The sequence below is a fragment of the Lepisosteus platostomus genome, chromosome 10 (assembly GCF_059453375.1).
Source record: "Lepisosteus platostomus isolate fLepPlt1 chromosome 10, fLepPlt1.hap1, whole genome shotgun sequence".
In the NCBI taxonomy this organism is placed as follows: domain Eukaryota; kingdom Metazoa; phylum Chordata; class Actinopteri; order Semionotiformes; family Lepisosteidae; genus Lepisosteus; species Lepisosteus platostomus.
This window is the reverse complement of record NC_142620.1, coordinates 40,143,978-40,432,335: the sequence shown is the minus strand read 5'-3', so window position 1 is coordinate 40,432,335 and position 288,358 is coordinate 40,143,978. Positions and strand designations below refer to the sequence as shown.

The window sequence follows — 288,358 nt, the reverse complement described above, 5'->3', positions numbered from 1 at the left end:
ACTGTTATTCCAAACATATGTTTGGTTCATGGTAGCAAATGCATATTTACTTGTATGTGAGAACAGGAAAGTGATGTAATTATATGAGACTGATAAAACGTATGAGGTAGACCACACACTTTCTAGTCTATATACAATATGTTAACTCTGTGAAGGATCATCCTTTCAGATCACAACAAATCATCTTATAAATATATTCTACAGGGTTTATTGCTATACATGTTTTGGTGTAATATCAATAAATTGTATATTGAATATTTTATAATATGTGTGTGAGACTGTAACTTATTTTGATTGGTTCGTAACAGTTGTCAAGATCTCTCAGAATTTACTGTAATAATTACTAATTGTTACATTAAATGAAAACCTATGAAACATTAAAAAAATGTTTTATATTTAATTTGATAAACATTTAAAAAGAAAATACATAAATCATACTAAAATGTTTTACTGGTAGGGATTTCTCAAAGGATACCTTAATTTGTTGAAATGTATAATGAAACAGAAACACTTTATTAGAGATCCAATACAAGGCTTTGTTTTCATTGCCCTACCTGTTATTTATTACTAGGCCCTGCTAAAAGGTATTTTCTGAAGGTTGCTCTATTCCATGCAGTTGCTAAAATGAAAGCATCAATTGACTGTCATATGATTTAACTTGCAAGTCACCAAGACATTTAAAAAAGGACGCCAAGATGATGAATGGGTAGATATAAACTTGACTGATATTGGAGGCTACATCTTCCTGGAGTTTATTTTTAATTTGTTCCACACTGTCCTTGCACTCCACTTCATAAATGCCTCATGTGTTCATAACACTGGTATATTGAAAGATATACCTGATTATCCTTACTAATGCCTTCCAATTTTTTACAAACTGTATTGCTTTCAGGTGCAGTACAGTCAGTTATTCTGTTATATATATAGTAAGTTATTCTTACAGTACATATTCTCAGGATTTAAATTATTTGTATCAGCCAGATTGATTAGTCAAATGCAGCCGCATTGACTAGCTTGACATTTTGAAGTTAATTATCATGGCTCCTTTCTTCAGGAGTCATTCAAGTCATGCTATTTATTATTCAATTTGGCAGATTGGTTATGGAGCCAGGGTGAAGTTGTGCTAGAGACCATCAGACGGTGTTTTAAAACAGCCTGGCAGCAGCATAGTTTTTGGAATCGAATTGAGAAGTATGCATTCTCACAGGGATCCCTGCAGATGGCCAGAATTAAGAGGGAGAAAATGCACAGCCAGGGATTATTATTTGAGAGACTTTAAAAAGAACAATGTAGGGGAAGGTACTCAGTCTGCTGGTCTCACTACAGAAAAAACATTATGTTTGGAAATATTCGACAACAGTGTTTAGGTACCTTTAACCTCTAGGAGAAGAGTTAGTTCCTATGTACAGTTCAGGAACAGTGAAGAATCTACCCTTGAGCTCACCAGGTAGTCCATTTACTTATTTGCAATAGTTAGGAACCAACAGAGCCAACAGTTACAAGGCATGAAAATCTCTGAGGTCAGTGTCATTCTGGAGCGAGCACTGGTGATCAGTCCCACATACACACACAGGACAGCACACCTCTAGCACTGTGAGTTGGGTTTATGTTTGTGCCTTTGTTTTCTTTTTGGCTTATCTTTTTTTTGTTGTTGTTGTGTTGTTTCCTACCTCAACACTGCCTGAGATCTGCTTGTGAGGTCTAGGTTGAACGTGGGTATTTTTCACCTCTCGGTGCGTCATCAAAGTTAACAGATAGGTTACGGATTCTTGAAGGAGAGACCTGAAAGTTTTCTTAATATAAACAAGATAAAATGTCACTTTTAGTCCATATCTATTTTATACTGAGAGAAAGCAGCTCACTGCAGGGGTGGCATACTGCCATGCATAATGCAAACTGACATTTTGCTGTTTCTGGAGTTTTTACTCACTGCCCTCAGCAATCTCAACGCTCAAGATTTCTCTGCTTTGTCACAGGTGGTAAAACAAGAAAAAAAGCTAAATGTGAACAATTAGAACAACAAAAGGAAATGCTGTAAGCCCAATGAGAATTTTTCAAAACCCAACTGGTATATCGCCAGATGGTTACTCTTGAGACTCTGCAGAAGTTTGCAAAAGAATTGACGAGATCTACAGATGGACCTTTTTTCTACAAGGGGAGGAGATAAGGGAATGGAGTGGGATCATTCTTTGCAGAAAGTGATAACAGAAGATGTGGTATAATCTGAGTCATATCTTGTTGTGTTAAAGCATACTGCAGTGAGGCATAAAAGGCCTACTGTCCGGGTGGTGATGTGGTAATTCCAAAGGACCCCGCCTCATCCTTACATTCTAAATTTTCAGCCTCATAGTTACCACTTATAGCTGCAGAAACTGGATATTATGTTATCTATTTGATTCTTTTTTTCAATGGTGTCTGGTTTACACTTTATGCCACTTGTTCCATGGAATATTACACAATATCCTAGACACTTTCTCCAGTTCTGTGGTGTCTTTTGTGAGATTTGGGACACATTCGCAGAACTGTACAGGCTGTTTGGGGCTGTGCATTTGAAAAATAAAACTGGTCAGTGGTAATTCTCACAAGTGTAGAATTAAAAACTGTATGAAAAGGTATATTTTTCCCCCAAAAAATGCCAGAAAACATTTTTGCAAAAAGCTAACAGTCTAACAACATGCTAGCCTAAAAATTCCTTTATCTGTCGTGGCACACCTGCTGAATCCAAGTTCTCAATTTTTGACAGGATTTTAAAATGTTTTGACAATGGATTAATGTCACATGTTTTTTCACACAGTTGGTGCATCTGTTATATCCTCCATTATTTTTTTCTCTAGCAGCCACTGTTGGAAGCCATCTGTGGTTCTTCTAAACTGTATTATGAACCAAAGACATGCAAATTATTCCCCATGACATCTTTCAATGCTTTCATTCAAATATCTATGTTTAGTATCAGAATTTTGCCTCCTACAGTTGTCTTCATTCCCAGTCTTTGTTATCTTTCAAACACATTCAGCTATGAGTATATTTCCTGCTTCATGTATGGTTTTCAGGACAAACAGTGTAACTTTTTTATGAGGTAAAAAATAAAGTTATGTTCAGTCTTGAACTATCCCAGTGAGCATTGATTCGTCAAATATACATATATTCACGGCAAAAATACGGCTATACGTATATATACGTCGCCGCGACGTATAATCAACGTCGAATTGCAACCGTGAAGTCGACGACATTAATAAACGCATATATAACGTCGAAAACACATCTAACACAGTGCCTGAGGCTTTTTACTGTATATATCGTTTGTGCCGCAACTAGGAGTTTACGGCAGTAATTAATTAATTTATTATATTTATTACTATATTTATTATACACGTGTAAATAAATTAATTACTGCGAAAATAATTTACTTCGTACACTGTGTAGAGTGCCGTATACTCCTAGTTGCTATATATACGTATATATACGTGTAGCCGTATTTTCGTCGTGAATATACGTATATTCGACGAATCAATGCCCACAGCTTGGCATACAAGGGTTTTGCGGAGGGGGTCTTGCCACCTGCCTGAAAAAAACAGTAAAATGTTTGAGTGCCTATAGAGTTTCTATTTTTATTTTCTTGAGAAAAGTTGATACCATTTCCTGGACACCCCGTCCCCCATCAGTGCGCGGTGCCCGGGGAAAAATCTGTAGGGTGGCGTCTGAAATTCTGAGGCGGGGGGTGATATTTCGGTTGAAACGGAGCTGTACGGTGCAGCTACCCAAATAAAATCTCGCAGCTATGCCATTGATTAGTGCTTCATGATAGAAAATAACGACTAGCAATCTGGTATTTGCGATGAAGTTCAGTTTCACTTTTTTCGTCACTCTCGTGGTTTGTATTGCCTGGAGCGAAAAGTACCATAAGCGTTCATTTTTGCAGCTACATGGAGGTTCTGAATCGTTAAGAAAAAAATGTTGTAAAACCAACAGAAAGCACAGACTGCTATAACTAGTCCTAGTTATATAACGATTTTAAGTATAATGATAAACTACTGCAAGGAATAAGTCCACCTGAGCAAACAGGATCGTAATATTGACACTCATTAATGACACTGATATTTGCAGTTCCTGGACGGATAGCCCTCCTGCACATCAAACAGTCCGAGTGACTGTTAGTGTCATTTAGTGTTGTCTGACCATTGACAAAGTACAACTATTTTTTAGGGCACAAATTAAGTTAGGTAAATCTTTTTGCCCAAAACTGAAGAGGTGACACTCCTCCCTCCCCCCGTGATGCCAGGCCTGTCCCCATCCTATTCCATAATGTCATTATATATAATACCATAGAACAGTGACCGATCCTTACTAACTGCATGCGTTAAAATTGCACATCAGCACATAGCAGGGGGCACATAGCCGCGATGTATTATCAATGTTAAATTTCAACCATAATATCGACAACATTAATAAACGCATACGTTGAGAAAATATCTAACCCAGCATATTTTCTGGTTATATACCACAATGCATTGCTAGTATTCGTTGGTCACCATTTTGGACACGTTTTTCAAACGTAGAAGATTGAAGTATTTATCCGCAAATATCTCAGCAATCCTCTTTTGACAAGTAAGTATGAATAATAATAATACTATCTGAATACATACAGATCTTTCTTAATATTATTTTGATTAAAATAGTACATGAACAAGCAAAAAATGGCACATAAAAATAGTGTGAATGGGAAAATCGTTTTGCCGTTTTTCTAATTATTCTTATTCTATGTTGTACTTTCAAACTTGGGGTACTCTTTGATTAGGACAGACTTTATTGCTCAACTGCTATGATGCAAGCCAAATTTATACATTTATTTCAGCTTTGAGCTTAGTAAACCGTTCATTTTTTAGATTATACTAAAGAGATATTAATCATCATTTATTTGGGAAGTAATATTATATAATTTTCTCCTAGCTGCGGTGCTGAAGTCCCACCCTACATCAACAGAAAAAGAAATAAAGGAGCACGCAATGTGTTACTTGAAGAATGCATATGCAAGGCAGGGGGCCAGGAGATCTGGACAGAGAAAATAATAGGTTTCTGGTTCTAACTGTTAGGACAATTAGACAGGGTTTGCAAATAGTGGACAAAAATCGTCTTAACTTCCATTGTAATATTTTTTTTCTTGGAAATATAGAAGTTGTACATTTTAAAATGTATATTTGAATCGAAATGTGGTTTTGAGTTAGTGTGTTAATGTAATTAGTTTGTGTTTGTCATTACTATACTGTATATTGCCATGTTACCAGAATTTGTAGCTGAAGTTTACGACTAGTTGTGTTTTTTATGATTATTGCCCATATGTTGATTGTTGATTGATTGTATACAATGTATAATTTGAAATACATATTTTGCAGGTGTGAATGTGTATTTTCAGAATAAATTTCTAAACCAAATCATTGGTTTGATTTACTAGTTTCTACACCTGTAAAACCTATCTTTGATGTATAATAGACCTCTAACCATATACGTATAATAGACCTCTAAAGTTATCCGTATAATAGACCTCTAAAGTTACCCGTATAATAGACCTCTAACCATATACGTATAATAGACCTCTAAAGTTATCCGGAACTCCAACCATATATGTATAATAGTCCTCTAAATTTATCCATATAATAGAACTCCAACCATTTACGTATAATGAACATCTAATCATAGACGTATAATTGACGTATAACAATAGACGTATATTAGAATTTCATTCTAGACGAATTGTGGACCACATTTAGACGTCTTAGGTATGCATTTAATAGACGTATATTATACGTCTTTTGCCCACTGGGATGTCAACAAATGAGCTACACAAAGATGCAGTTATTCTGGGCAAGAACTCCCATAGTGTTTAGCTGGTAAACAATTTAAGATCTCCACATTAGATTACAATTTTAGAATAATTTTATGGTCTCCAAGAAAGGAAGTCTTTTGGTTGAAATCTTGACTGGTATGGAACATACCGACTAGAAGTAGTAGCAGGACCTTCTCAACATCCTAGAATACAGCTTAAAATTAATGCCCAGATTTTAGATTTTATATCATAATCATGATTATCTTTTCCCACAAATATCTGTAGACGTCCCTCTCTGATTTACTCTTAAGACATGGTGTAGCGGAGCTAGTTTCAGCACAGTGACATCATTGCCCTCTCTGCGCATAGCAGGGACCTCAGCCATCTCGGTTAAGGGAGGTCTCCTTTAGTTCACTCGGCTGGTTCCCTGTTGCATTACGCCGGAGACCCAGGTTCATGCCTAGGTGTTGTAGGATGAACTGGTGGGGTGGAGTGGCGAGGGCATGAGCCCACGCAGAACCGTGATGGTCACAATGGGACAGGTATTTTAATATACTAATTGTTGTTTTAATGAGATGCCAGAATCAGTTATTTTGTTGTCTTTATTAAATGGTTGTTTATTGTCCTATTATGAGTTTCCTTTGCAAGGAAGGACAGTTGGTGTGATGTTTTGTACAGGGCATTGTAAACTAGCTTTTGCTTTTGCCATTTGTTCATTTCCTCTAACATCATCACAGGTTCTTTCCCATGTACATTTGCAAAGAAGTTCCACTCTGCTCCCACATAGTCTTTAAAGTAGTGGCAAAGATTTGAAGACATATTTTGCTGCATATCCATCAGAGAAGTAGAACACTTTAAACAAGTGTGCATTCAAGGAACTTCAAGTACTGCTTTTGAAAAAGATGAACTGTGGCTGTGGCTTGTATCGGGCATTTGGAAGTTGCATGTGAGAAATATGTGAGAGTTTTTCTCAATATGCCTCTAGTAACAGATAAAAGGATAAATGGTGGATTGCAAATCGTTCTAATGGTGAGACTGTGTTTCATCTTGGAAGACAAAAGAGGAATTTTCAGCAACAAAAAGCACTTCATTTTCTTTGAGGAGCTCAGCTGTTTATAAAAAGTTTTCTGCATTGTGTTGATGAAGTCATGCTGACAGAGAGGAAGAAGATGGATTGTGCAGGAATCTATGAACTGATCAATGGGCTTACATATAAATTTAAAGTCTGAAGGGTAAATCTGTTTCTTGTTGTCAATTTCTTATACTTGACTGTATCCATCAAATAGCTCCTATATGAAAGTTAAATTTCTTAAATGGCAAAGTTACTTTAAGAAGTGGTCACTTGAGACAAACAATAGTGATAATGATTTAGAAACCCATTTATATGAGCACCCAGTTGTGTAAGTTTAGGTGATCCATACTGTACATCAGCTTTGCATTTGGGTTTAATGTGCATTTACTAATACAACATGTGTTATAACTGCCTGTAAAAACACACTGCATAAATTTGAAATAAAACAATCCGGAGATCAGAATACTGTTCCTAGAAAAACTGAAAATCCTCTGAAACATCACAGAGAATGAATCACTTTTGTTGGTGTTCCCTCCTTTCCAGCCTTGAATTGCAGAGAGAGGCAAAGTCTTTCTTTCTAGCCACTATCCTGCTAACATTTTCACGGCAATATAATGATTTTATCATTTCAGCAGTCTCCTTTTGAAGAACTCTCCTGTTTTCAGTATTTAGTTTTGCCAAAAGTCCTTTCTGTTGTTGAGGGGTCCTTGCTGTGGTAGGTTGCATTGAATTATGTGACAGTTCTTCATATAGACAAGGCCCATGATACAATTGTTAAAATTGGAACTTGCTGACAACTTTCTCTTTAAATAAGTCTGTCCTTCCTTTATATTCCTCATTGTTATAATTGATTATTTCTTTTACTCCATCACTGCCTCTTGAAAACCTTTTCTCAGCTATTATGTTCAGTGCCTTCATAATTGTCTTTACTGGAAGCATGTATTTTCTGTAATACATTTTACTGTCATTTGTGCAATACTGTTGTAATACTCTGAAGTGGAAAAATCAGATTTGTCTTCAATTGAGGCTTGAGGGATGGATTCTTCAAAAAGTGGTTCAACCTCATTCAAAGATGATGTTCTACATCTTTGGATGGGAAACAGCTTATGCCTATACACAAAATCGAGGGGTCAGTAATGACAAGAAACAACAACAAAAAAAACAGAAGACACAAGATCCGCTGGTTCAACTGCTACCAGCAGCCAAAGAAGCCTAGTTGTTATTAAAAATAACAGTAGAATATTCAAGCAATTTTAGAATGATGGCATGATTTATGTTGAAGAAAGTCATCCATCCTGGGCGAAACATTTTTCAGTACTGCAATATTTTTCTTTGTGCAAGACTTGATTCTCAGAATATCTTTCTTGAACAAATGAACTCATTACCATCCTTGGGGGTACAACAGCAGTAAGGTGTGAAGCCCTAACTTCCCAGTCCAGAGGCCTAACCACTGTTCTGCACTACCACTTTCTACTATATGGTTCTGAAAATGTAAAACAAAAAGAAAATTGATGAAAAAATCTGATTTCATGCATCATCTGCAAACAAAACAAATGAGCATTGAGCCTTCAATCTTATTTCTCGAACTTGTGTCTTGAAATACTAGATAGTGTTAATTTACAAAACATACTACATACCATACTGGGCCTCATCATCTTATTCACAGAGGTGGTTATATTCCTGCAGCAGCAAAGAGACACTGTTACACTGAAACAAAGCATGTGTTGGCGGCCTTAAACAGAAAGGAATGCCAATTATCCCAAAAAAATCCTTAGCACATGCTGTTGCATGACAAGGTCAACTTTCTTTTTACCAAGCATTTTCCTGCTTCAGCTCTTTTTCTTGATGACTGCTGAAGTTGAACTTGATGTATGAATTGAAATAACATATAGTTTTGTCCTGCTGCTCAGAGCTCTATTTTAAAGTTGTAGTCCTTATTATATAATTTCCATTACATATAACATGATGATATTGAATTTCCATTATACCAATAAGTTTCACAATACTATATCATTCATTAAAGGACCTGCAGTTTGATCGTATCTTTCCATATGCAAAGCCAAGACTATGAAAAAGGTTTCAAATGAGAGGACACTTCATTTATTCTGCTTACTTGGTGGCTGTTGGTTTACTAATGCGAGGATTTCTTCTAGCAGTTAAATTAAGGATCCCGTATTGCTGGATAGCTTGCTCCAGACACCCACATACACTTCTTGAATAAAAAAGTGCTTTCTATTTCAGGTCTTCCTTTCTGCTGATGACATACTGCAGAGACTTCATCTGCCCAATATAAATTTAGATGTAGGCTGCATCCTTTCAGTCTTCTGATGATCTTGTGTCGTTTGGGGACAACACATTATTCTCATTCTCATGGCAGCGTTCTCTAAGTATCACTTAGCCAAGGGGAATGTGGAAGCAATACATTTGGGAGTGCTGACCTTCCTCCTCCAGCCAGTTTGCTTTCAGGGAAGCATGTTCATTAAACTTTCAAATGAAGATTGGGTTGATATTTGTAAGTGGGCACTCATTTTACTTGAATTTCCCTGAATCCAACATACAGATGTAATTGAATTCATTACGTAATGAATACTGCAGCAGTTTTATGGAATCATATTGCACAAGTTATGGCTACACACATTTACTAGCATTAAATACTAAATTTAATTCTACATTTCACAAAGATCTCTGTAACTGAGAATGTCACAATAATACATTAGATTCTTGGAAGTGATTAAACATGTAAAACACTATGTTTAAAACTAGGGAATGTACCTAGCAAGTAACAGATTTTCTTACATTGTAAAATACAAAAGTACATATTCAAAACTATAGAAAGTGAGTTCTTCCTTTAAAATGAGTCATACCTTCATATTAAAATACCTGCAGCACATTGGCAACAAAAGCAATTGGTTTTGAAAAACACCTGTAGGCTAAATAGACAGAAAGAAGAAAGAATACAAAACAAACACATGAGAACTTGTATTTTTGGCAGTCAATTTGTTCGATTTCCATGGTAATGCTGCCCAAGATACTAGGACAAAATCCAACACATTTTTTTACTCCAATATAAGTTGGTATTCTATTTAACTCTTTAAAACCAAAAAATACATCTTACTATAATAGTTTGGACCTTAATTCTTTCTATGGTTGAGGGCAAATACTTTTGAAGTACAGGCTTCTCAACAAACTCAAAACTCTTATTGTTGCTTTACAATTTAGCAATCTGTGATCAAGAGATTTATATGAATGCTAAGTTCATTTTAATTTTGGGTAGTGCCATTCATACACTTGATCGGATTAGAATAAAAGCATATTTTGTGCTCAACTCAGTGATTTCAAGTGATCTTAAGTACTAAGAGTACAAAAACACTTGAAATTGTCAAATCCTTTTAGGATGCTTAACTGCAGCCACTTTGAGTTTTCGGATAATCTTGGGGGCGTTCCGACTTTATTTTTTAACTTTTAGAACATTTTTTAACATGTAGAACATGTAGAAAGGGTCTTTGTGAAGTTGATACACACATTTTCTACTGAAGCTGCAGTATTTTATAAGGTGGACATTTAGAACTAGAACTAGGTCATTGTCAGTCAGCATAGTTAAGCACTGGCCAATGAGTATGGGAGAACGTACTTCCACAAAGCAGAAAAAAAGGTTTCTGTAAACTTCAGCATTCATTCTGCTGCAGCCAGCCTTAGTTACACCATCAATAATGATGAGTGTTCCTGTGGCACGTACTGTATACTATCTTTAAAGAAAAGCCAAACAAACAGTTTCAACTGTGCTGTCCCTGAACTTTTGAAGGACACTGTACTGTATAGCTCTGGGTAGTATACGATGTATATTATTTAATTACTTAAATTTTGTTTATGAAGTATGTAGAGATTTTGGAGTCTATCACTATCAATGGACTCTCTTTGAAGACTGTCAGTTGCACCCCCTGGATGAAGTCCTGATTTTTACTTTGTCTTACAGAAGGTCTAAAATTCCAGTGGAGCTAGTGCACTGACTTTCAATTTTGTGTTTTGCAATTCCCTAAAATTCCCTGTATGTGTCTCTGTAGTGAAAATCTTGATTATTAAACATTAAAAATGCAATTGGTTTTAATTTCCCTCAATTTCTATTCTCCTGCTTATTGAAAAGAAAGTGCGTAGAACACTTTTAAGTCCTTCATATTGAAATATTGTAAAAGTATTGGTTCTTGCATCAACACAATTAAATGCTTTATTAAAAATGCCATGCAGATGCCATGACAAACTTATCTAATTATTCAGCAAACAGGGGGAAAATATAGTACAAAACAGTTAAATAGATTGTTCATGAAAGAAACACTCATCTCTTACTTTTACAGAAACATTTTGTCCGCAGCAGTTTTGTGAAAAGCAGAAAATATGCCATGTAATAGTTATATAGTATCTTATTCTTGATGTGAAACTGTACACACTTTGATATGTGTTGTTACATAAAGTATAACCTTGAAATCACACCAGCTTTTGCACATGAGAAAAATGCACCTGGAAATGGAGAACTAATTTTGTCAAGATTAGATGAGCTTACTACATGTTTAGAGAGTACACTGTTGCATCTTTTATATCTAGTGAAATTACCCAGTATCTCTGTAAAAAAGAAAAATGAGTTGAAAACAATTCAGACTATTCAGTTAAATGGTTTGGGAACTTTTCACTGTGTCATTAATCTCTTTTTGTCACGATCGTAAACCCCTCCTCTTAAGGACGCTCCAGCCCTTCCTTGTTCAGTACTCATTTCCTGCACCTGCCTCTAGTTCCTGCCCCTCGTCCTATAAAAGCCGGGCACTCCCTCTGTTCCAGGCTCTGCATTGGTTCCCGTACCAGGAGAGTCCAGGACCTGGAAGCGCCTGGCCCTGTCAAGGTTTTAAAGTTCCTGTTCCTGCCTGTTCCGAGCCGGTTCCAGTTTTGATTTTGTTGGACTGACCGCCCGGTTCTGGATTTTGCCTTCTCTGGGATTTCCTGTTGGACTCAGTTTTGTACAGTTTGCCTCAGCCACACCTTCCCCGAACACCAGCGCACTATGGACACGCCCCTGATTTTCATTCCTGATCCCTGCATGCCTTTTCCCCCGTGTTTTCCTTACTCTACCCCGGATTTTGTCATCTGCAAAGGGTCCAGAAAGAACGCTTTCGTGACACTTTTCTTTTGATGAGGTCTTTAACAATGGTTATATTTATATTCAAGGAGTATTAGGAACAAAATAGAAGATCTGAAACTAACTGCAAATAATGATATAATTAGAATAACAGCAACATGGTTATCAGAATGTGATTGTGATGAACAGAGCACCAAAAGGTTCAAATGTAACAGGAGTCACTGAGAATTTTGTAGAAGGTGCTATAGCCCCCTTGGAATCTAGATACACAAAATTTTCAAAGATAGACCTGATCTTTTGGCGTGATTTCTTCTCCCTCTGAAGAGAGGTGCTTGGTAGTTCTGAAGCCAGAGTTACCCATATGTGGCTATGTTCACCTTCAGGTGAAAGAGTAAGCTGCACTCATCACAGTAATTCCATGACTCAGAATACAGAAACTGATACCTACCTACCAACTGATAACTAAGTGTGAATTGTTATTGGGTAGAAGGGGTTTAGTAATAATAGTTGTAATAATAATTGCTTACTCTCATATTGAGCTTTTCTACTCAAAGCGCTTTACAGATAGAAGGGACCCACCTGGATGATGCAATGGCAGCTGTAGTGCACAAGTATGCTCACCACACATCAGCTATTAGTGGGGAGAAGAACAGAGTGATGAAGCCAATTCATAGATTGGGATTATTAGGAAGCCATGATTAGTAAAGGCCAATGGGAAATATGGCCAGGACACCAGGGTAACAGGGTAACACCCAAATGCTTCTGTGTGGATCTGGAGGCAGGGTTCCCATGAGTGGTTGTGAACAAATTCAATTGTGGGCACAGCTGCATTCGTCACACACCAGAATTCCAGAAAAACAGAGCAAATGGAAGATGTTTAAGATGGAAGACTTAGAGGTGTAGAACTATAAATCAAAAAGAGTGTTTAATCACAAGAGCTTAGATGAGTCTGGGTCTCAGAATATATATGGTTCAGTCTTACAAAAATAAATAATAATCAAAAGGCATTGGTTTAGGGGCAAACCACATTTTTTTAAAATTATAATACAGGTATATACAATATTTCAACATCAGGAATGTGTAAAGGATGAATTAATGTTCACGAGGGATTTTAATCTTATTCATGTTGACTGGATATCAGTAGCTGACAATAATATGCCAGTAGCTACTGTATATTACCCTGTATCTCGCATCACACATCACAAACTGGCAACCCACTGAAACTAAGCAGGTTTGAGCCTGGTCTGTACGTGGGTGCGAGAACTCCTGGGAAAGCTAAGGTTACAGCTTGAAGAGGTGTTAGTGGGACCAGTAGAATGTGCTCACCCTGCAGTCTGTGTGGGTTCTCATGCAATCTGCATGCAGAGTTAAAAAGTAGTATTTGTAGGCAAAACTGTCTCGAAATCAAGAGCAATATTTCTATTGGATTAAAATAGATTTATTCACAAGCCTGCTTGTTTACAATGTAATAAGGTTGCATTATGTCACTGGAATGTTTATTTCCTCGTTCTAAACCTTAGAATATGGTGCTCCGCATACCTGGAAATTACATCTATTTTGTAATGTAAATTGGAAACTTAACAAGTTACTGTTTACTTTCCTTGTGATTTGAAACACGATTGTTTCTGAGCCTGAAATATAATAATAGCATTTCAGTTCCCCTTTAAGTCTATATTTAGTGGCCTGGATAGCTTCAATGTGTGTGTGTGTCTGTCATTCTCTAGCATTGGAAGGGTTCTAATACTTCTGAACAACACTGTACATTGTACTGTACTACATACAAACTATGCAGCTTTATAATTCACAAATAATTGGCAATATACCAAAAAATCTCAGTAGGTTGAAATACCAATTCTAGAAGGATACAATTACTTCAAGAAGGAATATTTTTGTAAGGGGAATGGTCATCAATTGGAATGATTTATCAGGCTGTAGATCCTGAATTATCAGAGGCCCTCGAGAACAGCCTAAATAGCATTCAAGTTTCTAACAGCTGAGGCTTGTCTGTTATTAATTACTTCACCTTGTAGACAGCTTTTAAATTCTAATTGCCTGTCCACAATCATCATTATTTATGATGTTGGTGTGTGTGAATCTTGGAAGAAATGCATTAAAGGCTATAATTTTGCTGAAATGAATAACAATGTCAGTATTCAAAAGATTAGTATTCAATATGGCAGTATTTTTTTACTGATAACTTAAAACTTGCCACTAATACAGAATTGAATCATTTTTATTTTAGTGAAAAAGGGATACAAAATCTATAGAATCACAATCAAAATTGCAAATATAAGAATTCAGGTTATGTAATCCTCTTCCTAATCTCCTCCTATGCAAAAGAGTATTGTTTTAATGTGTTGAAGACATACATAAACATCAAATTAACAGAAAAAGTCCTTAATAGCAAAATAGGGTGATATTTAACTTCACACATATACAGCAGTTCTACTTCTGTTATATCTGAAATTCCAATGAAAATGGGTTTATAAGGCTGTGCAAGACAAAACATTAAGATTGTTGTACAGTGCAGGGGTCATTCTGGCAATGTACATAATAAAGATAGATTACATTAAATAGGATGACAAATACAACAGGAGACACACAATGAAAATACCTTCGGTTTATTTTTGTAATGTGAATATAAACAAAATTAATTTCACTTCCAATACAATATACACTATATCAGAACTGCAGAACTCCTTTTAAACATTCAAAATGTTTTGAATGCATTAGGCAATTTCTTGAAAATGCTTGATAGTGTTCAACATTAATCCCCTTTCATCTATTTCAGATAAACTCACTGAGAAGCCCTTACTGTATCAAATGTCCTTCTACAAATATAACAGAAAGGTATGGAGCATGATTTGAATAATAAACCTAACTGTTAACATCACAAGTGTAACCATTGTCATTATACAAACTGCAAGCAGAATTTTCAAGAACTTCTGTTAGAGTATTTATGAGGACATTTTACCATGGCAAATCATAATTTACATCTCCGTCCCACACTTTCCTGAGTTGCAGTGATGGGCTTCATTATACAGTTATACATCATATTTTGTTTGTGACAGTTGGTGAGGAATGACACCTGCAGTAAAGAGCCATTTCCACATTGTTTCAACATTTAAAGTTAGACTTATCATTATCCACAGTGCAAATATACTATTTAGCTATTGATTTTGAGAAACTCAACTGTCAATGTGTGGCTCTCAATCATATTTTCTCTAGTGTTAAACACTAGCTGTCTCTTCTTTGGGTGGCAGGCTGGCTAGCATGTTTCTCTGAAAAACTTTATTTTTCCCTTTTGATTTGCTTACTTTTAGTACAATATGCTTACTGAAATTAAGATAATTTCCACATTTACTTAAGAATTACTTAAGAATAAATACTCACTCTCCCTCATGGACAGAATGAACAGTTTTAGTTGTCATTCCTTCTTTAATGGATTTTTATTCTAGCCATACACTTACTCTGTCACTCTGGCTCCTTCATCTCTCTTTATGTCTATTGGCAGTCAACTTTCACAGCTCTTCTCGGCTGTTTTTTTTTTTTAATTTCATTTAATAAACTCTGGAATTTTCAAATGCAGTGTGTTGTTTCTCTAAAAGCCTTGTGAAAACATTAATATTGTAATATTGTCTTAGTTATTTAAAATGTTGACCTCACCTTTCAATCATCTTCCATATTAATTTACTGTTTTGTCAAAATAGTTAGCTCTGCAAATGTTTTCACTTGATTTGCGACATAATTAATATATTTGTATTTATTCACAGAGCATCAGCACTGGACAGATAACAGCAGCAGGAGAAACTTATTGCCTCTAAAAAATATTCAAGCATTCACCAAAAAATGATGGATGGTGCTGTTGAAATCACAGCAAACAGATCTTGGTACCATTTCCTCTCATCTCAACATCTAAGAACAACAGCAGGAACCTTACCAGCAGAATTATTTTGTGAGAGACAGATTTGTCTTGGTCATGCAGGGTTTTATCACTAGAAAAAACGTCATGCTTCACTAACTGATTTCATTTCATTCTGTCTGCAATATTTTGTCAGGTCTTTGCATATTTCCCACTAATCCTAGTTTTTAGCCTTTTGCTTTGTTTCATCTACAGTATTTTTTATCCATGGTTGTATGCAAATGCACAAGCTGTAAATAAAGTTGAACTCTAAGCTTAAACGATTGATTAATAGCTGCACGTAGCTTTCAGAACTGTACTGAAAAATATATTCGCTTAATATTATTTCACTGCAGAAATGAAACTGGAAGAGAAGTGTAACAAATAATATATGGTTTCACATCTTGCTTGAGTTTCATTATAGCACTATCAGATGTTCTGAATATTTTAAATCTTAAAAATTTGCTGTTTTGATTTGTTACACCCTCCGAATTTTAAGAATCAACAATTGTGTGTTTCACAGCTCAGCTCAAGACTATAAACCCCACATCCACACACAAGAGAGAATGAAGTGTATATAGACTCCTCCAATTCTCCCACTTCCAAACCACTTATCTTTTAACATGTTGCAGGCAACACAGCCTTGTACCAGAATTTGAACTCTAGTTTAAAAGAGAGGTGTGCTCCTCATTGAACCACAGGGTTTGCAAAGAGAGGAAGCTCTGGCTGGCCATTTGTACCCTACCATCAGTGGTTCTAAGCCAATTCTGCACTGGTGCTTGAAGAATCCTAGTAACAGTTGACTACTGCCATGAATTAGGCTATAGCCCTGCAGTTGGCAACCTTTCAAAAGGGATATGCCAAGAGTTAGCTCATACACTTGTTTTTGCTGTTATTGATACTGTACTCTTTTAATATGAATTATAGCCCTACTTACATTTTAATTAATAAAAAATAATATCCAAATTTAATTATATCTGAAATTAAGAAATGAATATGCACACATTAGTATTAAGTGTGATCCTTGTCCTTGTTTTCCTTGCTGAAGTCTTCAATCTCAGGCTCATAGCAGTATCAGAAACTGCCTGTGCGTCAAGGCAGGCCAAAGCTACAAGATCATACATTATTTTTATCAATGTAGTCATCACATTATTAAGTTTATAAATTGAAAATATTGGCACAAAGATTTTCCTGATGAATAATACAATGCAAATTTACAGTGCGGAGGCTGATGTGATTCACATTGATCTGTATGAACCCCTTTTCTTTGCCGACCATAGCATAGGCACTGTCAGTCATCATAGAAAATATTTTAAATGCTTTTTCCTCAAAATGATTAATAAACATCTTATATTCCCTGTAATTGTGCCATGCATGGGTTTGGGGCAATACATCTCTTCTCGAATTCCAAGGAGTCACAGTATCTCACAAAAATTGCTAATCATGGTACATTGTTTATATCCATACACTCAGAACACAAAAAACAGTCTGTTGAAAAAACATGTTGAACTAATCCATATTCATCACTTCAAAAGGGCCAAAATGAGTGATCATCTACAGCAGTGGTTTTCAACACACGAAAGTGCAGCCGGCAACATCTGACCCCTTTTTAATAAGTTACATTTGTTTGCAGTCGATTCCTTCGATAAAAAAAAAAATAAAAATAGGTAGAACTCCCAGCCCCACTAAGAGAGTGTTCTAGTCACTAAAAAAACGTCTCTGAATAGATTCACTGTTGACCAGATTAATTTTTATTAATCTTTAATTTCTTTAAAGTTCTGCACATAGGCTATAACACGCGTCACTAGAACACACGTGTATATTGCCTTCACCATCGTGCCCGTCACATGTCTGAGCGCAAAGAATAGCCCGCTTACAGCAGGGCTGCCTAGCCTAGTAGCCTGCTAGTTCGTATAAAGAAAGGAAAATGGATATGCTTGTTGAAAGGGGTGACCAGAGGACGAAAATGTCAATGAAACAAATACAGACAATGAAATGCACAAACAGAAAAAAAAAGTCGGATCATCAGCGATGAGGTTAGGAAAGTACTGGAAGGATGGAGGAGCAGATTTGCCATGATTGATCGAGATTTGCAGCCTTTTCATTTGCTAATTAGTAAAATTATTGGCGCTTGCAAAACGTACAATGTAAATTTTGATATTACTCACAAGAATTTTGACAAGCAATAAGCAAGTGACAGGTCTCTCAAAATAAGTAACCTAAAAAAAAATGCTATTGCAGTTTTGCTATTGCAGAAATCACATGAGCTACTTTAAAAGCATCCCAGGCATTGACGCTAGCCTCATTCAAAATTTCTAGCTACTTGCTTAACATGGCAAACCATTCAGTGATGGTCATATATATATATGTTTATATAGAGAGAGAGGCTGGAAAAATTATGGTGTAGTACGCAAAGATGCTTGAGAAACAGGACGTTTTGGATGGAAGTCCTTCATCAGCTGTGCAACTTCAAAAGCGCTTTGCTTATACATATATATTTACACATGGTTAATAGCTATAATAATATTATATATTACTAGTAATATTAAAAATTACTTTTATAGTATTATATATATATATTATACATTATATATTATATTATATATGCAAAGGAACAAGTAATAGGTTTACTCCATGCTGAAAAGAGAAGAAAGAAAAGACAGCATTTCGGACATGGAGCCTTCTTCAGGTGTGAGGTTGAACTACTTTTATGATATATTATAATATAATATTATAATAGCTATTATGCATGCAGATAAGTTAGGCCTAGTAGTGAGTAATATATGTGGCCCACGAGACTTGCTTTTATCCACGGTTGCGGCCCAGTTGATAAAAAGGTTGAGAACCACTGATCTACAGCAACCAACATGTTCTACACATAAGTGTGAAAAATGTTCAGTGGCACAGATTGTGAGCTGTCCTATGAAAACAATAGGCTAGCCCTGCTAATAATAATTCAATAATTCAATATAAACCAAGTCAATTATACAGTATTTTCTATGGATTTTCAGACCTTTATTGTACATAATGCTTTCATTGCACATGCTTCATTACTCTGTTCTCCTCCCCACTAATAGCTGATGTGTCGTCAGCGTTCTGGGGCACTATAGCTGCCGTCACATCATCCAGGTGGATGCTGCACATTGGTGGTGGTGGAGGGGAGTCCCCATTACCTGTAAAGCGCTTTGAGTGGAGTGTACAGAAAAGCGCTGTATAAGTTTAAGCGTAGTTAAACTTTGACATACTGTATAGTGTCAAAGTTTAGCTACACTTGTATTTCCCAGATACAATGTCTAGAGCCGTGGTTCTCAAACTGCGGAGCACCCCCAAGTGGTACGCCAGATGACCATGGAAATTTGTTGTGTGCACTGAAATAAAATTAGTTTATGTGTCAAATATGCAGCCTTCGTACTTAGCTATAATGATACAGCGTGCGCTAATACTTGAGTGGACACAAGAGTTACTATGTAATTCCATGCCATTATATAGGAATGCATGCTATAAACGTAAGTGTCCAATTGTTTCTAAAAACGTTATCTTCAGCAAATAGGGAGGTAGGAGAATTTGCATGATTTTTGAACACAGCCAATCTTTTAGACACAGGAAAGCGTGATAGATAACAGAAAAATATTTAAGGTCTAGGTTAGTTTGAGAAAAATACACCAGGCATTTCTGTATTGCTCCCATGTGCATGAAATAAAAACTTCTTTTAACTTCTGAGACAGACTCCTGACTGCCTTTTAAGGGGAAACGGGGAAAAATTTCTTCAACAGTGCCACCAAAACAATTGATCGAAAATGCATACCTCGCAAAAATCAAGTATTATGTCATGGCTGAAAGGAATAGACGCCAGGAATAATGATGCCAGCTCCAATAAATCATGCACACCTGTTGAGAATGAGGAGGATTATACATCGGTCACTGACACTAGCTCTGCTGCTGAACCTGCTAGGGTTAGCAAGCGTCGGAAAACAGCTACCAGGTGGTATGATCCAAATTATCTAAGTTTGGAATTTATTTACACCACAAAAAAAGGAAGAGCCAAGACCACATTGTGTCATGTGCTCTGAGATTCTCAGCAATGAAAGCATGAAGCCAACACATCTGAGGTGGCACTTTACCACAAAATGTGCGCTCTTGAAAGATAAATCTGTTGATTTTTTTCAAAGGAAACTTAAAGCTGAAGCAGCGCAAGTCCACCATAAGGAACAGTGTCAGTCCAGTTTCCAAAGCCCAAGAAGCATCTTACCATGCAAGCTTGCGGATTGCTAAAGCAGGTAAGCCCCACACTATTGGTGAAGAACTGTTTACCATTGGTGTTGTGTATCTTAATAAAGATCCGTTCTTAGATTAACTATTTTATTAACTACACAAATCATGCCCTTACACCATATATATTCCCACCTTCTACTCTTTCGTTCTATTGTCTCGCGATGTCTGCTCACTATACTACAACCCTTCCTTTGTTATTTTTAAAGTCCATAACTTTACCATACAATTGTAATGTTTTTTCTTTTTTTTTACAACTATTTCTAGGCTTACCGACTCAAATTTTAGTTCAATTTCTACTTAAGTCACCTCTAAATATTACCTCATTTCTAGCAGTCTAAGCAACATCTACATAGATAACACAAACAAAATAGGGCAATTTAACATTTGGAGAGCTATGCAAGTCCTATATTTTTAAATGTCTCTGTAACGAGCCAGTTTCTTGATAACCTTGCCACTTCTGGTTGTTACTTCACTTCTGGGTAAAGTTACTGGCTCTCCTATGGATGTACTCTCCACTGTCTGGGGACTCGGCACTTCCTGCAAGTCAGAAAGTCCTGTATTCTCAGCATTTTCTGTTTCTGCAGATTCAAAATCAAGATCCAATGGAGGAGCGTGTCGAAGATGTTTTACATTTCTCATTATTTTTGAGCCATCTTCCACATTCACTAACTCAAAAGAGTTACAAGAGGTGTTTCTCAATAACACATAGCGAGTGTCTTTGAACTTGGCATCCAATTTACCTTTGTCTAGGCCAGCCACAAACACTACATCACTGACCTTGAAGTTGTGATCCCTTGCTCGATGTGTCTGGTCTGCATATAATTTCATTTTGTTTGTGTATGGATATCTTTTGTTTCTTGAGTGTCCCCCAGCTCTTCTTCTTTCTTTTCCACGTTTGGTAGTTTAGTCCGGATATCACCTCCAAAGATAAGATTAGCTGGGGTTTCTCCAGATGCCCTGTGAAGTGTTGATCTATAAGGGAGCAGAATCTTAGGGAGTTCCTCTCTCCATTTTTTTCCTTCTTTTTTCCTTCTGTCGCAGCTGCTCTCAAGGCCTTTTTTAGGTATCTTTCAAAATTGAAATCTTTCAATTTTGCCATTACTTCTCGGATAGTAAGGTGATGCACGGATGTGTTTAAGTCCACAGTTAGTCAGAAATGATTCAAACAACTGTCCTATGAATTGCCTGCCATTATCTGTTACTACCTCTAGTGGATATCCAAATCGTGCAAAGATATTCATCAGCTCTAATGTTGTGTATCTTAACAAAGAGCCGTTCTTATATTATTTTAACTATTTTATTAACTACACCATATACTCCTGCCTTCTACTCTCTCCTTCTGTTGTCTTGCGATGTCTACTCACTATACTATAATTGGCAAAAGAGCTAACACATATTATGTATGAAGAAAAGGCTGCTAAAAAGTTCGACCTGCTGCCCCTTTCGAATTATACAGTCACTCGTAGAATTATTGATATGGCAGATGATGTCAAAAGTACACTGACTGAGCGCATTAAGATGAGCAGATGCTTTTCACTGCAATTAGATGAGTCTGTAGAAGTAGTTGGTTTGGCTAATTTGCTTGTTTACGTTAGAAATGAGTTTGAGGGCATGTCCCATGAGGACTTTCTGTTCTGCAAGCTGCTACCAACAAGAACTACAGGAGAGCTGTGGCTAAGGATCTGTGCCTGTGTCTAGAAGGTTGCCAGTTCAAATCCCACAGCTGGCAGAGGAATCCTACTCCATTGGGTCCCTGAGCAAGGCCCTTAACCCCAACTGCTCCAGGGGCGCTGTACAATAGCTGACCCTGTGTTCTGACCCCAGGCTTCTCTCCCTGTATGTGTGTTAATGTGTCTCATGGAGCGCAAGCTGTGGTATGCAAAAAGGTGAATTCCTAATGCAAGAAATCGTATAGGGCTAATAAAGAGATGTTATGTTATGAATTAATTAATTGAAAAGAATGACATTGACTGGAAAAAATGCATCAGAGTTTGTACAGACGGTGCTAGAGTGCTGACAGGCAGACACAGAGGTATAGTTGTACAAATTAGAGAGGTTGCTCCAGATATGACGCACTGCAACATCCACCGTGAGGCCTTGGCAGCCAAGAAAATGCCTGAAGATTTGAAATCTGTGTTAGACTCTGCTGTCAAAGTTGTGAATTGTATCAAAGCTCAGCCAATTAATTCATGTCTGTTCAGTGTGCTTTGTAATGAAATGGGCAGCGAACATGTGCAGCTTTTGCTACATACTGAAGTGAAATGGTTATCAAGGGGCAAAGTGCTCACAAGGCTCTTTGAATTGCACTCTGAGGTACAGATGTTTTTGCATGACCAGCAATCTACCTTGGCAAATCTATTTGATGATCCAGTGCGGCTGGTAAAATTAGCCTACCTGTCTGATATATTCACACATTTGAATGAGCTGAATATGGGACTGCAGGGTCTCTCTTTAACGATTTTGGACATGTCTGACAAGATCACTGCTATGAAGAAAAATCTGCAGCTTATTGTTAATAAAATCAATGAAAGTGATGTCTCTACTTTCCCAACTTTGGAGAACTTTCTGCACAAATGGTGTGGCAGTTGATGCTGCTGTCCGTTATGTGATTGCAGTGCAACTCTTGTCATTGGAAGAACAGTTCTCAGACCATTTTCCAGTTAAAGCCACACCAGAGTGGATTAGGATCCCCTTTACTGTTGATAATAATGATAGTAATAATAATAATAAACTTTATTTTATATAGCGCCTTTAAAGGTGGCTTCTCAAAGCGCTTTACAGGATGACAATAACAATAAATAAGAAGAATACAACAATAAATAAGGAGAATACACAAGATAAAACACAATTACAATATATAGAGGAGACTGTGGATGGTGGTGCTAAGAAGAGCAGAGGGGTGAAGAATGGAACCATTTAAGTAAAGGCTTTTCTGAAGAAGAGGGTTTTGAGTCTGGATTTGAAGGAGTTTAGAGAAGGTGACTCTCTGATATCCTTGGGCAAAGAGTTCCAGAGCTTGGGGGCATAACAGGAGAAGGCCCTGTCACCCATACAATGTAGACGGGCTTGGGGGACAGTAAGGAGGGCAGAATTTGAAGAGCGGAGGTTGCAAGGTGGGGAGTAGGGTGATAATAGTTCAAAAAGGTACTGAGGTGCCAAGCCATGCAGAGCCTTATAGGTGAGGATGAGGATTTTAAAGTCAACACGGAATTTGTCCAGAAGCCAGTGCAAGGACTCCAGGACAGGAGTAATGTGAACATTTGCACTAGACCTGGTCAGGATTCTGGCTGCTGAATTTTGGACATACTGCAGTTTGTTCAGAGTAGATTTAGATACCCCAGGGAGTAGAGCATTACAGTAGTCAATTCGAGAGAATACAAATGTGTTGATCAGCTTTTCAGCCAAAGTTAATGATAGCATAGAGCGTAGTCTTGCGATATTTCTAAGGTGAAAAAAAGATGTTTTGACAGTATACTGCACATGTGGGTCTAATGTTAAGCCAGAATTGAATATAACCCCAAGGTTTTTCAATTTTGATTGAAGCTCAAGTACAGAGCCATCTACAGAAAGGGTTACAGGACTGGGTTTACGAAGTTGGTGGGGGGTACCGATAAGTATGACTTCAGTCTTCTCGCAGTTAAGAGGAAGTTTTGAGTCATTCAAATTTTTATGTCAGAGATGCAATTAGATAGAATAGAGACAGCCACATAAGTGTCAGGTTTGGTATGGATGTATATTTGAGTATCGTCAGCGTAAAAATGAAAGCTGAGGCCATGTGATCTTAAAAGCTGACCTAGAGGGAACTGCTGAAGAGCGAGGGGCCCAGTACTGAGCCCTGAGGGACCCCAGACTTAACAAGACCGATTTCAGATCTGTACCCATTAAGAGAGACAAAGTGACAGCGATCAGTGAGGTAAGATTTGAACCATTTGAGGGCAGTGTCAGAAACTCCAAACAGTCTCAAGACGAGAAAGAAGGATGTTATGGTCAACAGTGTCAAAAGCAGCACTGAGATCAAGAAGGATGAGTATAGGAAGAGAACCAGAATCAGAAGCTATTAGAAGATCGTTGGTGACTTTGACCAGGGCAGTTTCTGTGCTGTGAAGTTGACGGAAGCCAGATTGGAGGGGTTCAAAAAGGTTGTTTGTCATGAGGTGGTTATGTAACTAAAGTGTGACAGCACGTTCTAGAATTTTAGAAAGAAAGGGTAAGTTGGAGATGGGGCGAAAAAATTTAAAGATTGTCGAGAGCCATATTAGGCTTTTTTGGCACGGGGATAATGGCAGCAGTTTTAAGGACCGTTGGTACAACGCCAGTGCTCATGAATTCATGTAAAATATTGAGGACAATGGGACAGAGAGAAAAGAAACAGGACTGGAATAAAGTGGGAATGGGATCTAAAATAGATGTGGTGGGTTTCATGCGTGTAACTAGTTTGTAGAGGGATGCTGAGTCAAGAAGAGAGAAGCTGGAGAGAAGGGAACCAGAGAAGTTGGATGAGGAGATAGGAGGTATGGAAATGATATGCGTAGTGGAGAGAATGTGATGCCGGATGTTGTCAATCTTAGAACTAAAGAAATCTAAGAATGTGTTGCAAAGTTGTGATGAGGCAGGTAATGTGGTAGGGCAGTTTGGCTTGAGCAGTCTGTTGATGGTGGAGAAAAGATGTCTGGGGTTGTTTTGGTAATTTTCAATGATGTGAGAGAAGTAGGTGGATCTAGCAGACTCTATAGTAATCTTATAATCAGATAAGTAATCTCTCCAAGCCTGATAATGTACATTTAGGCCGGAAAGACGCCACCTATGCTCAAGTTTGCGAGAGGCTGCCTTCATGGATCGCAGATGGTCATTGTTCCAGGGGGCAGGGCGAGAGAAAGAGAAGGTTTGAGTTTTTAAAGGAGCAAAGGTGTCAAGGGTAGATAAAAGAGCACAGTCAAGTAACTATATTTTGTCCTCTAGAAGGTCAGAGGAAGAGAAACAGGATAAGGAGGACAGAACAGAATTTGCAAACCTTGGGTGATCAATTGATCACCAGTTGCGGAAATTTACAGAGCGTGGGAGGGAGGTGTTAGAAACAGGTAATTCCAGATTGAAGAGAATGGCTAAGTGGTCAAAGAGGTCTAGATCAAGGGGAGAGCAGTGGGAGACAAAGGAGTCATTTGCAATAATTAGATCTAAGGTGTGTCCTTTGTTATGTGTAGGGGTACAAACAAACTGAGTAAGGTCAAAGCATCCCAGAAGAGAAAGGAAGTCTTTAGCCAGACTGGAAGAGGTTGAATCGATGTGTATATTAAGGTCCCCTAGAATAAGGATCCTTTTAAACTTAAGGCATAAGAATGAGACAAAATCAGCAAACTCACCTAAAAAGGCTCCACTGTGTTAAACTGTGGCAATAATAGTAGATTGGGGGGTACAAACATTTAAAACAAGACACTCAAAAGAAGAGGGAGGAGGTATAGTAATAGGACTTAGACTGTAAAAAAGGTTGTAAATAACAATAATGCCCCTGCCACTGCCTGAAAGACGCTGAAGGTCAAACAAACCAAATCCAGGAGGAACTAGTTGGTTGATCAGGAGTCCATCGTTTTGTTTGTGCCAGGTATCAGTTAAGCACAGAAGGTCCAGTTTTTTTTCTTTGATGATGTCACATAAGAGAAGAGCCTTGTTGTTTATGGAGCGGTTGTTGAGTAGTGCTCATCTGGCCAGTCTCTGGGATTCAGGGGGAAGCGGAGTGCGCTCCAGGTGATGTCATAGGAATACCCAAGGATCTGACCTGTGCTGAACAAGAGAAGTTGCTTGAGTTATCATCTGATGCAACTTTGACGTCAGAATTGAATTGAGTCACTGTTGGATTTCTGGATCCAAAGACAGAGTGAATACCCAGCACTCTCATTAAAGGCTGTGTGATTTTTTTATGCCTTTTGCTACTACCTGCCTTTGTGAGAAAGGCTTCTCTGCTCTCACTGCAATCAAGACAAAGTACCACAACAAAATGGATGCTGAGTAAGATCTGCGTTTGAAGCTCACTGCCCTCGTCCCTGACGTTGCAAGGCTTTAATCGACTAAACAGTCTCACCCCTCTCACTGAAGTGATAAGCACTCAGGGCTATTTATATTATAAGTGTGTGCGTGTGTGCGCGCCCTTATGTTGGTCATTGAGATTTTCTGTGGTTACTATGAGAAGATGACTTTTAGGAGGTACTTGGATGGTTTGGTTTGATCAGGGGTGGTATTTGGTCCAAAAAGTTTGAGAACCACTGGTCTAGAGCAGTAGATACTATTTTGATGTATTTGCTTAACTGTCTGTGGACTAAGAGGTAAGTAAACATAGGGTAAGACTAATAATCAAACAGCATCAGACAATTTACTCTGGCTAATTAACATCACGGTAAGTTATTAGGACTGCCATAATCAATAATACATTTTTAACAATGACTTCCCTTTCCTATGAAGGTCTTTAGCCAGATTGACCCATGCAAGAAATCCTTGTTCTGAATTTGGACACCAGATTCTGAATATTATTAAAGAGAGGGTGCCATCCTATTAATTTGAGGAAAATCTAAATTCTTATATTATATAAACATCAGGCTAAAAACATTCTAGTTTTATACCGCATTTTCAGAATATGGACATTGGTTTCCATTCACTTTTGGGCATCCACATTGTAGGTGTTAAGACCTCTTTGGATGCGTTTCCCAGGCTCCTGTTGCTACGAGAGTGACCTCAAGCTCCTAAGAGCTAGCAGGTACTCTGTGTTCACTCTGTGTTCACTGTCTGACCGCATCAAACTAGCTTCCAAAGTGCTACTCTAGCAGAGGTTCGATTTCTTAATTTTTTCTCTGCCTACTTTCCACCAACTCGATCTGGTACCTCACTATCCTCACTGCAAACAGTCCTCACACAGACTTTTGGCAGTCTTCCTCTCTCTCTTATTGTAGGCCTCATCCCAGCTGCTTCAGTCTCACTGCCCCCTTGACTTTCCAGAATCTTCTGGAGACATGCAAAGTCCTTGACCTGGGTTTCAGCTTGTCAGCTTGCTACAGCGCTGCTCAGCAGCACCTGCAGAGTAACAGTGGAAAGGGAATTTTGAGTAATTTTTTATCTAAGTAATTTCATTACTCGTAATGTAATTGATTCTTTGGTTGTTTCTCTGTTCGGCCTGTTTAAGGTGTTGTAACTGCATTTAGATAGATAGATAATACTTTATTAATCCCGTAGGGAAATTGATGTGTTACAGCAGTCCAGCCCAAGACAAGCAAAACAGACATCAGAATAGTTATAAAACAAAAGACAAACAAAATAAATAAAAATAAATAAATACATAGGGATGTGTGAAAAATGTGCTGATCATAGTCACTTTAAAAACAATACAATATGTGCAAAATGTGCATTGGTTTATACAGACTGATTGTCCAAAAAGTACAATGAAGTAAACATGCTGTCCATAGAGGAGCAAATGAAAGGCTAACAGTCCTAGCCTAGGGCAGCGTTATACACCCTGACAGCCGCCGGGAGGAAAGACCTGCGGAAACGTTCCCTTGAACACCGTTTTTAGATTACAGGGACATAATTCTGGGTTTCTAAGCAAAGAGGAAGTAGGACTCTAGAATGCACAGATTGTGCATTTGTGTCACAGCATAACTCTTGTATAGTTTGGAAATTCTTCTTAGTATAAATGTGTCTTGTCAAGTTTGAGCATGATTTATGACTCTATCACCAGAGCTGTGCCAGAGAATAAAAAGAACCTGCTTAGGTAACTTCCTGGCCTCACTTTTGTTACACCTTTAATGAGCTATTTTAAGAATTTAGAATATGTGGAAACACTTTAAAGGCTGCACATAACACTTCATAAATACATAATAATGTTATGAACATTGAAATGTTTTAAAAATTATCTAAAGGATACCAATTTGACGTTTTGTTAATGAAATTAATCATTTGAAAGGCACAGTTCCTATCATTTTAGAAATCTTTTTATATTTTAAAACAAATACATAAAACCCTTTTATTATATTTGTTAACAAAATATTAAATTAAGTAAACAACCCTTTTTTAAAATAGGTTTAAAAGAAGACAAGCATATAATATTCAGCACTGCTGCCAAGCTTTTAAACTAAAGTTAGCACATGAAGCCAAGACATACCTAGTCCATCTGGAGACATCTCTCTTAAAATACTCTTAGATTAAAGAAGAAAACTTGTCAAGTTTAGTCAGTACTTCGTTCTGTGGAGGACATTTCTATTTCTAAGCTTGATTAAATTTTTAATGCAGCCCAGCAGTCTGGAATTCATTAATCAGCAAAACAATTAGCTTGTCTGACCTCAACGTGTATGCTTCTGAAGGAAAAATGCAAACCAGTAAATCAGTTTTCTTCAATAGTAGTTATTGGACGACACAAGCTCCTCAGATTTTAATTGTATCTGATCTTTAAATTGAACTATTTATGCTCCTGATTTGTACTAATTCAACTTTATTCCAGAGGAAAGGTAAGTATTTAAGGACACCTTCACACAATACTGTTTCAAAGCTGAGTAATGCTGCAATAAAACACCAATAGTCTTCAAACCCTGGTTCTAAAGAGCACATTTCAATGGGCTTTCTTTAGATCTCCCTGAGGAGAGGATCGTTAAGACTCGGCACACATGCATGTTGTTGATTCTGTTAAGCAAGTTCCATTTTCCTTAAGATGATATGTATTCAAGTAAACTTATTTTAAAAAGCCACCACAACTGCTCCAAATTAATTTATGTATTTTTAAAATTTATTAATTTAGAAATTGCCTATGAAAATTTTAGTTGTCTCCAGTAACACTATACTCTGCATGACGGTGTTACAGTATGTTGATTATTTGAGCTGCCTTAAATCTGATCACTTACCAAATTTACTAAAGATACTGTATCTTCTATTATTAATAATATATTTTAGTTGTATAGCATATTTCATACTCAGAGAAACTTATAAGTTCTTTAGGTAGGGAAAAATATTTCAGAACAAAGAAAAAATCAGAAATTGACCTATTTTCTGTAATCATAAAGTATTGTTACAAATGGGGGCTTACGAAACTGGTGAAAATCAGGAATTGATTGAGCGGTTTACTAAATCAATGAAATAATTATTCATAACCCCCAAATACAATTCTTTATTCTCTGGCACAGATTTGTTGAAAGGATTAATAATCCAGGCACACTTGGTTAAAACAAATATTTATTACAATACGCTACACAAGACATACAACACAAAAAGTTATATTATATACAATATTTACAGACAAGTTGTTCCAGAGGCCTCACATTCTGGTCACCCAGAAAACCCCAGACTGCTACTAAGCGCTAAACTCTTAATATGCCTACAGAGGCAACATAAGAGATAAGATGCCTTCTAACTAAATACAATGTAACCTGCAGTTAAATCTCTCTCTCTGCCCCCCAGATGCCAAAAAATAAATGGGAGCCTATATCCCTATTAATAAAAATGCACCCTAATCAGGAAAGACATTTCTAACTGAGGAAACCCAAGTTCCCTAAAAGCACAGAAAAGCACTCTAACAAAGTTAAAATAATTAGCTCCAGTCAGGTTTGATTTGGATGATCAAGAAGTAGGGGCTCTCAACTGGCACAAGCTTCCAGCTCCTCTGGACTTCTCTCTCTTCTCCCAGATCTCCTTGTTTCTTCCTTCTTCCTCTCTTCCTTCTATTTCTTCCTCCTTCTCCTCTTCCCTTTGATTCACCTCTGCCCTGCTCCTTTGAAATCATAAATCCAGAATTTGCCTAGGCATACTAAAATAAACGTAACTATTGTTTCTGCTCAAGTAACCCCCCAGACCTCAGCAAACATCCTCTTTCCTTTGAAGTTAGAAGCATTTACTCTTTAGTGTCACAAACTTTATATGAAATCTAACAGACACTTCTTAGTCACCTAAAGCTTTAACAGCATAAACATGAAGTAACCACATTAAAATAATCAAACATTATTTGGAATGAAAAAGAGATATTGACTACATTTAGTTATCATGTGACCCAAAAATATTTATTTTAGCTGTATCTGTTCCTAGGAACCTTGTAACAACAATTCTGAGTTAAAGATATTTGATTAATCCTGAAGTAGTTGTAATGTTTCCAGGTTTCATATTGATATACTGTTATGTATGATCTGTATAACAGTTAAAGTCTCTCTGACCTTGTGGCAAAATATTTAAAAAACAAATCAAAAGTGGAGCCCTGAGAGATAGTACCATAAGTATTTGTTACTAATCCTTATGCATGCTTACCCAAATAAATAAAGTTCTGTCTTTTAAATATGATGCAAACCAGGTCAGCACTGTTCCAGAGATACATACCCATCCTTTAAGCTTTTACCTAGAATAGTATGCTGCACAGTGTCAAAGGCTGCACTTAACGTCTAAGAGAACCAAAATAGATAGCACTTGAATCTGCACTCAGAAGCACAGTGCTCAACAGATTTATTCATATTCCTGATGAACCTGAAACAAAAAATGGATCCTATTGCAGAATGAGGACCTGATAATGTGTCCACTTAAAAATGTATTAATTATATTATACTGTAATCATAATAGTATTGCAAAGTCATCCATCCATTTTCTACCCACTTTATCCAATAGAGATATCCCGGGGAGGTAGAGTCTATCTTGGCAAGAAATAGACTTAAGGCAGAATACACCCTTGATGGGATGCCAGTTTATCGCAGGGTGCACACAGGCACAGAAACACCAGAGCCAATTTTCCCAGATGCCAATTAACCTACCAATATGCCTTTGTAGTGAAGGATGAAACTGCAGCACCTGGAGAAAACCCATGCAAACACAGGGAGAACATACAAACCACACATATAGCATACCAGGAAGACTAAGACTGAGACCTGAGACTACAGCAAAGATACCCCCTCTTTGTGATCTTAGCCACAGAATGACCTAGTGGCCTTTGCATGTGTAAGTTTGTCTTTTGGATAATGGTCTTTACCAGGACAGTGATGACCTAAAGTGCAATGGTGGATGTCCACTACTGGTGCCTGGATGTCTAGCAGAAAGCCATAGGCATATCTGGACCCAATCTTTAAGTGACAGAGCATGGTCATGATCACTAATAAGTGATTAGCATGGTGGGTACCAGAACCCACCAGGTCCCACAGCATGGTGGAGCCCTGACAGCACAGAGAAGGTGCCAAAGATAAACAAATCCAGACCAGCTCCATTTTATCAGTGCAAAGTTTAAAATTTCATTATTCACATCATATTTCTCTTAACTATTACTGCAAATGCATGTTTGATGTTTAGTTAGTTTGATAGTATTTACTTGTGTCTGAGAACATAAATGTGATTTAGCTATGTGAAACTGTTAACTGTACGAGCTAGACTGTTCTAGTCGATCCGTATTTTATCCCTGAAGTTATTAACTCTGATCTTTATAATCCTTAAGTGAATAATTAGCTTACTTATCACAACAGATCTCCTGCTTTTTAAATTAGTACCTAACTAATTTAATTGGTTAGCTCATTGGCTCACCTCTTCTCTCTCCAAGTAACCTGGTAAGCTGACTTTTCCAACAGTGAGCATTCCGATTCAGGACTTTTTCCAAGACGCCTAGCCAAGAATAGTCTCTATAGAATACAGTTCTGCAAACGGAAGAAATCTTGTGTTTCATGAGTCAGTTATTATTTTTGCCTGATCAATAAAATTAACACAGTTTAAATTTCTGTCAGCATTCTGAATATCCGTGTATTTGGTATAAAGCTAAAGCTGGAATTAGTTTTTCTCCCACCCGTCTTATTTGACCCATCATCCTCCCTCCCATCCTTTGTTCTCCCGCTACATTACCTTTGCCTACTGCCCTGTCAATCTCACACCTGAAGAAGGCTCCACGGCCGAAAACGTTGTGTTCTCTTTCTTCTTTTTTTTCAGCATGGAATAAACCTATTACTTGTTCCTATACATACAGTATACTGTTTTAATGTCTAAAGTTTAGCTAAATGCTAACTTCCTTGAAAAGCTGTCCTCAGCAATACTAGGCTAAGCTCACCCTCTCTCCTCTCTGCACCAGAACACTCCCAACACAGCAAGCAGCTAAAGAATACACAATGACAAATTTTTGTTTGAGTAAATTAAGAGAAGACAAATTGCCTGTCTGACTAAAACTCATGCTGAAATGCATTTCGTCACATGAGTTCACTGTTTACGCATTAACTTCCAGGCTGGCTGTAACATGCGGCTGTGTACAGAGTGTGTGGTACCTCAGGGCTACTAAGGTGTGAGAATTACAACTTTTGGGGTGTGCCGTTCTCTCTCCTCTTCTCTTTTGTTTAACTGTCCTTCATTTTCAGCCAGTCTTCTCCACACCCCATATCATGAATCCTTATTATGTGTTAATTGATTGGTACCCAGATAAACAATTAAATGTATACACGGTGCTAATTATATTAAGATTCAGACTAGAGAATCTTATTTAGGAAAATAAAAGCCACAGAGATGCAAGAAATGCTTGTGGTTCTGTCACAGATGTCAGGAAGGACAGGAAGGAGAGCAGAAAAAGACCCATATGCGTAGCGGCAGAAAGGGGGATTAGCCCGGGCTCAGCAGTTAAGGAGTCGAATAGAAACCAATGTCCTCAGGCAGTGGACGGGGGGCCACCTGGTGCTAGGCAGGTCTCAGGACATCCAAACGTCAATACTGAGCGAAGGTGAATGAGAGACCCGGAAATATATAACCCCAGAGAGAGAGAAACACCGGAAGGACAGCAAAGCACAGGAAACTAGGGACAGGACAGAGTAGGAGCGCCCTCTGGCCGCAGAGGGCGTGACAGGTTCTCTATGCTTTCAACTTGAATAGAAAGATCTGGAGTTTGGTAGTACTTAATCTATGACAAGCAAACTAGGAAAAGTTATTGTAAAACAATGCATTGTAGTTAGTCAACAAATTAAAAAGAAAATTAAGCATGACAAGTCAGTAAAAAGGTGCCACCAATTATGTGTGTCCAAATTAGTACAGTCTTCATTGTAAATTAAACAGAACTAAACTTAATGTACACTTAATATTCCAAGTTTTTCCAAGTTGAAAGAGAAATAAATTCAAAATGAATAAAACTAAAAAGTGTATACATTTTATTATAAAATAAATTAAACTAAATGACTAAAATGTGACTAAAACTAATTCTCTTTAAGTAGACTAAAAGTAAGACTAATTATAGTCCACATTTAGTCAAGTAGATCATAGATTAAGTTGTTCAACAAGGTAGCTGCATCAGCATGCATAGGCTGCAAAGGGACAAGTAAAAGGTTTATTCCATGCTGGAAAGAGAAGAAAGGAAACACCCGAAGAAAGCTCCACAGCCAAAACATTGTGTTTCCTTTCTTCTCTTTCCAGCATGGAATAAACCTGTCATGATCATAAGCCCATCCTCTTAAGGACGCTCCAGTTCTTTCTTGTTTGTCTTTGATTTCCTGCACCTGCCTCCAGTTCCAGCCTCCTTCCTACAAAAGCCAGACGCTCCTACCAATCTGGGCTCAGCTTTGGAAGATGGACGCCCAGAAGCCCACCTTCCAGCAAGTCTGACGGCATAGGCTTCACAACAGCATCCTAACCATCTGGGTCCGGGGCTTGGAGCACCTGGCCCCATTACCCTTTTTATTCCCCCGACCCTTCGCCAGATCCCGCTCCGGCTTTTAACTTTTGTCATGTCTGTCTTGGATTGGATTACCCGGCTCTGGACTTGCCTGCACTGGATATCCCTTCGGACTCCACTTGGACGGTTTGCCTGGACCCCCCCCGAGCACCAGCGCACTGTCGACATGCCCCCCTGTTCTTCTTCCAGCCCCGATCCTAGTGTTCTCTCCCCGTGTTTGTCTCACTGCCCTCCGGATTCTGCCGTCTGCATAGGGTCGTGAAAAACGCTTCATGACCAAACCTTTAGCTTGTTCCTAGATAATAGATGATTTAGTTGATTTGACTAAGACTATAACTAAATCAAAAACTGGAGACTATCACTGTTCTCAAGACTTAAACTATTACAAAGACATTTTTGATAAAGTAGTTCATGATATTAAATACATATTTACTTAATTTGTCTAAACAGAATTTGTCTTTCAGAATATGAATGAAATTTAACTATATAAGAGTGATAAAACCTACAAGGTAGACAATAATATGTTATGTTATAGTGGACATATTTTTGATACTGTCATTATTACCTCTCTGGAATTTCTGAGTAAATGATAAACTATTCATATCACAATAAATTGATTCACAGTTATTTTCTATTACTCTTGTTGGTTTGTCATGCATGTTCAAAATAAGTTAATGTATTTATTCCTGACATCCAAGAACTGTGATGTCATTTGTTATGTCATTTTCTATGTTAATGTTATGTCATTTTTTATGAGAGTAAAATATGCAATAAGGATTTTATTGTAACCAGGCACATATGACAATACACTTGAACTTAATGTTTTGATCTTGTATCAATAAATTGTATACTTTATATTTAGAATCCTTGTGTGAGACTTTAAGTTACCCTGTTTGATTGATTCCTACAGTACCAGTTGTCATAACACTTTGGGAATTTACAGTTTAAGTATTGAAATGTTTCTGTAAATTAAATTAAAAACTCTCACACCACTGCATTGGCTGAAAATTTCCATTTCCATTATGACAATTAACCAAAGCATATATCCCAATCAACAAAGGAATGGTTAACAACACACAAAATAAAGAGTTCTGGAATGGCCATCTCAATTTACAGACCTTAAGCCAATTGAACATTTATTATTCTAAAGCAAGATATAATTTGCTAATAGAACCTGAAGAACTTAGAGCAATTCTACATGGGTGTTCATGCTGTAAATATCCTCTCTGAGATGTAGGAACCTCTAAAAATCATAACAACAGTGGTGTAAATAAATATTTGTTTTGTACTTCAGCTTTTTAGGACAAATATTTAATGTAAAAATCATTATGCAATATATATTTGTCTACTATTTGATGTTTATTGTTGCTATTTCATCAGGAGTTTCAATACATTTAGAGGGCACTGCAAATGATATTACTCTAACCGGAGCAATTTCTCATAGGATTGGCAAGTCTCTGCCCCAAGCCATAGTCCCTACCTGCTTCAAGACAACCACCATCATCCCAATACCGAAGAAAACCATAGTGACATGTCTTAATGACTACCGACCGGTGGCACTAACACCTGTCATCATGAAGTGCTTCGAGAGGCTGGTCATGAAGCACATTAAGGACACCATTCCAAATACACTGGACCCGTACCAATTTGCCTACCGGCCCAACAGATCCACAGATGACGCAATCTCCATTGCCATACACACTGCCCTATCTCATCTAGATAAAAAGAACACATATGCAAGACTACTATTCATCGACTTCAGCTCAGCTTTTAACACTATCCTTCCACAGAAACTAGTCAAGAAACTCAGTGCACTGAGTCTCAACACCACCCTCTGCAACTGGATTCGGGACTTTCTGAGAGGCAGACCTCAGGCTGTTAGGCTTGGAAATCACACCTCTGGCACACTAACTCTGAACACTGGGGTCCCCCAGGGGTGTGTACTTAGTCCATTACTCTACTCCCTCTACACCCATGACTGTAAGGCCAAACACAACACCAACCCCATCATCAAGTTTGCCGATGACACCACAGTTGTAGGTCTGATCACAAACAATGATGAGAGGACCTACAGGGAGGAGGTCAATCTCCTTACAACGTCGTGTGAAGACAACAACCTCACCCTCAACGTCAGCAAAACCAAGGAGCTGATCGTTGATTCCAGGAAACTGCAAAATGGACATGCCCCTATCCACATCAACGGGACTGAAGTGGCAAGGGTCAGTAACTTTAAATTCCTTGGTGTCCATATCACCGAGGACCTCACATGGTCTCTCAATGCCACCTGTCTGATCAAGAAAGCGCAACAGCGTCTGTACTTCCTAAAATGGTTGAAGAAGGCTAAGATATGTCCCCAGATCCTCACTAACTTTTACAGATGCACTACAGAAAGCACACTGACAGGTTGCATCACAGTGTGGTATGGCAACTGCAGTATTGCTGACCTCAAAGCCCTACAGCGGGTGGTGAAAACTGCCCAGTCCATCACTGGGGTTGCCCTCCCATCTATACAGGACATTTATGACAGACGGTGCTTGAGGAAAGCTCTAAGCATCATCAAAGACCCCACACATCCCAGCTAAAGACTGTATGACCCTCTACCATCTGGAAAATGGTACCAGAGCATTCGGGCCCAGACCACCAGACTCAGAGACAGTTTTTACCCCCGCACTATCAAACTATTAAACTCTCTCACTCTCACCTCACCTTCACCTATGATCTGAACCTCACAGTGCCTTCTTTCTTACCAAAAACTCACACATTGAAATCTACCTCTACCTTGCATGTCAAAAAGCTCACTCCCCATAATTTCTTATCCTTTTATTTCATTCTGTTGATGCATGTTTTTGCACATCTGATGTTGTTTATGCACATAACCTGTTACCTTTTCGTTGTTTTGCACATTGCCTGTTGTTGTTTTGCACACTGCCTGTTGTATCTGTCTTTCTTTTATTATAAAATTGTATTGTTGTTTTGTTTTGTACTACCTATCGTCTGAGAGCTAACTAAATAGCATTTCGTTATACCATATACCTGTATATGAGTATAATGACAATAAACTTGAACTTGAACTTGAAGTAAAACACTTTTAGCTTACACTTACTATTGAGGAAACGTCATTTGGTTAAGCAATACCCTTTAAAGACTTGGTCTTTAAAGAAATTGGTCTCTATTAGTATTTTGTTTGATAATAGAAAGGCTGTTTCATGTTTAATATTTGAAAATGATGAGTTTACTCTTATTAAGCACATAGAATTAAGTCTTCCACCAAACAATATATTCTATTGGATGAAAATAATTTAAAATAGCATTGTAGGCTGCAATATAATCTAAAAAAAGTTTATATTGAAGCACCCAGAAGCCTTCTTAGACTGTCGGATACAATTCAGAATTCAAAATCAGGAATTACATGTTTTATACATTTGTTTTACAATTATATGCAAATTGAAAAGGAAATTTAGTAAAACGATTACTTCTCAATGCGTTATTTGGCTTGTGAGTGTGCAGAGAGCTGACTGCAGTTTGGTGGAGTAATATACTAATTGAATCTGGAAATCCGGAATGTACCTGAATGGAAAAATGAAATTGGTCAAATAATCATTATCAGCATGAAATATTAACATGGGCATCTAAATAAGGTGAATCGAACATGTTTTTTTTTATTTCATGGTTAGGAAATTATGCAAAACCATAAATTATTCTAAAATAGGTTTTTGGAACCATCCATCTGTGTTCTAACTACTTCTTCCAATTCAGGGTCACGGGGGAGCCAGAGCCTATCCCAGCAAGAAATGGGCACAAGAAGAGCTACCCTCTGGATGGGAGACCATCACAGAGCAGGCACACAGACACAGACACACACCATGGGCCTAGAGGCCATTAGCTTACCAGCATGTTTTTGGACTGTGGGAAGAAAGTGAAGCACCCGGAGGAAACCCATTTGAACATGGTGAGAACATACAAAATCCACACAGGTAGCAGCCCAGGTCCAAGATTGAAGCCAGGGTTCCAGGGCAGTAATGCTAACCACTGTACCACCATGCCATCTATATATTTTATTCATGTGATTTATATTTTCCAAATTTCACAGAAAAGAGGGTGTACAAGTGGAATTCAAACAATGATATCTAAAAACACAGACTATGTGCTCATAGCAGAATAATTCTACCTTTAGTATGACACCTTTTTCTTTTGTGTTGTTGTCACTCAAACAGACTCCAAGTGCTGCCAAGTTCTACCATTTAAATGACAAAAAGAAAATACCAACTAAAATTATATTCACCTGCAGTGTTCTCATTCGTTAAAATATCACCATCTCTCATCAGTTTGTAACCCTCAAAAATGTTCTCAAGCCATCTGTTTCCTGCACAAGAGAAGACATCAGTAATGTCAGCATAGCATTCTAGGAAATTTAAGATTAAGAATTTATGAATTTGAGATTACATGATGCAGAGATACCGGAATTCAGAATGTTTTACACTTGCCTTGAAAATTCTTCCTATTCAGAGCAGAGGTATCAGTCTCAGTTTTTGGAGTCTTGCATATTCACAGTTTTGTTCCAACTGCTCGCTATGTTCCATATTGGATAAAATGATCTGATTAATTGTAATACTTCTAACAAGACTTTGAGTTTATTTAAGTAAGTGTTTTTAATTAAGTGAATGTTTGAGTAATCCACTATTCATTTTAGAGTACAGGCTGTCCTCTTAATTGTCTCTTTAGAAACAAGAATTTGTTCCATTAACTGTTGTTTCTCTGTTAGTGAGGCTTGTAGTAATGGACTGTAATATCTGTATGAAAAACTGTATATAACATTGCGTGCATTTATGTGTTAAGTATTGGAATTTAAGTTTGTGTCCCCTCATTGCTCCAACATCTTCTTGTGCCAAGGAAACTAAGAAAACATGTGATCCTTTTTTTAGTTTTCATTTCTTACTATAGGGGCATTCAATCTTATATTTTAATCTGGTTTATCGTTTTTATTCATAATACAACACTGTTTTATGGCACAGTAGTGTATGGTATGGACAATGTACTCAGCTGCTTTCTCAATATCCCTGAATAATTGGGTTAACTGTAATTTTGGTTACATGATTTTCACAATATAATTTGATTTGCAAATGCATTATCTAAATGAATTAAATTATATTTTCTTTTGTTCATTTCATATAACTTTTGTGAAGTATGTAGTATTTAAAATAAACATACATGTACATACTGTACATGTGTACATACATAGGGATAAAAAGAAAATTAATATGTTATGATACCTCTATTAAAAGACCACTTATCTTAAGAGGACACTGTTTGACTTTCCCTTGACTGATCTTTTAATACACTGTAGTGTTTCATAGCCGTTCAGGGACGCCAAATATGTAATCATAGTGGCTCTCTGAAGGCACCAGTTCTGTAGGGTTTGGGCATTTACTGAGACAATTATTAATTGTAGCAGTAAATCACAAAGTTGATTCTTTTGATGGCTTTAGAGTCCAACCATGCGACATAACTCAAACAACGCACACACACAGGTACTAATACACGAGGATACATTTATTAATACATAGAATATGCATATAAACTTACAGATCTTATCGAGAGGGTTATCAGAATACAAAAGATATATTAAATCAGTTACAAAGTGTTACACATCAAGAGGACATACGTTCAGTATATCATTCATTAAGACCGTTTCGTAAATGAACTTGGTTATAACTTCTACATTAGATACTCAAAACAAGTACATAACTCTTAGGAATTAAATTGATATCAACTGGTTGGGATAACAATTGAATTCTCGAGCAGTAATGCATTGAAGTTGAATACTCATCCAATCTCTGGGGATTCAGATCTCCTGCGGGCACAAAGAAACAGTTGCAGGCTGTTGCTGTCCAATCCGCGCTCTCTGGCTCCGTGCCAGGCTGTGCTGTGCGGCTTGCGACGGTGCGCTGCTGATGCTCACTGTTGGCTTTAACTAGCAAAGTTTGTGCACAGGAGAAAAGATGACTGTGGGTCCCAGCAAGTCAGGAAGAGGACCGGTTCGTTCCTGATGAAGAGCTAGTTCTGAATAGTGATTCAGCTGTCCACAGTTCCGACCTGTTCACGAGGCCTGCTGCTGGTTACTCTCTGGCAACCTCCACTCTAGACTCTTAGAACAAAGGAAAGTTCTGGCACTCGGACACACTGGCCGTTCCGTGGTTGTCCGGGCTGAGTCTCAGGATGGTCAGGAGGCGCGCTGCGAGAATGTCCTGCCCTTGGGAGCCTTCTGCTCCTAGGCCGTCCTGCCCTGGAATTCTCCTTTGAATTCCCTTTAGAACAGTCCACAGAATTCTCCGAATCTTGAATCTCACTGAATCTCTGAATCTGAATCTCCCAGGCTCTCTGTGTTGCCTGTTTTTACCTGGAGGAACTTCAGCTCATTGATTGGCTGAAAGTTCCATGGGCATCAGAGTCCCACGTGGGTTACTCGGCCCTACCAGTCCCTGATTGGTTGATCAAGGTGAGATATGAGTCACTTACTCCTGACACTTAGGAATGCAGTCCAGATGTCCATCTGGCACTCCCTAGACAGATAGGCGCCAATGGATGACCATTGATCATGATAGCCAGGCTTAGCTAAGTGCATCCCCCTTTGGGAGCTGTCCTTATCAAACCTTAAATCAGCTTGCATGAATAGTTTCTCTGTGGCTGCACCACAGAGATGAACAGAGAAATGGGGCCTCATTTGGGAAGGCTCAGAACACTTAATTCTTTCTTATTATTAAGCCTCGCCGCTACAACACTTTTGACTTTACAAGACTGAAGATAAGATCTGAATGTGATTTATGACTGTCATATGGCATTTGATCTTAAATTATGTATTTAGGAAAAACAAATACAATAACAAAATATGACCTGTTTCCCATCATCTCTGGCAGTATGTACACTAAATACTAAATAGATTTGATATTACCTAGCAGCAATTTTGGTTAAAAGCTAAACATTTTGCATTTTAAATTTAACAGACTTGCATTGGCAGTAGAAATTTAACAGATTTGCATTGGCAGTAGTTTCTTGTCGTTTTGCATGTATGGGAAAACTGCACTTTGGCGACATTCAAATGGATATTATGAAATCGAGGTGTAAAAGCTTAACTTGATACTTTTGAAGCAGTTTTAAAGCAGTTATATCAATCTGAGCAATTACCTCAGCACCACTTTCACATATCATACCTTTTAGGGGGAATTCTGATTAAGAGGCATTCAGTCATATTCCCACAGTTAATATCTTTGCCTCATTGGCAAAGCACATGCTTTGGTCGAGATGGCGCCGACAGGGAAGGCTGCCATCCTGCAAACTCCCATTTGTCCTTGTCTATTTCTTTATTTTTTGTTGTTTTTAGTACAGGTAACTGCACATACTGCTTGCTTGGTGATTAGTTATGACCGACAAACACTTATGAACATAAGATCGAATATTGGCACAGCTAAATCTACACCATTAATTACTGCCAACTATATGGACTATGGTGTCTCACCTGTACCTGTACTGGGAAGAAGATGGCGTATTAGGAAGATGGGTAAACGGGCAGGCGTTCTGGTAAGATTGAGACAACGCAGCAATCGCGCCCCGCTCCCGAGTATACTTCTTGCTAATGTTCAGTCACTGGACAATAAACTGGATGAACTGAGAGCAAGGCTTGCTTTCCAACGGGACATCAAGAACTGCAACGTGCTGGCATTCACTGAAACCTGGCTTGACACATCTGTTCCGGACTCTGCTATTCTCCCGGGAGGATTTTCTATTCTCTGTCAGGACAGAACAACGGCAAAGGCGGCGGGGTATGCTTCATGGTAAACAAATCCTGGTGTACAGACGTGGAGATTATTTCAACATCTTGCTCTACACATCTTGAACATTTGACAATAAAATGTCGCCCTTTCTATCTCCCGAGGGAGTTCACATCGGTAGTTCTCACAGTGGTGTATATTCTGCCGCAGGCAAATTACACAAAGGCACTGGATGAACTACACTGTCATCTTAACAGACACGAGAATACACATCCCGAGGGGGCATTCATCATAGTGGGTGATTTCAACGATGCGAACTTGAAAAAAACAATGCCTAATCTACATCAACACATCGACTGCCCAACGGGCGGAACAAACACGTTGGACAATGTTTACACTCCATTCCGGGATGGTTACAAAGCCCTCCCCCGACCTCCTTTCAGCAAATCCGATCACGCCTCCATTCTGCTACTTTCCGTTTACAAGCAGAAGCTTAAACAGGAGAGGCCAGCGTTAAGAACCATTCAACGTTGGTCGGATGAATCAGATTTTATACTAAATCACTGTTTTGCTACTACTGACTGGCAGATCTTCCGCAAAGCTGCCAAAAATAATATCAATCTGTATATGGATTATGTTGCTGGCTACAACAGTAAATGTATTGAAGACGTGGTTCCCAGGATTACTGTTCGCACATATCCAAATCAGAAACCGTGGGTAAATGGTGAGATACGCGCCAAACTGAAAGCTAGGACAGCTGCTTTCATTTCTGGCGATATGGGTAAATACCAAAAATCCAGATACGACCTCAGGAAAGCCATCAAAAGAGCTAAATACAACTACAGAGTAAAACTAGAGTCATATTATCACGGCTGCAACACACGGACCATGTGGAGTGGTATACGCACCATTACAGACTACAAAACGCAACCCAGCTATATCGCACAACAGTCTGCCTCTCTTCCTGATGAGCTAAATTCATTCTATGCTCGGTTTGAGGTCAGCAACGCAGATCCAGTCAGGAAGATTCCAGAAATCCAAGAAGGAAACCCACTGATCATATCCAGAGCAGATGTGTGTAAAGTTTTTAAAAAGACCAATCCACGCAAGGCTCCTGGCCCTGATGCCATCCCTGGCCGCGTTCTGAAGGCATGTGCAGACCAGCTGGCAGATGTCTTCTCGGACATATTCAATCTCTCCCTAGCTCAGTCTATAGTTCCTTCCTGCTTTAAGAAAACCACCTTTGTCCCTGTTCCTAAAAAATCCAGAGTCAGCTGCCTAAATGACTACCGCCCTGTTGCACTCACATCAGTTATCATGAAGTGCTTCGAGCGGTTGGTCTAAGCATACATCACCTCCTCACTGCCTGACACCCTAGAGCCACTGCAATTTGCATACCGCCAGAACAGGTCAACAGAAGATGCTATTGCCACTGCCCTCCATACTGCCCTCTCACACCTGGATAAGAAAGGAACATATATGAGAATGTTGTTTGTTGATTACAGCTCAGCATTCAATACCATAGTGCCCTCAAAGCTCGTCATCAAGCTCCAGGACCTGGGACTGAACACCTCCCTCTGTAATTTGATCCTGGACTACTTGACCTAACGTCCGCAGGTGGTGAAGGTGGGCACCAACATATCCTCTACCTTGACTCTAAACACTGGAGCCCCCCAAGGCTGTGTGCTTAGTCCTGTCCTCTACTCCTTATTTACCTATGACTGTGTCACCAGGCATAACTCAAACTCCATCATCAAGTTTGCGGACGATACAACAGTCATTGGCCTGATCACAGAAGGTGAGGAGTCTGCATACAGGGAGGAGGTTGAAACCCTGGCAGTATGGTGCCAGGAGAACAACCTCTCTCTGAACATCAGTAAGACTAAGGAGATGATTATGGACTATAGGAATCATCACGGTGGAGACAACACACCTATTCACATCAATGGGACTGCAGTGGAGAGGGTCAGCAGCTTTAAGTTCCTAGGAGTTAACATCTCAGAGGATTTAACCTGGACCCACCACACCAACACCGTGGTCAAGACAGCACGGCAGTGCCTGTTCTTTCTCCGCAGGCTAAAGAAGTTCGGCATGCCATCACATATCCAGGCCAACTTCTACAGGTGCACTATTGAGAGCATCCTGACTGGTTGCATCACTGCCTGGTATGGGAGCTGCTCCGCACGGGACCGCAAAGTATTGCAGAGGGTGGTGAAGTCAGCGCAGCTTATCACCAGCTGTGAGCTACCAAGCATCCAGGAGATCTACTCAGCTAGATGTCTGAAGAAGGCCAGGTCCATTCTCAAGGACCCCAGTCATCCCAGTCACAAACTGTTTTCCCTCCTACCATCTGGTAAATGGTACCAAAGCATTCGGTCCAGGTCCAACAGACTACGGAACAGCTTCTACCTCCAGACAATTAGACTGCTAAATAGCCAACCTGTAGCTCCTTAGAAAATCACCTATAATGGCTACATGGACACACAATTCTCACTATATTCAGCATAACTGCACTACATGTATATATTGCATACACCATGGACACATAACAGCTCTACTCACATTGAGTTTTATTCAATTTCAAAAATGTAACCTCAATTTTGTGATTTTTGTGTTTTTGTGAATTTTTGTGATTTTTGTGATTCTTGCAATTTCTGTGAGCTCGCAGAAAAAGACATTTCATTGCCTGCAACTACTGCTGCACGCCATATTGTTGTGCATTTGATAAATAAACTTTGATTTGATTTTGATTTGATTTGACATGCACCAAATGTCGGAACCTGGGGTTACTCTCGTACTGGCCAGGATTACTAATGAGGATTGCTAGGAAGTACCACATCTACAGTACTTGCAGGAGCACTGATACACTGTAGGTCAATTAATTTCCTCAAAGATCTAGTCTGAATGAAAGGATCTACCCTAAATATTAAAGATAATCTCAGCACATGATATTCAGTGCTGATATTGGCTCTCAATATTTGTAAAGGGTAGGAATATCTTTTGTGGCCCTTGCAAAAGAAAATCTAATTTGATAGACCTGAATTAAGGAAACTGAGGTTTGGCTGTCTACAGAAGAGATGGACAACTCCAGTCCTTGAACTCCATACTCTAGTTTTCCTTCCACCAGATTTTAATTCAAAATTATTGGGATAAACACCTGCTGTTTATGTCCTCCTAGGTGATATACAGAATATGAGTATATTGCTTTACTTTTTGTGCTGTTATTAAGTCAAAGAACATTAATCTGTGTTTTAAAATATGTAATGGTGGACAGATTACAGAAGTCAGTTCATGAAATAGAAAACTATTTGGAATCACAAATAAATGAGAGTTGCAGCAATTTAAATGAACCATTATAAAACTCTTCAATGGTAAAACTAGAACTACAAAAAATTAGTGAAGCACAGTATGAAGTGTGGAAAGCCAAAAGAGAGCAAAATAATCCACAATGTTTTCATGGAATCATGGGAATCTTGGAAAAATTGCAAATCTACCGCTATAAACGTCTCATGAAAGATGTTACAGAACCTTTCCAGAGAAACTTCTTTCAATGTTTGGCCAGAATTGTAATGTCTATTGGTAGTTTTTCTGCTTTTTGTGTGAAAAACAGAAAAAAAATGAAGTAAAGAAAATGAATTAGCAGCACTACATGAAATCGCCTGAGATTTTATGTCAAGCTTAGACATAAACACTGTTAAGTGCAAATGTAGTGTTAAATAATGTGAAAATATTAATAACAGAATGAAATTTACCATGCTCTTGTGTCAAAGTAACAGCTTACAAAGGAATTTAATAATAGTCTAAGTACTAAGGGAAAGCAGTCTGTAGGCAAGAGGGATTAACAACTGCCAGCAATTAGGAATACAGTGAACTAAAGTGTAGTATAGACGATACACTTGCCTGAGGCAGTTATCTGAGCTCCACAAATTTTCTTCGCAACAATAATTTTGAGAAACAAGTAGCTTAAAATCAAATAGAGGTATGAAAGCTTGATTTCCTCCCTTTTATCACTGTTAACAAAGTGGGATCCATTGATTTATTCATCTGAAGTTGTTTTATTATGTCTTGAGGAAAATGTAATAACTACATTTAGGAAGCATAATTTATACAGAAATAAAAAGATGACATTATTTGCAAAGGAAGAAACATCAAAGCTTTTGACAATGTGATTTTTGTTTTGTTCTTTTTAAAACTTGTTTCTCTAGTGGTCTTCTACAGGCTTTATGCAACTAAAGAAGAAGGAAAAGCAATTGTCCACAATTTTCAGATATCAATGGAGTAGCTGTCAGCTACATTACATTGTTAGCCAAACCTTCCTTATTCCCACCATAATTAATGTTTCTTCATGATAAACTTAGGGAGCAGCTGCCTTCTAAAAACAGCCTATTGTCCCAAATGCATTAATAAAAGGTAAATATTTCCTAAAACACCAATTCTGTTATGGTACCATAAAATCAGTTTTGGCTAAAGAAAACAAATGTTTTACTTACTGATTATTTAAAATAAAAACATTTTTGATAGAATGATAAGATGACATTGTAATCTAAACAAAAACCGTTGTGTACAGTGGATATTGAAAGTGAAGGAAAATTAATATTACTCTGCAGTCATTTTAATTAAGTCATATTTAAATATTGAAAAGATTAAGAAAAACCCACTCTTATTGAGTGCTTTCCAACTTCAAAATAATATGAGAAAAATGCAAAAGCAGAAATCTTGTTAAAGATTTTTGTGGGAAGTTCCAGATGTATTTTGAGAAAAATATTAACATTCATTTGCACTGCAAGGCATTTACAGGATGTATTACTTATAGCATTACAAGGATATATTAAAATCCGGTCAAGCTGTGTGCCATCTTAAAATTTGAAATAATTAGAAGGCAGAATTATTAGATTTTAATAGGCCTTGTGGAGTTTGTATAGACTTTGGAGATAATGAGAAATTAAGCAGATGGCATCATAATTTATATTCTAGAAAACCCACAAACAAAAAATCCCAGTAGTGAAGTACTGTAATTCACAGACAGTGTGGTTATGTTTTTAATATAGCAGTACTTTGGATGCTTCTGGACACATAATTAAATAGCCTTTTCAAGTTAAAACAGGTCAGGGAATCATATTATTAATTTCTGACCTATTTAAAATTCCATTCTCACCATAGCCTAAAGGAAAAGCTGCCATAATTCTGACTGTATTTATTTGATTCCTTCTTGCTTCTGATTCCATCCCAGAAGTATTAGGCCCCTTGACAGGTCATCTTCATCAGCGTTGCAAATTGGAGTTGCAACAGCATGCAGGGTTCAGGGTTGCAAATATAAAGTAATATAATGGTGGTCTTTGAACTATGTTAAACCAATGACACTGATACAACATGAGTTCCATTTTACCATCATGAGAGCCAAAGTGTTACCCAAAACTGCAACCTTAAAATAGGTAAAGTTGCATCACACAAAACCTTGCTGTCCACTTTAAACTAATGATGGGAGGTAGCAGACATTAACCCACTACCAACAAACAAAAACTGACTGCCACTATTGAAAATACAAATGCTGTGTATTTGTGGGGTGGTAGTGAGAAAACTGTTGTTGCTGACAGATTAAATCAATATCCACATCATAGTATCATATTCACCCAATAATCTGTGAAGAGACACTAAAGAAACCTTTAGATTGCCATTTTCCAGGTGGTGCTTTCAAATTCATCAGGGAATATGGACATTCCTAAAGCAGTGAAATGCACACTCAGAAGTTGTTTTCGCAGTTTCTTTTCCCAAAATGAACAAGAAATGGACTTCTCCTATGATTTATTTTCTGAATGCCCCTGCACCTAATGTCTACAGTACGTGTGTTGAAGGATCCTTATAATGCTCCTAAACCTGAAAACATCTCCAGGTTTGATTTGGTCATTTCTCTTCAGGACTTTAAATGCCTGCATCATGACCCAGTGAAAGCTTCTGTTGTATTTTAAAAATATTATTTCCATTACTTTTTCTGAGAAGATATCCCCTTAAACAGGGAATTAGTAAGCTTACTTTCATTTCTACTGCCTTTAGAACAGCAGAGTATTTTCTCTAACATGGTGATCAAAACTGAAAACTATTCCAATGTCTAACCAGTGCATTTGTACAGTATATTTTCAATATGGCCTCCATTCATTTAAATCCTATGTTCGTATAGAGAATTGAATATTTTGTTGGGCTTTTTATTAAATTGCTATTAAAGAGGTTTTATTTTATTAAAGAGGTAAAATGACTTCTTTGTCTAGAAGTCTCAGAAAACTATGATGTTTCTAATGCATTGCTTCTTCTAGCTCTGTGCCACTCATTTCATATTAAAATGGTCTGCTATTGCTTCCTTTATTTGATTTATTGTACATACTGTATGCTATGTCTTTATTGTACTGCATAAGTTTATGAATGGTTTTGTCATGTATTTGTGAACTAACAAACTCCAAGAATGTGCAAGCCTGTGACACTCTGTATTATCACTTGTTAAATGTGCTTAACCCCATTAATCTTAAATTGCCATTTGCAGTAACCTTTAAATATTGAATATCCAAGTTCACTGAGGTTTCAAGAAGAATCTAAGCCCTTCTGCAGGATAAAACGTGGGTCATCACATTAAAAACAAGAATTATAGTTTTATTTAAAATCTACCTGTCTCTGTAGGACAATTTAAATTGCATAAATAACTGTGCTACGCTAAAGATAAAATCCCTACTTACCTTCCAAATTTCCATTTAAAGCAGTGTTTATGTGCTCTCAGAATGTGAAAGAGAAAAAATATTTGAACATGCAAAGTGCACAAGATAATTAAAGACTAGGTTAAAAAAGCAAACATTGAACATGAAATCAACAATTGTCAGCAGTAACATAAAATACTCACTACCAATCTTTGCTCTTTAGAATCTTTGATCATTTAGACGTTAGTTCCTAGCATCCATTATATAATTGTCCCAAATTTTACCAACAATATAAAAATACAGTCCTAATGAAGATTTTTTCACTTAATCCAAACTTTAATTACAGTTTATTGTTATACAGTATCTGAATGCAATTAACAAATACAGAACACTGAGAAAATATAAAGGTTTCCTGCTCACTTGTCTCATTTTCTAAATACGTTTCATATCGTAATTTACTTTTCGGCATAATATTGCTAGAACCTGAAATCTGACAGCTGAATTGTTATCTTCAAGACCTTTGGCTAATTTCTTGGGTTAGTCAGCAATTTTGGTGCTGCAATTTGCTCCAGCTGTGACCCTCAATCATGTGTAGTATTTTTCATCTGGTAGTAATACAATATCTATCCATCCATTACCAAAAGAACACTTATTCCTAAGCAGGATTGTGGATACACAGCTTCTATCCTGGAACAATAGGGAGCAAGGTGAGGCAAAACACCCAAAGATTAAGCAAAGAAAATCTTTTCAATAGATATGAGAACAGCCTTGCGTGTGTCCTTCAATATAGGAAAGAATGATCTCACAAATCCTATTTCCTCCCTCTGCAGAAGAAGTAGATTTAAGTAAATTTAATCAAATTAGGAGGAGTGCTTTGTCCCAGCAGCTCCCCTTATTAATAGTATTTCTACTGATGGGAAACTGCATTGCTGTCATGCACACCTAATGAAAAATATGTCTGGGTAAATATTGAGCAGTAGGGGTTTTCAGACTTGAGCCTTATGGATACAATTTTAGCTAGTTTATGTTTCTGAGCTGTCAGGTTTTTAATTTCTTAACTGAACCCTTAATTGAATTACTAATGTACTTAATTAGACTTTATTAATTATTGTTGGCTCTTCAAAGGTTAAAGATTTAAACGGGAGAAAAACTGAGACGTCAATTGCTTTCACCATTTAACATGATTGATATTTAACTCTATTTTTAAATTGCAGGTGGATCAGTACACAGCAGCCAATATTGTTAAATTTTGGAGACTTTCCCAGCCATAATTGTCTGATCGTGTCAGTAAATATTTGTCAAAACCTTTATTTTAACCATCTGATCTGTTGTGTATCTTCCACCATCTCATTAGAACAAGCTCAGACCATATTTACCCATTCTAGGCCACCATTTATCCACCCTTCATAACTACGACCTGATGAATTATCTGATCAAGGAAGAGTCAGTTACATGTCAACTCACTAGTCCAAATACAAGCTGGTAAAAATGGATCTTGATGCTTACATGACTTGAGGATATTTTTCTAATTTCATCGTTTTTGTATTTTTTTATATTGAGGATAGTTTTACATTAAATTACAATACTGTGCTCAATTACACTGTTTAGTGCTTTAATTGTTATAAACAATAGTTTTTAAATTTCTCTTTTAATTTCTCCTGTTCTGCTTTTCTGCTTGACTCTTAGTATTATACAGAGCTTAACATTGCTATGGTTTACTGTTACGTCCCAGTGTATGGTCCATGTTTTTTTTTTTGTTGCTATGTTCAACATTTCCAGATTTTGATTGTTCTCCCTCCCCCATTGGTCCATCATTACACCATTGTTTCCAGTAACTCTCGACCAATCAGAACTCAGCTTATTCAGTATATAACTTGGAGGTTATCAGAATGAAGGGCCTTTCTTTTGGTCCTGCTTGGCGTAGCTTCGGTTTAGTTTTGCCTTCGGTTTTGCTTCGCCTTCGTTTCACTTTGTGTGTGTGTTTTTGTATAGCTTCGACTTTGTTGTTGTGTTGGTTTGTGTTAGTCTCATCATACTTTCGTTTGTTTTTGTATTTATCCTTATTTAGCCATTACCATGTCCAGACATATTGTATGAACCTCTGTGTTCTCTGGTACCTTGTTACTTGTGTCTACTCTCATTTTCCCTTATTGGTATTCATAGTTCACTTGTGTATTTGTGTGAACTTTTGTGTATAGGGTTAGTTTAGGTTGTTGGGTACATTTTGCACACGTAGTTAATTTTTGTATTAGTAACACTAGTTTAGTATGAGTGAGTGCCTTTTGTCTTGTATGGTTTTGGGTAGTCAGTGAAGGTTAGCTAGGGCATTTGAAGATGCTAAAGACCGAGTGTTTTGGGTTTTCTTTTGTAGTTAGGTCAGCTTTCCCTCACTTTCTTAGCCAGCTCCATTTTGTTAGTTGTTTTCTTTTCTTTGGCACTGCTCTTGTTTCCGTTCTCATTGTGTTATTGTGTCCTATTACATACCAGTCACTTATTCACCTTACAATAATCACTTTTGCACTGAAACTTGTTGTCACGCTTTCTAAGTCCCTCACCAGAAACCCACCTACATCCAAAACCATCCTAATTTTTACACCCCTTTACCCCTAGACACTTGGGGTCATAACATTTACACTATGGGGATCGACGTTATAGATTCATTTTCTTTTTTTTTTAAGAACAAACAATATTTAATTAGGTTGATCGCAATGGTTATATCAAATTACGTTCAATGAGCTTGAATCTGTAACTACAGAAGAGGTGGTGATGGCTTTAACTGGAAACTCGATAAATAATAGAAAACACTTCTTACACACATATCTGTACATAGTTGTATCTGTACAGAGCTGATATAGTCTGCTCTCATTAACAGATTTAAAGTGCATTGTTTAGAAAGCTTGATATCAAAACATTTTGTAAATATGTATGATCCTGGTATGCTTAAAACAGTTATCTATATTTTCCGACATCCACCTGCAATCTGTTTCCACTTGGTTATATGAATGAATTATCCATAGCAATCTCAAATCACATATTTGTAATTGTTTCCTGAATACTTCCTAGATTTTCTGTGAACACTATACAGTATGTGCATTTTAAAGATTCTAATTGAAAATATTGGGTGTAATAACTAATCTAAATATACTGTATATTAAGTATAAAATCTAAAAAAAACTGCAGCATTAGAACAAAAATTAGCCAAAGAGTACATTAGCCAAACACTAAAAACAAATATACTGACCATAAAATAACATAGCACTTACAAGCATAATAAATTCAAGAAGTTAGAAGGAAAATGGCCATTGGAAGCAAAACAAGCTGAGCATCTCCAAGTATTAGGTTGTAGATGCAGTCTTATGGGATTTTGCCATATTCTTCTTGTAAGGCTGAAAAACCATGTGCATGTTACTGTCACTGGTCCCTCAGGCCTACATGCCAAATTTTATTCCAGCCCATCCCAACAATTGGTCCAATAGAACTCAAATCTGTCAAGCATCCACAGTATACAGTAGCTGTCACATTTGCATCATACAAGAAAGTCATTGTTACAAAATGAAGCATGAAGACATATATTGTCCTGCTGGAAACTGGTTGTATCAAGATGAGACCACAGGAGGGACAGCAGGTTAAATCTCTACAGTGTAGCACCATGTCCAGTCAGACTGCCAGAAATAACTACTATAGAGTTCTTTAACAGTTTGTACACATAAGTTTGACACTAAATGATGTGGACTGGACTCCACTGTTGGCAAGTAAAGTGGCAAGTAAAGTGTTGCTCCAGCGTAACAGAAGAAACAAGGTTCTTGATCCCGAGATGAAGTGAAACAGATGAGTTTATTGCATGCAAGGAACAATAAAGCCGAAGTCTTGTTTCCCGCAAGAAACAACAAAACCGAAGTATTGTTCCCCGTATTGTTACAAACTTTTGGGTTATATACAGTTTTCTTCTCCGTTTCTGACGTCACTCGGTCTGATGGTAAAGAGGGGGGTTCATGGTATTTGGCCAGTTTATGATGTTCTGGGCAAATGGTCAGTTTAACATTACACCCAGGGGGGTTCCTAGCTGGCATCTGCACTCCTTATCAGTTAACCCCCTTTCCTGCCATAAACCCCTGCTTGTGACTTGGAAGTCTAAACCCCCTACAGAAAAGATTAAATACAAACCCCCGTCTTCACATCTTTCTTCATTCCCCCCTTATAAAATATGGCATACGTCAGTGTAGCCTATTTTTATACATACAATGTCAGGGCAGATCTTTCCTTTCTTGGCGAACAGGTATGTATTGCCATGACATTGTTCGTTCCACGGTTATGGCAAGATGTGATACATGTTTTTGTGCACGTGATGATTACAATTACACATATAAACAATACTATTCCTACAAATAAACACTGTAAAAAAGTTCCGCCCCAGGCCCCAAACACAGACTTTACCCAAGATCCAATTCCCCAATTTTCAGTATAATAGTCCTGATATTTCTGTCCCTCATTGTAAATGTGTTGGGCCAGATCTGAGATGTGCTCAGAATTATCAGGGATATATGTGCAGCATTCAGTGCCAATTACTGCACAAGTTCCTCCTTGGGCCGCCAGTACATAATCTAAAGCTAGTCGGTTCTGCATGGCCACTGTTCTGAGGGCTACCATCTCATCATTAACAGCCTTCAGACTAGATGAGGTAGAATTTGCTAATTCTTCTAAAGTCGAAGCCATTTGAATTAACTCTCGACTCAGAAAGTTCATGCCGGCTTGTGGAAATATTATACCTAAATAATATTCCCAATCAGCCAATTTTCTTTGTGGTCTGTGGTTAGGTCCGAAGGGGGTGTGGGTTTGAACACGGATATGAGGAACCACATATCCTAAATAACATGAGCCAGACCACTGGGCTGGCAACCATGGGTAGGCTCGTTTTCCACAAATGAAATATGTTCCGTTTGGCGCTCCCCATGCCTCTGAAAATAAGAAACTTATACCGAATTGTGGGGTGTGCCGATCCCATCCTGGAATTTGGAAGGTAGAGGTGGATATATTTGCAGCGATGGTAAGGTTGCAACGACTCCATCCAACCAAGTGCAGACCATTAGTGTGCTGAAAGCATATGTTTCCCTCACGTTCCTTATTTAGAGTCAGGTATGGTGGTGTATGGCTTCTGTTATATTTAGGAGCGTAAGAGCCTGTGAAACTCGTGGGCTCTAAGCCTCGCTCCTGTAGATACTGTAATGTTGTGCAGGTTAAAGTCGTGTTATGGCAACCCCCATAGTTTGTCATATTAAAATCTCCTAAATTATCCCTCCAAATGATCATGCCTATGACTTCCTCGAGACGCCAAGGAATGGCCCCCATAGGAAGTCCTCCCTGTACATATTTGGGTAATGCGGCACACACCCAGCAGGCACTTTGGTTGGTTTTCTTAGCTGTCAGATAGGAGAGGCCTAAAAAGGAATTAATTCCATGTTCTCCTTTGTGGGAGAGATGATCATTAATCCCTGCGGAACATAGTTCTACAGCAACAATTATCATTATTGACAGAAATGTTTTCATTCTGGGTCCGGGGATGAGGCTCGTCGGCAGTGTGACGCGTGGATCCAGCGATCTTTTCCTTCCACTCGAACCGCAGACTCGGTTGTCAACAGGATCTGGTAGGGTCCGTCCCACCTGGGCTGGAGAACCTGTGAAGGAAATTTCCTGATCCACACCCACTCTCCTGGGATGAGGTCGTGCCCTCCTTCAGGTGGTGGTCCCCACGCCTCCAGGACCTGCTCACGGGCTCCTTGGGTGGCCTCTGTCAGCAACTTGCAATACTGTAACAGAGAATCAGTTAGTATACTCAAGCCTACTCTGTCATGTCCTGGAGAGTCACTCAGTCTCATGGGACGCCCCGTGATCACCTCAAACGGGCTCAGCCCCACTATTCGATTTGTCCCAGCCCGGATGCTGCACAGTACGGCGGGCAATGCATCCACCCAGGGGATCCCTCCCAAGTGGTACTTTGTCAATTTAGCTTTCAAAGTCCGGTTCACCCGTTCCACCATGCCGGAGGACTGCGGGTGATGAGGGCAATGCAAGTCCCATTTGATCCCTAGTAGGTCTGCCACCACCTGACACACTTTTCCAGTAAAATGTGTGCCCTGGTCTGAGTCTATGCGACACGGGAGTCCCCATCGGGGAATTACTTCTGTCACGAGATATTTGGCAGTTGTCTGCGCAGTCTCTCGTTTGACAGGGACAGCCTCCACCCATCTAGAAAACTGGTCCACCATCACTAGGAGGCCTGTTTTCCCTTTACAGGGTGGCAGTGAACAATAGTCTATTTGCCAGTGTCTAAAGGGCCCCTCGGGTGCAGGACGTCGAAGATTAGGAGCCCGAACCGGCGGTGCTCCAGAGGCTTTTTGGCACTCTCCACAGCGTTGTACCACATCAGCTGCGAAGGGTGTGAAGCCTGTGCCCACCCAGCTCTGAGCAAAGCGTCGAGTCATTTGGCTAACGCCTGGGTGCCCTGTGGAGTGTATTTGTTGTGCCAGGTAGGGCATTAGTTGCTTGGGACAGGCGGGTCTGCCCGTACGCTGGCACCTCCAGGTCCCATCCTTCTGCAGCCCCACATTGCGTTCCATCCAGGTCCATTTCTCAATCCTTGGAGCCTGGGCCTGGAGCTCGCTGAGCTGTTCCGTCCGGAGTGCCTGTATGTTCACTGTGCAAACTGAAATAATCTGAAGAGGTTTTTCTATAGCCCACTCCTCCCATTGCCCCAGGGCAGCTTGACGTGCTGTCCAGTCTGCTAGCTTATTGCCCCTGGCCTCGGGAGTGTCCTCTCTGCTGTGGCCCTTACATTTGACTACAGCTACCTGCTTTGGGAGTTGGAGAGCCGCAAGCAGCTCAGACACCAGATCTGCATTCTTTACCGGAGTGCCAGCAGAGGTTAAAAAATCCCTATTACTCCATAACCTTCCAAAATCATGGCATACTCCAAATGCGTATCGTGAGTCTGTGTATATTGTGGTGGTCTTGCCTTTTGCTAATTTACAGGCTTCCACCAAAGCTTTCAGTTCAGCTCGCTGTGCTGACGTGGGTACCTCAAATCTTCCCCCACATTGGATATCATGTTCTGTAGTCACAGCCCAACCCGCTTTCCTCTCCCCACTAGAATTTATGAATGAAGTTCCATCAGTGAAAAGGATGAGGTCTTCATTCCTTAGTGGTTGCTCGGCTATTTTGATGCCCTCATCTTCTCCCATTGCCCAAACATCACAGCTGTGTTCTAACATGTAGGCTTCTGATGGGTCAGGTAACAATGTGGCTGGATTAAGAGCTCCTTCACGTTCAATGGTAATATTTGGAGCCTCTAACAAGACCTGCCACTTGCTCCATCGTATCGCATTAACCTGACTGACCCGATTCAGGGACATGAGGGTGTGTACCGCATGTGGGCATCGAACAATCAGTTGTTGATCTAGCACTATGTTATTGACTGCCTGTACTGCTAGACAGACGGCCTGAACGGCTCGTAGACATGGTCCCCAGCCCCTGGCTACCTCGTCCAAGGATCCAGAGTAATACCCTACCGGGCGGTACCTACCCCCATGTTCCTGTGTTAGTACAGCTGTCCAAAATCCATTCTTTTCACTTACGTAGAGGTAGAATGGTTGGTCTGTCTGAGGAAACCCCAATGCAGGAGCCTGTAACAGAGCTTGTTTTAAATCATTAAAAGCATGTTCAGCTTCAGGACTCCAAGCAATAGGATCAAGGGACCTCCCTCCCCCCTTTAATAGGTCTGTAAGTGGTTTGGCCCTTTCAGAAAAAGCATCAACCCAATTTCTATTGAAATTGCACAGACCCAGAAATGATCGGAGCTCTCTCACCGTATTGGGACTAGGGTGTGTTCGGATTGCCTGGGCCCGATCTTCTGTCAATTCCCTTTTTCCCTGACTAATCTTTTGTCCCAAGTAAATTACGGTGTCTAGGCATTACTGTGCTTTGCTATAACTAGCCTTGTGTCCTTTTTTAACCAAATGGTCGAGAATAATTTGGAGGTCCTTCTTGTGGGTTTCCTCGTCAGGAGACGCGATTAAAATATCATCCACATATTGGATAACGACGGAGGACACTTGAGGCAGCTCCCGGAGATGCCTCCGAAGTGCCATGTGATACACGGTGGGGCTGTTATGAAACCCCTGTGGTAACCTGGTCCAAGTATATTGTTCTCCATCTACAACAAAGGCGAACCAATCTTGTACCTCTGGGTGTAGAGGAACAGACCAGAACCCATTAGCCATGTCAATTACTGAAAACACCTGGTGCTCAGGGGTCAGTAGTTGAAAAATAGCAGAGGGGTCTGCTACTAAGGGGGTGAGACGGTTGATGTGTTGATTAGCTTTTGAGTAATCAACTGTGAATCGCCATGCTCCGCTGGCTTTCTTTACGGGCCATATTGGACTGTTGCTTGTACTATGTGTTTTTCGTACAATGCCTTGAGTCAATAGTTTTTGTATTACTGGTCGAACCCCTTCCTCCGCCTCTTTGTTGATTTTATATGGCTTTGTGTATGGCGGGGATTTCCCAGTAAATGTGGCGGGTTCCATATCCAGAAGCCCGCATTCGTCCTTATCCATAGTCCAAATTGGATGCCCTTTTAGTTCGTCTTTTTGGAGGGACCAGATGTTTACCTCCACCCTCTCTTCATGTACGGTTAATGTAACCCCTTGTAGGTATTTCAGAGCATCCCATCCCAACAGATCTGGGGTAGATCCTACCCACATGACAGCATTAAATGTTACCTCCCCATCTCCTAGTCTAATCTTGAGTTCTTGAGTTTCTCTGAGTGTTATTCTATTACCCCCTACACCAGTGGCCTCCAGCTCCTTCCCTGTGAACATGACACCACACCGTTTGGCTGACTGTTCAGATAAACACGATAATTGAGCCCCAGTGTCCCATAAAAGTGACATTTGAATCCCATTAATCGTGCATTGTAATTTGAGCTCTTTTTCACTCAGTTCCTGAGATAGGCGTAGGGAGGCCACTAGGGGGAGTCCTAGTTTAAAAGCTCCCTGATAGCGCGTTTGTCTGCTTCGCTCAGATCCTGTAATTGTGACAACAGGTTTTTTTGCCCCTCTCGATTCGAGGGATTGAAAGGGGGATCTCAGTATCTTCCAAACCTGCCCTCACTGGCTAATCGCTTTTTGCAATTCTTTTGCCAATGTCCGAAATTTTTACAATAATGGCACCGAGTTGTAATTTCGCTTTTTGGATTTAGTCGGGTGTCAGGGCCAGCTCCACCCTTCAGTATGGGGGGTGTCCACCCTGTTTGTATTGCCCGCACCTTAGCATACATATTTCTCTCGATTTGCCGTGCCATTTTAACTATTTCCTCAAATTGTTTAGTCGTATCTTGCCCTATTTCGGGCTCTTTTAACTGAAGGGCTTTGGCTATATCAGGCTTAAGACCGCCCAAATAAATTTGTTTAATTACAGCAGAGGCGTCGCTATTCACATCATCTTCGTCACTCAGTCCTGAGCATTCCAGCCAGAGTGTGACGAAGCGGTCAGTGAAGTCAGCCACATCCTCGCTTTCTTTTTGCTGACACGCAGATATCTTTTTCCAATCTGTCTTTGGTGGATAATTTTGTTTAAGCCATCGCCAAACCCATTCCCATCGCCCTCCCCTGCCGTTATCCTCACACAATTGTTTAAGTTCTCCGACACGCTTTTCCCCTGTCCTTCTGAGGATCATAGCGGCAGTCAGGGGGGAGATACCATAAGTATCTTTTAATTCCTGAAGCGCACTCCAGGTTCGCTGCATCCCTAATTTTGGGTGCGGTACTTCTCTAGCCCACCGGTCAATATCCTCCGGTTTTGGATTTGATCGTATTGGGGGTTCAGGGAAGGTAGGTGCGAGAACTGACCCCCTCGGCGGGGTGCGAGACGGAGTTAGAGTGGCGCTGTCATCAACGGCACCAGCCCCTGCTACATCAAGTCCTTTCCCACTTCGAGTGAGAGTACAGACCTGCGGGCGCCCTCCCTCTAACAGGGGAGACCCTGATCCGTCTTTATCACACTCATACCAAGTGTTATCCCAATCAGACCCCCCTTCTCCATATGGCCACTGAGGGAATTGATCCCAATTATTTTCGTTTCCTGCCTGTTTGTTCCCCTGTGGGAGAGCAGGATATAACTTAGTCGCCGGCTGTAGCACATTAACCAGTGCAGCGTGACCAGGAGTTAATTCCTTTTTTAATTTCTCATTCTCCTGTACTGCCCCTTTTAGTTTTTTTTCTAGTACCTCTTTTGCCGCGAATAAATTATCTTTCCTCTCATTTAACGCTTTTATTTTTTCTGTGAACTCCTTCTCTTTTCTATCCCATTCTGATTTCTCCTTCATGCTAATCTGCCACCTCAGGTGTCGGCCGATCACCAGGGCTGCAGCTAAATCTTTGTTTTTGTTCCAATGTTCGTACGCTTTTTTACAGGCATCTTCGCCCCAAACTCCTTCTGACAGACTCAGCTTCTTCCTATATTTCTCTTCCCTTTCAGTCAATTTACACTTTTCTGATATGTAATCAGATACTTCCACCACTTTCTCAAACACCCAATTAGCACACATGTTTGGTTTCTTTAAGATTTACTTTTGTCGTGTGTGAGGTAACAGCTCATTCAGTAGGGGGATGTTTTCACTTGGAAAAACCTGTGCATTACTGCACTCATTCAGCTAAGGGCGTCTGTTACCTCCAGATCTAAATGCCTCTCCGAGACTTTGGAGAGGACTTACACCGCACTGTTCACAGGTAAGAAACGAGACCTCGAAAACCCCCTTTCTTGATCAGTAATTCACCATCCCCAGAACGCCAGCATCGCTGCTTTTGCCCCGGGGTGGACTTACGCACTGAGCTCAATCAGGGCGATTCTCGGGTCTCAACGTCCTTTAAATCCTGCTACTTAATGCTTTGCTCTTTTATTATGAGGTGTGTTTATGTTAGTGTCGTGCGTGTGTATATGTATTTCACAAACAAGGAAAACACCAAAAACATACATACATATATCTCTTCTACTCCTGTTTCCTTTAAAACAAAAAAAAACCACGCCACGCCAATCTGTGCACGATCAAGGCGTAGCTAATCTCAGGACCCCGGGCGTAATTAAAGCCCACACCAATCCTGGATTATACGTGCATTTAATGCACCACTCAGCTCCAGAACCCCGGGCGCAATTAAGGCCCACACCGATCCCGAGCCACAGAACTCCGGGTGCAATTAAGACCCACACCAGTCCTGACCTTCAGAACTCCGGGTGCAACTAAGACCCACACCAGTCCTGAACTACGTGCATTTAATGCACCACTTGCTCTAGAACCCCGGGCGCAATCAAGGCCCACACCGATTCAGAGCATCAGAACTCCGGGTGCAACTAAGACCCAAACCAGTTCTGACCCTCAGAACTCCGGGTGCAATTAAGACCCACACCAGTCCTGACTTCACGGTAAGGGTCCAAAACCCGTTCAAAACTCCACGCGCAATTAAGGCATACACCAGCTTCGAACGCCTGTACACAATACCGCGGAACCCCTGCCAGACCAAATTCTGGGCTTACAGCAAACAACCCATTACATACACCGGTGCCTTCCCCGGGCCAGAGGAATTCAGAAACTCACGTTTACTCCGTCATCTCGGGCGATTCTCGCAGGGAGCAGAGATTTCCCAATCGGTTAGAGAGAGTCGGGACTTTTAAATAAAAGAGGAGTCCTTACCTCTTAGTTATGTGCGCGCTGACCGTCTCTCCTGCCGATGGGAAGTTCTGCGCCTTCTGGAGCATCCGCCGACTACGCCAAATTTGTTGTAACAGAAGAAACAAGGTTCTTGATCCCGAGATGAAGTGAAACAGATGAGTTTATTGCATGCAAGGAACAATAAAGCCGAAGTCTTGTTTCCCGCAAGAAACAACAAAACCGAAGTATTGTTCCCCGTATTGTTACAAACTTTTGGGTTATATACAGTTTTCTTCTCCGTTTCTGACGTCACTCGGTCTGATGGTAAAGAGGGGGGTTCATGGTATTTGGCCAGTTTATGATGTTCTGGGCAAATGGTCAGTTTAACATTACACCCAGGGGGGTTCCTAGCTGGCATCTGCACTCCTTATCAGTTAACCCCCTTTCCTGCCATAAACCCCTGCTTGTGACTTGGAAGTCTAAACCCCCTACAGAAAAGATTAAATACAAACCCCCGTCTTCACATCTTTCTTCAATATCAACAGCACAAATGCATTGTTCTCTTGATAAGTGAAGCATAGTTGTTCCTTTCTGTATTTTTTTCTTTATTCATAGCAGCTGTGACAATTTAAACATTAAATTACCTCATCGCCAGTGCCCAATCAACTCTTACTCCAATGAGTTGATTTAGTGCTTTTGAAACAGTCAGTGGAGTGCATCACTGTCACTCATGAATGACCAGATAATCGCAATGATGCCAAACACATTTAATCAATATCCACAATTTGTATTCTAAAATCATACACATTTAAATGATAATCACACAGTTTCAGTTTCAGGCATTGTCCACTGTGCAGGATTAAATTGTTTTGAAGTCATTCATCTCCCCATGTTTTAACTAACTGCCTGATGCTTCCACACTTCCATACAAAAAAACAGAATGCTGACTTGCAGTTCTATCATCCATACTTTAAAATTAAAGATAAGTGGATTTCATTAGGTAGATAAATTAGATATTAGATAAGATAAAAAATACCCATCACTGATGTAATCAATGCACACAATATACTGTACCTGGCTGAACCTGTAGAGTGCTACATGTTGGACAATAGCAAACTGAGCACTTGTGTGTTAATCAATAAATATTGATTAGCTGTTCTAGATGCTTTTATATTTAATCAGTTCCAACTCTGAAGGGATTGTTTGGCTAAATTCATTCAATCTTTTTTTCCCCTTTTTTTAACCAAGCTTTTGTATTGTGAATACTCATTGCTGCATATGCATCATGACCTGAGAAAGAAGTCAGTTTCTGACAGAACATAGATCATTTAGCTGAATTTCAAATGCCCTTGATATTTCATGAATATTTCATTAGAATATTCACATAGTGAGCAATAATTTAGACATGCTGCACAAGTTCTTAAAAATAAAAACAAAAATTCATCACAAGAAACTCCCTTACCGCATTGTCTGGATTTTTGATTATGTATGGCATAATCATATAACACTACAACCCATAATCATGTAACCTTAACTACAAATGGCAAGTATAACAAATGTAAATTTGTATTATTACAAACTCAGTCAGTTTACACGTTTCATCAGCTTGAGGACAATAAGGCAAACTCAAAAAGTTTCTTCAAAAGAAAAAAGAAGATTTTATAGAGATAAAAGCGGTGGAAGACTGGTTTAAACACGTATTTTCTCTTTACACAGAACTTTCTTATCGGAGTGGTCTAAGTTTGATTTAAAGGTGAAATCTTCTGTGAAACAAGAAATAAAACACAAAACTGTACTAAGCTCAGAAAATGTCATTAGCAATTTATAATTTGCACTTATATAATGAAGCAACATTAATGCTTTGTTGAATATCTTGAAAGTGTGTTACAAACTACAGTACATTATCTAAAACAGTTAACCAGTTTTAACTTCTCATGTTCTTATATACAGTATATATGAATTTGATGTCCATAGACAGATAGAAAATACTTACATTTTGTACATTTTGTGAATGTTAAAATCCTAAATTTGAAAATGTCCATTTCAAGATTTAATGTATATTTATATATAAATCCGTAATAAATTAAAGCCTGCAAATATATAGCCGATAGCAACAGTGAATATTAATAGCAGGTATGGTTGGCTATTGGACTCTTTCAAGACAGGGGTATGTTTTGAAATATCAGTAGATTTAGGAATTTAAAGGTTTGACTTGGAATGTCAATATGTTAACTTCCAATTAATCTTTTAGAAAATAAATGGATTATTTTTCTAGCATGTGTGGCAGGTCAGTGTTATAAGAGACCTGCCATTGGAGTTTTTCCTTGTCCTCTATTATTTGTAAATAGACACAGTGGGTGAAAATTTTGCAATTTTACTATAATAGGTTATAGGTGATGGTTAATGCTGCATTCTCACATGAAAATAATTAGTAGTGTATTTTTGGCTAGAAAGGACCACACAGTGATAAGAGAGTTTGGTAGCAGTTGGTAGGTGATTTGGAGTCTTTAAACTGGAACCTGTTGCAAATTCTGTATCATATTGTACTGTACTTCCAATGTGTTTTTTTATATGTTCAGATACCTGGAGCCACCTTATTTAAGAATGGGTATGTTGTTCATGACAATGTAACATGGTTCACTCCCTCCTGCACTTCTAGTCATTCATTTTTGCTACAGATTCACCGGAGTGGAAAATCTTTTGGATGGAAATATGTACTCATGGGTCAAAGTCCAAGTAATGAAAAACTTGTCTTGTAAATGGGAAATTTACAAGTTTAATATTTAATCATACATTTGAGATACATAAGCAAATCTGGTGTGAGAGTTGTAGAAGAAAATAGAAAGAGTAAAAAAAATATTTTTTTGTTACTTTTTCGAACCAGAAGCAGTTCTAGTACATCTTTAATTATTCATTTTGACAAGAGTTTTTGCTCCTTGCTTGTTCCACTGACTTTATCAACACTTTTGCTAACATTTAAAACCATGTGCTTTCTCAGCCACTATGTCTCTGTTTCTAGCTCACTTTTTAACTCATATTAGGATAAGGAAGTGGAAACATTAATCCATGTTTTCCTAATTACTGTAATTACATTAATTACAGTAATTACTTTAATAAAATAACTTTGTTATACTAATTACTGTAAAGCTCGTTTAGTGGGATTGAAATTGGTGACTATCTCAAGATAGTCCAAAGTTCTGCTGTGAGAATTTCTGGTTGTATTGGAAGTTTTGACAACAGATCAGTTCTATTTAGTCCTGACTTCTCTGACTCCTTTTATTTAAGAAAATACTTTTGTAGACCTTTAAAGCCTTACATAATTCATTCTGCTTTCACAGTACTATATCCCAAAACAAGCTTCATGCTCAACAGATGCTGCTTTCCTTTTCTACTGGGACATATGAAGTGCATCACTACCTTCAGCAACACCTCTAGACTTTTTTTTTGTTCAGTTAGGATTTTAAAACATTTAATAATTAATTTATGTTTCTATTATAGAGTGCCTTGAGATGCTTTATAGATTCACATTTTAATTCCAAATGAAACTTGCTGATAGTTATTTATATCTACTACTAGACTCAAGACCATTGTTTCATAGATATGAGATATGATGTTTTAAAACAACAAAGCCAAATTATGAATTTAACTTTAGTCTCAGAGACCAGGCGTCACAAGAGTTGAAAACTGAACAGCATACTTTAACTATAATACTATCATTACAGTTATGACAACAGAAGAAGGCTCCACAGCCGAAACGTTGTGTTTCTTTTCTTCTCTTTTCAGCAAGGAATAAACCTTTCTGTTGACGCAGCTGCCTACTCTAACTATAATACCTACTGTAACCCTGCCCACTCAAGATTTTAGTCTTTCATATAGAGCCCTATCCCTTCAGATAATAAATACTAAACATAACAATATCTAAAAAATTTTGGAACTTTAAATTATATGTCTGAACTGCACATTTATTCTGGTGTTTAATCCTACGTGTTCTTTAAGAATGATATATTGTCAAAGAGTGACAAAATATGCATCAGGGACTATGTTTAAGTTTGCATTGAATGGTCAGTGTCTCCCTAAGGGTTGAGGTGTCTTGTTGTAAAAACCCATTAATTATCACACAGTTCAGAGGTGACGTGGGATTGCGAGACATGTCTAACTGGGCATCAAACTGAGAGAGGGGTCACGGAACAGGGTATGAATGCTCAAATCATTGTTATACTTGAATGCTTTACATGCCATCTCTGCTACATTCCAGAAAGTTCTAAGACAGAGAGAGTCCTTTTTATCCCTGGGAGGGCAAGTTGTTTTACAGCAGGGTGATTGTCCGAGCAAGTGGATACTGGGGATGGAAATGCAAAAATAAAAGAGTCCCTCCAAGCCCTTCTGCTGTTGTCCATTCCTTTTCCCTGTCTTGGCTCTGTGGTTACCAAGTCCTCCACAGGAGCTCAAAGGGCCCACAGTCCCTTCCAGCACTCCTTCACTGTCAGGAAACCCGATTTGGCAATATCGCTCTTTCCCCTCATTCAGAGATTCACAAGGATCCTCTCCTCCAGCTCCCTCACTCCCCACTCTGTGTTGTGCCGGATGAGAGTGTTCCTCGTGTTCCACAGTCCTTGTTTTATCAGGGACAAAACAGGAGCCTATGTTGTCTCTTTGTCTATTCCGGTCAGTGACAGCCCCAGGAGGATGCACTGGTAATTTAGCATTGTTCCCACTCACAGGAGTTGCATAATGTTGCCCATTCTGCCCCACACCATTAGTGTGGCAAATGGTGGCACACAGTGTCACCAACAAGAGCTGCTGTACTTTTCATCTGGGACATTGGTTTTGGTAACTGCGGCCCACAGAGTGGATAAGTTGTGTCCCATTAATTATTACGGTCCTTAAAATTAAAATAAAAGTAACGTATTTGGCTACAAAAGCAAAACAAATCTGCACTTAGGGATTGCTATCTGTGACAGGGTTCAAGGATGTCTATTTCTATACTTTTCTGCTTTCACCTCTTATCCAAAATTCTGAAAGAATTTACATATCTAACTTAATTCTTAATTAATATTCCCAAAATTGTTAATGGATGAAAATGCCTATATATTGTATATTGATTAAAAGAAAATGGTTGTTGCACACATAAAATGTTGCAATCATAAATTATTTTTTTCTGATTTAGTTATTTTATCTGATTGAGTCTATTATACTAATAGACTCATAGTGGGGAATACGTGTATTGGTCTCATGTAGTTAATAGGGAAAAGGAGAATACTGTATATGTCAGCCCTAAATACCATTTTTCTGATTTAGTTATTGAAGTAATAACAGAATCATTAGGGAAATTTTGTACCCTATTTGGCTCTGGATTATTCAGAAATATTCTTATAGTTATGAGTGTCTATATGAACAAAAGATCTATCTTCAAATCCTAGTTTTTGAGCAATCACAGAAAGCTGATAAAAGGTCACTTCTTAGAGCACGCCAGAAGCTTCTATTGTGTACTGGAAACAAATTTACTTATTCAAATACATTAGACAATTAGATAATACAACTTTAAAAACAGAATTAAAAAAAACAGTGGAAGTTAGACAATTACAGTAAGTCTAAAAACAGGTTGTGTTTGGGCGTTGCATGTAATGATTTGAGACAAGTCTGGATCAATCTTACCACACATTGCTACCACTGATGAACAGCACACAGCCTATGTAAATCATGCTGACATTTAACTTAACACTTAGAACAGTAATGGTTGTTAATGTCTGTCTTATGATATAGGCAGTGAATTTGGTTAATATTATCATATGTGAATCATTTATTTTACATTTAAAAATAAAATATTTTATATTCCATTATTATAGCTCTGCAGGAAGATTAATTCACATTCATAATTAAAAGGTGGCCTAAAGGAACCAGAACTGACTAAATGTTTCTTATCTCCATTTAGTCATACAAAAACACATAAATTTGAAATTCTCTTTATTAAACTGAAATCCATCTTGAACATGTTTATAATACAGTTTAATGCAAGAAAGAAAATATAAGTATTCACTTTGGAAAACCCACTTAACATACTTTTGTTGCCATTTTGTCACCTTTCTTATTGGAGTGTGTGCACACAACAACTGAGCTGAGAAAAAGAATCCAGGCTTTCTTTTCAGCTTCCCACCCCTTTCCACCCACGATGAACTGCAGAAAAATCTATCAACCACAGAAAGCTGTTTATCTGCGCCTACAATTTAAAAGTACAATATGCTACATTTTTCTGTTACTGTTATCTCAACAGCAACAGCTAGGTGTGAAAATTAATGTATTTATTCTATAATAGACAAGGTTTTAAAGTGAACCTATCTAAATCATTTCAGATCAACTTTGTTCTTCCACTATCTTCGCTCTGCACTGCAGAAAGAGTTATGATCAAACGAAAAATCAGAACAGAAAGAAGAAATAACGACAAAACGAAAAACCTGTGGAAATTAGTTAAAAACTTCTTGTTAGTCTATCTCTATGGAACCTTGTAATTTTATTTAATCATACTGTCAGCATATAAGATTCATATCTAATACAGTGAGCCTCACAGTGGGAGCACCAAAAGTATCTACTGTATATACCCATACCTAGGTGGTAGACTGCAGTTCTTATGTTTGGGGTCCAGGATCAGTGACCAGCCTTGTGCAGCTACTTTGAATGCTTCAGCATGGATGTGTATACAGTGCCTTCAGAAAGTATTCAGACCCCTCCACTTTTTCCACACTTTGTTGTGTTGTAGACGTATTTCAAAATGGATTGAATTTATTCTTTTTTGCCATCAATCGACACCCAATACCCCATAATGACAAAGTGAAATCTATTATTTAGAAAAAAGTATTCAAGCCATTTATTATGACACTCCAAATTGAGCTCAGATGCATCCTTTCTTCTGATCATCTTTGAGATGTCTCTAGAACGTGATTGTAATCCACCTGTGGCAAATTCACTTGATTGGTCATGATTTAGAAAGGCACACCTGTCTTTATATGGTCCCACAGTTCACAGTGCATGGCAGAGTAAAAACCAAACCATGAAGTCCAAGGAACTCTCCGTAGACCTCCGAGATAGGATAATGTCAATCTGTCAATCTGGAAAAGGGTATAATAAAATTGGCAATGCATTGAAGGTTCCCATTCCTATGCATTGAAAGAGCACAGTGACCTCCATCATAGTCAAATGGAAGAGGTTTGGAACCACCAAGACTCTTCCTAGAGCTGGCCATCCGGTCAAATTGGGTATTTTGGCAAGAAGGGCCTTGGTCAGGGAGGTGACCAAGAACCCAATGGCCACACTAACAGAGCATCAGAGTTCCAGTGTAAAGATGGGAGAACCTGCCGGAAGGACAACCATCTCTGCAGCACTCAGGTCTCTATGGTAGAGTAGCTAGACGGAAGCCATTCCTGAGTAAAAGACATATGACAACCCACATGGAGTTGTCCTAAAGGACTCTGAGAGCATGAGGAAATAGATTTTCTGGTCTGATGCGACGAAAATTGAACTCCATGTCTGGCAAAAACCAGGTACCGCTTATCACCTGGCTAATACCATCCCTACTTTGAAGCGTGGTAGTGGCAGCATCATGATGTGGGGATACTTCTTAGTGTCAGGGACTGGGAAACTGGTCAGGATTGAGGGAAAAATGAACGGAGCAAAATACAGAGAGGTCCTTGAAGAAAACCTGCTCCAGAGCGCACACAACCTTGGACTAGGGTGACGATTCACCATTCAGCATGACAACGATATGAAGCACACAGCCAAGAAAATGCTGGAGTGGCTTCAGAACAAGTTTCTGAATGTGGATAAGTGACCCAGCCAAAGCCCGGACTTGAGTCTTAATCAAAATCTGTAGAGAAAACCTGTAGATTGCAGTTCACCAATGCTCCCCATCCAATCTGACAGAGTTTGAGAGAGTCTGCAGGGAAGAATGGGAGAAACACCAAATCCAGGTGTGCAAAGCTGGCAGCTGGAAAACTCACAACTGTAATCACTGCTAATGGTGGTCCTACAAAGTACTGAATAAAGGGTCTGAATACTTGTGTAAATGGAATATTTCAGTTTCTTATTTTTAATACATTTGCAAAAATTCCTAAAAATGTATTTTTACATTGTCATTATGGGGTATTGTGTGTCGATTGATGGTAAAAAAAGAATTAATTCTTCCATTTTCAAAAAAAGTCTACAACACAACAAAGATTGGAAAAAGTGGAGGGGTCTGGGTACTTTCTAAAGACACTGTATTTTATATTACTGAGAAAAAGAGTGAACTATTACAGAAAATGAAAAGTACTCAAGACTCTCAAATTTCTGAGCTGTTATATTTTAAACCCTTTACATTGTGTGCCAAATAATTTTGAAAACAGTAAGTTAATTTACTTTTATCTAAGACAATTGTGGCCTTGTCCATACCTTGTGCCAAATATTATGATATGCATGTTAACAGACTTTATGTAAACTGTTTTTAAATTCATAAGGAAGAGCCAAGAATGTGTTTCTTCACACCATGTAGTTTATATAATTTTTCACCAAACTGCAACAATGGTTCTGTGGGTTCTTCATATAGAAGCACAGATCTCTTACAGTCAATATACCATAGGCTGTAAGAAGTATGTGTAACAAATTAGCCTGTAAGTGTAACAGGTTAATTCATTTCTCAAACATGCCTGTAAGACCTTTAATGGCAATTTCAATGCTGTTACAGGTACTGTAATCATGTTGGAATTGTCATTGTTATATCTCTATCAATTGCAGTGAAAACACTTTGAAGCTGACAGCAGTCTGTCTCAGATTTAAATACACCATAAATGTTTCAAAATGATAAAATGCAATAATGCAATTTTATATTTATATACAGTTAAATACAGTCTTGGCAGGGCAAATACATAGACAGTATAGACAGTACATTTTCATACTTTTTGGACGTTTAGAGTCATTAAGTACAGTAATTACATTATTGATGACAGTTGGGAGACACAGTCCCACTTTTGCACGATAGGAAAAAATTACCCTTTTCTGTTCAGTTCTACTTGAGGTCTTTGTTTTCCCTGCGGGGCCTTCTGCACAAATGTCATGCTCTTGCCTGCACAGCTCTTCCCTTTTATTAGTATTTCCCAGAAATTATTATTTTCCAGTACTCCCTGGGCATCCCTAGACTCTCCATTCAAATGAATATAAAATCTATTGGTAGCAGAATTGCAGAATCATCTATTAGCTTTTTATTAGGAAAGCATTTGCCTTTTCAGTGCTCTTGGTCTTGGTCAGATTTTGAATATTAACTTTTAATATATGTTAATATTAATGTAGCAGTGTTATTTGTGTAACTGCTTTTTGATTTATGACACCATTTTATTTTAAAATTTCAGATATAAAGCTATCAATAGGTAATGAAAAATAACACTTGAAAGCATCCAATTTTTTTAAAAAATATTTCTCTGTTCTTTGTGATTTTAATGGAATGAAGGTTTATTTTTTTATTTCATTAGACTGCAAAGGAAACCTATTTCTTTTTTCATAGGCTTTTTTCATAGGATTAGATTTAAAAATATATATTTTTACTCATTTTAACACCACCCACATAAAACTATTATTTGAAGAATAAAGAATACTCAGGACTTCTATTCCTTAGGTAACAAGGGAACAAAGCAGCTCAATAATCAATTTGCTGAGAAAACACAGGACATATCTTTGTTGATGTTCAGTACGGAGACTTAGTTTTGTTACTTTTAAACCTGCCCGCAAGGAATATGTTTCTGGGACAAAGGAAGGGCATTTAGTAAAAGAAAATTTAAGACAAACTGGAGATAGAGCTTATTACCATGAGATGTTTTACTTGTGACTCCAAAATCAATAACAACTAGATTACTTCAAATATGTTAATTATTTCAGTTGCTTGAAATCTCTTTAGAATCTTGGAAGTTAACCCAGCTGGTCCACTCCTATTCTCATTCTTAACCTGTCCTTGTGTTGATTCTTTTCATGCTCTGGTGATATTAAGAGTGTTTTCCGATGACCCACTTCATCTGCTAATTGGCCATTTCCAAGATGAAAAATTACTACAACTTAGTGGGTTTGAGACTTTTTTATGTGATACTCAATATACTGTATAATGACAATCTGTAAAGTGAAAGTGAGCAGTTACCAACGATTACAATATGTACTGTATGTTAACTACACATACTGGTAGGTTAATTGGCTTCTGGGAAAATTGGCCCTGGTGTGAGCCAGGTGTTTGTGTCTGTGTGTGCCCTGCAAAGGACTGTCATCCTGTCCTGGGTGTTGTAGCGGTGAGGCTTATTAATAAGGCAGAATTAAGTGTTTCTGAGCTTTCCCAAATTAGGCCTCATTTCTCTGTTCATCTCTGTGGTGCAGCCACAGAGAAATAATTCATGCAAGCTGATTTAAGATGTTTTCTTGTGATAAGAAACCAGCTCCCAAAGGGGGATGCACTTAGCTAAGCCTGGCTATCATGATCAATGGTCACCCATTGGCGCCTATCTGTCTAGGGAGTGCCAGTTGGACATCTGGACTGCATTACTAAGTGTCAGGACTAAGTGACTCATATCTCACCTTGATCAACCAATCAGGGACTGGTAGGGCCGAGTAACCCACATGGGACTCTGATGCCCATGGAACTTTCAGCCAATCAATGAGCTGAAGTTCCTCCAGGTAAAAACAGGCAACACAGAGATTCAGATTCAGATTCAGATTCAGAAGGGATTCTGGAGGGGATTCTGTGGACTGTTCTAAAGGGAATTCAAAGGAGAATTCCAGGGCAGGACGGCCCAGGAGCAGAAGGCTCCCAAGGGCAGGCCATTCTCGCAGCGCGCCTCCTGACCATCCTGAGACTCAGCCCGGACAACCACGGAACGGCCAGTGTGTCCGAGTGCCAGAACTTTCCTTTGTTCTAAGAGTCTAGAGTGGAGGTTGCCAGAGAGTAACCAGCAGCAGGCCTCGTGAACAGGTCGGAATTGTGGACAGCTGAATCACTATTCAGAACTAGCTCTTCATTAGGAACGAACTGGTCCTCTTCCTGACTTGCTGGGACCCACAGTCATCTTTTCTCCTGTGCACAAACTTTGCTAGGTAAAGCCAACACTAACTAGCCGGTCAGTGAGCATCAGCAGCGCACCGTCGCAAGCCGCACAGCACAGCCTGGCACGGAGCCAGAGAGCGCGGATTGGACAGCAACAGCCTGCAACTGTTTCTTTGTGCCCGCAGGAGATCTGAATCCCCAAAGATTGGATGAGTATTCAACTTCAATGCATTACAGCTCAAGAATTCAATTGTTATCCCAACCAGTTGATATCAATTTAATTCCTAAGAGTTATGTACTTGTTTCGAGTATCTAATGTAGAAGTTATAACCAAGTTCATTTATGAAACGGTCTTAATGAATGATATACTGAACGTATGTCCTCTTGATATATGTAACACTTCGTAACTGATTGAATATATATCTTTTGTATTCTGATAACCCTCTCGATAAGATCTGTTAGTTTAAGGCATATTCTATGTATTAATAAATGTATCCTCGTGTATTAGTACCTGTGTGAGTGCGTTGTTTGAGTTATGTCGCATGGTTGGACTCTAAAGCCATCAAAAGAATCAACTTTGTGATTTACTGCTACAATTAATAATTGTCTCAGTAAATGCCCAAACCCTACAGAACTGGTGCCTTCAGAGAGCCACTAACATTACATATTTGGCGTCCCAGAAACGGCTATGAATCACTACATTATTTGGCGTCCCTGGGTGGGCGTGGCAAGACTGAAATGAGTCAACCAAGCGAATAATTCATATAAAACGCCGCGGGTTTCATACACGACAATACAGTGTGCTGAAAGCCGAAAGGAAAAAAAGTTCCCCTTGCTCTTTAAGCAGTGCTTGATTGTTTTGTGATCTTTTGCGATCTACCGGGTTGATTGCATACTTGATCTTGTGGTTTTCTGTGGTAAAACTGTAATTTCGTACTTAAAAGTAATACTCTTTAAGTTTAACGATGGTTGCTAAAAGGTCTGAATTCGAGTCGCTATTAAGCACTCTCTCTAGCAGCGACAGGTCTGACCACGATCTCTTCCATATCTCCGTCAGCGGAGAAGCTAGAATAAATCTCCATTCTCTGAGAGAGCTAGCGAAGGACATAGAGAGATTTGACCCCGCAGTGTCAGAGAATAATATCGAGAGTTATATTCAAGACCTCAGGTATACCCTGCAGTACCTGCCAAACGCCACAGAACAGGAGAAAGTGTTTCTGGTCAGGAAAACTACCAGCAGAGCTGTACATGAGTGGATGGCTAGGCAGATGAAAGAAGTCTGTAATGACTTTGAGCAGCTATGTCCAGCACTTATCGAAGAATACAGTGCGTTTATTGACCCGACTGCCGCGATAGCCGCCGCACTTAACATTAAGCACGAGAGAGCAGAGTCCCCTCGCGAATATTACAAGAGACTTAGACGAACTTATTTTGCAGGGCGAAATGATGAGGGTTGCGAAGAGAACACACATTTCAAGGGTTTATTCATTGCGAATCTCCACCCATCAGTCAGAAATATGATCTTAATGCATACAGATGCACACACCATGAAAATGACTGATATTAAGAGATTCGTGCAGAAAGCCTGGGAGTATGATGTCCAAAGTCGCTCTGAGAAAAAAGGTGTTAAAGCGACTGTGTTCGCCGTCAGAGCCAGCAGGGTTAACTCCATCCTGCTCGAAGGAGCACAGGTTCCTGAGCTGGCTAAGCCCTGTTCCAAAGCACTCACACAGGACCGCACCCAGCGTCCTAAGTGCCATGAGAACACCGGGGGAGGGAAAGGGCTAGATAAAGCTGAACAAAAGGATTCAGTAGCCGCCCGCCTGGCCAGGCTTGAACAAGCTTTATTAAGACAGGGACAACCGCTCCCCAAGGCTGCCGGAAACGTGAATGAGCTGATACTCTCCACTGGAGGCGGAGACCCGCCCCCTCTCCCTCCCTCAGTCTATCTGATTGAGCGGAAGAGTTCCTGCCTGGATAAGGTCAGCCACTCCCAAGCGAGTGCTGACTCCACCCCTGAAGTCACAGAGCAGGCAGTAAAACAGAGAGGAAAAGCAGGAAGCTTTTACCTCAAGGCTGCCATGGGAGATGTCTTACCCAGTGAGACACTGATTGACACTGAGGTTGAAAGGTGTTTGATGTCACACGGCAAGCTCAAACGGGTAGAAAAAGAAAAGGGCATGCGACTCAGAGAGGAACCTTTGGTGGATCACCAGAAAGGCAAAGTGTGGAAACAGGTCAAGGCTCCTAAGTCTTCTGTACAGAAGGAAAGGGGGGCCAAGAGGCAGACTGTGCTCACACAGTGCCCACCGAACGCAGAAGCCAATGCGGAGATTCCTTCTGTTCCCTCTGGACAAGAAATAAAAATATTTTCTTGTTCCCCGAATATACAGGGAAGTCGTGTCCCGGCCGAGGTCTCAACAGCCTCCCTGCCACAGGAGCGGTGCTCCAAGCAGCCGCCTGATCCACCAGGTAAAGCACACACCTTTTACATCCCTAAAGAGGAGCAGATCTCCCCACCTGGCGATGAAAAGGAGCTTTCCTTGTGCACCCTGGCACCCAAGAGGGGTCAGGACCACCACCCCGCAGTGGTGGAAAGGATACAGATGGCAGGAGAGCAGGTTGGTGATGTAGCCCCCACCCTTAGCCCTGAGAGGTCCTCTATTAGTGAGGATCTGCTTGAGCAGCTGTCACAGGGCCACCGCCAGGTGCCCCTGGTGCAACATTCACAGGTTAGACAGGAGGTCCAGCTGGACGCTGAGACTACTGCGCTGTGGACACACCTGATCCCAGATGCTGATTCCCTCTGCTTTGACCCAGGGAACCTGCAGTCAGGTAACATTATTTCTCACGACTACCAGGTAGTGAGTGAGACTGACCTGATTGTTCCTGCCTCAACGGCAGGGTTTCCAACACACCCAGTCCCCCAGAAGGGACAGGGAATGAAAGCCGAGCCGGTTTTCTTACAGCCACCAGCTCAGTCTGTCAGTCTGAGTCTGACCAACAGTGGTTCAGCCAGACTGGAGCTGGATGGTCAAGTCACCCGCCTGCCAGTGCAGGACATCGCAAAGAGAGGTGTCAGAATCCCCGCCTGCACTGACATGGGCCTGGTGAGTGATAGTAAGTTCAAAGACAGTGAACTAGCTATCCCAGTGCTGGGGCAGCTCCCTGAACCCCTAGCGAGGGAAGGGGGGAGCGAGCAGGTGTCCTACACCTACCCCCAGCAAACGATTGGAAACATGCCGATAGAGGGATTCCTCAATCAGGAAGTGTGCAGGGTGGACCTGAACAGTGAGAATAGGATAACAATCCCAGATCACTCAGGTGCTCCAGATGACCACTCAGCCGAGGGTCAGGCATGCTCCACCACTGCACCACCCCCTGCAGGGTTCCTAGAGCACAGGCATGAACAAATCGAAAAAGCAAATGCCCTGGAAAAGGAGGAGCAGCATCAGCAGCTGCGTCAGATCTCCCCAGATTTCCAGGATGTTGGTGCCCAAGATGCCACATGGCATACTGAGAAAGACACCATGTACACGCTGCACCAGCTTAGAAAGGCAACAGTCACTCAGAAGGAGATGACTGGGATCAGCCACCCGAAAAGACTTTTGGGAGGACTGATTGCTGCCGCCACTGTTGCACGTTTGCTTTTTCTGGTAGGTTTGTGTGCTACTGGCACTCTCACCCTGACTGCCCCAAGAAGGCAGGTGTCAGAGAGGCCAGAGGGTAGTGACAGACTGTATCAACAGCAGCAAAAGTTGGAAAGCTTAGGGAAAACCCTACAGGCAACTTCCTATGCAACAGGGTTAAACCTTATTCCCCAAACAGTGGACATGATTGTTGGTGTTATACAGTGGGTTTATGCTTGTGTGCAACAGGCCAGAATGTTGACACAAGACCTGTTAAGGGAGTTTAGTGCCACTGTGGCCAGTCTAGCCATGGCACAATTCCCAACCCACTTGATTCCACTCTTCTCAGTAGAGGAGTATGTGACATTAACCCCATCGCTCATAGCTCACCCAGAAGGCAATCCAAGATTGAATTCGGTTCCAAGTCTTGAGATGGGTATGGCTACCAAAGCTATCCATTGGCTATGTCTAAACGATTCACCAATGAAAGGTGTAAAGCTACTAACGAGCAGAGGGAGTTTAATGGACCCCATGAAGAGCAGGTGGGAAGTAAATGGCTGGTCAGCACACCACATTTAACTGACACTATGACTTGTGACGGGCATGATACAGCTACCGCAATGCAGCTACCTAATCAAACAGTTTTCCTGTAAGTTCCCGAGGAGGCCATAGTACAGCATGGTAACTTAACACTGTACGGTCTGGAACCAGACGATATAAGACCAAACTTGAGGTCTTGGATGCCTTCAGGTGCCACACTATTGAATTGGATAGAAATCCAAGAAACAGTAAGCCCTGAAGAGGTACAGGTAGTTAGTTTGCTTTAATGGAACAAACCTCCAAACCACCCTAGCAGATACCCAACACAGGTGTTGTGGTTTATCGGAGGGCTGGGAACAGGAACCGTTGTTATTGTAACACTACTGCCGGGTAGTTGGATCATGACTGACAGTGTACTCTGAATGCTGTACTCTCGCATCAAGATGTACTCTGGGTAGCATGAATGAGTCAAAGGTAGCATGTCAAAAGAAAGGAAGTGACTTCTCCCCAAATATCTACTACAGAGGTATCAGATATTGACAGTGAACTTCCTGATGTGTAATTCCTAGACTTAGATAATGTCTCCTACCCTGTTTATACATACTCCAGATGTTATTCATCCTGTTTGTATCCAATGCTGGTTCCGGTATGAATTCTCGAGGAGTAATGTAGACATTTAAGATTAATGTTCTAATGGCAAGGGACATCACTTAACTCTGTTTTGTTTTGAAGGCAACAATACCTCGGGACCTCGTGGCCTTCAAAAAGGGGGGATATGTAGCGGTGAGGCTTATTAATAAGGCAGAATTAAGTGTTTCTGAGCTTTCCCAAATTAGGCCTCATTTCTCTGTTCATCTCTGTGGTGCAGCCACAGAGAAATAATTCATGCAAGCTGATTTAAGATGTTTTCTTGTGATAAGAAACCAGCTCCCAAAGGGGGATGCACTTAGCTAAGCCTGGCTATCATGATCAATGGTCACCCATTGGCGCCTATCTGTCTAGGGAGTGCCAGTTGGACATCTGGACTGCATTACTAAGTGTCAGGACTAAGTGACTCATATCTCACCTTGATCAACCAATCAGGGACTGGTAGGGCCGAGTAACCCACGTGGGACTCTGATGCCCATGGAATTTTCAGCCAATCAATGAGCTGAAGTTCCTCCAGGTAAAAACAGGCAACACAGAGATTCAGATTCAGATTCAGATTCAGAAGGGATTCTGGAGAGGATTCTGTGGACTGTTCTAAAGGGAATTCAAAGGAGAATTCCAGGGCAGGACGGCCCAGGAGCAGAAGGCTCCCAAGGGCAGGACACCCTCACAGCGCGCCTCCTGACCATCCTGAGACTCAGCCCGGACAACCACGGAACGGCCAGTGTGTCCGAGTGCCAGAACTTTCCTTTGTTCTAAGAGTCTAGAGTGGAGGTTGCCAGAGAGTAACCAGCAGCAGGCCTCGTGAACAGGTCGGAACTGTGGACAGCTGAATCACTATTCAGAACTAGCTCTTCATTAGGAACGAACCGGTCCTCTTCCTGACTTGCTGGGACCCACAGTCATCTTTTCTCCTGTGCACAAACTTTGCTAGTTAAAGCCAACACTAACTAGCCGGTCAGTGAGCATCAGCAGCGCACCGTCGCAAGCCGCACAGCACAGCCTGGCACCGAGCCAGAGAGCGCGGATTGGACAGCAACAGCCTGCAACTGTTTCTTTGTGCCCGCAGGAGATCTGAATCCCCAAAGATTGGATGAGTATTCAACTTCAATGCATTACAGCTCAAGAATTCAATTGTTATCCCAACCAGTTGATATCAATTTAATTCCTAAGAGTTATGTACTTGTTTCGAGTATCTAATGTAGAAGTTATAACCAAGTTCATTTATGAAACGGTCTTAATGAATGATATACTGAACGTATGTCCTCTTGATATATGTAACACTTCGTAACTGATTGAATATATATCTTTTGTATTCTGATAACCCTCTCGATAAGATCTGTTAGTTTAAAGCATATTCTATGTATTAATAAATGTATCCTCGTGTATTAGTACCTGTGTGAGTGCGTTGTTTGAGTTATGTCGCATGGTTGGACTCTAAAGCCATCAAAAGAATCAACTTTGTGATTTACTGCTACAATTAATAATTGTCTCAGTAAATGCCCAAACCCTACAGAACTGGTGCCTTCAGAGAGCCACTAACATTACATATTTGGCGTCCCTGAAATGGCTATGAATCACTACAGTGTATCCTGCCATGCACCCTTTGCTTGCTGAGATAGTCTCCAGCTCTTCCACAAACGTATTGGATAAAGCGGTTAGAAATGAGATAGGTGGATATTTCTAATTTTAAGCCATTGAAGACTCTCAAACTCTTACACTGGGAGTGTGTCATAATATCGATTACAGGCATGTTTAAGAAACGAATTAACCTGTTACACTTATATTATATATAAGTGAGTCATTACTGACTCTTCTAACAGGTCTTGTTTAGAAAACGGTAACTGCTTCTGTTTTTCAGACATGAATGTTCCAGTTATTTGAAAGTCTTGATTGCAAGTTTATTCTGAAGCTGACCAATAGTGCAAGAATTGATCAACTTCTCACGGTATCTCCTCCACAATTTACTTTATGGTATTAGTACCAGAAAATGACTTTCTTAAGAGATCATAATAGTCAAGAATGTACTAATATGAATATTAATCTCTTCGTTGCATGGGTCTTTATTGATCTTATTCATATTGTTAAGAGATATTCAGTTAATAAAACTATAAATCATTGAAAACCTTGGAAATTTTTCATCATTGTAGTGTGGTGTAAAAGTAAACTTTTATTTAGAGAACTATAAAAACTGATGTATGCATTAAGACTACTGTGTAAGAAATGCAAAAAGACTTATTTTTTTAAAATGCGGCTGCTTCAAAACATCCATTCTACTGAAAAATACCAAGTCACTTGACCCTATTTTCTCTCTTTATGTAAACATCTGAGTACTTTTAGTGTTTTCTCCCTATTAAATTAATCACTGTCAGGAACACATTACTTCAGTAAGCCACAATCATTGTAGCCATTAACATATACAGTTCCATAGTGTATACAATTATCAGAGCTGTCAGAAAACTAGATGAAGACTATCTGTAGTCAATATGTATTTAACACCTCAGAGAACATTAAATCTGATGAAACCTGAGTGCATTAGAGGCACTACAAAACCTAGCAGATGTGGGAAAATTGTACTTCCATTTACAATAGCACTCCATATTATCTGAAATGGAGGAGTTATTAATGTTATTTTGCATACCATCTGTTTTAATCATCAGTAGAGATGACTCTTAAGAGAGTGTAGAAGTAGAACAAAAGAAAGGATGTTTAAAAACACAAGCAAGATATTCATATTTAATATTTCGTAATATTTTAGAATACAAAACACTAAAGTTTTTATTGTTATAATGTTTTGATTTGTGAATGAACATGAGATTATGCATATTTAAGTTTGATTGTACATGTTCAGAATTTAGGTTATGTGCTGTACAAGACACCTATCAGCAACCTATCAAGCAACTACATGAAGTGTTGCAATTCACATTTCCAATCCTAATGCATGCCAAAACGAGATGTCCAATCCGTTAGAAAGGACTAACAATTGAGTGTTCCTTTTTCATTATGTTTTCTGATGTTATGAGGGAGCATTTGAAAGTGAGGAGATAAATGTAATATCAGCAATACAATGCTGTCAGAAAAAAAAAACACAAAACTCAGGCTGTAGGGCCAAGTAGAGACTGATGCTGTGCTCCCTTCACAAATACTAGGAAGGGTATTACTAATGGGAAAATCCTGCCCCAAAGACATTTTTGGTGACAACATCCACCTTTTGTTCGATCAGCCCCACACAACCTCTGTCAAACCTTTCTTTTTTATCTTTTCTGGTCTTCTTTTCTTTCATGGTGTTAGTAAGCTAGTTGACAGGAAATGTGTAAGTCTTTAACTGAAATATGACCCCAGGTCACAGAGCACTGATTATTGTAGGATTTATTGTATGTTTTTATAGAATTGCTTTGGTTTTACAATGGAACAGAATTAGAAAGCCACAACTACATTCCTCTTTCCATTTGGGATTAACTGTAATCTTCTGATCGCTTCTGTTTTCCTGGCTGTATTACCAAAGGTTAACTAGATTTCTTAGTTATCGGTTGTAGTATCAATGTATTTTTCTTTCTTTTTGTTTAAAACCAAATCGAACTATCATTACTTTGCGCTAAGGTGAAATTGTATTTGCACAATTTATAAATATAAATCATTCACATTTTTATGTAATAAAGATCTTTATTATCTGAGCGTGACATTAGCACATATTTCACTACCATGAGTTGTTTTCACTGTATCATTCTAATGTACATGTTTATTAGAATTTAAATGATACCCTCAAGTGAAGGTCATTCTGTGCGTTTATTACACATTTATTATTACACTCTAGAACAACTATGAACATAATGAAATCTGTTTACTGTTTAACATATAACACTAATAATGTAGCACACCAATGTCAAAAACAAAATAGCATAAATTCAAAACAAAAACAATTCACCAATAGCACCTGTATTCTTTCCAAGCTGATGCACTCTGCAGACATTACAATGCAGTGACGCCTGTTTTGAGATTGTGAGTTGTAATTTTGTTCTTAACATGCTCTCCAACAAGATAGGACTTGTCATCCATAAACAAAAGAACCATGAAATTATTCTAGGGTGATTGAAAATGCCTATTACATGTCCTTATGTGTTGCAAGTATATTTTGTCCTATTAACTATAAGCTTGAAAAAATGTTCCAAATGGTAATTAGTTATTGTGAAGATTAATTATAAATTGAATACATTATCCATGTATTTTACATCTGTTTTCTGCTAAATATTATTTTAATATTATTAATATTATTGTATCATTTTATGTAGTTTCACCACCTGGCTCCCAGCCACAAAAGACAATGTCGATGTATAAGGAATAGAGCACAATTAATAGATTCTGAAGGTTTAACCCAGAAATAAATGCAGCTTGTTTTGTTAGGACAATCATTAGTCTAAAATTCCAGCAGAAACTTTCCATTTTATCTTACTGCTAGTCTTGTCTTTTTATGGACAGAGATTGAATTTAGTAAGATTTTTATATTGATAAAAAGGACTGCAAAACCATTAAATTGTCATTTGTTTTATTTTGTTTGGTACCACTCAAGGATGTAGTCTGGATGATAAGGAACAAGTAAAGGTTGTAGAGTTTAAGAAGTGAAGACTTTTAATTCTTTCTTCTTGCTTTTCCGTGAGGAATTAACCTTGATTTGTTCCTTTACAGACTGGGAGCTGACAGCTTCTTTAACATTTTCTAGACGATAACATAGGCAAAGGTATTCAACTGTACCAAACTCTCATTTCAGCATTGTTGGTCATTTTCAACAGTGTTGTAACAACCCATCATCACCAGGCTGGATCTCACACACACACATCCTCACTTCCTGGTTGAGACTCCTCAGACCATCAATCCGAATCTCATATGGCACTTCACTCTATGCAGAGACCCAACACACTGTCCCTAGTTCAAATCCTACATAAAACTTGTGACACACTCACAAATTGAATTAGCAGGCTCAGCTCAAAATAGGCAAAGTAAACTAAGGAAAATGTGGCAATACCGCTCTCTGTTTATTCAAAGCTTTATACTATTAAATACATTTCATCTCACCTGTTCCAGCACAAACATTACCGTACGAGGAACATAAAGAGTTCATTCACGTTGAACAGGATTGATTGAACTAAACAAGGTAAACTTGCCAATACCTCAAAGCTTTGTATTATTAAATATTTTGTCATGATATGTAAAAAAATACACCCTGGGTAAACAAATAAGTTGAAATGGGGTGACAAAATAAAAGCTTTGTGTCCACACTTTGTATCTAGAATACATATGAATCTAAAGTAGCCTAATGAAATTTGTTTTATATAAAATACTATGTTCTAAAAAAAAGTTCAATTCTACTAACTCCTGAATATTTTATTCTCCATGGAAAAATGTCTCCACTTTGATAGGTTAGAACATGAAATGTCACCATTCTGTGAGAAAATGGGGGTAATTCCCTTCAGTGGAGTCTACTCCAATGCAGAGTTCAGAGAAGGGCACATAAAGGGTGCATTAGAAGTATTCATGAGCAACCTTGTGAAACACAAATTGGAAATGGGACACCTTAAGCCCTTGGAGACTGTTAGGATCTATGCCTCCCGGCTACGGAAGAGGCAGAAGAACGTTTAGTCTTAGTTCATTAGTCTACCTATCAGTGTACGTATTCACCACCACACCTCCGTCTCTTCCTGTATTTAAGCACTAGTCTTTCCCTACCTCCTCGCTCGGTATTTGTTTTCCGTTTGAGCTTCTTTGTTGCGCCACACCTTCTACCTCTTCGTACTGTGTTGGTTTCGGACTTTGTTTTTTTCCCTTTGACTACGGTTTTTTGGATTACGGCTTGGCTTCGGTTGCTCTCTCCCTGTTTTGGATTTACGGCTTCCCCTGGACTCTCTGCTAGCTCCTTCGTCTACGGTTTTGGATTACGGTCTGGCTTCGGTTACTCTCTCCCTGTTTGGATCACTGGCTTCCTCTGGACTCTTGGCTCACTCCTTCATCTACGGTATTTGGATCACGACTTGGCTTAATCAGCTCCTGAAAGTGGGTTCATTACTTGGTTTCGGTTTCACTGGCTGAATCCGTAACACAGACCTGAGGGGAAGGCGCATATGAAGGGCACAAGACAGCAAGTGTGTATTTTGGGACAAGGCCTAAGGCTCTTCTCTGAAGGCTCTCCTCCACAATCCCTTTCAGGACTATTGCTCACACACCTCTCCCCTCATTGGGGGTTTTCTCTCACTGTTCTTTCCCCAGTCTCCTCCATGTTTGGTGCCCATGTTCTTCCCCATGTCAGGTTAGCTGCGGTGCTCAAACCAGCAGGGCCTCACAGTCGCTGTTGTGTTGCTTACGTCTCCTGGAGCCAACACAAGACCGAGGTCTTGCTTGATCTCCTCGAGGGAAGTAGGTGCTCTGTTCTTAAAGTGCATCCACAGCTGAGTCTAATTAACTCTCACTGTTCATGCAGTGTGGTTACGTGGCAATGTATCCCTTCTCAATGAGGGCTGTTGTAAATTTGAAACTGTCTGTTAAACCATGTAGGGAATCAAGTTAACTTCCTAATACAAAAAACAGTTTAATTAAATATTTTCATAATATATGTTTGTTTAAAAGGGACATTTAATACAAAATGAAACTATTGTACTATACATATAATCACTGTATTGTCCAAATGCCTCCATAATGCCATGCTTCCAATCTCCAGAACAAATCTACTTACTGCTGACTTCTGAGCTACAGTATATGAAGATTTCTCCCGTTTGTACAGTACCAGCACTGCTACTGACAACACTTACACATGCAGTGCCCATGGACACATACAGAAAGGTCTGCATGGAAACACCATCAGATTTTTGGTTCATACCACATGTCTCCTTTAATGAACTAAAATATGAGATAGAGATAATTGTATCTGACATTGAAATCATACCCCGCAAAAGAGCATTGTGCTTTTAAATGTACACAGCCTTCACAAATGTAGCTAGGAGATGAGATACTTCAACAATGATTATGTTTAAGTTACCATTTGTTTAAAGATATTGTAAGACTAACACAGCCAGACCCTTGATGCTGATTTCAGCTGATCATATCCCAATGTTGTGGTGAAATAAATGGCACATGACAATTGTAGAGCAGTCATTCCTTGAACAATTACAAGCAACAGATCAGTATAAAACAACAAAGACAAGATAAAGCAAGCTGTGGATGGTCTATCATACATTTTATGGCTTATACTGTATATGCACTGCATCAAATCAGATTATATCCATATGAAGCCTTATAATAACAAAAAACAGTCTGGTACAAAATCAAAGGATTTATAACAATTTTCAACTTCTTCTTTTAGAAATGTCTGCCACGTAATGCAGGTTAAAAATACATTTAGCAAAAAAAAAGAATTATTGATCATTAAAAGATTTTTTTTTCCCAAAAATGACCATACTTTGAAACATAAACATACTAAAGAACCAGTTGGTTTACTTAATAATTAATAAGAGAATAGCTATATATTAATATAGTATTATAGTAATACAGTAATGTAAAACACAGAATTAAAGTGAAACTTTCAGGCAAGAGAAACAAGAAGAGAATTAAAGAGAAACATGGCAGTTATCTTGTTATGCTAGCCTTTAAGCTGAAGGTTCAATCCGGACTGGAGTGAGAAACTGATAGCTGACCTGAAGTTCCAGTTAATGTTAAATGTTAAATTAATACAAATGTTATTAAATACATGAAAGAGTAAAGAAAAACTTTCTAAGTAGCCCAAAAACAAAGAGTGAAATAAAATTTAAGTAGTCAATTTAGGTTCCATTCGTTACCACCACAGAAAAGAGACCAGAGTGTCTGTGCTTGGCCTCCATTAGGCATGTTGCTGATGCCATAGTTACAGCAATTGCAAATTGCCCTTCTAATAGTCTGCTCCTCTTGCAAATTATAATATTGAGCCACTTTCCAAGAGCCCAATACTTCCCTGATGTTAAGCACATTTCACTTGAGTTCTTGCTCATAGTGACTTCCACAAGGAACTGCAAAATATTGAATGCAACAATCACATAAAATGGCTTCTCGGATGTACCTGACCTTAAAACTATATTAGCTATTAACTTGCATACCACATTACATACTGTACCAGAACATTCCAGTAACAGAAAAAGAACAGTTACAGTATATCACAGATCTAAAAGAATAGTTATAACACAGATCTATTTACAAATGCTAAATCAATATTTTAAAAAGAAAGATTATGTTGTGAATCTATTGAAGTCCATAGCACATTTTATGTCTGAAACCCAGGAAAAAACTAAACTAAAATGTAGTTCAATGTTGTTGTTTTTTTGCACCTATTATGCATGAAGTGTTTCGTTAAACACTTATTTGATTTATTTTATTTAACCCAAAGCAGTCCCATCTGAATGTGCCTTAGGCCAACCCAGAGGCACCAAACCAGCAACAAATGTGCACCTGTGAACAGTACAGAAAATAAAACAGATAAAGTTCAACTAACCTTGGAAATGTTTTATGAAATAGCTAGGACCGGTCAAAATAGCAAAAATACAGAAGTCGTCAAAAGAAAAAAATGTTTTTGTTTAGCATCCAGTATGTGTCTTTCTTGAATCTCTCCTTAGGGCATCTAACCCGTGGTTGCCTTGACCTGAGTGTTTCGTGCTACAGTTGAGTGTTTCCATTCCAGCTAAGCTTCCAGTTATTCATTTGAATTTTTAATACAACCATTAGTGGGTTAAGAAGAAACCTTCAGAACTCTGACCTTCAAGGACCACATTTGGGACCCCGGGCTTAGATCAGTGATGGCACCATAATTCAGACAGCCTCACGATTTTAGAGATTTTGCTCTACTTAAGCCCTTGATTATTTAACTTATACAACAGCTTTCTAAACGGAGTTCATTCTTCATGTTAAGAATTTATTTAAAGTTGTTATGAAATTTCTCAGTAGAACACTGACATTTGTCAGCAGCCATATCACTCTGCAACTCACAACTGGCAACCCATTGAAGCTAAGCAGGTGTGAGCCTGGTCAGTACCTGGATGGGACACCTCCTGGGAAAAACTAAGGTTGCTGCTGGAAGAGGTGTTAGTGGGGCCAGCAGGAGGCACTCACCCTGCAGTCCATGTGGGTCCTAATGCCCCAATATAGTGATGGGGACACTATACTGTAAAAACAGACACCGTACTTCGGATGAGACGTAAAACCGAGGTCCTGACTCTCTATGGTCATTAAAAATCCCAAATTTCCAATTGGCCCTTACCAATCATGGCCTCCTAATATTCCCAGCAGGTCATGCTCTTTAGTATGTAACGGTCCTAGCTATTTCATAAAACATTTCCAAGGTTAGTTGAACTTTATCTGTTTTATTTAGGCAGGAAGAAGACCGTTTCGTTCCTGATGAAGCGCTAGTCCTGAATCCTTAGTTTCAGATTGGGTTCACGAGGCTTGCTACTGGCTAACCTCGGGTGGATCCTTAAGTTACTCCCTGGCGATCTCCGTTCTCGACTCTTAGAACAAAGGAAAGTCCTGGCACTCGGACACACTGGCCGTTACGTGTTTGTCTGGGCTGAGTCTGAGGATGTTCAGGAGGCCTGCTGAGGAAGCTCTGTGCTGCCTGTTTTACCTGGAGGACCTATGGTCGTTCATTGGTTGAAAGTTTCATGGGCATCAGAGACCCACGTGGGGTTAACCTGCCCTACCAGTTCCTGATTGGCTGATGATGAGTAACAATGCACTCTGACCTTAGAGTTGTAAAAAACTTTGGATGAGACTCTCCCAGAATCTCCCAGACTTTGAGGCGCCAGAGATGACCATTTATTAGGGTTGCTGATGAATCTTAATTTTGGGAGTTGTTCCTTTTTAGGACACTCTATCAACTAGAAAAACACCTTAATTGTGAACCAAATGGAATGGCATCTCTGTATCAAGCACCACTGAGGTGAAGGGGAGAGGGACTGGCAAGGGCTTAATTCCTGTACTTTAATAAGCCTTGCCGCTATGAGTGTAAGCAATTATTATTATTATTATTATTATTATTATTATTATTATTATTATTATTATTATTATTATTATTAACACTGGCCTTCCATGCCAGCATTGACCAACACTGGCTTTGACTGTTACTTTATGTGAAAGAGTTTCTCAAAAGACTTGAAGTTGATTGTGCAAGAGAAGTACAGAAGTCTGTAAGTTTTACACACCAATTTGCAGCATATAAGAGAGAAGTATACAGTAGCTTTAGCTGGTGTAATCATATTATGGCTCCCTACCCCCTTTCTTCTCTTTCACATTTTAAGTATTTTCAATGAAATGGTGCACATATTTGTTTTGTTTTCTTTGTAGCTTTATTTTTGTTTATGTATAATTTAGATATTTGTTTTTATTATTTCTTTTTACAGAGTATGTATTATGAAAGCACTGCTCCATGCAGCGATTAAATTTGTCATGCATACAAATAGGACCATAAGGATTGATTCTATGGACAACAACAGTATACACCACAAAGAGCTATGTTGTCTAGTTTGCTGGCAATTTCATTCTCTAGGAATGAACTACGCACCTTCTGGTGGACAAATGGTGATGTTAGTGTCATTTGTATATGTGCCAAATTTCATTACTTCACAGTATAAATTTAATGAAGCATTTGTTTGAATAGACAAAGTAAATTTCTAGCACAATATTCATTTTCTTACTCTGAGTTTGTTTCTTTACTCACTAAAGGGCTTTTGAACATACACAGCCCTTGTTGTCTCCTGTAGGAAAACTACCCACTTCGTCTTAGATGAATTAGATGGGCAGTGAGCCCTACACTACCATCCTTGCCAGAAAACTAAATTAAAAAGACTAATGATATGCTAAGTAGAAACTGTGAAACAGAATCATGCAGTGCCTGTATAAGAACGAACAACAACTTTAAAAACTTCAATATCTGGAAAATTGTATTTGTAATTGTAAGAAATGTATTATCTTCTTTTTTAGCTAAAACAGAGTTAACTTCATGTTAGGGACATCTTAATAAATCTACTTACAGCGTGCCAAGAATATACAGTGTGATGAATCGGAACAGGGATTCTGTTCTATTCTCTCCTTGTGACGCAAGTGTCTTATGTTTTTTGTTCTTATTGAGCTATCCATGAATATCTGAATCTTTAATTCAACCAGAAGTTTCTCAGCAAGACCTTCTTTAACTGTTTTTTTTTGGGTGAATGTGATGGACTCTTTGAGGTACTTGTCAAAAGTCATATGTAACTTGATATACATAAAATATTTGCTCAGTAAAGGGATCAGATAAAATATGTAAACACAGTTAGATGGAAAACCACAAGTCATGGGAATCATGAGAACTAGCACTGGGTGACCATGAATTAGAAAAGAATCCTTTGAATATACTGTTATAAAATCCATTGTCTTCTAGAGGTTTAAAGAAGCACCAAAATTATTAAGAAAAAATCACTGAAAAAATGAAATACAAATTTCCTTTCACCGTATAAACAGTCTTCACTGCAGCAATACTCATAGCGGAATACACTGTAGATCTTCAAAATGTGTTTGCTTATTTCGGTAGATTCTCTCCCAGTCTTCCTGTCACATTTCATATCAAATGCTTCAACTCACATGTCAAGTTATAATTTACACATTCCAATGAAATCAGAGAGGTTTTGTGTCGGACATTTTAGTCACATCATGGAAGTATAACAAGGTTTGACATATTTGGGACATCCGTGGTTTACCTTTAGTCTCTGGAGAGACAGGTGAAGTTCTGTATGGTGGCCACTTTACATTTTCGAATGTGTTTAATGCATTGTGGCAAAATAAAGTGTCTGGAGAATTTTCTGTACTTATTTTTTATTGTTTTTTATTAACGTAACCAGAAAAAAAGTCTTGCCAGTCCTCTCAAAACCTCAAGTATTATATACACTGTAAATGAATATAAAGTCTGTTATGTTTCATTATTTTGCATTTTTACGGAGGGTATAATGTGTAAAGTCATTCTCATTAGGTTCTAGAAATAATCCATCTCTCCCAGTATCTCTTAAAAACTTCCTTCTGGAGTCTTAACTGAAAGGTTATTTTTTTCATTTCATAAATCTCTGAAACAATAACAATCCAATTTTCTTTGGTTGGGGGTCTCTTTGTAACCATTTATGTGTTATAGCTTTCTAACTTGCTGACAAAAATACTTTTACCAAGTATTTATCTCTATCTGGAGAATTTTAAGAGATGCTCAAATGATGAATTTGTGTATGCATGGATTTTTGAAAGGGGCATTTTGAGAATCTCTCTGCTCCAGTTTGCAGAAAAAAACACAAGGTTTATTAAGAGGTGCCTCTTTATTAATTCTAAACAGCATTTATCACACGAATTACAAGTGGGGATACCCATCAGCAGAGTCTGAGCTTACTGCCAAAGTAATGATAGTTTGGGATATTAAGTAAATTTCATTATTATAATTTATTTGGCTGGTGCTTTAAGCCAAAGCAGCTGATAGAAGTTGCAATTACATATTTTATTGCATAGGAGTCCCAGTTCTCATTATACAGCTTGGTATATTGGAGAAAACTGGGGCAAAATACCTTGTTCAATAGCACAACAATACACACAGCCTCTCCCATTAGGAGTCCAGAGCCACTAACTTCTATCCCAAACTGCTATCCTACTAATTTGCCTTAAAGGGGGGGTTTGTTTTGGACAAACACAATTATTTATAATTCTTCACTATTCAAGTTTATCTACTGCAAATTGAACATTTGCCTGTGGGAAAATAAGAATATCATTTTTATGATATGGCTATCTTTTTATTTTATGAGATACAAAGAGAAAATGTGACTTTATGAGATATAAGGTAGTTTGATTCTCTGGGTGACCCAGGGATATCAGCCCATAGGTATTCTGAGAGCTTTACTAGATTTCACCATTTGTATTTCTATTCACAATCAAAATCTTAACCACACATGAGAGGACTATACTGCACTGGTTGCATCTGTTAGAAGAGAAGCGTCACGTTAGCAACAGTAGGATCTTTTTGTATTTCTTTTTTATCACTGTTGTCAATACCTAACACTTTATCTCATGCTTTCATTGACAGGATCAGAATCCTAAGTGCAGACAAATGTTTGCTGACTAAAAGCTTTGATTTGTGGGTAAGAAGCTTCACTCCAGAGAATCGTTCGATAAATATTTACAAACATACTGTTTGTGTAAGGAGAAAAGAAGAGCATTTGTAGGATAACTGAATAAAAGAATACCCTTGCGAGAAGGTCAAATTGCAATATGTTTGTCTTCTTTTTTGTTATTCTTGAGCTCTATAGAATCATTTGAAAATAATATAGTTTCATATTGTTGTTGATGATTTTTGTTTAATAATGAATGGAAATATAATGGAAATATATTCTCATACCAGAACTGGTGTGAATCTGAGTATCTGGGAAAAAATTTTATTATATTAAAATATTTAATTTATTTTAACTACCCCAGCAATTACATGTAAGCCGTTTTGAGTATAATTTCTTTTCTTAAATCTTGTTACATGTTTTTACTTTACTGAGTTGTAGTCTGTGGATGAACACTGTAACATTTCTCCATTTTTTTATAGATTATCCATGTTCCGGGTGTTATTAATTATTTCCATGGGCATTCACATACCACACAACTGCTAGAAACTCCACCTTTCCCATCACCCTTCAGTACTTAAGGAATTTCAATGCCAATTACTTATCTGGCTCAAAATCAAACTGTTTCATTTGTACAGGTACCACCTGTTTTAAATGGAAGTCAATGCTTAATATGATAAACTCCTCTTTACTAAACCAGGACTTTAAACCCAACCCATTTATATCTTCTAGTTTCATTTTGTGTTCTGGAATTGAGTTTGAAACTAGCAGTATTATAGCATGGTCTACAATATGAGTGCTGTGCATAAGCATAACTACAAACTGCTTGTATTTGTTGTGAATAACTAAAATCCTACCCTTATGTACTGTAAGTCATTAGTTCGATAATGCAGCATGGGAATTCAATTTTTCCCAGACCTTCTTAGGCTTGCCCAAACACTCAGAGAACCTGGACACCATACAGGTAAGGAACTCTACATGGCCACACTATAATGCCTATACTTCTTGCTTTGTTAGACAAGGAATGTGCATAGCTTAATGTTGATTACAGTTTTATAGGCTGTTAGACTTCAAAACACTTCAGAGAAAGAGTGCTATAGGCACATACAATTTCTTAATTTATTAAGTGAGATAATATTCTTTAGGAAATTATTTATCTTGTATTTCTAGTTGGGGAGTTTAAGACAACATGTTATCACGTCTAAAATCAGCTGTTTATTATTCTTTAAAGAAATTAAGATGTAATATGTTTTTTGTTTTTCCATAAACCTTTTCCTCCAGAATTCTGAAATTGAACTTTCAAGTAAATATTTGAAATTACTATAATCACTGAGTAACACAATTGATATTTCTATGTTCATAATTCATTATTGATCTACATGATCACTGTTTTTGTGTCCTCCATTCAGTGGTGTAGCAGATGTTCTTTACAGAAGCACTGGCTACATCCCTCTAAACATATTGATTAATACAACCTAAATTAGCTCAATAATACTATTAAGATGTTCTTAGTATCAACTACCACTTAAAGAGTGAAATTTCAAAAGATATCTAGCATGTAAAAGGCTCTAAGAAACCTATAGGGTTATCACAGAGAGAAAGAGGAGTGAAACTCTATGCACGTTATGAGATCAGTCCTAATTTTCACTTATGTACACAGATGGAAAAAAGAAACTCAAGACCTCCTCCTCCACACTCTGGCCCTCCGGTATGCATGGAACAGGCTGAAGAGTGACTCATCCATGAAGAGGACCTGATGCCACTGCTGACGAGTCCATCGCAGCCTCTGTCTGGCCCAAGCCAGTCGGGTGTGACATCTAGGAGGTGTGAGCAGAGGGTCTCTGACAGGTCGCCTTGCTCTAAGCCCAGCAGCATGGAGCCTCACTGTCCCGTCACTGATGCGGGCATTGTGTCTGCCGGCAGTCTCAGCAGCAGTAGGGGTGGCAGATGTGAAACAATCTCTCAGATGGACCAGTCTGATGTGTCAGTCCTGCTCTGGTGTGGTCTGTTTTGCCGGTCTGCTGAAACCTTCTCTGCAGTCGGGACACAGTGGAGAGGGTTACTCCAGAGTGTCTAGCAAAGCTGGCACATGACATGCCTCCCTGCAGCGTGCCAATGGCTCTCTCCCTTCCTTCTGGTGACATTCAAGGCATTATGGAATGCACAGAAAACTGACTGACAAGTGTGGTCTGTTTCTTGCACTGACCTAAGCTTTGAATTAAGGCCTTTTTAAGGTGACCTGATCAGGCATTGTTCCATGTGGACCTTGTTGGGTAAAAGTGCACCTAACATGCTTTAGTATGTTTGGCAAGTTGCAATGCCTCACTGCACAAGCTGTACTGGTGGTCAGAGGGCTTAAAACAAATTGACAACTTTTTGTGAAAGTACATTAGCTATAGAATTCTCATTCCAGAAAATGTTGCATTTCTTTTTTCCATCAGTATATATAGCCAAAACATGAATTAATGAAAGAATAGGGTAAAATTATAATGTTCTTTATTTTTGTACCCTAAAATTTGAACCTTTGAACTGTTGAGGGAAATCTTATATACATAGATAATGTAATGGTCCGTCCTTTTTTTCACTGGTACTGTATATATTCTTTAGTGATACAATAGCTGTAACTCCTTTTTTTCTAGAGCACAAACACATATAAATCAGGTCAAAGTACCACAAACAGAAAATGAAATAACAAGTCACAAGTGTAAGACAGGATTTCGTCTTCCAGCCTAGAGGGAGTAGTCCTCAAACAGAGGTCAGAGCTTAACAGGGTGAGGTAACAGACTGTTATTGATAGTTTGGGAGAAAGATCTGGATGAAAATAAGGGGTATAAGGAAGAAGGAAAAGTATGTGTGAGCAAGGAGATATGAGATATGAGAACATGGAACAAGAAATATTAAAAGTCAGAGATTCAACAACAATCACTTGGAGGGTACAATATTCTATAATGTTCTAGGTGTTAACATTTTCCCTTACAGTGGGAAATCAAGATGCTTTTAGAAATAACTCTTTGGTATACATTTCCACAACCTGTTAAACATAACAACAATGAAGTAAAATGAAAAAAATACCTAGAAAACTAAATATGATCTGCTTATTTGCATTAATGAAAGACACCACACATTTTACAAATAATTGAAGTAAAGGAACATGACATTAATTGAAATGAAATGAGAGAAAATTTAAATGAATTTACTTGTAATGGAAAAATTCTATATGATAGCATTATTTTCCATCCAGACGTCTCAAATGTCTACTATGTTAACATTAGTTTAGTAGTTTGGTTAGATCCTTATATACTGTGTGAGAAAGAGAGATAATGATAATGAAAATATGTATAAAGTATTATGTATAAAGTGGTGTGACTCACACAAACAGGAAAAAAAGTCCTGGGTGCAAGACATATTTATGTAGGTGTAAGATGTAAGTGTACAAGATTAGGATCTAACGTTCCTCCCAAACTGTTATAAACTCCATTTTGTGCTCCCCAATGATCCAAAGTTGAGCTCCTGAGAGACTAGTATTATTTTAATTCCAGGCAAGAAACAGCCCCAATTTCTGCATGAAAGGTAAGATTCACAACTACTCAACAGATGGCTTTTGGAGAGCAGGTTCTTTTCAAATCTTAGGGCAATGATGGAAGCTAAAAAAAATGCAATCCATGTTGAATTCAAGAACCATTTGGAGATTGCCTTTTCAGGAAACAAATTTGGCAAATGATTTGTATTTTCTGCATATGCTGGGTTAATGTGATTAGGTTTTGTGTTTAGGTCCCTGCTGAAGACACTGCTATTCTACCCATGTTATTTTACCAGTTTGCTCCAGTCTACCAGTGTATCAATGGGTGCCAGCATTGCTGTTATTAATCCTGTGACGTACTGTTGTCCCATCCAGCAAATAGTCATAATTAGTCTGCTTAACATTTTTGAAAGCTAACTAAGCTCCAGCCTGGTGAGATTATAGGCTTAAATATGGACTTTACCTTTTACATCTTGGAAGTACAGCAGATGGTAGCTTTATTTATACCTCAGTGGCTTGTAAAAAAAATGTCATCATGTTATCAGAAAGATAGACTTTTTAAGCTTTGTAAACATTAAGATTTTAAAACATTAAAATCCTTGAATAGTTGAGCCTCTGTAGATAGTTAATTCATGTATGTTTGACTTAAATTAATGTAAAATATTTGTTTTAATGTTGTTAGGGTACACACAGGTGTCATGAGATATAGAATTATCACTGAATGATGCTAAATTATTACTTTTGCTGTATACAGCTTAATTTCTTAGATTTCTTCATTTGACATAGTTAGGCCCTTCTTCTTTCACATTGTAATAACCTTTATTTTATATAGTGCCTTTAAAAATAGCTTTTCAAAGTGTTTGCAGGAAAAAAAAACATGAAAACAAAATAAAACAGTTAAGAAAGATAGGTGTTAACAACATTAGCACAAACAAACAGACATAGACACCAATAAAATAAAAGTCTTTCTGAAGAAGAAGGTTTTGAGTCTGTATTTGAATGCAGTCATGGTAGGTGACTTTCTGATAACCTTGGATAGAATTCCTGAGCTTTGGGTCATAGCAAGAGAAGGCCTTGTCATCTTTAGAATGGATCAATGGATACAATATGATGTACATTAATGGAATCAATATGAATGGAATTAATTGCTTTTACATGTATCCCACTGTTCCTTATTTATATACAGGACATATCCTACTGTCCTCTGCTGTATTTATTTATACAGTCTTACAGATTGGTATAGTGCTAGTTCATAAAAGAGCTGCAGGAATACTTTTGTCTCTTATACACAGATATTAAGAGATGACTGCATACAGGTTACCAAAGTCTTAAAAGGGCATTGACAATGATTTACTTTATACTGAGCAGCACAAAAGGACCACATGGTGCAAATGGAAGTTGAAAAAAAAGTGGATTTAGTTTTGAAAACAAGAGACACGAGTTTATACAAAATGGTTGTCCAGAATATGGTGTATGAAGCTAAATGAACTGGGTCCTGAATAAATAAAGTGAATAAATAAACGAAAACAATAGTAACCTAATGAACTTTTGTTTGTAAGATTTTTCAGCTTTTGAAGCTCCGTGAAGTTGGCCCCCCTACAAACAGCACAAACGATGAAACCCACCTCATTCGTTAGTGTTATGTTTGTGCCAGTTTGTGCCGTTGAAAGTAGCTTTTGTGCTGCTTTCGAAATCAACTGCTGCCCACCACCTGAGCATACAGAGAAACAAAACTGCAGAATTGTTACTCTCACACCGGTAACAGAGGGCTTGAACTCGGCAGACAGGGTCACTGGAGGTCAAAGTCACCGTGCATGGTCACGTGATCATCCAAAAAACAAGGCACTATATCTCGAGAACGAAAGCAGCTGGCAAGTTACTTTCAACAGCACAACCGGCACAAACGCAGCACTAACGAATGAGACCAGTCCAGTTCCCCTACGACGCTGTAGGGGGGGCTGAGTGACTTCATGACCCCGAGAAAACAAGACGCTACATCTCGGAAACAAAAGCAGCACAAATGCTACATTCTAAGGCACAAACTGGCACAAACGTAGGACTAAGGAATGAGATGGGTTTAATCGTCTGTCCTGTTTGTAGGGGGGCCAACTTCACGGAGCTTACGTTTGACCTGTATTAAAACTGTGCATCTCATAAAGCCATTTACATTGTACAATAATGCCAATGTGGTTTATGCTGCATTTTAATTGAGATGATGTAATGAAGCTAAATGCTCTTTGAAAGTTTGGGATTAGGTGAATTCCCGTTTCTTATTGTTTTTTGCTAGACCTAAAGGCATTATTATTTCACAAGTATTTGGTTTTTTTTTAAGCTCCTTCATAAAGTGTAATATTATCAGAGATACAGTAGCATGATCAGGTTTATCCTTTGTTCAAGTATTTCACTTGTCTATTGGGATGTGCTATTCTATTTTATTTCACAGTCAAGAAGTGTTGATTTTAAAATTGGCAGTAACCTGAACATATGCCAGATGACAGACAAGGAGAAATGGATTGTTCCATTTTCTGTGTGAGATCCTGTACCGTATGGTGACCCTAGAAACATTGACAACTCTGCTTTATAGAAATTTGATCACAAATTGTTGCATGATAAATAATGTGAAGAGATTATATTAAAAAACATAATTTGAATTACGTCTTCTTACTGCATCTATTTTGCATGGGTTTTTTTTCATGATGAATTTGTCAGTTTATAAAAGTCACAGAGAATTAGGTTTTCTCTTTTGATATCTCAAAACAAAAATCAGTCCTTATTGGGACAGAATAGGTTTAGTCACCAGGTTTTTTTTTTCCATTTTTGCTATGTAATTTTGGCTTGCACCAGCATGGAAACTTCAGGTGAAGGTTTTAATTATGTACTAGCTAGTAGGTTAAAAAAAACTCAGCTCAATATCTGGCCCTGCTTTTAAATAGATGCCAATGTGATCTGGAGCTAATAGTTCAATAAAAGCTACAAGGAATGACATTTAATGTGATGCCTAAAGATTGTTTGCCATCTTAAAGATCTCTATAATGGTGATACAGCACTGCTCCCCTAGTTTTAGTTATTGCTGTTGTGAAGATTACTTTGTCGCTATTTTTTCTGCACTCCTTAAAATATATCACACCCATGGATAGATAGCAAATCATATTTTTTAGCCAGTTCTGTGAATAGAAATAGAGTGGGTGAAAACAGACCTGAAACTGTACAGTACTGTATATCAGTCTCCAAAACAGCACAGATAGGGGCAAAGCTGTGCTCATCAATTTCAGCAACCAGGCAGAAGTCTCATTTATAGTGTAAAAATAAAACTAAAAAAGGTGCTTCTAGGAGAAATCTGAAGAATCAAAAGGTAGTAAAACCTGGGTAAATATATATACAAAAAGGATGAGAAAATGAAACAAAGATATTAAATTGACTAAATGAATGCGTGTGTGCAGAAACAATATCACTGAAAGAGCCATTACATAATTCTAAAGACTGAAACTATTTTCGTTCCATGTACTGTGGTATTGTTTCTGCACACACATTCAGGCTGCTAATGGGGAGTTTTGGCGTGTTCTTCTGCCCATACAAAGCAATACTGAGGCTTCGTGGTAAGCCCAGCCACCTGTAGAGGTACTGGCTGATCTTCCTCTCCAAGCTCTCCACCATTATCGTTGAGACATCTTGTATTAAGAGAGACCAGAGGATCCTAGGTAAGATGCCATGTTGGGAAATCAAAGGCTTGAATTTGCCAGGCAACCCTGACCTGTCTACTGCTGCCAACCAAGCCTCTAACTACTTTCTGGTTGCCTGAATGGCTGCTGTGTCCCTCAGGCTGCTGTCAAGTAACTTGCCTAGCTTCCCTGTAATGGAAGGGATTGATATATCACCTTTGGAGAAGCAGAACATGTCAACCCTCTTCAACACTAGACCTTGATTTTGAAGGCTTGAAACTCATCCAACCCGACTAATCAACCTCTTCAGACCTTGTAGGTTCCACCAATAATGACGTTGTTACAGTCAGGTCATCCATAAAAGCTCTAACTGGGGGCTGTCCCACTGCAGACTTGGATAAAGGGCCTCTGCACCGAACCTCAGCCGACTTGACCAGCATGTTCATGGCTAAGGCAAAAATCCCTAAAGTGGCACAGCCAGCAATGATTCTTTTCCCAAACTGGTGCCAATTTGATGCCATTGTCCAAGAGGTAACTCTTATGCTGAAACTGTTATAATAGTCTGACTATGTTTTGGCTGTGAAGCCTTCTTCAGGTGTAAGCACACCTGAAGAAGGCTTCACAGCCGAAACGTTGTGTTTTCTCTCTTTTCATTTTAGCATGGAATAAACCTATTACTTGTTCCATCATACTGTAGGTATCTCCCTGCAGACGGTGCAAAATTACAATATTATCAGATTATGTTCCTTTGTAAACCAATGTACTGCCTTACTAAAACTTGCAGCTTGAATTGCTGTATTCTGAAAAATCAGACTTATTTTCTTTAAACACTATGCAACTGATCAGCTTTAAAACTTGGAAGTCCCCTGGGTATTTGCTGACTGACACTACCAATAATATAAAAATGTATGTGCTACAGCTAGGGCCTTTGTTGCTGCTTTGCAGTTGTCATAATAATGAAGACAAATAAATACCATGCAATACCACATTGATTTAGTTAATTAAATATTAAAATGAAATTTAACATATTTAATAAATAATTCAAATGAAACTTGTTTTGCCTTTAAATATTTGAAGAGTTCTAGTTACAGTATTATCCCTTTACAAGGTTAAGCTTGCTACATACAGGAGAGAATATAAAAAATCCACAGAATCTTAAGCCAAATATGATGGTTGCTATGACACTAATATTTTTTAAGTTCCAAATACAAGTGGCCATTTAATGTATTATGAATGACTAAAAATAAAGATGTTAAGAATTAAATTGATCTATTCATCATTTGAAGACCTCACACTGCAGTCTTCTGCTTAATGGATTTAAAACCTGTTACATTCACATCCTCAGTTACATTAACTTGCACATTTAGTGAATCCCATCAATCACTAGATATACAAATAAATCAGTTGACAATCTATTGCAGATTAGTTTATTTTAATAAAAGTATAAACAACATATAAATACATATTCTGCAATCTGAACCTACTGTAATTCATTCAGCATATTTTATTTCTCAAAGCCTTATTTTTGCTTTAAAATCTAAGAACCAGCATACAACCATCCTATCTGCAAACTACAAACACTATGACCCGTTCTAAATTAATACAGTGTTATTTTTTATAGAATTATAAACTAGTAATACAAAATACTAAGCTAAAGACAATTTTTCTCTTTTGGGGTGTTTTGGTCATGAGCTTCCTTCAGGATAATTCTCCTGGATACCACACAGTATAGTCCTACAATAAAATAAATGTGATGGCAACATGTGACAATTTATAGTAAACAATAACTGTTATTGTTGTCCTAAAGGCCTGCAGTGTCTGTCTTCTTAAAAAATCTTTCCTCAGCTGGACAGCAGCACTGATTATTTCCAAACCATCGCTTCAGACACATCTGCTTTTCATTGAAGATGCTGACATTTACTAAGCCCTACAAGACTGAGGCCAAGAAAATTACCTTTATTTACAAGAGTGCTTAAAATGCCATTAAAAACAAAGCAACCACTGCTCCAATCCTGGCATCTTGAATACCAATTTTATGCTTTCTTTGGATTGGCAGTTGAGCATTGCCTCGACTCAATCCCACAAAAAAAATGGTGTGGCTTTACATGTTGTAAAACTAAAAATTCCATGACTATTTTTATTGTTCCCAATTTTCAGAAGAAAAAGAAGTAGAAACACTGATCTAATTTGCAATATTTATAGTGGCCATCATTCACACCTTCCTTCTTTATGCACTAAGGTGTAACACTTATATTGCAGGCCACTGTCACCGTTTTAAATTTGGAAAAGACAGAAAACTACCTTGTTCCTTCTCTTCCCCTGTGTTTTACAAAAGCTCTGAAAGTTTGTCAGGGCTTGGTAATACAGTATATGTCAGTACTGGGTTTTATTAAACCTGGAATTTCCTGAACAAATGTAAATAAATGTATCCTCCTGTGGTGACATACAGATGCTTATGTAAACAGCAACAGCACCATGGGTGAACATTCCTAACAATGACACATTCTATTGTATATTGTGGCAGGCAAATCTGCTCCCAGTGGAAATTTTTCTTGTGTTTGACAGTCTAGATGACTAAGAATGAGAAAAATGCCATTCCGTACTGGATAATCAATCACACAAATACCCACAACAACAAACCACAAGTTCAAAAGAAATAGAAAGAAAGCTTCATTATAGTTCAGAATTGGTACTCTCAAGTGTAATTAAACTATGAAAACGTATTAGTAAGGGATTTATCAATAACGTATACAAATTTAGTTTCACCAAAGGTACATCCAGCACTGGGGCCTCTGTTTTAGCTTTTTGTATTTTAAGGGTCTATAAAAAGAAATATGCAGAGGAGTACACTGAAGATCCTGATATGGAGGAGGGGGTGGAAATGGGGAATGGTTTTATTCATTTTGGGATTGTATACTATTGTGTTTGGCAAATCAAAAATAAAAAAAACAGTTCACAAAAAGATGTACCTCACAAACAAGGATTTAACTAGTAAGAGTGAATTGTATACAGAGCTTTTATTCAACCTTATTCACTGATTTCTAATCAGGCTGAATTGATTCACTTTTACAGAGTAAAGAGAGGATCTTATACTCCAGATCAGTTAACTTTCACACATTACAATTAATAAGATACAAATGATCTGACTGCAGAGTTAGTATTTAATCTGAAAGAAACCTGTATTTAATATATCTAAACGTATAATGTGAACATGCATCTCATTAATTCCATCCTTTTACTTTTTATGCTGGCTTTTATCATATGAACACATTTTTTAGAACCATAAACCACATTCATGTATCTGTAAGAACCAGGAATTAAAGCCATCTAACACTTTCACTGTGTAGTGTGCTCTCTGAAGGCACCAGTTCTGTAGGGTTTGGGCATTTACTGGGACAATTATTAATTGTAGCAGTAAATCACAAAGTTGATTCTTTTGATGGCTTTAGAATCCAACCATGCGATATAACTCAAACAACGCACACACACAGGTACTAATACACGAGGATACATTTATTAATACAAAGAATATGCATGTAAACCTAACAGATCTTATCGAGAGGGTTATCAGAATACAAAAGGTATATATTCAGTCAGTTACAAAGAGTTACATATATCAAGAGGACATACGTTCAGTATATCATTCATTTAGACCTTATAACTCATTTAGAAGTTATAACTTCTACATTAGATACTCAAAACAAGTACATAACTCTTAGGAATTAAATTGATATCAACTGGTTGGGATAACAATTGAATTCTCGAGCTGTATTGCATTGAAGTTGAATACTCATCCAATCTCTGGGGATTCAGATCTCCTGCGGGCTCAAAGAAGCAGTTGCAGGCTTGTTGCTGTCCAATCCGCGCTGTCTGGCTAGGTGCCAGGCTGTGCTGTGCGGTTTGCGACGGTGCGCTGCAGATGCTCACTGACCGGCTAGTTAGTGTTGGCTTTAACTAGCAAAGTTTGCGCACAGGAGAAAAGATGACTGTGGGTCCCAGCAAGTCAGGAAGAGGACCGGTTCGTTCCTGATGTAGCGCTAATTCTGAATAGTGATTCAGCTGTCCACAGTTCTGACCTGTTCACGAGGCCTGCTGCTGGTGCTAACCTCGGGTGGATCCTCTGGTTACTCTCTGGCAACCTCCGCTCTAGAATCTTAGAACAAAGGAAAGTTCTGGCACTCGGACACATTGGCCGCTCCGTGGTTGTCCGGGCTGAGTCTCAGGATGGTCAGGAGGCGCCTTCTGCTCCTGGGCCGTCCTGCCCTGGAATTCTCCTTTGAATTCCCTTTAGAATTGTCCACAAAATAGTCCACAGAATTCCACTGAATCTCCCAGGCTCTCTGTGTTGCCTGTTTTTACCTGGAGGAACTTCAGCTCGTTGATTGGCTGAAAGTTCCATGGGCATCAGAGTCCCACGTGGGTTACTCGGCCCTACCAGTCCCTGATTGGTTGATCAAGGTGACACTTACTCCTGACACTTAGGAATGCAGTCCAGATGTCCATCTGGCACTCCCTAGACAGATAGGCGCCAATGGATGACCATTGATCATGATAGCCAGGCTTAGCTAAGTGCAACCCCCTTTGGGAGCTGTCCCTTATCAAAGGAAACCTTAAATCAGCCTGCATGAATAGTTTCTCTGTGGCTGCACCACAGAGATGAACAGAGATGGGGCCTCATTTGGGAAAGCTCAGAACACTTAATTATTTCTTATTAATAAGCCTCGCCGCTACAACTGTAACATTTTAAAAGCAAACCAAATTAATTCAGATTTGTGTAGGTATAGTTTAAGAAGCACCAAGGATGTGCAGACTCTTGTCATTATGGGAAAATGGAAGAACTGAAATGCTTTTACTGTAAGTGTCATATTAACCTTTTATGGTACTGTGCAGTGTTTTGCTGAAATGTAAACCCTGCAGCAACTAATAAACTGATTTTTTTCTTCCCCTAAGAAGCAACAAGAAATTTGACTGATTACACATCCTTATATATTTTAAAGCAATTTCAGAATATCTATACTTTTTGCTGTCCTATTCTCACAAATAAAGGAAACAAAACTTAATTATTTTTATTGCTTGTGATAACTCCAGTTTTTGGTTTACAACACTCCTGCTTCATATGTTTTACCATTAATGTATAGAAATATTCATTCAATATTTAGTTTTTGAAACTACATTTTGAGAACATCGGGAGAAAAAAAAATCTTTTAGAAAATATTTTTAGAATGTTTTCTTGCCAGTGTTGGTATGTGTTCTTGATACTTCTCAGTGATGATAAGCATTGTTTAATCTTCAATGGGGACAATGTAGAGAGATAGATTTGCCACGTGCTTGTCAAGAAGAAAAATTACAATGGTAACAACAGTTTAGTTTTAGCTTAACAAATAAACATGGAATGTCCCTACAATAATTAATGCTGCACAAAAATCTGTATTTAATCTGTATTTTAGCTCTTCTGTCATTCCTGTCATCTATAACACAGCACATAAATAAACTATTGGATTTAAATAAACCTAATATTTGTCAAAAGATAATCATCAAGCTAAAAAGATTTTTTTGATAACCCATATATGGATATCTGCTTTCTCAATACTATGTGCATTAGCAAGAAGTATTGCATTTATTAAGGGATATTAAACCCAAATGATCACAAATCTCTTCAAATATAGGAGTTGACCCACTTTATCTACCACTGACATACCTACCTGGGTGATGAATGACAAAAAAGGGGAAGACGTGAGAAATTGCTTCACCTGTTGAATTAAAGGGAACTGTAGGTAGGCCTAACTGTGCAAATCAATAGAGAAGTTTAGTCAAGATGTCCATTTTATCACACACATTAACAAGAACACATCTTATGAATAGGTTATAGCCTTCTACAGGACAGTTTCCCTTGTCACTGTACCAAGGCATTTGTTTTGGAAAGGTGTCACCTGCTAGTCCATTAGCACCACGCAGAACAGCAAGATGTTTCGGAACGATGACTTTCCTGAGGATAAAATGGCCATAGATAATTAATGGAATTAGCAGTAGTAGCCTTAATAGTAACAGTGTAGTTTACACACTATTATATAGTGAAAGTAATAGTGAAATTCCCAATTCAGGCAGTGAATGGATGGTTTGACCATAAAGAATGAGTGTAATAGTTGTCACGGATGTCAGAAGGGCATACCGTGGAATGGCGGGAGAGTGAAAAAAGACCCTATGCGTAGCTGCAGAACGGAGGTTAGCCTGGGCTCAGGAGGTCAGATGATGTTGGGTTGAAACCTATGCCCTCAGGCCGCAAAGGAGACGACCTGGTGCTAGGTGGGTCTCAAGACATCCGAACCCTCAATGCTAACTGAGGAAGAAAGCGTGAACCGGAAATATATAGCCCCGGACAAAGACACACCGGAAGGACAAGCAAAGCACAGGAAATTAGGGACAGAACAGAGTAGGAGCGCCCTATAGCTGTAGAGGCCGTGACAATAGTCAGAGGGGAAGGAGAAAATACAAGGCACAATAAGGTACAAACATTTTATTAGGTCTAACACATACATAATGCTTCTCTACAATAGAGATCTCTTAATACAGACCAAAATCACTTAACCCAAACAAAACACAAATCTTTGAAAACACACATCATTCAAAGCAAATGAGGTTTGTAGCACTAAGCTCATAAATTATTTGATTCCGAAAAGATTGCACTTCTGGGATAGCTTAAGTAGTGAATTTAAATGAGTATTCAAGGTGGGCCATTGTGTTTCATCATTCATTCTCCTTAACCACCACCTCAAAGGCACAACATCAATCTCTTTTAGAGACCTCTTCTGTTTCCCTTCAGCAGTTTAGAAGGTGAGCTTGTAATTTGGTATGTGTAATGGGCTTCTTTAGAGATCATGTGCTTTCAGTGGAGGGCGCAGTGGGGCATTGTAAATAGATGTAGAATCCCAGTGTTACAAATATCGAGTAACATATTTTACTCTTTTGCTGTAATCCTTACATTGTATTTAATTTCCTAAAGCAAAAATAGAATCTACATGCTTTCGTTTTCATACAGTACTTCAAAACAGTATTAAAGGAATAACTGATTCTGATACTGATACTGATTCTGGCTGTCAAGAGAAAATGCCAACTTGGAAACCTTTGTAGTGTACAAAAATATTGTGAATTGACTGGTAATTAAAGTAAATCAAAGAATCCTTTTTAGAATACATGCTTTCATTTAATCACAAATCAAGGATACAGTGTATATATGATTAATGTAGTGGTGTCTTGTGTCTTGTGTCTTGAAGCCCCAATTTGCCAGGTTGCAAGGCTCTGTTGTAAATGACAGCTCATGATGAGGTGTGAAGACAAAATAATTTGTGAGGAATAAATACATTATAAAGGAGGGGACAGAATGTAACAGAAGACATTAAATAGGGACAGCAATTAAAGTCCTTGATAGTTCATGTTTCACAGATGAAATGAAGAGCTTTAATTTGCTTCACTTCTTTTCTTAACATGTTGATGTTATTAACCCTTGCATAACCTAAGATTATTTCAATGTTCTTCCATTCATGTAAAAAAAAAATGTAATTAAACCAAAGTCATATCCACACTCCATAATTGCAAATTTAATCTTCCTGCCAACTAGGGAGAATTTAATCCTTTGGTCTATATGCATTGGCTTTAATACAGATCCTGAAACAGAAGCAATAGGAGCCGAGCAGCAGACATTAGTACATTTCAGATTTTGGTTAGTGTATATTGCTATTTTTTAAAAAGGGTAAATATATCCAGCCAGGAATTTGATTGTTTTTAATATTTTATTGCCCTCCTGTACCAAATCTGTATCTGTATGAAAATAGGATCATGTTCCGGAAACTGAGTATTATATGTCAGGACTACATTTGTAATGGATTTTTTACAATCCAATATAAAAATAAAAAGGTAAGATCATTAAACATAAAATTAAGGGAACCAACAAAAATAATACAGAGAACTAAATTCCATGGCCATGTTAAACATTATAACATTTATTTGCTTTGGTAACTATCCACTGTGACTTACTTTGGGTTTTAAGTAAATTGCTTCATACATTCAAATCAGATGTTCACATCCTTGGCATGGATAACTATGAGAATTTAATATGGGTCATTCTAATTCCAGCACTAGTAGATACTTGTGAAGTACTTTTAAACACTTATACAACATCATTTTAATTATAAATTATTACTAGAAATAAGAGAATTGCATGTTATGAAAAAAAAGTTTGTCATAAATTAAGTGGTTTACTTAAAGCAAGAAAATTATATTCACTACTGACCAAAGACAATAATCATTGGCACAGCAGCAACATGTTTAAAACTTTCATTTCTGCTACAGACCTTTCAATATAAGCAAGTTCTATATTTGAATAATAAGGCACACACTAGCGAAAGAAATGTTTCAAGAAAGGTTTCAAGAAAATCTGTTTGAATTGATTTTTTTATAAACGGTGTATTCTTTATGAACAGCAGATAAGTATAATTCCAGATAATTTATTCCAGATAATTGTTAAGTCTTTCATGAGAGCCTGTAGGACATCTGCTGGGTGTTTAGTAGGCTGTTTTAGAATGTAGGGTTTCCGGAGCATAGTTTTATTATATATGATTCTGTGTAAGATTCTGCTTACAGAATTTAAATACACTACAGGATCCTGAAAATTCTGTTGAAGAAGTCCCTTCTTTATGATCTTAGCATCCTTCAGGTTTCTTACAGCCCTAGTGTCCTATAAGATCTAGAGATTCCAGAGCAGGGTTTTGTACAATATTCAGTTCAGATTCCTGTGGGATGAGTTCAGGCTGGAGTGGAATCTAGATGCTGAGGATACTATAGGCAATTGTAAAAAGATTTCAGAAATATTTCACTTATAAGGGGCCTACAGAATGTAGTTGCATAGCTTTTTAGGATATTATGTTTTCTTACACATTATTCCACAGGTGTTGCAAAATCCTGCAAAGCATATGAGAGGATTTGTATGGTTTTAAAGGCAGGGCTAAATAGAGATTAGTAGTGTGAAGTAATAAGTAGGTAACTGGACAAATGATCAATTGATCAAAGAGCTCACAACAAAGCAAGCTATTTGCCAAAACCTGACAAAAAACAAAGTGATAGTAAATTACTTTGGATAAAATTAATAATAAAATACCTACACAATCGAATTCTAAAAGTTCTTTTGTTGGATGCTGTGCAAAATCCTATTGTATGATCCTTCAGGATCCTGAATAGGAAGATTTGTTTTTCATTTAGTTTATGGCTCAGACTATTGCATGCCTACAGAAAAGGCACTCGTTTTCATCTCTAGGAACCGCTGGAGGTGGAAGTCGAAACCAGATAAAGCCAGGAAATAATTACAGTACATCTGACATTGCTGTTTATACATGGATGACATTCATTGTGAACAAGGCAGGCAGCTTCTGTGGGATCTGCTGGCACAGAAATTGTCTGGGAGTAACTAGAAGTGCCATTTTCACCCACAGTAATAACTTGACTCTTCTCTTATGCAGGTTGAAAAGTTCAACAAGGTGCTGAGTGAAATGGCTACTGCTGTAGTAAACCGACAGGTAGGCCATAACCATGTGTGACCTCAGGTCCAGTCTGTGCCTGAAAAAAATAGAGCCTTGACTTACAGTAGCTGTAAAAATATAAGGTTGGGAGAAAGGTAGCTGACCCTGTCACAGTGTCAAGAGCTTGGAGCATGTGCATGCTTATACAAAAGAGAGACTCCTCGCTTTAATTGAGAATGAAGCGAACATATTTAAAAATAAAACATGTCAATTAATAATACAAAATATAATAATAAAAAAATCACAATGTATACAGTAAATAGGTTACATTTATTAATAAGTTTAAATAAGTATAAATAAGTTTACATTATTAAACTTTTTAATTGTTTTCAAAGACTTTTTGAAGTCTTCTTTGAAGAATATTTCTTTATATATTTTCTCAAAATTATTGTTACTTTTTGGGAGTCCATAGATAGAATCAGAGAAGCAGTAACCATACAGTAACAGTAACAGCAATTGTTTTTCTTTCTTTCTAAGAGTTTGGGCAACCTTTGGGCCTAGGTTTCAACATTTTTGAGCAAATAGCATAATTTCCAAATAACTTGGTCCAATTCAAATACAAAAATGATTTTCTTTTTTTAATGATGTGACCAATGATTTGCTGATTTTATTAAAGCCAAAGGTTGCTTGTCATCCAAACACCAAGATATAAAGACATACTCTGCATACATTTTCAGATGGTTGCTGTAAATTGAAAGGTTAATATATTCATGCAGGTCTTTATGCTAATAAGTTACTGTGAAACAGTAAATATGCACTGTCAGTTTTACTGCATCTCTGTTTCAGGCAAACCTAAACTGTATTGCCTAGTTTAATGCAATTTAAATGCAGTATTTTATATTGGAGGGATAATACTTCAAATCACTGTTAGGTTAATGTAAAACAGCAGGGTACTTAAGCTTTTATTTACTCGTTATCTGTTAACCCCTTTGAAGAAATAAATGAGAAAACTAAAAACGTAAGATTTTGTTCAATGCATGTACTGTATGTGTCTGTGCAGTTCTTTAAATGAGCAATATATTCCTAACCATTGTTAATGTTAATTTCATGACCATTTAATTTTACTACTATTTCAATGTACAGTACTTAAATATGTCATTCTCCTTATTCTTCGTTTTTTTTTTTGCTCATTTTCTTTAAAAAACAGCTTATTAGTGTTAGAGTGAATAATAAAAAATCCTTTTAGAATGAATAATAAAAAATGCTATATATGTATCAGAAGTATATTATTGTAATAATATATGCATTAGACTGTAGCAGACCGTAGCTTCTACATCTGTTAGGTAATGCTGCTGTGGTACTGGCTTGCTTGGGGTGCCTAATTGATTGATTGATTGGCATGAGAGGCACATGGCTTGTTCTCATTGGTTAGATAATCAGTCAATTAGCTACTCATGTGGCAACCTCCAGCCCTTACAAATGTTGCCAATGTTTAGTTTTTGCTAATTTGTGAGCCTTCTTCTTATTTTTTAATTGTGTTTTTATGCTGTCTTTATCATAATAATAAAAGTAGTTATCAAAAACTGTCCATCAGCATCAAGTACTACTGTACATCGATCTAAGTGGATTTTTAATAATTGTTCCCAAACTGGGATAAACAATATTTTATCATTAAAAATGTCTTTACATTTAAGACCTGCTAGAATTTCTTGAAGGTCTATTACATGCCCTTTTTGACCCAGTCTTAACCAGCTTTGTTCGTAACTATACAGACAATTCATAAATGTTGTCCATACCAACAGCTACTGAAATGTGCTTTTAAAAACCATAAAGTAATAGCTTTAAATTAGTCAAGTCTGGCACAATTGGTTAAAGAAACATGGGTATAATCACAATCATCAGTGATATTCAGCTAATGCAACCTTGCTGACAAATATGACAGAATTCTATAGTTTCAACCTGAAATTTGATAATTTGCAGCTAACACATGCCTAACATTGTTAGGCTCTTTCACATCCTGTTTACCATTGAAATCCTATTTCAGTAATGTAAACTTAATGCCTACATTTAACATCTGATTCATTTTATTTGTGACCTAACCTGAGAAATGTAAGCAATAGCGAACTGTGTAGAGCATTTCAAATTGAGCTTTTATCACAAAACAAACTTGACAGCAATTTTCCTGAGAGGAGAGGGGTTATTAAGTTTTTTTTAAGTGCAGGCAATCACTTATATGATATATAAACAATTCAGTATATCTGCCTTAAACAGTATGTTAGGAAAGTTGTACTTAGCAATTAACATTCAATGTAGATAGCTATTAGGAAAAAAATATTCTGACAATCTTTTTAACATTATCTTTTGTTAAATGGCAGATCTGAATGAGTAACATATCATTTTGCATACCTTATAATTAAAGTGTCTTTCCGGTGTTTTAATTAAATAGTTTTTTTAGACTTTAGAAAAGAAAAGTCATACAGTACCAAAGTTATCATTTTCTCTGGCTCAGCTAGAGAACAGTCAAAAATATAATCTTGTTTTGCAATCTCATGGGCTTCCTTATCTTTTTAAACTTAGGTAATTCTGTGATTTACCTCTTTAAAAATATGATAAAAAATTGTGCAAATGTCCCTTTTCATTAACTACATTTTTACTGTGTTAGATTTTCACTTATATTTATTATAGGGATTGAATGGAAATCTTATTCACACATTTGAAAAAAATTCACACAACTTTTTTAAAATAATAAATAGCACATTCATTGGATAAAAATTACATCTTACCAAATTTCTACACTGTAACACATTACAACATCACTATATAAGTAAACAGCAAGCAAACTGTAAATTGTTTTGCATCTTGACAAAAGTTTAAAAACAGATGGTGAAATTCCTTCCAGCATATCAGTTGCAATGCTCTAAGTGGAAATATTACTTTTTTATATTTTCTAATGAGAATGTCTCATTACACTACACATTCCCAGGACTGTTGTTTGTTTTTGGTAGACATTAGCCAATTGAGATGCAGATATTTGCCAAGACATTCTCTAAGATTAAATTATTCAATTTCCTGTTTCATTAAAACTCTAAGGCCTAGTGCATGTAAGTCAGTCTACTATGCAACAGAAGAAACATCTTTAATAGCTATGAGGGAGTATAAGCTGTTGTCACAGAGCTTCAGTTCAATAATAGTTGCATTATGGGGATACCCATTAACTGGAAAAATCCTAATGTATCACCTGTACTCAAAAATGGTGACAAAACTAGTTATAGTCCAATAATTAGAACTAAACAGGAGGATCATCTTTATGGTAATAGTTCTGGGGAACAGCCATCATGGAGTTCTTTGAATGAGCTACCAGAATAATGGATAAAAAATAAAGCATATATACTGTATATATTTGTATTTAACGTAGAGACCAGATTAGGACTTTCACGACAAGGACTTGAAGAAACTAAATATGGAAACAATTTGTGTTTTTGTTGATGATGTTGTTATGCATCATTTACATGTTATAGATAGTGGGAAACCCACAAAAGAATGTCAAGCAGAATGCTAGAACATGTAGTTACAAATGTAGAATTTACATCAAGGGATATTGATGTAAGTATTGTATAATGTACTAATAAGATTACAGTGTAGAATTTGGTCACATTACAAAAAAGATGATGCTACTTTGGCATCAGTCCTGAGATGAACAACCAAGTACTGAATATTTTTCATCTTAAAAAGAAAAGGCATAGACAAGGTCAACTGCACATGCTTCTTCAAGTCACATGTCACATGTGTGCTCAAAATTGATAATAAGAGTAACTTTTATTTCCACAAATCGTTGTGTCATGATCATGCTAGTCATACCGCGGAAGCTTCTTTCCTGAAATGGCTGGGTGAGATCCCCATGTAATTTAGCTACAGGCATTCGTTCTTTTGTTTTAATTGTAATTGTATTCTAATTCGCAGATGAAATGGAATGAAGGGGGGTCACTGGAGAACCTCAGTGTATCCTATTATCAGTATCAATATTATCACTAACCCCAAATGCCTTGCAAACACAATTAAAAATATAACATGTTAAATTTAATTAAAATAAATTAATTCTAAAAGAGAAGCAACCTACATAATGTGAGTTATTGTAGACATTCATGCCTATTAATTTGTGAAATTAGATGTTTTTTATCAGTGCCACACTAGTTCATCCTCCCTTCCATTATTCTTTAATGAAAAATGTAGTGTCAAACTGAAGCTAAGGCTCAGGCTGCCACACATAATGCAGAAATTGTTATTCATGAAAGAACCATGACAAAACATGGATGAAGATGAATAGGTAAGGTTACCTTTTCATGCATGAAGTCCCATGGGGGAATGGGAGTCAAGAGCCACCATTTTTCTTGACCATCCAACACTGGAGGTGGAAGTGATGTGGTCAGGACCACACTAGCTGGCCTATTATCCCCAGAAGGATTAACCCCCCATACTCATTTGGAAACCAGACTGAGTGGACCTGGCAGTCATCAGGAAGGAATTAGAGAAAGCTCTGACACTTGCCCTTACCTAGGATTGAACCCAGGACCTTCCAGTCAGGAGCTAGACACCCTAGCCATCTGAGCTACCACAGCTCCAAGGATGAAGATAACTTAATTAAAATTAACAGCTGTAAGTTACACACATAAGTCCATTCCGTAAGTCTTAATGTCACCCAGATTTTACACAAGGCTCACCAGGGCTTATTGTTCTTTAATACTTAAGGCGTTGGAGTAGACAACAGGATAATGTAGCAACAGCTAGGAATCCATGAGGTGGAAAGAAAGGAAAATTCCCTCATTTACATAAAGCAAGAAATATACAAAAAAAGAAAGTGACACTGAAGCATTAAATGGAGCCCTGGTGGATGCTGGTGGAGACCACATTGCATTTACTACACACTATTCATCCACAGAGGAAACGTACAATGCTACTTTCTCTTTACGTATCTAACATAAACTTTGCATACATCTAAATATGTACTATGGGACCCATGGGAGGAGATAAAATTGAATGCAGTTGTAATGCAACTGCAATGCAACAGTATACAGTATATCTTTGAGTGAATAAGTCTTTGAACCCTTAGATTCAGTAACTGGTAACCTCCTTGTGCAAAAACTGATTTTCTCCTGCATCAGTTTTTTATCAATCTTGGCCTGTTCTTCTTTACATAACCTCTTGAAGTCAGTGACATTTCAGGGTTTTCTTGCATGAACAATTCATTTCACATCCTGATATAATATTCCAGTGGGATTTAGGTCCAGACTTTGATATGGCCAATCAAGAAAGTGAATCATCTTCAACTATATTCAGTTGTATATCTGCTTTTATTTTTAGGACCATTGTGTCGCTGCATGACCCATGTTCAGCTGAGCTTCAGCTGAAAATCTGATGGCCTGATATTTCTCCTCCAGAATTTGCCGCTACAATCCTAAATTCATGATTCTGTTAATGATAGTGTCACGCCCTCTGCAGCCAGAGGGCGCTCCTTCTCTGTCCTGTCTCTCATTTCCGGCAATCTGCAGCAGGAACAACTGTGCTAGGAAGATCCAAGGACAATAGGGGAGGTGGGTAATCATAGACACATTGAAACAGAGGGATTTTCATGGACGATTTAACCAATATTTTGCCCAAGCTGAGCCCAATTATCCTGAATCTCAAAATCAGAGTAACAGAGAAAAGTTCCCTAATCTCAGTTAGTCCACTCAGTCTGGCCATTGCTTTCAGGATGGTGGCCTGACTACAAATTGACCCTGATTCTTAGCTTTTTTACAGAAGGCTTCCAAAACCTGGAAACAAATTGAGAGACCTGATCAGAGATGAAGTCAGATGGGGATCCATGCAGTCTGAAAATCACTTTGAAAAAATGGTAGCCATCTGAGAAGCAGAGGGTAGCTTTGGCAAATAGATGAAGTGAGCTGCCTTCAAAGATCGGTCGACAATCACCAAAATGACAGAGCAGCCTTGAGAACAGAGCAACCCAGTAATATTTCTTTGGCTCATGGTATGAATTGTTTTGACTTAACTGTATAGTTAAGACCAAACTCACAATGTTTCTGACCATTATATAAGGCAAGGCAGCCCAAACCCAGCAGCCTTGCTTGTTACTCAATTATTTATTGAGTTTTACTGATTATTCTAATTTTCCCTTAACTGTGCTAAGTAAACTAGAGGTTCACTTATTATTTCACATTCAATGAGTCTTGATTTTTTTTTCTATTTCATACACCATTGCATCTCAAAAAAGCATTGAATTGATAAGTAAAAATTTTTATGGTTCATTAAGAAAACACAAGTTTCTATTACATAATGGTGTTAATGTAAGAGATGGGAAATTCTACATTTATAATGGATGTGCACAAATCGTACTTTTTCAGTTCTGTACTCTGTTACACACATAACTAATTTGTAGTTTTGGGTTTCCTATGTAATGGTTTATACAAGTCTACTCATATGGCAGTATATCAGTGACTAGAGGCTCATCACGTACTGTAAAATGCTTGTGTAGGAGTACTAAAGAATCTGCCTAGTATCAGTGTGCTTTTAATAATCCTCATGAGGGGCATTGACTTTCCTTTTGTATCCATAGAGGTATATTAAAATAATCATAATTGCTAAAGTCGCATTGTAAATAGCATTGTATTATTCTCCATTTGACAGTTACAACCTGATGTGACTCATTGCTTGATTCATGAATTTGATCTCTAATTATTTGGCCAGACCTGCTTCGATACATAACAAGCAGGGAGTTTTACGAACTTAAACAATGGTCTGCTCTTAATTAAGAAGGGAAAATATTAATGAAAGGATTAAACACAACTTGATTACACAAACTGATGAACCACAGGTATGTACAGAAATTCACTTTGGATTTTGAAAAATGCTGAATCTGATTCCAAGTTCCAAAAGGCAGAAGAATTGCAGTCACTGTACACCTCAGATAAATTGATTTTGCCCTGGCTAAGTGAAATCAACCCAAAGGACCGTTTAGCTTTAAACAGATGATTCTAAAAATTCAGAGGTCGAATGTGAAAGATAAATTCCCAATGTGACTTCACTTTTCTTCACACCTTTTATTATTGCTACTTCTGTTTAGACAGAAAACTAACTTTTGTGCTATTTCCTCATTTTTGCTAAAAATAACAATACTTTAGTTATGGATAGTAACTGGAAATGGAGGCATTTTTAAACCAACACACATTATTTGAGCAAAGCAAAAGTACATTTAAGCCAACATTTTTGTATTTAATTTCTATTCAGATACAGTATGTCTGTTAAACACTTGGATATATTTTGCATTCATTTTTAAACAACTGCGTCACAAGAAATACAGTCAAACAAAGGGGTGAATACCTATGCAATGAACATATTCTAGTTTTCCCTTGCTGTTTTTGCTGACATTGAATGGAATACTCCAATGAAAGTGTTTGGTTTGACCATTCAGCTTTTGGATAAAAAAATACTCTTTAATGTATGTGTGTACATCACATTTGTAATTCAAGAAAAAGGTATTTCCTTGAAAAGGAAGAATTATTTGCAATGCTCTCTATCTAGAGTGAAACTAAATATGTCAATGATACATTAAACATTATGATTAAAATGGGAGCAGTTATTCCTTTGCAGTAAATTGAAATAATAATGTAAACCTTCAAAGGTATCCACTGAAATGAAACCAAACACAACACTAATTAAGATACTTTCCTTAGGATGTTATTAAAATTTCAGGATAGCTCTCCAAATTTTCTCCCCAAATAACATCCAACTGATTAGCTGGTTTTGCTTGGAGGGTTTGTAGCAGATATCATCTCAGTTGCTTCTAATCCCCTGTCCACACCACTCATACTAATTTTATTTCACTAAGCCAAATCTGACATTGTAATTTGAGAGTAACCAGTTTGCTAATACATTTAAAAATTAAGAATACCAATTACAAACACTATAATGGGGTGTCAACAAAAATATTGTTCCAAAAATGCTGTTATGTGACTTTGCAAATTCTGTCTCCTTTCTTTAGGACAACCAAAAACTGGCAAATCTAATTCTAATTATGATTATCCATATGATACTGCTTAATGCTATAGTAATGTTACTGGATTGAGCATTTGGAACAGAATAGAAATAGATTTATAATTAATGGTATGTCCTAATACGTAATTGAAGGACTAAAGAGGTGTTGCTTGGTAAGTGTTTGCATGTCTCATTTACGAAATTCTATTTCATTAAGGTCCAAATTAAATCAAGATTTTCATCTACACACACATTAAATTTTATTTACATTTTCAAAATTTGATGGCAAATGTTCCATTGGGTGTATGCAAGAAGCCTTTAGTAAACAGAAAGCTTAATATTCAGCTAAAGTAATTTGGAATTCACATAATAGATAGGATAGGGAGACATTTAATGAAACTTTTAATTAATTTGTAAAGTACTACTGAGAGTGTTTTGGTGATCTGTCTTTTTAAAGTATAGTATTATAATATCAAGAAAGGCATACATAAGGTGTATTTAAGTTAAAAACTGGAAAATAATTATCTAATTTTCTTAATTCCTCCACATTTATTCTCTGCTCTTTTAAGGATTTTGGGAGGAATTAATGTGGGGCACTTTGTAACTCCCATTTTCCATGTAACTTTTAAACTAAATTATTTTTCTGCAGTTCATATTAATGTCATTTGTATTGCACAAACTTGGTCTAATGCCATGATAATATGAACATACAAAATATAAAACACAATGCATTCACAGAAAAACAAATATGCTACTATAGACTACAGAATCCAATAATAATTTCTAATTGCAATAGTTATATACAATACTGGACATAATTATGAAAACAGTGGGTATATAATGTAAAAATGTGGATTATAAATTAATATTTTTTGAGTAAAAATCATGCTACCTAATACAGCATAATATTGACATGCAACAATGTCAAAAGTTATCAGACAACCTTTTAAAAGTGCCAAACCTTATGACCTATTTAAATACAGGCAGTAAGGCACTGATTTTAAATATGTGGTGAATACTGTGGCTCCTGGAAAAGAAATACAACTTGACAAGACCTTTTTAGTCAATGTTTTAGCTAATTAATTACTTATGTCAACAGCCCAGTGCTGCATATTTCTGAGTGCCGTATGTAACATTTTGTGGGGAGGTCGTGAAACTGGTATGGTAATGTTGACAATAGAGGAGGCTGAGGAACCATCATTTGAGTAAGCACAGGAATATACAGTACATTTCCACACAGAACATAGCTGAAACCAAGATGGCCTAGGCTGTAGATTGTTACTCTCCCTGTTTAATGAGGTACAGCCTGACAATATCTTGTCCCTTCTGCTACATATTACATTCTTATATTCTCTTATCTTCTTGACCTTTCTTTGTCTTCTCTGATAGTCTGCTTGTCTCAATTACACCGTCATCAGCTTTCCCCCTGTTAATTGCAAGAGGAGTGCATTAATGCATTTTCTTCTCATTAGATTAACACAGGTTGTCTTTGAGCTCCAGAATGAAATGAATGTATTCCCCCATGTCAGTTTCCGCTGTGACAATGCTGACCTTCATTTCCCATGTTCTCAATGTACCAGTAACAAGAATATTAATAGCATTCACCCTCATTCCAGTTTCAATAACGTATTGCTGACTTAATAAAATACCAGTTATTCTTTGTCTCTGCACATTTGTTTAATTATTTTTCTGATCCTTAGCATTTTCTGGATATAAACAACAAAATACAATCAAAATGGTGATAGACTGGTGTCCCATCCAGGGTGCATCACGCCTTTTGTCTGCTGCTTGCCAGGATAAGCTCTGGCTCCACCATGACCCTATAATGGATAAATTGTTAAAAGACGGATGGAAAGATAAAGTATATTTTGAATATGTGGGATTTTGAATATAGATCAAATGTTGTTATAATATCTCAGCTTGAGATAGTCAGGGGACTTTGTTATATTGTATAACCACTAAATCACTTCCTTAGTGAAACAGTTGACTGTGCATGAGGAAGAGGTGTTATGACTGCTTGAAATGTCACACATGGTGGAAATCAAGAAAGGAAACAAAAAATGTATCAACATTTCTAAAAGAATGCATCACCATTTCTCCACATACAGTATGAAACTCTATTGTGCCATCGGCATGTTGGAACAACACCTCTGATAGATCTGCCAATTTAGATCTTTAGACATGGATGTTATTTTTTAACTGAACCCAGCATCAAAATAAAAGGTAATATCCACAACTATTTAAATATACATTTTTAAGTGCAATGTCAGTTGTATAAAAATGGTAGCAGTAATAGAAAGCAGCCAGCAGCCATGTCACCCTGCAACTCACAACTGGCAACCCACTGAAGCTAAGCAGGTGTGAGCCTGGTCAGTACCTGGATGGGAGACCTCCTGGGAAAAACTAAGGTTGCTGCTGGAAGAGGTGTTAGTGGGGCCAGCAGGGGGCGCTCACCCTGTGGTCCACGTGGGTCCTAATGCCCCAGTATAGTGATGGGGACACTATACTGTAAACAGGTGCCGTCCTTCGGATGAGATGTAAAACCGAGGTCCTGACTCTCTGTGGTCATTAAAAATCCCAGGGCGTTTCTCGAAAAGTGTAGGGGTGTAACCCCGGTGTCCTGGCCAAATTTCCCATTGGCCTTAACCAATCATGGCCTCCTAATAATCCCCATCTATGAATTGGCTTCATTACTCTCTGCTCTCCTCCCCACTAATAGCTGATGTGTGGTGAGCGTTCTGGCGCACTATGGCTGCCGTCGCATCATCCAGGTGGATGCTGCACATTGGTGGTGGTGGAGAGGAGACCCCATTACCTGTAAAGCGCTTTGAGTGGAGTGTCCAGAAAAGTGCTATATAAGTGTAAGCAATTATTATTATTATTATTATTATTTCATGAAGTAACAAAACACATTACTGTTATGTATGTTCACATTACCCTAAAGGCATGTGTATATTTTCATTGTTTTGAAACTGTTTTAAACTTATTGTTAGAGAGATTGAAAAATTCAACAAATTGTACAGGTAAAGCATCCAAAATCCTTCAATTTTCTAACAGCTATCCCTGCATGCAACAGGCAGGATACACTCTGGACAGGATGCCAGTCAATCACAGGGCACGCACATTCACACCAATGAAGCCCATTTTTTTCCCAGAAGCCCATTACTACCAGTATGTTTTGGGGCTGTTGGAGGAAACTAGAGCACCGACAGGAAGGGGAGACAAGGGGAGAACATACAAACTCCACACATATAACACACCAGGTACAGAAATGAATTATTGGCCTCAGCGCTGCAAGACAGCAATGCTAACCTCCTCACCACCCTATCCCCATCATTCAAATTCTGCATTATTAATAAACATAAATATGTTTAGTTAATCTATCTGTCTTTCTGTTTGTGGCTTATCAGCATCTGATATGAGGGACAGTGGAGGAAAACTGAGATTTCACTTTCACTACTTTAACATCTGCCATTCTTCTCTGTTTCTTTACACAGCTTGGGACCCAGCATGACATCAGGCATATCTGCTGTTTCAGCTAGAGCAGGGGTTCCCAAATCCTGGTCCTGGAGGCCCAAACACCTGCTGGTTTTCATCACAGCTTAACTTTAATTACTTTATTGAAGCAGTGGAAGATTTGAAAGTCCTTCTTCTACTCAGCTGTTTGGGATTTGATGTTACTTATCAAATGCAATAGTACAAAGGGCAAACTCCAACATGAGTTGAAAACCCTATAACAGTTTGAAGTAATCCTCTCACTAAGCCAATTAAGGGTTAAATTGTATAACTGATAACAGGGATGGAAGAAAAACCATGTGGACCTTACAGGACTAGGACTGGGAGTCCCACAGCTGGAAGAACAACACTCTTTAATAATGATAGATTGTCACTCACCATCTTTTAACAAGCTTTACCTCATCTGTATTTTCTGGGCAATAATACCCTGCCAATTGCCTCTAGAACTGTCTTTTGCTCCTATTTTTTCACAGCTTATAACATTCATATTTTTTCATAGCTTTAAATCCTATGTGATTTTTTTTATTCTGGCAGATATGAACCATTGAGATTATTTCACAATCTATGTACACCGCCGAGCTACTGCATTTAACATTTTAGTTTCATAATTAAAACAAGTTGCTGTCAGAAGGCTGAAAGCAAAAAAAGAAGAAGACTGAAGTAACAGCAGGAACACCATCCCTTTACTCTGTCACTGTACCTGCACCCTGCTGGCCCCTTGTAAGGCACCCCGGGACTCAGATAAATTATGTAAAACCCATTAGGAAGCAAATGTATTCTACATTTTATCACTCTGTAATATGCAAAGTGCTGCCGTTTATGGGAACATACTTAACAAAGCTTCAAATGTTTACACAATAGAAAAAGAAAATCTCGTACTGAGTTCTATTTTCAGGGTTTCTTTATTCCAAGCAGCGTGAGGAACACAATAGGACACCTACTGTGAAATAGCTGGTATTGGTAGGGTTTCATAGTCCATACAAATCAATAATACTAGGAACTACAATGATGGCTATTATTTGAAAAGTCTGGGCCTGCATTGGGGTGTTTTGTTTTCTAATAACACACATCTTATTAAAGAGTGAATTTGCTTCAAAATGAACCTAAGAACATAGCAAACTGCAGTTGCAGATGGATTAGGTCAGGGTCTAATAATCATATACATCAAGGCATCTCTGTAATTCCACACTGCCAGTCTTACAAATCGGTGACCTGGAAATGCATTCAGACATGACTTGTCATGAATTACATATGCAAAACTGCTTTTGAACTATGCTATATTTAAGACAATATACAAAGCAACTATCAATTTGTAACAAAAATGTCTTATATACAGTGATGACACAGTTCAGGTATGCTCAACAAGGAACGTCCCAAAAAACTGTAGTGAGTTTTTTTTAGCCACCACAGAACCACCATTAGGACATGTGGCAGGCCAGTCTTCAGAAGGAATGCAGTAACAGCGGAATCGCAACTAGAGGGTGCCAAGGGGCCCAAACTCTTTAAGTTTTATTGTATTAATTACTGGATTATCAGTTAAAAGGGTTAATTCCCCATTCCCACATGGATGTAATTTGTCATTTGTTTGGTTATATAATGGGTTTTCTCACTCAGGAATGGTTTTTGAAGTGGTAGTTTTATTACTTGCTACAGATTTATCAAGAAACCCTCAAAAGTATTGTTGTCATGACTTTCCATGTGCTCCACTTTATTAAAGGCTGTTAATAGTTAATAGTTTGCAGTAAGTTTTTCAGACATTAAAATACTGGTAGTAATGTCAATGACAGGGCACACACAAGACATCCACATAATTTAGATATTCACATATTGTGGACTGAGCCAGGTTTGGTGGTGGTTATGTAATCCTGATGGAGCAGCATATCATCTACTAAAAGAAGAGATAATGAACCCTGATAACAGTAAATCCAAATTCTCAAACTCCTCTATGTTCTCTTCATGCAGGTTAATGGTCAAGGTCTGCTACAGGATAATACCTAATTCCAGATTGGGATGCTGTGGTAAACAAGATCTATATTCTGAACACTTGAAGAAATACTGCATTTGTCGTTAATCTAGGATTTATTTTTATTTTATATCTTATATTTATTTTAATCAAATATTTAATTTGATCGCCAGAGCCCCATTTCCTAAATGTGGAGGATACAGAGATTGTAACAGATATTCATGATAATTGAAGCAACTCCAGGACTGAAGGAGTCCTTTCATAATGTACTTCACTCTGTCAACACTGTGGAACCCAACAAGGAAATTCAACATCTCGCAATATCCATAGTTTCTTCACTGCTGCAAGGACTGTTAACAAAACACTTAATGAGGTGATGAAAACCACCATGCAAATGAAGAACAACAAATCAGGAGGAGATAGGTCATGGAATTTCAATTCAATTTATTTTTATATAGCGCCTTTCACAACAAGGTTGCCCCAAGGCGCTTAACAATACAAGTGACCATACATGTAGTGAATACAGAACAGAAGACCAGAAGACAACAGAGGAGAGGAACCAAAAACTCCTTAGTAAGGGAAAAAAAACCTCTAGGGGTCCAAGGTCAACTTGCTGCCCAACCCGTTTGGGTATGCTAACATTATACAATTAAAAAAAATCAAATACATGAATGAGGGGAAATAAATGAACTCCCAATGAAAGTCTTAAGCAAAGCGGAGAAGCACATACTGCTCTGAAATAATGAGGCAATCCTAAACAATTTCAAGGAAGTCATGATTCTTCTGTCATTAAGGCAATTAATGCTGTCTATAATGGACAAGATATTTACAAGCATTCTCTCATTCCTCTTGCTGAAGAAATTCTCCCAGAACCCTAGTGGGGACTTAGATCCTCAAAAGGCACAGCCTAAATCTTTTTTATACTCTATCAATTGCAGGAAAAATTGTTGAGAACAACATCAACCCACCTACTTGGACCTGACAAAGGCTTTTGACTGAATCGCAAAGCACTCTACCGAAAGCTCCTCCTGAAGTATTATGAATGTCCTCCAAAACTCATCTGCATTTTTCACCTGCTTCATCATGATATGCATGCAGTACTCCACAATAATGGATCAAACACAGCACACTTTGATGTTTGGAAAGGCTTCAAAACAAAGGTATGGCATTGAGCCGCTTCAGTATTTCTGAACAGCAATCATCTGGTCACACTCTTTCACTTCTCTGAAATTTTAATTAAAAATACATTACAGTGTGAGATACAGTAAGTGTTACTTTTATGTGTAACAAGTTTAACAATTAGCACTATTAGAGGGACCAGTTGTTAGACTTCCCAAGTGCTCAATGTTTCTTTTTAGCATTTTTTAGCATTTAACTTCAGTTCTCATGTGTGTTGTTGCCTAACTAGATCACATGGTGTAGCTGCTTATCGGAGCTCTATTAAGAATGTTTAGTACACAAAAAATATAAAATCTTCTTTGTTATCAGATTCTTAGCATCAATAAGATGAATTGTAAATGAAGAACTTGTTTAATGTTTGTCATTCCTTTACAACACCTTGGATTACAAAATAAACCTTTCTGGTCAGGATTTTCTTTTGGGGTGAGTGTGTGAGTGTGTGAGTGTCTGTGTGTGCCCTGCAAGGGACTGGTGTGCTGTCCAGCGTGTACCCCGCCTTGTGTCCATTGCTTCCCGAGAACGTAGCCTCTGGCTCCCCCACAACACAAAATTGGATGAAGTGGTTAGAAAATAGATGAATGGATGAATGTTGTCATGATATTGCTGTCATTTAACTGTTTGGGTTGCAAGGGAAACTTTGGACTTGAAAAATATGAAACAGAGTGATAAAGTTTTCTCTTGATCTTGCAACCACTACAGACTGGAAAACCACTGAAGCACAAACAAGCAATTTATTATATAGTCAAGGATAAAGGAGAGTCAAACTTTGTTTAGCAATGTAAACTCTGTGAATGGTTTATAATTTATTCTATTTTTCTATTTACCATTTGCATTCAAACCTTTGTTATAAATCCATTTTGGGATTATCCTTCTTCCCTTCAGTATCCTTCTTTTTATGCAGTAGCACAGATTCTGCCAAAAGCTGCAGTTCTGATTGTTGCAGATAACCTCATTTGTTTTTGATTAGGCTGCTACTTCCATGGAAAATACAAAAGAGTACACCAACCAAATTTGTCATGTGCACTGTGTGTTACCCCTCTATATCTAAAGGGGAAAGAAAGATGCCTTTAAAGGGATTTCCAGAATTAGTGGTGATATTCCAAGGTTGGAGTTAGGAGTGCTGAACTGATTTTGAAGAAAGGGTACACAGGTAAATAGGAATTAAAAATGGAGTGCATATGTTTATGCCCAAAATGTCTAGTTTCAGCACAAAATGCCAACTACAGTATTGTGAAACACTCAGCAGCAACAGCTCAATAAGTAAACTTTCCACCTCTGCTTGACTAATGGAAGCAAAAAAACCTTTCCATTTGTTATCTGTGACTGAAGGTGCAGTGGTATTTATGAGGTTTTGCATTTCATTGATTTAGACAGAGATGCAATTTTCATGACTCCCATCATATACCGCTGGTACTTTTGAAGAGAAACATGAACCAACATTCTCTGTGAACTGCATGAGCTACATAAACACTGTGAAAATTACTTTATATGCTTCGAGGCTTCGTGGATTGTTTGCTATGTAAATGTCTCTCCATTATGAAGACACATCTACTTCAGAATACTGTACATTTAATATTACATAACAATGAAGTCCTTATAAACAATGTTTTCTTAATTATACATCAACTCATTATTTAAACATATTGTCTCTCAAATACCATTGTGTCATCCTTGCCTTACAGAAAAATCAGCTAAGGTCAACTGTTACTGAAGGTCAGTTGTAGTATCATGGGGAACACCACTTTGAAACAACACCATGGTAATTATTACTATCTCTTTTATAAGTATAAATGCAGTTTTTTTAATGGCTCCTGTATGAGTTAAATCCTAGTATTGCACTCTTCTGGCTGATATATTGTATTGCTTTCAGGCATTTAAACCTCTACCATTGACGCAGTAAGGCTGTTCTTGAAGTGCACTGTAAGGCACAAATTAATCTTTAATTGTTAACTAATGTAAGCTAAATAGCTCCTGAAGAATTCAGAGACAGAAAAAAGTCACCAGGTCCCGGTTAAAGTACTTATCATGACATTAGAAAAATAGGTTTTCTATGTAATTATAAAATATGTGATTTTTAGACCTTAATCAGTTAGTATACTATGATTAATGTCTCTAACCTCTTCCTTTATTAGAACATAGAAATACAAGTACATTTTTTCTTGTAAATACTCTAAATATTTCTTATAATACTAAATTAATGATAGAAATGATTGGAATAGAAAAATAAGTTTGTTTGCAATACTGTAAATTCCATCCATCCATTTTCTAACCAATCCTGGCAAGTAACAGGCTCGAGGCAGGGTACTCCCTGGATATAATACCACTACATCATAGGGCAGACACACAAAGACTTAAACATGACCACATCTAGGGCCAGTTTTCCCAGAAGCCAGTTAACTTACCAGTATGTTTTTCAACTATGGGAGAAAACCAGAACACCCAGAGGAAACCCACCCAAACACAGGGAGAAACTCCGTGCAAACTCCGTGCAAATACCACCCCAGATTCAGAATTGAACCTAGGGCCAAAGTGCTGTATGTGCTGTCCATACTGTAAATTATCAAAATGTACAGTAATGTTGTATCTCTACCAAGTTCTTTTGAAAACACAAGTTGGGATCTTCTGTACAAAGGGAACTAACAACTAAACTATGTCCCTGAGTGATGATGGCATGTACAATCATCTTAACGCCAAATTATACATCCATCCCTCACTTTACAAATGGATTGTGTTCCTGTTCGCTACGTGCAAATTTGTAAACTGAAAAAAACTCCAGTGTTTCCTGTGTTAAGCTCTCTGCTTCATTCCTTAGATTTACAAACATCATCCAGTATTTCTTGTTTTTACTCTGAATTGTCAAAGTAAGAGCATTGTTGTGTGTTTACGATAATTACCCTTTTATCCTAATATAGTAGTTAACAAGATAGACAAGATATCCACACTGAGGACGTGTGTTGTTAGAGGTCATGCTATGTCGTCTGTTCAGCTATGAAGGACACAGCTTCATTGTAGCATGAATCTCTTTAGAACTGCAAAAAACAGGAATCAAAACGTAAGCTCTGTTATAATAAAAATTAGTAAATGGGTTGTTCTAAATCAAAAGAAAATGGTGTGTTACTTATTTTTACCTTAACAGTGCACTGAATCATAAAAGTATAACTATTGCTTTTTTATAATAATTACAATATTTACCTCAGTACCTCTTGTAACACAGACAAATTGATTAACTGTGTTGTGGGAGGTTAGGATGAACGTTTCCATTTGGCTACAAAAGACACACCTTCACTGTAGTTAAAATCTCACTGTAAATTCATAGAACAGTTAGGAAAATGTACACTTCATTACAAAGAAAATTTAGAAACAGGGTGTTCATACATCGAGGGATTTATGGATATCATATTGGTTCTCCATCCACCTATTTTCTAACCAGTTTATCCAATACGGGGTTGCATTCTGTTAGCTCTTGTATTTGCTGTTTTAAATTATGTTTTTATTGGTACATTTATGTTCTAATTCATTTTTAACATTTAACAAAATTGGTGTGTTTGCATTTTTATTCAGCTGCTGTGGTGATGCATTCAGTAACCTGCTTCTTGCAAAAGACTGAAAAGTAGCTATTTAATTCAGTGGTTTTGAACTTATGTACGCAGTGTTATGATGCGGATAACTGAAAATGACAGCCACGTCTTGCTGACAAGCTAAAAATCCAAACGCAAGAGCTCGGTGATCTCTTCGGGCAGACGGAGAAAACAGTGGTGGAGCTCAGGAGCCACTGGAGATGGCCGAGGAGGCTGGAGATGGTGAAGGGATAATCCTGATGCAAACAGGACTGGGAGGAAGGCGAATGCAGTCTTTGGGGCTGAAACTGACTGGGAGCCACTGGTCTGGTGCTGAACACGAGGCTGATGTAATCATGCAGATCGGATCTGGGACAGGTCTGAAAGTCTCCAGATAGGGCATAACTTTCAGTGACGCAGGTCCATACTTAAAGTAATCTGCTTTACATTTCTGATAGCTTCTCAATGACAGAGTACCATACCAGGGCATAACAGGGTTTAATTAAATAAGGAGAATGATTAGTGAAGTATGAGCAAGTCCTAATTGTTCCAGGTTTCATGCGGCCCGTTGTGGGAATGTGCCCAGTTTCCAAGGAAACTGGGGGCTGAATCTTTCTGTGAAAGATTCCACTCACCTGAGCATGACTCGTGGACATCTTTGTAGTTAGCAGAGGTGTACTATGGAAATAGAGTACCCCATATGGAACTGAGATATAAAATGCTTATATAGCAAATCAGAATTTTGACCCAATAAAATAGGATATTTCATTCCTTATTGGTAAAAGACTGCATGAAATATTGGATGTGATGCTGCATTACATACTTCATTCCTTTACACAGAGGGTAAACTCAAAATATTAAATTAAAATACAATTTCAGGCATCATAATTACTTCAGGAAGAAGTGGACTTTGTTTGTTTGATATCAAAAGAATGAGAATGACATGGACATTTCAGAAATCTAAATATCTATCCTGTGTGTATTATTTAGAAAACATTGTCATACTCAGAAGACGTTATGAGTTTTCCCTGGACAAATACTGGACATTTTATCCTATCTCTCCTGGATAGGTTGCTCCACCTTCTCCAGCCAGCAGCCCATTTACTTGTACTGCGCAGCAATGCTGGGTCAGCTCCTGAGCTGGATCAGACAGCTCCTCACACTGACAAATTCTAATGGATCAGGTGATGCCTACTTCCCTGCTATCCAGAACATAAAATATAGGAACATACCAAGTTTGCGCACATCCTAAAGGAATAGTTTGCATTTACATCATGCCAAGGCTCAATGTGCTTAGTTTCAATACTTGATAGGGATAGCATAAAATGTTTGTCTTAATAAAAATTTAAAGGAATTTTATGCCTTTTGCCTTGAATTATAATTTGAGTTTACTAACACTTAGTTGTTCTCTTTTTTAGCAACTTTCACTTTTCCATTTCTCAATTTTCCTCAAGTCTTTCCACAAGCCTTTTTGTTTTTCTTTTTTTCCTAGCAAATTCATATTTTAATAAAATGAAGCAGTCTGTATTTGAATTTACGCAGATCAACCTTTCCGCTCTTGAAATTGGGTCCTTAGGCACCTTAATTTTCACATTAACCTAATTGTGTTTTTAGAGGACACCGTCATTTAAGAGTAGGTTTGATAATTACCACTAGATCACAAGACCTGTTTTATACCTTTCCTTGGTGTTTCAGTAACCTACAGTAGGACATGTGGTGTGGGTCTTGTGTTCAAAAGTGCTTACAACAGGGTCTAAGGTTTAGTCACATGTTCTATTCTCCTAGAATATGGACATGATTGACTGGAGGTTCTGGCAACCCTCCCACACCATCTGATCCACCTAACAGCCTATTTATCAGATCTCAGAAGCCAAGCTAGGCTTGACCTGGTCAGTCCTGATATTGGAAACACCTGAAAAACCAGGTTATTGCTGTGAGGGGTTGACCTGTCAGTTGACCGGTAGATGGCACTCTTTCCCCTTTGACCAAAAGTTTCAAATCAATGACACAATAAGTATGAGACTTGATACTATGCTATAGGTGGTGCTGTTCTTTGAATGAAAAGTTAAACTGAGGTCCCAACCAAGAGGTCATTAAAAATCCTATGGCACTTTCATAAGAGGAGCAGTGGCACTGTGGCTGGAAGGTTGCTGGTTCAAATCCCACGGCTGGCAGAGGAATTCTACTCCGTTGGATTAACCCTTACCCCAACCGCTCCAGGGGCACCGTATAAAGGCTGAGCCTGCGCTCTGACTCCAACCTTCTCTCTCCCTGTCTGTGTGTGTCTCAAGCTGGGGTATGTGAAAAGACAAATTCCTAATGCAAGAAATTGTATATGGCTAATAAATTGATCTTATCTTATCTTAAGTATGAGATATGGTGCTATGGCCAGCAGCCATATCACCCTGCAACTCACAACTGGCAACCCACTGAAGCTAAGCAGGTGTGAGCCTGGTCAGTACCTGGATGGGAGACCTCCTGGGAAAAACTAAGGTTGCTGCCTAATGCCCCAGTGTAGTGACAGGGACACTCTACTGTAAACAGGCGCTGTCCTTCGGATGAGATGTAAAACCGAGGTCCTGACTCTCTGTGGTCATTAAAAATCCCAGGGTGTTTCTTGAAAAGAGTAGGGGTGTACCCCGGCGTCCTGGCCAAATTTCCCATCGGCCTTTATCAATCATGGCCTCCTAACAATCCCCCTCTATAAATGGGCTTAATTACTCTGCTCCCCACTGATCGCTGATGTGTGGTGAGCGTTCTGGCGCACTATGGCTACTGTCGCATCATCCAGGTGGATGCTGCACAGTGGTGGTGGAGGGGAGCCCCCATTACAGCCCCCCTGTAAAGCGCTTTGAGTGGAGTGTCCAGAAAAGCGCTATATAAGTGTAAGCAATTATTATTATTATTATTATTAAGAGTAGCTATACTAACAATGTCGCAAAATTGTAGGCATTAAAGGAGGAACAACAGGCTGTAGTTAATTGGGTTGTGTTGATGGCCAGGATTGTGTCAATGTTTGCCTCCCCCCCTCAAAGTTTGCAACTCAGGGTTTTCTAATGCAGACAGCGGGGCAGGGAACAATTAGTAACAATTTAGAAACACCCAGATTATCCAGACAGGAAGCAATTACCACACTTAGGGTATTGACCCGTAGAGGTGTGAGGGGTTGCTGAGCTAGTTGAATCAGACCTTGGGCAGAGGCGGGGGGGAGCAGAACAGCAAACAAAGAAGTGATAAGTGCCCATGACACTTAAGGACACCCAGTTCTCAAACAACCCAAGCTTCCTCCTGGTAATCTCCTGGGCACAGCCGCCACTGACAGAGTCAATGGGAAAACTCCTGAGGGGGGAATGGTTTATGGAACGGATGGAAAGATCTGAGCCTCAACAGAGGTAGCTCTCTCCTTCTGACGAGCCACTTGACACAAGACAGGAGGTGCAGGAAAAGCCACAGCCTGCCAGACAACAGAGGAGATTGGCCCAGGAACTGCAGACCAAGGGAGACATGGACAGAGAAATGCAGGGACTGCACAGAGACGCTCAATACTTGGAGACAAGGAGCAAAGAAATATATGGCCTGGTGAGTCGATACTGAAACAAGGAGAACCTATACCAGCCTATAGGAGGACTCCCAGTCTAGCCCAGACAGAGACTGGGAAAATTGGACCATGTGGCTTACTGTTCCTCTTCTATGCATTGCTGTTCTTCTCTGTACCATCAAGACCTTCTAATGCCCTCTCCTTGTCACCTAAAAGAACAGCTGACCCTCAGGAAATTATTATGACTTTTGGAGGTACCTTCTGTTGCTGCAAATGCTGTTTTCTTTGTGTCTTGGGGTAATAGTAAATGTTAATATACCAAGAAAATAAAAAGGCACTTGATACATATGATACTATATGCTTACCGCTGGTCTGTGTGTGCATAGGTGATTCTGGGAGATGAACAGAACCTGTGATAAAGTAGAGGGGGCCTAGCACCCCATTTGTATTGCTAGGTGGCATAGTCGTATACGAGGCAGGAAATATTTATTGTTTGAGGGGTCACCTCACTGTGACATTAACCCCAGTGCCCTGTCTACATTTTGCTTTAGGCTTTCACAATCTGGTCTAAGAAAATCTTTTCCTTAACTTAACTAGTGAAACAACTTTTCACATCTCCATCTGTTCCTCTATTCTAACCAAAAAAGCATATAATGAGCTAGACTTCAAGTAATCTTTAAGGCAGTATATGACATGCCAAGAAATTTAAAACTGAAAAATCTGAATGCTTTAGATAAGGATAACTCTTAATTTAGATCCATTAGCAGGTTTTAGTGGGAGTGAACTGTTACCATGCAAAATCCTGGCATTAGATACGCAGATTTCAGTTAAGCGCTCAAGCACAGCTCCTGAAAGATGTCAAGATGGCTTGTCAGACAGACAGTGCTGGAATATTCTCAGCTGAGAAATAGGTGCAATAAGTTAATGAGTGGACATTAAAGGGGAGACTGGCCTAAGCCAGGTAAATGACTTGATGGACTCTCATGTTCATCTGTTACTATGGCAATTTTAATTGCTCCATTATAGACCTATCTCGGTAGTAACTAAAAGTCTTCTCCATCTCGAGAAAGCATTCAATGGATATGCACTGTGGTTTGCATCAACTTTTAGGACTCACTAACAGTAATGTACCACTTCACTGCCACATTTCTCTTGCTGTTCAGACTGTTCCTCATCTCCCCTCTTCTAGGAAAAAAAATACTCTACTTTGGGCTAAACATAGAAAAAAGTAGCCAAACTGCTGTTTACAGATGGAAAACCTGACAAATTGAATTTCTTAGAAATTCAAGGAAAGGGGGGAATTTTGTTTGGAATGAATGAGTAACATTCTTGTTTTATCATAGAACATTTTTCTAGGAGAAGTGCCCAATTGACAGTAGTTCAACCAAATGATATATTGTGTTTTCGTAAATGCATCATAGGCATAACAGATTTTGCAGAAAATATTTTTAGGTATTTTTTCCAATAACATGAAAGCAGAGCTATGATACTTGGTTTATAACCTAAAAAAATTGTGACAGATGCATGCATTCTGCGTGGTTCTCAGAAGGATGTAAAAAATACTAAATATTTTAAAGCTGTCTGAAACACCAGCTTGTGATTTTCACTGGAGCATGTGTCTCGTCTAAATTAATAAAGTGTCTTCTTCTTTTTCCTATGCTATAGCAGGGAAAAACATTCTGCCATAAAAAAGAATTTAGTTTCAGAATTGATTTGTGCTGTTTGATTTCAAGTAAACTGTGGTCAAATTTTGATTCTGTATTCTAAATGTTGCATGAACAAATCACAGAGAACCTATCCATGTCTGCAAAAGCAATTAAATAAAGCTTCATGAAGAAAATGTGATTACATGACAATGAAACTCATGAAAATAAAATGCATCTGAGGACTCTCCCACGTTCTTTTCAATACAACAAGCTTCCTGCGTTTACTTGTCAATTGAAAGGAAAGTGACAAAGTCCTCAGCTGCGGTTCGGTACCTTGAGAGAGAGAGCTGTTGCTATCTTGATGATGGCGTAAATTGATCTCCTGTAACCTGTGATTTTTACAGAAAACTGTATAAACCATTTGGTGCTTTGGGTATTGTTGATCTGATAGACAGAAAAATAAAACAGCTTCACTGAACTTTTTTGATTTGCAGTGAGCCTAGCCAGATACAAGAGTGAGGCAGGACCTGGTGTTGTAACTATTGGCAATTAATAAGTCAAAGCGCAATCCAGTGATGTTTTCAAGAATGTTTATTCATAAGAAAGAACCTTTCCAGAGAACAATGAAAAACAGGCATACAAATCTTTTCCTGCTTTGCTCTGAACACCAGTATTTCCAAGCAAGTGCCTCCCTGCCCAGGATTTGAACACAGGACCGGCAACCAGTCAGTTGTAAATCTAGAGCTTATCTATGCTTTGAGTGTTTAATTACTCCTTCACTATGCAGCCATACTACTGTAAGGTGATACACTATGTCCAAGTATGTAATACGCATATCTCTTTAAACACTTTTCACATACATCAAAATATGTTGCTTTAACATATCGTGAAAGCCAGTGTACCTTACTATGGGCCTGTGAAGCTTAATGTTATTACATAGTGTTCAATTCATTACCAATACAGGAAAACTATGAGAAACATTATGAGTTAAAAAATATTTTGAACAGTGACTATAAAAAATGAAAATATAAGGATTTTAAGTAAACACATTAAGACATTGCTGGATGTGTCTTTGAACTACATGTAATATGTAATTAAATACAGATATGTATAATGTACAAGTAATACAGAGTTTACATAGTATTAAACCTTAAAAGGTATTTCTGTAGTTTACATTGTATTTTGGTATTAAGACTTAAAAGTGTCCTTACAGTATATTCTAATTGCAACTTAAAAGTTGGAAAAGTGGTGTAAATTACTACAACTGTCCTATGTTTCTTAAAGAAAGCAGCTTATCAATACTTACCTGTAATGCTGAGAACTGGTAAGATAAAACGGGAAAAGCAGTTTCAAATGTCCATTTAATTAGTCTTCCCAGGGTATTGATTCCTCAGGTGACTTGATCACTTCCTATATAAATTGCAATCTAAGGACACTTGCACTTCCCCATCAATGAAAAATGAGATGGCACTGCTGCATGCCAATTATGAGTAAGCGGAACTTCACTGTTAATTCAGTGTTTGTGTTTTGCCAATTCATTTAATTGTTAATATTAGCGGTTGGATTAGGCAAAACTAGGCAAAAACGGATAAGGCAAAACTATACTAAACAGGCATAAAAAGTGAATGCACAGTGGTGATTATGGTTGTTTTTTGTGTAATATCTATAGAGATATAGATACAGATGACAAACTGAACAAATGTTGATTGCCACTATTCTTAGTATTGGTATCACTGACAAGTATTTTTACAAGATCGTATCTGTTACGCTTCATAAATATGGGGATAGCTTTGTTTGTGTACCATGTGCTAATACATTTTACTTCAGTTGTCAAGTTTTGTAAATAATGTACACATAAAACAATGTAAACCTTTGTTGATCCTTCTTAATTCATGGCACATAATTCATGTAATTATAAACAACTATTAAAACTTGAATTCCTGCAGCTACGTTACAACAAATACACTCTGCAGCCCCCCTTATCTCCTATTCCCCATTTCTCCTTATGTTGTCTCTTGTTCTTGCCTCTTATTTCGTGGAGGTCACTTAATTCTTTTGCCTCATTTTGCTCATTTTCTTTCCGGATCTTGGAACCAGATCTTTGCTAAATTCATATTAATAAACCTGTGTATTACTTTCTGGAAACAAAGCTACAAAGCATGGCAGACAAATAAGAAGGAGTTATATTGCTGGTAACGAGCTGCTACCAACAATCTAGCATCCAGCTGATGGTCAATTGTATCTGGACAGTGTGTGATACTATAGTGGTAGTTATTTACAGCATTTAAAGACAATCACTCTGTTGCATCTTATAGAAGATTGCTTAAACCATGGTGAAATGTAGAATTCAATACACTGGGGTGAAAAGGTCTGCCAATACACAAAGTAGTGCAGTGCAAAATGAAGAAATCAAGAACACTCTGACCACATTTCAATCAGAAAAATATACTTTTGGCTTTTCATTTTTTGATGTGATTGCCATGTTCCATCTTCTCTGTTTGGGATTTTATGCAGCTCTAAAATGCACAGTCTGGTGTAAACTTTTTCTTTTTTTATAGAGAATAATTTCCTCATCTGCTGCCTGGGTGCAGCTCGAAACAAAGATGCAAAATATTCCATTCACAGACAAGATAAAAAGAGATGCACTGAAAACAAGCAACCCTAAATAAGCAGGTGGCTCATTGTTTTTGCAGAAAATCCATTTTGAAATCAGAGTGGAATTGCATCAGCTTTCTGCAGTTGCAGTTGTTTTAGGAATCTGAGATAAACCTAGCTTCGTTCCAATTCATATAAAAGTTTCCATATATAAAATCGCTACCACTTACTGACAGTGATTTACAGATATACACTATAGACAGCAAACAAATATGCTGAGGCTCAGCATGAATTCTGGTCATAGACCTTGCCACAGCAAATAGATGTGATTTTTCTTATGTGTAATTCATATGTAATTTTAAGTTTTCCAAGGTTATTTGTTTTCTTGAAGGGGTTGGGAAAGTGTAAGGTTCCACAGTATAGAAGCATGTAATAAATTCACTGATTCTACCATTAATCCTCTCCCTCTGCAAACGGCAGCACCAGAATGTCCAACATATTCACAAGAAAAACAAGAATATTAAATTCTTCCAAACTCAAAAAAAGCTGACTTTAAATCATGGGAAGATAAAACTATACAGTTCTCAAAGATTCCATTTGAAATATTCAGTTTTACTCAACTTCCAAACTAAAAAAATATCACTGCTCTAGATGCAAAACAAAGGATAACTACACTTAGTCTGAAGATAAAGTCATTAACAACAATAAAGAGAACTGACTGTTCTATCCCAGAACACAAAGAGTTACGTGACTTGATTCAGGTATTTAAAATCCTACGAGGCACTCATCTAGTGAATAAAAAAAGAGACTTCTTCAAGATCAATAACGACTCAAGGATCAGGCATACAAGTGGAAATTATATTTAGGAGCATTCAGGATAAAAGAAGGCAGTCACTGTAGGTCTGGGACAAACTTACTTTCCATGCTGGCAAAGCAGATCTGTGGGATACTCTAAGAAACAGCTTGATTCTTGGATATTTTACTTCCTCTTGTTTATTTCCTAATTTGTGTTTTCATAATTAATCGTTTTTAAACAGTGTTTCATACCTAAAGCTGTGACCAGCCCTATAGACTGGGGCCGGCAATGTATCTTTCCACATTATAGTTTCAGACATGACCTTAAACATGCTCTTTTAAAAATCTATGTGGACTCATTAGCATTTACAGTGCATTTGGCAAAGTCTATGACATTCGTTATTGTATAAAAAGAAATAAAGCTGAAATAATCCAATCCAACTGGGGGCAATAAGATAATTATGAGCACAATGTGCACTTGTTTGGCTACTGAAAATGAAAAACATTGAAAAGGTGAACTTTGTCTGTTTTCAGTGCTGGAAACCTGAAAAAGTGAACCAGAATAATGACCTAATGCAATCTTCTTGGGAAAGAGGAGAAGGCAGAGCCTGTCAAATGTGGGATTATAAAAATACTACAGGATGTAATATACTGTCAATATGATAAAATATTATAAAATACTAAGCAAAGTCAAAAATACAATAAGAAGTCCAGACTAAACCACCTACCAAGCCTGATGCTCACTTGCGTTTTCTTTTTTCAAGAAAGGCAAATCATAAATACTATGAACAAAAAATTTGCTTACCTAAAATACTATCATACTGTATGTAAAAGAAGAAAAAACAATCAAATATGCAAAACTGGCAACCAGCCTCTGGCTATATTATTTTTTGCTTCTTTAGACATCAGGTATTTGTGTATTGACAGATTGCTTCATTTATCAAACTCACAATTTGCAGTGACACAGCATCTTACACTAATCTTAAAGTAAACATGTGGACTCTGGCTTTACAATTGTTTACCTAATTTAGGTTAGTCTCAGAAAAAAAGTCATTCATCAATAACTAAGGAACAGTTGAGTATTCATGACACACAAACCTGATTTATGAATGTATGAGTCACACGTTTTCATCAGGAACATTTCTGATATAAATATGTACTCCAGATAGAGGACTGAAGAAAAGCCACAACAGACAGTAAACAAAATTATTTTGCAGGTCAGATGTATCTTTTCAAAGCATAGAAGATGACTTAACAATAGTGAACACATCACCATTGTTTAGCTAATGAGAGAAACGCATGCGCTATCAATTCTGTTGACTCTTAGAGGCAGAGAAATTTCTCATGAAATGAACAGTAACAGTGCAAAAGTGTTCTGCAGTACATGCTGAACTGAGCGCTCTTAACTGCTCCATTTCTTTTTTAATATTATGCTCACTAAATTATATGGGCTGTTTTCTTCCTAATTTGGAACAGTAGAATCATACTTTTTTATAAAAAGTCTAAAAATTAAAGTACTGCAGACAAAACACATCTAATTCAACTTAGAAATATGAATGTATACTACTGTTCTACAAAAATGAAGTCACATAGGGAGTTCTCAGTGACAACAGTGCTGGGCCTTTCATCATGGAGATTGGTGAATTGAGTATGGGCTATGTCATTAGCTACCTATCTCTGTAACTCTTGGAGGCTGCCCACAGTTGGTGGAGTGCCTGTCGTATGGGAGAGTATGTAGTCTACCCAGCCTTTCCTGGCTTACTGCTTAAAATAAAGCAGGCATGCTAATAGTGATAACTGCATCCATCTGCAACCTTAAAAGTGCAGCTGGACCTGCAGGTTTGTCCCCTTCTGCTTGTTTAAAAAACGTTGCTAACAAGAGGAGACCATTCAAGATCATCACAACTTGTATTGTTTCTAGCAGGCTGTTAATTGAAAACCTTAACAACACAATTCTTAAATGATATCAGGGTATCAGTTCAACAACATGGATGGGTAGCTTTTACTAGACTTCCACATTCCTATATATAAAGTGCTTTTTGTCTGAAATGCACTTCTCTTTAATTTTGATTTGTCTTTCAAAGCCAATATTTTCAAAATCTCCTTAGTTCGTTCTCGACTTAAAAGATACATTTCTTATAACAGTGGAAGGCAATACTTATGGATTCTTCTAATATATCTTTGCACTGGTTCATCAGTACACATTTGCAATGTGTTGACAAGAATTATGTCAAAATTATACAACGTGTTGCTAAGGTATATGCTTTTAAGTATGCAAGCAACCACTTTTTTCCCTTTTTACTACATTGTCATTGACTGGAGGAAAACAATATGGGAAATCAGTATGCTTTCTTAATCTCTTTGGAGGGCTGAACCAACACGCTTATTTGATTAGAAACAGCTAATTCAAAATGAGTTGCTCATATAAGAATAAAAGTCACTCTAACGTTTTAAATCTAACTACTACAGATTATAGTGGCTGGTTCAAAATATCCCCTTATTTTTTTTACATTCCTATTTTTAAATATGTAAAGAACTCCGTCTTATTTGCAATATACCTCGTGTATGTGGAAAAGGCCAACGATAAAGAAATAAAAGCAGAAAAAATGTTTTGACACGACAGCGACATCTTGTGGTGTTTGGAGGAACTATCAGGAAGTAAACGGTTGAGGCCAAGGACCTTCAGTAGCATACATCTGGAAAAGCTACTATAAGGGACCAAGAATCTTTAGGCAAGAAATTTTCAGGTGACTCCAGCACATGACAAAAAAGGCCTTCTCTCCATCTAAAATGTCTGTATGTACCTAATACAATACAAAATGTGCCTAAAGTAGCTTTATGTATTTTTCTTGAAATTATACAGTTTATACAGGAGGGCAAAGTAGATTTTCCATATACTATAACTATACATATAAAAGGCTAATTCAGCTTTACTGCACCTTAATTTTTCCACCGTCTGCCTCACTACCCTGTCCTTCAAATCCACACTTTTCCAATAACATCTGTGTACACACCACAGTAACTGTTACAAGAGCTCTAATCTGATCTCTTATGATTTATTTGAAAGTCTTGTTTCGGTTTTCGCATGACTTTGACTCTAAATTCAGTTTTATGGACTTTTAGCCCATAATGCTAATCCATTCTTCAAGCACTATTCGCCAAATGTATAATTACCTACAACTTCCCAGTGAGCAAATAATCCATCACATTAAAACACTATGGGGTGGGTAGTTTGTCCAGTATTGAAATAAAGATCAATGACTCAAAACACATGATCAGAAAGTTAATTGCATACATTGCACAAAACACAGGATATTTAAACATGGCATACCTCTGTTGATGCTGCCTGACCAATACCACTATCGCTTTTCTATTTTGTTCATACAATATTGCCACCATTTATATCCAGACAATCTAAATCCCCACCCCTATTCTTTTAAGCAACCAAAACTGCACAAAAATGTAATATATTTCTTCACCAACAGGATGAGAAAGTACAACATTAAACAACATTAAATCCTGGAGGTCTAACTGCACATTTGTCCAAAGCCTGTTCTTAACAGAGAATACTTCACGCTCTCTAACACCTGAGAAAAAGCCTTTGTAATTGATTCTTGTATTGTCACGCTGTGACAGAGTGTCAATTGCTGGCCCATTTGACACGACTGTTTTGGAAGAATGGTCTGCTGAATAAAATACGTTCCCTTTCTTTACTTTGACTGGAGATCTTGGCAACATTTCCAAAGGCGGCATAAATCAGAAGGTTGCAACAGCAGTTCCCATGAGTCTTTCAAACATTATATGTACAGAATGACAACCTTTAAAGAGACAACCAAAATATTTTCACTCCATAAATAACTACTTCACAACGCCCTTCAATGGAAAATAATTTAAAAATTAACATCTGTGAAGACATCTACTGCCATCCCTACGCCATTCATTCAGTTGGCATTTAACAATTTCAGTCAACTAAATCAAATGCAAAATTAAATGAACAATAAAACATTTTTAATTAGCATGTCAGCTGTGAAGTGGATGAAAACCCACAAGGGTGGAAACACCAGGTGCTCCTTTTTGAATTGATTGAATACAAGCTTCCATGCCAAAAATAGTATTAGCCCACAAAATAGTATAGCATTACAGTTTATTCTAAACAGAAAAATGCAAAATTTTGCTTCAGATACAAACCCTTAAAGGTACGAACATAGTCAATACAAAAATAATTTCACAAACCACTACTAAAAGGTAAGTTGCTTTCGTAAGAAAGCTACTTTGGGGGATCTTAAGTAAATATTACTGCTCTTGTTTGCTAACAAAAGTTAATGAAACTGAGATGCAGTGTGGCTCAACAAGAGCTGTAAAACAGCTTACGATATGAATCGGTTTCCACTGTCACTTGATCAGTATGAGCTCACAGAATACAATCACTGCCCAATCATAACCTCCAATTCATTTTCTTGTAAAAAGAAAAAAATCATGAGTTACGATAAAAAATATTGTCCTGGGTTATTCCTATATTCTGTTATAGCTTCTTTACCAACAAACTGACTTAATAAAATATACCTCTGTGTCCCAATAAGACAATCTATACCAGTTAATGGAAATGTGTTAGCTAGTCAAGTCATATTGGAAATGAGGATTAAGGTATTTGTAAAAGAAACACGCAATCTTCTGAATTCAAAGCCTGTTTTGAATCTGCAGTGATGTCGTAGTTAAAAAAAACATTGCGATTTACTATAAAGTACTTTATAATGCTATTGTACTACTTTTTAATACCTTATACAAACCCTTATTATTTCCTGCCTGGATTCTTTGCCAAGCATGATTTTGCTTAGCAGACATGATGAACAAAATCTCCAAAGCAGGAAAATAAACGCATCAATTATTTTACAGTATTGTAGCTAATAATTAAAAAGCCCTCATTTACACTACTAGACAATAATAATAGAAACTAGACAACAATTGACAATATTTGTTAAAGTTTCTATAATGAAAATGAACACAAGCAAGCACATTTACAAAGGCTCACTGTCCAGCCACTGACAGAATGTTTTTCATGGGTCACAAAGCATCATAGTCATCATCCTCTTCATGTTTTCTTTTCAGTGGGTTGGAGTCACTGGCGGAATTTTGTGACGAAACCATGTTTGTTGTGATGAGAATGTTTTTCGATCCAATCAGTGAGGGGTTAATCAGCACGTTTTGAACTGTAGGTGTAGAAGGTGTAGCTGTAAAAAAAATAAAATAAAAAGCGTGAGACATCAGGGTGTTTTCTTAAAAATCAAGGTAAGGCTTATTTCCCCAAGAGTCAGAAAGTGGCAATTTCTTTATTCAAAATACATTTTTTCATTTTTGACCCAAAAAGTTATCAGCTTCAGTTTATCAATAACCTTTATACCTGTGCAGCGGCAAGGTTTATTAAAATATAGGTATTAAGTTTGCTGCTCCCTTGCCAGTCCCTGTCTCCTTCAACTCAGTGGTGCTTGATACAGAGAGGCCATTCCATTTGGTTCACAATGAAGGTGTTTTTCTAGTTGATAGAGTGTCGTAATAAGGAACAACTCCAAAGGCTGAGACACATCAACCCTAACAAATGGCGCCTTAAAGACTGGGAGATTCCAAGGAAAGTCTGATCCCAAGTGGTTTACAACCCCAAGGTCAGAGTGCATTGTTACACATCATCAGCCAATCAGGAACTGGTAGGGCAGGTTAACCCCACGTGGGTCTCAAATGCCCACAGAACTTTCAACAAATGAACGACCGTGGTTCCTCCGGGTAAAACAGGCAGCGCAGGGCTTCCTCAGAGCGCCTCCTTGACATTCTTGACTCGGCTCCTCCTGGACTTTCTTAGACTCAGCTCAGACCACCACGTAACGGCCAGTGTGTCCGAGTGCAGGACTTTACTTTGTTCTAAGAGTCGAGAACAGAGGTTGCCAGCGCGTAACAAGAGGATGCACCTGAGGTTAGCCAGCAGCAAGCCTCGTGAACCCAAGCTGAATCTAAGTATTCAGAACTAGCGCTACATCAGGAACAAACCGGTCTTCTTCCTGCCTAAAGAGTGTGACCTGCTTGGACCCGCAGTCACTTTTCTCCTGTGCACAACCTCTGCTAGTTTCAGCCAACACTAACTAGCCAGTCTTCAGAGAGCAACAGCAGTGCATCACAGCAGGAATCTCTCCCACCACGTCGCAAGCCGCAACAGCACTGCCTGGTGCTGAAATGACACAGCAACAAGCCTGCCACTGCTTCTTTGCCCGCGGGAGATCTGAATCCCAACAGATTGGATAAGTATTCAACATTCTGCATTACAGCTCGAGAATTCAATTGTTAACTCAACCCCAGTTGATATCAATTTAATTCCTATGAGTGATGTACTTGCTTTTGAGTTTCTAGTGTAGACGTTGTAATCCAAGTTCATTTACGAAACGGTCTATGTCCGTCTTGGTATTTGTAACTCTTCGTGACTGAATATATGCCTTTTGTATTCTGCTAACCCTCATGATAAGATCTGTTAAGTTTATATGCACATTTTATGTATTAATAAATGTATTCTCGTGTATTAGTATCTATGTGTGCGTTGTTTGAGTTATCCCACAAGGTTGATTCTAATAGCCATCAAATAATCATTTTGTGACTTACTGCTACAATTAATAATTGTCCCAGTAAATGCACAAACCCCTACATTTATTGGTGCCTCATGAGAGGATGCCTACACCTGCATCAGAATTCAAAAGGTTTGGGTAAATTAAATCAAACTTTTTCCATAAGGGTAGTATTCTCCTTTTCCCATTTTTTCAAGTGGATTACAGAGACTCCTCCAGAGAAATGAAAGTGTACAAACTATTTTCTGTTCTTGATTAATTCAGAAAACAGTAGGAGTCAGATGAGGCAAAATATATTCAACTGTAAAAATATGATCAACAGTCCAATTAATGTAGAAAAGAGGTAATCCTTCCTGACCAGTCTTTGGAACGGTGCCTGGTTAACTCTGGGATCACATGAATTAAGTGGAGATTTGAGAAAATGGGAAGTCACTCAATGCAAGCCGAGTTCCTCCAGTTCTGCACCGTGCGAGTTTTACCTGACTTTCCAGTTGAAGACTGTGATGAGGGTATCTGAACAGTGAAGCGCTGCCCTGTCAGTGACACAGGTGTCCCAACTTTGGAAGTAACTGCTACAGTCTGTGCGGAAGGGGTACCTGAGGAAAAAGTAGTAGTACCGTGAAAGCAGTGAACTCTTAAATTTTCACATGGACATTACGCCTTCATTGACTCTGATCAAACATTTGATCCTTCTGGTTTCGTTCCAAATAAAAGTTTATTCTCCTCTGGTCATAAAGAGCTCCAATTCATTGGGTTTTATAAGTCACCAACTTCTAAAGACTTTTTAAAGTCTTAATTGTGATTCATCAAGCAGGTGATTTGTTCAATTATGTAACCAAATTTATCCCCCCCCCCTTTAAGGATCAGACTTCTCTTAATTGAACAGATTACGTCCTTGATTCATCAGCAGCTTATATTGTTCCTATTCTTTACAAAAAAGATTTAGAAAAGGGTGACCTATAAGAATAACTGGATTGGGGGTCTTCAGGACTGAAGGTGGAGACATCTGCCCTGGACGTCTGCCTTTGATTTTGATCAAAGGCAGAGGCATCTGATAATTTTATTTAGACCTGTTAAACATTCCTCACAAAATGACGATTTATACAAATTTATATGAAGCCTAGCATACACAATGAAAAATATACAATTTTATATATACAATGAAACATGATGTTTCCTCTACTATGAGAAACAGGGGTTTAAAACCTATTGTATTGTAGAGCTCAAAATTAGAACCGGCCACAGTATGTGACAAATCCAAAAGAAAGGTTTTGCTCCTAAATAAAATATATCTGCCTTGTTTTCTGTTTTTAAATCCATTTTTTTCTGCTTAAATGACAAACCTACCGAGCGTCGGAGTGCTCGGCCGACTGGACACATTTCCCACACTCAGTCGTGGCACTGTTATTCTTCCTGCTGATGACGACACCTGTGAAGCAAGACTTGTCACTATGCTTGTACCAAGTGAAAGCCAATTATGTTTTTCTCCCTGATGCTGCCCAAAGTGTATTAAAAAAAATGATTCATGAAACCAGTGTGAAAATTGAATGGACCACATTTACCACCAACCTTCTGTAACATGGACATAAAAGCTATTGCTTTTCAATAAATGGAAACACAAAGAATTTTGGCATTTGAAAATATTTCTGTGACACTTCGACTTCAGAGTGTTATGTCTGTAAACTGAAAAATGTTTCTTGTAGATGTGTTCACCTACATTCAAAATCACAGGAACAAGTAAAAGATTTAATCTATGCTGAAAAGAGGAGAAGGGAAACAACGTTTCAGCTGTGGAGCCTTCTTTCTTCTCTTTTCAGCATGGAATAAACCTTTTACTTGTTCCTTTACAGCCTACGCATGTGGACACCTCTAGTAGCTGCTACCTACCCAAACTAGTCAAAATCAGACTTTAGACCATTTCTATAAAAAGCAAAAAAATCCAGGAAGCACATAATAGAACTAAAACTCATATTGTTCATGTTATAAAGTCAACAACAAAATCCCCAAACAGCTTTGATTTAGCTCAGACTTGTCAGACTAGCTCAGGTAAGTCTGCCACTGTGACAAATTGTTACAGTGGAATATTAGGCATGAGTCACTTATTGTTCATGAGCTGAAGGCTGACCCATTTTACACCCAATCTAACTTTTATGTGGTCATAACATCCACCATAACTGATGCAGAACCATGGTTCAGATGACATTTTAAAGCTCTTTAATGTGGTCATATTGTATTTCCATGAAATGTAAAACGCATAAGTAAGCAGATTTTGTTGACATTTGACCTCCACTTTGTGAAAATGTGTAACACTGAATTCTGGTCAGTATTCGATACATCGTTATAGAGTTGACATTATTGAGGTGCCAAGTGAATCCTGAAAATGAAGGAATTAAATAACTAATCCAATAAAACAAAGTTTGTTTTATTTGTAATCCTGTTGAATACGAGCTTCAGGTCATGCAACAAGACTCACCTGACCTGAAGCTAGTTGTGCACTGGAAGCAATATGACAGCAGGAGAAACTTTTATCAGATTTTATTTGTCTTCCATTTCAGGGAACATATTATGGAGTGACAATAACCTAATTAAGAGATTTGGACAAACACCAAAACTGTTGCTGCCAGTTCTAGAGAAAGCTTTGTCTACATAAAGCTTAAATGGGTAAAATGATGCTCATGAACATCAGGTTACTTATGTCTAATACTTTTACCATAATCCCTCCCCCAGTGGCACTTCAAAACATAATTATGGCAAAACCTTGTCCAACACAAGTTTGATTATACACAAAACAATGTTAACATATACTGCATAATTTCTACCCTGTAGTATCTGAGGAGGAAGAACAAGAAAATGTTGGAAACTGTTAAAATACTCTCTTCAGCACTTCCATACCTTTTTCTGCAGGGACTTCAGCCTGTAGTTGGGAGCGGTAAGGCAGTATCTGTCTGGAGGAAGGCGAGGCCCTGTATATGGTTTGATCAAAGGCAGAGGCGTCTGATTTTTCTGTCTGGCCACCTCAAGCAGGAACTGCAGCACATGAGTTTGAAAGATGTCCTGTCATTATCTGGACTGCATCCTGTTTAATGAGAGCCTACGACTTGCTTCTAGCATGCTTTCCTTTCTTTTTACTTAATAAGGGCTGTCTGTTTACTTAATAAGGGTTGTCTGTTTACTTGACAAAACTTCCACCTGCTCAATCAAACAACAATATTAATACTTCCTAACACACTAAAATCATAACCATTTAATATTTCAAGCATCATGGATTTATGAAGACCACATAAGTCTTTCTATTCATTTGCATATGTTACTATGATAGATTTAATAGAATAGAACAAGATTTGTCTGGAATTTTCTGGAATAGAAACAAAGCAATGAAGACCAAATATGCCGCTTTCTCTTTTCACTACTGGAGGCAAATGCGTAAATTTAGGAGTCTATTCAGCAATCCCTGCAATACTTTTGAAAAGTCCAATACTCATTAAAGCATCAACTACTTCAGTCTAGTGGAGCACAAAGCACACTAGTTACGTGCCCAGAAAGCATCTCACATTCCATGACACCACTGCTTAAGAGGAGTCTGTCAAAAATTCAAAACAAGTATTTTTAGATGTGCCAGTTATTTATTAAAAGTACACTCAGACAATAATCCATACTAGACAATATTGATTAAAAATGAACAGCCAATGCAGCTAAGCTGCACAGAAAAACACATTTCCCACAGGGATTTACTGAATGCATCAGTACTGTCACTTCATCCTTAAAAGCTCAACATTAAATCCTCTCTCCTTATCAGTGAAACAAGAGGTCTTGAGAAGACCTTTCTGTGCTGTATCTACATACAAACAAGGCCAATGAAAGCAACTCACATCTCTTGGGGGTGGAGAGGTGAAAGACTGGTCCATGCGACACTGAATGGCTAACCTCACATCATCAGCATCTACATTGGACTTTTTTGCATGAGTTGCATAGATTTTAGCATCTTCTATGATGGTTGTTACATATCCTACAAAACAAAAATACAAATGTTAAAAGAACAGAAACCACAGCACCTTTGTGACGTAAATATCTCCGAACTTCTTTGAGTCACACCCAGTGAATGGGTTTCAAAACTAAATTCAAATAAAGCAGATCTCCAAGTCCCTCATTCAGTGTTTCATTTTTATAGGGTTTTTAAAGGGCTTCTAAATTTTAAATATGACGGCATCACAATCTTGCTGTATTAATGTTCAATTCACTCATTCATAAAGGACATACAGAAATGACCAAAACAGTCACATTAATGGAGACATTTAAAACGTTATCGTTTAGAACGAAGTTCAATTTAAATACTAAGCAAATCAATTACAACGCAGAAACACAGGGATTTGAAGAGAAATTGTATACACATGGTACTTACTGTAAGTGAACTCAAGCATCTGATTGATCACCCTCGGTTCATACTCTGTGATGCCCATGTCTTTTAGAATCTGAGCCATTACCTTTAAAAAAGGAAGTATGACTTGACTATATACATTCACTTTAATAAAGAAGACACTAACGGACCTAAACATTAACGCTAGACTACATATCGACTTATATAAACCTTAATGCACGTAGATTGCAATGTAAATTTGCCATTTTAAAACCTAATTTTAAAGGTTTCGTATTTACCATTTACCAGCTTATTCTTCTCAAGCACAAAAATATTTAAGCGCGGCAAAACACGTAAGATTCTATGTATTACATATAGCTTACGTACTACATCAAAAGAGCTTTACAAACACCCCCAACAAGCTATGACCTTTATTTACAGTTCCGAGTTTATTAAAAACATTAACTTAATTGGTTGTTAACTCATACGGAATGGAAATAATATGTACCATGAAACTGTGGCTGTGCAGCCGCACCGGTTCATTGTGCGATCCAATCCTGAGAGGGCTAATGCCCAACTCGCATTACTAACAAAGATCGGGATGGGAAATAGTATCCTTATTTAGCTAACATCTTAAAATGTTTCTTTGACTAGCAGCCATGCACGCTGAATAATTGTCTGTGCAGCTCTCTATCTAGCCCTCCTAGACCAGCATGTGCGCAAAAACACATTTGCACGATACATAATTAAACGTTTCTATCCACGGAAAACCATGCTGCGAGTTTAATCAACCTTTTATCTGATCACTGCATAATGTCTTAAGTTAATCTTAACGAGTTTATTTAGTAATATTCGTACCTGAGCATCTTTAGGCGCACTCTTGGGAGACGCCATTTTGACTGATACCAATTTCCTCTGAGCTGGACTTCCTGTTTGGATAGAGAAGTCAATTGCAAACATGAAAATGGTCAGCAGGTGGCCTCGTAAGAATGATTGAAATTCCCGTTCACATAAATCTAAAAGTTATTCAAATTATATACGGGATATTCCCGCTTTTGAAGAATATATGCATATATATCATATGTGATAAACTCGATAGTGTAGTATTTTAGTCTAGTGACTCGCAATTAGAAAGCAGTTTCGTCCTTATAAATGTATGCACAAATACCTGACACAGATTCAGTATCAGCTTTCTCACGTGTTTTTTGGAAAAAGTGAGCGCTGAAGTTTATAGTCCTAACTAGAATGCAATGCTGGCTGAATTTTGAAAGCGATCTTGAGGACAGCATTTTTTCATTGAATTTAAAGGGCTTAGAGAAAGCAGTGTTGAAATAGGAGCAGGTATTTGTAAACTATTGTGGCTTTAGCCATGCGCACGCAAGGCCTGGCTGAGAATAGCGCCTGGGGACGGGAGTACGGGACTGTATATAGTGGGACTGAGTGTGTCTGTGTTTAATAATTAATGTTTAAATAATTCTATAGAGGTCTGTGTATAAGAACAGTTTTTTGTTTATTTGTGCATATACAGTATCCGGATAATCAAAAGACTCATGTCAATACTGCATCGAATTCACAGGAAAAAAATATATATTTTCTGTAGAATGTTTAGTGACATTATATTGAACACCAAATTTCCATACATCCATAATTATAAATGCTTTATCCAGTACAGGGCTCTGGGGGAGTCAGAGCCTATCCCAGCATGCAACAGGCACAAGACAGGATACAACCTGGACAGGACACCTAAGACACTGTCTCTTAGGTGACAGGACACTCACACCTAAGAATTTTCCCAGAAGCCAACTAACCTAACAGTATGTTTTTAGACTGGGGTTGGAAACCCACACAAACATAGGGAGAACATACTAACTCTATGCAAATAGCACACCAGGAATTGAACCCAGGATCCCAGCACTATGAAGCAGTAATGCCTTTGGCTAAGATCAAGTGTGTGTGGCTTGACTGCAGCATTGATTTTCCAAAGGTCTAGAAGGCGATCGAAGCTTCCTGAAGAGTGCTTAAGCTGGTATTGATTTGGACTGAGCCCATTGGGTTAAGGCCAAGCAGCAGCTGAGCTTGGTGGGAACCAGCGCTTTCCTTTCCTCTTCTTTCTCTCTCTGCCTCCTTGGCCTCTAGGCTGGGAGTGGGTGCTCAAGGCCTGCCCACAGCACTTGGTATCTCCTTGAGGCTCAGAAGTGCTATCCACTCCCTCTTTTCTCTGCCTCTCCTGCCTCATGGTTGGGCCCGTGTGTGTGGCTGCCGGCAGCACTTGTCTCCCTTCTTGAGACCACCAAAGGCTCTCTCTGTGCACTTCTCACTGTGCCTGAACCCGGTTTGGGATAACCCCAAGCGGATCAAGGCCAGGGTTTTTTTCCCTATCTTTAGAGCCTCGTGCATGTGTATTCATCAGGAATTGCACAAGAAACACCATTCGATTCCACTGGAAGAAGATGGGGGAGGAAATGCCAAAACATCACCATTTTATGGTGACTCTCCTACAAGGACTGCTTAGACTTGCGATGGGGGAAATCTACTGCCTCCGGGAGAGTCAATCAGAGGGATATATGGAGACTTTCCTGGCATCTGACGGAAGCACCTTCCTCCAAGGACCAGGAATGGCCAGGGGGGGCAAAGGAGGTGCCTCAGATGGAGGAGGAAGAGAATAGCCTTCCTGAGATAGTGGCAGATAACAAGTACACCTGAGGGATGAAAGTGACAAGCTGACGTTTTCCAGGGAATGGACCAGGAGGCATGGGGGAAACCCTCAAGATCTCCCAGTACGCAGACGACACAACAGTGTTCCTGAGCTCGGACAGGAGGTTGAACAGAGCCCTGTAGGTCATGGAGCAATACTTCAGGGCCTTGGGATCAAAGCACAACCGCCGAAAGAGCAAACTGAAGTTCTTCAGACCCTGGATGGAAAGGACGATGGCGCGGAGCTTTGCACGGAGCCCCGCAATATATCGGGGGTTTTGTTCCAGAGCCAGGACCACGCGACCATCAACTGGACTGAGCGGATTGCCAAGGTGAAAGCGAAGCTGGGTCTGTGGAAAATGCGGTCACAGGGAAAGTGATGGTGTTGAAAGCAGACATCCAGCCGGCTTTGGTTTACCTGGCCGTGGTGTACCCGCTTGCCAGCCAGACTCAGATGAGCGCTGCAAGGGTTGGTCTTCAAATTTGTCTGGGGCTGCAGGTACGAATACATCACAAGGAACCGGTTGTGCTAGCCAGTCGAGATGTGGTGCACTTCCCCCTGAAACTTGACTGCATCTTCTTCTGCAATCTCTGTAGGGCGCTGCGGGAGCCCATCAGCCACAAGTACCAGTACTTTGTGAGGCTGTGGTTCTGCTTCCAGATGATCATCTGGTCCAGTGGACAAACACTGGGCCCAAAGCAGATTTTGATAGAAAAATAAAATACTGATTAACATGGGGCTTCTCAATGGCGAGGGAGTACTGGAAGGGACTTTGGGCCCTGTACAGGGACTAAAGCAGAAATCCCTGTTTCTTGAGCTCCTGTGGAGGACTGGATGACTAGTTTCAGATCCAGTACAGGGAAATGGCATGGACAAAAGTAAGTGGAGGGACTCTTTCATTGTGCAAATCCGGCCCCATCATCCACTTGCACAGATTGATAAAGGACAATCAACTGATTTAGAAAGTTTTTATTTGATGTGAGTTTGATAATTTGTTAGAGTGTGTACTTATTGTGAAATGTTTTTTGTGAAATAAACTTTATTTTGATAAAAAAACAATACTGATTAACATTTGTCAGCAGTAAGGTTCATCAACACTACTGTGAAGACATGGAGTCATAGCAGTGTGTGTGGCCACTATTCAAAGCAATTCACATTGTACATCTGTGATATTTGTCCCCTTCTCCTCATAGATTCCTGACAAGTGTGTACCTGTTCACTCGTCTCTGAAACCTAGATGCCAAACATCATTCTACCTGATTCCAGAAATGTTCATCGGGGTTGTCAGTAGTGTTGAGCCCACAGGAAGAGCAGCAAGTGTGTGACTAATGTAGTGTAACCATCAGTCACTAAAAGTAGAGTTCTGTAGTGAAGACATTCCTGTCCAGATCAACACACTTGGACCTCCCCATCAATTGGCCTGTTGTTCTTAATTATTACTGTATCATTCTGATTCACACTCATTGTTTTGTGGTAGAGAGGATTTTGCACCACTGCTGGTGAGTCTACCTAAGGTGTTGCTCCAATAATGACACAAACGCTTTGTTCTCTTGATAGGTGGGGCATAGCAGTTCCTTTCTGTGTGTTTTTATTTTTCCTGAGTTATACCAAGCTTGAGATTTGTAAGAGTAAATCATCTCATTGCCTGTGCCCACTCAGATTTCTCACTAATGAGGTGATTTAGTGGTTATACCAAAGTTAAAGTAATTAACAAGGTCACTTATGAATGATAAAACAAATTCACATTAGCCCCCACAGGCAAGAGTTATAGTCGAGCAATTGGCCAGGCCATGTTAGTTGTGTCTCCCTTGTTTTGGTGTATCAGAAACAAGGGAGACAAGGGAATACCCAACACTTAGGAACTTTTTCAGATTTCCAGTGCAATGTTCTGTTGGCCAGATTCCCAGTGGCACCCTCCCCAGTTTATGAGGCCTCCTTTGGTATGTACTTCATCATAAAAAATCATTTAGTTGAAAAAAGTCATTTGAAATGTCAGGTCAGGTAGTGTCTTAACTGTTCTATAGTACTTGAGTGTGTTTAAAGGCCCCAGAGAGTTGGGATTATGTGTATTTTTAATTTCGTACTTAACACAACACGTAAAGGATTATATCGTCCAAGTAAACATTTACATGTATTTAACTTCAATATTTTAAAAACCGCGCTCTTTTAGTTTTACTCCATGAAAACAAGATGCTGTGCGTCATATTAAGAATTCAGAAGTTTCCCCCGTTGCACCACTTCCCCCGCGAATGGAGCTTTTATGCTCTGCCTCGCAAACTACGTATACCGTTGCCTGTCAGCACCCTATGCTCAGACAGCTCTGCTGAGCGCTTGCGTGTCACTGGCTCTCTGTGCGGCGCACATTACAGCAATGGCGGGGAAGAGTTCCGTTAATGATTAAGCCCATATATCCTATATTAAATGTGTTCATTGCATTGAATTCGAGCAGAACTGAATTGAAGTCCACCTAAGTGTGCCGACAGTGCCAGGACAGCAAGCTGAAGACTTCTTCACTGAGTAAGTATGCATTTTTGTTAGGCTCGGACAAAGATTTTAATATACTGTAGCAAATGCGTTTGTCTCTCTTCTAAATGTGCACTATAATGTTGCAGTTTACATTTTATACACGTTTCAGTTCAGCGCTAACCTACATGTCTCTGGGTTGTGCATTAGGTTTGTTCTTTTTTGCTTTGCGTCCCTTGCTAGTTTTGCAATTTGTTATTAAGATATACTGTACAGTATTGTGCTTCCGTCTAGTAAAGTCTCATTATCAGTGTGAGCAGCTGGTTTGACGATTATATTTTTTTGTTTTTCACCTAAAGGTCTTAGTATAGGAGTTTGCGAAGCTATCCTTCCAGTGTTTACGTTTTCTTAAAACAAAAGCATCTCCCTGACAAAACTGAACATTGTCATGTAATTATTATTTGTAGTTTTTTTAAAATATATTGTTCTGCTTTGTAAAGTAACCAGTTATACGAATTATATAGCGTATATACGAGTTATACAGGGATGCATTTCATACGCAGTTTGGCTTCCTGTATAGTTATGTCAGACTCCATTAATTATTTTTTGTTGTTTAAAGGGTCAGTTGGAGTTAGTCTTTTTCCTTCTATTATCAAACCTTTTACTAAGGAAATACTTTGAAATATTGGTTGGTGCGTTGAAAGTGGTGAGGATATGGTAAGTACAGTGAACTGAATTTCATCCCTTGGCACTGAAGTGCTAATTATACAGTACGTTACAGTTAACCGTTGTGTACCTAAACTGATTAAGTATATTGGTCTTATAGAAAGAGGAGGGTGCTGTGTAACTTGTCATAGAGATTGTAGTGGTGTGTCAATCAGAAGAATACGTTGTTTTTTCTTCCATTTAGATCATGGCTTTACCACGTGCGATTGTTTGGCTGGGGGGTTGCATGAAACCTTTGGCAAGACGTCCTGCCCAGTCTTTAGCCCCTTGGTATTCCGCGCGTGGAATGACTGCTGCCAAACGCTGTCAGCACACAGCACCACAATCCACAAGCTGTGCCTGGCAACTGCGAGATGACTGCTTTGGTATGTTATAGATGGGGGGAAGCTTTGATTTTAAGCAAAAACGGAAGGCTGTTGAAAACTAAAAGACGGCAGAAAAGCTAACAGAAAGGTTGAATTGGCAAATTCAGAACAATTCTTTGTAGGAATAGTTTTATCACATAATTAGTGACATTATGGGTTATGTTTGAAGTCTCCCCTTTGTTTAAAGTTGAAAATGAAATGTTAATCACACTGTTTTTAATTATAATTAATGTAATTATACATGTAAGATCTTGGTATATTTCTTCTTTGACTCAAACGTATTAAACAGTTCAGTAAGAATGGTAATTGAAAATGAATCCTATAGTAACATGACTCTAAAATTGTCATAAAATGTTTTCACGACCACCAAACAGACTACTAAATAATGCTAGTAATTGCTGCTTATACATTTAAGCTACTTAGTAAATAATTTGTTTTCCTGAAGCTTTGCAAAATAAATGGGAAATTCCATTATAATGAAGGGCATCTGCAGTAAATTAAATCTGGCACATGAGAAAAAGATATTGCTTTTCTTTCCAGATTAATTCTCTAAGGGTGTATACAGTGTGCTCAGTCATACATCCTGTTTTTTTGTCATTCTTGTTATGCCACTTAACTAATGGTGTAAGAACATAAAAAGGTTACAAACAAGAGGAGGCCATTTAACCCATTTAGTCAACTTGGTAGTTAGTAGTTAATTGATCCAATAATCTCATCCAGCCATGAAAGAATCGGGGGTGAAGGCCTCAGCAACAACACTGGGTAGCTCATTCTACAACCCTTTGGATAAAGGATACCTCCTATTCTCTATTTTAAATGCATTTCAACATAGTTGGCACTTGAAACCTTATCCTTGCAATTACTTATTCTGAGATTTCTGTTTAGATCCCAGAAAATGGTACGTAAAAAGTACTTTGCATATGTTTTGGTCTTTGGGAGATTAATCAGATGCTGTTTGATTTATGGTTGTCCAGAGCTCCGGTATGGTGGGTTAGTGATGCACTTCGATTACGTGTGGCTTCGTGATCACTGTCGCTCAGCTTCCTGCTACAATGCAAAAACCAATCAGCGAAACCTGGACACCGCCATTGTGGAACTGGCTATCCGCCCCTCAAAAACAAGAGTGGATGAAGAATCCCTCTTCCTGACTTGTGAGTTTTACAGCTATACCTTCATGTTCTTGTAACAATATACTGTGTAAAACTGCAGTTTCATAGATTTCTTTTATGTTCCTAATGCATATGTGTACATCTGGCAAATAAGTGCTCCCTGAACTGGTATATTTTTTGTTCACATGTTAATGATTATGTTCAAGTTTCTTGTGGATGTGCGAAACAAGTGGTGAATTATGACCCTTGCACTGTCATTACTTCTTGTTTTTTCCAGGCTTTCTGAACAAAGTTGAATCTGCAATGTAGCTGTAAAACGAGATCAAAACGTTACTGTAGAAATGGGTTAACCTAATGAAAGAGCCAGGTTGATTTGTTATCAGTGGCAATGTAAGGGCAACATTCGTGTCATGCTGTATATATATTAAGAAATGGTGTAATTAAGTGCTGCTTGTGCATAATTAAAATATAGGTGTTAAAATTGTAATCACTTAATCCTTTTGTGAATTCAATAATAAGTGAGCAACAGCACATCACACCATCTAAGCATGTTGCTCTTCTTCAGTGCACTGTTTTGTGTTCCAATTTCCATTACTAGGCCTGTTGTCTTTCAGTTTTGTTTTCCCAGTTCCAAGTCGTTCTCTTACTGTTATGCTTGCCCTCTTACAGTATATAGTTAATTAGTAAAGTCAGTTAACTGTCAGGGGGCAGATTGCTATCTGCGAAGAGATAAACCATGCCGCTGCTCACAAAGCTTTTAGTCTTGTGAAAGAGATGAACTGCTGATGATGCATCCATGTGTTCAGATGACTATGGAAAATTGCACAAAATTCCATGGAGAGCTGGTTTCAATGTAACTGCCCTGGTTATGAGCACCTAAGGACGTTTTAGTTCTTTGCAATCCTTTTGCATTTTCGGTAATAAAAAATATATAAATTTATCCTTTCAGACCAAACGATCAGCTGTGCTTTTAAGTATGGTTATATCAGTTATATCTGTACCAATGACAAGTACAATATCTTATGGTTGTCAGTTCTCCTTATTACTTGAAATACGGGATTTAAATTGTGTTTTTTAAGTGTAAGAGATTCACTGGTCACTTTTCCTTCATTCTGGTGAGGTCTAAATGTAACTGATTCACAGATATTCAGGGTGTCTTTGGGTATTGTTGTAGGGCCTGATGGTCATGTGACCCGATTCAGCCTGGCCTGGCTGGCTGAGAACAGCTATGAAGGGCAGAAGCAGAATGCAGTCCAGCCACGCATACTGTGGAACGCCGAGATTTACACCAGTGCCAAAGTGCCTTCAGTCAGCTGTGAGAACTTCATGAACTCTGATCAAGAGCTGAAAAAATTTCTGAAAGACTTCTTGCTTTATGGCATCGCTTTCGTGGAAGACGTGCCTGCAACTCTGGAAGCCACAGAGACAGTTGCTCAGCGAGTCAGTCTCATCAGGTAAAGAGTGAACAGTGTGTGTGAACACGTGACGATGCATGGCTTCAGAAGAGTCCAGCCAATGCTCTTGAGTGAGACCTCAGGGAGTGGTGATGTTTTCCAGACTAATGTTGTAGTACTTTAACAGTTAAATTAGCACCGCAGCCTCAGTCTAAGAAAAGTTATGCAAATGTGTATTTGCTTTGGTCAAAACTGGAATATATGTCTAGTTCAAAAAGATCTTAATTTTCAACTGCATTTTCACTCATCAGATGTCTTAATTTATAGGTGACGCATACTTTATGCATTTTTGTTTGTCAATTAAAAGTATTGAACATTTTTACATTATTATTTTTAAACAGGTAATTTTTTTCATATATAGAAGAAATAGTATAGTGAAATTACCCTGTACTGTTACTCAAAGAAACCCACATGTCACTTTGCAACATGAAGATGTTTGCCTGTACCTTTATGTTAATATAAAGGTGTGGATTCCCCTTTAGATCTTTTGGTTTCCTGGCAGCATGTGCGTATAATAAAGCTTTATTTAATTAAAACTCAGTTAAAAGCAAGGGATAATTTGTTCTAGTAACACAAATGGCACAAGTCTTTGTTAGAGAAAATGTGTTGATTTTTGATAGTGCCCGACCCTTGAATAGAGAAGAGGATTAGGGGAGAAAGGAACGAGTTTCAGCGCTGTACTAAATCTGTTTATTAAATACACAGCAGGTGGCAACGCTGGAAAATGATGGCTTTATAAATCATGGGGCTTATATCACTTTTGCCAAAGGAAGAAAAGTGTTTGCAGTGTTTGTGCTTTCTGCTTTGGTGATAGTGTTCCTTTGCTTTTAGGGATCCACATGCATAGAGCACTATACAATTCAGACAAGTGTTTTTATTAGTTTTTAAATGCAATGTAACTTTTAGTTTATACACATATTTAGATGCTTATTTTGTATATGGTATGCTGTAGAGTTTATTTTGATTTATTCTGGTGCAAAATGAAATTGCACAACAGATAATTGTTTCAGAAACTAACATTTATGTTATTCTGGCTTTGCCTAGACCACTGGTAATGAGCTCACTATGAAAGGTGGCTATTTTGTGGGGTACCTCACAGTAGGAGATAATTGTTGTGCATGAATATCTTGTTTGTGAAGCCCAAGATGGCTGTTGAGGCCAGTCTAGGTTGGACTGTGTTGTATTATGGGCTTGTGTTCCTAGGTAGAAAGGATAGTCCTGGGTTGTTGACATGACATTATAATTAATAATCACTTAAACTTATATAGTGCTTTTCTGGACACTCCACTTAAAGCACTTTAAAGGTAATGGTAACTCCCCTCCACCACCACCAATGTGCAGCACCCACCTGGATAATGCGACGGCAGTCATAGTGTACACAGTGCTCTCACCACATATCAGCTATCAGTGGTAGGAGGCCATAACTGGCCAATGGAAAATTTGGACAGGGTGTTTTCGAGAAATGACCTGGGATTTTTAATGACCACAGAGAGTCGGTACCTCCATTTTACGTTTCATCCAAGGAACAGCTCCTTTTTACAGTATAGAATCACCCCATACTGGTCCCACTAACACCTCTTCCAGTACCAACCTTAGCTTTCCCAGGAGGTCTCCCATCCTGGGACTGACCAGGCTCACACCTGCTTAGCTTCAGTGGGTTCCCACTTATGAGTTGCAGGGTGATGTAGTTGCTGGCTTTTTTTGACATTTGACATAATGGCTATGACATTATTTCCATGTTTTTTCCTTGTCTATCACGTTGCTTCTGTATGGTTTTAAAGTGCTGAGCTACTTGCATCAGGCTCTTCCTCCATCTAAGCTACAGCTGGACAGTTCCGGGTGTTGATGTTGATGCTGCATTTCTTCATGTTTGTGTTAAAGACATCTTCAGAGAGATTTCTCTGCCTTTCACACAAGTGTAAGTCATTACTTATCTGGGAAAAAAACCCTTGGATAGTCTGGTCTACCAAAGTTAATGCCATTGCCTTGAAACTGGATTGTGAGATGAAATTAACATTGTATTGTTTGTTTTCAGAAGATCTACAGGTACATTGATGTGTGCGTCTTGAGATTTCATCCCTGTGTTGTTCATGTTTCAGCTTTCTGTAGCATAAATTGGGGATCACAGCTAGTTGAAGAGAACGTTGTCTTGGTTTCAGGTTTGAACTTGGTGTTTGAAATTCCAGTTTCTTTAAGCGGATTAATGCTGCACTTCTACATTTGTTTGAATCTCTTTATCAGTGTCAGCTGTCCATAAGAGATTACTTCCATGATGCAGAAAAGGCTTCATTTTTTTCTAGATTCCCTCTCATGAAAATTAATAGAGCAGGAGACTGCTCATTTTGAGCATGTTGATGGAGGACTTTAGTTATTGAGCATCCCGTTTTCTTGTAATAATAATAATAATAATAATAATAATAATAATAATTATTATTATTATTATTATTATTATTATTATTATTATTATTATTATTGTGTGCCTCAGTAAAGATGTTGAAGATTATCTGAAGATCTCCCTCTGAGTAAGAACACTCTACAGTAGCCAATCTTTATCATTGTGCTGCTATTCAGATGTGGTGCACAATTTGAGAAAAAAATAATAATTTGGTAGTTTAGAGGAGTAACCAAAGTGTGGTGTATACACATACTGTAAAATGGGTGTCCCCATCCCATCCAACACACACTCCCTACCAGTATGTAGGACTGTGGTAGTAAACTGAAGTACGCAGTGGAAACCCACACAAACACACAGAGAGAAGATACAGACAACACAGATTAGCACCCCCAGGAATTAAACCCTGGGCTTCAGCACTGTGTGGCACCACCATAGCACTATGCTACTATGCTACCCTAGTTTGTCAGATATCTGAGAGCTGTTGAGCAAGAGCTCTGTGTCTCATTGTCATCAATTCCTGCCAGGATAAGGCATATGTTTGAGGTAAACTTAGATTAAAATTAGAAATAAATTTTGTTTATAATTTTAATAAAATATGTTCAGGTCAATATCTGTATGGGGGAGGGGTGTTGCATACTTTTTGTATTTATGTTACTGTGCTGTGGGATGGACAAAGGTGAGAAACACTACTGTACAGCATCACATGTGTACAGGAGCACCAACAGCTGATATCAAACGATTGAGCTTCCATTTGGTAATTTAGCTCCAAATAAGCTACAGGTAGGATTGTCACACATAGCATTCCAGTAAGGTTTATTGATCAGTGTTGGGGTAGCAATACAACCTTGCTTTGATCCTGTCTTACCTTCAAAGTGGCTTGTGATAGGCTTTTTACATTCTTTAGTGCAAAGAAAAATGTAACACTAATTAGGGACTAAGTATGCATCAAAAATACCTGCACTAACAATCATTTAAAACACAAAAGGAAAACCTGAACCAGGACTGGAAGAAATAAAACAAATGAACAAAATGGTCTGTTTTTAACCCATGTTTGAATATCCTTGTTTTATTAATGGCTTGATATGCCAGATGTTCATTGTTTTAGGAAAGATTTCTATGTTGTACTGTTGTACAAGCCAAGGCCGCTGGTCCTGACACTTTTCATTTTTTTAGAGAGACCATGTACGGTAGAGTGTGGAACTTCACCTCTGATTTTTCCAGAGGGGACACTGCTTATACTAAGCTTGCCTTGGATCGTCACACAGATACTTCTTATTTCCAAGAACCATGTGGGTATGTCCATAACATTTTTTGTTACTTCACAGCTGCAAGTGTACTTTATATGCAAGGAATAGAATCCTCTCTCCAGAAATTTGCATTCTATCCATTTCTGTCTGATAGTTTTCCTAACTATATAAATTAGTTTGCGGAATGTTATTCCATTAAACCTCTATATGGATGTGCTATGTAAGAAATATAACAGAAAAATGTTATATGCTCCAGTATGTACTGTACTCTTTTTTTCATTTCACTAACTGATACAACAGAGCATTGCTGCAAATCAACCCGTTTGCTGCTGTTGTGATTTTTTTCTGTTTTCACTTTTGCCATTCAAATGGCTGTTTGTTACACCATGCCTCTGGAAGAATCGGCATTCCACCTCACATTCCAGCACAGTTCCCAATTAGCCCTTTTCCCCAGCCTATTTAATGCTGCCTCACACTCTTCCCACTGCTCAGTATTAGGGTTTTCCTGGCTAGAGCTACTCCCATTCTCATTGATATTTACTACTTGGTTTTTGGCTTCCTGACCCAGGTAACGTCTCCTGATTTTGGTTTTGGTACTTTTGGTCTTGTTCTGGTTTTGACTCTCGGCTTCCTCACGGTTTACGGCTCCGCTTCTGGTTATTTGTACTTTTGCACCGGCTAGTTTACCTTTGGCTTTCAGACCTCGGATTGTTCTTTCGACTATGCCTTTTGGAGTTTGCCCTGTTTTTCTACATACTGTAGGGCCCTCACTACTAATTCCTTACACTGTTATCCTGTTCATTTGCAGAGACTCATGTTTCCTGTTCTTCTGAGATTGAAAGGGTTTTATTCATCAGAGTAGTTTCTAATGAAGTGCTCTCTGTCTTCATCGGATGTTAATCTCTGCCCTCTAATTAAGTCAAGGACTTAGTTTCTGTTAATTTATCCTTTTCAAACATAACAGCCTGATTATACGTGACATCCTAGAGAGCAAGAAAAAAATTTTTAAAGAGCATTGTTAAATTTGGTTATTTTTAAATTTTAATTCTATGTGGGCGAGCTATAGGGGGCTAAAGGAGAAATTTGTTTCTAGTCAAAAAGGGCATGTAAAGCGTGGCCAAAATAATTGGCTTTTTTCTTTGTACTGGATCTTTCGAAATGCTAGTGGCCTTTACTTTGACTCTTGCTTATTTATTGTTCAGTCTGTGCTTTCTATTCCGTTTCCCACACAGCAAGCCAACTGTGTACTGTGTGTGTCACATTGGAATGCATCACTCCAAAGGATTTTTAAAAGACATTTCGCCCTTTTCCGGTCCAAAGTTTCGAAAATGGAATACACAGATTTTTTTATTTTGTTGTCATAGAAACAAATCTTTTTTTTTCTGGACTGTGCAAAACTGCCAATGCCCTAAATAATAATAATAATAATAATAATAATAATAATAATAATAATAATAATAATAATACTGGCATGAACAACATTGATATGTACCTGCATGACTTGCACAGGGTTGCAGTTCAACCAAATGTGGGGGAGACTAATTTAAAGAAATGTAACCAACTGGGGGGACACAAATGTTAAAATTAAATTAATGTAGTTACGGGGCAGTGAAAATTAAAACAACTTAATAATACTGTATATGTATTTTCTATATCATACCAATATTTACACTTGCCCTGTCAATTTAATAGTATCCTACACCTTTTTTGCTGTTTAGTACTCATACTGAACATATTTACATAGATAAAAAATTCAACCATGTAAAAGTTTACTTTATCAGAATATTAGCTTCAGTATTTGTATTCATGTGTACTTGTGAAATTGTCTTTTTAAAAAAACAATACCTACAGCATAATTAAGTTGATCCAGTATTTAATATTTTTTTAAATGTGGTCTCATGCAGTCATGCTTCATGACTCAAGTAGATATTATGTTCATACAGAAACTTTATACTTACAAAGGTGTTTTTGGTTGTAGGATCCAGGTGTTTCATTGTCTAAGACACGAAGGGACTGGTGGGAGGACTTTGCTTGTGGATGGCTTTCATGCAGCAGATAAGGTTTTTCAGGAGACTCCAGACAACTTTGACCTGCTCACTAAAGTGCCCATCAAACACGAATATATTGAGAACGTGGGAGAGTATCACAACCATATGATTGGAATTGGGCCAGTGCTCAATGTCTACCCATGGAACAATGAGGTCTACATGATAAGGTAAAGATAGTCTCTTGCAGGTTTGGAAGCTGTTGTACAGGACCTTCAATTAGTTAAGAGGACGATTTGCATTTGAAATGCACATTGTCTGTCTTTCCTAAAAGCTTTTCTCTTTCTTGCCAAATATTGTAATCCTTTCTAGATCACATGGGTAGCCTAGTTTTTACATGACCAAAAACGCAGGAAAGGCAAAAAGTATCTTCAGAAATATCATGTTTTGTACAGTGACTGCAGTGTCACGAGTGAATGGACATCTTTGTGTTCCTTAACAGCATGTTAGATTAGGAGGTTAAAAGTGCATTATACACAAATAACTCATTCACTTTGAAGCACATTTAACAGTTGAACAATGCTATTATCAGGAGCCAGTAGTTTTCATAAGTGAAAATTAAAGAAACTCATCAACTTATACAAAGTGCCCACAGTAATGGTATTAATGGGTAGTTTAGTTTCTTTTACCAAAGGAAAGAAAATTGAGTTGAGGGTGGTGTTTTTCTGTGTTCTAGATTTTGGTGTCTGTTTCAAATCATTAAAATAGAAGACTTCATTTGTTTATATTCTCTTACAGGTACAATAACTACGACCGGGCAGTAATCAACACTGTTCCTCATGATGTGGTACAGCGCTGGTATGTAGCACACCGAGCTCTCACCTCAGAGCTGAGAAAGCCTGAAAATGAACTCTGGGTCAAGCTCAAGCCAGGAAAGGTACGGTTTTAGTGTTTGTCTAGTTTATGTGTTGTCGAGTCTTTATGTCAGTGAAGTCCTAGATCTCTTAAGAGGAAGCCTGGGAAGCTTAAAGTTTGTTTGAAAGACCTTCACTGTAATTGATTTGTGGGAGGGGCTGAGCCATCTTCGGATGTTTTACAAAAACCCTAAGTACTGTAGGTCCTTTGAGTGGTTGTTTATTGTTGGGGATTACATTTTTAATTTATGTCCATCAGTTTTGTCTATAAAGCCCATGCTTGCTTCACATATTTTCCCACAAACAGCACATCAGTCTTGTGTATAGTTCTTCACACAAAGAAATAACAAAACCTTCCATTGTTCCAGCTCTTTGTTCTAGATGGCAATGAACTTTATAGGAGTTTATTTTACTTTGTAAATAAAAGATTACAGCTGAATTCTCTTTACAGTTTTATCAAAAACAGATTCCTTGCATAGTTGATACTGGTAGTATTTAAATTCCATTATTATGTCTGGTTATTTTTTCTTCTGTTTTGTAGGTTCTTTTCATTGATAACTGGAGAGTTCTTCACGGTAGAGAATCATTCACAGGCCTGCGTCAACTGTGTGGCTGTTACCTCACCAGGGATGATGTTCTCAATACAGCAAGATCACTGGGACTCAAAGCCTAAGTCCCCCCATCAAAATTTCCAAATGACAGTACCTACGAGCTTTAACAAACCAAAGCACTCCCTTATCTTCACACTCACATCCTAGAGAGCCACGGCTTCTGCTGGCTTTTGTAATGCCAGACTGCTCAGGTTTTTAATTAGTTTAACTGTTGAGTAATTGGATACATATAGTTTTTCTCTCCAGGTCTGCAAATGTTTAAATGCACCGTACAGTACCTGGAACAAATTGCATGTTTTAATCAATCACCTCAAGAAAGAAATACATACAAATGTCTTTCTGCCTGAGAAAATAATACATTTCCATTTAAAACTAAATCTAGAGACATCTCTGCCCTGTGGGGACTGACCTAAGATCCCTGCCCTAATCAAAAACTAGGCTAGACATCTCAGCACTTTAATTGATAAGAAATATCCATCAAAATATCACTTGAAACAACACAGAATTTCAAATTTTGTTTATAAGTCTCATTGTGTAATGATGAAAGCACTTGAATGTCCAGAGGTCAGGTACCTACATGAAGAACTCCTTTATCGCTTGCTTGCAGTAAAATTTTCTAGATTTGGGTAAGTGTATCTGGAAAGCAATATTTAAAAAAGAGAAAAAAAGATATCCCAAGTGTCTACTCTGAGACCAGACTGGTCTTTTTTATTTGATTTCTTTAAAGAACATTTTAATGAATGAGACCTACAGTATATGAAACAGTATTTTATTTTGTTTTTTTAATTGTGCCTTACATTGTATTAAAATATTGTGAACCGTCATGTAAAACATGCTAGACACTTGTTAAAAATCTGTCCAATACAGCATTTTAAGATTCATGATTACTGGAAAGAAGTGAATGAAGAAATACTTTGTTCCTTTTTTGAAAATATTTTTCCTCTGTGATATGAAAGCTGTCTTCATCAGGCAGAGTAATCTGGAATAAAGTATTTCTGAGAATTTTTAAAACACTAAAAAAAAGCCAATGCTGTTTTGACCTTTTTGCATTACAAAATCACAGATTTTCCTCCTACGTACGTCACCGGGTCATGATTTCATGTATTTCTTAAGTGTATGCTTCATATTCTAGATAAATCACAAACAGAATGCCTTAAAAATTCTAACATTTCTTCCAGAATCCATGAATTCAGATTGCACTGTGGTAGCCATTGCAGTCTAGCAGGTGAAAGCTTGTTCTCTTTCAAAGATTGAAAACAGTCATCACCAATGGGGATGTGCCATGTCACTGAAATTTGCTGGTCTAGTGTGCTGTATCAATCCAGAATGTCCATGCAACATCACTCTGACCTGTCCGTTTTTCCTCTACAATCTCAGTGAAATTGTTTAATCTGGGCCACTTTTAAACTCATCACTATCCTGGCAACTTGCTTCCTGAATTTTTGGATTACTTTGTCATGGTTTGGATTCTGCAGATTACTGTTTACTTCTGGAGCACTGCTGCCTTATTAATATTGGATTCTGTTTTTGTTTTTTGAACTCATACGCCTTCTGTGTGAAGTCGGCATGCTTTCCCCATGTCGATATGGGTTCTACTTTCCTCCTACCTCTCTGAGACATGCCGGCAAATATAATTGGTATTTCTAAATTGTCCTTGTTTGCAAGTGACCCTGTGAAAGGCGGATGTCCTGTCCAAGGTGTAGTCCTCCCTTGTGCCTTGTGCTTCCAGATTAGACTTTGGGTAGGTGAGAATGAGCAGCTGTCTGGTAATTGGAGTTGGATTTGCTGGACTAAGAACAAGAGCACGATTCTTTCCATTCTCCAGGTTGATAATTACCTATTTTCTGATACTCTTCCTCTCTGTGATTTTCTTTCTTTTGTTCTCGTATTTGCTTTCCTTTTCTCTATAACAGGCTTTCTACGTCAGACTTGAGCATCTTCACCCAAGAGCTTTTTCTTGTAAATATGAGCTGGATGCTGCGTTGTAGCTGTTTTAAGTACTCTACTCTTCTTCCACTCAACTATTGTGTTGAATCTGTCAAGTTGACCCTTGATGACTCCTCTTGACTCTAGACCTAGATGGTTTTGTGACTACTGCATGCACCCCTTGACTCAAGAAGTGCTATTCTTCAGACCCTGCTTACTGACACTCCCTTTGCACTAACCTTAACCCTGCTGTCTTTTTCACCTGAATAGCACTGACTGTCTTTGACAGTGCCAAGAATTATTTTCAACTAAGGACTAATGGGAGTATCTTGTCCAAGCTCCCTTCTTCCAAACTTGTCTTTGGTTTGGCATTAATTCAATCACGTGATGCACACGTTGTTTATGCATCCATTGTCTAGTGATTTTGTTAAAGAAATAAGCAAAACAACAAGACATGAGGAGGGGAAGAATCTATGAAGCTCCTTAATGCTTTCAGGTTATTGTTTTTGCCCTCTGTGAAATTTCATCTCAATTGACATTGAAGCCCTTGTATTTATGTTGGTTTTTTTTAGCTGTTTGCTCACTACAGTGTGCTCCTGAGTCACAATGCACCAGTTTACAGTGCTTTCAGGATGACACCTAACCTGCCTCCTGAGTCTGTTTTTTTCATAAATTTGTGTTGTATGATACGGGTTCCTGCCAACTTAGGTATGACCAACGCCTATGCTTCCTGTCCCCAAGAGACATACAGGAACGATTTCACCAGAGCACAAGCCATTTCTGGGGTTCTCCTTGATAGAACATTCCTGGATGAGAACTGCATGACTTTTATGTGGGTTTCTCCATCTACGTTACCATGTTTTATAATCTCAATACCATAGATGCTTTGACCTCTATGAACCCCTCTGTCCCTACTTCTGTTTGTCCCTGACATTAACTATTTAACTATTACACTTATATCCTTGGCTGACGTCCTTTCTTGAAAAGGAATGATTTTTTTTTTTACATCCCATATTCTCGAGATCACACTCTGCTGGCCTCTGTTTCCTTCTAAAAATGAAATTGCAACATCCTGGTTTCTGGAGAAAGAAGGACGACAAAGAGTGACTTGCTCCAGTACAATTGAAGTTATTTTGGCATATTGTCTCAGCAAAACTCGGTGAAATGGCACTTTCAGGTCTGTGAAGAATCAAGGAATCTTGCGTTTTTCTGTATATACAGTATTACATTTTAATCATCTGAAACACAATCTCAGTTGCTTTTAAGAGCTATTGGAATAACTCGTTTAAAGGTTGTATTCTGTCTCTTATTTCTTATCAACTGTGTTAAAGCTCAAATTTTAAAATAAAAAGCCACATTATACATTTACGAATTTTCCACTTTTTTTTACTTTTCTCAAGATGGATCGTCTTTTACGTTGAAATGGTATATATCAGACAGTTTTAATGGGGAAAGTTAATTTGCATGATTATACTGAATTTAAAATTGATAACTGTTGATATTAAAGTCCAGAGAATAGAACCTTATTAAAGCCTTTTCTTATATTAAATTTTTCATCCAAGTGTCTTTCACCATGCTTTTTTAGTTGCATCTTCTAAGATGACCTTTTACAGATATAACTATATAGCACATAGCATTCTGTGCAACAAAATTCTCAAAGCCATTCTAAATGAGAGGGTATAACACATTGAAATACAGTACCACTGGCCTTTAAAATTATTCTGTAAAGTAATTGTTTGTTTCATATCCAGCCAGTGTAAACGGTCTATTCCAATTCTTTTTATAGTTCAATAGCAAGATGTATTGTTAGTAAAATTGCTAATTTTGTTTTATATGCCTGGACTTGGGAAGCTATTGAGTAGAGTAAATTCTGATTACCACATCTTTCATTAAAGAAAATAGTGTTTTACATATAAGAACCTCTAGCTGATTAGCAGTACCATACATCCAGTTGCCAGTCTGAAGTGTGAGAAATGGGGAACATTATTAACCATAAATTTAAGAGGCTATTTGAATCCAGTGATCACTAGGTCAAAAAAAAATATTAGTATTTCATTGTTTTCGAATTATTAATAAGAAATATTGATTTAGAAAATCCCTGTATCAGTGGATACCTTGTCTTGTTGTTTATTTAAAATGATGTTTTCTCATCAGTGCTTTTATAACAATAATGATGACTAGATAGGGCTCTCTCCTGTTTTTTTAGTTGGTCTTCTGGGACTTTATAGAGTCTAGTATGTTTCAAAAATTGAAAAGTTAAGTCACAAAGCTATTGCAATGGCAAGGCCTTTACAACTGATTTTAAAAAGGCCACTGAACATGACAGCTGTTTCTTATGTGGTCTTTGTTATTTGATTTTGGTTTCATAGGTATATGTATATAAAATGCTTTCAATGTGCATGTTTGTAATAAGAAAAAATGGTGACAATACTAATACACAACGATATACCAAGATTAGAAGATTATGTCTGGTTGTTGGAATTGCCACTTTAATCTTCTCTTCTTTGCATTTTACTTATGATGGAATACAACATCTTTTCATACAGTAAGTCTCCAAATTAAGCCCAAATTGAAAAAAAAAGTTACTTTTAAGTACCCTTTCCAAGTGATCTTGTCGTGGACTGGGATCAGTTTTTTGCTGAAGCAATAGTAAAAATAGGCCCCTCACTTCAAAGTGTATATGGAATAAGTGGGTACTGCTGTACCACATTAGATATCATTTACCTGAATATACAGTACTATATTATTTATTTTGTGTTAAACTTTTTGCTTTAAAATCTGAACCACACTGGCTTAGTACACCAGAGCCTATCATGGTTCCTTTGGTGTTAAGCAGACATTATGCCACTCTCCCCTCAGGACAGGACTCTGGTTCATCACTGGGGTTACCACCCAATAACTGATGGTCCCCGATGGACTGCAGCAAGTGGGGTAAAGTCTGCAGAAGGGACTTGAACCCACAACCCAAAGTGAGTCCAGAGACTTACCCACTACGCTAAAACTCCCCCAAACAGCACATGAACATAGGAAATGTGGACAGCTTTTCTTGTACCGAACTATATCTATCTAACTAGGGCTATTCAGATATAGCCAAAAGGAGTTAACCCTAAGGGGAAAATAAAGCGTAGACAACAAAAGGCAGCTGGCAAAACCAGAGAAAACTCTTATGAATGAGACCCTGCAAACTCTAGACACGAGATCAAATACTTTGGCTGGATGCATAAGTCCTGATCACTCTATATTGTACAGTATATTGTAATTATATTAAACTTTACATTGATTGCCCTAGAGTCTTGTTAATCTGGTCTAAATCCTGCTTGTTGGTGGGCAGAACTAAACAGATTTGGAGTGGCAGTGGGCTGCTACCTCTTTCAGTACTAATTGTGAAGTGAGTGGCCCAACTCCTGAGGTCACTGGAGGCTAAATTGCCAAGTATATAGCAAACGTTTGCACCTTTTCACTGTGCATGACACATGAAGACAAAAAAAAAGATATGAAGAATCATCAAAAATCCCTACAATTTTGATAGTATTATATAATTATTTTTAACACCTTTCTTCCAAATAATTATTTGGTAATAAACCTACTCAATTTGGAATTGGCAATTGTGCGTTTTCATGTCTCAGCTCACAGGTGCATATCCTGTACCAACACATAGTGACAACAAGGAAGTGCAGACAGATGTGTCTGGCCTCCCCACCTTTGAGTCATTTATCTGTTAATACATCGCAGGTCACGCAGCTCGCCGCAGGAGGCACTTCTCCAATTGAAGGAGAGGCAGTTCCTTTGCCAGTCGTGGTGCAGGCTTGCAGTAATTGCTGTTTTGTTGGGATCTAAAAGCGCCCTTGCTAACTAATGCCAACCCTACCCTGTGCTGTGCTTAGTCAATTATGTGTCAACCACTTGAGAAATCCCATCACAGTCACAGTGACCTAACCCGGGCTTGAACACACAGTGCCAGTGCCAGTCCTCAAGCAAGCATCTTCACATATTGAGCAACTCTGGAGCTCACATATAATTATTGCTTAATACATGTTATAGTGTTGTTCTTCTTAATACTGGAAACAAAGAATGAAGCCCTGGCGAAGAAACCAGCCACTTAACCTAGCCCAAGCTAATAATAACTGGCAGAAATCAGCTTCATTATTCTGAAGATAGAACTTGTTTTGTGTTTGCGTTGTAAAAAGGGCACCCTGACACCATCTGTTATGCAACATCTTCCCTTAAATACAATAGTAATAGAAAGTTGTGCAATTAAAAGAAAATGCATTAATTCAATAGTACATTTTAAGATGTGACTTTGAGAGACGGTGCGAGAGGTGGTTTTCTTTTTGGGACATAAAACAAATTTTTAGGTCTGGCTCTAGCCAGGGGAAAGTGCTCTTGTCATTACTGCCAGCAACCCCATCAATAGAGCTCTTTGAAAGGCTACATCCCTGTGCGTACTTTTTGTAGGGAATAATGTTTTTTTAAGGCTTATTACGTACCTCTATTCAATCACCCCTTTTGCCAATAGATTCTTTATTTTCTTTCTAATTCATATTCTGCCTAGATCCCAAGGGGACACTATCAGCCTTTGTCTAAACACCCCGAGTCCTAGTCTTACTACTACTTTCATCACAATTTATTGCAAAAACCTAAAAGCAAATTAAGAAACTAAGATGTTGGTAATACATTTGGTTGAAGAGTTGGGAAATACATTTTTTAACAGCGAAAAGATATTAATACAACTGTGTGGCTGCTTTATCACAATAGGCTCTACAAGGAGTCTGTTTATGATACAATCATGGGATTAGTGAAAAACCTGATGTACTGAATCTAATTTCTAATTACAAACAATAATCCAGATATTATTCATGAATCCTCCCTTTCATGTATAATTTCATTTCATGGAGTCAAACTAAATTTAGGAGCTGGAAAAATCCTGTTTAAAAAGGGTCCTCTCAATATGGAGCTCCTGTTTAAACATGACAGAAAACGAATGTCAATAACTTTAGATTAATAAAACGAATGTCAATAACTTTAGATTAATAAATAAAATGATACATCACATCACTTTCAAAAGCCACTTATCTAATTCAGGGACATGGTGATCTAAAGCCTATCCCAGGAAGCATTGGGCGAAATGTGGGATACACCCTGGATACCAGTCCATCACAGGTTTCACACAGACACCAAAAACGCACATTGTCATACCAGGGTCAATTTGCAGAAGCCAACGAATTTACCATCATGTCTTTGGACTGTGGGGCAAAAGCAGAGCACCTTCAGGAAACCCATACAAATACTGCGGAACATGCAGAGTCCTTGCAAGCAGCAAACCAAAAATTGATCCCAGGATCTCAGCATTGCAATGCAGCAATATTAACCATTGTTCTAATTTACAACAATAATAATATTAATAACTCAAGTCGATACGATTAATATGTCCTTACACTAGAACTAATCCATCTTTAAAGTTACTTTCACACTAGCTCGCACTAGACAGGGGAGCTGAACTAATAACTCGCATATTTGTTAAGGCAATAGAAATGACATCATGTAGGACAGACTCTCGCGGTGTTTCACGGGTCTAAGACTCGGGAAAGGACATGCGCAGTGAACACCACACGTGTTCCTTTCCACATTGAGAGAGTGAAGATGGCGGACGTAGAGGGTAGGCATGGAAAATAATTTTTGGTTTTTCTTTATTTTTATATGCAATTCGAGGGGAAATAGTAGTAGTGAATTGTACTGTGATACATAGGACAAAGTAATTCAAGCTCTCTGAGACCGATTTAAGATTGGATCTTTTGTAGAGAAAATAAATCTCACCTCGTGTGTGTGCTGCATGGGGCAAGTGTGCAACTAGACGATAAATGATCAACTTGCCTCTAGTTTCACATCTTAAGTTTGATCAATCCGGCTCTTACAACGTGTATATCACTATTTAAGGCGTCTTAATTTTAATAATTGCGATCTTAAATCTTAATATGTAGGGTACAAACGCATTTAATGCTGTGTTTTTGAATATAAACTTTACAGTAGGAAGAGATACATGAATTCCACTGTTTCTTGCAGAGGATATACCTGTTTTTTTTTGCATTCGATATTTTTTATAATCCACAATGTAGTCACTTTCATCGATGAAGAGCAAGCTTTTGTAATTTTGTAATTTTGTTTTTGAAGTTAAAACCGAAAGTTAACATTTGCTTTAAGATTGCGGAATGCTGCACGATATTACTAAAAACGACTATTTTATACGCTTTAATTCAGTGAGTCAATTGTGCTTATGGTATTTTTTTTATCCATTTAGTAATTGATGCATTGCACACCGCCAAATGTGGTCTTTTTCTAGTCACCACGTGTTTGCAGAATCTGCCACGTGGTTGTATTGAACAGTTTTCCCTAAACCGATGTAGCCCGCATGTCTATTATTAATCAAATAAAGATACATTGTGTGCGAATTATGATCATGAATGTTCTGAAGAGTTGCTAAATGTTCTGAAGAGTTGCTAAATTAGAATATTTTAGGGACTTGACTTTTCCTAATTGTCATTGATGATGGAAACATGATGATTTTCTTATTCCAAGAATTTATTTTGTTTCATAATTATATGTGGAAAGCCCGTTGTCTTTTTCCAGAAGAGTTTACAGATGTAAGAGTTATTATAGGAAAGTAACCTTTATTCATATGATTATTCATATCAAGAGACGTGTTAATGTTACAGCAACAGTCCATGATTATTTACTGAGAATGATTAATTTCCACGGTTTGAACTCTTGGGTTTCTTCTTTTCTCTTTTCTCAGTTTCCTCAGCTAAGAAGCACAAGAAGAAGAAGGAGAGAAAAGTTGCCGATGATGAAGTTGGGGTAGGTTCCATGTAACATGGCTTTTTTTGGATGTTAGCAACTTTTTTGGGTGCAATAAACTTTGACGTTTTTATAATTGCTTACATTGTAATTTAAAATTTTCATAACATCAAATGGATTTTTCCCCCCGCTTTAGGAACTTCAAGAGATGGGTGATTTCCTCATCAAACCAGAGTCCAAAATTCCAACACTTGATACCTCTCAGTGGCCTTTATTGTTGAAGGTAACTAGATAATTATTATACTTTCCTGACATCCTTCTAGGAAGCTCCCATGTATAGTGTTGTATGTGAGATGATGAACTTGTTTATCCATTCTCTGAGCACTGCTGGCCTCTGTCTCTGCAACACTCTCGGCCTGTTCTAGGCCCGAGTGTCTCGGCTCCCAGACTCGGCTCGGCCATTCCAGTGTTCTGCTGGGGGCGGAGCAGGGGTCTGGAGAGCTGGAGCAGGACTGGAGGCTGTAGCAAGAGGCAGAACCAGCCTCTGCAGAGACGAGTAAACAGTCTGATCGCACATGTTTGGTGGGGGGGTTAAGTAGCCTGTTGCACAAAGAACATCCAATGATCAGTACCTGCCTCACATGGCAATACAGCTCACTTTGTTGGGATATGCACAATGTAAGAAATCTGCTTCTCAATCCAAAAAGTAACAGATTTATACAGAATTATTTCCTTTATCACTGTACCTGAATGAAGGTGCAGATCACAGTTCTACAAATACACAGTGTTGTATATGCGGTGCTGGAGGGTTCCAGTAAGGCAGCACAGCACCTTAATGTAAATACCATTTCACCTGGCCTTGTGCCTTTTTGCTCATTAAAGATTTTTTTTCAGGAAGTGTACAGTAAGCAATATATAAAAAAAAAACCTTGACTTTCTCCTCTCTTCCATTCCATTAAGTATTAAATGAAGAATTGGGTGACACTTTGAAAAGTAACACTTTATGGATGGATGATGTAGGTGTGACAAAGGTGGTATGCTAAATACATTTGTGTAAAATCTCCTTTTTCATGTGTTTTTTTTTGTAGAACTTTGATAAACTGAACATAAGGACAGCACATTATACACCTCTCCCAAGTGGCTCAAATCCCTTGAAGAGAAATATTCAGGATTATGTCAGGTACATTTTTTTTTGTTGCTATAGCTTTAGGGATCTTGGTTTTCTAATTGAAACTAATGCTGGCAAAGTCTTAACTTGAAAAATGCACTTAAATTCTTCATCCTGTGTGAAATGTGAAACAGGTTGTCTGTTTAACACTGAAAGATTTATTAATCTGTTTTAGGTATTTTAGTGCTTACAGCAGGAAGATATTACCTTACAGCAGACAAATTTACATTGTTAGAATTTTCTACTTTAAGAGTTGTCTAAGATCTGAGAGAGTGCTTTAATTTTATAGATTGATGACGTCCAAGAAGCCAAATGATGTTTTTATGTAGATTGCATTAGCACTCCGTGCAAAGATGACTGTCTATCTATCACCCATGACTGATGGCTTCAGGGAGAAATGTTAAGGCAACCATTACAACTCCTTTAGTAGGCCTTGTGTTATGCATTTGTTTTTTCTGAGTTAATACTGAGTGATCTCCTATTCTTAGAAGTTATACTGAAATATTTTAAAATCTGTAGGACCGGTTTTATTAACTTGGATAAACCCGCCAACCCATCCTCTCACGAAGTGGTGGCGTGGATCCGTCGGATTCTTCGTGTGGAGAAAACAGGCCACAGTGGCACTCTGGACCCTAAAGTCACAGGCTGTCTCATAGTGTGTGTAGACAGAGCCACGCGTCTGGTGAAGTCCCAGCAGAGCGCTGGTGAGTGGGTATTTCTTGTCTTCTTTCAGTCTCTGAAAATCGTGATTTATAGTCACTTGTAAGTGACACAGGAAAAAAAGCAGCTTCTCCTGACTACTCTTTTGCTATTGCTTTCAGGCAAAGAGTATGTGGGAATTGTTCGGCTGCACAATGCTATTGAGAATGAGCTTCAGCTTTCCAGGGTAAGTTTTGTTTTAAAATTGGTCTCTAATTTAGAAAAATGGTATAGTAATTCCACATTTATGTGAACCAGTTTAAGACTGGGTTTACGTTTTATCGTTAAACATAAAAATTGACCTAATTTCTCACTTACAGCATTAAGTCATTTTATTCTTTATTTTGATTTCTTAGCAAAAAAATTTCTTAGCTTGTCTGTTTGAAGAAAAAACGTCAAAGCACAAACTGTCCACAAGCTTAATAAATCGACCAAAGCCTTTTAGAAATCAGTTTAACGCAGTTTTTAAACGTGTTTTTCACAAAATAAGTAAAAATTTCAGTATTGGAGGTCAAATCATTTAAGTTTGCTTGCAAAGAAGTTAATGTACATTTAAGCTATGTCACTTCAGCATCTGCGTTTTCACATAAGATGACAAGGGTGGCTCACCTGTTTTTTCCTGTCTCACTATTCCACAATTAGCTTGCTTTTTTATTATGAGAGGAAGTCATCTACTTTATGGGGTTAGACACTGACTTTTATGAAAGTGGGTTTATGGGACTTTTTTGACTGAAATTTTTTTTGCTGTTACAATGCTTAAAGCCTCAGTTTTGAGTAAGCACACAGGAAACATTTTGCATTTGTTGATGCTCAATCTTCTGGATGAGCTCTGGTGACGTGCTCTTCCTGCGGCAGCAATGTATGTGAGATGATGAACTTGTTTATCCATTCTCTGAGCACTGCTGGCCCCTGTCTCTGCAGCACTCACGACCTGTTCTAGGCCTGAGTGTCTCGGCTCCCAGACTCGGCTCGGCCATTCCAGTGTTCTGCTGGGGGTGGAGCAGGGGTCTGGAGAGCTGGAGCAGGACTGGAGGCTGTAGCAAGAGGCAGAACCAGCCTCTGCAGAGACGAGTCAAACAGTCTGATCACGTACAAGCTTCGAATTGGCTTCCGGTTAAGCCGTTTGTCTCGGGTGTGTCAAGTCTCTCTCCTTTTTCTCAGGCACTGGAAACCTTAACGGGGGCTTTGTTCCAGCGGCCTCCTCTGATCGCAGCTGTGAAGAGACAGTTGAGAGTGAGAACCATTTATGAAAGCAAACTCATAGAGTACGATCCAGAGCGAAGACTGGGTAAGGAAAAGAGAGATCTATTACTTTACTGGATTTTCTGTTTTCTTCAGAGCACAGCAAAGCTGCAAATCCTCCATTGCAAAATAATGTAAAGATTAAGAATTTTGCTAATATTATTAGTCGTGATGAGGAACGTCAGTGCCAAGAGTACAAAGGGGTATTTGCTTATAGGTTACGATAAGAATTAAGCTTGAGTGAATTTTCTGCTTTCCTTAAATACTCGGAAGAAAACCTAAATTTAGGATGGGCATTAGTATCCTACTTAATGATTAGCTCCAAACAAGAGGCCAAATGATGTGTTGTATAGATTGCATTAGCACTTTGTGCAAAGATGACTATTGATCTATCACCCATGACTGATGGCTTCTGGAACAGTGGTTAAGAGGGGTGTTATTTGAACTTGGATTATTCATTGTAATTGTTTAGTTACTAAATTAATCTTACAGGCCTGATATAAAAGGCGTACCAGTGATTTGTCTTAAAATTTTTGGAATTAGGTAAGTTGGTGCTTCATTGTTCTGAACACTCAACTTTTAAATGCTAAATTTAAAAACAAATTTAAGGCCAGGTCTCTGATGATTAAATGGAACTGCTTTTGGACTTTTCATGGAAAAAATGAATGCAGACCATTTTTGCAGTGATTTACCAGTTCATGTATTAATGGTGGGTAGTATTCACTCCAGTCATGTTTCTAACTGGTATTCTGCAGGGATATTCTGGGTCAGCTGTGAGGCAGGTACCTACATCCGGACCCTGTGTGTTCACCTTGGCCTCTTGCTGGGAGTTGGGGGACAGATGCAGGAGCTTCGGCGAGTGCGGTCTGGGGTCCTGGGAGAGCGGGTAAAAAAACTGTTTTCTCCGCTTACCTCTTTACAACCAGAGGCTTGTACTGAGGTCAAGGGTCTCCAGTATTGGTCTTGTTGGTCTGAAATAAAATCTTCTTATAAAACCGGCTTTTGACAGGATAAACCAGCTGATGACTGGCTTTATTGGACCTATTTAACAGTTATTCTCAGGCTCTGCTTTTTCAAAGAAACACCAGGTTTAGACCTATAAAGGACCAGGATTGGACCACTCTGGCTTAAGTAATAAAAGTTGTCCAAAGTGGTTGAGTTCAGTGCTGGGCTTTTTCCCCAGCTCTGGTAATTAAGCTTTGGTACATGGAATGGCATGGAGGAGGATATGAGTGGAATGGTTAAATTGTTTTTCCATTTCATTGAATCCTTGCCTACATTCATTTTGTTTTTCATTGTTTTGAATCTGAATCACTATGGATAAAAGCAAAATTTCAAAGCTGTACTTTGTTACACGGTACTCTTTTGACACCTTTCAAAGATGAGAGCCTTACTGTTTGAAATCATAATGACAATGTTATTACGCAATAGGAAAACTTATTTATTTTATCCTTTTTTCAGGACAACTTGGTTACCATGCACGATGTGTTGGATGCCCAGTGGCAGTATGACCATAACAAGGATGAAACCTACCTGAGGAGAGTCATCTATCCACTAGAGAAGCTCCTTGTGTCACACAAACGTCTGGTTATGAAGGACAGTGCGGTATGGCTATACCTTTTTTTATTAAATCGGCCTTAGAGCTAATGATGTTTTAAAGAAAAAATGCTGGGAAGCTAAAATGGAACTGTTTTTAGTTATTCAGTATTAATCATTTTGTCCTCTTTCAGCTTATAAATGCTTTACTTACTGATCGAAGTAAGCATTGTCCCCAACTGTAAACAATTTCAGCTGTCGAGTTAGTTGTTAAATGTATAAATACTTGTCTTCTATCTTTTGAAGAAGGAAATCCACACTGGATTTAAGAATTCCTGAAATCAAAAGCATTTGCTATCATTTGAACATTCAAGTTAATGCATTTAAGGTCATCTTAGAGTGTGGGTGATTCTGGTCTATAGCCCAGCCCTTCCAGAATGGTTTGTGTTTCTATGATCTTAGCTAAAATGTAAAACAAAACTCAGTGGTAGGGAACACAACAAATCTATTCTAAACTGAAGATGAAAGAATGGCACTGCTCGTAGATAATCATTCAGCCTGTTTTTTGTAGTGAATGGAAGATGCACAGTGTTGACAAGTGTCTTCCTTACAGGTCAATGCAATCTGCTATGGTGCAAAGATCATGCTGCCTGGTGTTCTCCGGTATGAAGATGGCATTGAAGTAAACCAAGAGATTGTTGTCATCACTACTAAAGGAGAAGCTATTTGCATTGGTAAGTAATCATCGGTTACCTACCTTTTCTTGGTTATTCTGCAAGGAAGCGGAGCTGGAATATCTGAAATGTTTGAAAATAAGATCCTGGCCAAGTGATGTTCAACAGATTGCATTAGCACTTGCAAAGATGACCATCTATCTATCACCCATGGCTGATGGCTCTGGAAAAAGTTAATTTTGGGATATCTCACAAAAAAGAATACTCCTTTTTATGTTTTTGGATTTGGTCATTTTTACTTCTAGCAATCGCCCTGATGACCACTGCAGTAATTTCCACTTGTGACCATGGAGTTGTGGCAAAGATTAAGAGAGTCATCATGGAAAGAGACACCTATCCTCGTAAATGGGGCCTAGGGCCAAAGGTAATGCTGAAACTTGTTTGGCTTCTTGTTAAACTTTGTACATAAAGGTTGCTTTAATTTTCTAATGCTGTTTTCAGGCAAGCCAGAAGAAAATGATGATTCAGAAAGGCTTGTTGGATAAGCATGGAAAACCTAATGGAAATACTCCAGCTAACTGGAAGGAACAATATGTAGATTACAGGTATGGAGAAATGTTTTATCTTGTTCACAGCTGTAGTGTATGCATAGTTCTGGGTGATATGTGCTTAGGAATATGTTTATGAATTTAAAACTGGCACACTTGTGTTCATATAATAGGTAATCATATTTCTCTAACTTTCTGAAGATAGCAAACTGTTTTCCCATTTATTAATTCTGCACCATAAATCTTGGTGTGTTCTTCAGTATTTCATTTAATTGAAATGATATTTTTCTCTGATTTAGAATAGTACTATTATCCAGTGTGGTACAGTTTACTGTGATCCCTAAGGTTTCATTTGCAGATTATAAACAAGGATGAATTGCCAAAACATCAAAACTGTGTTGTGATGACACCCTATCCCCCACGTTGTTTTAGAGTTCCATTTTGTGTTTAATGACAATCATTTCTATTTTTCAGTACGCCGAAGAAAATTGAAGCAGAACCAAGTGAACCAACTGCCAAGGTAGGCCCGTAATTTTCTGTAACACGACGCAAGAAGGAGAAACTGCTTTTTTCATGGGACGTTAATATGCTTGAAATGTGCTAGTTGTATTTGCTTAAAGTAGGGCAACTTTTGCAGTCTAGCATATACTGGTCTTAACAAAATACAAACATGTTTTAACAGTAACTTAAGAATAAAGTGAGAGGCAGATGTGAAAACTAGATTCACAAGTTTGTATAAAGTCCAGAGAATTTATCTTTGGCAAGCTCAGTATTAGTCTCCCACAGGTTTTAGTTTTTCTCACAGGTTATGTCAGTGGTACCTTGATTGTAACATTAATTCCTTAAGGTTGTGGTGGTTTGTTTTTTCATGGCTTGCCTGCGTAGTAGAAGTAATTGATTTTTTCTTTTCTTCAGAGGAAGAGAGAAACAAGCGACAGTGAAAGCGATGGAACACCTGCCCCCTCTACACCTTCCGCTCCCAAAGCAGATGTGGAGAGTAAGAAAGAAAAGAAGAAAAAGAAAAAAGACAAGAAAATAAAACTTACCGAAGAAGCAGGGGAAGAAGAACCAGCTCCAGAGGTACAAGTCTGTGCTTGTAGGGAATGGTGTACAGAGCAAGAAAATTCTGGTCTAATTCTTCAGTGCTATGCATTGAAATTGATTTTTTCTCAGTATTATCCGTGACTTAAGATTTTTTCAGGGGTTTATGTTGGTGTGAAGGCTAAAGCTTATTTAAATCACTTAACAAATTGCACAACTATGCCTGAGAAGTTTAGTCCTAAGTGAACAAGATGTCATTGCATTTGTCAGTCTCGAGTTTTAAATGTTTTAAATTTCATTTTCGTCATTCCAAGCTGCGACAAAGAAGCAGATGGTTATCCCTTTCTTGTCTGGTTATGTGGCTTTAGAGGGAGTTGGTCTGCAAAATTATCAAGAGGAAGCCTTCACAGTCCAGCATACTGCCATTGAATGGTGGACTTTGGCCTGCTCTACATTAGCTTTATAGTTAAGTTCTCACAGATAGGTGCTCATTATTTGGAGCTGCCTTTAAGTGTGATAGGTTTTATTTTCTGAGAAGCTGGTAGTTCCTTTATACATTGTATAAAAACTTTGTACTAAATGTATAGTGAATGTCCAGCAGCACAAGGTTAAGTAACTTGACACCGCTTTGCTTATGTGGGTTTCATATAGATCTTATTACCAGTATCATTTTTGGATTTATGGTCATCACTCATGTGGGTTGTGTCCTGTCAGAGGTGCAGATTTAGATGTAGCGATGGAGCATTTTTATACTGCAACTCCCAAACTGCTAGAAGAGTGCCATGAAGTGATTTGAGCCAGCTACCAAAATGATAATTGTAACTGAAAGTGATAATTATGCTTTTGTACAAATAGCTAAAAGCAATAATCAAAGCTGTGTAATGTAGTAATCCATTTGAAGAGAGGGGAAACCTTTATTATTGCTACTTCACCCAGTAAGTCTCAAAGTCTAAATGTTTAGAGGCCAGGAAAATTTGGAATTTAATAGATTTTCATTGGTTCTACTTCATTTCTTTTTGGGGGATAACATAAGTGATTGCAACATCTTGATTTAAAGATGAAAGATTTCTTTCTCTTTTAAAATTGTGTCCATTAAGGTTTGACTGGCTGAAAGCATCATGTGTCAGGGCCGTGATGAATGAGATTTGGGCTGTTGTTTTTTTTTTTTAATGAGGCAATCTTTTCTTTCCACCTCCTTTGTGCAGGAGGGTGAAAGCAGTAAGAAGAAAAAAAAGAAAAAGAAGCAGAAGGAGGAAGAAGCTTCTTCTGATTGAGATCTGACATGAACCTGGAAAGGGTTCGACCGTATTCCTCCAAGGAGTGAGGGAGAGAGTGCTTGAGAGATGGACTGCAAGATATTGAAGTTGGCACTCTGTGACTGTTGCAAAGGAAACCATCTTTCTTCCACCTTTATGAACTCTGAGTGATTGACTCAGTTGACTATAGTGATTGCGATAATAGTTTTAAATTTCAGTTCAGTATTCTTTGAAGCTCTTTGCTTCTGGGTAAACCTATGATGATGGGGCGTGTTTGATATTCAGGAGGATATACTGTGAACATCAATTCATCTGATGATTTTGGGGAGGATACCCCTCATACCAAAAAGCCTAAGCCGTCCATCTGGTTTTTGTATCATGATTTGTCTGGAGTCACCCGAATGAAACTATTAATGATGTAATCAGTTGTGGAGAAAGATGTTTTATATTATACTGTGTATTTTTGTATTGTAAATATTTGACAGCTGAAATTGAGTTAGTGAAAAGGTTGACCTTCATTCATGCAATGACTGGAGTTTGTTGACTAAAGCTTTGATTTATAAAAGTTTTTTTTAATTATGTGTTGGCTTTCTTTCTAAAGGCAAATGGGGAGAAAAGGTGTTCCCAAGACACTGTCCAAAGACACCCATCTGGAGTTGTGGAGGTTTAGAATTGTCAGTCATTTTGATGGTGCTAAAATGGGTAAACTTAACAAGGTTGGAGGGAGTACCACCAAAGGGTATTTGTCAGTAGTTTGGAAACAGTCATGTTTGTGTATGGTTTAGTATTGTGCGATTATGGGTTTCATTTATCTATTAAGGTGCTGAAGGTTTGAGATGTAGATTAAGGTTTGTAAATGCCCAGAATTATCGGTTTACCTTAATATCATGGTCAAAGTAAAAGGCTTACAGCCTGTTTCAGTGATCATGTAGTGGCTACATTTACAAGAACTCCCATACTGGGTTAAGCTTGTGGCCACTTGTTTTTATATGCAGTATTTAGCAGACTTTCTGCTTAATAAAACAAGACATTTTGTGGCTGGTACAGTTGTTAAAGCGTGTTTCTTTTGTAAATTCTGAGGTTAGATTGTAAATAGGTCATTAGTTCTAGGCTCTGTGCTGAAATCAAGTTAAAGGATTAATGTTCTGGACATTTATAGGTGTGGTTATACATTTGAAAGCTGAAAGTCTTGAGACTTTACCCTCTGTGACTTTCTTAATTCAGTGTCATAACATGAATTAATTTCAGTACATAAGTGCTTGGTTTTCTATACTCATGCCTTTACATTTTGATCTTTTAAAAAAAAACAATAGCATTTAATGCCAAAGCAAGGTTTCACATCAGGCTTAAATAGAATTATTTAGTACAGCACAAAGTGATGTGGCTTTTGATGGTTGCACAGTGTAAACATCGGCAGTCTGAAGGCTAAGGTTTTAGAAAGTATTACTGAAATAGGGCAACTCCTCCAGATGTATTTTATCTTTACAACATTGACTAATACACAATTGAAAGTGGCCTCAAAATATTTTATTTAAATGCAAAAGTTACATGTGCATAATGGCATAAATAACCCCACACTTTAACCCTTCCCCTCCACCCATAAACAAACCTAAGTGCAATGGGATATCTATCAGTATCCAAATAAGTCTACTGCAGATGCCTTAAGAGTAGAACTAAATGAAAGTTCATATTGCACTATTTTAATATCTGGTACCCAAGAAATGGTAACACTTTTGGGGAAAAGCATTTTGACTTTAATACTGAAAGGAGTGTGAAGTTCCACATGCAGACAGCTGAGTATGCCATGTGTTTCATATGTTTTGGTGTAGGTATGAATATCTGCATTTTGCCTTAAGTTTAATTTGAACTGTCATAACAGGGAAACCACAGCTTGCAGGTAAAACTGAATTTTGATTATTGGCATTTGCATTCCAAGTTATTGGTCTGAATATCTAAACTTGCATGTTATATTCTCTGGTTTTGTATATTGGTAGTATAATTGCAATGCCTTTCAATGTGCATGCATGTAAACAGGCACACAATGCATATAACCATGTTTTTGTTCTGAATAGTGAACAGCTGTTGCCTTAATTATGAAATGGCTAGCTGAAAGGTACAGTTTCCCATTTTCTACCCTTAAAACGATTACTTCGATGTACAAAATTTCACTCTTAAATCTTCCCTGAGCATAGGCTTTAGGAAGGTAATTTACTAGGAGATCAATTGCTCCATCTTAAATCAAGCATCACTGGTTAATATTTCAAACCATAGTGCACATTTTTCAATATTAAGCCTGTGATGGGGATAGGGGGCAGGTACTTATTTAATGGGGAAATACATTACAAATTATGAACTAAGGAAGACTGTTCACTGATAACCTCGAGTAGGTTGAGTTACTGATAACTGATGCATCATCTTGTCAACATGATTTGTTGGCTAGACCCTAAAAGATAAAACCACACTTGGCGATAAAATCAATGGCACTATTTTTTCTAAAATCCAAGAATCCATCTTAAGAATCCTACACTTTGGCCAGAACGAAGGGGTGGGAAGGGACACCTATGTTTTGCCTTGCAGCAATACTACACAAACATTTCTACACTACTTTCAGGGCTACTTTTACTCTTCACTGCACTATCAAGAAATATGTTTAAAATCCAGAAACATTGGCTGGCTTTTTTTTTATGAACTCCCAATGTCCATTCTTATGTAAGGTGGCATGTATGTTAATGAAAGTAAGAAATTGTAACACTACTATAATTATGTGTGAATGCAAATTTTCTCCAAGAACAAAAACATTTTAGATCAGAACAGTGTGACTATAAATTGGTCACTTGCTTAGAAAAAATGAGTTGGTTTCCTTTGTGACTCGACAGCAAAGGTGCAGGACTACAACAGCAGGTTCAACCGCAAACCACTTCGCTAGTTCATTGCCCACGGCTTCCCTCAAGCACCAGAACAAAACGGGCTAGTGCTGTTGGGCATGGGGTTGGTTCTCACTAAGTGGTGACCCCTCTGGCCGCCCAAGAGGGACGCGTCTCTCCTTCAATTGGTGCTGAACTTTCAGATACGGGCTATAGAGTCTGTGCCAAAAGATTAATGGCTCAAAGGTGGGTGCTTCAAAGAAGTAGGACTACACAATTTCATTCTCCCATGTGAGGTTGCAGGTTTGTTAGTGGTAACCAAGACAAAAAATAAATTCTGAATCAAGTGGGTATAACATTTTAAAAAGTGATGGGAGTCGGTAAGGATCTTAAGAAATGGGATTCTGTACCTCCAGAGGTCTGATTTACTGTAGGAGTTACTGGGGTTGGGGGTATTTTGTAGACGGGTGTGCAGTCAGTAAACCCAGGACACTGGCACCCACTGGGGAGTGGAACTAGCACGCTCTATGGCTGCCTCCACACCCTTGACACTCTCGTCTACATCATTGTTCACCAGTGTTACATCAAAATAGTGTCCGTATGTGCTGAAGATGGCATCTGATTCCTTCTGGATCTGCTGCAGAGACTCTGACTGAAAGATGAAAGATATAACAGCTCATTTTGGATAGGCTCAGGCCATGCATCTCGCACAAACACGCTAAGATTCTACTCTGAACAATTGTAAAATGATGGGGGGGGAATCTTCTAAACGCAGCAATAACAGTTGGTTAAAATAACTGCATCTGTAAAATTATCAGTGTTCTCTTTCATTTACCAGGAACTAGAAAACTGATTTTAGTCAAATCTGACTTTTGTTTAAAATTAGATTTTAGCTGAAACGTACTTTACAGGTTAGTTTTGTTTTTTCAGTTGTGCTTTGTGTTGATTTTGTAGACCTGTTTGCAAGTGTTTTTTTAAAGTATGTAGACGTGTGTTGTTTAGTGAGCCTGTTAAGCTAGTTTTAATGGTTGTTTTTTCAACCCTCACAATGAGAACCTTTCAATCACCTGTATTGCAACATTTTTGCTCTTCTTCTGTTTCAAAGGTGTTAAATTATACTACTGTTCTTTGAAATAGGCACCTGCAGTTTCCTTATAATTAGTTATAACTGCATTTACTGTTACTTTAACTTCCACTGTTACTCAAAACAATTGATCCAAGCCTGCTTTTATAAAAAATTTAACACTAGATAAGCTTGATGTTTATCATGGAATCTCTTGCTTAGATTTTTAATGACCCTGGTGAGACTAGTTATGAAATGTTTTAACTTACCTGGCTGGCAGCAGTAGTTGGAGCAATAAACACTACAAGAGGTGCAAAATCTGCTGTTCGAAGGAGTTTCAAAGTCTGAAAACAAAACAGATGCTGTTCTACACAACCTGACGTCACAGGTGAGTACTGCATCAGCAGGGCCTAACCAGGGAAACTAAGGCAGTATTTCCACACTAGGGGGAGTAGTTGCTCTAATACCGATGGCCACCGCTGTAAGTATTCCTTACACTTCCACCATTGAAAAGCTGCAATGCTTGGCTTTAGCTTGTGAATGAATTGCAGTTAGGTTACAGAGGTAATTAACAGCGTAATATGTTCAACTGTTTAAGTTAAGCAACCAACTACATGTTCCTGGTCTAATTATTATAGTAGACAGTTTTGAAAACTTTTTAATTCCAAAAGGATCCCATTTACATTTAAAGGTCTGATAAAAGGTCAATAACACCTAAGTATGGAATGAGTAAAATGGCCTTTGGTTTATGGCCATCTTTATGCTGTCTTCTGCAAATGTACAATGAAGAAAACTTCAAGCCCTCTAATATAGTGTGAAAGTATTTTAACAACTTTCAGCAAAATTTCACAATATTTCAGTGCCATACCTGAGGCTCGATGTCCAGGACTGCGATTTTGCCCTGCTCATGGATTTTGTGGATGGTTTCAAATTTGGTGCCAAACATGTGGCCCTGGAAGCTACCATACTCCAGAAGTTCGTTGTTTGTGATACATTTTGTCATCACCTCATTTGAAATAAAATAATAGTCTTTTCCATTTTCTTCATCTTTCTTCTGTGGTCTTGTAGTATCTGGAACAGTTTGCAAAGAAAGCACAGTTTTGTACAGTAAACATTTAATTTACTTCTGCTGACTGATTCCACATATTCCACATGAGGGAAAGAGCTGTCAGTATACTCTCTTGTGGAAATAACACTGCTTTTGAAGATACTAAAGAGGCCTGTAAGAGACTAGTGTCTAGCAAGAGGACCAGTCTATGTCTAGATTCAAGAAGGTAACGAAATGGCTGTTGCTGTGTCAGAGGTGCCAGTGTTTGGCATGGAGAATCATCACAGAAAACCTCTACCAGGTTTAGAATGTGAGAACTGTAAAAACAGAAGTTATTCTGAGAGCTGAAGTGGGCCAGCTAATAGGTCTTTGTGACATGGCAAACTGCAAGGTATCTTGAGATTATATAATGAAGGATACCCTGATTAGTTGACACTGATACTGCCCAGGTGGGTTGGCTCTTTTTCTAGGTCCAGTAAAGAAGTACATTACTGAGAAACAGGAGTGAGATAGAGTGAATGGAGACATTGTGACAGGAAAAGGGAGGTGCTATTTGGCAAGGTAACTGTATCTACTTGCCCCAGATAAGTGAAAATTTAAGATTAGACACCATGTGGAGCAATCCACACTAACAACTGGAGCTGGAGGAGTGGCCTAAATTGAAAGGGGATGGAACGGTGTTTGAAAAAGAGATCAGGTGATTCAGAGCTAGATTTAATACCATTATGTCCAATTGTGATAGGTATTCAACGGGAAAACCTTAAGACAGGGAAATAGATGGTAGTGTAGGTAGGAGATACACTCCTGTGCCTAGTATAAAAGATGACAGGGAAAAAGAGTGAGAATATTCTAAGCTAAAGGGTTAAGAGTTGGGAGAGAACAGAAAGGGAAAATTTGCTTAAGGAAAGATTCTGCTCTTACCTGGTGTAAGAGCTATGATAACCACTAAAGAGCAAAAACGTGAATGTAGTGTAAGATGGTAAGAATGCTGAAATGTCATCTGACAAGTTAGCATGAGTCATGGAGTCTGAGTCTTTTAAATAGCTCTAAGATAAATAATCACAAGATTATTTGGGATTAGAGTTTCCAATCAGAACTAATTGTATACAAAATGATGGGATGAACTACTAATTTTCTAATGGCAAATTTAAACGACTGGTGGAATACAACATAACATTTGTATTTTAGAACAGGTTTTTTAAATCCTTTCAAGGTCTTTAAATTTGATATTCTTCAACAGGAAATGTATTGCTCTTGCATTAATATCATTAATTTATGTGCATATCTTTTCAACTCTGTATTAAACACACACAATTTGCTGTTTTTTTTTCATGCTGCATCCACTCATAATTTAGAAATAGTCTGAGAGAATGTTTTAAAAGTTAGAAACTCATCATTCAGCTTTGCACTTATTAAATTGACAGATATTTCAAACAATACTTACGAGGTGGGGGGTAGGCAAATTTTTCAGGGTTTTTAGTAAGTAAAGTGCTTTTGATATGGCTTCGTCCTACTCCAGGAGCACCTGAATAGAACAGTAAAAAAAATCATTAATAAAAATAATGATATTTTTATTATTTGACAATAGATAGTAAAAGAAGTAACTTTACTTGCTGTGTTAAACTTTGTCGGCTTCCTGTGAGTTTTTTTTTAAATACTATGACATCCCAGAGAATTTTTAACTTCAATGCCGTGCAACTTTTAGGACAGAATCTCAGTAATATTGGGTTTCAAGCCCTTGCAGTAAAGCATTGGGCAATTAAAAAAGGGTTGAAAATAAGGAGAAGGAGCAGGTCAGTGTAGTTATGTCCTAGATTCTCTTAGTGCATTGTTTATGTAAAGAAACATGTCTGGCACTACAAAAGGCAATTCTGGGATTATTGCACACAGTAAGTAGCACATGTCTGATCTCTTGAATATAACTCATTGGCTGCTCCAAGACTGTGCACTGTGGTACATGAACTTACCTATCAGAACCAGTGTTTTTCTGTTGAATGCAGGGAGCTTCACAACCTCCTCATAGGAAATGACATCTAGTTGGTCAAAAACTGGCATTGAAAAAATAATAAAAAAATGAAGATTGAATTCACATTGGTAATTTATTAATCCAAGCACTAATAATCCACACAAGTAGAGAGTGACTTCAAGGAAATCTGTTGAAAGTACTGATCTTGAAAACTCCCAAAAAACGCTTTCTAGTGCACTAAAGAATACTGATGTAGAGGCCATCGTAACTTCTGATATTGTATTACAGTGTAGACACCCTAATTCTGATTTGAGTTTCACCTTCCAATAATCCAAAACTTCAATTAATAGAGCACTTCAAAAGCTCAAGCTAGAGCTCTGCGCAGGACTATTTTGTTCCCGCCTGCTCCCATAATATTCTATTTCAAATCCCAGGCTGTCCCTTAATACCACCACCATAACCCCAGAATAACCCACTGCAAGGCTCTAACTCTAATTCACAATTTCAGCATTGTAGGCATATTCAAGTTAAAAAGCACATGAAACCTCTAAACAGGCAATATGCTAAGGAAAATTAGTTAATCATGCACAGCTTTAATGTTACATGATAGATCTTTTCAAAAATTTCCTTCTAGGAAGTGCATTGTGTAAATGTAATCCCTAACAAAATCACAGTCCTCCCTGCTTAGAGCACTGTACTCTGTAAAGTTTTTGAAGCATATGAAAAGTTTATAAATTTCTACATCATATAAAGTTGGACTGCAGTATTTACTGAACAGGGCAATAATCGGCTAAATGAATGTGAATAATAACTCCCATCCTGGAGTTCCTGCACTGGCTTCCTGTCAAATTCCATGTGGACTTTAAAATCCTCATGGACCACCTATAAGGCTCTGCATGGCTGAACTATTATCATGTCTGAACTATTATCGCCCTACTCCCCACCTCGCAACCTTCGCTCTTCTGATTCTGGTCTCCTAACTGTCCCCCAAGCCCATCTACATTCTATAGATGACAAGGCCTTCTGTTATGCCCCCAAGCTCTGGAACTCTATTCCCAAGGATATCAGAGAGTCACCCTCTCTAAACTCCTTCAAATCCAGACTCAAAACCTTTTTCTTTAGAAGAGCCTTAACTTCACTGATTCCATTCTTTACCCCTCTGCTCCTACTATACTTAGTACCACCATCCACAGTCTCCTCTGTGTATTGTAATTGTGTTTTATCTTGTGTATTTTTATTTATTGTTGTTGTCATTCTGTAAAGCACTTTGAGAAACCACCTTTAAAGGTGCTATATAAAATAAAGTTAATTATTATGTTATAATAATGCATTCTTGGCATTTAGTGAGTAGGCAGGATAGTCATAGCTGAGTACTATAGTATATACAGTATTTTACTGTACCAGAATAAATCTTCCACTATTTAGTCATTTTGGATGTATTGATGTGACTGTGAGGGTGTCTACATCCCCATGTAGAGTATGCATCTGAGATGTCCCTAGGAGGCTTCCATAGGAGCTGGCCATTTTGTCTCGAATGTAACCAAGAACAGTCACTGAGATAAAATGGCTACCAACAGACCAACAACTGAGTACAGGTGCTCACAAGGATAATCAAAACCAAGCTGATGATCCCTGTAAAGCAGAGGAGGGTTGTCTTGTTGGGAAAACAGCTACAGTTTTTGAGAAAAAGACAGACAATCCAGATGGGAGTTCTCTGTTATCTGATAATGTTGTTTTTTGGGGAAACACAGGAAACATACAATGTGAAAGTATAGAGAGGACTCCAAGTAGGAGTTAGGTTTTGTTTTGTTCTTCTTTATTTAAATAATTCACTCTTCTGAAGAACGTTATACAATGGTTCTGTTTTCTGTATAAAAGTCAGGATTTGTTGAGAATTGTTAAGGATTTTTTATTGTCACACTTTGTTCATGTGACAGTGGCTTGGTTTAATAATTCAGGTGGGAAGCTGTGTCAGCATGCGTAGGCTGCAAAGGAACAAGTAATAAGTTTATTCCATCCTGAAAAGAGAAGAAAGAAAACACAACACTTCTTCAGGTGTCTGAAGAAGGCTCCACAGCCGAAACATTGTTTTCTTTCTTCTCTTTTCAGCATGGAATAAACCTATCACTTGCTCCTTTGGTTTAATAATGGTCAGTTTTTATTGGGGTGGGGTGGGGGTGCTTAAGGGTGTATCTTACCTGAGCTGTGCTTGGCCAGGTACTTGTCTTTGCATTTCTTTTTCTTGCCAAAGGGGCTGCAAGACTGGTTCCCCTCTGCACCAGATGTGCTTCTGCTTGCCACTCGCCTAGGAAGATAAAGATGAAGGTTCTGACTTGATAATGGGTCCCCTGTGTATTGTTCCACTATCCACCCATCTGCTTATCATTTTATCCAAAAGGCAGAGGCAAGGGATTCAGAGCCTATCCTGGCAAGCAATAGGTGCAAGGTAGGATACACTCTGGATGGGACACTAGTTCATTGCAGGGCACAATTAGACACACACACTCGTACCTGGGCTTGTTTTCCCCGAGGCCAATTAACGTACCAGTATATCTTTGGGACAAAACTGGAGCCCATGTGAACACTGGGAGAACATACAACCTCCAAGCAGATAGTACCCCATGAATTGAAACAGGGGTCGCTACGCTAATCACCGCACCACCATACCACCCTATAGTTACACTAATACACCAAAATTTAACATGGATTAAAAGCATTCATGCCTTGCAGACATACCTTTTCATTTTTAAGATATGTACATTATTAAGAAGGTTTTTCTCAACACATAGTCTTTAATTATAATTAGTCTTTAATTCTCCTTGATATAATACATTTTTAACTATAAAAAATTATGAGCAACAATTTGGAATATAACTCCAGCCTACATTCTGTCAGTTACTGGGCAATTCTTTATTTTATTTTATTCTTTATACTGTACTTATCATTGATTGCACTTAAAAAAGAAAAAGAAATTCTGTTTATATAAACAGAAAAACTATAAATTAGAATCAGAATACCATTGAATCCTGGTAAAACAGAATACAAGAAGATGCGTTTTTTGTTATGAATAAATACAGTAATGAATACAACTTAAATGAACATATTTTCCTAGAGTACACTGAAGAATACGTTACATGGATTTACTGTAATTATGACAGTTTAAAGAATTTTGCTGAATTGTAATACACTCATATTACTTATGGGTCAGTTTAATAAAAATAATATTCACAATCCTTTTAATAAAATATTGCTCTATCACTGTATTTCATGTATGTCATTTCAGTGTGAAGACAAAGAATTGCAAGAGTACTTTTGTTCACATTTTTTTTGTTGTTGAATATTTATGTGAACCAATCATTGTTGCTGCTTCTTGTTTTTTTCTAAGAAGTGTCTAATTGGAACATACCATTCCTGTAGATCAAGTGAGGGAATCAGACCAGCAAAATCAACATCTGAGCTCTCCACCCTGCCCTGCCACCAGTTTGGATCCTGTTTATTGATGATCTGAATGATGTCACCCCTTTTGAATTTTAGCCCAGCCTCCTTGCATGGAATGAGGTCATCCTTCGCTGGATCATAGTCAAACTGAGCTCTCACATACATCTGGGAAAAGAGCAAAACTAGTGTTTGTCACGTGAACCAATTATATAGGCAAGGACTGCATTCCCCAAAAGCAAAAAGAAAAGGAAACGCACTTCCAGGCTTTTAAGAAAGATCCGATAAAGCCCACAAAACCCAGACATTATATGCCTCTTGTCAATATACTACAGAAATGGGTTAAAATGTTAATGAATATAACTGTATATTCATATATGCCCGATGATGAATTTCTGAGGTTAATGTAAAAATGAGCTTCATTCTGTTAACCCTACTCATCTACCTCAAAAGCAAAACCTGGAGTAGCACTGATCCTAAAGTGCTTCCTAATGCATAACCATTCACAAACCACAATTCGTTTTATTGAAGTGAATTAGTAAAATAATAGGTGAATTAGTAAAATAATCAATATTATGTCTTGGGAATTTTCTTTTGTTTTCAACAGTTAGTTGCTTGAGTATGAGAAGAAAATATTTAGGATTGGAATGAAGAAAGGTAGTAGTGGTTCTGCAATTAGTTTAATCCTTGCATGTTGATGAACACATGAAGGAATGGCAAATGTAGTATTCACACTTAAACACTGCCATCTTTTAATGCAATGTTAGAAATCTTGAATTTGTCATGCAACCAGAAATAAGACTTGCCCAAAACTTTAAATTCCAGTCAAACAATATTAGATATTATATGGCAATATTACATATTGTAAAACAATATTATACATATAAAATATAAAATATATTTTTATCTTGGTTTTGATTTAATTTTTAACAAAAAACAATCTTAAAATAATCTTACAGTAATACTCACAAGACAGTCCTACTTCAGTTTTTTAATCAGAAAGAATGCTGGTATATGCTTATAAAACTCTGCATTTTATAAGCAGCAATTCACATTTTCTTCTATGCAACATGACTACCATTTCTTTTAATACCACACAAATGAACAAACTAGCTTATCCTTAATCAGGGCTCTACAGTATTCTGTAAGTTATATAACCTGCAGATGGCAGAATGAAAGCAGACTTTCTTTTAAGTTTAAAAAGCGTTAGTGCTCTAAAAGGACGCAGTAATTATCTACAAGCTCCTACTGACTTCTAATGATTAGATAGTCACCTGTTCCTTTCATTGGGCAAGAAGAAGACATGCCTGATAAAGAACAAATGTTGTTTAAAAAAATAAGCGATTTCTTCAAAACATGAAGAGCAGAACAACAAAAGCAGAATCAACTATTACACAAATACAAAAATAATCTGCAGTTATTTTTCCTACACAAAAATAAGTATAGTTCCCTTCATCCTGCAGTTCCACACCCACTATCCCCTGACAATTCAATTTTCTTAAACAAATGATCCACTGCCTCACCCCATATTTTATAAATGCTTCATAGTCCAAAACAGGCTGGCACAGGAATACATACAAATAACTGAGCCAGCATGAAGAGACCCATGATTATTATTAGGCTTTTCTGCCTGTTGTGTGGAAAGTCAGGGGTATGCATAAAGCTCTCAGAAAATAAATTATCTTCCAGCCATGCACTCGGAAAACTTGCAACAATGTATTTTTATGGCTGTCGCTTAATTAAACACAAAAGAAAAGCATGAACAATTGGAAATTAAAACAGTTAAAGTTTCCAAAACACTAAAGTTCTAACTTTATTTTATGTTAAAAATAAAGGTTCTGGTACTTTCAGTTCGAAGGGAAGAAATGATAAGAGGTACAAAGAGAAAATGATCTTGTGAAATCTCTGCAAATATATAATGCTGTAGCTGTAGTGGCCACAGAATTCTTCACACTCTTTATTACTAACCTGTAAAACATGACTGGCCATCAAAATGGATGAGAATAGGTTATCATTTATAGAGTTAAAGATGATAAAACAAAAAACTTAGTTTTATTGATAGTAAGCCAAAACAAATATTTTACAAGTGATGGATGTCAAACATATATTGTTTCTGTATGTCTTAACTAAAAAATAAAAAAACATACAATATCTTGACATCTGTTGTACTGTACATGGAAAAGCATACCTAGATAAACCTTGAATTGAGAGTAATCACAAGATTAAGAACATTGCTTACCTCAAATGCAAGAGAACGACTTTGCTGGTTGGGGATAATCTTTAAGGTAACAATTCCATTTGTGTCTTTCTGTAAAGACAGATATTGGATAATTCATAGACATCCACGTAAAGTAGGATCAAAACAGATATTCTATTTTAAAATATTGAAAGAAATATTGCATTAGGAGCTATTTAGTGCTGACAAATGTCTGGTCCAAGTAGCAGGAAAACCAAACTTTTTGAAATTTAAGTTCTAATACATGGAGTTCTCTGTAGTCAAAATTGTCAAGACAGGTTAACAGAACGAAGGAAAACTGAAATGGCAGATTCCTTCTTTACTTCAAGTGACTGCAGACTAATTTGTTGCAGAAGGAAGATAAATTGTCATTATGGAAGAGCGAGACTTCAAAACCTGTCCAATAGCTTCAAATTACATGGTTGTATTATTTTTAGAACAAGTCATTATACTATGAACGACAGCCATTTGTGTTTTTCCGTAAGAGCACAATTTACAACAATCACAGAATTTGGAGGAGCCTGTACGTACCAGCATCTTTTGCAGTTGATCCACTGACTGGTAGGCTACACTCTTCCCATTTATCTCGGCAATCTCATCCCCCTCATGGAGTGAACCTGGGAAGTACAAATAGCCTGTCTGAGAGAAATGTGAATGGATTTCGCAAAACCCTGTTCAAGCACTCTATGGTATTTAAAAATCCTATTACACAGTAAAGTCGATACGATTTTTTTGCTTATTTTTTTAACTCCTGCTCCCAACATCCCAAAGTTACTGTGACAAAGATATTACACCCTTGTAATACCCCTGCCGTTTCAAGAGAAGTTGGCACCAAGGCAGAACTCAGGGCACATTGAAGAGAATTTGAACTATTTAATTTTCAAAGGGGTTGTTCACCATGTGAAGAGCCTGCTGTTTCAGAAACCACTGCTGTTTATTATAATTTGTATGCAAGCAGCATTGACAATTCATGTTTACGTTAAAAAAATAACAAATTACACTGGGTCACTGATTCTACTTTCTGTGGATACAAAACATAAGGGTATACTAAAGATAGGGGTTGTTTAAGCTGCCTCCATGTTGCTTTGTTTTGTGAGAGTGGATTTCTGTGCATTAATACTGTAAAATCTTATTATATGGCTTGATTTTAATTCAAACGTGCCCAATGGGGTATATGATGTTCAAGTAGTTAGCTGCATCAGCAAGAGTAGGTTGCAAAGGAACAAGTAAAGGTTTACTCCATGAAAATAGAAGAAAAGAAACACAACATTTCAGTTGTGCAGCCTTCTTCAGGTGTCAACAGCTGAAATGTTGTGTTTCTTTTCTTCTCTTTTCAGCATGGAATAAACCTTAACTTGTTCCAATGGGAAATACAGTATGTCAATATGTTGACTAGCATTCACTAGTAAATAATCCTTAGATGATAAGATAGACACTGTACCTTGTCTATGTATCATTCCACCATGAAGTATTCTAGCCACTGTGCATCGTTGCTTCTCATTTAATTTCAGAGTGACCCCCTACAGTCCAAGCAAAAACACACTCAGATATAAAAACTGCTAAAATCCTGCTGGGAAAATATTCACTGCCATACTAAGTTTGCATCTGTTTTTTTTTTAATACAGTTTTAAATTGAGGGTCTGGAGAAGATCGAAACTGTGATCTCATGCACTTCTGCTCTCCAGTACAGAAATATAACATTTCTAAAGCAGGTCACCATCGTTTGTACCCCTGCCTCCAACCCTGCAGCTTCCTGGCTCAACTATCAAAGGAGGGGTTCCCATAACTGCGCCCACATAGCCAGGGTTCCATTTTCTCGGCAAGGAAAGTTAAGACACCAAAGCAATCCTGAAAGTATTTTTAAATCAGATCTTTACTTTGTCTTAATTAGGATTTGGCCTAGACTACTGAATAAGAAGTAGTGGAGTGTTCCCATAAATCTTTTAGAATGATACATGATGAATCCCTGTGGGCATTTTAAGCTTAATTTTGATTTTGTTACACTGTGGGGGGGGGGGGGGGGGATATTATGGATATCCATAAATTTGTGATAAATTCATTGCTGTGTAAAAACCTTGATGGTAACAGATGCAATTCCATAAATGGATGCCATTTGGTTTTATGATTTAGAGTGACTTTTTTAATGAGCTCTATCATTTTTATTAACTTTGTAGTGTTGAATACCCTCCAAACACCCATACCATGCAAATCACTGGATTACAGCTACAATCCAGTATTTTCTCTCTTTCCACCTTATCAGCATCAAAGACTTGAAGAAACAAATCAGGGGAGAAAACACATCTCAAATATAATTCCTGGATTTTAGACAAAACATTTCTATAGTGTTTTTTGGACTATGAGTAGGTGATAATATAGGTAGCTCATTTGGGGAGTGCTTATTTGAACTGAATTCATAAACATGTAAAACAAGCCATTTTAAAAGACAGATCTTAAGCCAGTTCATAATGCAATGCAGGCCTTGGTAACTAAAGAAACCATCCTGTTTTTTTTTTCTTTTAGCATCCATATTTTTAAAAAGGTACACATGCTCTTGTCAGGAGATTGTAACAAACTACAAAAAATGAACAGGATTTTTTGGGTGTGTTTCAGTATTTAATTTTAAAGGCAACGAGACAACTTATTACCAGAGGCTGTGCAGGGTTTTTCTCAAACTGCACCAGACGCATCTTGTTCATTTCTTTGCCATTCATGAGACTGGAATCAGCACTCCCATTTGTATAGACGTCTTTACCTGTGGCCTTCTCTGTCTGCATTACCGCCTAAAAAGAGAAGATATGCTTTGCTGAACATACACTTAAAGATTCCTCACATTCAAAAATGTATGTTATGTTCTGACCATACTTAACTTAAGTAAACAGCCTTTAATCGAGACTGGAATAACACTGGTAAGGTTACTATGACAAGCACATTTTTATTCATCAGTACTTGTTCTCAATACTCTGTGGCTCTCCTCACAGCTGAACACATTGCTATATTTAATTAGCAGCCTAAAGTATCAATGTGTGCTGTGGGTTAAAAATTAATCTTTAATTAATCATTAAGTTTTAATAACTAACCAGGCAGCACTGAAAAGAATGACGGGGATTAAGTATAGCTGTTATATGTGCACCTAAGTGCTGTATGGCCAGCCTGCAGGGCTTTGTAATTGAAGAACAACATTTATAAAAAAAAGCAAGTCCCCTGTAAAGCTAAAATTGCCTATTACATTTACATTGAGCCAAGCCAGTTAACGTACTCAGTAGAACATCATTTTGCAGCTAAACAGAACACTACTGTCATGGTTCTTCTTATACATCTTATACAACATGGTAGTTCCAGTGTTTGTTTAGACAATAACTGTTATGCAACAAGTTTTGAAATTACAATTAATAATCATCCACAAAAGTATTTGTACAATCTTACAAACATTTGCATCAGTATAATCATTTTCATATCCATTTCAGGAAAAATTAATTGCTAGTTTGTTGTATGTTTTTGTCAGGTGCAATACTAGTTCATGAAAATATTTATTTATAGTAATTACAGGATATTTTATCACAGCATGCCAAGATGGAACTCATTTGGCATTTGCTTCACAGTTTAATGCATAGTCAATCTCTTTTTTTCTGCTGATGGTTGAACCTAAACTGCAGTGTGTCCTCTTTCCTTCCAATTTAACAAGAATTTTTAAAAAGCAATTTCATTGTGATAGAATCAGTTTATATTGATTTATATATAAAGCCATTTAAATAACGATGAAATGCACGACAATAGGTACAATCATAATAGACATAAGACAATATTTTTATAACGGTAAGTTTCAGTGTGTTTAAATTAGCTACTGATTAAACTGCTGATCAATGTGTGTTGAAACTGCCCATTTATATAAAGCATCTCTTACTTAAAGGGAGCTTCTACAGTTCTCACTGTTCTCTCCCATTACACAACTGTGCATGGTTTACTGCACATCATAAATGACTTTTACAACCTCTTTGCTGAAACACATCAGCAAATTGCAGGCCAGTGATTTCTGATGATAATGCTGATGTGACTGCTGACAAATCTCAGAAAGCCAAAGGTTAATAGCACTGTGGCAATCATATTTCAACTGAAGACATTTGCATATGGTTGCAAATCTAAGTCAATGTATTATGTATTATAGCTTTTGGCATGCATTCTTCCACTACCATGGTCTCATTATATAAGCATAGATATCTAAATATCTATGATGTGACACACACAAACAAGGGTTCAGTAAGCCTATGTCCTATCATTTAAGAACTGTGGTAAAACCATGAAGAAAAAAATAACCATGCATTATACAATACTGCAGTATATGTAATCTATTCAATTATCATACAAATAGTCATTCCCATTGACCTTGCAGGTAGTTTTTTCAGGATAGTAAGCATTTAATCACTACAGAGAACTGCACAGTAGTCTGCTCTTAAACCTTACAAGGAATACAGAAAAATTGAAAATAAATGCACTGTCATGCACCCATTGAAGAAACATTTTAAAAAACAGATTGATAAATGTAGAATGTTGTGTTATCAGTGAGGACAGCTGGTAATCTACTGCAGCCACCTCAAGGAAACATTAGCTGGTCCCAGGGATTTTCTTCCTTCCTGTGCAGTATTATTATCTTACGATCCCCTAAGCCTCCCTTAAGAGGAGACACAACAACATCTCAAAACCATACGACTATTCAACTGGGAAAGGAGCACGCCATCTAAAAAGACAAGAAGGAGACACTACTTCATCCTAGATAATCAGCAATGAAAAGTCAGAAAGAAACACCTTTATACAACATGATATAGCTTCTGCCATTTTCCCAGTTATTGTTCTATATAGGCTCTTCTGTTAATATGCACGTAAAAATAAGGATTTTCCCAGAATATTTAGTACTATATGAACTGTTGACTAGAATTACACCAATATTTTATATGTGGTTTAATGACACTGTGCAGCCAATACTCTGTCCTTCTGCAATTACCAATTGTGTCTCAGCTCACAGCATCAAACCCTTTACCCACACAGAGAAAATACAAGGCTTGTCCAACCAGCACTTATTGACCCATTCATTTTTTGACACACTTCAAGCTCTGTAGCGATATGCCGGAGATTTAATGGTGAAGGGAGAAGAGCAGTGTTCTTCCATGATGTGACACTACTCATGTTTTTTAAGATGATTTTAAAACTGTCTCACAGTTCTTGGGTCCTGGGCTTGGGCCTGGCCTTGTGGACCCTCTGCATGGAGTTTTCTATGACCATGTGGGTTTCTGCCAGGTTCCCTGGATTCCTCCTACAGTCCAAAGACATGCTCTCTAGGTTAGCTGTTGTCTAGGAATCGCTCCCTGTGAGTGGGAGTACGTGTGCTCTGCCATGGAATGGATGGACATCCTATCAAGACAGTATCCTGCTTTGAGCCCATTGTCTGCCAGGTTAGGCTCGAGCTCACTGTGGCCCTGTATTGGAAAAAGTATTTATTGAAAACAGAAGAATGCTAGATTTTATAATTAATAGGTGGCACAGTGATTTCTTAAGTCACTGTGTTTTCCCTTTTCACACCTATTTGACCACAAAAGAAGAACAAAAAAAGACAAAAGAAATAGCCTTTTGAAAGCTGGAGTTAAATGTTTGCAGATCATTTCTGTCCTTGAATACAAATGAATCTTCTGGGGTAAATAATATCCTTACTGTATGGCCTGAAGTCCAGTGTGATTAAAGGTCTTACATCCTTTTTGTACACCAGTTTCCTGTGTATTTAAAAAAGATACCGTAACAATAATAAACAGGGAACTCAATCTCATTAACTGGTATTTTAAAGGGCTGCACTTCCTAAGACAAGTAAAATAATACATTTAAGATCCAGGGACAAGCTCAGGCAACAGTAATATGATTCATTTTGCTATGTCCGGTATACAGCTCAAAGTATTGTTTACACCTTCAGTGTCTATTAACTTCTGCTTGTGCATTTAAAAGAAGACTGCACATTTGAAAGGAGCCTGTCTGAATGTAAACAGACAGGTCTATTTTGTATGCTCACAAAGAAATGAGAGTTATTAAAACTGAGTATAATGTATTCCAAGTAAATGAATAGTTCCTGTGGGATGATCCATTCACTCTGTTATAAAGCAGCGACTAATTAGCAGACTCTTGGAGAGCTGTAATTGATTTTGAACAATAGCGTATATCTACAAAATGCAGAACACTGGTCTTTCATAAACCCGATTTTTTTCCTCATACCGATTATACACCAGTGTTTTAACTCACACTCAGCTGTGCTGTGCAGCAATATGAACCCCCCCAAACTCAATCAATAGCATCGATTACATTAGGCTTTGTGTAATCTAATGTTTCCTTGCTGTTGGTACATATAAAATTGTAGATGAAAAGTACTGGTGGCACAGCGGTGCAAAGATTAGCATTGCTGCATGGAGCTCAGGTGCTTTCCACAAGGAGTTTATATGTTCCCCCTGTGTTTGTGTGCGTTACCTTTGGGTGCTCTAATTTCTGTGTGCATGTCTGTGTTTGTGTCTGTGTGTCTCACAAGGTGTATCCCGCCTTGTGATCATTGCTTGCTGGCATAGGTTTCAGTTTCCCTGCAACCCTGAATTGCAAGATGGGATTAGAAAACGGATGGAGGAAAAATACTACATCACCATAACCTACCCTACTGTTCAGGTGCACATCTCACCACTATTTTGAGGCACTATTCTTGTGACTTTTTGACTAAACTTGCCCTAGCATCTCTGTACACAACATGCACACTACTCAGATAGATACACGTTAGGTGTATGTGTTCTAATAAAAGAGTAGTTATAATAATATAAGATTACTTATACAGTATAAGCCTTTTCTACTTCTCGAGTGTAATGGCACCTGAGTGTAATGGAATGATAGTGATATAGGTATTCTGTCTTTGGAAAAGTTTTAAACTCATTACAAAATAATCTTGTCCTAACACCACTGTCAAATGGTTCAGATAGTGTGGCTATGTTAATCCTCATCTCTTTGTGGTTGCTGTTCATTTTGTGGTCAGTAAATTTAAGAAATATATACTTGTCATTTTTTTAAAACCCAAATGAATTTACAGTCTGAAAGTCTCTTTGCACAGTGCTTCTTATGTTGTTCAATAGAAAATGGTCTATCAAATAAATATGTATTTCTTACACGGATTGTACTGGTCTTTCAATCTATAGTATTGTAGGCAGTGTTGCGTAAAATTACAGATTAAAATCAAAAGAAAATTCTTTGGGATGTGCTTATTCAGTGTATTCAGTTACATCAACGTTAACAGTATTAAACTACTGTATAATGATTAAGGCTGCAATTATAAAACGTAGTTTTTACTTTTTGTTATTTCTCTGTTGTTTTTTGGTTTGTATAGAATCAAGGTTTATGTCTGGAAGGATATCACAGCTACAGGGCAACTTGATAAGTTTTAAATGATCAAGGTCTTTAAGCACATAAATCATGTTCAGAGTTGGACCCATAATGTAAGGAATTAACCCTTAATTCCTTGAAAAGTGTGACTTTTGCAATTAAAATCATTAACCTGACAATATTCTTTTCTATATCACCTTGGAAGAGTTTATGGATGATGAAAGCTTGTATTATATAATTCAAGTTTCTCAACAAAGGTGCCCTATCCTTTGTTTATGTAAACAGCCTATAGAAAAGATAAAACATTCCTGCTGGATTTAGAATATGGGGTTCATCCAAAAGCACACTAGCTTGACTTGTTTAATATTCTCCCGATCTTTTTCACTGGGCCATTCAACTTGTTCATTTCTGGCTGTTTGACATAAAAAATGTCATTCGCTGAACTTATTGATTTCTTAGATGAATAGCATGTGAGTAATTGCACAGTAAAAAAACATTCCCAAGTATGTTTTTAATAGAGCTGAAATTACTCCCTTAAAGCAAACAGCTGGTTGCAGTGTGTTGACCAAATATTGAATAAGCAATTAACCTTGTTCACTCCTACCAAGGACTAGTTCACCCAAATCTCTATAACAAAGAGGAAAGCAGCTGCAAGGAAATATATCTCACTCCTAATTCCACTGAGCATTAGGATCACTAGCTTGGTTTAAAAAGCAGAAGGCTGGGAAACTAAAATAGTCTTTCAGAGTGGACACGCCTAAGTTCTTCACAACAAAACAAGCTGTTAAATGCTTTAAGGAGAATTACTGAAATAAAGGAAACAATCCCACACAGGAAAAAAGTGACACAGGACATTTTAACCCTTTCAAATAACTGAATGGAAAACGTACAAAACTCTTGTTCTTTAGAATTCACTAATAGTGATAACTGCTGTTATCAAAATGATAATAAAATTGGAATATTCAGGACTCCATATTCTTTAATAAAGTTAGGATCGCCTGTTATGTCCTCATGTTCTTAATTTTGTATCATATGTACGTCCAATCATGAACTGCAATTATGTTCCAAATTGGATATATGAGATACAGATAGCATTCCCCAATTTGTCCACCCATTATGGAATTAATTAGGAAGCTCAGCTGAGATTAAATGGAAGTTCTGAACTCAGTGGGCTGTCAGTGGGGTAGTCCCTTACTAACACCATTGCAAGCCTGCAGGAGCACATGAATAAGAAAGCCCTGGAGAGAATATCCCCACTCCTATCCCCAGGGGTTCTAAGTCAAGTGTGCATTGCCTCCTGGTTAATTTAACTCCAAACTACCTAGTGACATGATTCATAATTGAACCTGTGATGTCTTGAATTGGGCTTCTTGAACATGAAGCCCAATCTACATTCATAGCCTATGCCTTTACTAGTTGAGCCAAGTGAGAAACTAAATATAATTTCAGTATACTGTATAAGAACAGAAGCTAAAGCACAGAGATGCATACAAAATTTCTACGCTGCCTTCCCACGCAATAGGGTTTCATCTGACACCCTATTATTCAGAGCTATGGCACAAAGATTGCTTTGAGTCTGCACAATAATCTTTCATTCACATGTTTTGTGTTATGACGTCATCGTCATGCATTTCTCTGAAAGGATAATGTGCATTGAAGAGTTTTCAAGAAATAATATTATGGCCTTTTATGGCCAATAAGATGTATACATACTTGACATCCTCCGCAGAACATATTCTCTATTTCTCTTTATTCCAAACCCAGCTCTGAGTGCTTGGTTCTGATAGTAAAGGATTCTGGTGGTCCCATAATGTTTAGGGACACTTTTTCCTAGCATGGCTTGTGTGCACTCATTCCCTTACAAGGCAAAAGCAAAGCTAATCGCTATTTAATGGTACCAAATGATCATCTTCACTCCATTTTGCAGCATTTTGTTCCCTCCAGGATGACAAAATCCCCAATTCCCACAGTGTGTGATCAATAGATTGATGAGTTTGACAGTTTTCATTTTTGTATCATCTGCCCGTACTTATTCAAACCTAAGGCAGAGGCCTATCCATTTGTTTATTCAAAATATTGTTCTTCCAAAAGAATCTAAAATGAAAGAGATGTTTGGCCTAACAAAATTTAACTAAACTGAAACTCAACAATATCTCTTATAATTTATTAATTATTAAATTGAAAACCTTGCTACCAGGAATCTTAAACCTGAAATGCACTTTCACTATTGTCATGATCAAAAACACACAGTAAGCAAGCCCTTGGGCTTAAAATGTGGATTCTTATCTGGGGAACGCCTACAGTAATGTTCCCTGTAAAGTGCTGACTGATACAGTCTGTACTCACGAAAGGAAGACACGAGCTACTAGGAAACAGCCAAACATTAGTCTAAAGGTTGGATAATGAAATCCTTTTAACAGCAAAATTCCCTCAGTCAGCTAATGAAGAGATTACTATAGCAGATTTTGACACTGATTAAAAAGTGCACGTGTTCAATAAGAGCAATTAAGAGATCAAAAAGGAGCTTTATATATGGTTAAGGATTTAACACATCACATTCAAAAAGATGGTCACCAACAGCACTTTCAGTTACAGTTGTTTTCTAATCTTAATTCTCCATGCAATACCTACTAATATTTTTTATCGTGGCAATGATCAATTCTCTGTAACAATCATTTGCTGTGTTTTTATAGGAATCACCACTTATTAATGCCAGTACAGTATGACCGAAGATGTGTGAGAGAAAATTCTAACCTGGATAAATGTTCCCAATTTAAAGTACAATTCCTTTATCTACTGTGGGAATACCCTGCAAAACAGGGATAGATCTGTGTCTGCACAGTCATGTAAACAAGAAAAAGACACAAAGGGAAGAAACAGTGCACATTATTAATGAATTTTTCATTTCCCTGAATCCCCAAGCTGTGAACAAACAAGAGAAGAGTGTATCACATTGGATGGTGCGGTGGCTGTGTGTCTAAGGATCTGCGCCTGTGGCTGGAAGGTTGCCAGTTCGTGTTCCGCGGCCGGCAGAAAAATCCTACTCCGTTGGGCCTCTGAGCAAGGCCCTTAACCCCAACTGCACCAGGGGCGCCGTATAAATGGCTGACCCTGTGCTCTGACCCCAAGCTTCTTTCCCTGTCTGTGTATCTCATGGAGAGCAAGCTGGTGTATGTGACAAGACAAATTCCCAATACAACAAATTGTATATGGCCAATAAAGCTATCTTATTAGTTTTTGCCAGATCCGTTCAGAGCAACCTGATTAGACTCACCTAAGAAAGTACATCATTTTACATTTTCTAGATAAAAAAACAATCTTTCCACTGTGAGATGACTCTGGATACTCCAGTTTCCTCATAAATTCTACAGGCATGCTGTCTTCTGTTATCTAGTATACCTAAATTGCCCGCTGTGTGTCTATGTGAGTGCACCTGTGTGTGACCTGCAATGGACTGGTATTCCACCTTGAACTCTGTAACTGCAGGGATAGGTTCCATCTTAAAGTAACTCTTTAAGGGTAAAACAGCACTGAAAATGGCTGAACAGATTATTTAAACATGGTAAAGTAAAACTTTTCCGTTTTCCTTCAGAGGGTTGCAATCATTTTGCGAGAAGACCTCAGAAACAGAACTACAAGGCAATAGGTATTAGTTCCTCTGTGTTGACAGTTAAGGGATGAGAGATTCAGTTTCTATGACGTACTGTGCAGAAGCATCAGAACATGTGGTTCTAAATCTGTGTTTAATTCCTGTTTCTGAATTTCATTAAGCTATGGGTCACATGAAAAAAGGGCAAGACTGCTGGTGTGGATTACTTTGGTGCTTTGCAGCTGTCCTGTTGTTAACAGCTTTGGTTTAAACTTCCTGTTTCATGTAAACTGCTGACTTGTTCAGTCACAGCAGAAAGAAACTCTTCCATAGATGTTTTTTAACTGCTGAAGGTTTCTTAGGATAACAAACAAGAGGGAATTAAATTAAAGAAAGGGATAAAAAAAAGGTTGAGAAAGTATGATGGACACTTTTTTTGTTAAACACTCAACATTATAACAAAATAACTTTCGTGTTATTTTGATTCCTGAGTTTATGTTTTATTTCTGCTTAAATTACAGAAACATTTGTCGTGTAAACAGCAACAAACTTTCATTACAATCCAAAAAGCCCACTTGGATAGCATAAATTTACTAGGCCAACATAGTGTTTCACTTCATTATTTCTCTGTGAATTTTTTCAAAGCTATTGATTAAAAAAAAACTTTTTCAGATACTATTTTGATTGTAAAATCCATATAAATGAACTTTTATGACTTTCAGAAACTGCTTTTGCTGGAATGCTTTGTTCTGGATGACAAATCAAAGAAACAGAAGTCTGGATACATATAATAGCATATGCCACCCAGATGAAATGAGATATCCGAGGAAAGCAGGTGAACAGGAAAGCAGGACCACATTGTTCTTTACCTTTTAAAGATTAAGAGCTATTGCTAGTCTTAATTTAGCTCATACTATATTCCAGCCACTCCAGATATGTTTACTCTCCTACCACAGTTCTTAAAGTATGGAGCATTGTTAAGAGTGTATTAATTTGTGTGAGCACTCTCGAGGATCCCAGGGGACCTATCCATGTCCCATTAATAATTCAGTAAAAACCATATTGCATAAAGCAAAACAAAAATACTCATGTCTTGTAATAACCATCCACTACCAATGTACTATCTTGAAATTCTGTAATCAGATGGAAGGATCTTTTGAGTATCCTGTATTGTATGTGTTTCAGAGAGGTACTGCATCCCCCTTTTTTAACAAATGTTCTGTATCTAGGTAGAAAGCAAGAGGTCACTGTACATAAATAACTACAAAAATAAGCTTTATAATAGGATAACTTCAGGATTCCAGAACCTATATTGAATAGCAAGTTATAGAACTGTCTCTCAACTGTATTCAGGACAAATGCAGTTTTTACAGCTAAGAGGTTTAAAAACTTGTTGAGGCAAACCTGCTAATACTAGACATGGCTGCAGTCTTGGCCTCTATGACTGTTCTGCTTTATGACATGACTCAGTGCACAGAGAAGGCCGATTCTGCAATCCATAACACAATGACAAAAATAAACTGACACTACGGAAACCTTTATCCCTCTAACACTTTTTCAAAGAACACAGCAAAAAAAGGTCAAATATTTTCTGCTCGAAACATGTTTTGCCAAGTCCTTCTAGCACAAGGCTTCGAAGTACATAAATGTTCTCACTGAAATACTAAGAAGTACAAAATTACAGAGTGTTTTAAGACACAAATGGTTGAGAATTCATCCTCTCATTTGTAAAAGTACTGATTGAGTTTCAGCAATTACATGCTGGAAGAGATAAACATATGTCTCTGAGCTGTTCTGATTGTGAAAAGGGGAGAGGAGGCTCACTATGTTATCAGGAATGGTTGGGCACACTTACAGAGACCTGCAATAAATAAATGTTCTAGTAAATGTAATATAGTGACTGACGTGCCAGGTAATACATCACCCATATTCCTTTAAAAGATAGTTTACACACTTAGGTGCCAACAAGGCTGAACACATCCTCTCCCTTTCTCTTTTTAGACAAGAACATTGTGTCCTACTGTGGTTCCCATTTCTCAACCCATTCAGAACAGTCCAGCGAAGCACTGAGTGTGGTAAGTTTGTCATGACAAGTACTGTAAATTGTTGAACATTCATTCAGGGGGAAAGTGTGTACAAAACCTAATTTTATGGCCATTGTTCTGAGAGTTTAAATTCAATTACTTTAATGAACTGTACTAAGTACAGTACTGAAAGCTGTGAAAATACTGCAAAAAAACATGAGAAAATATTGTTTAACAGAAAGATATTTTACACAATTTGTATTCCCACATCCATATCCGGGAACATGAGATTTATTATATATAACCAAAACTAAAATGTGATATTTAGAAACAGTTGCTTGGAAGTAGATGTTGTTTCCCTAGAAAATGTCTTACTTCCCTCCAGAAGGTCATATGAAATAAGATGAGACTATAAGTTTCAATGTGTTCACCTGGACCAAGCACATTGTAGTCAAATACAGATTTAATATGTCTAAACACCTCACCTAATGAACAGCTTTTCAAAGAACTGGTTAAATCAAAGGATACATTTTAAACTGACATTCTTTTCTTTATAGGAAAAGCTCTCAAACTGTTACAGGATGCTATGTGAAAACAACTGCACTTTGCATTGGTTGATGGAGATATCCCTTTGAAATGTACAAAAAAATATATTTTCTCACTCAGGTATTTGAAACTAAAAGTAAGGACTTTGAAACAAATAATTGTCATCATAAATACACACAGTTAAAGATTTCTTTATCTTTTTTATTTTTTAATCAGTTTTCCAAGAACTATTTGCTGTACTGAGTTTACACCTCAAACACTGATATAGCTGGAATTTAAACTGCAGAGACAGAATTGATTTTTGAACCTCAAGTCTCATTATCATTTAAAAATGGCAGAAGAAGTGTAATGGATGATAAACAGGGTAAAATGGAGTGATACTAAAATCTCTGAAATGCTTACTTTGCAGATAAGCGACAGTACTTAAAGTGTGTTTACATTTCAACAGCTGGTTGAAAGTAAAAATAGATTACTTCACCTCCTAAATGGCATACAAGTACAAACTCTTGTACAGTTTCCACATTAGCCATTGGTAAAAGTATACCTTGAACTCATCTTTTTCTTACTGGAAATTAAGACATGAATAGACATTGAGAAAATAGATCATATTAAACCAATATGAAAGCATGAATGTGTAATATAAGCCATGCATTAGGTTGAAACAGTACTTTGTATTCCTACTATTTGAGAAAAGTCCCTGACAGTTTTTAACCCTCAAAAAGAATGGGGATGATAGATTATTCAAGTAGCCAAAACAACGATTCATCAAGTTTTTATTCACCTAGAATATAAGGTAAGAGGCTAAACTGGCATGCAACTGATTACAATAATCAGCACTTACGGTTGGTAATATCCAAAATATCAATGGTGCTAACATAATGTCTGTGGAAAATGGAAATCTGCTTACTAATCACTGATGTAGTTCATGTGCAGATGGATTTCTCAACAAGAATGGAATTTAATCACCCACTATTTCACAAAGGAATCAGCTGAGGCAAACGTGTTGAAACTGGCTACTGTATACATTTTTTTTTCTTGACAGGCAATATTTTAAGTAGCAACGCTGCTGTAAACTTTGTTCTTTTGTTCAACAGCTAGTTGTTCGTCCTATATGAACCCCAATAAAAAATAACACAAGCACCTCAACATCTGACAGTTGATAAGAAGAAAGAATAAAAGAAAAGTATTAGACTGTGTGAGCCAAGAAATTATCCCCAAAAAGCCCAGCATCACAGATTAAGTATTTAGGTTTACCTTTTTAATTGGTCTAATTTCACAGTAGATGCTCATGAGCTGCAATGTCAAAGAATCTCAGAATTATAGTTTTCTTCAAAATAAATCCTTAACATCAAAATAAATTATGTGATTAGCAGGGTCAACAGGGCATTTACTGTGAAAGTCACAAAGCAGAACCTTGTGTGAGCAGTGCCCTTGTGTGAGCAGTGCTGGAAACAATACACGCTGAACATATACAATAATTGCTTTGATTAGGTTGCAGATTCCATCTTGTAAGATTCTGCTTCATACTTCTTGCAAGATTCTGCTTCATACTTCTTGCAAGATTCTGCTTCATACTTCTTGCCTGGACAAGCATGTGGCTTTTCACTGGTCTCTGAGCCCTAGAAGCCACGTCACCGCAGCTCTTTCCACATATATTCAACGGGGCTTCAAGTCTGACAAGCAGACATGGACAGGGACACGGACAGGGACACGGACATCCATGGCATATCCGTTAAATTCTCACTTCATAAAAAGTTGTTGTAACACGAGCAGCATGAAGGAGATGCCTTGTGCTGCTGGATATTTGACATATTTAGATGAGACCACCGGAAGGGCAGCAAGTGAGGTCCAGGGACATGTAGTTGCCATCAATCACAAGTAGAGTTCTCTGGTGACTCCCAATCAACTATACAGAACATTGACTGCATTATTCTGTGAGTCTACATCACATGACAATAACTGGCATCCATTAGAGTGTGCTACATGCAACTTTGATCGATCAATACCAAGGCTCTGCTGCTGGCAAGACTACTTGAGGTGTTGCTAACACCACCTAATTCTGCTGTGTTGATGAAAACAGGTGAACACCGCAAATGATGATAATAATAATAATAATAATAATAATAATAATAATAATAATAATAATTGCTTACACTTATATAGCGCTTTTCTGGACTTACACCCCTACCCTTTTCGAGAAACGACCTGGGATTTTTAATGACCACAGAGAGTCAGGACCTCGGTTTTACATCTCATCCGAAGGAATGCGCCTATTTACAGTTTAGTGTCCCCTTCACTATACTGGGGCATTAGGACCCACATGAACCACAGGGTAAGCACCCCCGGCCCCAAATGATGTCTTGCTGCCTTCTCACTCTTGAAAAGCTGGCGCACATATTGTGTCCAACCTCACAGTGGTGATGTGTCAGTTTCAGCAAGGTTTCATGATTCATGGTCTCCAAGATTGTGGCCCATTGTCAAAGGACGGTGTTTGGGTGTTACCAGGTGAGAAATGGCTAACTGTGAATACCTCCGATGGTAAACAAAAGTGTTCTGACTTAGTCTACTTTTCAATATACACATGGTGGAAGGAGTTGATTTTCACTTGATAAGGACTGGTTCCTTTTTGTGTTTTTCTTTCTTAAGTTTTACTATATTCAATGAGATAAATCACCATCAACTTCCAACATGTGTGCCCAATCAACTCTCTAACTAATAAGGTTGTTAAATAGTTAATTATTGATTAACGAACAACAAATCAAGATGATGTCACAATAATTTAATAAATATCAAAAGGAAGTAGTTTATTTTTTTTTAAACATGCATGTATAAATGGTGATACATTTCTTGACATACTTTACAACAAACAAGTCACACTTAACAAGGCTTTGACATCTACACAGACAAAATGTGCAGACATGAATAATGATTAATCATAAACATATACAATTCATAGGTGATGTTTTGGAGTTTCTGAACATAACGTGAAGTAATATTGCAAAGATCCAGGTTTGAAAGCCTTTATGTACACAGTCAGTACACACTCACTTTACGAGGAAAACAATAGATAAAGAAATGTTCCCCACCAGAGAAGATCACGTATCAGATGTGAACAAATACAAACTGTAGCCTCCTATATTGTCTGTCTATCCATCCATCAGTACTGGAGCTGTCCCCTGTATTTACAGCTATTATTGATTTTCTTCATACACTAGTATTGACAGAAGCAGTAGTTAAAGCATGTTCTATAGCTAACGGTAACGAGATTGTACTGGTTTAAAACGGCTGAAAATTTTTAAAGAATGACTGTATTGAATCAAATCCTTACCTTCTCTGGCTTGGGCTTGTTTTGTAGCAGCTGCTCGAGGTACAGATCGGAGAGGGCTGTCCGAACGCTGTTCACACGCTCAAATACAGCAGCGGGTTCGTTTTTATTGGATTTTAATGTCATCCTAAAGGTTAGCTAACAGCTGTCAATAGATGAAGGAACAGGACAGAGTGCCCTTGCAGAAGCTACCTGGCTTCGCGGGGAAAGAGAAAAGGACCGATAAGAAACCGTGACAGAAAGATAAAGCCCCGTTCTGGGTTAAAGTCCTAAAGTCAGATCAGATCTGACACACTCCGTAGAGTCTTGCCGGCAGTGCTTCCAAAGCAAGTAAACATAAGTGATGGAGGGGGTTAAAGTACTGCAGCTTCCTTGAAACAGTTACGTGATAGGAGAGCCAAGGACTCTACCAAAACGCAGCAAAGTGGGGGACTAAGATCAACAACGACCTCATGAGCAATCTCATTATTTGTGTCTGTATGAAATAGCCATTTCTGGACACACGTACACGGAACTGACATAAAATATATTGTCGGTGTTTCAGAAGAGTAAAGTTTAATTATTTTCTACAAAATACCCCTTTGTAATGGTGTTTCCCATAACCTCAGCACAGACACTGCTTCAGCAGTTAGAATTTGACATGAACAGCATTTTGTTGCGCAATGGCGAGGATAGCTGGGGTCTGTGGAAAACATGTATTTACGGGTGTGTTGTTGACAGTTGCCATTGAAACGCGCATCAAGGACATTTGCATTTCCAAAGAAACTGAAATATTTTATTGAGCATGGAAATACATACAGTTGTGTTTTATGCAAACGTCATTCCGACACTCTAGGAATAAGCAACTCCATCTGAAATCAATATTTACTTAATGGAGATGGGCTTTTCCCTTTTACCGAAGAGAGATACTAGATAAAAAATCCTGTGACGCTAAACTAGCGTTTTAATTTGAAGATACCTGGAAAATTTAGAAGGCGCAGTCTATGTACAGTTTCACACTTTTACTGAATTGAAAAAATAAAAGTGGCTGAACAGGCAGATTACACAAACAGCAGGCAGACCAACACAGTTTACTCAAGAGAACAAGGACTCTTCCTAAGGGCTACTCTATACTGTAGGTCCCCAGGGCAGGTGGATGGATACTAGCCAGAGCCTGAAAGCCTCAGCCAATTAGGGCACACCATCTTTGTCACTACTATGTCCCATATATCCCATTTCCTACCATTCCCAAGGGCTTTGTGTGCCATATATGACAGGTTTGAAACTGATAGGTTAATTGGATTCTTTAAGGGCTGTGTGCCCTGTGATGGACTGGCATCCCATTCTGTTTCCTGCTTTATCCTATTGCTTGGTGGGGTAGGCCCCATCTACTCAACTTCCCCCACCCAGCTTCCCTACATTGGATAAGCAGGTTAGAAAATGGATGGAATGCTAGTTCTACAACATCATTTATTTTTCTTAATAATTACTTTTTCTTTCAAAGTATTTGGCTCACTGCTGACGTACAAATGACTGCTACAATGCATTATTTTAAGGCATAAATAATTGTATTGCAAAACGCATATTTAATTATTCTTAAAATGAAGGGTTGGAGCTTTGAAATATTCTGTACATCAGAAAAGCATATTGGTCTATGCATACATACATATATTTAGTTTTACAAAAATAATGTATATGCAGTAGATTTTAAAAAGTGTGTACATGAGTTTTGTCTGTGTGTGCCCAGCGATGGACCGGGCTCCTGTCCAGAGAGTATCTTGCCTTGTACTCAGTGCTTGCTGGGATAGGTTCTGGTTCCCTCACAACCCTGAATTAGATAAAGTGGTTAGAAAGCAGATCGGTGGATAGATTTTGGTTATTGATTAAATGGTTTTGGTCTTGCAGATGAATGGAAATTTCATGACTGACTATGACTTGACACTTGAATGACTGTTGCATAAGCACTAAATTACTTCATTCACTGTCAACAGTCAACTGTCGCTTGCAGTGGGTTGACAGTAGCAATGTCAAACATGGGTATGTACTGGATGGCGAGGATATGGGAGAGTCATGACAACTCTCCAAGACAGACACATTATCATGCTCCGTTTTCACGATTATTAATGACAGTTAAACAGTAGATGTTTGCAGGTCAGATGAAAGTACAGAGGTCCTGTGCTCAGCAATGATCATTGACACAACAGATTGAAGTGGTGTAAGCACTAACAGTGGACTTTTTATCAATGAATCAAGGTTTTGTGTAGACCACCGTGATGGATGTTAGTGAGTATAGTGCGGGAGTACAGAATATATACAGGTACATGTAATTTTTGTGTACAAAAGACCAATCAGGTAGTTGCAAGTATCATGGCCAGGGCAGGAGTATACAGTGGCTATTGAAACCCATCTGTAGTGATTGGTGGTAAAATGACAGGATCACATGATGTTTAAGTTCTGGGACTTCACTTGATCCTGACACTACAACATCAATATTCCAGGAAAACAAATCACATCCTCATCCTGGTCATGTAACAATGGCTTTCTTTCAGGTTGAGATTGTGACACATAGGTCATGTATAGCCTACTTGTCAGAGTTGCGCCCCACTGAACATGGGATGAGCTGGGATTATATGGGATCTAGAGTTTAGTAAACCATCCAGGGTCTCATCAAAGACAAGGAACCTTGAAACTGGGAACAAGGAATGAAACACATACTGTACATACAGCTTGTATTGATTTCAGTGGTGGTCATAGGCACTATTAGCTTCTGTATTTCACAGTAGGGTCCCTGTTTATTAAACCTGTTGATAATAAATGTACACTATGACAGTATTCACTTATTTACCATTTACCATGAACCTAATACAAAGCTGCAAAGGCCACATTTATCTGCTTATGAACTGTCAAACAATGGCTACTTGGGATTCCAAAGCAAGCATTCTTGCTCCTGTTAATCTGGTTTATCAGAGTAACTAGTTCTGCAGTGACAGTTCAGAATGAGACCCTTCTGATATGTCTGTTTGTTTGAAACAAAAGTTCAGAATTTTAGACTGAATGCTAATTAATTGAGAGCATGTGTTGATTGAGAGCAAAATTAGGTTATTTATTGTTTTTTCTTTGATTGCATAGAGGGCCTTGGAGGTAAAATAATATAGATTATTATTACATTTTTAATTAAATTACATTTTTAATTAAATTAGAACTACAGAGTTGTAAAATAAAATTAAATACCACGGTATTACAATCACCCCAAAATATCAGACTTATATAAATATATTTTTCAGGTACTGAAAAATAAACTTTAAATAGATTCTGGGTTGAAGTTATCAAAGTTATTACATCTATTTATAAATGTCAGCTGTGTATAAATGTATGCCCAGAGAACTGTCTTATTGAAAGAACGCCACAGGTGTTGTTTTCTGAAATAAATATATTTTTAGAATATTGCGAATAACTGCATTAAAGCAGATAACAAGATCGTAATTTAAACCACAAGCACAACAAATCAGTAATTGGAGTGAAACAATAAGTGAAGTTTTCAAAATGGGATGGACAACACATTGAATAAGGAATCAGAATGAGATTTTTGAAGACAGGAAAAATAGAAAATCAATATCATTATGTGAAATAATGAAGAATAAGTAATATTTGATTCACTTAATTATGTTTAGAAATTTAAATTAAATTTAATAACTCAAATATAAATGATACATCCACTCCAAGAAATATGAATATAAAATAATATATAAACATACAGTATATATGCATATATATATATACATTTTTCATATGTATTGACATGGTGGACTGTGTCACTGACTATATTAACTTCTGCGTAGACAACACCATCCCCACCAAAGCGACTGTTCAACCTGAGCCTGCGCTTGGAGAGAGTCCCGGTGCTCTGGAAGACATCATGCCTGGTCCCGGTACCAAAGAAAGGGCGCCCCTCTGTCCTCAACGACTACAGACCAGTTGCACTGACTTCTCACATCATGAAGACACTGGAGAGGCTGGTCTTATCCCACCTGAGACCCCTGGTCAGCTCATCACTGGACACCCTACAGTTTGCCTACCAGCCCAGTGTTGGTGTGGAGGATGCGATCATCTACATGCTGCAAAGGGCCTACTCACACCTGGACAGGGCTGGCAACACTGTAAGGATCATGTTTTTCGACTTCTCCAGTGCCTTCAATACCATCCAGCCCTTACTTCTAAGGAGGAAGCTGGAGGAGATGCAAGTCGATGCCTCCACGACCTCGTGGATCACTGACTACCTGACGGGCAGACCACAGTCTGTGAGACTTCAGAACTGTGTGTCTGAACTGGTAGTGAGTAACACAGGGGCACCTCAAGTGACAGTTCTTTCTCCATTCCTCTTCACCCTCTATACTTCGGACTTTAAGTACAACACAAAGTCATGCCACCTGCAAAAGTTCTCAGATGACTCTGCAATTGTGGGATGTATCAAGGGTGAGCAGGAGGAGGAGTACAGAGGACGGGTCAGCAGCTTTGTGGAGTGGTGTGGGGTGAACCACTTGGAACTGAATGTTACAAAGACAAAGGAACTGGTGGTAGATTTCAGGAGGAAAAAGGTCAAACCTACTCCTGTCTACATCCATGGGAGTGGCGTGGAGATGGTGGACTCGTACAAGTACCTGGGAGTGCACATCGACGATAGACTGGAATGGTCTAAGAACATCGAGGCCATCTATAAGAACGGACAGAGCCGACTTTACTTCTTGAGGAGGCTCAGGTCCTTCAATATGTGTAGTAAGATGCTGCACATGTTTTATCAGTCGGTGGTAGCGAGTGCCATTTTCTACGCAGTGGTGTGCTGGGGCTCTGGGATTAGAGCAGTAGATTCCAAAAGGCTGAACAAGCTCATCAGGAGAGCGAGCTCTGTCATTGGGTCTGACCTGGACCCCTTGGAGGTAGTGGCTGAGAGGAGAATGATGTCCAAACTAGAGGCCATCATGGACAACTTCTCCCATCCCCTCTATGACAGGCTTGCAGGAATGAAGAGCACGTTCAGCAATAGACTGATTCATCCACGGTGCGACAGGGAGCGCTACAGGAGGTCATTCTTGCCGTCTGCCATAAGACTGTACAACGCATCCACCATGCATCTTGGCAGAGGCAACAGCGACAGTGACCTGTTTCTGGACTAAACGCATATACACATCTACTGCTACATCTGTTCTCTTTCTTTTTCTTTTTCTTTTTCCCGTTTACAACCACTTTTGTGCAATATATGCCAGGGACCTGTGCAATACATTTATATTTATATTTATATCTATGGTTACATCTATATTTATATTCATACGTGTGATACGATTTTCTGTGTACTGTTCTGTTCTAGTTTCCTCTTGTGTGTCCGGACTGTGAGTAACTCTTGTATTGTATTGTATTGTATGTATTGTACTATTAGTATATAATTCGTTACACTGTGGCTGTGTTGTGTGTGTTAAGCTGCTGTTGCACTGCAATTTCCCTCACGGGATCAATAAAGTATCTATCTATCTATCTATCTATCTATCTATCTATCTATCTATCTATCTATCTATCTATCTATCTATCTATCTATCTATCTATCTATCTATCTATCTATCTATCTATTAATCTATCTATCTAGTTATAAACCCTGCTTTATGAGGGGCATAGTGGGGGACAAAGTGGACTCATTGTTTTAGTAAATATCTTTGTCTATATATTTATAGTTTTATAATTTTTTTATTCATTGTTAAAACATAATTATGGAAAATACTTAGTGGTTATAGAAAAAAGAACTACTTGAGTTGTAAGACAAATTATGGGTCAGGAAATCTCTTGATGTATTTTTACACTCAGGTATTGAGTAAGGTATTTGCAAGAGGCTGGGTGAGTCTCTCATTAAAAGAAATGAAGTGTCCTTCTGTTCATCCATTTTCTAGCCACTTTCTCCAATACAAGGGAAGCTGGAGCCAATCCTGGCAAGTTACAGGTGCAAGACTAGATAAACCCTGCACATGACGCCAGTCCATTGCAGGACACACAGACAAACGCACACACACACTTACACCAAGGCTAATTTTTGCCAATCTAATACATCTACCAGTATGTTTTGGACTGTGGGAGGAAACTGCATCTAGGAACTGAGGAAGCATCTAGAAGAAATCCATGTGAACATGGGGAGAACATACAAACTCCATGCAGATAGCATCCTTGAAGTTGAACCCAGGCCCCCAGTGCTCTGAGGCAGCTATGCTAACCAGTGCATTGCTGAATGCACTGATATATTGGGGAAAATATATAAGGCTAAATAAACATATCATTCTGCAAAAGAGATAATATCCAAAACTAAATCAAGAAGTCTAGAAGGCAGTGAGCCAAATGCTTTAAGAGAATAATTTTAAAAAGCAGCAATACTGGCCACTGTGCCACAATGCCACCCTTTAATAGGGCTATTAAAAACAAAATCCAGATAAAGGAAGAGTACCATGAATAACAAACATGTCACGAAAAGGTGAAGATGAGGAAAGAAAGCTTAATTAGAATACTATTAGCACAGAAGAAGCAGTTCTGGAAAAGTCTAGCTTTCTCCAAGTCCTGATGCTATCCTACTTATAGTCCTAGAAGGAAATGAAAGTTTTTTTTGAATACCAATTTAGCAAAAGTAAGATAATCAAAAAATGTTATTAATATAATATCAAAATGTAAAGTTATGTAAATGATAATGAAAGATAAACTAGAGAATGTTCTGTAGAATAGTAGAATTCTAGAGGACAGTTAGCTTAGGTTTAGAAAACCATACATGACTAATGAATAGAAGGGCATATACTAAGATATATATATATATTTTAAAATCACATAAAAGATTAAGCTTAAATTGAAAGTTATAGACTTGCAAAGCAGATACTTGTTCAAGGAAAGAAAGCTGAGAGTACAGTTAAGTGATGAATATTCAAACTGGGGTTTTGTGGAGTACCACTGATCTCCCTAATTTCTACCAATAATCTAGTGTGATTTATAAACTTGTCATATTTTCCTGACACAGAAATAAAAGATGTAACAAATTATAGAAACAGCAAGGCAAATGTAAAGACTCTTATACATCTTAATATAATTGATAGAATTACATAAATATTTGAATGCTATATCTCTGAATCTCATATTCAGGACTAGGCAAGGAACTGGTAACATTTAATTTAGACAGGCAGAAAAACTATATATTTTAAATGTAACCTGAGAGACAATGCTTTGAAGATGCTACCTATGAAGAAGGTTGTTACATCATTTTCCTGCTATAGGTAATGTGTGGACACAAACAAAAACACAAAATATTATGATGTGTAGTTAAAAAGTGTAGATTTTAAATAAAGTGCCATAATGGCACAATGCATTTGTAAGAGCTCATTTTCATGATTGCATACAATTTTTTGTTGCCATGTTATCTAAAAGATGTTCTTACTCCAGAATTGGAAGAATGATCAGGTCTCTTAAAGGACGTTCATTACCCTTATGGACTAAAAGAATTGAAGATCTTCATTCCTAAATAGAGACTTCAAATATTCAGAATCCTCAATTCAAATATTCAGAATCCTCAGATATAAAATCAGCCCAGTGGACTTTTTCAGGATCAACAATTAAACGCAAATCAAGCAGGAACTGTGGGAACGTGTGTTTAAGACTTAAATACATTTCTTTACACAGGGGTTATTGGAGTCTGGAGCAATATGTTCTGCCATATTGTTGAAGCTGATACTCCAGTTTCATCAAGAAATGTTGAGATGTTTGTAATGAATTATCCGCTAACATCCCAACAAAACTGATTAGACTGAATGGCCTCCCTGAATTATAACATATCTTACATTCTCAAATAAATTCAGTGAGTTTGCGAGCAGAAATTGATTAGCAACATTGAATCAGAATGTGTTATATGTCAGAAATGATTTAGTGCAGTACTAAAGGATAATGTACTTATTATTGCAAACAATTTAATTTTAATACTAAGTAAAGAGATGAGACAGTATGATTTACCTTCGCATATCTTGAGGTTATTCTTACTTTCTGGAAAGAAATACTAATACCTTAACAACAACAATTACCTGAAAAATAATTGTATCAGACTTTAGCTATTTATGTTATAGGGATACAGGCCAAGGCTAAACAGCCTGAAAAAGCTGCTGACATGATTTCCTTTACACGAAATACTCCAGTAAAAGAAGGAAATGAAATCGCTTCCTCATGTAGCCATGAAATAAAAGGACATACAATTGCTCTAAAGGCTAAACTGGGATCTTCTTATACAAAAGGAAAAGTCTGTGTAGAGAGAAACACAATCCTAATGCACTTTAAAGCTGAAATAGAGAATGTAAGAACATTATGTGCAAAGTACGTATTATACAATATATGCTGCAATTGTGTGCAATGGCTTTGCTATTTTGCATTGTTCAAATATTTTATCTTTCTACAGAATAAAAAATCTTTGGTGATCTGCTTTTCTAAATTCTATCCATTCTGCTGTATTCTAACACAGAACTGTATTTTATAGTAAAAGATGTAGCCTTTCAGCTTTAAGGTTGTGTAATCCTTACAAAGTATGTTAATGACAAGGAACACCTGAGAATGCATCAATTGGATTTTACTGGTAAATGTGATGGAAAAGCTGCTATCATACATTTAAGTTTATCATGTATTATCTTCTTAGATGTTATACATGTCTCCTGTGACGACATTTCTAAGATGTCCAAGGCTTTTACACAGCAATCTATACAGTATTCCATCCATTTTCTAAGTGCTTCTTCTAATTCGGGGTCACGGGGGAGTTGAAACCTATCTTGGTAAGCAACATATGTAATGTGGGTTACATCCTGAATGGGAGGCTAGTCCATCACAAGCCAGACAGACACAAACACAGCCATACATACATACACTCACATCAGGACAAGTTTTCCCAAAAGCCAATTAACCTGCCAGTATGTTTTTGACTGTGGAAGAAACCCATGCGAACAGGGAGAGAACATACAAACTCCATGACTTCCAGGTCTAGAATTGAACCCAGGAATTCAGCACTGTGAGGCAGCAATGCTAACCACTCCACCAAAAGTGCCACCCATGTATACAGTACAATATTAGTTATTTTTAGCTGAAGCTGGTAAATATGTAACAAACTTAAATAATTATCACTGATTTGTTTTGTGGAAGCTCAGCTGATGCTAATTATGAAAGGATAAATTTACTTCAATTATTGCAAAGAATTTAATTTTAATACTGAGTAAAGAGATGGGACAAGTTTACCTAGAGTATGTTTGACATCACATATTTTGAGGTCATTCTTTCTGAAAAAAAATACTAATACCTTAACAATAAGTATGATCATAAAAATTAATTGTCAGACTTAATTTAGCTACCAAATTTCAGCTACTTAGATACTTACTACTGTCTAAAAGTAACATGTAACATGATGCCTCATGTTGCTCTAATCTACAAAAAAATGGTGGTAACTGTACAATATAAAGCAAAAGGGTCAAATAGTCTGGTTAACAACTCAGCTGGTCACACAGAATAAGAAGATACAATTTGGTAAAAATGCATCACCGAAGTTAATTTAGAAAACAGAGTATAACATGGGTCAAGTTTCCATACATTTTCAAAATGTAAAATAGGACTGTACTGTACTGTACCTTCCTTCAAGACATTGTAGTGCTGTACTTTAAAAAGACAACTATAATAGTTTAAGTGTTAAAATATTCATTTTATTAATTTGTGCCTGTTTTTCACAAAATTATATTTTCATATATGTTTTTTCCCCCCAAGTGTTGGAAATGTGTTTTAACTATAAACACATAAACCACATAAAACACATAAACTATAAACCTATAACTATACCCCCTCCCTCTTCTTTTGAGTGTCTTGTTTTAAATGTTTCTATCCCCCAATCTACTATTATTGCCACAGTTTACAGACCACCCAAACCCAGTGGAGTCTTCTTAGGTGAGTTTGCTGACTTTCTCTCATTCTTATCCCTTAAATTTAAAAGGATCCTTATTCTAGGGGACTTTAATATACACATTGATTCAACCTCTTCCAGTCAGGCTAAAGACTTCCTTTCTCTTTTGGGATGCTTTGACCTTACTCAGTTTGTTTGTACCCCTACACATAACAAAGGACACACCTTAGATCTAATTATTGCAAATGACTCCTTTGTCTCCCACTGCTCTCCCCTTTATCTAGGCCTCTCTGACCACTTAGCCATTCTCTTCAATCTGGAATTACCTGTTTCTAACACTTCCCCCTCACGCTCTGTAAATTTCCGCAACTGGCGATCAATTGATCACCCAAGGTTTGCAAATTCTGTTCTGTCCTCCTTATCCTGTTTCTCTTCCTCTGACCCTCTAGAGGAAAAATACAGTTACTTGACAATGCTCTTTTATCTACCCTCGACACCTTTGCTCGTTTAAAAACTCGAACCATCACCTTCTCTCGCCCTGCCCCCTGGTACAATAACCATTTGCGATTCATGAATGCAGCCTCTCGCAAACTTGAGCGTAGGTGGCGTCTTTCCGGCCTAAATGTACATTATCAGGCCTGGAGAGATTACTTTTCTGATTATAAGGTCACTATAGAGTCTGCTAGATCCACCTACTTCTCTCACATCATTGAAAATCACCAAAACAACCCCAGACATCTTTTCTCCACCATCAACAGACTGCTCAAGCCAAACTGCCCTACCACATTACCTGCCTCATCACAACTTTGCAACACATTCTTAGATTTCTTTAGTTCTAAGATTGACAACATCCGGCATCTCATTCTCTCCACTAAGGATATAATTTCCACACCTCCTCCCTCCTCATCCAACTTCTCTGGTTCCCGTCTCTCCAGCTTCTCTCTTCTTGACTCAGCATCCCTAAACAAACTAGTTACGCGCATGAAACCCACCACATCTATTTTAGATCCCATTCCCACCACTTTATTCAAGTCCTGTTTCTCTTCTCTCTGTCCCATTGTCCTCAATATAATACATGAATCCTTGAGCACCGGTCCTCGAAACTGCTCGAAACGGTCCTCGAAACTGCTGCTATTACCCCCGTGCCAAAGAAGCCTAACATGGCTCTCGACAATCTTAACAACTTTCACCCCATCTCCAACTTACCCTTTCTCTCTAAAATTCTAGAACGTGCTGTCACACTTCAGTTACATAACCACCTCATGACAAACAACCTTTTTGAACCCCTCCAATCTGGCTTCCGCCAACTTCACAGCACAGAAACCGCCCTAGTCAAAGTCACCAACGATCTCCTAATAGCTTCTGATTCTGGTTCTCTTTCCATACTCATCCTTCTTGATCTCAGTGCTGCCTTTGACACTGTTGACCATAACATCTTACTTTCTCGTCTCGAGACTGTGTTTGGAGTCTCTGACTCTGCCTCAAATGGTTTAAGTCTTACCTCACTGATCGCTGTCACTTTGTCTCTCTCATTGGGTACAGGTCTGAAATTGGTCTTGTCAAGTCTGGTGTCCCCCAGGGCTCAATACTGGGCCTCTTGCTCTTCAGCATTTACATGTTCCCACTTGGTCAGCTTTAAAGATCACATGGCCTCAGCTTTCATTTTTACGCTGACGATACTCAAATATACATCCATACCAAACCCGACACTGATGTGGCTGTTTCTATTCTATCTAATTGCATCTCTGACATAAAAATTTGGATGACTCAAAACTTCCTTCATCTTAACTGTGACAAGACTAAAGTCATGCTTATTGGTACCCCCCATCAACTTCGTAAAGCCAGTCCTGTAACCCTGTCTGTAGATGGCTCTGTACTTGAGCTTCAATCAAAATTGAAAAACCTTGGGGTTATATTCGATTCTGGCTTAACATTCGACCCACATGTACAGCATACTGTCAAAACATCTTTTTTTAACCTTAGAAATATTGCAAGACTACGCCCTATGCTATCATTAACTGTGGCTGAAAAGCTGATCAACATATTTGTATTCTCTCGAATTGACTACTGCAATGCTCTACTCCCTGGGGTATCTAAATCTACTCTGAACAAGCTGCAGTATGTCAAAAAATCAGCAGTCAGAATCCTGGTCTAGTGCAAGTGTTCACATTACTCCTATCCTGGAGTCCTTGCACTGGCTTGCGGTCAAATTCCGCGTAGACTTTAAAATCCTCATGCTCACCTATAAGGCTTTACATGGCTTGGCACCTCAATACCTGTCTGAACTTTTATCGCCCTACTAACCACCTCGCAACCTCCGCTCTTCAAATTCTGCCCTCCTTACTGTCCCCCAAGCCCGTCTACATTGTATGGGCGACAGGGCCTTCTCCTGCTATGCCCCCAAGCTCTGGAACTCTTTGCCCAAGGATATCAGAGAGTCACCTTCTCTAAACTCCTTCAAGTCCAGACTCAAAACCTTCTACTTAAAAAAGGCCTTTACTTAACTGGTTCCATTCTTCACCCCTCTGCTCTTCTTAATAGCACCTTCCACGGTCTCCTCTATTGTTATTGTTGTATTGCTGTAATTATAATTGTGTCCTATCTTGTGAAATCTTCTTATTTATTGTTGTAGTCTTCTTATTTATTGTTATTGTCATCCTGTAAAGCGCTTTGAGAAGTCACCTTTAAAGGCGCTATATAAAATAAAGTTTATTATTATTATTATTATTATTATTATTATTATTAAGTCAAGAAGGGAAGATTGTCATGTTTGCACCTGCAAAGTTGTGAATGAATCTGCTGCCATCCACTGGCTAAAAATGATACTGCAGCTTCAACGGCTGTAGAAAGAAACCGGACAAAGAAGTTTTCGTACCTGAGTCATTTCTATAACAATTCGCAAGGTGTCAGCCTCTACGAAATGTGAGCTAAACACAAATTTTGGTTAAAGAATGTTTTTATTTCAAAAAGATGAAGTAATATTTGTAGTAGCATATGCCCACTAACAAGGATGCTATCCTTTTAAAGCTGAAAGAGATAATGTCCAAGAACTATAATTCCTGCTTTTTTTATAATATGCATTTTATTAAAACATACGCATAACGTCTCACGATAATATAAACTGTTTTATGTAGTAGGAGTAAAAGTTTGAAAATGAAACATATGAAAAGATAATGCTAAAAGCAAAATAGATACTAATTAAAGCAAAGCAAACAGTACACTTTCCTTACAAAACAGTTAAAACTGCACTCTTCACAAAACCATCTAACGACTACTTTCCGTGTTTATTTATATTGAAGCTATTTTCAAACTCTTCAGCGTACAGGCTTTACATAATTATTTTCTAATCAACAATTTTAATTTCAACGTCTTGTGTAAGTTACACAACGAAATCTTTGAGTAATGTCATGCTGCTGCAGTATTTATCACCTTGCATCAGGTGTTTTTGCTGTGAGCATTGGATGATCTGTTGAAGCTGTATGTCGACATGCTGTGGATGAAATAGTGGTTAGGGTTTTCTGAAATCCAGGGCAGAGGGCTGTGGGTTCACTTTGCAACTGGAACACACTACTGTACCCTTGAACAAAGTACTTCCCTCAGTTCAACTATATACATGATTATTCTTCAGTATACTGTCCACTCTCTGTAAATGAGAATCTGTTCTAAGATTGCTTGTCTGAATAGAAAAAATAATTTTAAATGAAATCTTTCATAGACTTGGTTGCAAAGAAAGAATAATTTCGCTACTGCATGATAGATGTAATTTAACCATTTTTAACAAATGTTAGTAGATTTTCAGATATTTACTCTATGAACAGTTCTGAAGCTCTCTCTTTCTGCAATTATGATGTGTCCCCCGTTCACACTTTAATGAAATTGAGAACACATTTTTAGTAAATCTGAAGTTAGTTTAAGAACCTTTGGGGGGCTACTTGCTTTCTTGCTGTGATAAAGTTTCTTTTCTAGGCTGTAGGACACAACAAACCAAGATAAAGATACATACATATTATCAGCAAACCAGTGCTGAAGCATGAGCTCAGTGATGTCATTTATACATTATAAACAGAACAGAGGTACAGTCATCAAGGTCTTGGGCTTTGTTATCAGAAGAGATAGCCTGAGGGGCTGCTTAGAAAATTACTCATGCTTATCCTACGTTGTAAATGAGACTGTAGCGGTTTTCTCCCATGGGGTATAAGATTCAGCCCTGTGATTTGAAAGTGTTATCTGTAACACCATCAGCATGAATAAAAAATTCCAACTTCAAAAATCCATGCAAAAAAACAAACTGCATATCTGAACAGTCAAAAGAGTCTAGACATGCGACAGTTTTGTATGAGATGTTATCTCTTTGAAACCTTACCTTCTTTAGACATCTCTTCCTACCACAGAGTACAAACAAAAGTCGTTATGTGTATGACTAGAATATGACAAAGAAAAAGGAGACAAATTAAAAGGCTTGTAACACTAAAGATAATTATCTTGGAATGTAATATGATAAAAGAATGCAGTCATTATTGGTTCCTATGTTTTAAACAGGCATTTTGAAAAAAAAGATTAAACTACTGATAAATTAATAATGGGCTAAACTTTTAATGCCTACAGAGGACAAATAAGAGATAAGCTGCATTTTTAATAAATGCATTACAATCTGCAGTTAAATCTCTCTCTCTCTCTCTCTCTCTCTGCACCCCAGATGCAACAAAATAAGTGGGACCCTCTATCCCTATCCTTAAAAAATGCACCCTAAGCAGGAAAGACATTTCTAACTGAGGTATCTTTTACCCAGGAAACCCAAGTTTCCTAAAACAGAATACAAATACTTCACTCCAATTGGGTTTTGTTTGGATGAGCACTGAGTGATCTCTTGTATTGTGACCTCTCTCTCTTCTTCCGTGCTTCTCTCTCTCTGTGGTCTTAATGTGATCTTATATGGTCTGTTTCTGGACTGCTCATTGACAATAATTTACCCACAACTTCATTACATAGGTATACCAAGGTAAAGTTTAATTGTTTTTGATCAGGGGACCCCCACATCTCAGCAGACATCCTCTCTGCTTTGAAGCTAGAAGGGTTTACTCTGGCTGGTGTCACAAACTTGATCTAAGCCCCTAAAGATATTTCCTAGTCACCTATAACTGTAACAATATTTTCAAGTTAATGGTGATTTACAACTATGTGAATTATTTCAGAAGTGTTAGAGTAGACTGCACTACAGTGTAAGAAGAAAGTTATGTTGTACACAAGGTTTAAATTAATTATTTGTTCCCCCAAAATATGCCTTTAAGACTTTTAGAAATATCTGTTCAATGCATTTGGTGTCAACGATGAGCTATTAACAAACCCTGTGTAGGTCTCGAGATGGGGTTTAAAAGCTAAAGTGTCCAAGACGGGCGACGTGTCACGATTGTAGTCCCTCCTCCCTAAGGGCGCTCCGGCTCTTCCTTGTTTGCCTCATTTCCTGCACCTGTCCCCTGTTACCAGTCCACCTTAAAAACCAGGCGCTGACGTTAATCCGGGCTCTGCATCTGATTTCCATATCGTACGAGCCTGGGTCCTGATGAGTCTGGCTCCATGATGTTTTTAAGTCTCTGTTCCTGTTCCCCCTGCCGGTTCCGACCCGGTTCCTGGTTTTAATCCTTCATTGTGGATGGATCACCTGGCCATGGACTTTTGCCCGTTTCTTGGATTCCCCGTCTGGATTACCTCTGGATTGTCTGCCTCGGCCACACCTCCCCAGCGCACCAAGGACATGCCCCCCTGTTTTCATCCCCGTATTCCTGCATGACCTTTTTCCCCAGTGTTTCCTCACTTTTTCCAAATTGTGTCGTCCACATAGGGTCTAGAAAACTGCTCGTATCAGAATGCAGAGCCCGGATTAACGTCAGCGCCTGGCTTTTAAGGTGGACTGGTAACAGGGGACAGGTGCAGGAAATGAGGCAAACAAGGAAGAGCCGGAGCGCCCTTAAGGAGGAGGGACTACAATTGTGCCATAACGAAGACGAGGTCAAATCCGGGCAGTGAGAGTCAGGCAAACAAATCCGAGAGTGGGTGGGACGACAGAGAGGTAGCGAGAAATCCAAAGGCAAGCAGTTGTAAAGAGGGTTTCAGGAAAGACGGGCGATGCGAGCTCAAGAGGCGGATGAAATCCTGATACCGAGTGCCGGTCGTTGTGAGCAGAGGGTTTAGAAGGTGTGGAATAAAGATGGTATAATTTGGAGTTAATTGGTGCTGGCTGTGCTAATAACATTTGGTAAAATAGAGATAAAATGGGGTACTACATATCTCAGTGTCAATGCGCGGGTTTTATGTAGGCAATGCAGTGGAAGGCTCAGAGATGTTATTGTAGCGCTCCAGGGTTCACGTGGGTTACGCCCTCGCCTCCACCTTAGGTTGACCACCTACCGTTGGGGACTCGAACCCAGGTATCTGGCATCACTCATCAGGGACCCAGCCACTTGAGCCAAAGGGAAATCTCCCATCAGCCCGACGGCTGCTGTCCCTGCTATTCACAGGGAAGGGCGGTGACGTCACCGGGCTGGTAAGCCGGCTCGAACAACCTGCAATGGTGGCCGTATGCGTTACAATCCTACATTGTGTTTTAAAATGAAGACAATGTGCAAAAGAAAAATCTGATATGGGGAATGTGAGATATGTGTTGAACTGTATTTTTATAGAATATTTTATTCTAATTTAATTTTATGCCTCTTTTATACCTATCCAATCATCAGTTGTTTCTTTTCAGTTTACATCAACGGCATCCACACTGCTATTGTGAAGTTTTAGACTTGCTACTCTGACTCACTAATACACTCATCCAATATCCTTTGACATTCTGCAAGCTCACACCTTACAGGAGAGCTGGCAAATTTGGAGGAGCTACAGAAGATGGCTCTCATGGATGCTACTGCAAGCCTGCAGGCACCTAGGAAGTCCCGGGAGTTGCCAGAGTGCTATTCCCAATGAATTCCATTCCTTCCCACTGCAGTACTCTGCCAGTTGTGCACTGCCACTGATCCTAGTGACATCAGGGCTGCACAATCTACATTCTGAATAAGCATCTTTACTTTACAACTTTCTAAAATGTACTTAGGAAGATGATGCACAAATAGCCCTTGCAAAGATTCAAAGCTCTACATACTGTATATTTATCACAAAATTGGGTTACTTCAGATTTTGTTTTGAAATAATTATTAACTTCTAGCTTGACAAAATATCCAAAGGTCATGCATGGGGATTTTAGAATGTAGGAGTATAAACACTTGTATGAGAGGTTAGATAATGCGGAACATTGTGCTTTGATGACGGATGTGGAAAAATGTATACAAGATGTGAAAGAAAGATATAGTATTCAGTACTTTTACAGTCTATAGTGAGTTACAGGATATGGTGTAGTATTTACTTCCTGCAACCTTTCCACTTTCATCAGTGTAGTCCAAGGTACCCTTCAGAAGTATTACATTTTCCAGTTGTCACTTGTTAACTAGGGCCAGTTTCAGGAGTTCCAGTAGGGCCAGTTACCACAGATGGTTCCAATAATGATATAAGTCTTTTGAGAGCAAGCTGTTTTGCTGAAGTTTGAGTTCTACGACTGCTTAAAAACTGAAATGAAAAAGAAATTTGATGTATGAAAACACTGGATAGAAGGGAAATTTATTACCAGTGAGTTTAATTTCACTCTGATGCTGATTAGTACTTTAAAGATGGAATAGCCTCCTAACAAGTTACATAAGGGCTTTAGCCTATTGGTTATTTTTCACTTTAGCCTATTGGTTATTTCATACATTGAGAGCGTTATTGCTGTGCTGGAATTGTTAAAGTGTCACTTCCTTCTGTTAGAGGACAAGCCAGAAGGAGCACCCCAAAGTGTCACAGAGTCTTGAAAAAAGCCTTGAAAGAGCCTTCACACCCTTTTTGTAGGTGAATAATCTTTAGTCAAACCTTGAATGCTCCAGCTGGACATATATGGGTGAATAATGCTTTTTGCTGACCTTAACTGGGAAGGGCAGCCCTTCCAAGGACTCTGAAACACCCAGACAAGGAGGAAACCTGTTGAAAGAGCTGCAGAGAGAAATGTGCAAAATGTAAGAAAATGTCCGTATGTCCAAGCTGAGTGGCAAGAAGAAAACCACTACTAAAAAAAACTCCGTCTCACATGGAATTTACAGCACAGAAATTAAGTGACACTACATGATAGAAGATTTCAGTTTCGAGTCTTGATCTTAATACAAAGCATTATATCTGGAACAAACCTGCATGGTGGTGCAGTATTATATTGCGGGGCTGAAGAAAACACTGGGCGACAGAGCACACCTCTCAGTTGTCCCTGTCATCAGATTAAAAATCCTCACTTAAAAAAAGTGTACACATCTATTCTATTTCATGAAAATGGGACAGCATTAGAAGGAAGTTATTTGCACATTCTATCTCAGTCTTATTTGCTAATTTGCTAAGTCTAACATTGTTTGTAAAACAATATCAGTTAATAATAATAATTCTGGACATTCCACTCAAAGCGCTTTACAGGTAATGGGGACTCCCCTCCACCACCACCCATGTGCAGCATCCATCCTGATGATGCGAAGGCAGCCATAGTGCACCAGAATGCTCACCACACATCAGCTGTCAGTGGGGAGGACAGCAGAGTAATGTAGCCAGTTCATAGAGGGGGATTATTAGGAGGCCATGATTGGTAAGGGCCAATGGGAGATTTGGCCAGCACGCCGGGGTTACACCCCTACTCTTTTTGAGAAACACCTTTGGATTTTTAATGACCACGGAGAGTCAGGACCTCGGTTTTATATCTCATCCAAAGGACGGCGCCTGTTTACAGTATAGTGTCCCCTGTGGTTCATGTGGGCATTAGGACCCACATGAACCACAGGGTGAGCACCCCCTGCTGGCCCTACTAACACCTCTTCCAGCAGCAGCCTTAGTTTTTCCCAGGAGGTATCCCATCCAGGTACTGACCAGGCTCACACCTGCTTAGTTTCAGTGGGTTGCCAGTTGTGAGTTGCAGGGTGAACTGGCTACTGGCCAGTTAAGTATTGAAACATCAGACTACACAAACGCATGTTTTAAAAAAGTAAAAGTGTTACCCAGCTATTAACTGTTTTATGCTTTAAACACAATATACAAACAGCTTACAGACATTTTAAACACAATACACAAACAGCTTAGAGACAACAATTCAAATTAGCCAGAGGAAAACCATAGCTACTGCTGATACACTCAGTATTGCATGGTGAGCTACCCCTGAAAACCTTCAATAGTATTTTGGAAGCTGTATGCTGAACTATATGTTCGAATAAAAAAATGATTGCTTAAGCACATGCTGAATATTGATAACTAAATAGGAAGTATCTGAAATTTGAATGGATGTTTAAACTAAAGCAGACTTTACAGCAATATATTACCATAAAATCTATACCACATGACTGTGGTTTTGAGCAAAAAAACAACAAGCATACAGTGTATGTATATATAGAATTTAGGCAGGATGTGTCTAAGCCACACTTCCTTACTAAGAAAGTTAAATTCTATAAAATCATATTCAAGATTTGTAAATCATGTAAAATAATTACTGTGTCTGTTTCTAGTCTAGCAGTTGCCTTAAAACACATATTGTAAACATTTTTTGGGTGTGACCTTTATCTGGTTTATATAATATTATGATTATGATAATGATTATGATTATGATTATGTAGAACCAAAAAATAATAATTTTGCAGTGCTTTATCTCTATGGACAATCTGCCTCATTAAAGATACAATTAAGAATAAACATTTCAAAGTAATTAATCTGCCACAGCACACAGGCAGATTGTAGGTGTTTAAAAAATCCTGGCTGCCTTTACATACTGAAACTGAGGATCTGAAATTTAATTTCACTAGCTCTAGTTTCTGTTAGTCACCGCATCTACACAGATGCATAGTCTGAGAGAGTATTTGTCGCTGCTCTGTAATATCAAATACTTCATTAAAATAAAAACAAATGTTTTTAGCAACAGAAATTTGATATGTAACTTTAATCAGAACTTCCTCTCTCCTCTTTAGAGTTTCCCTATTTTGAACTCCACTGGTCTTGTGTTCAGAATAGTTTGGATGATCTTCAAGTAGCGGTCCAAGCTGATCAGACTTAGAAACAATGATTAAACTGATTTTCCCTCTAATCCCAAATATTAACCTTTGACCTTTTTAAAATTTCTCAAAATAAACAAATGAATACAATCCGATAGTGTGCATTGTCTTGCCATATTAAGTACATATGACAGTAAGTGGATTTGTTGTTGGAGCCTGCACTATCCAATAGTAAAATTAGATGAAACCACAAAATCATCTAGTGATTATTAATTAAAAAAGAATTTGTATGAAAGACAGAAACCACTTCATCCATCACTGAAATGCAGAACCATTCAAATTAATGTGGAAGCCATTATGAATCAGCAGCCACCCTACACAGTACACCAGGAGCAGAAGTAAGAATGCTCTGTATCTCAACAATTGAATTAAAGGGAAAATTTTGAAGTCTGTACTTTTCATGCCCAGACTGACATTTAGCCAGGACACTAATGGACTTTTCAAGCCCAGACTGACATTTAGCAAGGACACCCTTCCTTAATGGAAAAATCCCTGCTAATAAACTCCTGGATTGCCACTGTCAATGACATGCTTCAATTTGTTTTCAATTGAGCTATTGGGTTAAACAAAGATACCCTTATGAACGGTGTCACAGTATATTAAAGTATGGACCTCTGGGAAATGGTATAAAAAATACATTTAATTAGTACAATAAAAACAATGTAAGTTTTAAAACTTACCACATTAAAAGAAATTATATATGGGCTAAAAGAATAATTAATACTAAGGGAAGCGATCGCAAAATAACACTAGGAACATTTTCAGTGATGATGATGATGATGATATGCTGTCTGTGAAGACAACAGATAAAAATAAGCCAATACGACTGTGTATGTTTGTTCTGCAGTTTACCGAGCCTCGATTATGAATTTCATCCCATATACTGTATGTTTTATCAGTTTTTAAGACAGTTGTTTACGTTACATCTGATTCTTATTGCTATGTTGAACACAGCTTATAATGTCCAGTTCAAATGCTTTGTCTGCCTCTGTTTTAAATCTAACAATCAAAATGGTAATATATTACCATTAAATATTTATAATTAAATATAAATATTTATTTATATTCATATTTAATTATATTTATAATTAATAAAATATTAAATATTTTAAGTCTCTCTAAATGCATTGTGTTACCATTTACTCTTATATAAGTAAAAACTGCCCTGCCAGTATTCCCTGAAGTTCTACCAGTCGTGACATTTTCAGTTAATCACAATAGGTGTAGTAGTATAATTGGTAAACTGTAAAAAAGACTGTGTTTTTAATTGATCCATTTTCTAAGCGCTTTATCCAACAAAGGGTGTCAGGGTGGATCAACACTAGCATAAAACAGTTGCAAAGAAGGTTGACACATTGAATGGGATGCTAGTCCATTGCAGAGCACACAAAGGCAAAGACACAAACACCAGGGCCAATTTTACCAGAAGACAATTAACATACCAAATATGTTAATATATATAATATATCCACTCAGGATACCCACGTTAAACACAGAGAGCACATACAAACTACACACAGATATTACTCCAGGAATTGAACCCAGGGCCATAGTAATTCTAACCACTGTGGACTATATTTCAGCAGCATTTAAACATTTTTTGTGTTTATCACAGCTGATTTTTGCTGAATGAAATATACAGTGTTATTTTAAAATATACTGTAGATGTGTTTCTTAAGATTAAGGATTAGTTACTATTAATGTGAAGGTAGTTTTTGAATTTTAATGGGATGAGATATACTGTACGTACTTCTCTTAATGTTCATAACTACATGTATTTTGCACAAACTATATGAAAATATATATATTTTTACTTTATCAAGCTAAACATAGCCACTGATCAGGCATCACTAATATACAACATCTTACAAATATTAGTTTGGAATCCCAGTGATGTCTAAACATTGTGTTAGTGGTGATTCCAGACATTTGTCGTCACAGCAGACAATAAAATATATCATGGAGACTACGTAATAAACTGATCGGATATTCCCCTCTAAACTAAACTATTGCTGAAGCTGAGGTTTGTGGTGGTTGCATTTTGATGGAAGTATGAGATAATCACGTGGTGAAGGTGACAATACAGTACGTCAGAGAGGAATTTCCGTGATAAGGAGAGTGCACCTACCTCTCACATCATTAAACACAGAGAAAAGCAGGCTGCAGAGGTAAGTCATTTTTTCAGGCTGTGTAAGATGTGGTTGTAGAGATGTAGGTCTTTACATAACTGAACCTTACAAAAACAGATTTAGGCATACATAATTTCAATACTTGAATAAGTGCTTAATGCTGAATTTAATTATTTTCAGTTTCTAAGTTACTATACTGAACATACTGAGTGAGAAAAGGATACGGTAAGCATGAATTATTAATGCATAGTTTATGGGACACAGCAAATATATGAAGCCAAAAGTTTCTAGCACATAAATAAAAAATAAAATAAATAAAAAATATATTTAAATAAAAGCTTCTAGCATTGTGAATCTGTATTGTTAATTTCAGATTAATTGTGTTAACTATTTTTTTACATTTTGTTATCAACATTGGATATAATATACGTTTATATTTTGAATTGATTTAAAAATGGCAATGTAAATTGCATTTTAAAAGTAAACGCTCATTTGTGATATTTAATGTGCTTTTTTGTTTGCTTTTGATTAGAGACAAATATGCTGAAGTCTTCCAATGATTCTGTCCTGGTCAGTTCCAATGAACCAAGCTCTACAAGTTCCAGTGTGAGTGAACGAATGTCTTCCCCAAATTCCAGTGTGGACAATTCCAGCATTGTATATACCAACACTACTTGTGAAATCCAGGATCAATTTCTATCCCTGGTGCTACCTGCAAGCTACTCTGTTATCTTTATCATTGGACTTCTCAGTAACACAGTTGCTCTCTGTGTATTTTTCTTCAGCAAAAAGACCAATTCTTCCATTTCTGTCTACATGAAGAATTTGGCCATAGCAGACTTCCTTCTCGTTCTCTGTCTGCCCTGTAGGATTTACTACCATAATAGACATGGACCCTATCTCTTGTGCAAAACTGTCGGCGTTTTCTTCTACATCAACATGTACGCCAGCATCCTGTTTCTAAGTCTGATCAGCTTGGACCGCTACTTGAAGATCATCAAGCCTGTTTGGGTCTACAAAATCCAAAAAGTTGAATGGAGCCAGAGAACCACACAAGCCATGTGGATCATCCTTGTTTGTGGCATGCTCCCGTTCTTCTTTGAAAACAAGGGAACCCAGCCTTGTGATGACGTGTGCTTCCACTTCCACAAAAAGAGCCTGGTAGGGGGCATAATCAACCTCATCGTAGTGGGCTTTTTTTACTTTCTGTCTTTAATTTTCCTTGGCTTCTATGGGAAGATAGCCATGAAGCTTAAGAAAATGTTCCTCGGCAACGCTCCACAAAAGGCCAAGAGTCGGAAAACCAGCGCCATTATAAAAACATTCCTTGTCCCCGTCATCTTCACCCTATGTTTCATGCCATATCATGTTGTAAGGGTGCCCTATGTGCTTTCCCAGATGAACATCATCCAGGAACTCAGCTCAAAGCAGACCTTGCACATTCTTAACGAACTTGTCCTCTGCCTCTCTGCTCTCAACAGCTGTTTGGATCCCATTATTTACTTCTTCCTCTCCTGCACATTTAGAAAAACCATACTCTGTGCAATTCAAGGCAAATTTAAGAACATTTATGCTGTAAGCCAAAGAGGGACAAGTATTATGAAGTCTGTGACCGAAATCTAAATCACAAAGGAGATTAAATCTCTGGAGCCTCGTGGAGGCTGACAGACACGGACATTTTCTACCCATGCTTGATCAAATTCTCATCATCATATTCATTTCAATGAATGGAAAAAAATCATAGAATCAATGGTCTGAAATTTGATTCAAGTTTTCATTTGTTTCATAATGCAAACTCAAGAGTAAGCAAAATAGGTAAAAATACACCAAAAACTTTTTTAATGCCAAATGTTATGCAAATTTAACAGGAGGAAAAAATAAGCAAAATTGAAAATTGCATTTCTTGATTTGGAATACTGTAACAGTAGACACTTTTAGAAAGATTTTGTACACTCTTTATAATATTATAATGTTATTTTGTTTCATGCATGCTAAATGTTGCTTTGGAAGAATTTGTGTGTTATCCAGCATTTAGTTACAAGTTGATCATTTTGTGGTTGGTTTCACTGAAATGAAAGAAATGTTTGCAACGGAAGTGTATATGCGACCTCTGTGGGTTTTTTTAAGGTTGCAGAGCATGGCCATTATTGTCTTTCTTAGAAACATTTGTCTAAGTGGTGAAAATCTATACATTCTGTTTTTGTGTAAAACTTGACCTTTGCTGAGTGATTTTTGAGCATGATCCATGGTAGACTGGGTGTTTTGAGTGACTAATGGCTTTTCTTGTAGAGGGCTTATTACTCAATGTTGGAGGCATTTGTTGTAATTTCACAAAACCTTTGTAAACACCGTAACTAGTTACTCAGAGAGTAACCTTAATAATCAGTAATTTCCATGAGCTTTACCCTTTAGTGCTAACCACATTCTGTGTTGTTTCCCATTTTGAAAGCCTAGGGAAGAACAAAATACAAAGAATTACGAATGACTAAAAAATGTTCTGTAGAAGCCGTACTTTGTATTATTGGTGTAAATAACATCTGTAAATAAAATATAAATTATTAATTTATTGTATCCATGGCAATTCTTGTAGAATTTCAGAAAAGATGTAATTTATATGTTTTCAAGATAATTTTAAAAATAAAAATACAATTTACCACATGTACTTGACTTTTTATTGTTATGTCACTAGGGGTAAATCTTGTTTTCAACAAGACTAATCAAACAGCAACATAATGGATTTTAAAAGACATTAAGAATATAAGAATCTTAATCTCTATACATTGTCTAATTTCCTTCATATGGGTTTGGAATAATATTTTATTAAGTGCAAAGGTTTCATGGGAAACTGGGACTAATCCAGACCAGTGTTTTTTCAAAAAACCAACATCATTACTTTTAAGCTATTTACAATCACATCATAACTCAAGTTTAAGACATAACTGAATACAATGTCTTTGTTATATATACATTAGAACTGTATCTACTGTACATACTGCAAACAGAAAGGATTGTTCTTTTAATTATAATCTCATGCCATTTAATTAAAAATGTTCTAAAAAATATTTCTTCCACTTGCAATAGCAATTTTCATAGCAATTTCCATCTGGTTCAGTTTTCTCCATAATTGTGCATGTAGGTCTGTACACTTTTTCAGCAATTTCCTCTCTTGCAATTTGCAGCTGGTTAATTCTTGATTTATCCTATATATTAAGTGCTGATGTTGAAGCCAGCAGACCTGAACCACTGTCTGACGTAATCTGAAAAGAAATACAGTAATGGCAATAAAACATGATATAAAGATACTGAATTCAAACTTAGATGAAAAACATACTGAAAAATGTCACCTTATCTCCCTGACATATGTTAGGAATGTTGCACAGTAATCTATTCAGTTATCAGTAATCTATTCAAATTTTTATATGATTAATTGCAGCTTTATATTACTGAGAAAATCTGATTTATGTTTGAAGCTTTTGTTGAATAAAAAGATTTCAATTAATTGTCGTGTGAAGGTAACACAAATATTTATCATGCTCTAACTAACACAAAGGCAGGAAGGAATGAAGTTCCTCCTTTCAGCATGTAGTGCTTTCAATGCGATGTCTTACACATGATTTCAGAGGATACCACATCTGTTCTCTGTCATTCCAATTCCAGGTGTTCAGAGCCACAGCCAGTTCCCCGAGACATTGGTTCTTCCCCAGCATATTATAATCCCAGACTGAAAGGGACAGTATGTGGCTCACCAAGCTGTTCTTTTCAATTTTATACTGTGAAGAAAAAACATTACAAATCACTGATATGAAAATAAAGCATGATAAGTGTATACGAAGCTGATGAGTTTGAAAAGAACAGGGCACAGTCTATGGGTGTCTGGTATTTGAGATGTGAGGAATCTCAGAACCATGTCCATGAAGACACAAAACCTCTTCTATTAAGGCTGTAGATGTTTTCTGCTAGATCTGGCATGAGTCACCAGGAAGCTTTTAAAGTGACCTGAAATAATTTAAAAGCTTGGTTGCTTCTTTCTTTGAGACACTAGTGCCAGCAGCGTAAGATACTAGTCTAGATTTCTCGCTAATCTATTTAGACAAAATCTTGTCGTTGGGAATTCCAAAAGCTAGATCTAGAGATATACTAACAAAGTTGGGAATATATAAGGCCTTTCACCTATCCCAGAGTTGGAGTTCATCCCCACACCCCACTGTGGCTTAATGCCATCTCTTCTCTCCCTGATCAGTGATAAGCAGGATGTGGTATATATTTTACGAAGGCCCACTTCCTGCGTTATGTTAGTTTTTAGAGTAAGCAGAAGTCATAAAGAATCATGAAATACAATTAAAAAATATTAATTAATTCTGATTATTTCACTACCCTGGAAAGCAGAACTGTCTAAAAGGATGCATACATATTATGTATAAGATATATCACTGAATAATAATACATCAAACTGGATATCTGTATTTTCTGAGGCAGTTATGCTGCAGGTGCTCAACAGGACTTGAATCCAAATTTAGAAACAAGTGTGTATTTTCATTTCTGTAATCCTCATATACAGTATGACTAAATAACATAAATGGTGGAATTTACCCGTGTTTCCGCATGCAAAAATAGGAATAATGGTAATACAATACTGTAGCTGTAAATGATGCATCATTTACAGTCATGATGCAGAATGTTGTGCCTTGAGCTGTTAAACTTAATTGAGTTTTCAAGATTAATCTAAAAAAACCTTTGGATAAAAAAAACTGTGTAACACTTACACAGTGTCCTTCATGTTTATTCAAACCACCAACGAAATATGAAATAGGAACAAAAACATTAAATAACAAAGCGAGATTGTTTCACGTGTCTTGCTTAAAAAACATGTTATACTGTAATGATAATTACATTGCACAGGGCACATTCATATTGGTCATAACTGACTGAATTCCAGAAAAGGTGAGGACACAAGGGTCACATTTATTCAAAATCAAATATACAATGACATTCTGCTCTTTGGAACTGAAATAGAAACCTCTAGAACTATTCAGAGGCCTTCAAAGCCTTCCTGTTTCCATAAAAGTGCGGTAATACACAACAATCATTCAGTAGCAGAATGCATCATCGTGGTTATGTTTGGACAGCTTACCAGCATAATGTATAATATAAAAAAGTGATGCTCATGTTGAGAAAACACTCCTGCCCGCCATGAAACACGGCATGGAGTATATTATGTTTGGGGTTGTTTTGCCCCTGCTGGACCTGGATCCCTTGTTAAGACATGGGATATCATAAACTACAACACGTACCAGGACATTTTGGACAAAGCCCTACTTCCCTTTAAAATGCAGCAAACGGATATTCTAGCATGACAATGATTGAAAGATCTTAATAAACAAAAAAGGGGTTAGGTGCACACAAAATAAATGTTTTCAACCGGCCATCACAATTTCCAAACCTCAATGAAATTTGAAGAGTTTTAGTCTGAACTCAGTTTACAAAATGGAAACCAAAGGGTTTGAAGGACTTAGAGCAATCATGACTGGGGGAAATGGTCACAAAATGCCTTCAGCCATTTTTTAATAATCTATGCTACTTCAGGGGTCTGAATAAATGTGATCCTCATATTTTCTGGACTTAATTTAATAATGACAATTATAACTTTTCTCTGTGAATAACAAAGAAACATACACATACATATGGTATGCATTTGTATTTACTGAGCATCAGAATCAAACATGCATAACTGCAACAAAATGAAAAGGGTATTATCAGAAAAATAACAATATGTTTGTAGCAGGTGTACTGACTTTTTAATTGAACAGATATGACACTAGAAATTAACTATAGAGATTAACATTGAGAGGATTACTCTACAGAGGGCGTGTTGTACAAGTCAGCGCTACAGTATGCACTGTGCTTAAGCAACAGTTATTAAAGTCACTATAGTGCGTAGCCATGCATTATTAATTAATATAAACTATGCTAAAGCATTTAATCAATACCCCATTTATGCAGTTGAACATTTTATAAAAACATACATGAATAAAGCATAGTGATAAATGAATAATGAATAAAAACCTTGACGTTACTTTTCATACTCTTTTTGATGCTCAGTATAGACATATATACATATTAAACATCTGCAACAAACACAAAAGTGCATCTGTAAACAGGTAATAAAATTACCTTCAGAATCTCATTGAACATGGGGTTGGCTGTTTGCTTTTTGACTGTGGTCTTCCTTTTTGTTGTCCTGCTGTTGTCTGGGAGCAAATATGTTTTGATATACCTAAAAAATAAAAAAATGTGCTATACAAAAACATTTGGCTTCTCACTTTATGGAATCTTAAAATGGATGAAGAAAATGTTTGGTAATTTTAATCCTAGTTCCTGCCTTCATGCAGTGAGTTAATTAGCTTGTGTTACTATGGAGAACTTATTGTATAATCCTATAAATGCCTATATGACTACGTACAGCATAATTTATTTTTACATAGAATGATATATAAACATGAGTGGCATGGTGTTGCATTGTTTAGCTTTGCTGCCTTGCTGCACTGGAGTCCTGGGTTCAATTTGCTCTGTGTGGAGATTGTATGTTCTCCCCATGTTTGCATGGGTTTTTTCAAGGTGCTCTGGTTTCATCCCACTGTTCAAGAAACATACTGGTTGGTTTGTTGGCTTCTGGGAAAATTGGACCTGGTCAGTTGTATGTGTCTGTTTCTGTGTGTGCACTTTGATGGATTTGCATTCCATCCAGGGTGTATCCTGCCTTGTGTGTTGTATAATTGTGAGGTAGGATAATATCTGGCTCCCTTGTATTGAATAAAGCTGTTAGAAAATGGATGGAAGGATGATTTAAACATGTTATTAAATCTTTAAATTTGATAGCATAAATTAGCTTAAACATTGGTACAACCATTGGAAAACCATTGGTACATTAGGAGCATGAGGGTGTTTGTTATCCTGCTGGAATGTTGTGATCAGAATTGGTCCACAAAAAGGGCTGCAAGTGACATTCAAGTACAAAAGTATTGCAGGCTCCTACAAAACATTAAAAAATCCTTAAAACATTGCATTCTGTAAGGCCTAGATAGTCGTGTCTAGTACATCACACTTGGACATAGCATTGGATTTAACAATTGGCTTGGAGTGTAGGCACAACATTCGCTGATGCACAACCACTTACACTTATTTGTATGCAATTTGTAATTTATAATCAAATGCATGCTGATTTAGTATAGTCTCCAACATACAGTATAAACAGCAAAAGTAAATTGTTCTCTCCACACACCAGGCAAATTTGTTCTTTGCTGTATTTTCCATTTCTTCAAAGCTTGATTTTCAAATGGGTAAATTACCTCAGCAGCTGTGCATCAATCAGCTTTTCACTATTCTGGCCATTGAGAGCCTATGCAGCAGTCACTGAATTGTCAAATAATCCAACTGATTCCAAAACATTCAGTCCATCCATTCATTTTTTAACTGCTTTATACAATACAGAGTCACAGGGGAGCTGGAGAGCATCCCAGCAAGGAAAGAGCTCAAGATATAGTATGTCCTGGATGTGATGCCAGTCCAAAAACCTTGAGTCAATATAAAAAATCAGTATATTCTATTTATCTAATACCACACATGCATAAAAATAGTGATATAATTCTTTTGATGTATATACAGTATGTGAATCTTTAAATCTTCAGTTTAATATTATGAACCAATGTTTAAAGGAGTTCACTCAAAGGTATACAGCCATGAATTCTGCAAAAGTCAAATCAGATATATTGATAATACTAATGAAACTGGAATTTAAAATAATACTAAATCGAACATGTGTTTTAATTGACAACCTGCGTATAGTCAGTAGATCAGCTGTGTCACTTGTTAAATTTCACTATTGTAGGCACGGTTCAATTTAATAAATACTACCAAAGTAAAAAAAAAGAATGACTATACTGAACAGTTATAAGTGAGAGAGCTCTACTAACGGGTCAATGTCTCCTCTTTGCACTTTAACCTTGTCCAGGTTTCTGCACTGGGCAATATAAATCTGAAACTCCTGGATCTTGGGAGAATAATCGAGGTGAAACTGAATGCAGGCTTGGTCTTCAAAATTGGTGGAACCAACACTATTGGAACTCCCAGTCCTGTTGTCATACACCTGGGAACACATACACACACTTTATATAAACACTTTAGACATCCTTGGAAACATGGCTGACTTTCACATTCACAGTTTTGTGAGTTACACTTTTTTTAAAATGGAAACCGAAAATCAGTTTCAGAGAATTTGTGTAAATTTAACTTAGCAGTGTTTATTGCTAAGAGACACATTCTGTATACCTCAATGTCAGGGACCAAAATGTATTATTTTTCTCCCTTTGATTACAATTTAAAATATATATAATTCAATATGCCAACTATAAACCTGCAATTAAAAATTAAACCCACTAATGCGTGTCTGTAATTTTGAAACAGAATTTTTCCATGCACATTTTCTTGAATGCTTGTATATTTAAACAAATAGGTTTTCATGGTTTCATGGATGGAGCCTAAAGGTCAAAGAGCCACCCACAAAATAATCTCACTGTAGACATCAGGCAAAGTGATGAATAATGGGTTAAACCCATCACATATAACAAGAACTCAAGGATTTCCATGATAGGTACTAGAGGTCCCTTTTCAGGACATAAAGGCCCATGGGGAATTGGAGGCAAGGGTCACCATTTTACTTTGACCACACAACACTGGGGGTGGAGATGATGTGGTCAGCATCATACTCTAGCCAGCCTGTTAGCCCCAGAAGGATTAACCCCCAGCACCCACTTAGAAAGCTCGCTGAGTGAACTTGGGAGCTGTCTGGAAGGAATTAGAACAAGCTACATCACTGCCTGGGATTGAACCCAGGACCTTCTGGTCAGCAGCTAGACAGACTTGCTATCTGAGCTACCACAGCACCTGAAGGATGTCCCTGATACAGTATATTTAAATTCCACTTAAACAGTACATTGATACTACTTGAACTACATCTGATCTATCAAGCACCTTGCACCTAGTGTCCTATATACAACTAATCACCATTTCCCTATTTGATTGTTTTACTTTGACCATGCCAGGAAACATGAAACTCAGATGGGCAGATATGAACAGACAAACAAGTAAAGGTTAATTCCCTGCTTCAAACAAGTGACACAACGTTTCAGGCGCTAAGGCTTCTTCGTGTATCTTTGCAGGATACACATGCTGATGCAGCTTCTCACTCATCTATAAATAGATTCTGCCTTTTGACAATAATACGCATGCATTGAAATTTAGATGGTCTCATGATAATCATTTTTGTCGATGTTCAAGTTTTAAAGTGCTTTTCATTTTTAAAAAATTGAAGATAGTGTGAAAAAAATACAATTTCTCCTGATGTGTTGCAAAATGCAAAACTTGCAGAAACAGAGGTTTTAATAGTTACTGCACTAACAAGGAAGACAGCCATTTTACTAACTTATGACACTAACCTCTAACATTTTAGTATAACAATTGTAATTTTTAAAAATAACTTGCTTTTCTTACCTCTGAGTCTGGCTTTGGGGATCTTAATGTGTTTTGGTCTGTTGCATCTTTTTGTCTTGAATCGTTGTAAGAAAGTACTGGAGAGTAGTAAACTAAAATGACACAAAGACAAAAGAATACATGAAATGCATGTCATCCATGACAGTTTGTGTCCTTAGCAATGTTAACATTTATTAAACAATTTTTAACTAACTTTAAATAAAAATGATGGTGAGAATACCTGTTGTACTCCTTTTATTTAGTTAGCATCACTACCTGAAGACAGTAGAAAAACACATCTTCAAATGAACTTCAGCCTTTCAGGGGGAATTCTGACTCAGAGGTGTTCGGTCACCATTGATTCCTCTGCAGAGCACAGACACCAAATGTCTGACGCTGTGGGTTTTCACATACTGAGCATTACCTATAATACTATTGCAATGAAGCCTCTGAGGAAGGATAAAACTTTTATTTTTCTAACATTTTGATCACAAGCAGAAACATCAATGGCTGGATTCATCAGAAAAAACAAAATTATGTCACAATGACACCATTTCAAGTTTGTTTGCTGTATTTCTCTTAAAGCCAGAGAAATGCTCTCCTCAACTGCAAATGTAATAAATTTAATTAATAAAATGTGTGGGGAACTGTGAATTTTGCTATAATTGTGATTAATAGAGAAACAGGCTTTGGCCAGTAGACAATACCAACTGCCTTACCTAAAACTAGTAATTCAATAATGCTATGTGGCATCTAATGATGCAGAAAAGAAAATCAGCATTCAACTATAATTAAAAATTTAAAGATAATTATTAATTAATAATTTAATAATTTATATATATAACAACATTATAGCTAATATGCACACACACAGTTTTGTCACACTGTCAAAATGAGAAGTTATGTTATGAATGCTAAATGACCTTTAGAATTAACTCAATGCTTGCAGCATGCTTGCAGTACTGATGCATAGACCAGCTCAGCATCTGAATTGACTGCTGTGGGGTGTTCCGGAGCTCTTACTGAGCAGTCTGTCACGACAGCAGCTGCAAATCCACAGAAATTACTGGATATCATCAAAAGCCCTATCTAGAATTTAACAATGACATTATTCGACAGGCATTTCAGTGTGTGGAATTTGGGACAGGAGAACTGTGGAATCAGATAACTTATTTTAAAAGAGATTCCTCCTCATATCATCACTCTTTCATCACCCCACAGATCTGAATAATGTAACAGTCAGCGTAATACTCACTAGAGATATCTCTACTCATTTTTCCTTGCTTCAGATATGTCAAATGGCCCCCAAAAGTTTAAAGGATTGAAATCGATTTTAATAAATACAAATGGACTGATTGATGTAAATGTTATTTATTCATAGAATTCCTCATGCTGTAGCCACTACAGCCTGAAAATGATCAGGCAGGTGAATCCTACAAATGTAATGGTTGTGAGCTGCTGTGGTGTACCTCTTCCTTCCAGGACATGACCTGTCCTTCACAGTTGATTTCCTAGTTTTTCTGGACTAATTTGCCGATTTTGAAGTTGAGGCCCGTTCTCTTACATACAGGCAGTCTTCAAGAAAGTTATGGTTATATCTATTTTTTCTGTTCTTTTCTGTTTCTGTTCTTAGCCATCTCTTTTCGTCTGGCTATTTACACACATTCTTAACAGACTTGCTGTGGTAATTTTTACTCAAACACATAGCAAATGCGTAAGGCACAGAGCACATGATGTGATCTTAATATTTTGTTATCTCAAGTGTGGCAAACACAGAGGCAGGTTGCCATAACAAGATTGTTGAATAGTCTAGTTTCAGGGAAAACAGATACATACGTAAAAAGGCACCATGAGCTAAAAACAGCATTATTTTACTGACAATGTGATTACATTAAAAAAAGCTATATCGGAGCTCTAACTACATTTCTTCTTATCTCTCTTAAAAAGTAGCTGGGCAGCTAAGCTGTATACCAACATCACAGTCAAGTCTCATTTTGAGACCCTTTTCCAAAATAAAATCACAAAAACCCAAAAGCACATGCTTTAAAAAAAAACTCAGTATGACGTGAAGTCCCTGCTCTCTTCCTTGGCAGCACAGGTTGACTGGAAGACTCAGATAAATGAAAGATTCAATTTCCAGGTTTTAACTGTCACCTGACCTATCTTTTTCCTCTAATTGGTCAGGTGACTGAGGACAATGAGTCACTCCCCATTGCTCTCTGCAGAATGTGGTGAAGACAAAAATCTCCACTTTGTCTTCACCTTCTGCCCTCTTACAGCTCTTTCCCTGTTACTCTTTCACCCCAGCTGTTCCAATTAGTTACCCTGTCGTATAAATGGATGCAACTACAAGTGTCCTAGGATTAAAGCATTAAACACAATAATTGGTGATTAGTAGGTCATCCGCAGACCAAAACTCCACCCTTCCACAGACACCTTCTCCCTCATCTTGGATGCCTGGCAATAGCCATCCCCTCTTCAGAGCTTCTGGGGACACCAGTGATTGCAAACTTCTCTCCCTCTGTGGTTGTGACTCTTCTGGGAACTTAGCATTACTGTCTTCACCCATCACTGTGTTTAGCACCTCATTTTCTTCTTCAAGCCTTTTCTTTCTTAAGTGGTCATCAGGTCTGAGACAGTAACTGTGAAGGCTTTGTATTACATAAAAATAGTCCTTTTAGAAAACAGAGTGCAGGGAGCAGAAAATGAAGACAGTCAGCCTCTTGCAAGCCTTTTCAGATGTGAAGAAGAATCTGTGTCCATCCATTTTCTTCAAATACAGAGTTTTCTAATTTGCAAATGTACTTAAACTACATATCTAAGTACAATCTTTGGTACTCTGCACACAATGAGGAAAGAAAATTCTCTGCACTTTTCTTGTCTTAATCTTTGAGAACGATTTTTTCATCATTTGTCATAAATGAATGTTTTCATTAACTGAAATGAATTGAAACATATGGGAGCACTATCGTTACTTTTAAGCTTCTGGAAGAGCTTGTTAGATGTGATATAGAAATGCATATCCAACAATGTATAACTCTGCATATGAGACCAGCCACTGTGCTTTTAAAACTCCACTCAGCAGAAGAGTGCTATAGGAAATTAATTGTGGTAGATTACCCCAGATGTGGTTGAAACGATGGCAAGAACTTGCCATCGAATGCAAGAATGCAAGTACTTGCACATAGTTTACTAATCAAATAATTAAATAACTGTTAAATGTAGTGTACTGTACGTGTCTGAGTGAGGTACGGTGTAATTAGTACAAAAACATGCTTATCTTTAGTAACTGGGTAAGCGCTTGCATAAAAGTGTGTAATGTTTTCCTTATGGTTAGTAGACTATAGTAGAGAAGATGGTAACCACAACGTCTATTTTTGAAATACTATTTCTAAACTGTTTATACTGGTTAAAAGGGAATGCTCCCTGGAAAACTGGGCAGATGTTGCCTAATGTTTGTCAGAGCCAATAATTCGCTTTTTTTTTCATTTTTCATCAACAAACATGAGGAATTATCTTGAACAATCGATTATGATAGGGTTGAGCATTATTGAGTGATGGTCCCTAAAGCAATGCTAACAGATGCAGGCATCTACAGAATTTCAGCTCCACAAGACCTCCATACAGTTTATCACTATCACCGCAAGAACTGTTTACATATATGCAATATAGATATAAATGTATGTAGGTGTTTGTAATTCTTCCTAAACCAGATAATGGACTGAATAATTGGATAGTGAATGTATGTTTTTCCATCTTCTGATACCTAGGAGGATCTACTCAGCTGTTGATATCAGCACAATGTTTGGTGAAACTATTAGAAAGGAGGTCCACAATGTTAGACATATCTCTGATATTCTAGTCTTGTAAACCTATGACACCACTTATGCAATTGGTTCCATGCCATGCTTTCAAAACCCCTGAATTTTAGTTACACTATATAACTAACACTACACGAGAATGGGATTTAGGGAGGGGAACAGTTCTAAGGCATTAAATGCCCTCTGTAGGTTTTGGGGTTTAGTGAAGTGCATATTGCTGTTTTTGCTGTATACACAAGTAATCTGGATTTGACCTGAAAACATTAATATGAGGGCAAAGTACAGAATGTCACCTTTTCTTTCACCATTTTAGGTGAGCATAAGTATTGGAACAAGCTTAAAGTTTCTTTTTTAACTAATCAACTAATTTACCACATGAGAACTTATGTACAGACAACAAAGGCCTTTACGACCCCCTAGTGGCAGGTCAGCTAAACTCCCATCATCATTACTGTTGGCTTGCAGTAACTTTAATTTTTAAAAGGTGTAAACATTATAGTTAGACAAGACAAGGTACAGATGTTGGTGTATAGAGTGGTATTGTCAGAGAAAGGGAAGAATATAGCAAATAACTGAGAATTGCAATGCAATTAACACATTTACATTATTAATAGTCAGTTAAATGTTTAGATGAATGACTATTTGCAATATCTGAATCCATATGCATTGCGTATATAGTGCCAGGTCAATATTCTAAAAGCGTATTATAAGCTATATTACAATTTAGCCTGCAATTAGGCTGGAATAGAAAATAATAAAATCAATAATCATATACACTTCTCAAATGTTCTCTCTTTAACACTTACTTCACGCATTTGACTTCCCTCAAACTGCAGGTGGGATTGTGAATTTGATTTTACATATACTAGGCTATTAAAAAGGCTATTAAAGTCAATCTAAAATGGTGACCATACTCACTTTTCTCAGGGAAACAGAATTTTACTTTTGTAGCTTGAGCTCTGGCCAAAGCTTCCATGACTTGAGATGCACTTTTCTGAGAGTCTAAAATGAAAAAATATATCCAAATCTGAATAAAGGTTTACATGGCAAATATGTTTTCTTACAAACAAAACTGATTATAAAAAATTAAATATGAACTGGAAGAAGAGTAGGTTTAATCCATTTTATACATTATATAATACAGTTTCATGCAGTACTGTGCAAACTCAATGTAAAGCAAATCGTTTTGCAAATGAGTTTTCATCTTAGCAAACAAAAACAGAATCAGAGATTTGATAAATTTGATGCCACTTGAAGTGTCACAAAATCGTTGCTAAGAAATTTTAAGAGAGGGAATTTTAAGTAACAAACACCTAAGGAACTATTCTAGATGATGTCAAAGAACATTTAATATTTTTGTAAATTGAAATACATGCATACAGAAAGTGTACTGAAGCTTTCAGTGAAGAAATTATGCAGTGCAAGCATTTCTTGCCCAGTCATATAAGACATAACAGTTATAGCTTTCACAGTATAACTAAGTCTAATTATTAATTCAGATTAAGCAGTGTCAGTGTCACAATCTCTTATAACCACTACTTTGTTTAACAGGAATTAGGCAAGAAATGTTATTGTAGTTCAAAAGAAATGCAGCTGTAAACCTACTGTACTGAAATACATCTCATTTGACATGTATCACATGTTTAGTGAAATGATTTACAAATGATCTGTCCATTCAAGATGAGAAAAGAGCTTATTCCCGAGTAGGGATCCTAATTTGGAAGCATGGGATGTAAGGCAGGACTTAATCCCTGGAAAGGACACTAGGGCACACAAAAAACCCCAACCAAACTGAACAATTATATTTCTCTTTGCTCTTTTGCCAGCATGTTGAGAGTATAGCACCCTTTCTGGTAAATAAACAAATATTAAACAAATATTTTCTGTATGATGTTGTGTCATTTTCATCTCAGCCCAGTTGAGAAAAAAGTACACAGCAGAAAAACTGTACAAACCAAATTCATTTTTCTGGCCTGTACTGTCATCCTCAGAAGATTCTTCACTGGTGTCAGCTTTCTCCGTTCTTTGGGTTTCACTGTCTGTTTCATCTTTACTGCTTTTCAGCATTGCTTGTCTGGAACATGTTTTCCAAGGTGTCATTGGGTCCCTGTTCAAATTCTCATTTTCTCTGAAGGCCTCTGTTATGCTGTTTAAGAAGTCTTGTGTTTCTGCAGAGTAGTCCTCTTCTTCTTTTTGTTCTAGGATAGACGTTTGTGCAAGATATGGGGCTCTAGCATGTGTCCCATATTTAATTGTTGGAGGTTCCTCCTCAGATAGGTGTTCCACAACAGTTTTATTTAAAGGGTCATGGTCATCTGGTACTGGCTCTGGGTTCTCAGTTTTTGCATGAGGAATGGACCTGGGAGCAGGTGTAGGTGGCAGAACTCTTGGGGAAGGTCCAGGTGAGAAATTAAAACCATGGTGTAATGGACTTTCAGAAGCTCTCAGGAAATATAGTTTCCTAATCATGTCTTCTCTAAGGTTTCTGCAGGCTGGGTTCCTAAACGGCTGGAGAGATATACACCTCTGCAGTCTTGGAAGGTTCACAGGGTCTTCAGTGTTAAGCCATTTTAGTAGATATTCCTGTTCACTCGTATTAGCTTCCTCTGCCCTGCCTGGCAGAATGGAGAGGTCTGCTGGAGAGTGTTCCTCATCTGTTGGTATGTAAGATTCCTCAAAATTTTCTGAGGAGCTGCAAGACCCAAATTCTCTCAATACACTGTTATCTGAGACTTCATAGTTAGTAGTTTTCTCAGGTCGAATGGTGTTGGAATAGTGTGTGGGACTCACTGATGAAGTGGTACATTCTGTAAAACAAAAGGTGGTTTGAATTAATTATACTGAGAGTCATTCTGCTGAGGACATTGTTTGTGATTCTAGTTCACAGTGAAACAATTTTTGAAACAATTGGTGAAAGAAGAAGATTGATAAGTTATTCAGAATGTTTATTTTATCAAAGCAGGAAGAAAAACAAAACCAAAATAAGATAAATTAGTTATATTTTAGAGTTCGATGTCATTATTCATTCCAAAAGAAATAGGCAAATAATCATTTACATGTACTGTATGATATCAAAAGACTCAATGTATGTTCAGTGGGATAATTCAAATATTACAAGCAATTTGTAAATATTTTACATTGTGCCAACATTACCTCAATGTTCACTAAATGAAAAATAATCTACTTCAGAATAGACAACAATAGGAGAGTCACCTTTGTATGTCTGTATGGGTGTTCCTAAGACTGCAGTGTTTGAGAAAGATTGTTCCCAATCTGTTCCCACATAAGAAGTCATTTCCTGCAAAATCCAAAAAAGGAAAAAAAATAAAACTAACCTTTTTGTATTGAAATATTCACAGTATTTTACTTAACAGTTCTGCAAAAGATACAATGCCCTTTGAAAAGTTAATATAGAGTATGTTCCCTCTTTATGTACATAATTACATCTTTCTTTCTAGAGAGGACTGTTTTCCATACTCAGCTCTCGTGAAGGGGTAGGTGCTGTTGTTGACAAAAACATATCCACAACTATTTATCCCTATACATTTGAAAAACTTAGGGACTGAAGAATTCTAAGTAACAGGGATGTGTATTTATTTGTACTTCAAGTCTTCTCCAATTCAAGGGGTGTAAGAAAAAAAATTATCCAGAATCACATTGTGTGCTGCATGTAATCCTATTCAGTACCACTAAGTATTCAGTACCAAGTTTGCATCATTACATTTTTTAACATACAATCAAATCAGATAAATTCAATTGCTTTGGAAGGCTGGTTTTCCATTGCTTGGGTTTCGAATGCAAGATTCACACATAAGAGCATATTTATTCAAATGTGCTTTATTGTAATGTGGGCTCCTATTAACATTTCAGAACAAAAAGAGACCGCATTCACCTTGCTTGCTTCGGATAGTAAAGATGGAGAAGAAAAAGGGATTGAGGGTGGTTGACGTTGTGGTTTTAAGATGGATTTGGGGGCATTTAGGTTCTTTTGATATTCCCTCATATCTTCAGCACACCTGTGAAACAAAAACAAATTTGTTACACTGGTACTGTATACTCCACTGCTTTTGAAGATGTTGTAAATTTTAATGTAAAATAAGCAACAAAGGCATTATTCCTCTTGGAATTTATTATTATTCCTCTTTATAATTTTATCTGTGCATGAAATTGCAAACATGTACCGGTAGTACAGGTAGTCTTTGCACATTTTTTCATCACTATTATCATTGGTTCCCTCAGTTATCCTTACAGACTATGTGACATAACAACAAAACACTATGTTTTTAAAAATTTTGTGTACCATATTGCTCCTGTTTGTTTTGCATATCTCACTTCAAAAACCTTTTGAACACTTTTCAAACAGAATCAATTATGTTATGCAAATGTGTATCAGAATTCAGAAGTATCTGCTTCCTGGAAATTAGATTATCCTCCTTAAACTGGAAAAGGTGTTGTGGAAGCTATTATCATATGAAAAAATAGACCTTACATACATATGGTCTAAAATGTTATTTAGAAATACAACAGATGAACAAAGAACATCCTCTGAGCACACTTAATTAAACTTAATTTACCTGTAAGAAAAGTCCTGACTAGCTTCTGCAACCTCATCATCTCTTGGGCCAAGATATGGTACCAAATATACACTTTCTGTTGAACTGCTGGTTTCACTAGAGTAATCTTAAAAAAACAAATACATAAAAAATACAAGAATTTACTAATTTAATATTAAGAATTGTTCAAGAATGGTAACCCTGTGCTTCTTTACATCAAAACATTCAACTTGTGTCATGGAAGAGAAATACAGCATATACAGTACAAATACAGAATATACAGATATACAAATACAGAATATACAGAATATGAATTTTAATTAGATCCAGGCAAGAAATTTGAGAAATAAATGTCCTTTATTTTGTCCTCTGTAGTACAAAAGGAATATGAGCGTAAAATGGAACACTTTCATGTTTTGAACTTACAGTACATACTGTACTAGTATTAGCTTTAAGCAGGCAAAACAGATTGTAAAATTGAAGTTGAATTGAGGAATGTAACACAAAACTAGATTAAAATGGCTATTATTTTGTATGCTTCTGAATATAAATTAATATAAACATTCTGATGAATTTCTGTTCACATTTTAGATAGATTGGCAACACAAAATAAGATAAATCTCTTTTTAGATGCAATACTATGCACAGAAATGAAACAGTAGTGTAGCTGAAAAAGATCTTCCCCTAAAAAAAAAAATATTTACTTCAAGGCTAACTTTGCCAAATCTATGTCAAAATGAAGGAAAACTATGTAATTCCCAGTTTGAATGTTTGAGAGCACATTTGGCCTGATTTGAGTTGGGTTATTATTCTGAGAGTGTTAAAACAATGACATATACAATAGAGATATTAACTATAGAATTCCAGTAATCCAATCATTTTCTATGTAGTCAATTGTTCCACCAGTTGGCAGATAAAACAATACCATTCATGCAAAAGTGGAACAGTAACGCAGGAAAGGAAATGTAATAGAATAGGAAACTAAAGTGTGCAGTTTACCCTGTATGCCACTATTCCACAGTGATGATCGCACAAGGTCAGTCCCATTGAGACCATCCTGATAGCGCATCTCTTTGACTTCCTCAAACCATATTCCTGTCACAAGTTTATATTGCTTTTCATCATGAAGCTTGGCTTCCAGCTGTCTGTGCAAAAATAAATCAATTTCAGCAGAACACAAAATAATTAATATTTAGGAGATTATTAATTAACAGATAATCATATACAGATGATTAATTTTGATTTTGATCACTTGGATTCAAGCACTAAATTCATTAAATTTAAATGAAAGCACCTCAGATGTTAACAGAACTGTATTTTAAGGAATGTAAAACTAATTTAAATATTTTACCTTTCAGAACTTTGAAAACTGCACACTAAAGCAGTATGGTTTTGTAACAATAGTACAAAATATTAAGTACAGCATAATTTTTGATAAACTGCTATGCTCTGGCACAGCTCTATGTAACGGATCATTGCAAGTTATGATATCATAAGAGCCCAGCCACCTGGACTTATTACCTAATTCTGTTATACTCCGTTTCCTTTAGGGCGGCATCTTTAACAATTACAGCCCTCAAGATTTCTTGCTCTTCTTCTGTCAAAAAACTTAGGTCCATCATCTTCAGGCAATGCAATTCAAAGTAAGTTTTCTGAAAATAAATGGATTCAAAAGTATAGATTTAAAATTAAACATTAGACTGAGATCATTAATTTAATTCCTAACAGAAGATGATGATTAACATCAAAATCAAGGACAACACAACAAACCTTAGATCAACCTAAAGACAGAAGAAACATTGCCAGTAATGGAAATATGTTTGTGGATGTCTGTGCTGGTGTGCTGGAGTGCATGAAAAGCAATAGCAACAATGAAAGTTCTCATTTTGGGGGCTCCTGAATTGTTCAAAGAGTGGCAGACCTGCACCACCAGGATTCACAAAGCAAAAGTGTACATTTGCTTGGGTTCCACTCAGCTTATCAGTAAATAGTGACTCCTAGAATGTGTAGGATGTTTGTGAGCTATGGGGGTGTATTCTCCTGTTGGATTCTGTGGAGACTGCAGTGTGTCAAAACATGTATCAAGTGTGGAGTGTGTTAAAGGATGGATAGGCTAGTTAAGAATAATTTTTCTACCAAGACGTGCAGAAGTTGTTGCAGAAACAACATACTGTAGCAGCCAATGATTCCCAAATGGATAGGTATATGTTAATAAAAAAACAAACAATTCCAGATTCCCTCCCCAAAAAGCAGCATTCCCTCCCCTTTGTAGCAGCATAACATTTATTTTTTTCAAAAGATGGTTATTGTTTAACATTGTAATGTTTAATAGTTTTTATTTAAAACTGCAGATGGTTTTTGAGCAAAGGGTAAACAAAACTATACAGTAGCTTATTTATTTTAAAACAGGTTTAGCATAAGAAACATTTTTAATCTTGATAAAAAACCGAGTATATGTAATGCAAATACAAAGGAAAGGATTACGCTGAGTGAGCATAACACATACACATTGCTAAGAAATTATTTTCTTAGTTTGCTCACCAATTATGGTGTCAGTACAGACTGCATGCTACAAATAAGGGTTCTAAAGATCAGGCACCTGCTAGCACCTGAACAGGCTCAGCAGCAATGAGATCACTGTCCTACTGACTGCTTTGGCTAACAAACTACTAAGGAAGGTAAGAAATATGGTAACACTTTATTATAAGAGTCTCCTTATAGGCACATACAGTACTAGCAGGTACTTTCCTATATGTAAAACAGTTTGGGATCCTTTGGAAAGAAAATCACTATATAAATGCAAAGAATTTGTTAATTAAAATTAGAACATAAGAAAGCCATTCAGCCATTCAATTCATCTATCTCATTTGGTTGCCAGTAAGTAACTGATCACAGTAATTTCTTGATTTTATGCTTTTATCATGTCTTAAGCAGTTTATACTTCACAAATGTTAAAGGCTTCATGGCCTTCTAGAAAAAGTACTGTATAACATGGGAATGTTAATAGTCGAGCTAACTCCCTATCTGTTAATTTTTAATGTGCAGATTGTAGTTGTTGTTTAGTTTAGATGTGTAGTTATGATTGTTCATATGGTGTGGAAGTCTTGAATAAGTGTTTTGAACATTACACATGTGGCATAATTGTGTTCCTTTAGTCTTTGGTTTGTTTGGAATCTGAGATTGTAAAGGAGGAAATGAATTAAATAATTGCTTATTTGATGTCAATTAACAGTGATGACTTCAGAGTACATAACTTCATACTCTACTGTATATACTGTATCAGCTTTAACAGCACAGCTGAGTGACTTGTTCCAGAAACCCACAACACTATGTGTAAAATAGGGCCACACATTTGTTTTACACACAATTCCCTTGTATCCTCTGGTTTGAGTTTCACTGTTTATTCTGAAGAAATCCATTGGCTAACTTTGTCAAGGTTTTAGAGTATATTGAATACTTGAACCAGGTCCCCTCATTTTTATTTCTGCCTTATTCTGCCTGCAATATATGAGTTAATATTTTTGATGAGATCATCAAAAACCTTCTGAAAATCAAAATATAACATAGAATATGTTCTATTTGTATCAATATTGCAGATGTTTAACAAGTTTGTTAAGCAGAAAATATCTTTTCTAAATCCACATTGAGAATGCTATAAAATCCTGTCATCATACAGATGATCCTCTAGTTTAGATCTCTTTTCTTTTCAGTTTTACATGGATGGGTTATAAAAAAAAATGAAGCAGTAATATGAGTAACTGAAATAGTTTGACCTTCCTGTTCAAAGTGAACAGAATGCAAAAAGCAAAACACTGATTATATCTTAGGTTCCTACTTTCTTTTCTTTCCTTTCTTTTAGGGATGACTAAAACATGCCACCTCCCCCACCAAAAACAAATTGTTGTATTTTAATAAAAAGAATAACAACACTAAACCCTTTGACCACATAGGTAACTTGAGGAACATCATCCTTTATAGTAATTGAATAGGATAGTAATTGAAAATTATATTGCTATCCCTGATGCATAAAGCTTAAAAAAATAAAATGTATACTCACATATAGTTTCCTTTCAGAAAAAGGATGATAAAGTCCACCATTTGATCACCTGTTTATTTGTGAGAGCAATTTCATAGATTGAGTATCCAACACAAAGAAGTGAGCAGAGTGGGGAGTGCGCAGAGTTAAGGGAATGCTTTCAAATTTGTTTGTATTTTGCATTTTTTGTAACCCGTTAGTCTGGATCCCCATCTGCTTGAAAAACATTTAAACACTATGAAAGACCTCCCTCTAGATAGGTGATGTCAGGAACATATGGATATAGAATGGCCTATTGTTGTTATTCTGGAGTGCATGAAAATCAATTTAACTAAAACTGAACTCATACAGCACTATTGAATTTGAATTTAACAAACCCTTATCAAATAATTGAAACTGTATTTAGATTCATTTTTTGTTGCAAACTCATTTAGAAATACAGTCTAAATCTCTGAAAAATTCTATGAAGTTTTTTAAACACAACATCTCCTGTTCTTTTATCTGCAAAGGTAGTACAAAAAAATGTCACTTATTGCCGTTTCTATATTAAAGTTTGTGACAAAAACATGTTTCCACTTCCAGAGGACTGTCGTCATCACTTCCCTGACTCTGACTTGACTTGGTCTTTTTGGCGTTTCTAACAATAGGGCTCTTATCATCAGCACAATTCTGCTAGATGAGAATGTGTGCCTAAGTGGTAAGGGCTATGGTGCCCATCGTGAGAGTTAAAGTGCCCATTGTGAAAGTTACAGAACACATTTTGAGGGCTACAGTGCCAATGGTGAGGGTTACAGTGGCCATTGTGAGAATTTCGATGTCCATGCTGAGGGCTATGGTCCCCACTGTTAGGGCTATAGTGGAGTGCATGAAGAAGTCTGGTTTCAAACTGTTGCCTCGCACTGTTAATCGTGCCCCATTGGAATTTTATTTGAGTGACCCTTTGAAAGAAACTCTTTGAAAGAAACTCACGATCGTAAGTCCCTACTCTTAAGGATGCTCCGGCTCTTTCTTGTTTGTCTTGATTTTTGGTACCGCCCTCCTGTTCCAGCCCCTCCCAACAAAAGCCAGATGCTCCCACCATTCCAGGCTCAGCTTTGGAAGATGGACGCCCGGAAACCTGCCTACCAGCGAGTCCAGGAGTCGCCCGACGGCATAGGCTTCGCAACGGCGTCCTGACCATCTGGGTCTGGGGCTTGGAGTGCCTGGCTCCATTACCCCTTTTTTAATCCCCCGACCCTTCACTGGATCCCGCTCCATCTCTGTATTGGATGGATTACCCGGCTATGGGCTCTTGCCTACTCTGGATTACCCTACGAACTCCCTTTGGACTTGTTTGCCTTGAACCACGCCCTGCCGAGCCAGCCCCGATCCTAGTCTTCTCTCCCCGTGTTTGTCTCACTCCCCTCCGGATTCTGCCGTCTGCATAGGGTCCTGAAAAACTTCAGGACACCTGTTTGCAAATTCAGTGATGACCAAGAGGCCTAGTAATAGTGCAGAGCTAGTCCAAGTACTAACCAAAGCTGGTCATTTTTATTAACATATACCCTTAAACTTTGAATTGGGAGCAGAAATATGTGTGCAAAGAAAAATGCTAAAAAATAAAAAAGTTTTCCTTATTTATGAAGCGGATTTTGTTAAAAATTATCTAATAGGCTTCACAGGAATTCAAAAATAGATAAATATCTAGAAAACTAGTTTAAATGAGATGTTAAAATGACAAAGTACTCTTTGATATAGTTCATTATTTTCAAAAACCTTTATTACTTCCAATTTAAAATATGTTGAACAACACACAGTACATATAGCCAAACATACACAAACTGTAGCCAACTAATTATTTTATTTTGGCAGCTGTTATACTGTAGCAATGGTAAAAACATAATTGGGAACAATCACATTCAGAATTTTTCAGGCATGATTGAAATAGTAAAAAAGGAATGTGAGAATTGCTATAACATTCAACAAAGTAAAAAGAATGCACACTCCAAGTTAACAAGGTGATATCCAGCAGAAATAAATCAAAGCAATCAAATGACCACCCTCTCTAATCCATTGTAAAAATTATATGCCATCAATGTTGGCAAAAAAACATTATTAGAACATCAATTTACTCAACATTAAACACTATAAAACATACCATGTGAAAATAATCCTTATTTCTCATTAATTAATCAATTTGTAAGTTGCTTATGTTATAAATATACATCACATAGCCCATCAAGATAGCCAGATAATCTAAAAGTAGATAGACTTGTGTGCACATAACTCTTAAAAATGTAAAACTGTTAAATTGGTTACCACTACCAAATGATTTATTCAAAGACGGTACAATGTTTAGTTATGTAATATATATATACACAAGAGTTGTACAAATGTCTTTAAATACAATAAATGATCATATTAATCAATAACTGTATAAAAGGTTTAAGTCAGTGTTCATTGCATTGCACTGGGTTCCAAAATGCCTCCTTATAGAGATGTGGACTTAATACATACACAAGTACATACAGTATCTAGTGAGAAAAGTCATCAACAAAATGAGTGACCACTGCATTATATTTTATAGAGCTGCATTGTTTGGCTTTACTTTGTTTTTTGGTTTTACTAATGCATTTGGTGTTTCCGCATGGAAACATCCACTGTAGTACACAAAATACATCCTTTCAGGTTATTTTGACCTGTATAGGGATGCAAAAAGTCACATACTGTATTACAGTGCTATTGGATTGAACAGAAAATCCATATTGAAAATTAAGTCGAGTAAGCACAAGTTAGGCAAGTTAGTAAGACCAAAAGTGCATTAAAACAAATATCCTTAAGAAGGTGCAATGGGTACACTTGATTTACCCAGTGGCCTCTCACTTTCTTGAAGATAATCATGTGATTTATTACATGGATCGCAATATAGTGTAGATTTGTAACACCAGATTAGTAAATGCACAATAAGACTTTGTCACATGTTATTTAAATTAATCATTTTAATTAATAAGGTCTGCGTTGAAATTAATGTTTATGTCCTGATGAATAATTAAACATTGTAAGAACACTATTTTGAAACAACTGTAAAAGCGGGCTAGATTTAAAACCATCAATTCTTCCAGATATATTTTAACTGCTGTCCTGATTTAGTCAAAAACGGACCATGGTATTTAATGTGCACTTAGATTAATCAGTTTATATTTTCCCTTGCAAACTTTGTAATCGGTTAACTTTGGAATTTTAAATTTGACTCAATGTACTAAATGTACCCAATGTACTCAATTGAATGGTGGCACTGAGTTTTACAATATAGTCTTACATTTTACTTCCTTGTTTTGAATCAAGATACGAAGGAGACCACACATTCTTCTTGATGTGCAGTCACATGAGGTTGTAAATTGGGTGTGATTGATAGAAGCTTGTTGAAAGCAACTGACAGTTTTGATGGCTGACCTTTCAACTTTAAATGAGCACAGTGACCTATGCTTCTTCCTGCTCAGGTTTGTCCTCACCAGGTGTGGACTCTGGTGGGACTTCTGCAGCATTGGAGACCGGTTCATTCTCTGCAGTGGGGACGGATTGGTACTTCACCGGATCTTCCACCGGTGCTTTCACCCTTTTGGCAGAAAGAAAACACATCAAGGAGTCGTATGTGGTTTCAAACAAAACAGAGTCTTAAAAGTGCGGTATAACATAAATGTCAAATCCACACCTCTTTCATAAACAGAATTTAAAACAAAGTTCAAGAAGAGGTCAAACCCTAATCCCGCCCACTTTCACTTACATACACTATGTACCGTACAAATGTGCTGCTTCTTGCTGATATCTTGCTTGCACATTTTTTCACATCCCTCTCTCCTTTTCACCTTTGTGCTTGCAGTAGCTGCCTAGTTTATCCTCCATTAAAAGGGGGTTATGACAGCTCCATCAGCCCAGCGAATTACTCAGCATGAAATAGCAATATCCACACATTGTTCATATACAGTATTCCTCCTGATGTGAACTACTTAACCTAAGAAATTAAAAAAATTACTTAGAGGTCGTTTACTATTGATTGCACTTCATTTTTGTATTTTCACATCTGGGAATCATATTTTCTGGCAATCACAGCTCCAGAATCTCCTCTTGATTTTCTCAAATTGTTACTTTTGGATACGTTTGCTCCTCAGTGTAAAGAGGAAAATCATAGAATTATTGTTATACATAAGCCAATGGTATCTTAATTATATTAACATTGGTTACCACTACTGCCCTCACACCAGCATGGACAGGATGAGGAATGCAGGCTTTCCTCTGAAATAATGTCAGAATTACTTTGTTCTTATTCAAACTGAAAGTCCTGCAGTTACCAGACTACAGTTAGCATTGAACAGCATGATGGAGCATGCACTGACAAAACCCCAAGGCTGGACAAAGCAGTTGCCGTTAGGCAGCAAGCTGAACCCCTTCAACACAGGCAGTGCTCAACTAATTATGTCACATGGCATGAGGAATCCTGGTCAAAGTGGGATGCTGGCCTTATTCCTCTTGCAGCCCAGAGGAATCTCTTTGCAGCCACTGGTTTGTATTATATTGTATTTGACATAAAATAATCAATAGAAATCACTGTTTCTCTTTGTTGTTTTAATTTAAAAAAAACTCTCTGGCTTTGAGAATATGCAGGTTACTTACTCCATGTCAGTAGCAGCTGCTTTGCCAGCTTTGTATTTCCTCCTCCTCATTTTATGTGTCACGTACCACACGATGAGGCCAATGAGTGCAGCTCCACAAACTGCCCCAATCACCGCTCCTACGACCTCTGCCCCATGGGGAACTGTTGGCAAGTAGAAGGCAGTGAAGTTATGGATCTATATCTGTATTTCTGAGCACTGTCTGCATTTAAATGTTATGAAATAAAAATGAGTAAATGACAACGATTAAAAGTCCTTTTTTCTTGTCCTAAAATATCCATCAATTCATTTTCTAACCACGTCATTCATTTCAGGGTCACAGGGGAGCTAGAGCCTATCCCAGCAAGCAACTGGTGAAAGACAGGAGTGCCGATCCACTGCCGATAAGATAAGATCACTTTATTGGCCATATACAATTTTTTGTATTAGGTATTTGTCTTTTCGCATACACCAACTTGCTCTCCATGAGACACACGGACAGGGAAAGGAGCTTGGAGTCAGAGCGCAGGGTCAGCCATTTATACGCCGCCTCTGGAGCAGTTGGGGTTAACAGCCTTGCTCAGGGGCCCAACAGACTAGGATTCCTCTGCTGACAGCGGGATACAAACTGGCAACCTTCCAGCCACAAGCACAGATGTTTAGCCACAGAGCCACCACACTGCCCCTTGCACGCAGGGAAAAACACAAACACACTCACACCAGGGCCACTTGTTCTAGAAGCCAATTAACCTACCAGTATGTCTTTGGACTGTGGGAGGAAAACAGAGTACCTGGAGGACACCCACGTAAACACTTAGAGCACATACAAACTCCGCACAGATAGCACCCCAGGAATTTAAGCCAGGACCCCAGCTCTGTGAGGCAGCAATACTAAGCACTGTGCCACTGTGCTGCCCACCTTTAAATATTTTTTTAGTAATTATCTTACAGAATAGTTTTTCTATGCACATACTTCATGATGCCCTCCTTTTAAAATGTATTTAAACACTTCCAATTTTTTTCCAAATTTCAATCTTTCTTAATGTGGAATCATCACAATTAATTCAGTGTACTGGCACATTCCCATTAATACATGGAGAGAATGGAAACCTTCTCTACAGCAAACCTAAAACATACAGTATCTACTAATCACAAAACCTTTACTCCATTCCTTGTTTAATGAAATCTAACTTTTAAAAGAGATATATTTATTACATTTTTTAAACTTTTAAGAAAACTCTTAAAAGAAGACCAGTCCTCTCTAAATCCATACTGTTCCTGATAATCTGCATAATCTGATATCATCCTTTTATTAATTTTTCAATATTTGCTTGTGAACAAATTGATTTGACCTACATGGGTATTTGACAAATTATGGCCTATTGAATCATTCACAGATTATCTTGCCCTGTTAGAAACTGGCTGTAAACAAAGATAAAAAGCACAACATTCTTTTCCAACATTTTATCACCCAAAAGATTTTATTCCTGCAGCTTTTTCTTAAAATGACCTTCGTATAGTTCAACGACGCAAACTGCAGACCCCAAGATGTTGGAGGCATTGCACTGGTACTGTCCAAACTCAAACTGAGACAGATTGGAAATTTTCATCACTCCAGTCTGGATGTCTATTGAAAAAGAAGAAAAGGATATAAGTATGTCTAAATGTTTAAGCACAGAGGGTCATGTTGAAAGTTGTGTTCTTTGTTTAATTTTAAGCATCTCGCACATGTGAAGGTTGTTTTTAGGAGTGAATCAACATAAAAAAATAATAAAATGAAAATGTCATATAAAGTCAAAATAATTTAAAGGAAAAGCCCGAACATCTATTTTGTTATATGTCTTTTTCGTGAAAGGCATTAAAAACAAATAGTACTTGTTCTAATACTAATCTGTTGCATTTTTAGTGCTTCTCAGTATCTGTATTATATGAGTCATATATTCAGGCAATCTCAAGTTTTCTGTTTTCAATTAAACATTTCCAGTTTAATAAAAGTGTAATCTACTGCCAATCAAGACAGTCTTTATTTCCATAGATGTCTCAGAACCCAAACCCTTTGGAGACCTTACTTGGCATCTGTCAACAATACTACATAAAGTTTCAAAAATGCAAACTGGCTGTACAAGCAAGCTAACTTAAACTGTGGAGGATGAAGTGGATATTAATGTATCTTATTCTGCATTTTCTACATAGTATTTCTTAACATAATTAAGTAAATGTTTTAATTAAAGTTAATGATTGTTTGGGTTTGGTGTTTATACAGAATGGAACTGAAATGCATTGCGGTCCATATGAACTTACTCATTGTCCCAAGTACGTTTCTATTGGTCTCTTTATCCACTTTGTTCCAGGTGTAGGCTGGAGGAGGTGTACCGTGTTCAGAGTGACATGTCAGTGTTACAAGGTGACCTGACTCCACTGTCCCATGGACAGAGCAAAAAGGGGTTGAAGGTTTGACTGTGATAGAAAAATAAACATATAAAGAGATTGCATGTGAGTATGATAAAATGTGAATATGAAAAAGTAAATCTGAGCGAGTGTCAAAAGATTTTTTAAAATATTTTTCCAATTATGTCTGTAGTCCCCGTCTCCCATGTGCTAGTTTCATGGCATGAAAAACAAGGCACCTGCCATTATTCATGCCATGAGATTTCTAGAACCCACAGCAGTTAGCATTATCTGGAGACATTTCTGGCAATGTTGTGAGATCACAAAACACGAGTCAAAGCTATTGAATAAGACAAAAATGAAAAAGAAAGCACTTTACAGAACAGTTAAAAACATCCCGTTAAAGAAATAGATGGTAATAAACTTCAAACACTGGTAAGAACAGATGTTAGAAAAGCAGCGAGAGAAAGAGGAAATAAAAGGAGGCTAAAACAACTCAATCTGTTCTTTATCATTATTGAAGCAAAAAAACAGCAATAATTGAAGAAACTTTCTCAGAAAAAAAAAAACATCCTGGAAAAAAGATTAGACAATGAAAGAGAAAAAGCTGAGGAAAAAATATTAAAATAAACATGTTAAATGAATATTTCACTCAAGTACTAAGAATTGACCCAGTTTGAGTAAAGTCAAAGAACTATATTATATAGTATTAGCAGTGAAAATGCAAATGTTATTAATTAGTTATAATAATTAAAAGAATTAAGATAAACAGATCTCCACAGCCTAATTGTAAAAAAGCAATGGTATAGGTACCTATGGAAAAAAGGTAATTCATAGACCATTAATAAAACTCTTTCAACTATCCCTTAAACTGGGGGTAATACCCTTTGACTGGAAAATTGTTAAGTTGCACCAATCCATAAAATAGTTGATAAAAATGAACAAATAATTATAGACCAATAAGTCCTACTTTAATTACTTGGATAGTCATGGAAATAATAATTAGAACTACACTAGAGGACCACCTGTATTGAAAAAGGATTCTTGATGATTCAGAATGGAAATAGAAAAGGTAAATCTTTGTTAACTATACCTTAAGCCCTTTTTGAACAAACCGAAGCAGTAATAAACACACAAGAAACATGATATAGTAATTTAGTTTGCTGTAAAGCCTTTTACAAAGACAAAACTAATTTATCCTGCACAATCCACCCCCTGAGTTTAAAGGGAGGAGGGAAATCTGTTTTGATTAATTGGTTAGACCTAAAAGATTTATATCAGAAATGATGACAGGTTGAAATTGCCATCATCTCCATCTGTGCTCCAGAGAGCTATATACTGTACAGTACATACAGGGAGCTATATATATATAGTAAATCTGGTGGAGTACAATGTAAAACTTAAAATGAAAATTACCTAAAACAGACAAAAAGATGTTCCCTTGGTTGTGCCCCTGAAAGTCAGGCATGTTGTTGACTTCACAGGTATACATTCCAGAGTCTGAAGGCTGTGTATTGTTGATGGTTATTGAAGCGTTGTTATGTCCAGCCACTCTACCAAGTCTTCCTTGAAATTGCTTAGAAAGGAAAGTCTGGCCGGCTTCATAGTAATAGATCTGAAAAGGAAGCATTTCAATAATTAAAAAAGGAGTGAAAGCCAATCTCTCATTTCTCCAGGGTTTCTTGGCTTTCAGGCATTTAAGAACCCTGTATTGTGTATGTTTTAGATGATCTGAACTTGGTTATGCAGACTAAACAAGCCATTCCATTAAATATTTACTTGTTTTTGCCAGGAGTTTCAAGTTGTTAAAAGATTGAATATACTAAAGACATTAACATTACTTCTGTATCAGTGGATTTCATACTTTCTCTTGATGTATAAGTATTATTAGTAGTATTACTAATTACTATTATTAATTAGTATTAGTATTACTAATATTAGTATTAGCATTCAGTAACAAAAGTGACTTGAATCTGAACAAATGCTTTCATGTAAAACAGATGCCAGGATTCACACGCATCCTAACCAGCTAACCACCAACTGAATAGGCAGTATTTGATGGAAGCTTCCTTTTATTATCATCATCATTAATTAAGAAAAAGTATCTTGAGGGTTGCTTAAACAGTTATGAGGGATATACATGTTATTAAACAGTTTGAGGAGAAATGGAACCACCAGTGATAAGGCTGCAATTAGCTAGACAGATCCCTCCCTGCTCATCCTGCAGCATGACAAATCATGAAACACTTAATGGGTGGGCTTTCCTGCCCATACTTATTCTCCTCATGCTGTACAGTACAAGTGGAATAGAATGAAAAAAATAGCAAAAGAAAAAATAAAATAACAGCAAGACTAGGTACTAAGTGTTCAGTTAGTAAGAAAACCACGAGATACGAAGGGTCCTGAGGAATAGAGCCTTATTGTATGATATACCTATTGTATTATAATATAAAATAGGTATTATAAGTGGAGACATTATCCCTTAGGTAGGGTATTTACTTTCAATGAACTGCTTTGTTCAAAACTAGACACTAGAGGGTAATACTAAGGGGAAATGTACAGTAACCTCAGGTATTGGGTCACGCCCTCTGGCTGCTCCTTCTCTGTCCTGTCTCTTATTTCCGGTGCTTTGCTGTCCTTGTCCTTCCGGTGTCTCTCTCTCTCTCTCTCTCTCTCTCTCTCTCTCTCTCTCTCTCTCTCGGGCTTTGTATTTCTGGGCCTTTCATTTGCTTTCGCTCAGCATTGACGTTCGGATGTCCTGAGACCCGCCTAGCACCAGGTCACCCCACGTCCACTACCTGAGGGCATAGGTTTCTATACGGCATTTCCTGAACCCGGGCCCGGGCTAACCCCTGTCTCGCCGCTACGCATAGGGTCTTTTACGCTCTCCTGCCATTCCACCGTTCGACCTTTCGGACATCCGTGACATATTGTATGCAACTGTGCACAGTTTTAAGAAAATCCATTCAATTAGCATGATGGTTGACCTTAGTTGACCACTTGTCTGCAACACAAATCCATAGTTAATTTATGTGGTCAGTTTGACACAAATATGTGACTTAGACAAAAAAAGCAACTTATTGCACACATACAAATAATTTGGTATTTGACACTAATGACGTGAGCTAAAGTCACATGGTATTGCAATCTACAAAATCTTAATTTGATATTTATGTCTCATGTAAATAAATGGACCATTTTAATTTGATCATATTAGTCAAAACCAGAGGAAAACCGTCTTTCATCTTTTTTTTAAATGTGCAACTCTTTTGGAGTTCCCTCCTTCACCCACATAAGGTTAATCGCTTAAACGGGTTCAAAAGGGTCAATTATTTAATAAATGATTCATTTGTATTATTTCTAAATTTAATTCAGTAGTAGTTTAATGTAAAAAAATACATCAACAGTAATAAAAGCAATTTGAGGTCAAAAAAAATAAACGTAAGTGTCACCTCTTAGGGAAATCAATATTATTTAAAGCAGCTTTGAAAGTTTGCAGTCAGGTTGAGGTAACAGTCCTGCTTGCACTTTTCAAAGCTTCCCGAATATAATAAACAACAGACTACACGCCAAGTGGTCAGTGTTATCAGTGTAGTGACATTATTTATTACAGTGAGCTCCCCAGGAGTCAGTTTCTGTTAACAGGGATTGCCAGGTGAAAGGAACCATATCCTCAAACTGCAACCTTAATAACCACTGTAATCAACCTAAAGAAAGGACAGTCATGACAAAATGTTTTTTGTTATGGCAAACTCTCAATTTTATTTACTCGAATGCTGGACTACTTTTAGTTCCTGACATAAAGAGTAAATTTTGAAAAAGATTGAGCATACCAGTTACTGAAACTTAAAAAAAGGTCCCAATGAGCAATGTCAAGTTTAATCAGCAGTTAGAGCTGAGTCTAACTACTCTTTCCTTTCTCTAATGTTGTAGATATTGTCCTTTTTGTTCTAAGAGCTGACATTTACTTTGGTGCTTTGTCTTCATAAAACATTAATTACTTTAGCTTTTACAGAATATTGTTCTGTGGGGAATCATTTCGGTCTGTTTTGATCTGATTTTCTTTAGGTTAACTGATCCTCTACTTTCTATGTATATATATGTGTATTTTTAAATTGAGCTTTTTCAGTAATTTTGTTAACCTGCACACTGTCACAGCTGAGAATCAGACTGGCTATATTGTGTTGAGCCACAAGAGGGCAGCCTAATACAAGCTTAGAAACTCCAACAGAGCTCCATAAAACGTTTAAGTACATGCATTTTCACAAGTTTATGGGTAATGAGTAGGATGCATTGCACTTGTTTTTAATTAAAAGCCTCTCTATATGCGCTGTGAATGAGCACTTTGGATTCTTCTTTTGTAAGAGGAGCCCATGCTGATCTTCAAGGGCACCTGTCGAGCAGTCTTTATAGGTCTATTTAAATCCCCAGCTTCTTAAGAACAAGAAAAGTCTTCAACTTATCCAATTAAACATAAAATTATTAAATTAAGGGTTCAGGTGGAAAGAAAACTAGAAACTTTCTGACCCTCCAATGCTAGCATGTATTCCCCTCATGTCAAGGTTGAATTCTCTTTTATAGGAGATAACTTACAGTAGGTTATAGAGAAATAATTTTGTTTTTCAGTTCTAGGAGGTAGATTCTCAGATTACTTCATATTCCATTGTTTATGGATAACTATTTTCCATCACAGAGCTTGAGCTTTTCTCCATTGGTCAAGAAAGAGAGAACTCTCCTCATTTGGTCAGAATGATCTCAGTTGAAGGTTAAGGATTAGAAAATTCCCTGAATTTAAAATGCATACAGAGAACTAAACAATATTTTGGCTGGATCTATGATCTAGTACAGGGCTTCTCTACAATACAGTTACTTTAAAAACTCCTTCCAAAGATGTCTCATCTTCAAAGATTCAGTCTCTCTGAATTCCAAATTATATACACATGCAGTACATTTTAAAGTGAATATTTTCAATTCAAACTTGAATGCTCACACCAAACACTTATGGGTGAAAAGTTAAATGTCAGCAAAACTGCAAAGAATAATCAAAAACATGTTTATTGTGATGTTTATTAAGTGTTCACCGCATTTGCTATGACAAATCTTATTGGTTTATGAGCACAAAAGTGCTTTGACAAAGTCACACAATTAGTTGAATGGCCTCTGCCTGTGTGAAATAATAGTGGTTGACATTATTTCAGAATAAATCCACCAGTCTCTGTAAGATCGCTCATACAGGCAATTATTTTTTAGAAAAGATTCAACTTTGAAGATCATCATAAAGTTGTAGAATGGCGCAGGAGAAGTGTACAAAAACATTTTAAAAATACTCAATAGTCCTTTGAGCATGGTAAAGTTGATTATGATGAAGTGGAAGGTGTATCATCAGACTATTCCTCAAAACTAAGCAGTCAGGGTGACTCTATGAGGCAGCTTTGAAAGAACTACTGAGAATATGTCCATGAGCAAACAATATCCTAGTCACTCAACAATGCTGGCCTATATGGCAGAATCTTACATCCTTAGTAAACTGGGATAGTAATTCCCTTTTAGCAGGGTACTGACTTAAAGTACAAGGTCAAAGCTGAACTGGAGTGTCTAACAAGAGCAAGGCGAATATCCCTGAATGGTCCAATCAAAGTTCAGACCTGAATCTGACTTTTGAAAGATATTGTAGGCAACACACTTTCATTGGAACATAAATCGCAAATCTGTACATAAAAAAATTGCTTATGTGCAGAACTTTTCCCTCAGCTATGCTGCCTTCACACCTTCAGAGCCTTCCACACTACCTACTTTGATCTTACAGAGCAAAGACTCCTTTTTCTTGAAGAGAAAGAGATAGAAAGTTAGGCCAATGTGCAGACCCATTCATCTTTTAAAATGATCAATTTGTGCACCACTGTTCATGCTTTGGAATCCTGGTTACTGTTGGCTAGCAATATGCACCATCCTAAGGTTTGTAACATGAGGACAATTGAGCACAGCATATGTTTCTTACTGGTGAACCCAATCAAGAGCATCTTTCTCTTGACTGTACTTTGAAATATTACATTTATCAGGTATTGGAGGCAGACAGTTAGCAGAAGTTGTAAATGGAAGTTACATTATTTTAGGATGAATGGCAAAAGCTTAGGAAGCCTAAGATGCACGGTGGTTCAGGGGGCTAGCATTGCTGCCTCACAACACTGAAGATCTGGGTTAGATTCCAGACCTAGGGTGCTATCTGCAGTTTGTATGTTCTCCTTGTGTTTATGGGGGTTTCCTCCCAATGTCCAAAAACATATTGGTAGGCTGTGTGAGTGTGTGTGTATCCACCCAGCAATGGACTGGTGTCCCATCCAGGATGTACTGTATCCTGTGTATGCTGCCATGTTCCTGTTGCCTGCCTGGATAGGCTCTGGCTCTGATTCCCCTGCAAGCCCAAATGTTCTGAATGCCACTGTTCTCTCCCTGATACAAAGGAAACCTCTTTCTTGTTTCTGTCTATTCCTTTGGCTGCCCTTTTGTGACTGAGTGGACATGCTCTACTTTGCCCTTTAACGCATGTTTGCAGGGTAGAACAAATGTCCATGCTGAGCATTTCTTACCTGGTTTTGCCAGCTACATCTTCCACGCTTATCAGTCCCATACACCGTGTCAAGACAAACATTGTTGGAAGACTGATCCAATTTCTGAGCATTGGGGCACAGTGAAGGCTGTATTGGGTGAAAATATGCTAGTCTGAGAATCTATCGTTGAGATGACAAATATGATATTTAAGTGACCTAAGCTGGTATAATTTCAACTCTACAAAAAGCTTATTGTGTGCAAATGTTACTGACTGATTGTCTGAGAACAGTAACCATCCCCTGGCTTAAAAATGGAACTTGCAATATTTAAGTCCAGTATTGCACTAAAGTGGATTGAGATATGATCCAGTTAATAGGTAGCTAGTAGGTAATACTTCCATTTTAGTTATATTCCCTACAGGAGAGAAATTTACAATAGAATTACATCAGAATTTTAAGATTTCTTAATTATCCCAAATTGCCTAAAAACTGAATTTAAAAATGAAATGATGCAGTGGATTTTGCTTTGTTAACTATAGAACAACAGTTCTACGGTTCTTCTACCTAGTTGAGAGCTGTAATCAACTCAGATGATGAACCACACTCTCTGTTATTTGTATTGAAAAAAAATTCAACCAATAAGGATACTTTCTATTGGCTGATCGACTAATTTTCTGGTTAGGTTAGTACCCATATGAAAGTGTATTGTTGTATGTTTAACATAGGATTTTCATTATTTTACCTTGGCTTGACTGTGTTTTGATCATGGATTTCCTGCAATTTCCTCTGGATTCAGTATGGTGCACTATACTGTTCCAAGTTACATTACAGTCCATTAAATAACTGAATAAAATATTTGTACCGTTTCTGTGCTCCATAACTGAAAATATTAACCTCTATATTAAAATACCATTACACTTCAAAACAGGGAAACAGGCCTCTTTTAAATGCTTTACTGAATGTCTGTATAGACAAGAATGATGGTGTTAACTGGATGAGCCAAGAAAATCTGAATATTCCCTGAAAGTGCTTGGCTGATGGAGAGCGGGGGGTAGTCCAAAAGCCAAGCTACATGATTACGTATTGTACATGATTACTTATCGTGTATTAATTACATATTAATGTATTGATGACATTATTACACCAGGCTTGTCTGACAGGACTTTCAGATTTCAAATTCTTTGGTGACAAACATGTATGGTAAACTGCTTAAGAAGCACACATTGTCGTGTAAAAAAAAAAGATGCTTACTCTATGTTGTTTTTTTTAATAGCAGATATAACCAGACACTCCATTTATCGATCCATTCATTGCTATTTACGTATGTCAATATCAAGATAAGCCAGAAATACCAAATACCAAGCTGGGTATTTTGATGATTAAATATGTTTAACTTAAGAAAATATTTTTTTAAATAAATTTATGTTTTAAAATGAGCATAATTATTTAATCTTTGATAATTGATCTTCTTGCCTACAGAAGTATTTTTACATATAGTACTGCAATGCTTTATATGCCTAATCTGAAACTGTCCATTAAAAATACCTGAAGACCTAAATCTGAAGTTAGAGAACTGTTGTGACAGTACCTGTTCTTATTGTTTTTTAGAACAATAAAGGAGAGGAATCTAATTTACAAAAGTGCAACTAATTTGTCTTTCCCAGCCATAAATGCCCAGCCATCTACATTGGAGAAACAGGAAGGAGACTCGGAGACCGCTTCAGAGAACACGTCAGGGCTGTGAAGATTAAAGATCTCTCCAAGCCCATTGTTTCTCATTTCACCTCTGATGGCCACGACCACTCTAATCTCTCCGTCTGTGTTCTCAAAGACGGTTTTCCGAACTCATACATCAGAAAGACCACTGAAACCAAAATTATTCTGCAGCTAGGATCACACATTCTCCGTTCTCTTAACGACAGACTACTGTTCTTTTAAATTTTCTCCATTCATTGGAAGTTTCATTTCACACCTCTCTGCACCCATTCTGACTTCTGACTTCACACCTCTTGATTGGCCTCTCTTTCTGTCCCCTGCTCCCACCTCTCACTCCTCCCCCCTCCCTACCTTTGTTCTGCCGCTACTTTACCTTTACCTACTGCCCTGTCTCTCTCACACCTGAAGAAGGCTCCACGGCCGAAACGTTGTGTTCTCTTTCTTCTTTTTTTCAGCATGGAATAAACCTATTACTTGTTCCTTTGCAGCCTACGCATGCTGACGCAGCTACCCACCTGAACTAATTTGTCTTTCGTCAAGTATGGAAATCAAAGAACTATCCCCTGCTACTGTGGCGAAACCACTATCATCAGAAGGATAAGGATAAGAATGATGAGGATAAAAAGCTTTAACTCCAGTAACATTATTATTTAATACAAGTACTAGTTAACTCAACTTTTTGAGATATAAAAGTTTTGTTGTGTAGCAGATTAATGTTTTGCAAGTGCATATATCTACATCCATCTAGATTTGAACCTTATCATCTTTTGTATTTTTAATTTTAAAAACATTTAGATTAGGATGTATATAATAGTGTTTTATTACAATCTCAACTAAAGTCAGTTGTAGAGTCTTTTTGATTAAAATTTAAGAACTCTATACATTTTAAACATTCATATCTTCAAGCAGCCAACAGTAATTGCACTTTGTAGCTTGATTCTATCAGATCTCAGAAACTAACTCACAAAACAGAAGACAAAAAATTTTACAGAAAGGCTTGTGGGAATTTGAAATTTGCTTCCTTTAAAAAAAGTTTTCAGATCAGATAGTTATTTGAAACTGCAATATTGATGGGATCTTTTGTACTTACATTCTTTATGAACATCTCTTACTGTCATATAGAATAAATTTCCTTTCCATGGGGGAGTAAACTGAGAATATTCAGCAAATAGTTTTGTTAGTCTATGATTCATTATATATGGTGAGTCATAAATAACTTTAAACAGAAGATAGTGACTTGAACCCTACCAGCTTTTGGTATTGTTTCAAACAAGTGCTAATTTTAATAAAAATAGTGTCTGCATATACAGTACATAAATACATTGTCAGTTGTATTTTTCATTGTCAGCATACATTACGTCAGTTGTAAAGTTTTTTGATTAAAATGTAAGAACTCCATACATTTTAAATGCATTCTTATTTTCAAGCAGCCTTATTTTCAAGAAGTACAGTAGCAATTTTTGTAGTCTGATGTTGTCAGATCTGAGAAAAAGAGCTTGGTTCTTGTCAATACTATAAAATAAGACCCTTAAACCCTTTCAAAACAGAAAGAAGAAAAACAGGTTGCTGTTGTACTGTAAGTAGTGTTGATGGACCAGTAGGTGGCACTTTTCCCTATGGACCAGAATGTCCAAACCAAAGGAGACGTGGTGATATCAAAGTTGGCATTCTTTGTTTGAAGTGTTAAACTGATTTCCTGACTACTTGTACATTAAACGTCCCTTGACAATTTGCAAAAGACAAGGGGTGTTAACCTTAGTTACTCTGGGCAGAAAAGGTCCCCCTTGACTCATTAGGTGTAAAATTTCACACTTCACAACATGATCTGCTGCTGGTTCATAATGGTACCAAACAACATGCAACACCCATCAAAGGCCCCACTGATTTCTTACAAGTCACTTTTTCAACCAATGTTTTTTGCAACTTGGCAATCATTTTTTCTAATGGCCAAGTTTCTAGTTTATAATTGGTTGTTTTTTCTCTTTTGTGTTCAGTATTTTTTTTTGCTGTGTCATATAATTATGTTAATGGGTTTCCAGAAAATCTTGATCGAAACCCAAGCATTTTTTCATTATGAGATTAGACAAATTAAAAGTATTGTTCATATTTTATGAAGCGTTGTGCATTGTATTCTGCGACTGAAACACTGCCCTTAAATTTGTATGTTTCCCCTCCCCTTTTTTGTTTCCCAGACTTATTAAAAGTAGTTACTTCTGTGATAGCACATGATGTATACTGCCAAATTAATTAAGCACAATTATGTTTATTTGTTTGAAGACATCCCAGAGAAAAGTATTGAAGAATCATTAAAAAATCAAAACAAATTATTCCACAATTTGTTGTTTTTTAGTTGAAAGAAGAAAGCAGTTCAGCGTTCATAAGCATGTTCTAAAACAACGGATAAACTATACATACTGTATAGTATATGATGGAAACTCTGAGCTTGGAGAACCCACCTAGTGTATGTGAAAGTAAGAGTCTGTTTACATTGATGCAACACTTTTCTCTAGTCAATCCCGAAACGCAATAACATGTAGCAAAATATTAGGCCACATTTAAAAGTATTGAATTAAAATAGAGGGATGTTATGTTAAATTGTACGTTGCAATAGCATGCAATTGTGTGCAAATCCTCAACTAGGATCTGATTCGGAATCCTGAAAGATGTTGACAATCAACTCAATGGACATCTTCAGAATCAAATGTTAACCATAAACCAGTGGCCATAAGAGCAAACTTTGATTAAGCAGATTTGAAACTGAAATTAGAATAAAAAAGGTTGTGGGATTTTAAAATAAGCTTCCTAGCCATCAGCATGTTGTCGAAGCTGATACTACTGTATGCTGTTTGATGAAATGGCAAAATAATTCGCTTCTAGAAACTAAAGGACCTACAGTAGATGGGCTTTTTGTACTTTTATTCTTTCTGAACATCTCTTACTGTCATATGCTGTAGAATAACTGATGTTTCCATGAGGGAATAAACGAAGTATGTGCTGCTATTATTTGTCTTAGTCTTATTCATTACAGATGGTGAATCACAAACAACATTTAACAGCAACTATATTCTTCCAGTTAAAATGCAGTCCTAATTGTGAACACAAAATCATTACTTAATATATATATGCTTTAGAAATATTCAAATAATATATACAGTAATGATGATTGTTTGCAAACTGAGAATGACATATGCTTTATATCATCATACCTGGACAGGGGTCATAGACTTTGATGAAATAAAACTCCATTGAATATTCAAGTTTGTCTCAGATGCCGTAGTGGTGAAAGTGCACAGGAGAGTCACAGACTGGCCGTCAGTTACATTTATATTTTTTTCTGGAATTGTGACGATGACTAAATGAGAACCTCCTAAAAAAATCGAAACAACAATATAAAAATAGGCATTATTCAAAATCAACCTTTCAAATAATAAAAAAAATTATTAAAAAGGAAAAAGAAAATAACTGTGCATGCAAAGATTTTATAAGCACTGTACGGTAAAAAAACAACAACAATGTAAGTAGTAGAATCAATTGGACATACTTTCTCTCTGCTTCAAAATTATGTATTAACGCTTATCTATATTTTGGCAAACTCAAGCCTTCAACAGGGACAAAAACCTATGGCTAGAGTTTCCTTACTACTAGCATTCCACATGAAGAAAATCTTTGTTTTAGAAGAAAAATTATGACCTCAATAAATCCATGAGGCGACTACAACAATTATCAATTAAAAAGCATAAAAAATAAATACACATCAATAGATTTTTCCCAAAATACAGCTATGATCAAAATTATACCAATTGTTTTAAATAATTCCAAATCAATTGCCTTCAAAAATTATTTATTCAGATATTTATTATTAACTTCTATTTAAAAATTAATTTCTATTGAAAAATGTTTAAAATCTAATCCTGCCTCCAATCCATGAGATGTTATATTAAAATAATAGAGTCAATCACAGATCAAACCACAACAAAAACGCAGCAGAATGGCCACAATGTTATAAGGGACTTACAAGAGTAATCATCTACTTCATTAATGTTTCTAGGTAAATATGAAAAATTCTAAATTCCAATTTATTTCAAGTAAGATGGAATTGACCCTTGAAGCAGTACCAATGATGAGTCACTTGTGAATTAATGGTAATAAATGGTAAAAGTCACAATTGTGGTGTCTTCTGGTGAGTTTTACTGAAATGCTAATAAGAACATGCAGTGGTGATTGCTACCAGGGTTGGAATCTGAACTGGGAAGGACTGTAGAAAGATGTTAGCATTTACTCTTACACAGAGAAGGTTTGCAGCACCACTGAGGCCCCAGAGCTCCAGTGAAAAGTGGTAAGGCCTATCATGAATACTGCAATATCCAAGCTTTTAATTCCTTTTAATTCTGCAAAGTCTTTCACCAGATAATGTACTGAACTGTTTTTTCTATCCATAAGAAAAAATAATCTGAAGTTGTTTAAAATAGACTACAATAAAGACGCAATTGTTAAACATACTGTAGATCTTAAAATTGTATTCCTCCACATGAATGCTTACACAGCCTTACCCTTCTCAGAAGGAGATAAAAATGAATATAATATAATATATGCAATGATAATGAATAAAGTTACAACTCCTGGCTGTTCATTTTAGTCAGAAAAAATATTCTAGTTGTCTTTACAATAGTAGTATTTCAAATATTACCAGCAAGTATACCAAATATAACCAAGAAATTAATTTTAAGATTTAAAATCCACTTTTAGCAAAGCGATTCATTTTTCTTTTAACAATTCAACACCCATTGTAATATTTGAAATAAAAGTTCTCCCTTTCAGTTAAAGCTCCATTTTCCCTCCAAAACCTGGATGGAATGCAGAGCTGAAAAACATTTTGTAATATTTTTGTATTCCAATTTTGATAAAAGTTAAATATCCAACTGGTGCAAGTTAGCATTACATTCAGTGAAAATTATTCACAACAAATGTTCAAATTGTAATAGATATTAAGACCATCTCAACTCCAGGTGAGATCCATTTAGCCTCCATTCCAAGTGAAAAATAGCTAACATGATCTCTTTCTAACCGTTATAAAACTGTTCAAATACATTTACAATGACAGCTGAATATCTGTTTCTTACATCTGCTCATCTTTCCTGCTAATGTAATGCTGCTTTCTAGCAAAAAGAAGCAGGTAATTCCAAAAACATAGCAAATCCCAGAGATTCTTAAAATGTATGTGTGAATTTATGATGCAGGTAACCTACCTAGTAAGCTGAACAGGATAGCAAAATGTAGAGTTGAAAGCGACATTTTTTAATTGGATTTGTCTGCTGTCACCCCTTTTCTTTTCTGCTTGTGTCTCGCTGAGCTCCCAGTTGAGTTTAACTGTAATAAAAATGTTTTCTCACATCACTTATCACCTCATGTCTCAAATGGTAAACACCCACAGAAAAGCTACGATTAATTTCAATGCTGTCGCTGACGCGGCCCAGTTTCACATTTGAGATATGGATTTGAGATGTTTGCTCAGGTTTATTTGTTGAAGTAACTGAGGTGTGTGTGAATATGAATCTCTTTTATTTTTAAAATCGTGCCCTTCCTTATCCAGTCATGAGCAGAAAGAACCCATTGTTGTTGCTTTCGGAGGCAAAGGGTTCACATGACAAAAACTGACTAGGGTGGGAGAAAAATATGGTCCATGTCCCACACATCATGCACAGCAGACCTCAACAACTGATCATTCTACGCAGGAACACTGTGATATTATAGGATTGCAAGGATTCACAGTGCAGTCCAGTCACGGTTTGAGTAGAGTTTAATTGTAAGGAACATGGCCACTTCCAGAGAATACTGAAAGAGACACACGGAAGGTGTATTTCCCACAGTGCTCCAATTGCAACAGTGTTACAGAGGGTTTTATAGTCTGAGTCCACCCATGTAATTGCTATGAATGAGGGTTTACAAGTCTGCATTCCACATATGGTCCAGTGGCTATTCTCGATGATTATATCCTGCCTTTCAGCTATTTCTGAGGTGTCACGTGTAACAGCAGGGGTTTGTTTAAAATTCAGTCAAGCCAGATTAGGAGCAATGCCCCCAGGCCAGAGCCAGATTTGGGTTGATTAGATTGGAAAGAAAATAATCATATTTCATGTTTTGTGAGTAATTCTTTGTTCTTTGTCATATACATCATGATGTTTAGTACTTTCAGTGAGCAAATTTATAATTCAGATGGGCCCCATTCTAAAACACAAGTATTTTAATAAACCCATTAATGAAACACAACAAAAATATTGACACATTGCATCCCTTAGAGGGGGTTTAAACATTTTCTAATACATACATCATCATCAGTAATTTTCTAAGACATCATCATCAGTTTTTGTGGGCACACTGCCCATTACTTATTTGACCATGCTTTTCCATGATGTTCTGTCTAGTGCCAGTTAATGCTATTTAGATTTATCTGACACCATTCTTCTACCATCCACCCAATCTGTTTGTTTTTCCTGTCAGAGACAGAGTTTGTATGTTTTCCTGTGCTCACATGGGTACTTTTGATTCCAACTATCTCACAAGCAGCAGACCCAATGAGGAAAGGAGCTGAGCACTCTGTCTTGTCAAGAGTGGCTCAGGTAGCTTATTCTTATAGAACAAGGCCTGCATGTCTAGACAGATGTTACATTATATAATTTAGAATATAAATTGTTGAGTTACTAAACATCTTCTCTTAATATAAGTTTCCATAATCATGTGAACTTGCCTTACATGAAAACAACAGTGCTAATGATTAGTATGTTCAAGAAGTAAAACATTCTAAACTCAAACCTTAACATATTTTGTAACAATAATTGTTTTAACAGTGCTTGATTGAGTGATTGAAGACATTAATGAAACTCAAGACTCTTGAAAAAGAACCTGGAATTATGTAGTTTGAAGTCCCAGATTCAATCTATATTGGACACATGTTGCCCATTGCCAATTCAAATAAATCAAGCTGATTTTATTTTTTAAGAAGAAAAAATGTTTTTTCCTTGGCTGGAATTCAAGATCAACAATGTTTTACTCACTTAAAATGTTGTCATTAAATATTATACATGTTGGCTGATGATGCATATAACAAAATGTGTATGATGCCAGAAAGTTGAGGCAAATTTTCTCTATGAGTAGTGGGGAGTTTCGCTCAAGGAAAAATAAATCCTTATCAAACTGTCTTACTAATATCATACAAACCGAGTCACCCTGTGCAAAGGCGATAACAAATAGGTATAGTTAATAATTAATGCCTCACTTTGCAGAGCTGAAAACCACTCCCAGCAATGATATAGTTGAATGTCAGAGGCTGCAGTACAGAATACATAAGTCACTGTATTATTCATCCAAGCAAAACAACTTATAGTAAAATTATCAAAATCTTGGGGAGTTTCTGGTGCACATAGGGCTTGTATTGAATAGGTACTCACTGTGAGAAAACAATGGATAACTGTTACCATCACGGATGGTACATCCTCTCAAATGATTGTTATGTTTCAAAAATGATCTCACAACCAATCAAATCCTACACTGGATGAAACTGGAAGTTGAATGGAAAGTGGATATTTGTTTGTTGAATATGGTGAAGGTAAAAAAACTACAAGCTTTTGGGGTACAGAGTATGATAATATTTTTCTTTATCCATTTACTGCACCTACTTTTCCTGTTTAAAATACAATAAACAATATGCAACTAGGAATCAAGGCTATAATTTCACTGGTATGGCTAACAATTTAATTTGTAAAACTTTAAAACATAACTTCTCTCCTTCTTAAACTAAACATCCATCCATTTTGTAACCCTTTCATCGCTGGGGAGCCGACAGGTAATGGGCGCAAGCAGGGTACATACTGAATGGGACCCCAGTCCATTGGAGTGCTAAACTAAACATAACAGAACTTATTTTGTATATGTCTCCAGAAACACACACTTTTATCATTTCCCCAATTTGTTCCATTTATGAAATTTCAAATGCAATCAATCTATAAAAGCAATACTATTGTATATCCTCACACCTTTTAATACAATAATTTCCTAAAGACAAACTGCTTCAGTTCACAGTATATGAGATCAGGTATTGAAATCATATTTCAATACTAAGCAAACCTGTTTCAGACATGTAGAATATGAAGCATATGCTTTTTCATATTATCTGTTTTTATACACACATGCGACTGGCTTATCTGTAATTTTGGCTGATAACACACATATTACAGGGCATATTACAACCAATGTCTATCTTTCTTTGTTGTGGAAGACACACCCGATTTCCTAACTGCACTTTCATCTTGGGTGTGCTGGCAATAGTTAATAATATCTTGGGTGGCAAGAAGACATTTTTACTGTTGCCTTTAGCTATTATAAGAAAGGCAATAACCCAGAAGAGGTCATTTAGCCAGTTGAAAAATGTTGTACTTGACGTTTGAGCCTAACCACCTACAGTAGCTGGGGAACCTGTTCCAAACACCTAGAACCCCATCCATTTTCTAACCGCTTTGTCAAATACAGTGTCATGGGAGAGCTGGAGCAATAGGCACAAGGCAAGATACAGTACACACTGGATGGGAAGCAAGTCTATTTCAGGGCAAACACAGATACAGACACGCAGGGCCAATTTTCCTACAAGCCAAATAACCAGCTAATATGTTTTTGGATTGTGGGAGGAAACCGGATCACCTGAAGGAAATCCCTTGTGAACACGGGAAAGCATACAAATGACAAGCAGATAGAACCTCCTTCAAATGGAATACAGGCCATTGCGCAATCATGCCTCCCAATGCCTACAACTGTTTATGCGAAAGAAGTATTTCCTATTTTGCATAAAATATTAATTTACTATTTCATTTTATTCTTTGAGTACCAATACCATAAAGTCTCACAGTCTGTTATTGTAGCTTTAAATGCTGTACTTTTGTAAAACATGTTTCATCATTGTTTTCCTCTACTGCAATTCTTTCTGGTTCTCTCTTTGTAATTCTAAAATTTTTATTTAGTTTTTTTGAACTCTTTTTAATATTGCTAAATGTTGGACTTTACACAGTATCTAGTGACCTATTTTCCTTAAGTTTTTCCTAATTTTTCCTATTTTCTAAATTCTAAATTTCTACATTCTACTTATTTCTGTTGAAGATGAATTTGATTTGGGTTTCTAACAATGCTTTTAGTGTCTAAGCATTCTTCATCTATTGGATTAATCCACCTCTCTATGTTTATGGATTCTCCACCTTCTCCTGGCTCTGTCCAAAATGGAATGACATGCTCAAAGACTCAAGGATTGCTTGGAAAGCAGGAAAACATCAATGAGCAGTGCTAAAAGGCAATGATGCAATTTGAAAATATGTGTAATAATGAACTGCATCAGTAATGTTGAATGAATTAAAATGATTTATTAAATGCTTCTTTATGCTGCAACTCTCTTCTTGATACTATACATCTTTCTTCTTTGTCATCCCATGCTTCTACAAGTATATCACTTTTGTACTGAAGTTGATGTGCCATTCATGTCTTCATATAATTGCAATGATCATAAACCTTTCTTATAAGGCAAGGTGGCCTGAATCTCTGGCTAAGTGTAAATGTGTTCTGTTTTAATGTAAGGAAATGAAAGAGATATGCACATACGACAGGATGAGGCCATCTTCTGGCAAATAAGCAATATTGATTTAGGCATCAGGAACTCTCTTCTGAAATACCTGTACAAAATTAAACCTCCAAAACAAAACTGATTGCACACATTTTATTAATTTCATTAAATATTTTCCGCTATAAAATATTTTATTTGCAATAGTGGTAAATATTTTGTCACTATTAAATCTGGGAATGTGAATATTAATTATTTCTCTCCATAGTACAGAAATAAACATTTTTTTCTTTCAATTTTATTTTTCAATTTAGTTTTTGTTAGTTAAATGAAAATCCTTATGAGGTACTTAAATAGTTTATATCTATATATTGTAGCGGCGAGGCTTATTAATAAGAAAGAATTAAGTGTTCTGAGCTTTCCCAAATGAGGCCCCATTTCTCTGTTCATCTCTGTGGTGCAGCCACAGAGAAACTATTCATGCAGGCTGATTTAAGGTTCCTTTGATAAGGTTTACTAGGACAGCTCCCAAAGGGGGATGCACTTAGCTAAGCCTGGCTATCATGATCAATGGTCATCCATTGGTGCCTATCTGTCTAGGGAGTGCCAGTTGGACATCTGGACTGCATTCCTAAGTGTCAGGAGTAAGTGACTCATATCTCACCTTGATCAACCAATCAGGGACTGGTAGGGCCGAGTAACCCACGTGGGACTCTGATGCCCATGGAACTTTCAGCCAATAAACGAGCTGAAGTTCCTCCAGGTAAAAACAGACAACACAGAGAGCCTGGGAGATTCAGAAGGGAGGATTCAGGAGAATTCTGTGGACTTTTCTAAAGGGAATTCAAAGGAGAATTCCAGGGCAGGACGGCCCAGGAGCAGAAGGCTCCTAAGGGCAGGACATTCTCGCAGCGCGCCTCCTGACCATCCTGAGACTCAGCCCGGACAACCACGGAATGGCCAGTGTGTCCGAGTGCCAGAACTTTCCTTTGTTCTAAGAGTCTAGAGCGGAGGTTGCCAGAGAGTAACCAGAAGATCCACCCGAGGTTAGCACCAGCAGCAGGCCTCGTGAACAGGTCGGAACTGTGGAAAGCTGAATCACTATTCAGAACTAGCTCTTCATCAGGAACGAATCGGTCCTCTTCCTGACTTGCTGGGACCCACAGTCATCTTTTCTCCTGTGTGCAAACTTTGCTAGTTAAAGCCAACACTAACTAGCCAGTCAGTGAGCATCTGCAGCGCAACGTCGCAAGCCGCACAGCACAGCCTGGCACCGAGCCAGAGAGCGCGAATTTCACAGCAACAGCCTGCAACTGTTTCTTTGTGCCTGCAGGAGATCTGAATCCCCAGAGATTGGATGAGTATTCAACTTCAGTGCATTACAGCTCGAGAATTCAATTGTTATCCCAACCAGTTGATATCAATTTAATTCCTAAGAGTTATGTACTTGTTTTGAGTATCTAATGTAGAAGTTATAACCAAGTTCATTTACGAAACGGTCTAAATGAATGATATACTGAACGTATGTCCTCTTGATATATGTAACACTTCGTAACTGACTGAATATATATCTTTTGTATTCTGATAACCCTCTCGATAAGATCTGTTAGTTTTACATGCATATTCTATGTATTAATAAATGTATCCTCGTGTATTAGTACCTGTGTGTGTGCGTTGTTTGAGTTATGTCACATGGTTGGATTCTAAAGCCATCAAAAGAATCAACTTTGTGATTTACTGCTACAATTAATAATTGTCCCAGTAAATGCCCAAACCCTACAGAACTGGTGCCTTCAGAGAGCACACTACATTACATTTTGGCTATGGCAACGTTACAATATAAAACAATATACTATAAAACAGATTTTTTCTGAAGTTCTTTTAAATATTAATATAATAAATATAAAATGTCATATTAATGGACTATCTGATATAAATGCAAAATATGTCACCTATGAAGAACTTTAGTTTATTTTAAAAAGTACTGTAGATGGCTGGTATTTGCTTCAGGTTTGACTCGGAATCAAGCTAGCAGATGTTTTCTGAGACACAGATAGATTAGTACAATCCTGAACCACAAGAGACACAGCCATGATTGCTATCTTGGAAGTCAGCTACCCTCCCATGTATTTTCACAAGCTAGTCCTCTGAGGAAGCAGAGGCTTCACTGGGAAGCATTCACCATACACCCCTAGACCCTCAGATCTGTGCAACTGGTCCTCAGGATGGTAAAATGTCCAACTGTTATGTTGCCTTGTCATGTCCTTTTGCAAGCTATTTTACACTCCCAGATAAGGAGGGAAGTAAGACACTGTTGGAACAGAATCCAGTCAGTTCCAAAGAACTTACAGCAAACGAAAGAATTGGTCTGCAAGAGCCACACACTATCAAAACCAATCAAGAACAAAAAAGGAGACAACCTAACCAAAGCTGGGCAGAACATTTTAAGCAGACTCTATACGAAGAACCCCAAAGAAACCCACCCAGACTGCTCTAGAGTGCAGCAATTCTAACCATATTATCACCCTTCTGACAACTGTCTCCAAAGTTTTAACTCAAATATTTTTAACACTGATGCAAGTAACGATGTACCAACAACTGTGAGGAGAATGTGAGGAGCAGGCCAGGCTTCCCAAAGGTCAATCTTTCAATGACTGTAAGAGCACTTTATTGGCCAATGACAATTTCTTGTATTAGGAATTTGTCTTTTCACATACCCCAGCTTGCTCTCCATGAGACACACAGACAGGGAGAGAAGCTTGGGGGTGAAAGCAAAGGGTCAGCCACTTATACAGCGCCCCTGGAGCAGTTGGGGTTAAGGGCCTTGCTCAAGGGCCCAACGGAATAGGATTCCTCTGCCAGCCACGGGATATGAATCGGCAACTTTTCAGCCACAGGCGCAGTTTCTTAGCGACAGAGCCACCGCACCGCCCCACTAAATACTTCCTCAATTACACTTTTGACAGTGTTCACAGAGAAAACCTCTAAAAAAATCCTACACCAATATGGCACACCCCCTAAAATCAACAGCCTTTTCAGAGCATTATATAACAACTCCTACTGCTTACATGTAGGTAATCTCACTCAATTGTTTTAGTGGGATTCAGGGTCGAACAAGTTTATCAGTTCAGGATTGATACCCTGAACTGGGCCATAAAAAAGATGCGACAAAAAAGTTCTAGAATCAGATGGACACTCAAAACCCAACTAGAAGACCTTTCGCATGTGCTAGATCTCTGTTTATTATAAAGCACTTTCAAACAAATGAAACTCAAAACTAACCATATAAAGTTCGCCTCAGAGAAATTGGACTCTGAATCAACATAAAAGAAAAAGCAGATGAAAATCAACATAGACACATCAGAATCACTACACATAAAAAGCCAGGATATTTATGTGATAAACACCTTCATCTACCTAGGTAGTATTGTAGAAGGCAGAGGAGGCATAATTGCAGACATGCATTCCCACATGAACAAGAGGAGAGCTGGTTTTGCAACCCTAAAGCCAATATGGAAATCAAACAATATCTGAAGATCAAGAGCTTTTTTCTATATCGTTCAGTATTTGGGAACATCACAAATGAAACGGTGATTAACTTCAAAATTTGATTCTCTCAAAATCATCCTAAAAGTCAGATGGCCCAAGAAAGTTAACAATCAAGATATAAAAGTGTTACGTCCCTGCATGGTCCGTGTGTGTGTTTTTGTTTTGTCACGGACATCCAAAGGGACTAACCATGGAGAGCAGGAGAGCGGAAAAAGACCAATATGCATAGCGGCGGAACAGGAAAAAGGCCCGGGCTCATTAGTGCAAAGAGTTCAGGAGTGTCGTATAGAAACCTATGCCCTCAGGTAGCGGTCGTGGGGCGACCTGGTGCTAGGCGGGTCTCAGGACATCCGAACGTCAATGCTGAGCGAGGGCAGAGTGCAAGACCCAGAAATATATAGCCCAAGAGAAAGAGAGGGACCGGAAGGCCAGCCAGGCAGGAAACTAGGGACAGGACAGTTGGAGCGCCCTCTGGCTGCCGAGGGCGTGACAGTTTCTATGTTCCAAATTTTGGTTGTTCTCCCTCCCCATTGGTTCATCCACCTTGCCATATTATGTCATTCGTAATCAGTTTCACGACCAATCAGAACTTTGGCATTTAACTTGGAGGTTTTCAGAACGTAGAGGGCCTTTCGCTCAACTTCGGTTCTGCTTGGCTCAGCTTCCGCTTCATTTTGCTTTATTTTGCTTCGGCTTTGTCTCTCTTCGTTTTCATTCATTTCGCTTCGTGTGTGTGTTTCCGTACAGCTTCAGCTTTATTGTAGTAGTTCAGGTGGGTAGCTGCGTCAGCTGAAGACACACCTGAAGACAGCTGAAGACACACCTGAAGAAGGCTCCATGGCCAAAACGTTGTGTTTTCTTTCTTCTTTTTTTCAACATGGAATAAATCTATTACTTGTTCATCTTTGTTGGTTTGTGTTCTTCTCCTCCTTGTACTTTTGTTTGTTTGTATTATCCTTTATTTCACCGTTACCTTGCCCAAACGTGTTATCAACCTTATTAAAACTTTTGTGTAAAGGGTTAGTAAAGGTTGTCGGGTACATTGTGCACGCATAGTTGGTCTTTGTATTAGAAACACTAGTTTAGGACTGGTGAGTTCCTTTTGTCTTGTATGGTTTTGGCTAGTCAGTGAAGGTTAACTAGGGCATTAGACACCGAAGACCAAGTGTTCAGGGTTTTGTTTTGTAGTTAGGTCAGCTTCCCCTCACTTTATTAGCCAGCTCCATTTTGTTTGTTATTTTCTTTCCTTTGGCACCGCTCTAGTTCCCTTTCCTTGTATGCGTACCAGTCACTTATTCACTTTAAAATAAATCACTTTTGCACCAAACTTTTGTTGTCATGCTTCCTAAGTCCCTCACCAGAAACTCACCTGCATCCAAACCCATCCTAAATGTTACACCCCTTTACTCCTAGAGACCTGGGGTCGTAACAAAAAGAAACATGCAATCAGAAAAATATGATGGTGGACCTCGTCAAGAAAAGGTGGATTTGTACAAAAGAGACCCTGTACTAGACAGCAGCAGGGAAGAATTAAAAAGAAGACCAAGGATAACCTGACGATGTACAGTTGAGACTGAACTTAAAAACAGACTATGGGCTCAGCTGGAAGGAAGCATCTAAAGTAGCACAGGACAAGAGGAAATAGTGGGACCTTTTGGAGGCCTAATGCGCCAATTGGAGTGATGAGGTCTAAGTAAGCGAGTGTCATGGTTTTCTAAATCTATTCATTAATCTTGTAAAATGTGTTTAGCGGACAAGTTTGATCTAAATACGTACATCAGCAGCCCTCTACAATACAAGTACTTCTGCAGACGTACTGTAATATGATATGATGATATTCTGTAGCGCGGTTTACTCTAATAACAGTTCCCAACTTTTCATCACCAGCTTCATAGAAGTAGTCAAATTTCTTGGCTTGAACATGAAAACATTAATAGACTGAAGTTACTGAATACACTGACCTGCACACACTGTGTCTGCAATTTATTATTTAAAAGTCTAAATTTAGTTTTTGAATATAATTTGTATGTGCATTTAAGATGAATGCCAAAGGGCACCAGGGTGGTTCTGACAATGGAAATGAGCATTTTTTATGAGGTTTTTGTTATTTTTTTATCTCTTTTCTAATTTCAACAAAAAAATAAAAAAAACTTCAAGAAATTCCATAACCAGGGATCAGTGATAAATTGAGGTTATTAAATGAAGTTTGATAGAGATAACAAAGTCTATTTCACACAGCTGTACCCGATCACCATCATTATAAAATTAGCTACATACTCTATATCGAACACAAACACCTCCCTCTGCATTCAGCTCAAGCATCCCTCCTCCTCCCCATCTCCACTTTGCAGTTACCACTTGGTTCACTCCTTCTAAATGTAAACTCATCAACCAAATGGGTTTAGCCAAACTTATCACACCATTCCAAACATTCACAAAGCAAACTATTCTTGTCCAGAGTAAATTTAAATTAATCAAGAGTGCACTTGCCCCAGAAAGCCTGGCTTTAACTGTGGCTCGCTGAATGCACTCCTGCCATATCACGTCATTCAGAAATCATGAACTGAAATCATCTTTTTAATTATTTTCATCTATCCAGTTTAAAAAAAAAATCTAGCTAGACTTGAAGTTCCGAGAAAGTAACAGAACATAACAGTGTATTATAACTGCATTCCTCAAAACAATGAGAGAGCATGGTGATTTCCATGCAATATACAGTAGGTGTAATGGATAGCTGTTCACATCAAATGATTTAAATTAGTACTAAGGTTTTTTATGCAATCAAAGATGAAACCAGCAGAGGGAACCCTGAGCCAAGAAATCAGGAATGAACAAAGGAAGCTGTTATCCATAGAGCTGAATAAGTAAAAAGGTAAGGGAGAAATGGAAGAAGGATATGAATTGTCTTGGTCTAAGTAGTACTGGATAACAGTAGAAATCGACTGAGCTCTTGATTTGAATTAGAGATTCTCCTATCAATTTCCTTTCACCTGCTGTGTCTGCTTTCTTAAGGATCCAGTTTTTGCTGGCTCTCTTCACTGCTTTAATTCTGCTTGGAAAGATGTGGAGAAGAAGATTGCATGGCAGACTGCTGTGGACCTTGAATTAAAATATAGCGGCAGCACTGCTGATTCCCAGAGAACACATGGCCTTGGATACTGTTTAGAAATTTGTATACAGAATTTGATCATAAAGGTAAATGGGGAGAAGGAATACAGAGCAGTATAATGTGTGGATGAATATAATCTTGTATAGAGTCTGATTCCATTGAATTATAAAATAATTGTTTGTGAGGGAAGGAAAAATGGTAAGTATTAAGAAGCAGTAGGAGGATTTAGAAACTATGGGATATTTTAACACACATCTTATAACCCAGTCGTGTCCTTAAGACCTGTGCAGTGCTTGAACATAAAAGTAAGCCATCTCTGACAGACCCTACCCTTAACCAGGACAGTCCCAAGGGTCTGCACACACCAAAACACACAAAGGTCAAGTAAGGTGAATTCAGTCTGCAGGCAGTGTGTCTTCTCAGGCCAGATAAAAATTGGGAAAAACACCATCACTAATACTCTAAAAACTCATTTAACTACAAATTGACTTACATTCTTGTAAGAATTACAGTGACTTTGCTACTAATCTACTCAATTAGACAACACCCAATGTATAGCTATTTCCAAAGATTAGTGAAAATCTAGCGGCCTCTAGTGGCAGGTTGCCCATTACTGCAACCCCTTCTAAGGCTGGACTGCAACAATATTATCTTCTGTGAAATTCATTAGGATCATTAGCTGTTCTGTGAGTTGTAAGTAAAAAGAAACCAGACATTTACTGGGCTCAGGCGCAACCCAAAGTTCATTGTTTATAGTTCTCTTCCAAACAAAGACCTTGTTCCTTTGTCATCATCGTGATTGGCCACAATGTGGCAATATTTTCAATAAAGGAAATGTAAATGTAAAAATGTTTTAATGATAACATTGCATTGCTGTATTTATTAAATTGTGTAAAATGGTTGAATATACAGACCAGTCTTAAATTATGACCTACAATGAGCTCTTGCAATAAAAATGGTCAGACATTATTTTATCCATCCATTTTCTAACTGCTTTGTCCAATACAAAGTTGCAGGGGAGCAAGAGCCTATTGCCGCAAGAAAGGTGCACACGGCTGGATACACCCTAGACAGGGTGCCAGTCTATCTCAGGGAAGACAGACACAAGTGCATACACACTCACTCACACTAAATTCCATGCAGATAAATCCCAATGTCCGGTAATGAACTCAGGGCCTGAGCACTGTGAGAAAGTAATGCTGACCACTGCACCACCCTGATACCCATGTTTTATGAATTTAAATTATTATGTGAAAAATATTATCTATCCCCTTTACATACAAATGTTTTTTCTTTTCTTTCTGAAAGTTTTTACATGGATAAATTGGATGCATTACAAAAAATAAGGCTTTCTATTTAAATTGCTGCAAAGGACCGTAGTTGAGAAAGGATGTTCTTCAGTAGATTTTTTATCATGCATCTTTTAACATTTAACATAGGACAACATTTTCCATGCAAATCTGTTCATCATGTTTTTAACACATAAAATAACCCTTTATTAATATTGTATCAATTCTTAATTATACTACTGTAGGATCCATCTATCCATTTCCTGATTGTTCCTTTCATTTCAGGGTTGCAAAGGCACGGGAGCCTATTTCGGCAAGCAACGGATACAAGACTGGGTACACCAGTCCATCACAGGACACACACAGCAAGCCAATTAACTTAGCTGTGTGTCTTTGGACTATGGGAAGAAACCCACACAAACACAGGGAGAACATACAATCTGCACACAGACATGGGACATGGGTGACTTATTATCATTTTAGAGATATAATTGCAATTAGGTCAGAAAAAAGTTAGAGCAAGACATTCATTTTCTACCTTTTGGAAAAAATAAGGATATAAAGATGAAGTAAATAGTCAGGGATTAAAATAGAATTTTCATTATTTTGGATGCAATAACACCCGTTTTGCGAACCCGTATGAAAGGTTTTCATTTTCTTTCAAAAGCAATCAAACCCCCCAAAAAAACAAACTAACAAGAGAGCTAATAGGTTGTGAAATATTGCCACCATACATTAAATTAATTTTGGTTTTGCATTAAGACATATCTTTTAGTCAAAAATGGAGAGAATAGTAGTACTGTTATGAGAAGATATTTTTTTCCTAAATTCAATTTCTTCAGTGCTGGCATTTCATGAACATACTGATAATACATCATTACAAAGAATTTCTCTTTCTGAGGGGTCATATATAGTCCACATTTTTTTAACTCAATGAACCAACAGCCAACCAATAACCTAGAAAGTAATAAATAATCAAGTCTACCTAAGATGTGAGGCATAAGCTTTAAGTGGTAATAATGTGACTCAAAAAGAGATGTAATAGACTGGATGCTGTCTATTACAGCATCAAAAATGAACTATTATTCAGCTAAATGTTAAAAAAATACATTGATTCACACTGTGCATTGACATTTCATCATTTCTAAAAAGCAGCACCAGAACCAAACTGGAAATTAGGTATTTGGCCTTGACTCGTCATTTAACCAGCAAACTTCGTGATCTGAATTGAGACATTGTTAGGGACAAGGTCTCCAGTCCGTGTCAGGCTTTGTGGTAGGCCCTATGGAATGCGGTAAGAGCTGGAGGAAACAGGAGACGTGGTATGGGAAAACACACAGGAATTTATTGGTGCACAAAATAATAGTGACAGTCTTTGAGACAGTGAGCGGGGGAGACAAAGAATGGTGTCCAAATCCGAACAGGTCCGAAGGAGAATCAGGGCACAGTCCAAGAGTCCATTAACAATAGATCCATCCTGAGATGTGACAAGATTAAAATCCCCTGGAATGGGGAAAACACGAACAGACAGCCGAAATGGAGATCCTGGGATAATGGGGCGAGGTCCTCCAGATCCCGGGCTCAGAACACAGGAGGTGTCAGGGATGAGGCCTATGCCCTCAGGAGACAGACTTAGGGTATCCCGGTGCTAGGCGGGCCTCGCGACATCTGTACCCTAATGTTGAACCCCGAGGACTGGAGGCGCTAGACTTTAAATAGCGTAGACATAACAGGCCACACCTGGGGAACATAGCAACAATCATGGAACTAATGACAGGAGTAGTGGAGTGCCCTCTAGGGGAGGAATGTTGGCCGTGACAGACATTTTGCAAATTGACAAGTGTCAAACTGTTCAACGCATAACAGTTTTCTTAAATTTACATTGGTTTACCTATGAATATAACTTTTGCCCCTTTTGCCACTCTTAACCCAGTTGCATCTGGTAGAATTTTCCAAGATGGCCTCAATAAAAAGGTACTGTAAGTCTCCAGACTTGAATATGAAAATCCATATACAGGTAATTTACTCAGAGTCATTTATCACTCAAAGATTGATACCTGCATTTCACTTTTCACCATAGATATGAAATTTGAGTTTTGTTTATTTACTTTCATACTAATGCATCTCCTGAATATAACATCCAATATTTCCTGGAACAAAGACAAGTAAAGGCAGAACATTCTTGAACCATTTTCTTGGTCCATTTTATTGCACTCTTTCAATATTTATGGTTTTATGAAATATTGACAATGGAAGAAGCAGTGGATACATCTTAGGTGTCTAACCCAACAGGTTTGCATCCTTATTCTTAACAGTGTTATTTACTTAAGGTTTTTTAAGTGGTTCTTGTCTGCTGAAGAAATTTCCAGTTTTTGTGGGTTTAGCGTAAAAAGTGGGAGTGAAAAACAAGTAGCTGGATGCTTGCATTCCCTGGTGTTAAGATGAACATATAATGTCTGTCCACATTATACTCTTAATATCGTGCTAAAAACACAGCCAATTTTTACCTTTTTCCTCAAGCGACCTCATTATCTTAGATCTCCTATGATTTATTTTTTGTATCGAGGAAACATAACAAAGTGCTTTATCTGCTCAGAGAATAGATCTGGCTGACAACACATGGGTTTTTCTGTCCTGCCCTTGGCCATCTGTAATGCACTCTGACGAGACATATCCCAGTTTTAGGGGAAGATATTTTTAGTTTATATTAATAGTTTGATATTTTTACTGATAAGTCCACCTTTGAGCTTATCCTCCTCCAATCCTCTTAAATTCAATTTTTGCTGGACCTCTTATGTTCAGATCTCCTAGTTTAAGAACATACAGTAAGGCTGCAAAAGAGAGAAGGCCATTTAATTAATCTAACCCATTTAGTAGTTAGTAGGTAATTGATCCAGGGATCTTATTCACCAGTTTCTTGAAAGAAATCATAATATCATATTCAACAATTTGATTTGGGCAGCTTGAACCACATTCCCACAACCCTTCAGGTAAAAAAGTTCCTCCTGTTTCAGATTTAAATAGAGTACACTTCTGGAGCTTTGGTAGCTCAGACAGCAAGGGCGTCTAGCTCCTGACTGGAAGGTCCTCGGTTTAAACCCAGGTAGGGGAGCCCAGTCAGCCTGCTTCCCAAATGAGTACAGGGGGTTAATCCTTCTGGGGGTAGTAGGTCGACCGGAGCGTGATGCTGACCACATTCACCTCCACCTCCAGTGTCGGATGGTCAAGAAAAATGGTGGCCCTTGCCCCCCATTCCCTATGGGCCTTTATGGCCTGAAAAGGGACCTACCTAACTACACTTCCAGATGATGTCCAATTGTGCCCTGTGGTTTGTGTTTCATTGTTCATTATGTAGAAATCTGATGGGTTGACTTTCTCAAAGCCTTTGAGGATTATGAATACATGTATCAGGTCTCCTCATAATCTTCACTGTTAAAGACTAAAAGGCATCAGTTTCTCCAGCAGTTCCACAAAGGCCAAGTAATCTGCCTCTCCAGGAAATCCAACAGTAGATCCACATTAATTTAAGACAGAATGGTGAGCACTGTACTCTGTAGTTACAGTGTTTAAACTACATTCACTGCAACTGTCTCATATAAAATGAAAAAAAATAATAGAAAGCGATAAGTATCTTAAGAACAGAAGACAATATTCAACAATAGCATAATGCTCATTTTTGCGAAATTTAAAAGTTTAAATTAGGACTGTAAGGAATAATGAAAAAAATAGATCCGTAATTGTAAAGGAACAGGAAATTGTAAACGTATCTCACTTTTTCAATACTTTCAACACACATTGAATCAGAAATGTAACTTAAATCTTCCATCAGCTTGGGATGCATTAAGGCAAATTTATTCATTTCTCTTCACTAATGATTCTTTTGTTTAAAGTACATTTCTAGCTTTTCCAGTGTAAGCAGAACCACCAGACTAATAAGAAAGTGTGGCATTTTGTTACAAACAGAACCTCTTAACAATTGATTATGTAATGGAATAGTGCCTGTAAATACAGTAAATACAGAAAAGAACGTGTGTTGCTTTTTGGTTCTGTATACTCAGGATATATTAAGACAAAATTGAGCTTTTAAGTGATCATTTGGGACCTACTGTAATACATTTGACGGACTTTGACTGTTTTATAAGGATTCAATTGCCTTGTTAGTGAGAAACTGGATTTGGCACAGGTGATGAAGTGATTTATGTCAGGTATTGTGCACATCAAGAAAGAATAATGGACTGCACACAGTGACGCAGTGGCTTGAACATTGCTGCCTCGCAGCGCGGTGGTCCTGGGTTCAAATCTGTATCTGTGTAGAGTTTGTATGTACAAATGATTTCCTCCTGGTGCTCCAGTTTCCTCACACAGTCCATAACCATACTGACCAAAAAAACCTACTGGCCTCTGGGAAAATTAACCCTAGGTGTGAATGTGTTCATATCGGTGTTTGTGTCCATTTGTACTGCAATGTACAGCCTCTCACAGGCTCAGGCTGGCGTCTCACCCAGGGTGTACCCTACTTTGTGACTGTTGCTTGCGGAGATAAGCTCCAGGTTTCCCTTGACCCTGAATTGGAAGACATGGTTAGAAAATGGACGGATGGACGCAAGAATAATACACAAATCAATACAGTATGTTTTTTAAGAGAATAATGCCTTTGTGTCATCTCTAGGCTGTAGCCTGGGTTAAGTCAGTATGCTGTCACTCTGGATATGCACAGCCACCAGCTTCTAACTTGACAAGATATTGTAGCCAGACAGAGAACTTCAGTGATAGACCATGACTTATAGCATCTTGCCAAGATAAACAATTATCATGATAACTTGATCACAATACCAGATTCACACATTAGACATACCAGTCTGCAAATGTGATTGACTGCAATCATATTATATATATGCTCTGTTCTGTCAGCCAAGCCCTGGTACCTCACTTGCTGTCACTTGGTGGCTCATCTTGAGGTGACAACATTCCAGCAGGACAATCCATGTCCTCATGCTACTGCTGTCTCAATGCCTTTTTTGTGATATGAGAATTTGACAGTTATGGCATTGATGCCATATTTGCAAGGTTTGATCTCAGTTAATTTTCTTGCATGACCACTAAATCACCTCATTAGTTAGACAGCTGAGTGGGCACAGCCCACATTAAGACTAATGTCAAGCTTGATATAGTGCAAGAAAAAACAAATACACTCATGGAAAGGAACCACTATGGCCCACCTATCAAGAGAACAAAGCCATTATAGGAGCAACACCTCTGGTAGACTTACCAGAAGTCTATTTAGTGAATAAATCCTATTTAGTGATGAGTCAAGGTGTTGTACAGACCACTCTGCCAGAAAACAAGGAGTGTGAAACAGAATGATATGCTAATTGTTGACAACAACCTGCCAACATTGGGGAAGTCGAAGTGTGTTGATCTGGACAGGAATGTCTTCACTAGAGAACTCCATGGCACTCCATTGGTCAAGTCCACACTTGCTGCCCTTGTGGGCTTATCATGACACGATTCTAGCAGTACAAAACACGTGTCCTTATACTGGTTTTAGCAAAGCCTTTCTCATGAGATGGAAGTGTGATAGTTTTGCCATGGATGCCCTACAGACAACTCTTGAGCCCCATTGAACATTTGCAGAATGAGCTGCGATGATGTGTGGCATCAGTGCTCAGAGACCAAGGAATAGGTACAAT

General features: G+C 37.6%; 7 protein-coding genes and 6 non-coding genes across 18 annotated transcripts; 9 read left to right on the top strand and 4 right to left on the bottom strand.

Annotated features, from left to right (window-relative positions):
• Positions 1–136,432: 136,432 nt before the first annotated feature.
• Positions 136,433–144,340, bottom strand: taf9 (TAF9 RNA polymerase II, TATA box binding protein (TBP)-associated factor). Of its 2 annotated transcripts, none has more exons than XM_088648994.1 (7): positions 144,261–144,340; positions 143,448–143,529; positions 142,918–143,054; positions 141,941–142,075; positions 140,396–140,477; positions 139,528–139,644; positions 136,433–137,674 (listed from the first exon to the last, which is right to left on the bottom strand). In XM_088648994.1, the coding sequence occupies exons 1-7, from the start codon at positions 144,294–144,296 to the stop codon at positions 137,508–137,510; spliced, it is 756 nt and encodes a 251-aa protein (XP_088505120.1). In that variant the 5' UTR covers positions 144,297–144,340; the 3' UTR covers positions 136,433–137,507. The 2 variants fall into 2 exon arrangements, with proteins under 2 accessions (XP_088505120.1, XP_088505122.1); XM_088648996.1 differs by lacking the exon at positions 144,261–144,340 and adding an exon at positions 143,911–144,195.
• A 4,058-nt stretch (positions 144,341–148,398) lies between these two features.
• Positions 148,399–162,660, top strand: tmlhe (trimethyllysine hydroxylase, epsilon). Its single transcript, XM_088648993.1, has 8 exons — positions 148,399–148,614; positions 149,471–149,651; positions 150,626–150,802; positions 151,935–152,214; positions 155,783–155,902; positions 157,835–158,071; positions 158,640–158,778; positions 159,297–162,660. Exons 2-8 carry the CDS (start codon positions 149,474–149,476, stop codon positions 159,426–159,428), a joined length of 1,263 nt encoding a protein of 420 aa, XP_088505119.1. The 5' UTR covers positions 148,399–148,614; positions 149,471–149,473; the 3' UTR covers positions 159,429–162,660.
• Positions 162,661–166,880: 4,220 nt separating this feature from the next.
• dkc1 (dyskeratosis congenita 1, dyskerin) lies at positions 166,881–176,827 on the top strand. Its single transcript, XM_088648991.1, has 15 exons — positions 166,881–166,948; positions 168,083–168,144; positions 168,281–168,367; positions 169,173–169,264; positions 169,772–169,956; positions 170,074–170,138; positions 171,113–171,239; positions 171,949–172,079; positions 172,655–172,798; positions 173,343–173,463; positions 173,709–173,827; positions 173,905–174,008; positions 174,426–174,471; positions 174,867–175,031; positions 176,198–176,827. The coding sequence occupies exons 1-15, from the start codon at positions 166,933–166,935 to the stop codon at positions 176,264–176,266; spliced, it is 1,533 nt and encodes a 510-aa protein (XP_088505117.1). The 5' UTR covers positions 166,881–166,932; the 3' UTR covers positions 176,267–176,827.
• Positions 168,433–168,657, top strand: LOC148653712 (small nucleolar RNA SNORD17). Its single transcript, XR_015925008.1, has one exon. It is a non-coding gene; the product is annotated as a small nucleolar RNA SNORD17 (small nucleolar RNA).
• LOC148653711 (small nucleolar RNA SNORD83) lies at positions 169,560–169,639 on the top strand. Its single transcript, XR_015925001.1, has one exon. It is a non-coding gene; the product is annotated as a small nucleolar RNA SNORD83 (small nucleolar RNA).
• LOC148653710 (small nucleolar RNA SNORD17) lies at positions 170,815–171,040 on the top strand. The gene has a single exon (XR_015925009.1). It is a non-coding gene; the product is annotated as a small nucleolar RNA SNORD17 (small nucleolar RNA).
• On the top strand, positions 171,526–171,604 carry LOC148653709 (small nucleolar RNA SNORD83). Its single transcript, XR_015925000.1, has one exon. It is a non-coding gene; the product is annotated as a small nucleolar RNA SNORD83 (small nucleolar RNA).
• Positions 172,337–172,475, top strand: LOC148653708 (small nucleolar RNA SNORA36 family). Its single transcript, XR_015925005.1, has one exon. It is a non-coding gene; the product is annotated as a small nucleolar RNA SNORA36 family (small nucleolar RNA).
• Positions 173,553–173,626, top strand: LOC148653707 (small nucleolar RNA SNORD83). The gene has a single exon (XR_015925002.1). It is a non-coding gene; the product is annotated as a small nucleolar RNA SNORD83 (small nucleolar RNA).
• A 926-nt stretch (positions 176,828–177,753) lies between the features above and the next one.
• Positions 177,754–206,082, bottom strand: mpp1 (MAGUK p55 scaffold protein 1). Its single transcript, XM_088648992.1, has 12 exons — positions 205,737–206,082; positions 191,506–191,640; positions 190,302–190,380; positions 189,392–189,477; positions 188,864–188,932; positions 186,596–186,792; positions 185,388–185,494; positions 183,191–183,271; positions 182,668–182,748; positions 181,044–181,246; positions 180,445–180,519; positions 177,754–179,764 (listed from the first exon to the last, which is right to left on the bottom strand). Exons 1-12 carry the CDS (start codon positions 205,857–205,859, stop codon positions 179,588–179,590), a joined length of 1,413 nt encoding a protein of 470 aa, XP_088505118.1. The 5' UTR covers positions 205,860–206,082; the 3' UTR covers positions 177,754–179,587.
• A 21,440-nt stretch (positions 206,083–227,522) lies between these two features.
• Positions 227,523–230,569, top strand: gpr34l (G protein-coupled receptor 34 like). 2 transcript variants are annotated; one of them, XM_088648989.1, is made up of 2 exons: positions 227,523–227,950; positions 228,444–230,569. In XM_088648989.1, exon 2 carries the CDS (start codon positions 228,452–228,454, stop codon positions 229,532–229,534), a length of 1,083 nt encoding a protein of 360 aa, XP_088505115.1. In that variant the 5' UTR covers positions 227,523–227,950; positions 228,444–228,451; the 3' UTR covers positions 229,535–230,569. The 2 variants fall into 2 exon arrangements, with proteins under 2 accessions (XP_088505115.1, XP_088505116.1); XM_088648990.1 differs by lacking the exon at positions 227,523–227,950 and adding an exon at positions 227,993–228,136.
• Positions 230,561–250,084, bottom strand: LOC148653703 (synaptotagmin-like protein 2). 3 transcript variants are annotated; one of them, XM_088648986.1, is made up of 13 exons: positions 249,868–250,082; positions 247,332–247,462; positions 246,810–246,955; positions 245,832–245,937; positions 245,150–245,273; positions 244,471–244,555; positions 243,213–244,064; positions 242,176–242,259; positions 237,458–237,549; positions 235,882–236,054; positions 234,083–234,185; positions 231,520–231,681; positions 230,561–231,168 (listed from the first exon to the last, which is right to left on the bottom strand). In XM_088648986.1, the coding sequence occupies exons 2-13, from the start codon at positions 247,430–247,432 to the stop codon at positions 231,112–231,114; spliced, it is 2,085 nt and encodes a 694-aa protein (XP_088505112.1). In that variant the 5' UTR covers positions 247,433–247,462; positions 249,868–250,082; the 3' UTR covers positions 230,561–231,111. The 3 variants fall into 3 exon arrangements, with proteins under 3 accessions (XP_088505112.1, XP_088505113.1, XP_088505114.1); XM_088648987.1 differs by lacking the exon at positions 249,868–250,082 and having other exon boundaries at positions 247,332–247,998; XM_088648988.1 differs by lacking the exons at positions 230,561–231,168; positions 235,882–236,054 and having other exon boundaries at positions 231,662–231,681; positions 249,868–250,084.
• Positions 250,085–251,587: 1,503 nt separating this feature from the next.
• Positions 251,588–270,535, bottom strand: LOC148653702 (V-set and immunoglobulin domain-containing protein 1-like). 2 transcript variants are annotated; one of them, XM_088648984.1, is made up of 8 exons: positions 270,373–270,535; positions 268,333–268,493; positions 263,450–263,557; positions 258,279–258,477; positions 256,776–256,931; positions 255,985–256,101; positions 254,497–254,638; positions 251,588–253,441 (listed from the first exon to the last, which is right to left on the bottom strand). In XM_088648984.1, exons 1-8 carry the CDS (start codon positions 270,416–270,418, stop codon positions 253,306–253,308), a joined length of 1,065 nt encoding a protein of 354 aa, XP_088505110.1. In that variant the 5' UTR covers positions 270,419–270,535; the 3' UTR covers positions 251,588–253,305. The 2 variants fall into 2 exon arrangements, with proteins under 2 accessions (XP_088505110.1, XP_088505111.1); XM_088648985.1 differs by lacking the exon at positions 263,450–263,557 and having other exon boundaries at positions 270,373–270,528.
• Positions 270,536–288,358: the final 17,823 nt, after the last annotated feature.

Excerpts from the sequence above, each read along its gene's own strand:
- taf9 (XM_088648994.1), bottom strand. The coding sequence starts at position 144,296 with ATGGCGTCTCCCAAGAGTGCGCCTAAAGATGCTCAG. Across the intron at positions 142,076-142,917 it reads CCTCTCCACCCCCAAGAGAT|TTCCTGCTTGAGGTGGCCAG; the intron begins GTGAGTTGCTTT and ends CATGTGCTGCAG. Across the intron at positions 140,478-141,940 it reads TGAAGTCCCTGCAGAAAAAG|GTGTCGTCATCAGCAGGAAG; the intron begins GTATGGAAGTGC and ends CTTGCTTCACAG.
- tmlhe (XM_088648993.1), top strand. The coding sequence starts at position 149,474 with ATGGCTTTACCACGTGCGATTGTTTGGCTGGGGGGTTGCATGAAACCT. Across the intron at positions 149,652-150,625 it reads ACTGCGAGATGACTGCTTTG|AGCTCCGGTATGGTGGGTTA; the intron begins GTATGTTATAGA and ends ATGGTTGTCCAG. Across the intron at positions 158,072-158,639 it reads AATGAGGTCTACATGATAAG|GTACAATAACTACGACCGGG; the intron begins GTAAAGATAGTC and ends ATTCTCTTACAG.
- dkc1 (XM_088648991.1), top strand. Across the intron at positions 170,139-171,112 it reads ATGAGCTTCAGCTTTCCAGG|GCACTGGAAACCTTAACGGG; the intron begins GTAAGTTTTGTT and ends CCTTTTTCTCAG. Across the intron at positions 172,080-172,654 it reads CTGGGGTCCTGGGAGAGCGG|GACAACTTGGTTACCATGCA; the intron begins GTAAAAAAACTG and ends TCCTTTTTTCAG.
- mpp1 (XM_088648992.1), bottom strand. The coding sequence starts at position 205,859 with ATGACATTAAAATCCAATAAAAACGAACCCGCTGCTGTATTTGAGCGT. Across the intron at positions 183,272-185,387 it reads CCTGGCCAAGCACAGCTCAG|TTTTTGACCAACTAGATGTC; the intron begins GTAAGATACACC and ends TTTCAATGCCAG. Across the intron at positions 180,520-181,043 it reads TCCTGGACATCGAGCCTCAG|ACTTTGAAACTCCTTCGAAC; the intron begins GTATGGCACTGA and ends TTTTGTTTTCAG.
- gpr34l (XM_088648989.1), top strand. The coding sequence starts at position 228,452 with ATGCTGAAGTCTTCCAATGATTCTGTCCTGGTCAGTTCCAATGAACCA.
- LOC148653703 (XM_088648986.1), bottom strand. The coding sequence starts at position 247,432 with ATGATGGACCTAAGTTTTTTGACAGAAGAAGAGCAAGAAATCTTGAGG. Across the intron at positions 246,956-247,331 it reads ACGGAGTATAACAGAATTAG|ACAGCTGGAAGCCAAGCTTC; the intron begins GTAATAAGTCCA and ends ATTTTTGCACAG. Across the intron at positions 236,055-237,457 it reads CCCCAAAGCCAGACTCAGAG|GTGTATGACAACAGGACTGG; the intron begins GTAAGAAAAGCA and ends ATGTGTTCCCAG.
- LOC148653702 (XM_088648984.1), bottom strand. The coding sequence starts at position 270,418 with ATGTCGCTTTCAACTCTACATTTTGCTATCCTGTTCAGCTTACTAG. Across the intron at positions 268,494-270,372 it reads TATCCTGTTCAGCTTACTAG|GAGGTTCTCATTTAGTCATC; the intron begins GTAGGTTACCTG and ends CGATTTTTTTAG. Across the intron at positions 256,932-258,278 it reads CATCTTTTTGTCTGTTTTAG|TCAAACCTTCAACCCCTTTT; the intron begins GTAATTTTCATT and ends TTTCTATCACAG.